This window comes from Mercenaria mercenaria, chromosome 2 (assembly GCF_021730395.1).
Source record: "Mercenaria mercenaria strain notata chromosome 2, MADL_Memer_1, whole genome shotgun sequence".
NCBI classification, from domain to species: Eukaryota; Metazoa; Mollusca; class Bivalvia; order Venerida; family Veneridae; genus Mercenaria; species Mercenaria mercenaria.
Genome location: NC_069362.1, coordinates 59,384,280 through 59,672,637, shown reverse-complemented (window position 1 = coordinate 59,672,637; position 288,358 = coordinate 59,384,280). Strand labels below are relative to the sequence as shown.

The following is a 288,358-nucleotide window of genomic DNA, read 5'->3' as shown; positions in this document are numbered from 1 at the left end:
GGGTACAATTTCAACAATTTTGGTTGAGGACCATAAGACAATGCTACAAACCAAATATCAAAGGTCTAAGTGTTGTGGTTTCAGACAAGAAGATTTTTAAACTTTTCTTCCTATATAAGTCTATGTAAAACTTCGGACCCCCGGGGTGGGGCCATATTTGACCCTAAGGGGATATTTTGAACAATCTTTGTAGAGGACCAGTAGATCATGCTACATACCAAATATCAAAGCACTAGGCCATGTGGCTTTGTACAAGAAGATTTTCAAAGTTTTCCCTATATAAGTCTATATAAACCATGTGACCCCCCAGGGCGGGGCCAAATTTGACCCTAGGGGGATAATTTGGACAATCTTGGTAGAGGACCACTATATGATGCTACATGCCAAATATCAAAGCCCTAGGCCATGTGGTTTAGTACAAGAAGATTTTCAAAGTTTTCCCTATATAAGTCTATATAAACCATGTTACCCCCGGGGCGGGGCCATATTTGACCCTAGGGGGATAATTTTGGTAGAGGACCACTAGATGATGCTACATGCCAAATATCAAAGCCCTAGGCCATGTGGTTTTGTACAAGAAGATTTTCAAAGTTTCCCTATATAAGTCTATATAAACCATGTGACCCCCGGGGCGGGGCCATATTTGACCCTAGGGGGATAATTTGAACAATTTTGGTAGAGGATCACTAGATGATGCTACACACCACATATCAAAGTCCTATGCCCTGTGGTTTTGGACAAGAAGATTTTTAAAAATTTTTCCTTTCGGTTGCCATGGCAACCAGAGTTCTGCATGGAATTCAATTCTTTGAACAATTTTGAAAGGGGGCCACCCAAGGATCATTCCTGGGAAGTTTGGTGTAATTCTGCCCAGTGCTTTTCAAGAAGATGATTTTTTTAGAAATTGTTGACGGACGACGGACATCAAGCGGTCACAATAGCTCACCTTGTCACTTCGTGACAGGTGAGCTAAAAATAAGTTTCAAATGTATATGCCTTTAACTAACAGCTATATGTACTTGCAAGCAAAACTTTTACCAGGATTTACTAAGTCCAAAAGGGAGCATAATTTAGCCAAAATTGATGTCTGAGTTATGGGACTTGATGCTATCACCTAGTTTCATTACCATGAAGACAACCAAGTTTCAATTCAATATCTGTATTAGTTTTGGAGATAGTAACTTGCATGTAAAACTTTAACCAGGATTTTCAAAGTCAAAACGGGGGCATAATTTGCCCAAAATACATTGACTTAGAAAAAGAAACAATAAGCTAAATGCCTTTAAATGATTGCCATATGTACTTGCATGCAAAACTTTAACCAAGGTGTGACACCGACACCAGGGTGAGTAGAATAGCTCGACTATTCTTTGAATAGTGGAGCTAAAAATTAGTGCTAGAGTTATGACCTTGTGTCATATGTTGTGGGTGATGACATGGAAAAACTATTTTAAATTTGAATCAATGTAGTAATAACAGATAGAGTGAAAGTGCACCAAAACTTTAACCTGAACTTTTAAGTAAAAAGGGGAGATAATTCATGAAATATTGATGCGAGAATTATGGCCCTTATGCCAGGTGTTGAGGAATAACTATTTTAAGGTTAAAGCAAATCCATCAGGTAATTACAGAGATAAGGAGAAAAAAGAGAAAGTGTAAAAAACCTTGAAGCAAGCAGGGGATGCCAATGCCAATGCCAGGGTGAGTAGGATAGCTCTCCATATACTTTGTATACATTTAGCCAACACAATTTAAAATCCCTTCATAGATGGCAGCATTATGGACTGGATGCAAAATTGACCCTATTAACCTTTGACCTCAGTATGACCTTGACCTTGGAGCTAGGGTTCTGAGTCTTGCGCATGACACATCATATTATGGTGAACATCTTTGCAAAGTTATTTCAAAATTTATGGATGGCAAAGTTATGGACTGGACATGAAATAGATCCTGTTAACATTTAACCTTTGTGACCTTCACCTTGGAGCTAGGGCTCTGGGTCTGACATGTCGTCTCATTATAGTCAAAATGTATGCCAAGTTATTTCAAAATCCCTTCATGGATGGCAGAGTTATGGACTGGTCACAAAACAGACCCTGTTAACCTTTGACCTCTAAGTGTGACCTTGACCTTGGAGTTATGTGTGACAGATGGACAGAAGGAAGGAAGGATGGATGCAGCCTATTTCTATGTACCCCTTTTTTTCTTCGAAAAAAAAAGGCTGGGGACAATAATTTCATGCTAGAACTTTAGACAGCATAGAACAGAGCTGAGCTACAGTGTATTATACACCTTTTATTCTTTGTACTAGAGGATGCATACAAATCAAATACAAATATCAACTTATTTTTTTATTAATCTGCACACAATTATAAAAGATATTGTAAAGGAAATACAAATGCAACAAAACATAATACAGTGGTGATATTTACAAGATTATTTACAATTATTTTCAGAAAATCTGATAAACATTAACAATTCATATACATGTATAATTTTTTTTTCAACAAGAAAATGTCAGTATCTTTGTTTTTTCATTCACATTCACTTGGTATATTCATTCATGCATATACATTTATTCAATACGTACTATCTTTTCTTTCATTTTATCATGTATGTTCTTTAATTTCATTCAATTGGTATATTCATTCATGCATATAAATTCATTCAATACATACTATCTTTTCTTTCATTTTATCATGTATTTCATTTATTCATTAATTTCATTCATCCATTTTCATTCATTCACATTTATTTGTTCATTCACTCCTTCATTCATGCATATATTAATTCATATTCATTCACTCCTTCATTCATGCATATATTAATTCATATTCATTCACTCCTTCATTCATGCATACTCATATATTAATTCATATTCATTTATTCCTTCACTAATGCATATTCATTCATTCCTTCATTCATGCATATTAATTAGCCCTTATCATGCTAAATTTCTATAATGGACTTGTTCATCTTCCAATTTGGACAGTACCGCTGACTGTTAAAAGGGGTGCTTACCAAAATACACCAACTGAATAGCAAACAGTGCAGATCATGATTAGACTGCATAAATCCATTCATGTGTCCAGCATGGTAAGGGTTAATTTTTTTTTCTTCTACAATATTTCAATTTATATCAATATATTTTTCATTCTTCCCTGTCCTTTCTCACATTTTACATTATTTGTGATTATTTTTCATTCTTCCCTGTCCGTTCTCTCATTTTACATTATTTGTGAGGTTAAGGGTGTGCAATTTTTGACACAAACACTGCTAACACTAGAGATCTCAAACACATGGATCTAAATAACCATTTATAGACCACATACATGTATAAAACAATTTTAAAAAAAATCATAAACCTATAGTAAAAATCTTTAATTCTCTTTACCTATCTAAATCCCTTATTTGTAAAGGTAAGATATCTCCAAAAGAAAACAGAAAAGCTAGTATTACTACTTTAGTAATTGCTTTGTAATAAACAATAATTTAAAATTAGTTTACTGAAGTAACTGAAGTGGTACACTATAACATTACTGGATCTTTGCACAAAACGACATCAACTCATTATGAAACAATTCTAATTGCTCATAGACAAAAGCTGTTCTAGGTTTTTCTAATTTTGGCTCAAAGCTGAAGCTATAAGGGCTCGATGCCCAATTAAACAAAATTGGGGGACTTATAATGAAGCCAAGACCAAGTTGTGAGATCTTCACTCAGTAAAGAAGTCATTTATGGTATATCTAAATTGGCTCAAGCAACAAGTGCCCAATTGAAAAAATTGGGGAGCACTTAAATGATGCTACAGATAAAAGCTGTCTTTTAAAGGCATTTTATTTTTGTCTCAATTCTATATTCAGTTCCAGTGACCAAAAGGTCAAGTGCCTATTGGAACAAATTGTTCAGACTTACAATGGTGCTGCAGACCAAGTTTTGTACATCCTTACATGGTTCTTAAGAAGAGGTTGTTTATGTTTTTTTTTTTAATTTGTCTCAAACCTAAAGAGGCCAGTTCCTTATTTAAAGCCACATACAGTTTGATGATATCTCAAGTGGTTCATCAGAAGAGTTGTTAAAAGGGTATTTTAATTTAAGCTCTGGGGAGCCCTTAACTAAGAGCCAAGTGCCATTCTTTGTACCTTTTGGAGAAGACCTTTATAATGATGCTGTGACCAAGTTGATGATATCCATTAAGTGTTCCCTTTAGAATTTCTCTTTTAAAGTGTTCTATTTTAAGCTTGGAGCCCCAAAAATGGTAAGCCATTTGAACAAATCTGATAGAGGCTTGAAAAAATCATTCGCCCAAAAATTTGGGTGTCTTTTGCCCTGTAGAAGTTCAATTTTGAAATGTAATTCATTTGTTTCAGATTCTTAACAAATCTAGTAAAACAAAGTCCCCCCCCTTAGGATTCTAACAGCAAAGGAACAAAAATTATTGGTCACTGTGCACGGGACATTACATACTCACCTAAATCAATAACGTGTTGTAGAACACAAAAGCCCCCCTTTATGCATCGTAACTGCACAAACTCAAAAACTTTTTGGACACTGTGCAGGATGTTGACGAAGACCCAATCAAAATTTTCGAGTCATTTCCAGTCAAAGTGCCCTTTCAAAATCAAATATGTTTTTAAAACCTAGCTTTACTTAAAATTGGCAAAAACAATTCTACTGATCGGGCCCAATTAAATGTACCTTTACCTTTGACCTACAGACTAAAAACAGTAGGGGTCATCGCGGGTCTGATCAATTAATTTCATACCCTTTAAACCCCAGTTTTTTTTAAAACCCGCCAAATTTTTTAACTGTTCCGGTTAATGTCCCTGATTTTGGATACTGATCTCAGAATCAATAGTGTCTATTAGGCCAAGTTATAGTCGAAAACGGTTTACTGTTTTGGGGTCCCGGGTCCTAACCTTTGACCTACTACCTCAAAATCAGGGCCTGGGGGTCTCAAAAAACCATCTATAAAGTTATGGATCCTAGGCCAAACAGCCCAAAGTTATTATCCCAAACTTTTTTAAATTTTCGGGGTCACTGTGACCTTACTTTGACCTACTGACAAAAATCAAAATGTTTTCCCCACATAAGTGACTTCCGTATAAAATGGATCTTAAACCTAAGCTTTCCCCCTGTTGTTTTTTTTTTTTTTCAAAAAAAAAAAAAAAAAAGGGTTTCAATGTTCGGGTCAATGGACCTTAATTTTTGAGTTCCCCTAAAAATCTAAGGGGTCTTTTGTGATCATAATCAACCTCCCATTAATTTTATTATTTTAAAACCCAAGCATTCTCAAGTTTGTCCAAATGAGCGACCCTTTCCAAAGCATCTCAAGTTATCATTTTGAAATATTTAATTTTCCGATCCGGCCCTTTGCCCCTTTGACAACTGGTTCAAAAATCAAAAGGGTATCTGGGCATGACCAACTTCTTATCAAATTTTGTGATCCTAGGCCCAAGGGGTCTCAAGTTATCATTTCAATGGTAACCCCGGGGTCACTTTACTTTGCCCAAAGGCCTACCCCTCAATTATAAGGGGGTAAAGAAGGTCATTATCAACCCCCTTTATTAAATTTAGGGTCCTGGGTCCAACGTTATTGTTACGTCCAAATGACGTTCCGGGTCACGTACCTTGACCGGGCTTATTAATTTCAAACCCACGGGTTTTTGCTTTCATGACAAAACCCTCCCTTTAACGTCAATTTTGGGCTAAAGCATTCTTCATTTGTCACCCAGAAGCTATTTACCTTTTTCCGGGTCACTTTGACTTTGCCCTTGGACCACTGATTTCAAAGCGGGTCATGCCCAAACTCCGCGACTTCATGCCCTTGGGGCCCAGCTTTCCGAGTTACCCCCCAAAACTGATTTTCTTCAGAAAACCAATGGTCAGACATCTGACACTGCCCCAGTTACTTTTTGACAAATTATCTGTGATAAAAACGACTAAATAAGAAAATTTGGGTTAGGAAGAAATATGTCTTCCCCATAACTTTACTCGCAAAAAACCCATTGCCGATAACATAAACAGTACCCCCCCATTTCAACTCGATACACAAAGGTGAGATAGAATGACTTTAATTTCACTCTTTAAAACCATAACCCCGATCTACGGTAATGATGCCTATGGAGGTGAAAGAGCGAAATAGCAAGAATTAAAGGGCCAAATCCACATGGAACAAAAATAAGGTAAAAAATTTCCCTTTTTCCTACGGGGTTAAAAATCACGGGGGTTGACAAAAAAACCCCGAGTGATTGGGAAAAAGGGAAAAAAATACCAACTGAACAGGTCGTGGATGGGGAAAGGCTGTTTCCGCAAACATTTGGGGGAACCCCCTGACAGTGGTCACGTGCGTTTTCATTTTCATTGATGTTTTATAAAGCAAAAAGCAAACAAAATGAGCCGGCCGGGAAAAAACCCAAACATAGGGGGTTTGCACAAGGGATCCGACCAGCCGGGCCATCCGTGCAGTCTGGACGGATCATGTTTTCCTTTTAAAGCCTTTGAAAGGGAAACTTTTGCGAACAGCAGGGGTCCTCCCAACGCGCGGATGCGCGCTGGTCTGGATCCATGCGGGTCGAAAACCCTTTATTTTGGGTTTTTCAGGGCGGGCTCAAATGTCTGTTAACCCTTTTTTGCGTTGATCACAAAAAACTCAGTTATCAGTAAAAGCTATTCTACCCAAGACAATGTTTTGATACGGGGAATTAAAATGTTTGTGAGGATTTTTGTATTTTAAAGTTAGCCATGCCTTGAACAGTGCGTAAGCTGCCCACATGCATGTCAACAAAGATCAGTTTCATGAAAAACCTTCAATGCCCAGGAGGGGGAAAATAGTTTAAATTTAAGTTTTTTAATCTAGACCTCTAAGTGTGACCTTGCCTTTCCTGGACCTTAAATTCAACTTGTTTGTCCCCTTTGTTGAAGTAAATATTTGTGTTATTTATAAAAGTATCTCAATGATCTAAAAGTTATGAAACGAAAAAAAATTATTTGACCCTGATACATTTAGACCTTGACCTTGAAAAGGTGACCTGGTGGTGAACTCTGCCCTAGATGGGGTTCCCAAAATTTTTTGCTAATTCAATGATAAAAAGATAATTATGACTCTTGGATGCTAATCAAAATTTTTTTAATCTTTGAACTCTGTGCGACATTGACCTTGGTTTTACGCCCCTGCCATAAGCTTTTCATGCTTGGAATAAACAACTGATGCAAATTTATGGATTTTACAAGTGGCTTAGAAAAATGTAATAATACTTAAAGTTAGCATTAACCCTTGACTTCGCTCAAAGTGATTTTGGCCCTAGAACCGGGGTTATGCAGCTGCACTTATGAAAATCTTAAAAGCAATTTAGACAATATAAGCAGACTTTAAGTTAAAAATTTTTGATCATCGATGGACCCTGACCCTAGTGCCAAAGTTGTGCAGCTTCACATCAACTTGATGAGTAAATAATTGATGTAAGTTTTATGAACATCCCTAAGGGGTTAAAAAAAGTTTTGGGTCAGATAAAAAATTACGATGAATGGACAGCCCAAACAGATGACAATTGATTTTAAATATCACCCCCCATACTTTGTTTTTGGGGGGTAAAACAATAAGAAGTTTGCATGCAATACAAAGTCCCCTACTAAAGGGACTGATGTGTAAGGAAGAAAACAAATGACCTAAAATATTTCCCAAAAACCCAAACAAAAAAAGAGCTTTTTTATTTTTCCCAAAATGTACCTTTGCTAGTGATCTGAATTTTTTGGGGGAAACATTTCAGCCAAGAAAACAAAAAGCCTTTTGAGGGTGCAATAGGGACCTATGAAAAAAAGAGCCTTTTTGACCTCTACATCTGATGTTCCCATGACCTTCAGATAGGAATCACATCCATTTTTATCTCAATGAGGAAAAATTGTGAAAATAATTTTAAATCTCTTGATTGGGGCACAGATTTAAAAGACAGGCAGTGAAAACAATTTTTTGACTTTTGCCCTTTACATGTGACCTTGCCCTTTGATCTAGGTTCTGCTGTTGCACATTACAGGGGGAAAATGTGCACCCCTAAATTTGGATGATAAGTTATAGACGGACGGGGAAAAAACCCTAAGGGCCCCTAATTTCCAATTTTGACTTTAACCTTGCCCTTGGGGTCGCGGGTTTTGAAAAGTAATATTGAAACCCCAACAGATGCCCGGGTTTCTGACTGGCAAGAATCATGGGGAACATTTGTCCCAAGTTATAGAAAAAATTCCCGTTGAGGGAGGGTTGAATTCACATGGACAGGAAAAAAAAACCTTGTTTATTGTTAACACAAAGATGACCTTTGACTTGGACTTGGTGCAAAGTTTTGCCAGAAATTTTTTATTATGTGAAAAATTTTGGGCCAAAAATATTTAACCCCTTGATGTAATCCAGGTACAGCCCAGTCAAAAAATGCAGCAAGACAGCCCGGAAAAAATGAAATCCTAAGCCCCAAACTTTTTTCCAAACCAGTAGGGGCAAATAAACAAAAAAAAACATCATAATAGAAAAATTGAAAAATTTTGAATTTTAAAAAAAAACAAAAAGGGTAGCCCAAATAATGGTAACAATAATGCGTTCAAAGTCCTCCCGACCCTGACTATTTGCCCTTTGAAATTGATGTTTTACACAATGTTTCATAATAAAAATTTTCCATTGAACCCCATTCAACAACTGACAGTTCATACAAAAACATCTAAAAATAAATAAAAGCAGCAGTTTTTTAATTTTGACATTTCATAAACAAAACAAGTTAAAATTTTGGGAAAAAAAAAAGGGTCGGGTAAGGATGCTTCTGCCCAAAGTTTATAAAAAATCAAAGAATCATTTTAAGGATTTTCTTTTTTTTCCCTTTATGGACTTGGAATCAAGTGCAACCAAAAGAGGCCAAGAACAACTAGTGAGAACACCCCAAAGGATTACAAAAACCAAGTTTGGGGGAAACCATTACATAGGGGTTAAAAAATTCTTTTTAAAAAGAGAGCCAGACTATCATTAAAGCAGCTCGAGGTTCAACGCAATATGGTGTAATCATTTTTTCCCAAAAAGACCTTTTTGTTTTTTTCATTTTAAAGTTTTTGAAATACTTATCATGTGAATTTACGGAAAAAATTACTTAAATTTAAAATACAAAAAATTTTCACTGCAAAAAAGTTAACTCAAGAAGCTAATTTTAGCCGCAATAGAAAGTAAATTGCTTATTATAATTTAGGCTAAATCCAATCAGTTGTCAACATTTGTCCGCAAAACGTAGAAGTACATATTACCTTGTTATAAATGTAAATCTATGGGGAGAAATAAAATTTTTTTCCCAACATTTTCATTTAAATTTAAAGGGGGGCAGTGGGGTAGAGGGGGGGGGTCATGCCTTTTTTTTAACGTTTTCAGTAACTAATGGGTTGCAGAGGTTTTAGGGTAGTGGGTATTTCCCCCCTTTTTCAACTATTTATTTGAAAGGGGGCAGTGGGGTTTTATAGGGGGGAGGTGGGGGGGGGGGTTCCTTTTTTTTTTTTAACTATTTATTAATGTATGGTGGCCTTTTTCAGTAAAGTAACGGTTGGCAGGGGTTTGGGGGAGGGTTTCATGCCATTTTTTGCCGCAAATTTCAGAATATAATGGGTTTGGCATGGTTTTGAGGGAGGGGGGGAGATTAGTGCCCTTTTTTTTAACAGTATTCGTAATGAAGGGGTTTCAGTGGTTTGAGGGTAAGGGTTTGTGCCTTTTTTTTTTTTATCGATATCAGTAATGTAATCGTGGGCCCTGGATAGAGGGGGTTGGGTTTTAAGGGCCCTTTTTTAAAAGATTTTAGTAAAAAAATGTTGGGATGGGTTATAGGGGAGAGGTTAGTCCATTTTTTATAGTATTTTTGATTTTCCGGGGGTTTTGGGGGCTTCCCCCACCTGCCCTTGTCAGGGTCGCTTGTTCTTATATAGAGGATGAATTACCCCTGTGGGCTGAAATTTGAACATGTAAAGCGTCTGAACATAAAATTTATCTGAAAAGGCGCTTTTTAAATCTGTATAATTACATGTAATTAATTATATTTTTAGTAATGTAATGGGTTTGGCATGGGTTTTAGGGGAAGGTTAGTGCCATTTTACAACATATTTAAAATTTTAGTAATGTAATGGGTTTGCAACGGGTTTTTGGGGGGAGGTCAGTGCCTTTTTCTAAAAATATTTAAGTAATGTAATGGTTGGGCCCGGGGTTTTAGGGGAGTGGGAAAGGGCCTTTTTCCAACAGTATTTCAGTTTAAATGGTTTGCACTGGGTTTGTATATTCAGTAAAGTAATGGGGGGCCGTTTGGGCAGGGGGGGGTCGCTGCTTTTTTTTAACGATTTCATTAAGTAAGGCATGGTTTTGGGAGGTGAGTGCCCTTTTTTTTAACAGTATTCAGTAATGTAGAGGTGCCATGGGATAAGGGGGGGACCGTGCCTTTTTTTTTCAACGTATTTAGTAATGTAATGGTTGGGCCTAGGTTGGGGGGGAGAGGCGGTGCTTTACAACATTTTTTCAGTAAGTAACGGGTTGGAGTGGGATAGAGGGAGAGGTCATGCCTTTTTTTCCCAAAAGTATTTCAGTAATATAATGGTTAGTAGGTTTGGGGGAAGGTCAGTGCCTTTTTCCAGTTTTCAGAATGTAAGGGTTTGGGATGGGTTTTTGGGAGGGTTTGTCCATTTTACAAAAGTATTTCGAATTAAGGGGGCAATGGGTTTGAGGAGAGGCAGTGCCTTTTTCACAGTATTTCAGTAAATTAAAGGTTGGGATGGGGGAGGGGGGGAGAATCTGCCCCTTTTTTAAACAGTAATTTTCGTAATAATGGTGGCCAAGGTAATTTAAGGTAGGGGTTAGAGCCTTTTTTTTTAAAAGTATTTTATTTTTGTAACGGATGGCCGTTTGGGGAGTGGGGGGGGGGAAAAGGGCGTGCCTTTTTCCAACAGGGTTTTTAGTAAAATAATGGTTTAAAAGTGGGTTTAAAAAGGGGGAGGTAGTGCCTTTTTTTAACAGTATTTCAGTAATATAATTTTGCCAAAGGTGAGTGAGGACAGGTCAGTGCCTTTTTTTCAGCAGTATTTTACGATGTAAGGTTTGCCCTGGTAAGAAGGTATGGGTTATTCCCCTTTTTCCCTTAATATTTTTTTAAAGTAATCATTGGGAGTGGTTTAAAAGTAGGGGTTTTAAAGTGCCTTTTTTTTTTAAAATATTTTTATTTAGGAATGATGGATTAGGTTTTTAAAAGGGGGGGGGGGGGGTTATGCCTTTTTTCAAAAATATTCAGTATGTAAAGGTTGGGCCCTGGTTTTTGAGGCAAAAAAGGCAGTGCCTTTTTCAAAAGTATTTTGTTATGTAAGTTGGGCCTGGGCCAGTGTGGGGAGGTCATGCATTTTATAACATATTTCAGTAATTAATGGTTGGCTGTGGGTAAAGGTGGGGAATCCTTATTTAACGTACTTCAGTTTTGAATGGGCGATGGGTGAGGTGGGGAAAAACGTGCCTTTTCAACATATTTTTTGAAAAGTAATGGTTGCCATGGTTTTGAGGGCAGAAGGCAAAATCCTTTTCAAAATTTCTACTGTAAGGTTGGGGCCCTGGTTTTGAGGGGGGAAGGGAGTGCCTTTTCAACAGTATTTCAGTTTTAATGGTTGGCCGGGGGATGAGGGCAGGTCATGCCTTTTTCAACATATAGGTAATATAAGGTTACAAGGTTTGGGAGGTAATGGATGGCTGTGGGGGGATTTTGGGGAAGGGCATGCCTTTTAAAGTTTTTCAACAGTATTTCAGAATGTTATGGGTGGCTGGATAAAGGGGAGAGGGCATGCCTTTTTTTTAACAGTATTTTAGTAAAGTTTGCTTTGGGTGTGGGGTAAGGGGAGGGCGTGCTTTTTTTTAACATATTTCATAATGTAATGGTTGCATGGATAGAGGAGAAGGTCAGTGCCTTTTTTTTCAACATATTTTTGCAAAGTTATGCTTGGCTGTGGGATATTTGGGAGAGGGCAGTGCCCTTTTTTTTCCCCAAAAGTATTTAGTATGTAATGTTGCAGGGGTTTTGAAGATAGAGGTCAGTCCCGTTTTTTTAAAAAGTATTTCCGTTGTAATGGTTGGGAGTGGATAGAGGGGGGAAAGGTCGTGCGTTTTCAACAGTATTTCAGTAAATTTAATGGTTGGCGTGAGATAAAGGAAGGGGAGTGCCCTTTTTTTTCAACAGTATTTCAGTTATTAATGTAATGGGTGGGCCCTGGGCGAGTGGGGGAGAGGCAGTGCCTTTATAACAATTCGTAATGTAATGGGTTTCTTGGGTTAGTGAGGGGGAGTCATGCCTTTTTTCAAAATATTTCAGTAAAGAATGGGGGCAGTGGGGGAGAGGAGAGGTCGGTCCCCTTTTTTTTCAACATATTTCAGTGATGTAAAGGGTTGGCGTTTTTGGGTAAGGGGAGAGGGCATGCCCGTTTTTTAAAAGTATTTCAGTAATAAAATGGTTTGGGAGTGGGGGTAGAGGGGGGAAAGGGCGGCCTTTTTTTTAAAGTATTTCATAAGTAAAGGCGGCTGGGTGAGGGGAGGTCATGCTTTTTTTCACATTTTAGAACGAAAGGTTGGTGGGTGAGTGGGGAGAGGTCGGGGGCCCTTTTTTAACATATTTTTATAAATTAATGGTTTGCAGGGGTTTGGGGGGGGTTTGCCCCTTTTTTTCAGTATTTTCTAATGTAATGGTTGGCCATGGGGGAGGGGGTAAAGTCGTGCCCTTTTTTCAACGTATTTAGTAAGTAATAGTTGCAGGGGTTTGAGGGGGGAGGTCATGCCTTTTTCAACGTATTTCTAATGAATAGTTGGGCCCTGGGGGCCCTTAGAGATTTAGTGCTTGTTTAAAAAGTATTTCGGGAATGTAATGGTTTGCTGTGGGGATAAAGGTAGGGGCAGTTCCTTATTTCAACGTATTTCAGTAATGTAATGTTTGGCCCTGGGTTTGGGGGGAGGGGGGCCTTTTTTTCAAAAGGATTTTAGAAATCTAATTGTTGGGGTGGGATAGAAGGGAGAACAGTGCCTTTTTTCTCAGTACGTAATGTAATGGTTGCCATGAGGAGTAAGGAAAGTCAGTGCCTTTTTTCAACATATTTCAGTAATGTAATTTTGGGAGTGGGGTTTTAGGGGGGGGGGTGCCTTTTTTCAAAAATATTCAGAAATCTAATGGTTGGGAGGGTAGAGGGGAAGGGCATGCCTTTATCAACAGTATTGTTTGGTTGGGCCCGGGGGGGGGGTGGGGGGGGGGGTCATGCCTTTTATAACAATATTTCAGTAAGTAAGGTGGGGAGTGGGTTATAGGGAAAATCAATGCCTTTTCAACTGTATTTTTTAAATTAAAGGTTGGCAGTGGGGATAAGGAGGGGGTTTGTGCCTTTTTTCAACAATTTCATAATGTAAGGTGGGGTGGGTTTGCGGGGTAGGGGTTGTGCCATTTTTTGCCGCATATTTTAGTAATATAAAGGTGCAGTGGTTTTGGGGGAGGGGAGAGATTAGTGCCTGACAGTATTTCAGTAAAGTAATGGTTGGGAGTGGTTTTAGGGGAAGGGGTTTGTGCCTTTTTTTTTTTATCAATATTTCATAATGTAATTTTGGGTGGGCTAAGGGGATTGGTTTTTAAGGGCCCTTTTCAACGTATTTCATAATGTAATTGTTGGGAGTGGGTTTGAGGGAGAGGTTTGTGCCATTTTTTTAATAATTTCGATTTTTCTGTTTTTGGGGGCTTCGTCTCACTCGTCCCCCTTGGGGCCGATCGCTCTGTTCTGCCTAGAAAAGGGGTGAATTATGCGCCCCGTGTGGCTGCATTTGAATTAGTAAAGTGCCTTTGAACATGAAAAATTTTCATGAAAAGGGCGCTTTAAAATATCGGGATAAATAATATAATATATATTTCAGTAAAGTAAGGTTGGCAGTGGTCTGAGGGGGAGGTTATGCCCTTTTAACAGTATTTTAGTAATGTAATTGGCAGTAGTTTTAGGGGAGAGGGTTTGGCCATTTTTACAACAGTATTAAATCAGTAAGTAAGGGTTGCAACGGGCTGAGGGGAGAGGTCGTGCCTTTTTCTCACAGTATTTTAAATAATGTAAAGGTTGGCCAGGTTTTAGGGGGGTATGTGCCTTTTTTCCAACAGTATTTCAGCTAAATTAAAATGGTTTTCACTGGTTTGTGCATATTTTCGACGTATTTCGTAAGGAACAGTTGGCAGCTAGATTTATTGGGGTTAATGGGGAGGAATTAGTGCTGTTTTTCATCAGTATTTCTAAAGTAAAGTTCCACCCAACACTACTTTTTTCAACATTTTATTTACTAAATAGTTATATTTATACCATGTTTTTAAAAAAGTCCATATGTTTTAAAATTTGAGATAATTTCCCTTTACGAAAACTGTTTGTTTGCCTGTAAGAAAACATTTTTTGAATAAAAAAACTTTAAAAACTGGAAACGGCTTTTTATTTTAAAATTTTATTTTAGGAATACCCTACCACACAGAATTACAAATGTGGTTGTTCTGTTGTGAAAGGGTTAAAAATCTGAAATTTAAAATTTTTTTTCAAAAAACTGAAACAAGCAAATTGGTCATAAATAAACTTTACAAAACAAAAATGTTTTCTGAAAAATAGCCATTTTTAAAAGTATTTTGCAAAATAAACATTTTCTTTACAAACTTTTGGGGATTTTTTAATTATTTATTCCCACAGTAAAAAAGTTTACATTACGCTTACAAAACAATGTTCTCTGTACACAAACATTCCTTTTCCCTATAAATAAAGGTAAACATTTATTCTCCCCCAATTTACTGGTACCCTTTCCTCCAGCAATCGTGGTACCCAGCTAGGTTTTCTTCATCATATAAAGTCATTGTTCAAAGTACACTACAAGGGGGTGACAAAGGGAAAAGAACCCAGGGCCTCACTCCAGGGAAACGCCTACCCTTCCCAAACCCTGCCCAACAAATGGGAGTGACAAGGAAAAGAAACCCCGGGCCTTCAATCCAGGGAAACGCCAAACCCCCTCAACCCAAAGCCTCGAACTAACTTTGACAAGCACACCGTACTTTATAAAGATACAGCAGCCCTGTGGTCATAAAAGAACAATCAAATTGAAAGCCGTCAAACCTTCACAAAAAGCCCTTTACAATATTAAAAAACACGACATTGACCCCAACAAAAATCATGTCTTCACCCCCATTGGGATTCCATGAAAAGCCTCCCAAACCCCTTGACTACCCATACAACTATGCTTTATAAACCCAAAAGGAACAAAACCTACTTGGATTATAATTTATAATCTATGAAAAAAAGCAAGTTATCATATCACCCAAAAGGTAGTTTGCATCAGAACAACAATGGTCACCACAAAAAATGTAAAACCCACTCTTTTCATATTTAAAAAGATTTTATATATTTTTGGGGAAAAAGAAAATTGCATATCCAAACAGAAAAAAAGCCCAGTTTAATCATTAAATAAAATGTTAAGAAAATAAGGCAGTTTGTTGTTGTTGTTGTTTTGTAAATTTTTAAAAAAAGAGTTACTACCACTTGGTTGAACCCCGAGCTGTTTTTAAGCAATTCCCATTTTTATTCTTCTGGGCCCCTACAAAAATAAAAAGTCCAATCTAAACAAGAGAAATGATTATCTCTGGCAACCCAAATATAAGACAAACAGAATTTTTTCCCAAAAATTTTTGGTCTCCCAAAACCCAGCATCACTAAAAGTGGCCAAATACATTCATTTTTAAAAAAACTGGAGCTGGCTATAGCTCACTCAAAACCTCACTGTCCTGTTACTATTTTTTGGCAGAAGCCCCACCCCTTTTTTATGAAATCTTTCCCAAAAGTTGGCAATAACAGATGGCCAACAGACAAAATGCTCCTCCAATACAGCAATGATGTTTTTTTCTTTCTTATTGTTTTATGTGATAAAACCCCAATACATCAACACAGACATTTTGTATTATCTTTGTTTTCATTTTCAAATCACAACAAAACCCAAAAACACAAAGGGAAACTTGTCAACCCTGTTTCACAAAGTTTTTCCGGGAAAAGGCTGTTTTTCCCCATCAAATGTTTGAACAGTATGGTTTGAAACTTTTTTTCCCCGTACACACTAATTTTTCCCGTAACCCTTGAAAACTCAGATATTTAAAAGGTTTCTTACCTTACGCTTTTAATGTGGGTTAGCCATTCAATTCACCGATTTAGCGCTACTTTACCCACACTTGGGAAACAGTACCGTAAATCCGGGGATTTTTCCCGTTAACTCCTGAAATCAAAGCCAATTCTACATTCAGCAAATCTGTATAAAGAGCTTTCCAACGAAGTTTCCCGAGTCATGAAACCAGAGTCACCAGTATTTTTGTTAAGTAATGTTGTAGTTATGACGGATGTTTTTTTTCCCTACTGAAAGTTCTCATATTTCAATTGATCAGAGATAAATTTATTTTAATGTAAGTGGAAAAGAGTCACTAATTTTGATCTTACTCCATTGGGAGAGGTAAGAGAGGCAAATCCCTTTTGTTTTGGTTGATCAAAAAGAACAAAAAGCCCAATAAAGAAATTATTTAAAGGTATTTCTAATTTGGGTTCAACCCAAAAGGGGCCCCAAATGCCCCAATTTGAATAACTTTGAAGAGGACTTATCTGATCATAGTCACATTGATAAGATCCATCAAGCGTTATGAAAGTCATTCATAACAAGTCTTTTAATGGGATTCTTTTTTTTTTTATTTTCCCAAAAAGTGGTTTAATGCCCTCATTTGAATATACTTGAAAAGGGCCTATAATAATGCCCGAAAAAAAATTTATTAAGTCCTTTTACAGTTCAAGAGAAGAAAATTTTTTAAACGTATTTTTAATTTTCACTCAAACAGACCCTAAAAGGGGCCCCCGTTCCCCCCAAACCCCCCCCCATTTGAAAATACCTTTTGAGAGGACCCCTTTTATAACTGTAATCACATTGATGAATATCTATCAAGCATTCATGACAAGAAATCTTTTGAAGACTTTTTATTTTTAATGTACTGCTCCCAATTTGGAGGATGGTCCCCCCTTGTATCAGTTTTGGAAGAACCCTTTAGTGAGGCCAAGTGCCCTGATTTTAACAAAACTGATGACCCCTTAGACAATGCCACAGAACAAATTTGATGAAGGTTCATGAAGAGTCATTAAAGCTTTCTACTCAAAACTGTGGCACCAGTATGTGTACAATCAGAATAACCCCCCCCTTAAAACAATGGGTAAGGACCCTTTTTACAAACAAAGTTTACAAAATTCTCTAGGGTTATAGAAGAATTTGTTTAAAAGTATTGCAAATTTTGGTTAAGCAACCCTAAAAAAGGGGCCAAATGCCCTCCCCCCCCCTCCCCCTTCTAATTTTAAAAATATTTTGGAGAGGACCTTAAAAAGATACTATATACACATTTGAGAAGTCCATCAAGCATTTTACAAGAAATTATTGAAGACATTTTTATTTTTAAAATTTGTGGTCTTTAAAAGGGAGGATGCACACATTTGCATCATTTGGGAGAAACCCGATAATGATGGAAACCAATATTTATGAACTATGAAATCTTTTAAGTCTTTATAACAAGTTGTCTTTTGGGGATTTCCATTTTTTTGTTTAGTTTCCCTGAAGGGGAGAAGTCCGCATTTGAAAACCTTTAAATAGGGCCTTATAACAAAGCCACACACCAAGTTTGACTAAGATCCTTCTTGTGGTTCATGAGATGAAGTTGTTTAAATGCATTTCTTACTTTGACTCAAACAGACCCTAAAAGGGGCTAACTGCACCCCTCTCCCCCACTCAAACCTCCCATTTGAACAAACTTTGGAGAGGATAGTATACTGATACTGTTTATCATATTTGATGAAGATCCATCAGCCGTTCATGATAAGAAATCTTTCTAAGGCATTTCTATTTCTAAATCTAGTAGCTCCTAAAAGGGAGTGACTACCCCCATTTGTATCAGTTTTGGGGAATACCATATATGCTACAGACCAACTTTGATGAAGAGTCTTCAAGCCATTTATAAGGAGTCTTTCAATGGTATCTCTTTTTTTAGTTTTTGTTGCCCATAAAAGGGGTTAAGTATCGTCATGTGAATAGACTTTGAAACAGGACCTAATAACAATGCCAGAAATCAAGTTTGATGTATATCCTTCTATTGGTTCAAGAGAAATTCTTTAAATGTATTTCTAATTTTGGCTCAAGCAGACCCTAAAATGGGCCAAGTTCCCCGCCCCACAGACCAAATTTGATGAAGGTCCATGAGGCAATTTGTTAAAGGCATTTCTAATTTTAGCTATAGCAGCATGTATGCCTAAGAGTAAGAATACCCCCATTTAAAACAAGGCAGTCTGAAAGACAGCTAAATCCCCCGCCACTGCTATGGATAGTGAAAGGGTAAACCTTTGATTTTAGCTGTGACCTTGACCTTGAACTGACATGGTGACTCATGAATTCTGCACATCGTCTTGATGAGGTGATCATATGACCCAAGTTTCATGAAAATCCTTCATGGAGTTTAGAAGATATAGAGCGGACACAAAATGGAAGGCTCAAAACCTTTGACCCTAAGTTGTGACTTTGACCTTGAGCCGGCATGGCTGACTCATGGGTTCTGCAAATCATCTTGATGAGGTGATCATTTGACCCAAGTTTTATAAAATTCCTTCAAGGGGTTTATGAGATATAGAGCGGACACAAAATGGCAGGCTCAAACCTTTGACCTTGAGTTGTGACCTTGACCTTGAACCAACAAGGCTGACTCATGGGTTCTGCACATCGTCTTGATGAGGTGATCATTTGACCCAAGTTTCATGAAAATCCTTCAAGGGGTTTAGGAGATATGGACCTGACACGATTTTGTTACGGTAGGAAGGACGGACGGACGGACGCAGACCATTCCTATAATCCCTCCGCCACGGTGGGGGATTAAAAACATGGGATAGGACCTTTTAACAATGCTACAAACAAAGTGGTTCATGAGAAGAACTTGTTTAAAGGTATTTCTAATTTTGGCTCAAGCAGACCCTAAAAGGGGCCAAATGGTGCTGCCCAACCCCCTTCCCAAAATCCATCTAGAAGTTCATGTAAAGTATTCAACGTAATTTTAATTTCAGCTCTAGCAACCACTATAAGGACAAAACACCCTTATCTGAAGAACTTTTATAGAGGACCTACTAATGATACTACTAAGTTTGATGAAGATCTATCAAGTGGTTTATGAGAAGTAAATTCAAATTTCTTTTTTTAAGCAGCCTCTGAAAGAGGCAGCACCTATTTGAACAACTTTGGACAGACAGTGTGGCCATTTTTGAAACCAAAAGCCAGCAGCTTTCCAAACAAAGCTTATATTTATACTTAGAAATTTAAATTACTGGTTAAAATATTAATTTTTACATTTAAATTAGGCACAGGCTATCCACTTCAGTGAAATATCTATAAATGAAGCATTATCTTTTTCATCTTCTGAAACCAGTATTTATCTATGGATAAGTCAGTCAGCTTAGCCGAATAAGGACCATGCAAATCTATGGATCATGGACTATTTCTAAATAACAAGTTTCATCCCAGAGAGAGATTTGTATTCTCCATGCTTATCTGATAGACAATCTTCTGTCTGTAATCATTTGCCCTCCAATTCTCATTCATGTAGGGCAGTTGGCAGTTACTTAAGGATAACATGTTAATTCTTGTAAAGAATCCAACAACTGTTATAACTGGCACTATTTAACAAAACAAAAAACCATAAAAATATACTTTTATCTCACCTTGCAATGAAAAATTCTGAAAGCAGTATAGAACTTATTTGACACAATCTTACAAATGTTCTTATCTATTAAACTTCTGAGTCCGTTGGATTTTAAGTTGACCTGACATGATAAGGTATATGTTGCCAAAAGCTAACATGACCTTTGATCTCCAGCTGTGAACCTGACCTTTGAGATAGGAACTTGTAGTTTATGCATGACACTCCATCTTACAGCTGGTTCAAATGGGTCAACCGTGTTGTTGTACTTATATAAAAGACTGACTCGGTTTATAGGCTGGTCAGGACTGTGATATGTATTGTATTTTGCCATCGGAATATTTCGATAAAATGCTTCTTCCCCTTCCGTTTGGATCCGTCCATGTTTACAAATACGTTCGTTTATTTTATAGACTGTACTAAGGTCAACAAGATTGCTCCATGCATGTCAAAGTTATGGTCTCGACAAAATCGGATGGATGCACGCACATGCACTAAATAGCAATTTGGATGACTATGTCTCCGCTTCTGTAAGCGGGCTCGACAATAACTATTTGCATGAGTAGTGTGGAGTGTAACTTTATAATAAAGAATATAGGCATCTATCTTATAAATTTGGATATAGAATCAACTGCCGGCCAAACATGTTCTACAGTGATTACAGGCCAATCAAATAGGGTTATTTTAATAGTAGCTTTATCTGGGATGCTGTATTCAGCTAGAGTGGAGTTTTGCTAGATCGGATCTCACGAGGCCTCGAGTGTGATCCAACTTTGCAAAATACACGAGAGCCCAATACAAAATCCAAGATTTAGATACTGTTATAATGACCCTTTTATTATATACCTCCATCTTTTTGTTTGTTGTTTTGTTATTGAATGACCCTTTTATTATATACCTCCATCTTTTTATTTGTTGATTCATTATTGAATGAAATCTTCAATTGTTTATCAATTTTAAAATGGCGCCTATAGCAATATTAAACTTTGGAGTTAAAGGCCGTATCCTCTCAAAGTATGCGGACAGATGAATTAAATCTAACAAACCCAATCTGGAAACATATTTATAAATTGCCTTTTAAGTGCACAAATGTCTCAAAATTGAAATAGTTTCAGTTTAAGATAAATCATAGAATTTTTGGTACAAATTATTTATTACAAAAAATGGGTGTGGTTAATAGCAATTTATGTTCTTTCTGTGCTCAAGAAGTAGAAACATCAGTACACTTATTTTGGGGTTGTGACATGACATGTTTTTGGTTGAATGTGCAGTTGTGGATAAATGTGGGGAAAATATGGTTGTGTTTACCAAAAGTGATGAATGTTAGGTTACCTAATTTTATCGACTGTTTTAGATAATGTAATCATAGCAAGCAAATTGAATATTTATCATTGCAAGTTGATCGCTTATGTTCCTGAATTAAAAGTCCTTAAAAAAATTAAATTACTGTTTCAAACTGAAATTCAACACAGTAAAATCATTTAGAATGGATAGATTTAACCAGATATACATTCTGCATACCCAATGGCAGAATGTCGAGCCTGCCAGCTGTCTAAAAAAGTAACATTTATAATACAATTTGCCGGTGTCAGAACTGATTTACACTAGAACCTGTATTTGCATATTGAATATTTTTGACCAATTATAACAAGAGGACCATGATGGTCCTGAATCGCTCACCTGTCCCCACATGACCCAGTTTTGAACTGAGTATGACGTCGTCTTTTCTATTATTTGACATAGTGACCTAGTTTTTGAGCTCATGTGACCAAGTTTTGAAACTGACCTAGATATCATCAAGATAAAAATTCTGACCAATTTTCATGAAGATCCATTGAAAAATATGGCCTCTAGATAGGTCACAAGGTTTTTCTATTATCTGACCTAATGACCTAGTTTTTGAAGACACGTGACCCAGTTTTGAATTTGAACTAGATATCATCAAGGTGAACATTCTAACCAATTTCCATGAAGATCTCATGTAAAATATGGCCTCTAGAGAGGTCACAAGGTTTTTCTATTTTTATACCTACTGACCTATTTTTGACCACATGTGACCCAGTTTCGAACTTTACCTAGATATCATCAAGGTTAACATTCAGACCAATTTTCATGAAGATCCATTGAAAAATATGGCCTCTAGGGAGTTCACAAGGTTTTTCTACTTTTAGACCTAATGACCTAGTTTTTGACCGCAGCTGACCTAGTTTCAAACCTGACCTAGATATCATCAAGATGAACATTCAGACCAACTTTCATACAGATCCCATGAAAAATATGGCCTATAGAGAGGTCAAAACATTTTTTTCTTATCATTTGACCTACTGACCTAGTTTTTGAAGCATGTGACCATGTTTCGAACTTGACCTAGATATCATCAAGATGAACATTCAGACCCATTTTCATAAAGATCCCAAGCAAAATGTGACCTCTAGAGTGGTCACAAGGTTTTCTTATTATTTGACCTACTGACCTAGTTTTTGAAGCCACATGACCCAGCTTCAAACTTGACCTTGATATCATCAAGGTGAACATTCTAATATTCATGAAGATCCATTTAAAAGTATGGCCTCTAGAGAGGTCACAAGTTTTTTCTATTTTTAGACCTACTGACCTAATTTTTTACCGCAGTTGACCCAGTTTCGAACTTGACCTAGATATCATCAAGATGATCATTCAGACCAACTTTCATACAGATCCCTTGAAAAAATGGCCTATAGAGAGGTCACAAGGTTTTTTTATTATTTGACCTACTGACCTAGTTTTTGAAGCATGTGACCCAGTTTCGAACTAAATCTAGATATCATCAAGGTGAACATTCTGACTTATTTTCATGAAGATCCATTGAAAAGTATGGCCTCTAGAGAGGACACAAGGTTTTTCTATTTTTAGACCTACTGACCTAGTTTTGGACCGCATGTGACCCAGTTTCAAACTTGACCTAGATATCATCAAGATGATCATTCAGACCAACTTTCATAAAGATCCCATGAAAAATGTGACCTCTAGAGTGGTCACAAGCAAAAGTTTACGGACGGACACTGCGTGATCACAAAAGCTCACCTTGTCACTTTGTGACATGTGAGCTAAAAAAAAATACCTAATATAAGTTCATTAATCATGTAATTAGTGTTTCATATAAATGGACATGCTCTTTTTCTGTTCTTCATAAAATTAAAAGCCTTGTGGAACTTTTCAAATTAAATAATATTTGGTCTGCCCGGGGATCAAACTCGCAACCTCTTGATTAGTTCTGACCTCTCCCTACTAAGCTAGTGTTATGCAGTTTCAATAAATTAGATCCAGTGTTATGGCTTAATCATGGGCCTTACTGCAAATTATCCTGGACCATATCCCTCAGAAAACCTTTGGGGCACCTTTGTTTATAAATTGACTACCACAGTTTTCATCATCAGGACATAAATTATGTCTTTTCCTTTTTCAGTTCTATTTTCGATAATTGTTTTCTCAAATAACAGGCAAATGTTTGAAAATTATGTTATCATATATTAATCAATAAGTAAACAGTTGTAATGAATATCAAAATTCTGAGGACTAACTTAAGTTTACAACTCTACTAAGCCTTTTTCTAAATAAAAGCTATATATACATATAGTTTTGTGACAATAGGTCTACCCACACTTAAGATTTTAAGTGGAAAACATTTTCTATTTAAATAACAAGTACCTTTACCAAAGTGATAAAATACTAACCTATGTCTAATTAAAGCAACCTACACACAAAAACATTTGTGACAATATGCATAACCAAACTAAAGATACTTGAAGTTGAAAGCATTTTTCTGTTTCATAACAGTTCCTTCACCCTAGGCGCCTTAACCACAAGGGGGTTAATCAATCTACTCCTTACCATGGAAAAAAAATGGCGGCCAAAACTGAAAATGTGAGTTTTTCTTACTTTTTTTTCTTTTTCAAGGATATCTAGACAATAACACATGTCTATCAACCTGCTCCGCTGTTTTCTCTATCTACCGGCACCTTTCACTTTGGAAACAGTACTGTAATTTGTCTGGAATGCTGGTCATGAGATTCAAAGCCATGGAAAATCCTCCAGTAAACAGGGATAAGGAATAGTGCGACTTGCAAAAATGGTCTTTTTACCTAATATACCGCAGGTTGTAAGCTATTTTTCTGATTTGAAGGAAATTATTTCCACATACTTATGTAATAGTGTTGGTTTTGAGCAGATCACAGTTAGTATTTTCAAAACAACACAATTTTTGTCTGATGGTGAGGAACAGTGTGCGAAAATTAGAGGATAAGGTGCAATGCAATTTTTTTCAAATGGATTTTACAGTTTTCACTCATCGTTTCTGAGATAACCAATTGACATTTCTCTACCACGTAATAATTAAAGAGGTCTGAATCGCGACCTTGGCTGTTAAACTACACTAATACTGTAGGTGAACCATAGTGTAAACCCTCGTATCGTTAAAAGTCGTTAATGACGAACAATCAAGTGTTCCTTACCATGGTCGTTTAAAAATAGTCTCCAGGCGCAAATTAAACATACTGTAATTTCAATGAATACATGTTTATACTTGTTACCTAATGTCAATTGGATTTATCAGATAAAATCAAAAAAATGTACTAAAGACAATTTAAAATGATACATACGTTACTGACGCCATGCGCAAGTTTTATACAACAAGAGGGGCATGATGACCCTGGATTGCTCACCAGAGTAATATGAGCTACATGTTTCAAATGTCAAACTGATGATTTTTAGAAATTTTTTGGAAGATTTTCCGATTTTGAATCAAGTAACCAAGCCAATTTTACCCCTGATGGTCATGATTTGAACAAAGTTTGTAGAAGTCTACTAGGCAATGTTACATATCAAATATCTAAGATCTAGGCCTTCTGGTTTATTTTTAGCAAATTTATGAAGATTTCCCTATGTACAATCAAGTAACCCCTGGGGCTGGGTAAATTTGACCTGCGGGGTCATGAATTGAACAACTTTTGTAGAGGTCCACTAGGCAATGCTACATGTCAAATATCTAAGCTCTAGGCCTTCTGGGGTTTTTTTTAGAAAATTTTGAAGATTTTCTTATGTACAATCAAGTAACCCCATGAGGCGGGGGTCAATTTGACCCTGGGGGTTATGACTTGAACAAATTTTGTAGAAGTCTACTAGGCAATGATCTAGGCCTTCTGGTTTATTTTGAAGATTTTCCTATGTAAAATCAAGTAACCCCTGGGGCGGGGTCAATTTTGACCCCAGGGGTCATGTTTGAACAAATTTTGCAGAGTTCCACTAGGCAATGCCACATGTCAAATATCTAAGCTCTAGGCCTTCTGGTTTATTTTTAGAAAATTTTGAAGATTTTTCTATGTACAATCAAGAAACCCCATGGGGCGGGGTCATGATTTGAACAAATTTTGTAGAGGTCCACTAGGCAATGCTACATATCAAATATCTATAAGCTCTAGGCCTTCTGGTTTATTTTTAGAAAATTTTTGAAGATTTTCCTATGTAAAATCAAGTGACCCCTGGGGCGGGGTCAATTTTGACCCCAGGGGTCATGATTTGAAATTTTTTTGTAGAGGTCCACTAGGCAATGCTACATGTCAAATATCTAAGATCTAGGCCTTCTGGTTTATTTCTAGAAAATTTTTGAAGATTTTCCTATGTAAAATCAAGTGACCCCAGGGGTGGGGTCAATTTTGACCCCGGGGGTCATGATTTGAAAAACTTTAGTAGAGGTCCATTAGGCAATGCTACATGTCAAATATCTAAGCTCTAGGGCTTCTGGTTTTTGAGAAGAAGATTTTTTAAGATTTTCCTATGTAAAATCAAGTGACCCCTGGGGCGGGGTCAATTTTGACCCCGGGGTCATGATTTGAACAAACTTGGTAGAGGTCCACTAGGCAATGCTTCACACCAAATATCTAAGCTCTAGGACTTCTGGTTTTTGAGAAGATTTTTTAAAGTTTTTCCTTTCGGTTGCCATGGCAATCAGAGTTCTGCATGGAATTCAATTCTTTGAACAATAGCTTCACCCAAGGAACATTCCTGTGAAGTTTAGATGAAATTGGCCTAGCGGTTTATGAGGAGATGTCATTTAAAGTAAAAGCTCTGGTGAGCTAAAAATTCACAACACTCGATCGCTTTTATAGTTAATGACGGATTTTTTAGTAAATGCAAAGAATACATATTCCCTAATTACTAATAACTGCATCATAATATGTACATGTATGTCTGTGTAGAACAGATATGACGCCGATGAAGGGATACTTATGTTATGGATCTATCCTACAATGAATATATGAGGTTGACATACAAAGAATAGCGTTTTTATGTCTTTAAAGGTTATTTCTAGTTTTGTTTCAACTACATGTTATAACATTTGATACAAGATATACTTAGTAGTGATATATTTTTCACTTAAACTTTATAATATGTAAAGATTCAACTTTCTATGATACAAACGTCATCTTTATTCTAAGACATTGAAAAAATCACGGCAATTCATGCTGAACTAAGAGTAGTTTTTTCATGCAAAAACAGTGCATGCATTTTCAATAAATCTATTATGAAGCAGGGGTCCTTCTTAATTTAAATGGCATAAGAAATGGCAAAATGATACGTGATCGATACAAGCGTTACCAGTCTCATTTAAAATAACAAACAAGAAAGTGTCACTCGGTTTTAATTGACAGTGTTATCAGTTTGTATCGTCTACTTCATAAGATGCAGATTTCACATAATGTAAAGTCGCACATTTGTCCTTGAAGACGTGTTTTCTTTTTCTGAAAATGTTCAACGGGCTCTGCTGGTAATGTTTGGTTTAGATAGGAAGCTAATTTGATGTATCTTATAGTAAAACCTATTTGTGATTATATGACAAATATATGTTTTGTTTCAATTAAATACATGTTGTTATACATATTGAGTACGCCATAAACACAGCGCAAACTATTGATAATATGTTACATATGGTAACATATGTATCCTTTCATACTTGATATCTTACTGACAGTCCATTTTATACAACATAAGGCTTCATTTTTTTTTACAAGTGAAATTTCTTTTGACAGTGTGCCTATATATGTATTGCAATATTAGTGTTCCATTTAGCAAAACAGTACTTGTAGATCACTCTCATAGCTTGTACATGTAAACTTAAGAATGCCATCAAATATGTTTGTACATAATACGATAATAACATTGCAATACATGTGTTTATTTACATCATTTAGCCTTTTAATGGTGTAGCAAGAACACATTTTCATGGAGATAAATGAACTTTTTGTTCCTCTTCCATCAAAATTCAGTAGCCCTCAGTTTGCTCAAGAATAATTCTATAAATATCTATAAATATCTCTTCTGAACATAGATTATATAATATACCCATTTAAAATGCAAGGGTTAAACATCTAATGCTCCCTTTTCTCCTGGACATACCCATTGCCCAAAGATCAAAACTTTTAAAATACTGTGAAGTACTTCCCATTTTGAAACTTATTTCCAAGTTTCCTTATTTGTAGACATAAATTATCCCTTGAGTATCACTTAATGCACATAGCCATGTAAGCATTGTTGAAAATGACAAGTAAGGCAATAGTAAAGATTAACAATGTATGTACTTCCCAACCCCCTTTTAATAGTTCCAAAAGTACCTGCAGGATTTAATTTTGAATTTTATATACAAGACATTTCAATCCATAGAACCAAACTTAAATCATTTAACACTATACTTCAGATTAGTGCTGTGAATTCGGGCATTTCTACTTGAATCTTTAACTTACTCTTATCTCAACATGACACCATTTATATGTGTTGCTAATTGTAAATGCCAATCAATCTACTGCATTTTACTAATCACTTTGTACTGCTAACAACTGATTCTAACTATTGTGTATCCAAAGTCACATGACTTGGTTTACTGATTATATCATATCTATTTACATTTGTGGGTGTTTATGAGCTTTGCCAGAAAAAGTGTATTTTATGTGATATTCTTTCCTGACATCCTCTGGCAAGTCATCCTCGTACTTCCATAATGTTTTACTTTTTCCATTCTCATTTCTGTATCTGACCTTATACACTAGGCGTCCTTTGTAGTTTGAAGCTTGTATGAGTTTGTCAAAGTCCCAAATCTCCTCCCTTGTATTTATATCTTCAGATTTAGCTTCATCTACTTTCTGTTTCACCTCATCTTGCTCAAAATCTACCTCTTCAACATAATCGTCAACACTACTTTCATTTTGACGCAAGGTTATGTATTTCTCATAGGCAATGGCCCTGTTCTCTGGCACACCAAATCAATTTAAAAAAGATTCTTTTAAAAGTTCAAAATTGTTCTTCTGTTCATCATTAAGGTTCAAATACCAATTTTCAGCAATTTTTGGCATAGCCAAACACATTTGCAGGCACTTATGCTCATCGTTCCATTGGTTTGTTTTGGCTATTAGTTCAAATTTCTCTATAAAGAACTTTGCATTTTCCCCTTCTTCAAACTTGGGAATGCTTAACCTTTAGCCTGCTGGCGGCAAGTGTTTTAGCCTTTGCGACCAGTGCAAACCAAGATCAACCTGCACATCCGTGCAGGCTAATCATGGTCTACACTGTTCGCTATTCAGTCGGTAAATTTTCAGTGAACACCCCTTCAGATAATAATGGTACTGTCCAAATTGAATGATGGATTAGTCCATTGTAGAAAATTAGCAGGGAGAAGGTTAAGATATCTATTTTGGTTCTAGGCATAATTGCTTTGTATTATGCTTTACTTAGATATGTTTTATTTCCATTTTAGTTTCTCTACTTTTATGCCACCTTTCGTTTAATCTGAACTACTTTTAGAATTAAATGCTTCAGTTTTAGTTAAGTTTAATTTCCACTGTCCTGAATCTTCACTTTGAATCCATTTCCACTACCTCGAATTCTCCACCATTATATAACCAGGATACTACTTTTATTAATGGATTTATTATTACTTATAATTATTCAAAGTCGAATATGACATTATACATTCCCTGTGAAAATGTACCATGTTTCTTTCGGAGTCTCATGAGTCTGGTTCTTAGTTTGTTGAATAGGCTTTGGTTGTTCGAGCGCAGATAAGATAGTGTTTGTAGTTTTTACTAAGAACGTATGCCACCTTATATTACTTTATTTTCGTTTCTATTAAAATCGATACCTTAAAACGAATCGCTGCCTTAGAACTGGTAGCTAATAGGTAAAAGAGCTACCTTTAATTACTGTTAAGGTAAGAATCTGCCAGTAAAAGGGCATAAAATTTTGTTCAAACAGTGATATATCTTGAAATATTTTTACAAGACTGTTAATATATTTGAAAAAGTCTTTACAGTAAAGACAGACTTACTAGAACTGTTAATTCTGAATGAAATTTTATATGTAGATTATTGTCGTTTTGTGTTGCTGCTTGGTTCATGAATGTGGTTGTACGCAAATTAAATTATCTTTTCTTCATTTTTTGGAAAAGTTCTGACATAGTGGCTTGTGGTTACATTTAATTTTTAATATTTGAATACGCACTTTTTCTTCGTGCATTTCATTATATACAATTTAATGTTGTGTGATTCATGGATTCAATGACAAAAGCACTTGTTATAAGGGCTGCCACCTTACAAATATACAAGAGAACGAGATTATCAACGCCACCTTTGAAAATACGAATAACTAATTTGACAGTCGTAAGAAATAATTAGTTTGAATAAATAAGTATTTGTGCTTTTGATTTACAATGGTCGGCTTCAATTTGATGGCAATCCTGAACACGAATTTTGGTGCCTGAAAATGAATTTATTCGTTATTTTTAATTTGGGATACATACGTTACCATCAGCATATTTCTGATCAGATGGTAACCAACATTGTAAAGTCATACTGTGCATAAGATTATGCTGATTATATGTCAACGGTTTTACTACAAAGGTATAACCACAATATTTGTTGTTAAAAAGTATTATTGTAAAGTTGCATGTTTTATGTTTTGACAAGTTTATAACTAGTGTTATAGTTGATTGACATAAATGTTTCCAAGAAAAGCTTGATCATTAAATGAACTTAAATTTGTGGTATAAGATACATGTTGGTAAATAACAATCATATTTGCCACACATAAATATGGCATGTCAAACGTTGCTAAATTATATATGTATGTTATTATTAATGTATGTTTGTTATTGTTATTCAATGTCTGGTCATCATTGTTGTATGATTTGTATAGCATCGCTGTGCTATTTATATCTCATGTGCTATTTATATCATGGGAAATCCCACATACAATAAGAATATCAAGCTTACAAAACAATAATGAATAAACAACAACAACAATAACGAACAACAACAACAATAACGTCTTTTACAACAAGAATATCGAACATACAATAAGAATAACAACATATAGAATAACAATGGTAACACTTAAAATATGAATGACACGACATTGAATAACAGTAACAAACATACAATAATAATAACATACATATATAATTTAGCAACGTTTGACATGCCATACATAAAGACTTACTTTAATGTATTTTTCTCATACCCATGTAATTCAGTGTAATGATACTTGCATTACTTTTGTACTGCAGCTTTAGATACAAGCAGGATGCATAAAATATTGAAATTGCTTCTCCAAATGTATATGTTAATGGCATCGTAAGGGTATATCTGTGATTTTATGAGCTAACTATGTTTGTGATTTGCCTTTTGTCAATGTTTTTAAATATGTTTTTTAACAGTTTAAAGTTCGTTCAATGATCTACTAGCAAACTTGCGAGGTAATATTCCTTAATAACTCTAAGCCAGTGTTAACTAATATAGTTAAAGCTTCAACCACGAATAATTTCTTGTCTGTATGTATCCATAAAATCTAGAATTAGTGCGCCTAAATGTCGCATAACGTATGTATCTTAACAAAAAATTACAAAGAACTGTATATTTCAACAATGCATAACGCTTAAACAAGTTAAGTGGTGTTGCTGATTTTTCACTATCTTTAGTAGAACACATTGTATTTTAAGTTGGTTTAACATTTAATGCTTTCTTAAGACAAAAAATAATATTTCAACATTTTTGTAAGGCAATTGCTTGTTATTAACGACTTTGGGCGCTATAGCAATAGAAATTTATAGATACTTAAATGTTGGCGAGGGATAGTATTGAATACTTGCTAAACCTTTGACTTTCAGTACATCAGGTGTCTGATAGACAGGCGGATACCTTTTAAATCTTACTACAGTGAGCAAGAGATAGTTATAAATGATCACCAAAATATTATTGTAACAGAATTTTACTTGATTGTCTTTGAAAAGAACGAAGAAAAACAGTCGCTTGAAGAAGTGAACTGCACTTTATCCTCTTATTTTCGTACACTGTTCCTTACCATCAGACAAAAAACTGTGTAATTTGAAATTATGACTTTTAATTGGCTCCAGACTAACCATGATGGAAATGTATATTGAAATTTTACTTCTAATCAGAAAAATAGCTCACAACTATTTGAATAATTCGGCAAAAAGACCGTTTTTGCTAATCGCACTATTCCTTATCTCGTGTTTACCGGAGGATTTTCCATCAATTCAAATCCCATGACCAGCATTCCAGACAAAGTACAGCACTGTTTCCAAAGTTAAATGTACCGATAGATAGAAAAAACAGTGGAGCAGGTTGATAACTATGTGTCATGGTCTAGAAATCCTTGAAAAAGATAAAAAGTAAGAAAAACTCACATTTTTACTTTTGGCCGCCATTTTGTTTCGGTGGTTTAAAGGAGTAGATCAAATACCCCCCTTGATACAAGCCAAGTTTCACAAATCATTTTTTTTTTTAATTTGTCTTTTTTTTAGTAACACTGAACTTGAGCCTGACCTGTGTTACCACAATCATAATCCTATCCTTTGTCTAAATAAGAGCTTCCTACTCCCATTTCTAACTAATGCTACTGTACAGAAACAACTTTTCTCTTTTCAATACCACAGACCAAGTGAATCCAAATATATTCTAAATATTGTGTCCTAAAAACCATCTACAAACAAAATTTGGTGAGAAATATATACCAAACTATAGTTATGAGCAGAAAGCCTGAACCTGGTGACCCCTAAACAGAATCTTAATATTTTCCTCAATAAGAGCTACCTGTATTCAAAATTTGGTGACAAAAGGTCCACCCATTAATGACGATGTGGGCAGTTAACCTAACCAGTGTTCCTGGATTCTGTACCAGTATAAACCTGTTTTCCTCAAGTATCTGCCAACTTCCCCACATGAATCAAATGTGGAGGATGAATGATTTCAGTCATAATGTCTTTCATAAAATTGTCACCAAGACTAATTATGCTATGCCTGGGGATCAAACTCACAACACCCTTGATTAGTTTTGACCTCTCCCTGGTACTAAGCTAGTGGTATATAGTTTCAATAAATTAGATCCAGTGTTACGGCTTAATCATGGGAGTGCAAATTATCCTGGACCATTGTCCCTCAAACATTTTTGTGTGCCTTTGTTTATAATTTGACCACATTATGTACCACAGTTTTCATCATCAGGATCTTATTTATGTCTCTTCCTTTTCAAATTCTATTTTCAGTAACTGTTTTCTCAAATAATTGCCAAATACTTGAAAATTATGAAACAAGAAGGTCATGATGACCCTGGATCGCTCACCAGAGTAATATGAGCTACATGTTTCAAATGTCAAACTGATGAGTTTTAGAAAACAAATTTAAGATTTTCCTATGTACAATCAAGTAACCCCTGGGGCGGGGCCAATTTTACCCCGAGGGTCATGATTTGAACAAAGTTTGTAGCAGTCTACTAGGCAATGTTACATATCAAATATCTAAGATCTAGGCCTTCTGGTTTATTTTTAGCAAATTTATGAAGATTTCCCTATGTACAATCAAGTAACCCCTGGGCTGGGTCAATTTGACCCTGGGGGGTAAGATTTGAACAACTTTTGTAGAGGTCCCCTAGACAATGCTTCATGTCAAATATCTAAGCTCTAGGACTTCTGTTTTTTTTTAAAGAAAATTTTGAAGATTTTTCTATGTACAATCAAGTAACACCATGGGGCGGGGTCAATTTGACCCTGGGGTCATGATTTGAACAAATTTTGTAGAAGTCTACTAGGAAATGCCACACGTCAAATATCTAAGATCTAACCCTTCTGGTTTATTTTTAGAAAATTTTTGAAGATTTTCCTATGTAAAATCAAGTGACCCCTGGGGCGGGGTCAATTTTGACCCCGGGGTTCATGATTTGAACAAATTCTGTAGAGGTCCACTAGGCAATGCTAAATGTGAAATATCTAAGCTCTAGGCCTTCTGGTTTATTTTTAGAAAATTTTTGAAGATTTTCCTATGTAAAATCAAGTGACACCTGGGGCGGGGTCATGATTTGAACAAATTTTGTAGAGGTCCATGCACTAGGCAATGCTACATGTCAAATATCTAAGCTCTAGGCCTTCTGGTTTATTTTTAGAAATTTTTTGAAGATTTTCCAATGTAAAATCAAGTGACCCCTGGGGCGGGGTCAATTTTGACCCCGGGGGTCATGATTTGAACAAATTTTGTAGAGGTCCACTAGGCAATGCTACATGTCAAATATCTAAGCTCTAGGCCTTCTGGTTTATTTTTAGAAATTTTTTGAAGATTTTCCTATGTAGAATCAAGTGACCCCTGGGGCAGGGTCAATTTTGACCCCGGGGTCATGATTTGAACAACTTTAGTCATCCATTAGGCAATGCTACATGTCAAATATCTAAGCTCTAGAGCTTCTGGTTTTTGAGAAGAAGATTTTTTAAGATTTTCCTATGTAAAATCAAGTGACCCCTGGGGCGGGGTCAATTTTGCCCCGGGGTCACGCTTTGAACAAATTTAGTAGAGGTCCACTAAGGCAATGCTTCACACCAAATATCTAAGCTCTAGGGCTTCTGGTTTTTTAGAAGAAGATTTTTAAAGTTTTTCCTTTCGGTTGCCATGGCAACCAGAGTTCTGAATGGAATTCAATTCTTTGAATAAATTTTGTAGAGCTTCACCCAAGGAACATTCCTGTGAAGTTTGGATGAAATTGGCCTTGCGGTTTATGAGAAGATGTCATTTAAAGTAAAAAGTTTACGGACGGACGCTGGACGGTGACCCATCCTAATAGCTCACCCTGAGCCTTTGGCTCTGGTGAGCTAAAAATTATTGTTTCCTTGTTTATGTTGACCTCTCTATATTGCTTTAACTGAATAAACCCAAGTGTAATACTGAAAGTAGTGATTTTTCAATCATGTAATCAGCATTTCATCTAAATGGACATGCACTTTTTTTGTTCTTAACATAAAATTAAAAGCCTTGTGGAACTTTTCAATTTAAATAATATATGGTCCTTCTAATTCATAAACTCTAACGACCACCGGCTTAAGGATGTGTTACATAAAAGCTCTGCTTACCAGTATCAATCTGTAGAAATACAGATTCTAAAATTGAGCTGAAGTTTTAAATTTCACTTGATATTTTTCTCAAAGAAACCACAACAGTACTTTATATGTACAATATTTTTGTATTTCAATCTAAGGCTACTTTTTCCTCTCCCTGACCTCTTTGATCTTCTAAATTTCTCCTTCCCCCCCCCCCCCCCCCCCCCACACACACACACACATGTTTCTTTTCAATATTATCTGTTGTCAATACAGATACATATTCTTTGTAATTCTAGAAAGTTGGACAGTTGTAATGAATATCAAAATTCTGAGGGCTAACTTAAGTTTACAACTCTACTAAGCCTTTGTCTAAATAAAAGCTATAGCTCTATATAGTTTTGTGACAACACATCTACCCAAACTTAAGATATCAAGTGGAAAACATTTTCTATTAAAATAACAAATACCTTTTCTGAAGGGATCAAAATACAATATTAACCTATGTCTAATTAAAGCAACCTACACACAAAAAGTCTGGTGACAATATGCATAGCAAAACTAAAGATATTTAAAGTTAAAATATTTTACTATTTCATAAACAGTACCTTCACCCTAGGCACCTTAACCTTATCTACTTACTATCCAAGTTTCACAACTATAACTCATTTTCAGCCAAAGTCATCTTTTAAAATTTTTTTAGTAACACTGAAGCTGACCTTAAACTCTGTTACTGTAGGGCTTCCTACTCTCCAAGATTCACCAACATCTTTGTTTGTTTTGTTTGTTTTAGGTTTAACGCCATTTTTCAACAGTACTTGTCATGTAAAAACGGTCAGTCAACCTAACCAGTGTTCCTGGATTCTGTACCAGTACAAACCTAATTGCCAACTTCCCCACATGAATCAGAGGTGGAGGACTAATGATTGCAGACACAATGTCATTTATCAAATAGTCACAGAGAACAAACGCCCCGCCCGAGGATCGAACTCAAGACCCCGCAATCCGTAGACCAACGCTCTACCCAATGAGCTAAGCAGATGGGCTTCACCAACATCTCATTTCTTACTAATGCTCCTGTACAGAAACAATTTTTCTGTTTTCAATACCACAGACTTTAACCTTGAAATGACTGAATCCAAATATATTCTAAACATTGTTCCCTAATAAGCTATCTACAAACCAAATTTGGCGAGAAATATGTACCAAAACTATAGTTATGAGCAGAAGTACTCTTTTTGCTTTTAGTAAAAAGAAGCTTGGCATTGAACTTGGTGACCCCTAAACACAATCCTAATCTTTTCCTCAATAAGAGTGTTACCTGTATTCAAAGTTTGGTGACAAAATGTCTACCCATTCTCCATTCTACTAGCCATGCTTTTTATTTGAAAATAGTAATGATGATGTGGGCAGTTAACCTAACCAGTGTTCCTGGATTCTGTATCAGTATAAACCTGTTTTCCACAAGTAACTGCCAACTTCCCCACATAGATCAAAGGTGGAGGATGAATGATTTCAGTCATAATGTATTTCATCAAATTGTCACCAAGAATATATGCTATCCCTGGGGCATATGGCCTGGGGATCAAACTCACAACCCCTTGATTAGTTTTGACCTCTCCCTATTAAGCTAGTGGTATGCAGTTTCAATAAACTGGCTTAATCATGGGACTGCAAATTATCCTGGACCATGTCCCTCAGCAAACTTTTGGGGTGCCTTCGTTTATAATTTGACTACCAGTTTTCATCATCAGGACCTTATTTATGTCTCTTCCTTTTCAAATTCTATTTTCAGTAACTGTTTTCTCAAATAATTGCCAAATATTTGAAAATTATGAAAAAAATATTGTTTCCTTGTTAATGTTGACCTCTCTTTATTGCTTTAACTGAATAAATCCAAGTGTAATACTGAAATTAGTGATTTTTCAATCATGTAATTAGCATTTCATCTAAATGGACATGCACTTTTTCTGTTCTTAACATAAAATTAAAAGCCTTGTGGACCTTTTCAATTTAAATAATATATGGTCCTTCTAATTCATAAACTCTTAACTACCACCGACTTAAGAATTTGTTACATAAAATCTCTGCTTGCCAGTATCAATCTGTAGAAATACAGATTCTAAAATAGAGTTAAAGTTTTAAATTTCACTTGATATTTTTCTCAAAGAAACCACAACGGTACCTTATAAAGGTAAAGGTCTTGTTTATTATAGTGTCACCCCTACTGAAAGGGCCAGCCAATTTGGCTTATGAGACACCTTTATTGTGCGTAGCAATTACCTCCCAACTCCTACCACTATGCCAGGTGCCAGGCGGATAGAAGTCGGTAACCATTCATTTAGCTAGCTCGCGGCTCACGAACCAGCCATTTCAGAACTAGTCCCATGACAAACACCCCCCGGACGAATGATCCCCATGGGGCTCGAACCTTCAACCTCCCAATCCTGAGGCGGACGCCTTAACAACTTGGCCATTGTGACCGGTTACCTTATATGTACAATATTTTTGTATTTCAATCTAAGACTATTTTTTCCTCTCCCTGACCACTTTGATCTTCTAATTTTTTCCTTTTTCCCAACATAATTTTTATGTTTCTTTTCAATGTTATCTATATTTTAATAGAAGGCAACTGGATCAACGGAAGTACAAGTAACTCAAACTTGTTTGTTATATATATTTCAGGCAGAATTATCTTTCAGTGGCCAATATGCATTGGCACAGCTGAATCAATGCTCATTCTCATTTAGTTCATAACTTAATCTATCTTGATGTGAGCCAGTATTTAGAATTCAGATTCAGTAACAAAATTCTCAATGTTCTTTTCTTGCTGAGTTCGACCACAGGTTCTAAATGACTTAAAAATGTTCTGATTAACATTGTACTGGCAAATATTCCTTCTTTTTGTAAACATATTGAAAAAATTTGCTATCAAAATGAGAATGTTTAACAGTATAACAGACTGCAATATAAGGACGGGGTCCAACTGCAATGATGGAAAAATTATTGACAACTAGAAAATGCTTTTGTAAAAAAGCGAATGTCTCTCCCAATGAAAAGTCCTATAGGCAAGAAGTCAATAGGGGTCAGGAGCGAAAGTCAAAGAGACACTGATGGTTGGCTGCAATAGGGATCATCTACTTGACATATCCAGTCATCCCGCTAAATTTCAACACTCGTGGCCTAGTGGTTCTCAAGTCACTGTTCAGGCTCCTGTGACCTTGACCTTTGATCAAGTGACCTCAAAATAAATAGGGGTCATCTACTCTGCATGTCCAATCATCCTATTAAGTTTCAACATTGTAGGTCAAGTGGTTCTCAAGTTATTTCCAAAAAATGATTTTACATGAACAGGCCACTGTGACCTTGACCTTTAATAGATTGACCCCAAAATCAATAGGGGTCATCTACTCTGCATGTTCAATCATCCTATGAAGTTTCAACATTCTGGGTCAAGTGGTTCTCAAGTTATTGATCGGAACTGGTTATCAATGTTCAGGCCCCTGTGACCTTGACCTTTAACGGAGTGACCCCAAAAACAATAACGGTCATTTACTCTGCATGAACAATCATCCTATGAAGTTTCAACATTCTGGGTCGAGAGGTTCTCAAGTTATTGATTGGAAATGGTTTTCCATGTACAAGCCCCTGTGGCCTTGACCTTTAACAGAGTGACCCTAAAATCGTTAGGTTCATCTACTCTGCATGACCAATCATCCTACGAAGTTTCATCATTCTGGGTCAAGTGGTTCTCAAGTTACTGACCGGAAATGGTTTTCAATGTTCGAGCCCCTGTGACCTTGACCTTTCACAGAGTGACCCCAAAATTGTTAGGGGTCATCTACTCTTTATGACCAATCATCCTATTAAGTTTCAACATTCTGGGTCGAGTGGTTCTCAAGTTACTGACCGAAAATGGTTTTCAATGTTCAGGCCCCTGTGACCTTGACCTTTAATGGTGTGACCCCAAAATCGATAGGGGTCATCTACTTTGCATGTACAATCATCCTATGAAGTTTCAACATTCTGGGTCAAGTGGTTCTCTAGTTATTGATCAGAAATGGTTTTCAATGTTCAGGCCCCTGTGACCTTGACCTTTGACAGAGTGATCCCATAATCAATAAGGGTCATCTACTCTTTATGACCAATCATCCTATCAAGTTTCAACATTCTAGGTCAGGTGGTTCTCTAGTTATTGATTGTAAATGGTTTTCAATGTTCAGGCCCCTGTGACCTTGACCTTTGACGGAGTGACCCCAAAATCAATAGGGGTCATCTACTCTTCATGACCAATCATCCTATGAAGTTTCAACATTCTGGGTCAAGTGGTTCTCTAGTTATTGATCGGAAATGGTTTTCAATGTTCAGGCCCCTGTGACCTTGACCTTTGACGGAGTGACCCCAAAATCAATAGGGATCATCTACTCTTCATGACCAATCATCCTATGAAGTTTCAACATTCTGGGTCAAGTGGTTCTCTAGTTATTGATCGGAAATGGTTTTCAATGTTCAGGCCCCTGTGACCTTGACCTTTGACGGAGTGACCCCAAAAACAATAGGGGTCGTCTACTCCAGCAGCCCTACAACCCTATGAAGTTTGAAGGTTCTAGGTCAAATGGTTCTCCAGTTATTGTTCGGAAATGAAGTGTAAGTACGGACGGACGGACAGGGCAAAAACAATATGTCTCCTCGGGGAGACATAATTCATTGTCTGTGCTTAGTTAATGAATTTATTTTTTTTTGTATTTTTTTCTTTTTCTGTATATTATAGTTAATAAGTTCTCACGGAGATAGTAATCATATATTAATCAAATTGTAAAATACAACATACATTGCAATGGCATGAAACCATGTCTACAATGCCTGACATATGACATTCTGTTGTCCATACAGATACATATTCTTTGTAATTCTAGAAAGTTGGACAGTTGTAATGAATATATAGTTTTGTGACAACACATCTACCCAAACTTAAGATATCAAGTGGAAAACATTTTCTACTAAAATAACAAATACCTTTACCGAAGGGATCAAAAATACAATATTAACCTATGTCTAATTAAAGCAACCTACACACAAGTTTGGTGACAATAAGCATAGCCAAACTAAAGATACTTAAAGTTAAAATATTTTACTATTTCATAAACAGTACCTTCACCCTAGGCACCTTAACCTTATCTACTTACAAGCCAAGTTTCACAACTATAACTCATTTTCAGCCAAAGTCATCTTTTAAAAAGATTTTAGTAACACTGAAGCTGACCTTGACCTATGTTACCATAATCATAATCCTATCCTTTGTTTTAATAAGAGCTTCCTACTCTCCAAGATTCACCAACATCTTTGTTTGTTTTGTTTGTTTTAGGTTTAACGCCATTTTTCAACAGTATTTGTCATGTAAAAACGGACAGTTAACCTAACCAGTGTTCCTGGATTCTGTACCAGTACAAACCTAACTGCCAACTTCCCCACATGAATCAGAGGTGGAGGACTAATGATTGCAGACACAATGTCATTTATCAAATAGTCACAGAGAACAAACACCCCGCCCGAGGATCGAACTCAAGACCCCGCGATCCGTAGAACAACGCTCTACCTACTGAGCTAAGCAGGTGGGTTTCACCAACATCTCATTTCTACTAATGCTCCTGTACAGAAACAATTTTTCTATTTTCAATACCACAGACTTTAACCTTGAAACGAGTGAATCCAAATATATTCTAAACATTGTTCCCTAACAAGCTATCTACAAACCAAATTTGGCGAGAAATATGTACCAAAACTATAGTTATGAGCAGAAACACACTTTGTGCTTTTAGTAAAAAGAAGCTTGACACTGAACATGGTGACCCCTAAACATAATCCTAATCTTTTCCTCAATAACAGCTACCTGTATTCAAAGTTTTGGTGACAAAATGTCTACCCATTTTACTAGCCATCCTTTTTTTTCTTTTTTGAAAATAGTAATGACGATGTGGGCAGTTAACCTAACCAGTGTTCCTGGATTCTGTACCAGTATAAACCTGTTTTCCACAAGTAACTGCCTACTTCCCCACATGAATCAGAGGTGGAGGACTAATGACTTCAGACACAGTCATAATGTCTTTCATCAAATTGTCTCCAAGATTATATGATATGCCTGAGGATTAAACTCACAACTTCTTGATTAGTTTTGGCATCTCCCTACTAAACTAAGCAAGCAGCATAAATGGTATGCAGTTTCAGTAAATTAGTTCCAGTGTTATGGCTTAATCATGCAACTTCACTTCAAATTATCCTGGACCGTGTCCCTCAGAAAACCTTTTGGGCAACTTTGTTTATAATTTGACAACCACAGTTTTCATCATCAGGACCCAATTTATGTCTCCTCTTTTTCAAATTCTATCTTCAATAATTGTTTTCTCAAATAATTGCCAAATGTTTGAAAGTCACGAAAAAATTATTGTTTCCTTGTTTATGTTGACAACTCTTTAAAACAAGATTTAGCTTACCAAAAGGTTCCTTCTAGCGCATATTAAATATTCTTTTTAAGGGATCTGCTTTTAGCATCCTGTTACAGATGTTTAATAAAACAATAATGAAAAATATGTTTTGTTAGTTTACGTGCATCCTTATCTAGATCTATTTAAAAACATTTAAAGTTATTTCGCACAAACATATATTTTAACTTATAATAATAATCAAACACCTTCTACTTAAATATTATATCAGCGGACAATAAATAATAAAGACCATCATTCTATCAAAATTTCGGGAATCTTCCCTAGTGGAGTGGCACAGATTGGAATTTGGCCGCATGTTAGCCTCTTTGTAAATTTAAAATTTCACATAGCAATACATGGACAGAAAAGTGCTGCCAAACGCCTTGCTTATATAATTGCATCGCATGATTGATACTTCCAGCTCCAGAACGAAATAAGGCCATCTGGGACCGTAGAAGTTAAGCTAGAAGAAAATGAAACCAAGCAGAATAATAGCAGACGATATTTTTGACGGGAGTCTATTTTTAGATGATGCTTTCTCCAATTCTTCATTATGACAAGTTAGATTTAGGAGTTATATGATTTTAACTATATTATTGTTTCTTGAAGGCCTGTTATTACGTAGTTGTATTTCACTAAACTTTAGTCTAAAGATTGGCTTAAAGATGTGTAAATACACCCTGGCAAAGAGGCTATTTGTAATGAATATGCATGAGTCCAAGATGGCGGTGCCCTACTGGAATTCGGATGCCTTTGATGATACCCTTGTATCCATTACCTGCTCAGTCAAGTGTGACATGTTCACCATAAGTGTTCCTTCCCTTGAGAAGGAACAATCAAGGTTTCCTCATGGTGTTGAACATTTATGCCAAGTTACATCAAAGTCTCCTTATGCATGACGAATATGCTCCAGACATTGTCATTCTTGTATCTGACATTGGGCCTCTTAAGTGTGACCTTGACCTTTGACCTAGGAACCTGGTTCTTGCCGCATGACACACCGTCTCTTAACAGTGAACATTCATACCAAGTTACATAACAAGAGGGCCATGAAGGCCCTGTATCACTCACCTGACCTATTGACCTAAAGAACATCAAGATAGTTTCATTAAGATAGGGATATAAATGTGGCCTCTAAAGTGCTTACTAACTTTTCCATTAATTTGACTCGGTGACCTAGTTTTTGACCCCACAAGACCCAGATTCAAACTTGGTCTAAAGATCATGAAGATTAACATTCTGACTAAATTTCATGAAATAAAGTCATAAATGTGGCCTCTAGAGTGTTAACAAGCTTTTTCTTTGATTTGACCAAGTGACCTAGTTTTTAACCCCACCTGTCCCAGATTTTAACTTGACCTATAGATCATCAATATTAACATTCTGACAAAGTTTCATTAAGATATGGGCATAAATGTGACCTCTTGAGTGTTAACTAGCTTTTCCTTTGATATGACCAGGTGACCTAGTTTTTTACCCTACATGACCCAGATTAAAACTGGATCTAACGATCATAAAGATTAACATTCTGACCAAGTTTCATGAAGACACAGTTATAAAAATGGCGTCTACAGTGTTAACAAGCTTTTCCTTTGATTTGACCTGGTGACCTAGTTTTTGACCCAAGATGACCCAATATCAAACTCGTCCAAGATTTTACTAGGAGTAACACTCTGATCAAGTTTCATAAAGATTGGGCCAAAACTGAGACCTCTGGAGTGTTAACAAGATTTTCCTTGGTTTGACCTACTGACGTAGTTTTTAAACCCAGATTACCCAATATCAAACTTGTCCAAGATTTTATTGAGGTAACATTCTGACCAAGTTTCATTAAGATTGGGCCAAAATTGTGACCTCTAGAGTGTTAACAAGCTTTTCCTTTGAATTGACCTGGTGACCTAATTTTTGACCCCAGATGACCCAATATCAAACTCGTCCAAGATTTTATTAAGGGTAACATTCTGACCATGTTTCATTAAGATTAGGCCAAAATTGTGACCTCTAGAGTGTTAACAAGCTTTTCTTCTGATTTGACCTGGTGACCTCGTCACTCGGTGGAATCTACATTTGGATGTCAACAGTGTTCAGTGAATCTTTGTAAAGATGGATGTTACCAGAATTTCATGCAATAAGTGATCAGTGTGCCTGCAAAATTTGTGTTGGATCTACTTCTCAGTGGATTTATTCATTTATTTATTTATCAACTTATTTATTTTTTTTTGTTTTAATTTTATTTTATTTATTTTTTTTATTTTGGGTTTTGGCAATATCTTAATAGCTTTTCCGCAAAGCATATAGAAAAAATTTATTGATTTAATTTTGTGGGAATTTGTTGATTTTTTTAAAAAAAAAAAAGACAGCGCGTTCAAAAACGCCGATGCCCCAAGGGAAAACCTTGTCGAAACAAAGCAATTTAAATCCCAACGGCAATGATTTTTGGAATAGAATGGTCCAGGTTCTCCAAATTTCAAGCATTCAGAAAGGGGTACTGATGCTAATGAAACAGTCCCATTTTTAACCTCGAGGACGACGGAAAAAGAGCTTCACAATGGAAAAATACCCCCACTGTGCCTTGACCTTTGACCTATGCCCTTTACCTTCACCTGGTGACCCCAAATGTAGGGTCTGTACTCAAAAAGTAACACAGTGAATAAAGTCCTGGGCAGTGGTTCGCGATAAATGCCTTCTACAAAAATTTAAACGTATGAACTAACAAAGGGACGGACAGTTGAAAACTAATATCCCCCCTTGGGGGAGCATAAAAAGAAGTTTAAAAACCCCAAACAAGTTAAATATAATGAGATATTTTTCATCATGTAGAAAAAACAAAACTGCTTAAATAAACGCTGTCCCCCCCGGGGCATCCTGTCGAACAAAGCACCAAGCCCAAAACTGGGTCAAGGAAAGGGTCAAACGGGAGGTCGGGGGATTTTGAAGATGGGGAAGGGTCACAGGTTACATCTGCATTAACAAGTCTTCTAGAAAGGGAAGATGCAAAAGAAACGCCCTTTTTGTTAATCAAGAGATGGCCGAACAAGCAACCAAAGTTAAAAACAAGGTCAAGGTAAAACGAGTCAATGATGTTTGAAGATGGGGAGGGGGCACAGGTTACATCTGCTTTAGTATCAAGTCATTCTGGGAAGGGGGGATTAAAGCGATGAAACGTCCCTTTGGGGAAAAACCCGTAGGGACGAAACGGACGACAAGGGACAGGACAATCACTTATGCCTCCCGCATCAGTAGATCCCGGGCATAAAACATTTCAACTATTTAAACCTAGAAGGGGTTTTTGCGCTATTTAATTACTTTTGGGGAAATGTTACCGAAAAGCTTACCGAAAACCCCAGCACCATGAAAGCGCGAAATTTTTTAGTTTTAAATGGAGTCACGCCAAATTTCTACTTTTATCCCACAAATACTGTATGCATCGCAGCTGGTGTAAATTTGGGAAAAAAAAAGGAGGGTTGTTCATATTGATAATTTCCTTAACTAAAAACATAATTTTTTTACCCTTTACATAAACCCCCATAAGTTTTATATATACGTATATTACATATAATTTCTTTCAGTAATAGTATATTTTTTTTTATTATTAATATAATTAGAATGTATTGCAAGTGTTTACATAATCAAATTTTAAATTTTTGCATAGATAATATCGGAAAATATATTCAATGGAAAAATAAAGCATAAAAACAAAGGCGCTTTTAATAAACACTTATCCCCCACAGGCATCCTTGTCAATACAAAGAAAAACCCAACCCAAAAACAAGGTCAAGGTAAAAACTGAGGTCGTATGTTGAAAGATGAGGAATGCGCATTAAAACAAGTCATTCAGAAAGGGGGTACTGATGCAAAGGTAAAGCCCCATTTGGTTAACCCGATGGGGGAGGGACATACGAACAAAGGAGGGATAGGACAATCACTATATCCTCCTGCACGTAATGCCGGGGGCAAAAAAAATAAAACAAGAGCTGTCACAATGTAAACAAATCCCCCCGCTGCCTTGACCTTGACCTATGCCCTTTGCCTTTTTCATCTATACTTTGCGTTTTTTTGTATTGGAATTTTTGTCTCGCTACTAACATCAAACACACCCTTTTAACCAATTAATTGTGGGACCGGATTTTCTTAAGAATCATCATCGTAATTACTGATATTTTTTTTTTCAGAATCGATCAACGCATCGTTTGGGGCCATTTCGCTTACTAATGCCTACGATAATTCAGAGTCTGAAGACAACACAGAATAATTTCTGTTAAATTAAATTTGACAGAACGGCTTTATTGATCTAAATTTGGTTTTTATTTTTAAAAGGCTTTAGCTAAGAATTCGACAACCTTTTTTTTTTGACAGAAGCGGCTTCAATCGAAGTCATTGGTCAGAAAGTTTGCTTTTTAAATATCGCTGATTAATGTTTTTGTTTTGTGGTTTATCATATATCTTTAGATCACAATTTGTCACTCCGGGACCTTTGTCCACTTTAATTTCATTTTGGGTCACAAAGTGGTGTTTTAATAATTTGGGGAAAACAAAAAAGCCGAGGGGCTCCAGGGGGGGAAAATATTTTCCGGAGGCACCCTTGTGCAAGGGGGTAAACAAACTTAAAAGTTTAAAAAAAGAGCAAATGATTCGGGAACATTTAGAGCTTCAATTTGTGTTTTTGAGAAAAATCATTGGGATCAAATTTAAACACAGCATTAGTCACTTGCAAGAACAAAGGGCGGGCAGAAGCTTTCTGCAAGGTTTGGGGGGGTCAGATAAACTGCCAACAAACTGGGGAAACGAAGGGAAGTCCGGGGGTCTGCAAGGGAAAAAAAAATTTGGATATAGACATTTTTTCGGGGAACTGTTTGTACAAATCCAAAATTGGGAACATCAGACAATAAATTTATGATGATTTTGATGACTTTTTACTCGGGAAAACCGGGTTGGTGCACCCTACGGGAGAAAAGGCAAAAACAAGGAGCTGTGTTAAAATAAACGCTTGATGCCCCCGGTGGCACCCTTTGTGAACAAAGCACCTTAGCCAAAAAAAGGGTCAAGTTAAAGGGTCAAGGTCAAACGAGATCATGAGTCTAAGATAGGAATGGTCAAGGTACTCTGCATTATATCAAGTCTTTTCTATAAGGGTTTTGAGCTAGACAAAACGTGCCAAATTTTGGGTTAACCTCGTACAAGGGACGAACAGAGACGGGACGGACGGGACAACACTATATGCCCCCTCATAATGCCGGGGCATAAAATTACCAAACCAGTTGCCGCACAAACAAGTGCTTAGTTAAAGACGTCAGAGACATAAAAAAACCCGGGAGGCACTGCGCCCCAAAGACAGATGGGTTCTTTTGAAACCACTAAAACCCTGTAAGGCACAGATGTTTAAGGCCTAATCCATTTCCACTAAACCAAACTGCCAAAATTTATGCAAGCAAAGAACCATTGGGGGGTAGGGCGTTTGTTTTTAGGACTTAAACCCTGAGCCCCAAAGAGCGGCGCCAGAAAAACAAACATTTCATTTTAATGACCCTGTCCGTTAGTTTTTTTTGACTTTATGCATGTAAACAATACCACATCCGTATTTACACTTATAACTTTATATCGGAGACAAATTCTTTTAACGCTCCCCCCATATTACTGCCCAACTGCGGGAGTGGGTATGTTGAGAAACGCTTATCTTTATTTAAAAATACCGGGAATTTTCCTAAACTCATTTTTTTCATAAATAATGTTCAAAACGGCCCCTAAATGGTTTTTTATTTGCACTAGACTCAATTTAAACGTTTAATATCCAAAGACTACCTAACCCATATGGGGTTGCAGTTGATATTTTTCCAAAAAACGGGGTCCAAGCTTATTATTGTTTCCGCATTTAAATTTTACTACCACGCATTCTACAGAAGATTTGCAGACAAAGCAGAAGCGATACTGGGGGGCCCCCCGTTAACTACACAAAGGGGTGGCCCATTTTGCTTCATTTAATGATCAACCGGGTATACCTTTCTCCCCCCAAACAATACTGAACTGAGAAAGGTCTGGTTTTTTTCGGGATATCGGGAAAACATTCCTCAAAAGGGAATTCGAAAAAGTCTCCGATTTTTATCACTGAGGGATGGAGACATCCCCGGACACAAACCTTTTGGTTATCAAACGGGGGAATCTTTTTGTTATAGGAAATCAGTTGATTCATTAGACCGACTGTAAAAATAACTTTAAAAATTTTTGACCATCTGTATCTTGGGTTTAAGATACAGTGCTTTAGAACTGCACTCAGCGGTAATGTTTATACCTCAATATTGGGAAAAGACTGTAGCAATAATATACTATTAATAAATATAAAAACAAATTCTGAGGGGAATTTTTTTAATTAATCTTTGAAAAAGCAGCCAAAAGACTTTTTTCAGGCCATAACCCTGAATTCTGACTTTTGCCTTGAAAAAATTAAGAAAGAAGATAGGACTTATATTTAAAACAAAAAATTATTTGAAAATAAACCTTTCCAGGATAAATACCACTAATAATTTACCAGGCAGAATATAAAAAAGAATTTTATTATGATGAAGGGAATGATTTTATTATTATTTTTTATAAAGGGTTTTTTAACATTTATTTCCTTTCACAAACAAAACACCCTTTAATTCCTTTAAACCTGAAACTTTTAAAATCATTAAAAAGACCTTTGCCAGTATTTTTCATATTAATTCCTTTAAAAAGACCTTGCCACTGTTTTTTAAAAAAATTTAAAAGCCCAAACATTGCCATTGAATTTTACAAAACTAAACACACAGGGTTAAAAAATTAAATAAATTTTCAGAAGTAACCCCCCTTTAAAAACAAAATCAATCCTCCACTGTTTACAATATCACTGATTTAATTTTCATCTGTAAATTTTTTTTAAAAAATTTAGTTTTGGGTATAAACCACGTTTTTTACAAAGTAATTCATTCAACATTCACTCACTTTTTTTTTACAAAAAAATTTCTTTCAACTTCCCATCTTTTTGCTCAAAATTTAATCATCTTTCTTCATGAAGGGTCTTTTATTTATAATGTTTAACGGGGGTTTTTTTTTTTTATTTTTTTTTTAAATCATTTTCCATTTTATTCTGTGATCCACTTTTAACCTAAAATGTCAAAAAACCCCTTAAAAATTGCCATTTTAATAAAAATCAATTGCTGAACATTTACCTGTTTTTTACCCTGTCACCCTATTTTTTGAAATTTAGTTAAAAAACTTCAAAAATCCAGGCACGTGCACTGTTTTAAGGCTCTTTGGAGACGGTTAAAGCAAAGGGGTGGCCAAAAAGCCCAAAAAAAATTGTGATACGAGTTTTCTGAAAACCCTTTTCCAGTATTTCTTTTTTATCGACCATATCACTAACATAAGATTATTAAATGCAAGAAATGGTATTTTACTTCTAACCAACCCATTAAACTCGTTATGACATTTAATTAACGCCCACTCCAAATCCTATAAAATGAATTAATGACAAAATAAACAACACAATAATAAAAAACAATGGGTTTAAACGTAAAACCAGAAAAATGACTTTATAGCTAAACTCCCTGTTTTTTATAACTTCTAGTAAACTTACAAGTTGAGGTTTTTTTTCCAACTTTGATGGGTTAACTTTCACATCATCTGTGCAAATAAAGACATGGGAGTTTTTGCATCCATAAACTGTCAAGTTGACAGTGGGTAAAATAAAAAAAAATATACTACACTCCCAAATTTCCCCCCAGTCAATAAAACCAAAAAAACCAAATTTCTGCGTCTTTTGCTTCGTCCCATCACAGTCAGGAAACACGCACACGCCAGCACACCCTTTTTGTTTATATACACCTATACAACTTACAAAAAAAATTTAAAGAAGATTTCCTATTTCCACTATATCTTTCCTATATCTAAATTTATCCAAAAATGAATGAAGTTCCCAAAAATTTCCCTAGATTGGTGATTGGGAGTTTTCATAAAACCTTTAGCCATTTTTGAACCTTTGTATTTTCTAACCATATCCCAACAACTAAATTATCAAGAAATTAAAGATGCAAAAAAATAAAGAAATGTTATTTCATTTTTAAAAATACCAATTAAAAATTTTTCATATTTGGCTTTCAGTTACCATCCCGTCCAAAAATTCAGATAAAATTCATGTTCTCCCCTGCCCCAAATTTTGGAAAAAAAAATTCTTTTGGGAAAACAAAAATTATTTTTTAAACAGTGTCTAAAATAATACCTATAAAAAAAAAAAATATACCCGGATGAGCCCTTCCCTTTGTGATTTTTTCCAACTTAGTGAAAAAACCGCTACAAATTTTGCACACATACAATGATATGCAAACCCTTTTCCCCTGTTATGGACAGGGCTGACTTAAACACAATCATCAATGCCTTTCACCAAACAGTGCAGTTCTAAAAACAATACTACCTTTCACCCTACTACTGAAATTTAGTCCCAAAAAAAACATGGCCAAAACCATCCTTTAAAAAGTGGTGATATGGTAGTTTTCTGAAACCAACCCATTTTTTTTTTTGTTTTCCTTTAACCCACCTATCTCTAACGTGGAATATTTACTAAATCAAAAGTAATAGCTTTATATCTTAAACCGTATCTGTTGCTCTTGGGGTTTTGCTTTAAAACCCCCTGGGTACAAGCATTGACAAAAAAATGATAAGGAGTATCTTTCCAGAATTGTAATTGTGGGAAAAAAACATTGGGAACAGCTTTCTTTAATCTGGGTATTTAAATATTCATACCCTTACAAAAATTCAATCGGGACATGGAGGGAAAAAGCTATGAGGATTCATCCTATTATATAAGCTAGTTTTATGAAATGATTGTTTGTAAAACATAAGACATGGTGTAGCAACAATGGGTGTTATCCCCTTTCAGTCCAGATTTCATGGCTGAAAACTAACACTGACACCTTATCATGGGAATCTCAAATTTTAACGACTTTTTAATGCACTTCTATTAACCAAATTTACTGAAGCATTCTGTCTTGTAATGAAAACTAAAAAGGGTTTTGGAGTTTGAAAAATTATTATAAAGCATAAATTTTTTCCTATATTAACACTTTTAAACACAACAACAAACACATCTGCCATCAAATAATAAATTTCCATACTCCATCTGAATCTATCTTATATCTTGGAATTTCCCTACTGCCAGCTGAATCTATTTTAAAGCTTTTGGGTTTTTTATTTAAAAATTTTAAACAAAATAATTTTGTACCATTTCATTTTCTGCCATGTGGCTGTAGTTTTAAGCTAAATAAAAATTTCTTTCCAAAAAATAAAACTTGCAATTCGAAGTTTGACAAACTTTATGACTGATTTCTTTTTTACCTCTTACTGACTGATAAAATTTAAATGTGTACCAAAAATGATACAAAATCATTAGTTTTTAGTTTCATCGGGCGGACCCCCCCCCCCCCCCCCCACAACAAAACAACAAATATCCAAACTGGGAAAAGGTGCAATGGAGAACGGGTAATATACCTCAACCCAAAAGGAATACCACAGCGTGACAGATTGACCCCCCAAAACAAAGATCGGTACTCAAAAAATACACCTGTGAAGTTTTAAAGGGCCGCATCAAGTTTCGGAAAAAGTGCCTTCATGCAAAAAGTTAACATTTTCCACTGTGACCTGACCTTTTCCCGGTGACCCCCCCAGTAGGGGTTGTGACTTAATAAGTACTACAATGTGAAATTTTAAGGCCTTGGGGCATGGACGGAAAGTGCCCTTCATGCAAAAAATTTAAAATTGGCCCCCGGACCTTTCCTTTGACCTGGTGACCCCAAATCAGTAGGGTTGTGTACCAGTAAGAAATCAGCAGTGAATTTTAAAGGGGCTGGGTGGTGGTTCACAGGTAAAGTGCCTTCATGCAAAAAGTTAACATTGGCCCTGTGACCTTGCCTTTTTTCTGGGCCCCCCAAAATCATAGGGACTGTATCAAAAAGTACTATCACATGTGAAGTTTTAAAGTCCTGGGGGCAGTGGTTCCCAAGTAAAATGCCTTCATGCAAAAAAATTTAAACCTTTTTTTTTTAGATATAACTCTTTGGGGTAGATTTGCACGGGATTTTCTTTTTTTGAGCAGAGAAATCAGTTTCGAGGAAAGCTTATAACCCAAAAAGGGTTTTTGTTTGGTGTGGCAAATTTTTTTCCTTTAAAGAATTTTGGCAAACAATTTTTGGTTGATAACCAAAAAAACGCACGCAAATAAGTCAAAGATCAAACTCACGATAATTTTCTCGCTAGCTTGAGGAACTTTGACTCTCAAAAAAACATTTTTTCTTGTGAATTGGGAAACGATTTGGGGCGTTAGGCAAAAAACCTTTGAAGGTAAATTTTAAATTTTAAAAAAAGACTGCACTAATGGTGACAAATGCCCCCGCAGCGCCTTGACCCTTTTACCTTGACCTATGACCCCAAAGTCAGTTGGGGTCGTGACTCTAATACTATCAGCATGTGAACTAAGGTCCTGGGTGAGGGTTTGCAATAAAATGCCTTTATGCAAAAAGTTAAGTTTTGACAAAAAACGAACTAACGAATGGACACATTAAAACCCAAAAGCCTCCATTTGGGGGGAAAAAAAAATGGGGATGAAGAAACAATTTTTTTTCAATAAGACCCGCAGAAGCATTGATAAAAAGGCTGCACAATGGTGATAAAAGCCCCCCGAAGTGCCTTGAAATTTGACCGGGGACCTTTACCTTTGACCTGGCGACCCCCAAATTTTAATGGGGTCGTGTACTTAAAATGTACTATTTCATGTGAAGTTTGAAGGGCCTGGGGGCAGTGTTTCAAGTAAAGTGCCTTCATGAAAAGTTTAAAATTGTGACAACTAACAAAAGGACATTTTAAAAAATAAATCACCCTTTAGGGGCATAAAAAAAAAACTTTGTTCCTGAACAACCCAAAACGCATAAAATCTATTGGGGAGCAGTAAAAAAGGAAAAACAAAATAGGAATAAATCTGAAGACGAGACCACATGGTTTAAAACGTATGTGTGTTTCAGAGATCCCTTTGGGTGACAAAAACGAGAATCAATTTCATGTTGCAGGGGACTAAAAACAAGAAACAACATCACAAGACAATATATTCAATAATCAAACCCAAAACGGGTACAGTCTTTCAAGGGCTTTCGGAACCATTGCCCTTTGGGGGGTTTCTTTTTCAGAAATAGCCTCCCGGGGATGGACAATTTGCTTTTGGGAAAAAAGTGTCCATTAAGCCTGCTTTCCTGTAAGTTTTCCTGGCACTTTCAACTTTTGCACAAAATGCCCCCTCAAAAAAATACAGCGTATGCTGGGGGGGCTAAAAACTTCACATTTGTGTAAAAATTTCTAGTGTTGTTTTATTTTTTTTAATTCCTGGTTTTGGTATAGCCCCTGTATGGTTCAGAGGGGATGGGCTTTTTACCACCCAAGTTTCTGTATCAATTAAATTTCATTGGTATTTTTTTTACCTCTGGTATGGTTCAGAGGTGAGTGGTGTTTCGCCCCCAAGATTAAGCGATCTTTAAACAAAATATAAATAATAAAAAAAATAAGAATGACAAAGTTTTGGGGTTTTAATTTGAATCGCAGTTTGAACAAAAATTGACCAGACATTGAAAACAAAACAAAACAATAATAATAAAATACATATAAATTTGCAACGTTTTTACAGCCAAATTTTTTTTTGCGGGGAAATATGAATTTTTATTTACCACAGTATACGTCAAATTATTGCTTTTTATTTTTAAGCCTCTGGGATGGTTCAGAGGGGAGGGTGTTTTCACCACTGAGGATACTGTTTATACACTGCTTTTTATTGAAAAGCCTCGGTATGGGTTTAATGTGAATGGGCTACCACAACGGGATTGCCGAATTATATTTTGGCATAAATATTTGGTTAGCCTCGGGAGGTTCAGATAAGGTGCTATCCAACTGGGGGCTGCCATAAAAATTAGACAAAGATTTGCAACCTCTAAAATGGTTTAAGGAAAATGGGCTACACCGCTCGGGGTTTTTTAAAATAAAATTTTTTTTTTTTTTTATGGGAAAGCCTTTTGGGATGGGTTTAGAGGGGAAAGGTGCAATTTCCAAAATAGTACTTTATCATATTATGAATTGATATTGATATAGCCTTGGTATGGTTCAGATATGAGGTGCATCGCCCTCTGGGCGCCGAAAATTTTATATGGATTTTATATACATTTTTATTATTATTTTAACATTTTTATCTACCTTGGGGCAAAAAAATTTTGAAAATAACTTTCCCTGAAATTTTTAACCCAAACCATGAAAGCGTTCTAACTAAGAAATTGAATGCTTACACTAACATATTTCATTCAAAAAATAAAGTTATCGCATTTTTTTTTTCAAAAAAATTTACTGCTGCCACTATATACAAGGGAAGTAATTCCAGATCTCCTTATAAGGAATCAGAAGAGTTGTCCTGTCCAATATTATATGAAAAAGATATGGATTTTTGGGACTGGAGTCCAATATGAAACAAGGAGCTGCGTTCAATAAACGCTTCATGCCCCCGGTGGCATCCTTGTCGATACAAAGCAACCTAAGTCCAAAATGAGGTCAAGGTCAAACTGAGGTCAGGTGATGTTTGAAGGTGAGGAATGGTCACAGGTTACATCTGTATTAGCATTAATTCATTCTTGTGAGCGGTATTGATGCTAGACAAAACGGTCCAATTTGGTTAACCAAGAGATGGCCCATACAAAGCAATCTAAGTCCAAAATGAGGTCAAGGTCAAGGTCAAACTGAGGTCAGGTGATGTTTGAAGATGAGGAATGGTCACAGATTACATCTGCATCAGTATCAATTCATTCTTGTAAGCGGTATTGATGCTAGACGAAACGGTCCAATTTGGTTAACCAAGAGATGGCCCATATAAAGCAATCTAAGTCCAAAATGAGGTCAAGGTCAAACTGAGGTCAGGTGATGTCTGAAGATGAGGAATGCTCACAGGTTACATCTGCATTAGTATCAATTCATTCTAGTAAGGGGTATTGATGCTAGACAAAGCGGTCCAATTTGGTTAACCTCGTACGGACGGACAGGACAATCACTATATGCCTCCCGCATCAGTAAATGCCAGGGGCATAATAAATAATGGAAAATGTGGATTGTAAATTTCGGATGTTACTATATATGCTTAAGAAAACGTGACACACTGTGACACAGTACAATACTGGTTTCTATAATGTATTGTCACATGATAGAAAGAAACGCTTCCAATTGGTTAAAATTATATAGGTGTGAAATAAATTATGTTAATGGTATTGGTACAGCATCTAATATGGGCCAGAGTAGAGTGGTGTTATCACCACTGGGGATAACTCTATACCACTGATATTTCGTTATTGGCATTGGTATAGTTTCTCAAGTGGGTCAGGGGAGAGTGCTGGTATCACCATTGGGGATTATTACATTACACTGTCTACGTTGTCCTGTAACTGTTTAGAGCTTTTGACCTATTATCAAACTTGATGATTCTGACGGAAAGTTGAAAACTAATATGCATCCCTTCAGGGGCATAAAAAATGAAATTCTTTGTTCACTGAACAACACAGATGCTATAAAATCTATTGTGAGCAGTAAAAAGGAAACTGTCAACAAACGTAATAAGATACTGAAGATTGCAGACCATCATGGTTGGAATACTGTATGTGAGTATTCAGATGATCCTTTGGCTGACAAACTACGAGAAGCAATTTCACGAGCTAGCAGGGCACATAAAAACAAGCTATACAACATCAGTCAAGACAATATATATCATATAATCAACCAAGACTGGTACAGTCATTTCAAGGGTCTTTTCGGAACCAGTTGCCCTTTGGGGGATTTCTTCTCAGAAATGAGCAAACTTCCCAGAATGGTTATGGACAATTTGCTTTAGGGAAAAAAGTGTCCATTACAGCCTGCTTTGCCTGTAAGTTGCCTGGGCACTTTGCAACTTTGCACAAGAGTGCCCTCACGTTCAAACATACAAGCGGTGATGACTGGGTGAGCTTAAAAAACTTCACATGTTTGTGTAATTTGCTAGTGTTGTTTTATTTTTTTTACATGTCATTGGTATTGGTATAGCCTCTGGTATGGTTCAGAGGTGAGTGGTGCTATCACCACCAAGGATTACTGTATTATATTATTGCATTGGTATTTTTATAGCCTCTGGTATGGTTCAGAGGTGAGTGGTGTTATCACCACCAAGGATTATGCAGCGATGCTATACATATTATACAATCACATAACATAGAATAAGAATGACACGTTTTGTAAATAGAATCGTCAGATATTGAACAACAATGATGACCAGACATTGAATAACAATAACAAACATACAATAATAATAACATACATATATAATTTAGCAACGTTTGACATGCCATATTTATGTGCGGCAAATATGATTGTTAATTACCAACATGTATACTGTATTAAATTATGGCATTGGTATTGGTATAGCCTTTGGTATGGTTCAGAGGTGAGTGGTATTATCACCACTGAGGATTACTGTATTATATTATTGCATTGGTATTGGTATAGCCTCTGGTATGGTTCAGATGTGAATGGTGCTACCACAACTGGGGATTGCCGAATTATATTATGGCATAAATATTGGTATAGCCTCTGGTATGGTTCAGATGTGAATGGTGTTATCACCACTGAGGATTACTGTATTATATTATTGCATTGGTACTGGTATAGCCTCTGGTATGGTTCAGATGTGAATGGTGCTTCAAAAAAATTTACTGCTGCCACTATATACAAGGGAAGTAATTCCAGATCTCCTTATAAGGAAACAGAAGAGTTGTCCCATCCAATATTATATGAAAAAGATATGGATTTTTGGGACTGGAGTCCAATATGAAACAAGGAGCTGCGTTCAATAAACGCTTGATGCCCCCGGTGCCATCGTTGTCGATACAAAGCAACCAAACAAAGTCCAAAATGAGGTCAAGGTCAAACTGAGGTCAGGTGATGTTTGAAGATGAGGAATGGTCACAGGTTACATCTGTATTAGTATTAATTCATTCTTGTTATTTACCAACATGTATACTGTATTAAATTATGGCATTGGTATTGGTATAGCCTCTGGTATGGTTCAGAGGTGAGTGATGTTATCACCACTGAGGATTACTGTATTATATTATTGCATTGGTATTGGTATAGCCTCTGGTATGGTTCAGATGTGAATGGTGCTACCACAACTGGGGATTGCCGAATTATATTATGGCATAAATATTGGTATAGCCTCTGGTATGGTTTTAGATGTGAATGGTGCTATCACAACTGGGGACTGCCATATATATTATGGCATAAGTATTAGCATAGCCTCTAGTTTTGGTTCAGAGGAAAGTGGTGCTATCACCGCTCGGGATTATTGTAATATATGTTATTTTTATTGGTAAAGCCTTTGGTATGGTTCAGAGGAGAATGGTGCTATTACCAACATAGTTACTTTATTATATTATGATATTGATATTGATATAGCCTCTGGTAAAAGTTCAGATATGAGTGGTGCTATCGCCACTCTGGATTGCCGTATTATATTATGCGATTGTATAATACATTTTTATTATTATATTATACATTTTGATCTACTCTTGGTGCAAAAAAAATTTCGAAAATAACTTTCCCTCAAATTTTGAACCGAAACCATGAAAGCGTTCTAACTAAGAAATTGAATGCTTACACTAACATATTTCAAATCAAAAAATAAGAAAGTTAAACGCATTTTTTTTTCCAAAAAAATTTACTGCTGCCACTATATACAAGGGAAGTAATTCCAGATCTCCTTATAAGGAATCAGAAGAGTTGTCCCATCCAATATTATGAAAAAGATATGGATTTTTGGACTGGAGTCCAATATGAAACAAGGAGCTGTGTTCAATAAACGCTTGATGCCCCGTGGCATCCTTGTCGATACAAAGCAACCAACAAGTCCAAAATGAGGTCAAGGTCAAACTGAGGTCAGGTGATGTTTGAAGATGAGGAATGGTCACAGGTTACATCTGTATTAGTATTAATTCATTCTTGTTATTTACCAACATGTATACTGTATTAAATTATGGCATTGGTATTGGTATAGCCTCTGGTATGGTTCAGAGGTGAGTGGTGTTATCACCACTGAGGATTACTGTATTATATTATTGCATTGGTATTGGTATAGCCTCTGGTATGGTTCAGATGTGAATGGTGCTACCACAACTGGGGATTGCCGAATTATATTATGGCATAAATATTGGTATAGCCTCTGGTATGGTTCAGATGTGAATGGTGCTATCACAACTGGGGACTGCCATATTATATTATGGCATAAGTATTAGCATAGCCTCTAGTATGGTTCAGAGGAAAGTGGTGCTATCACCGCTCGGGATTATTGTAATATATATTATGTTATTTTTATTGGTAAAGCCTTTGGTATGGTTCAGAGGAGAATGGTGCTATTACCAACATAGTTACTTTATTATATTATGATATTGATATTGATATAGCCTCTGGTATGGTTCAGATATGAGTGGTGCTATCGCCACTCTGGATTGCCGTATTATATTATGCGATTGTATAATACATTTTTATTATTATATTATACATTTTGATCTACTCTTGGTGCAAAAAAAAATTCGAAAATAACTTTCCCTCAAATTTTGAACCGAAACCATGAAAGCGTTCTAACTAAGAAATTGAATGCTTACACTAACATATTTCATTCAAAAAATAAGAAAGTTATCGCATTTTTTTTTTCAAAAAATTTACTGCTGCCACTATATACAAGGGAAGTTATTCCAGATCTCCTTATAAGGAATCAGAAGAGTTGTCCCATCCAATATTATATGAAAAAGATATGGATTTTTGGGACTGGAGTCCAATATGAAACAAGGAGCTGCGTTCAATAAACGCTTGATGCCCATGGTGGCATCCTTGTCGATACAAAGCAACCAAACAAAGTCCAAAATGAGGTCAAGGTCAAACTGAGGTCAGGTGATGTTTAAAGATGAGGAATGGTCACAGGTTACATCTGTATTAGTATTAATTCATTCTTGTTATTTACCAACATGTATACTGTATTAAATTATGGCATTGGTATTGGTATAGCCTCTGGTATGGTTCAGAGGTGAGTGGTGTTATCACCACTGAGGATTACTGTATTATATTATTGCACTGGTATTGGTATAGCCTCTGGTATGGTTCAGATGTGAATGGTGCTACCACAACTGGGGATTGCCGAATTATATTATGGCATAAATATTGGTATAGCCTCTGGTATGGTTCAGATGTGAATGGTGCTATCACAACTGGGGACTGCCATATTATATTATGGCATAAGTATTAGCATAGCCTCTAGTATGGTTCAGAGGAAAGTGGTGCTATCACCGCTCGGGATTATTGTAATATATATTATGTTATTTTTATTGGTAAAGCCTTTGGTATGGTTCAGAGGAGAATGGTGCTATTACCAACATAGTTACTTTATTATATTATGATATTGATATAGCCTCTGGTATGGTTCAGATATGAGTGGTGCTATCGCCACTCTGGAATGCCGTATTATATTATGCGATTGTATAATATATTTTTATTATTATATTATACATTTTGATCTACTCTTGGTGCAAAAAAATTTCGAAAATAACTTTCCCTGAAATTTTGAACCGAAACCATGAAAGCGTTCTAACTAAGAAACTGAATGCTTACACTAACATATTTCATTCAAAAAATAAGAAAGTTATCGCATTTCTTTTTTCAAAAAAATTTACTGCTGCCACTATTATACAAGGGAAGTAATTCCAGATCTCCCTTATAAGGAATCAGAAGAGTTGTCCCATCCAATATTATATGAAAAAGATATGGATTTTTTGGGACTGGAGTCCAATATGAAACAAGGAGCTGCGTTCAATAAACGCTTGATGCCCCCGTGGCATCCTTGTCGATACAAAGCAACCAAACAAAGTCCAAAATGAGGTCAAGGTCAAACTGAGGTCAGGTGATGTTTAAAGATGAGGAATGGTCACAGGTTACATCTGTATTAGTAATTAATTCATTCTTGTTATTTACCAACATGTATACTGTATAAAATTATGGCAAATTGTATTTGGTATAGCCTCTGGTATGGTTCAGAGGTGAGGGGGTGTTATCACCACTGAGGATTACTGTATTATATTATTGCACTGGTATTGGTATAGCCTCTGGTATGGTTCAGATGTGAATGGTGCTACCACAACTGGGGATTGCCGAATTATATTATGGCATAAATATTGGTATAGCCTCTGGTATGGTTCAGATGTGAATGGTGCTATCACAACTGGGGACTGCCATATTATATTATGGCATAAGTATTAGCATAGCCTCTAGTATGGTTCAAGAGAAAGTGGTGCTATCACCGCTCGGGATTATTGTAATATATATTATGTTAATTTTTATTGGTAAAGCCTTTGGTATGGTTCAGAGGAGAATGGTGCTATTACCAACATAGTTACTTTATTATATTATGATACTGATATAGCCTCTGGTATGGTTCAGATATGATGGTGCTATCGCCACTCTGGAATGCCGTATTATATTATGCGATTGTATAATAATTTTTATTTATATTATACATTTTGATCTACTCTTGGTGCAAAAAAATTTCGAAAATAACTTTCCTGAAATTTTGAACCGAAACCATGAAAGCGTTCTAACTAAGAAACTGAATGCTTTACACTAACATATTCATTCAAAAAATAAGAAAGTTATCGCATTTCTTTTTTCAAAAAAAATTTACTGCTGCCACTAATACAAGGGAAGTAATTCCAGATCTCCTTATAAGGAATCAGAAGAGTTGTCCCATCCAATAATTATATGAAAAAAGATATGGATATTTTTGGGACTGGAGTCCAATATGAAACAAGTAGCTGCGTTCAATAAACGCTTGATGCCCCCGGTGGCATCCTTGTCGAAACAAAGCAACCAAACAAAGTCCAAAATGAGGTCAAGGTCAAACTGAGGTCAGGTGACGTTTTAAAGATGAGGAATGGTCACAGGTTACATCTGTATTAGTATTAATTCATTCTTGTTATTTACCAACATGTATACTGTATAAAATTATGGCATTGGTATTGGTATAGCCTCTGGTATGGTTCAGAGGTGAGTGGTGTTATCACCACTGAGGATTACTGTATTATATTATTGCACTGGTATTGGTATAGCCTCTGGTATGGTTCAGATGTGAATGGTGCTACCACAACTGGGGATTGCCGAATTATATTATGGCATAAATATTGGTATAGCCTCTGGTATGGTTCAGATGTGAATGGTGCTATCACAACTGGGGACTGCCATATTATATTATGGCATAAGTATTAGCATAGCCTCTAGTATGGTTCAGAGGAAAGTGGTGCTATCACCGCTCGGGATTATTGTAATATATATTATGTTATTTTTATTGGTAAAGCCTTTGGTATGGTTCAGAGGAGAATGGTGCTATTACCAACATAGTTACTTTATTATATTATGATACTGATATAGCCTCTGGTATGGTTCAGATATGAGTGGTGCTATCGCCACTCTGGATTGCCGTATTATATTATGCGATTGTATAATACATTTTTATTATTATATTATACATTTTGATCTACTCTTGGTGCAAAAAAATTTCGAAAATAACTTTCCCTGAAATTTTGAACCGAAACCATGAAAGCGTTCTAACTAAGAAACTGAATGCTTACACTAACATATTTCATTCAAAAAATAAGAAAGTTATCGCATTTTTTTTTTCAAAAAAATTTACTGCTGCCACTATATACAAGGGAAGTAATTCCAGATCTCCTTATAAGGAATCAGAAGAGTTGTCCCATCCAATATTATATGAAAAAGATATGGATTTTTGGGACTGGAGTCCAATATGAAACAAGGAGCTGCGTTCAATAAACGCTTGATGCCCCTGGTGGCATCCTTGTCGATACAAAGCAACCAAACAAAGTCCAAAATGAGGTCAAGGTCAAACTGAGGTCAGGTGATGTTTGAAGATGAGGAATGGTCACAGGTTACATCTGTATTAGTATTAATTCATTCTTGTTATTTACCAACATGTATACTGTATTAAATTATGGCATTGGTATTGGTATAGCCTCTGGTATGGTTCAGAGGTGAGTGGTGTTATCACCATTGAGGATTACTGTATTATATTATTGCATTGGTATTGGTATAGCCTCTGGTATGGTTCAGAGGTGAGTGGTGTTATCACCACTGAGGATTACTGTATTATATTATTGCATTGGTATTGGTATAGCCTCTGGTATGGTTCAGATGTGAATGGTGCTACCACAACTGGGGATTGCCGAATTATATTATGGCATAAATATTGGTATAGCCTCTGGTATGGTTCAGATGTGAATGGTGCTATCACAACTGGGGACTGCCATATTATATTATGGCATAAGTATTAGCATAGCCTCTAGTATGGTTCAGAGGAAAGTGGTGCTATCACCGCTCGGGATTATTGTAAATATATATTAGTTATTCTTATTGGTAAAGCCTTTGGTATGGTTCAAGGAGAATGGTGCTATTACCAACATAGTACTTTATTATATTATGATATTGATATTGATATAGCCTCTGGTATTGGTTCAGATATGAGTGGTGCTAATCGCCACTCTGGATTGCCGTATTATATTATGCGATTGTATAATACATTTTATTATTATATTATACATTTTGATCTACTCTTTTGGGGCAAAAAAATTTTGAAAATAACTTTCCCTGAAATTTTGAACCAAAACCATGAAAGCGTTCTAACTAAGAAATTGAATGCTTACACTAACATATTTCATTCAAAAAATAAGAAGTTATCGCATTTTTTTTTTCAAAAAAATTTACTGCTGCCACTATATACAAGGGAAGTAATTCCAGATCTCCTTATAAGGAATCAGAAGAGTTGTCCCATCCAATATTATATGAAAAAGATATGGATTTTTGGGACTGGAGTCCAATATGAAACAAGGAGCTGCGTTCAATAAACGCTTGATGCCCCCGGTGGCATCCTTGTCGATACAAAGCAACCAAACAAAGTCCAAAATGAGGTCAAGGTCAAACTGAGGTCAGGTGATGTTTGAAGATGAGGAATGGTCACAGGTTACATCTGTATTAGTATTAATTCATTCTTGTTATTTACCAACATGTATACTGTATTAAATTATGGCATTGGTATTGGTATAGCCTCTGGTATGGTTCAGAGGTGAGTGGTGTTATCACCACTGAGGATTACTGTATTATATTATTGCATTGGTATTGGTATAGCCTCTGGTATGGTTCAGATGTGAATGGTGCTACCACAACTGGGGATTGCCGAATTATATTATGGCATAAATATTGGTATAGCCTCTGGTATGGTTCAGATGTGAATGGTGCTATCACAACTGGGGACTGCCATAATATATTATGGCATAAGTATTAGCATAGCCTCTAGTATGTTTCAGAGGAAAGTGGTGCTATCACCGCTCGGGATTATTGTAATATATATTATGTTATTTTTATTGGTAAAGACTTTGGTATGGTTCAGAGGAGAATGGTGCTATTACCAACATAGTTACTTTATTATATTATGATATTGATATTGATATAGCCTCTGGTATGGTTCAGATATGAGTGGTGCTATCGCCACTCTGGACTGCCGTTTTATAATATGCGATTGTATAATACATTTTTATTATTATATTATACATTTTGATCTACTCTTGGTGCAAAAATTTTCAAAAATAACTTTCCCTGAAATTTTGAACCGAAACCATGAAAGCGTTCTAACTAAGAAATTGAATGCTTACACTAACATATTTCATTCAAAAAATAAGAAAGTTATCGCATTTTTTTTTTCAAAAAAATTTACTGCTGCCACTATATACAAGGGAAGTAATTCCAGATCTCCTTATAAGGAATCAGAAGAGTTGTCCCATCCAATATTATATGAAAAAGATATGGATTTTTGGGACTGGAGTCCAATATGAAACAAGGAGCTGCGTTCAATAAACGCTTGATGCCCCCGGTGGCATCCTTGTCGATACAAAGCAACCAAACAAAGTCCAAAATGAGGTCAAGGTCAAACTGAGGTCAGGTGATGTTTGAAGATGAGGAATGGTCACAGGTTACATCTGTATTAGTATTAATTCATTCTTGTTATTTACCAACATGTATTCTGTATTAAATTATGGCATTGGTATTGGTATAGCCTCTGGTATGGTTCAGATGTGAATGGTGCTACCACAACTGGGGATTGCCGAATTATATTATGGCATAAATATTGGTATAGCCTCTGGTATGGTTCAGATGTGAATGGTGCTATCACAACTGGGGACTGCCATATTATATTATGGCATAAGTATTAGCATAGCCTCTAGTATGGTTCAGAGGAAAGTGGTGCTATCACCGCTCGGGATTATTGTAATATATATTATGTTATTTTTATTGGTAAAGCCTTTGGTATGGTTCAGAGGAGAATGGTGCTATTACCATTGGAGTCCAATATGAAACAAGGAGCTACGTTCAATAAACACTTGATGCCCCCGGTGGCATCCTTGTCGATACAAAGCAACCTAAGTCCAAAATGAGGTCAAGGTCAAACTGAGGTCAGGTGATGTTTGAAGATGAGGAATGGTCACAGGTTACATCTGTATTAGTATTAATTCATTCTTGTGAGCGGTATTGATGCTAGACGAAACGGTCCAATTTGGTTAACCAAGAGATGGCCCATACAAAGCAATCTAAGTCCAAAATGAGGTCAAGGTCAAACTGAGGTCAGGTGATGTTTGAAGATGAGGAATGGTCACAGATTACATCTGCATTAGTATCAATTCATTCTTGTAAGCGGTATTGATGCTAGACGAAACGGTCCAATTTGGTTAACCAAGAGATGGCCCATATAAAGCAATCCAAGTCCAAAATGAGGTCAAGGTCAAACTGAGGTCAGGTGATGTCTGAAGATGAGGAATGCTCACAGGTTACATCTGCATTAGTATCAAGTCATTCTAGTAAGGGGTATTGATGCTAGACGAAACGGTCCAATTTGGTTAACCTCGTACGAACGGACAGGACAATCACTATATGCCTCCCGCATCAGTAGATGCCAGGGGCATAATAAATAATGGAAAATGTGGATTGTAAATTTCGGATGTTACTATATATGCTTAAGAAAACGTGACACACTGTGACACAGTACAATACTGGTTTATATTATAATGCATTGTCACATGATAGAAAGAAACGCTTCCAATTGGTTAAAATTATATAGCTGTGAAATAAATTATGTTAATGGTATTGGTACAGCATCTAATATGGGCCAGAGTAGAGTGGTGTTATCACCACTGGGGATAACTCTATACCACTGATATTTCGTTATTGGCATTGGCATAGTTTCTCAAGTGGGTCAGGGGAGAGTGCTGGTATCACCATTGGGGATTATTACATTACACTGTCTACGTTGTCCTGTAACTGTTTAGAGCTTTTGACCTATTATCAAACTTGATGATTCTGTTTACTGAGCTCTGCTCAATAGGGATTGTCCTCTGAGTTTTGCTTACTGGGTATTGTTCACTGAGCTCTGCTCAATAGGGATTGTCCTCTGAGTTTTACTTCAAAGCTTCAAAAGGAAATGTAATTAAACTTGATAAAATCATAACCATGAACAATTCACTATGCTCTGTTCAATGGGCCCTGCTCTCCAGGTATTTTTCACTAAGCCCTACTTTCTGGGTATTATTCACTGAGTTCTGCTTACTGGATATTGTTCACTTGTGCTCTGCACACTAGTATGGTCCCCTGAACTCAAGGTGAGCTGTTAGTGTACCAGGTAGATGATCTGTAGCCTGATCTGTAGCCTGACATCCCCATTTGGTTTGTTTACACTTAAGAAGAATATAAGATTCTTTCACTGGTTGTTGGTGCAGATGGGAATTTCCGGCTTGGGGGGTAACTGTTTAGGCAGTAACGAGGCTCCAGCCGAGTTACTATGTAAACAGTTACCTGAGAGCCAGATATTCACATCTGAACCTACAACCAGTGACAGAATCTTTTTCTTGCATACCGATTTCAAGAAATAATAATGAAAATTAATAAAAAAAAAAAAACTGCTTTCTTTTTTTGGAACTATTTCTTATAGTAGTGCATTTATACAAAGCATTGGAAACCACTGTCCATAAACAAGAAAGAGGTCATGACGTTTCAGAGACAAATAACAATGTTTAGTTCTGGTTTTGTTTTATCAGTTGCAGCATAATGTTATGGTTTTTTGATAAAATAACCTGTTTTGATCTTTGAAATAAAATATAAATTACTACATAAATCTTCAACATATAATGTAGTTTGTATTATGTCATTTACAGCACAAGAGCCATCTTACATCCCGGGGTGTAAGATGGATTTTTCCAGCACCGGCAAAAATACCGGAAATCCCTGTCTGGTAATAAATTGCAAGAAATATTGTTTGCTCAATCTTAATGAATCTTTGTCAGAATGAATGTCTGAATAAAGTTTTTGGATAATTTTGAATTTTGTACATCTCTGACATGTCAAAAAAAAGTTGATAGGTCAAATCAGAGAAAAGCCTTGTAAATATTTTAAAGGTTGTATTTCCTACCTGATCTTATCTGACCATATCATAATGTTTGTCTTTAAGAGATTTACAGTCAACAATAAAACTGGGTTAAAAGGTTGTTAGTTAACTAGGTCAAACAAACTTTTTTATACTCTAGGAGTCCTATTTTCTACTTCATCTGAATAACACCTAATCAATCTTTTGTGAAATCTAGGGCATGATGGCAACTTGGACATCATGACATATTCAAGATCAGACAGTGCAAATCAGGTGGAGGTGGGGGTAGGGGCACTGTCCCATCATAGCCCTCTTGTCTTCAATAAGTTTTTGAATGACTGCCCTTTTTGGTACATAAGTTTTCTAATTTTTGTCCATTTGAAAACTTTGCAAGTACTGAATGGAAATTAAGAGTTGTCAACATAACTGGAGGAAGCACAGAGCTCATTAAATATAACTGTCTGATAATTTTGAATTATCTCCCTTATAACAATTTAGTTTTGACCTGACAGTAAATTTGCAGCAACTGGAGAAAATTTAAAGAAACTAATGTTACAGGTGGCACTAACAAATGCACTGAAACTGAACTTCTTGAACTGCCTACCTTACTGCATTTTTTCAAATAACGTTTGCAGTTACTTTTTTAAATATTAAAGACTTTACATATTAAGTCCACTGGAGATCAGTCATTACATATTAAATCCACTCAAGATAAGCCCTCATATATTTAGTCCAAGTAAGATCAGCCATAACATATCAAATCCACTCATTCATCCCTTAATATGTCCACAAAAGATCAGCCATAACATATAAGTCCACTCAAGATAAGCCCTCACATATTTAGTCTACACAAGATCAGCCATAACATATGAAGTCCACTCAAGATCAGGCCTTAAATATCAAATCTACTTAAGATCAGTCATTACATATTAAGGATACTCAAGATCAGCCCTCACATGTAAAACCTACTACAAATCATTCATTACATAGTAAGTCCACTCAAGATAAGCCCTCACATATTTAGTCCACACAAGATCAGCCATAACATAATTATGAAGTCCTCTCAAGATCAGGCCTTAAATATTAAATCTACTCAAGATCAGTCATTACATATTAAGGATACTCAAGATCAGCCCTCACATGTTTTTGTTTGTTTGTTTTGGGTTTAACGCCGTTTTTCAACAGTATTTCAGTCATGTAATGGCGGGCAGTTAACCTAACCAGTGTTCCTGGATTCTGTACCAGTACAAACCTGTTTTCCGAGCCCTCACATGTAAAACCTACTACAAATCATTCATTACATAGTAAGTCCACTCAAGATAAGCCATAACATAATTATGAAGTCCACTCAAGATCAGGCCTTAAATATTAAATCTACTCAAGATCAGTCATTACATATTACGGATACTCAAGATCAGCCCTCACATGTAAAACCTACTACAAATCATTCATTACATAATAAGTTCACTCAAGATAAGCCCTCACATATTTAGTCCACACAAGATCAGCCATAACATAATTATGAAGTCTGCTCAAGATCAGGCCTTAAATATTAAATCTACTCAAGATCAGCCCTCACATGTAAAACCTAGATCTACTACAAATCATTCATTGCATAGTAAGTCTACTCAAGATAAGCCCTCACATATTAAATCCACTCAACATCAGCCTTCATATATCAAAAACTTAAGTTGTTTTAAACGAAAATACCTGGCATACTGGAAAGGGTCACAGGTCTAAAATGGTTTTCAAGGGCAAATTCCACATTTTATTAATTATAGAAATATCTGTGTCATTTTCTACTGTTATAATTGTGCATTTTGTACATGTGTGTGATCATGTGTGAGATCATGTGTGAGTGTATGTGTGTGAGTGCCTGTGTGCATATATTTCAAATTATTTATTGCATTATATAACTTTTTGTCATAACTGTAATTATGTATTTCATTGCTATGTTAATTTGAAAGTCTACGCTGTTGTAAATATTGTATATATGATGAGGCTCACAGGGAAGATCGGGTTACCTGACTGTGTTGCCTCTTTAACCTTTAGCATGCTAGATAAATTGTCATCTGCTGGAAATGTTGTCTGCTAAAATTGTAAAGTTCATTCAATTTGCTCCAAAATTGGAAGAAATATTGTCAGAGTAGCAAACAGGTTGGAACCTGATCAGACGCCGATTTAATCTGATCTGGTTCCAAGCTGTTTGCAAAGGCTGTTAAATTCGCCTGCAAGGGTTAAATAAAGTCTTATTATTATTATTATTATTATTATATATCAAATCTTCTCAAGAGCAGTCCTTAAATATAAAGTCTACTCCAGATCAGCCCTCACATAGTGAGTCCACTCCAGATCAGCCCTCATATATTAAATCTGCTTAAAATCAGTCTTTTATATTAAGTCTATACTCAAGATCGGCCTTCACATGTCCAGTCAACTAAATGATCAAAGTTATGAACTAAATGAGAATGAGCATTGATTCAGCTGTGCCAATGCATATTGGCCACTGAAAGATAATTCTGCCTGAAATGTATATAACAAACAAGTTTGAGTTACTTCCCTTGATCCAGTTGCCCTCTATATAGATAACATTGAAAAGAAACATATGCAGAGCTCCAGATAAGCTGCGTATTTGCGTATTTACGCAATTAAAATTGCAGAAAACCCAATTGAATTCATACAGTGTGCGTACTGAAACGCAATTAAAATTCTTAATACCCAATTCGTAAAAAATAGCTTGCGTATCGCATTTTCCTTATAACTAGAACGGGTACGAGACTTTAACGCTAGATTTGACTGACTGGTTATACGTTACTGCAGAACAGGTTGCAATTTATCGGAAAAATAACAGGACCATTCAGTCGGCTGATCAGTGTTGGTTGCAGGAAAAAACATTGTTGCAGCACAAACAAACAAATTAGTGGGATATTTTGCTGTTCAACAATGACAGTTATCTGTTTGTGACGATGTAGTGTCACCAATACTGGATGACATCTTTTGGGAGAATGCATATTGCGGTGACCACATCGTTCGGGATATTGTGGATGAACTGATCTCAGACTGCATTAAAAGTGAAAAAGAAAACAACAGTATGAAACATTCATTACAATTTTAAATACATTTTTGTATTAAACATTGAAGGGCGCCATTAAAATACTTAGTCAGTCCTGTTTAATGATATATACCATGTATACTGTAAGCAAAAAAATACTCAATTGTTAGTGCGAGATTGGTAAAATACCCAATTGGTTTTAGCAAATACCCAATTACTTCTGAAAAGGCTGGGTAATGATATTATTTTTACCCAATTCAAATTTCCAATACCCAATTCAGACAAAAAGTGATGGGTAGATACCCAATTGCACCAAAAGCTTATCTGGAGCTCTGCATATGTGAGGGAAAAAAGGAGAAATTTAGAAGATCAAAGTGGTCAGGGAGAGAAAAAAGTAGCCTTAGATTGAAATACAAAAATACTGTACATATAAAGTACTATTGTGGTTTCTTTGAGAAAAATATCAAGTGAAATTTAAAACTTTAGCTCAATTTTAGAAATTAATCTGTATTCTACAATAGATACTAGCAAGCAGAGCTTTTATGTAACAAATCCTTAAGTCGGTGGTCGTTAGAGTTTATGAATTAGAAGGACCATAAAGACCAGCCTTCACATTTCAAGTCAACTGAAGATCAGCCCTCACATGTTAAATCCGTACAAAATCAGTCTTGTACATATTAAGTCACAGGTGACAATAACAAGCGAACTGAAAACTGAACTCATTCAACTGTCTACCTTACTGCTTTTTTCAAATAATGCTTGCAGTAACTTTTTCAACTACTGAAGCCATTACATATTAAGTCAACTCAATATCAGTCATTACATATATAGTCTACATAAGATCAGCCCTCACAAAGTCATGTAAGATCTACTAATAAGATCATTCCTTGTATTTTAAGCTGATTTAAAATCTGCCCTCACATACTGAATTTACTAAAAATCAGTCCTTATATGTTAAATCTACTCAAGATCAGCCCTCGTTTATTAAATCTACTTATTAATAAGATCATTCCTTACTTATTAAACCCGCTCAAGATCAGCCCTCGCATATTAAATTTACTCAAGATCAGTCCTGTCATATTAAGTCTACTAAAGATCAACCCTCACATTATTATTATTATGCAAAGTATTTGAAAATCCCTCATTGGATGGCTGAATCATAGACAGAATCAAGATAAGCCCTTGCATATTAAGTCCACTCAATATTTGCCCTCTCAATCTACTTAAGATCAATCCTTACTTATTATGTCTAATCAAGATCAGTCTTAACATATTAAGTCGGCTCAAGATAAGCCCTCACATATTAAGTCCCTCGCATATTAAATCTACTCGAGATAGCCCTCACATAAAATTATTAAGTCTATGCAAGATCAGCCATAACATATCAAGTCCACTCAAGATCAGCCTTCACATATTATATTAAGTCCACCCAAGATAAGCCCTAACATGTTAAGTCCACTCAAGATTAGTGCTCATATATTAAATCTACTAAGGATCAGCCCTCACATATTAAGTCTATGCAAGATCAGCCATAACATATCAAGTCCACTCAAGATCAGCCTTCACATATTATATTAAGTCCACCCAAAATAAGCCCTAACATGTTAAGTTCACTCAAGATTAGTCCTCATATATTAAATCTACTAAGGATCAGCCCTCACATATTAAGTCTATGCAAGATCAATGATAACATATCAAGTCTACTCAAGTATTAAATCTACTCAAGATCAGCCCTCACATATTAAGTCTATGCAAAGATCAGCCCTAACATATTAAGTCTACTCAAGATCAGCCCTCAAATATTAAATCTACTCAAGATCAGCCCTCACATATCAAGTCCACTGAAAATCAGTCCTCACATATTAATTTCACTCAAGATCTGCCATAACATATTAAGTCTACTGAAGATCTGCCTTAACATATAAAGTCCACTCGAGGTCAGCCCTCACATGTTAAACTTACTTAATCAGTCCTTACATACTAAATCTACTCAATATCAGCCCTGAAATTTGAAGTCCACTCAAGTTCGGCCATATCATATCAAGTCCACACAAGATCAGCCCTCAAATATTAATTCTGCTCACAATTAGTCGTTTATACATATTAAATTTACTCAAGAACAGTCCTCACATATTAAATTTACTCAAGAACAGTCCTCATATATTAAGTCTACTTAAGATCAGCCCTCACATATTAAGTCTACTCAAGATCAGCCCTCACTTATTAACTCTGTACAAGATCAGCCCTCACTTATTAACTCTGTACAAGATCAGCCCTCACATATTAAGTCTACTCAAGATCATCCCTAACATATTAAGTCCACATGAGATCGGCCCTAAAATGTTAAATCTACTCAATATAAGTCATTACATATTAATTCTACTCGAGATCAGCGCTAACATATTAAGTCTACTCAAGATAAGCCCTTATATATTATATCTGCTCAAGATAGTCCTTTCATATTAAGTCTACTCGAGATCAGCTCCCATATATTATATCTGCTCAAGATCATTCCTTACATATAGTAAGTTCACTCAAGATTAGCCCTCATATATTATATCTGCTTAGATTTATTTATTTATTTGGGTTTTACGGTGCACCAACACATTTGTTTTTAGCAAATTTATGAAGTTTTCCCTTTGTTGTACAATCAAGTAATCCCTGGGGCGCCTCAATTTGACTGGGGGGGGGGGGGGGGTGTCAAGATTTGAACAAATTTTGTAGAGGTCCACTAGGCAATGATACATGTCAAATATCTAAGCTGTAGGCCTTCTGGTTTATTTTTAGAAAATTTTGAAGATTTTTCTATGTACAATCAAGTTACACCATGGGGCGGGGTCAATCTGACCCCGGGGGTCATGATTTGAATAAATTTTGTAGAGGTCCACTAGGCAATGCTACAAGTCAAATATCTAAGCTTAAGGCATTCTGGTTTATTTTTAAAAAATTTTGAAGATTTTCCCATCTAGATCAGTCCTCACATATTAAGTCTACTCAAGATCAGCCCTCACTTATTAAGTCTACTCAAGATCAGCCCTCACATATTAAGTCTACTCAAGATAAGCCCTCACATATTCAGTCCACGAGATCGGCCCTAAAATGTTAAATCTACTCAATATAAGTCATTACATATTAAGTCTACCCGAGATCAGCGCTAACATATTAAGTCTACTCAAGATAAGCCTTTATATATTATATCTGCTCAAGATAGTCCTTTCATACTCAGTCTACTCAAGATCAGCTCTCATATATCATATCTACTTAAGATCATTCCTTACATATAGTGAGTTCACTCAAGATTAGCCCTCATATATTATATCTGCTTAGATTTATTTATTTATTTGGGTTTTACGGTGCACCAACACAGTATAGGTTATACGGTGCCAAACAGGACTACAAATTTTGGTTCCACATCTCATTTACATTGAAATAACAAGATGGTCATGATGACCTTGGATCGCTCACCTGAGAAATATGAGCTACATGCTTCAAATGTCAAACTGATGATTTTTAGAAATTTTTTGGAAGATTTTCTGATGTACAATCAAGTAACCCCTGGGGCAGGGCCAATTTTACCCCAGGGGTCATGATTTCAACAAAGTTTGTAGAAGTCTACTAGGCAATGTTATATATCAAATATCTAAGATCTAGGCCTTCTGGTTTATTTTTAGCAAATTTATAAGTTTTCCCTATGTACAATCAAGTAACCCCTGGGGCGGGGCCAATTTGAATGTAGGGGGGTCAAGATTTGAACAAATTTTGTAGAGGTCCACTAGGCAATGCTACATGTCAAATATCTAAGCTCTAGGCCTTCTGGTTTATTTTTTGAAAATTTTGAAGATTTTTCTACGTACAATTAAATAACCCCATGGGGCAGGGTCAATCTGACTGCAGCGGGTCATGATTCGAACAAATTTTGTAGAGCTCTAGGCCTTCTGGTTTATTTTTAGAAAATTTTGAAGTTTTTTCTTTGTAACAATCAAGTAACCCGTGGCGGGCCAATTTTACCCCGGGGGTCAAGATTTGAACAAAGTTGTAGAAGCTACTAGGAATTGTCTTATTCAAATATCTAAGATCTAGCCTTCTAGATTAGCCAATTTAAGTCACTATTCACCCTCATATTACTACACAAGATCAGCCCTCACATTAAGTCTACTCAAATAAGCCCTCACATATTCAGTCCGAGATCGGCCTAAATGTTAAATCTACTCATATAAGTCATTACTATTAAGTCTACCTGAGATCAGCGCTAATCATATTTAAGTCTACTCAAGATAAGCCTTATTATATATCTGCCTCAAGATAGTCCTTTCATATCGTCTACTCAAGATCAGCTCTATTATAATCTACTTAAGATCATTCCTTACATATAGTGAGTTCACTCAAGATTAGCCTCATATATTATATCTGCTTAATTTATTTATTTATTGGGTTTTACGTGCACCAACACAGTTAGGTTATACGGTGCAACAGGACTACAATTTTGGTTCCACATCTATTTACAAAATAACAAGAGGTCATGATGACCTTGGATCGCTCACTGAGAAAATATGAGCTACAGCTTCAAATGTCAAATGATGATTTTTAGAAATTTTTGGAAGATTTTCTGATGTACAATCAAGGGAACCCCTGGGGCAGGGCAATTTTACCCAGGGGTCATGATTTAACAAAGTTTGTAGAGTCACTAGGCAATGTTATATATCAAATATCTAAGATCTAGGCCTTCTGGTTTATTTTTAGCAAATTTATGAAGCTTTCCCTATGTACAATCAAGTAACCCCTGGGGCGGGGTCAATTTGAATGTAGGGGTCAGATTTGAACAAATTTTGTAGAGGTCCACTAGGCAATGCTACATGTCAAATATCTAAGCTCTAGGCCTTCTGGTTTATTTTTTGAAAATTTTGAAGATTTTTCTACGTACAATTAAATAACCCCATGGGGCAGGGTCAATCTGACCGCGGGGGGTCATGATTCGAACAAATTTTGTAGAGCTCTAGGCCTTCTGGTTTATTTTTAGAAAATTTTGAAGTTTTTTCTTTGTAACAATCAAGTAACCCCGTGGGCGGGGCCAATTTTACCCCGGGGGTCAAGATTTGAACAAAGTTTGTAGAAGACTACTAGGCAATGTTACATTATCAAATATCTAAGATCTAGGCCTTCTGGTTTATTTTTAGCAAATTTATGAAGATTTCCCTATGTACAATCAAGTAACCCCTGGGGCTGAGTCATCTAAGCTCTAGGCCTTCTGGTTTATTTTTAGAAATTTTTTGAAGATTTTTCTATGTACAATCAAGTAACCCCATGGGGTGGGTCAATTTGACCCCGGGGGTCATGATTTGAACAAATTTTGTAGAGGTCTACTAGGCAATGCTACATGTCAAATATCTAAGCTCTAGGCCTTCTGGTTTATTTCTAGAAAATATTTGAAGATTTTCCTATGTAAAATCAAGTGACCCCTGGGGCAGGGTCAATTTTGACCCCGGGGGTCATGTTTTCAACAAATTTTGTAGAGGTCCACTAGGCAATGCTACATGTCAAATATCTAAGCTCTAGGCCTTCTCGTTTATTTTTAGAAAATTTTGAAGATTTTCCTATGTAAAATCAAGTGACCCCTGGGGCAGGGTCAATTTTGAACCCGGGGGTCATGATTTGAATACAGTTTGTGGAGGTCCACTAAGCAATGCTACATGTCAAATATCTAAGCTCTAGGCATTCTGGTTTATTTTTAGAAATTTTTTGAAGATTTTCCCATCTAAAATCAAGTGACCCCTGGGGCAGGGTCAATTTTGACCCCTGGGATCATGACTTGAACAAATTTTGTAGAGGTCTACTAGGCAATGCTACATGTCAAATATCTAAGCTCTAGGCCTTCTGGTTTATTTTTTAAAAAATTTTGAAGATTTTCCTATAGAAATCTATGTAAAATCAAGTGACCCTGGGGTCATGATTTGAAGAACTTTAGTAGAGGTCTACTAGGCAATGTTACATGTCAAATATCTAAGCTCTAGCGCTACTGGTTTCTGAGAAGATTTTTTAAGTTTTTTTTCTATGTAAAATCAAGAGACCCCTGGGGCGGGGTCAGTTTTGACCCCGGGGGTCATGATTTGAACAAACATGGTAGAGGTCCACTAGGCAATGCTTCACACTAAATATCTAAGCTCTAGGGCTGCTGGTTTTTGAAAAGAAGATTTTTAAAAAATTTCCTTTCGGTTGCCATGGCAACCAGAGTTCTGCATGGAATACAATTCTTTGAATAAATTTTGTAGAGCTTCACCCAAGGAACATTCCTGTGAAGTTTGGATGAAATTGGCCTTGCGGTTTATGAGGAGATATCATTTAAAGTAATAGTTTACGGACAACATACGCCGGACAGTGAGTGATCCTAATAGCTCACCCTGAGCCTTTGGCTCTGGTGAGCTAAAAACATGAGGTATGGAATCAAAATATGCATACCTGCTGGAATCACAGAGTTACTGCAAAACCAAGTGTTAAGACCCTATCAGTCGCCTCTTACGATCATGCAAGGGTAAGGCAGTGGTTCCAATTCTTTTCATACATAGATGTCCCAGAACCACATGGGGCATATCTGCTTAGATAAGTCCTTACATATTTACTCTACTCATGATCAACTCTTATACATTAAATATACTCAAGTCTTTACTCATAATCAGTCCTTAAAGTTAACTATGCTCAAAATCTGTATATGAATCTTATATTATCAAAATAAAAGTATTTCTAGCATTTCTAAGTTCCATGTTTTTTCCTGATTGTACGTCTTTTTCCTGAAGAAATAGTGATGTTTGTATGTCTTTTTCCTGAAGAAATAGTGATGTTTTTATGTCTTTTTCCTGAAGAAATAGTGCTGTTTGTATGTCTTTTTCCTGATTTGTTTGTTTGTTTGTATTGGGTTTAATGGTATTTTTCAACAGTATTTCAGTCATGTTACGGCGGGCATTTAACCTAAGCAGTGTTCCTGGATTCCATCCAGTACAAACCTGTTCTCCGCAAGTAACTGCCGACTTCCCCACATGAATTATCAGAGGTGGAGGACGAATGATATCAGACATAATGTCATTTATCAAATTGCCACCGAGAACATACGCCCCGCACTGTGATAAACTTCGCGACCCTGTGATCTGTAGACCGACGCTTTTTTTTTCCTGAAGGAAAAGTGTTGTTTGTGTGTCTTTTTTTGTTGTAAATTAAACACCAACACTAAATAAAGTGTGTTCACCTTATGCCATTTTCTGATTTTCAGGTATGCAAAGATTGCAGTTAAGAAAATGACTGTTTATACCATTTGCATCAATACTGACTTTTTCTGGAGAAACAACAGACAAATTTTACTTCTCTACAAGACTGATCCAGTTAGGACAAATGACTTCTGAGATACACTGTATGGTGGACAATACACCATGTGGAGGGATTGATCCCAACCTCTTGTCCTCTATGTTCTCTGTGCATTTTAAAGTGTTTTACTATTGTCTCAAACTTAATTGTAGTATATAGTATGAAACATTTCTTTACTTCAGTTTTTTAAAACTGTTTTAAGGCAATTTATAAACCAGCCAATATATAGTCACTAAATGTATGAAATTTTGGCTTTATGGCTCTGCAAAATCTACAAATAATACATTATAATTTAAATTACATCTGATTCTTATCAATATTTCACATCGTAGGATGGAACCTCCTTCATAAAAAAGTGCTAAAGATACTAAGTGACACTAGACTAACCTTCTCAATACATGTAAACCTAAATAAATGCAGTACATAAGTACTGTTTTGATGAAATACTTTTTATGTTTTTACTAATTCAATAATTATGATGCCATTTCTGTCATTAGAGTTCTACCATTATTGGAAAAACTAAAGTTTTTTTTAACTCAGACAGGTATCGAAGTTTCATACACTGCATTTCAGTCCATTTATGGAAATAGTTATTTTTCTGTTTGTTTTTGGTTTAGTGCCATTTTACATTTCAACAGTACATTTGTATATCATTTACATAACTGCAAACATTTAACCTAACTAGTATTCTGGATTCTGTACAAGTGATAATCTGTTCTCCACAAGTAACTACCAACTTCCCCACAAGAATCAAAGGTGGAGGACAAAATTACTTCAGGCACAATGTTTTTCATCGATGAGAACTTATGCCTAGCCCACAGGTAATATTCTTTACCAGCTGATCCATAGATCTGAGCTTTTCCTATTGGCCTAAGGAACTCAAAGTTAAAGACAGTGGTTGCAGAGCCGACTTTCATTATGGGCCAGTAGGCGAGTTACTTTCCCCAAGCTATAGTGGTCTACTTTTTCTGCTGCAAATAAAGTTCTAACTTTGAGAATGCACACATCCCCTCTACTTTGAAATTTCACCTTCTACTAAAATAATTACTTCATACAGGTGATGGTTTTCACTAAATTACATATTCATAAAAGTTTGGTCTCAGATGTCAAAATTTAATTGGGATTTTAGAACTATTTGTAATAACTACGTAAAAGTCAATTGTAAACTGGACAGACACTTCAGACTATTAAAGATCTCTAATTAGTTGCACAGTAGGCTTTCAGTACAGGCCAGTAGGCGGCTATTTCCCCATCGCTATAGTGGTCTGAAACCTCACCTACTTTTCCTGTTGCAAATAAAGTTCTATATGTGAGGATGCACACATCCTCTCTACTTCGCCATTTACACCTTCTACTTCAATAATATGCTGAAATCCCCATACAGGTGATTGTTTACATTATATATCCGGAACATTTTGAATGGAGATGTGAAATTAAATTGGGACTTTGGAATAATTTGTACTAACTATGTAAAAGTCAATTGCAAAGTGAACAGACTCTTCAGACTAATAAAGATCTCTTAAGTAGTTGCACAGCAGGCTTTCATTATGGGCCAGTGGTTGGGTATTTCCCCTTGCTATAGTGGTCTGAAACCTCATCTACTATCCCTGTTGCAAATGAAAGTTCTAAATGTGAGTATGGGCCAGTGGTTGGGTATTTCCCCTTGCTATAGTGGTCTGAAACCTCATTTACTATCCCTGTTGCAAATGAAAGTTCTATATGTGAGAATCAATGCAAACATCCCCTCTATTTTGAACTTCAGTAATCAATGAAACCACCATACAGATCATTGTTTACATTACATATTCAGAAAATTTTGAATGGAGATGTCAAAATTAAATTGGGACTTTGGAATAATTTGTACTAACTAGGTAAAAGTCAATTGTAAAGTGAACAGACTCTTCAGACTAATAAAGATCTCTTAAGTAGTTGCACAGTAGGCTTTCATTATGGGCCAGTGGTTGGGTATTTCCCCTTTACTATAGTGGTTTGAAACCTCATCTACTATCCCTGTTGCAAATGAAAGTTCTAAATGTGAGAATGCAAACATCCCCTCTTTATATTTAGCACTTCAGTAATCGATGAAACTACCATACAGGTCATTGTTTACATTACATATTCAGAAAATTTTGATTGAAGATGTCAAAATTAAATTGGGATTTTGGAATGTTTTGCAATCAACTGTAAAGTCAGCAGACACTACTTCAGATTGATAAAGCTCTCTTTATAATATAAAAAAGTTTCAAGAACTTCATACTTGAGGACTTAAAATAAAACATCTTCTTAGCTGTATTTGCAAGACATTCTCACCTCTCATTCCATCATTTTTGTCAAAAAATATCTGCATGATAGTGCCAGTACTCTATCAAAAATACTAACAAAGTAAGCCATTAGCAGTGTTCCCATTTTTAAAATTTGCTTGATAAACATTAACATGATGTCTACATACATTTTCTTGAGAAAAAAGCTTAATCTTTCAAGACTTATGAAACAAGTTGCATTTAAAAACTGTCAAATGTTCATTCATTTCTTTTCACCATTAGGTTATTATCTTATCACATTTTTGTTTTTAACTAGATGTAGATACCTTGTTTGTCAGACAACGGCTCTGTGTTGCTTGATTCTAACTTTTGGCATGTTCCCGCGAAGTTCTGATGTAACCGGTCATCTTGTTTAGTATCTTGGAATGTAAATTTGGTGATGTAGATTCTGAGCTGTGCCCTGTTTGTAGGAAGTTCCACTTGTTTGGTGGTAGCATTTTCTTGAAATGTACTGTACACAATACATAATCACTGTACATCAGCACTGTCCTGAAGCAAAAAAAAACATAGTGATCAGTGAGCTTATAATGTTATTTAATAAAAATTTAACTTTTCTCATAACAAATCATAGAAGGAATTACTATGCCCCTATCATAACGTGATGTTTACAAACATGACTATAAATACATTTAAAGATGTTTTTCACAATTATTTCTAGCGGACAGAATTTTTTGTAACTTTGCATATTTATAGATTGATGTAAGAAAAGTTAAAATAAAAAATAAAAATAATAGGTACCCGTGCTTCTTTTTTCAATATTCAAAGTTTATTAAGAACACCAAATCGGTATTTTTGTCTGAAGAAACAGTACATACATGTCATAATAAAACTACTGCAAACAATTATTTATTCGAAGTTTCACTCTGATGTTACTGTTTATGCATCCGAATTAATAACACCACTTTAACTATGCATAAAATGTCAACATATAGATATATTAACTCAGAAAAATTACTCTTGACAGATGTCGAATGTATCTGAAACTGAGAAAAACACGAAGTATTTCTTAATGATATGAAAAATCTAGCGGACAGAATTTTTCCAAATTTTATATTATGTAAGCTAGAACTAAGACAAAAAAATCTAAACCAAAAAAATAATATCAACCCGTGCTTGTTTTCAAGAAAAATTAAAAAATATTCACTCCACCCACAAAAGTATTTTTTCATTACCCCACCCACCTAAAAATTATGAACATTTTTTTTCTTACAAAACAAATTGCACAATGTTATTATCAGTTCCTTAACCAATATGCTTACTCACATGCAGAATAATGCTCCTTTAAGGTTGCATGCCTCTAGGTCAAATACTTTTTGAGATACGTGCTACGCAAGCTTTCACATCCCATTTACGTCTATATTTGACCACGTCAAGGGACATAAATCTGTTTTTATTAAGTGAAACTTTAAATAAAAGCACTGGTGCACAACGCCGCATGCTGAATTTAATTCTTGTGTGGTTTCATGACTCTTGGCGCATATAATTTTGAGGTACATGAGAAACAAATGTCTAGATCCTTTATGTACAGTTTGACTATCAAGGGCCATAACTCTGGTCTTACTACGTGAAATGCGGGATGGGGCACAAAAAGTATAACAACATTTTTAGGAAGTTACATTTGAACTTGAAGGAGATCTATATCTACGTTAAGATTTTCTGGAATTTTATTTGACTTGAAGCCGGCTGCATCATTACGAATTGGACGAAATAGTTTACTTTCAAATTGTCTGTCCACAATGTATTCGATTCGAGTACTTCCTACAACCACTCCTCCAATAAACACCATCACTTTTAAAGGTAAAATATGGATGCACGACCTACTTTGTCAGTACATACCATATATTGTGCGCGAGTGGGCTGCATATCCGACAATTATGCACTTTCTGCGGCGAATTCTGAACTTTACAGTAGATATCGCTTGCTGCGCGATTGAGCTGCGCACAAAATATTGTGATGAACTCCTTTAAATGAAGCACTGGGAATTCAACATTTTTGTAATTTGTCATAATTTATGTATTTCTAGTTTTCATACTAGTTACAAATTGCCTACTGCACAGGTTAATATGATTTTTTTGCCATGTGGGTTCAAAACTCAGTGATGACAGTTAATTTTCTTTTCATTTTTGCATCAGAAGTATACATACCTCCATTTTCTCTGACACAATGACAGAGAAATATCTGAAGCCCAAATGGCAGAAAGAAAGGTTTGATATCACATAAAAGATGATATTAGTAAAATGCACATACTAAAGCAAATAATGAACATATTATGAATACATAATGTTATATGCAAATAAGTCAAAAAAGAAATACAGGAACAGTGTTCCCAGAAACCCCCAACTTGGGGTTTTTCACCCCCAGAATGGTGTCCCCCACCCCCCATTTTAAGAGACAGCTGTTACATATCTCTTAGTGAGGGGGTACAAAAGTGCAAGAAAAACTCAGTTTTCACCCCCAGCTTTAAATGCCAGTGGGAACACTGAGGAACATAGACAAAAATGAATAACAAGAAGGCCATAAATACCCTGTATCACTCACCTGTTATCATTGCACTTCAGGACAAGGTAAAAAAATCATAATCAAGATCAATCAAAAGATTTATGAGAAAATAGCTGAAATTTGGCTGCCAAAACACTTGACAGAGTTATGTAAGCATGCCTACAGGTAGAGACTGTTATAATTAATAAGTGTTCCAAGTTTGAAGTAAATATCTTTGATGGTATAAAAGATATTACCATTTCATAAAATCTTCAACCATTGCTTATGCCAGGGTGAGTATTATAGCTCTCCATATTCGTCAAATAGTCGAGCTAAAAATGGTGCACTAGTTATAGACCTTGTATGGTATGATGAAGATGATGATGTGGAATAACTATTTTTAAGTTTGAATCAAATCCATTTAGTAATAACCGAGATAGAGTGAAAAAGCACTGAAACAGTTTCAGTTTTATTTTTAATCCGAGGCATATAATATGCATGTGAGGTCAAATAATAGAATAGTCATATAATCAGTATAATTGTACAAAATGCAGTACAAAACTAAACATGGCTGATTACAATAAACATGTCTGACTAAGAGAAATGAATTGGACCACCCACATTAGAGGAAGGGTGACAACTCAAAACTACAAATATAATGACAGAGTACTGTGTCATATGATGATGTGTAAAAAATATTTTAAGTTTGAATCAAATCCTTTCTGTAATTACAGAATTATATAGAGAAAATGCATTAAAATAAACCTAAAATTTTAAATGAAAAGGGGGCATAATTCATGAAAAAATGATGCGAGAGTTATAGACCACATGTCATATTATGTTGATAATGATGTTCAAATCCATTTCGTAATAATTATAACTGAGATAGAATGAAAGTGCACCAAAACTTTAACCTGAAATTCTAGGAAGGGGAATAATTCATAAAATATTGGTGCAACAGTTACGCCCCTTGTGCCATATGATGTGGGTGAAGACGAGCAATAACTATCTTATTGTGGCATAATTGCAAGATCATGCCAGGGGTTTCAGCGTGCTGGACTATTTTGATGCTGGATAGTGAAACTGGGCACATCTGAGGAAACTGGAGCTGTCACTGGAGCTGTCACTGGAGTGTTTATCAACTCCATTGGTGAATGAAGATATTGCACAATTGCCTGAGTCTGTGTCAAAAATATTAAGTAATAAGAGGTACAGATAAAGTGTATCAAAACACTATATAAGTATAGCCTAAGCAAAAAGGGGGCATAATGATTTTTGATTCAAATCCATTCAGTAAAAACAGTGCATCCAAACTTTAACCTGAAATTCTAAGCAAAAAGGGGGAATAATTCATGAAAAATTTGTGCCAGTGTTATGTATCTTGTGTCATATGATGTGGGATGTTGAACAATTATTTTAAGTCTGAATCAAATCCATTCAGTAATAACAGAGATAGGGTGAAAGTGCATCAAAACTTTAACCTTAACAAGAGCTGTCGAAGGACAGCAACGCTCGACTATTCAACAGCCTTGTCGATTGAATTAATACGAAAGTCTAAAAAGGGGCATCATTTTGTAACAAGAGCTTTGGAGGACAGCAACGCTCGACTATTCAACAGCCTTGTCAATTGAATGAATACAAAAGTTGAAAAAGGGGCATAATTTTGTAAAATGCAAAGTAGAGGTATTGAACCTCTGTACTGCATGTCATATCATGACAGTGAACAAGTGTGTGAAGTTTCAATCCTTTCCAATTTGTGGATACTGAGATACCAGCTTACATACAAAAACTTAACAAAAAACTGCTAAGTCAAAGGGGCATAATTTTGTAAAAATGCCAAGTAGAGTTATGGGACCTTCACAGTGCATGTTAGATCATGACAGTGAACAAGTGTGTGAAGTTTCAATCCATTCCAATTAGTGGATACTGAGATATCAGATTACATACATACAAAATTTAACCAAAAACTGCTAAGTCGAAAAAGGGCATAATTTTGAAAAAAAAGAGAGTAGAGTTATGGGACTTGCTTAGTGCATGTCAGATCATGATAGTGAACAAGTATGTGAAGTTTCAATCCATTCCCATTAGTAAATACTGAGATACCAGCTTACATACAAAACCTTAACCAAAAATTTCTAAGTCGAAAAAGGGGCATAATTTTGTAAAAAAGCAAATTAGAGTTATGGAACCTGTGCAATGTAGATCAGTTCATCACAGTGAATAAGTGTGTGAAGTTTCAATCCATTCCCACAAGTGGTTACTGAGTTACCAGCTTACATACAAAACCATAACCAAAAATTTCTAAGTCGAAAAAGGGGCATAATTTTGTAAAAAAACAAAATAGAGTTATGGAACCTGTGCCATGTAGATCAGTTCATCACAGTGAATAAGTGTGTGAAGTTTCAATCCATTCCCACAAGTGGTTACTGAGATACCAGCTTACATACAAAACCTTAACCAAAATCGGGACGCGGACGCGGACGCAGACGCCGACGCATGGGCGAGTGCAATAGCTCACTATTCTATGAATAGTCGAGCTAAAAATGGGAAAAAGGGTTATGGAACCTTCACAGTGCTTATCAGCTCATAAAGTGAACAAGTGCGTGAAGTTTCAATCCTTTCCCATAGGTGGATACTAAATACCAACTTACATACAAAAACTTAACCCAAAACTGCTGAGTCGAAAAAGGGGCATAATTTTGAAAAAAATGCAAAGTAGAGTTATGTGACCTACACAGTGCATGTCAGATCATGACAGTGAACAAGTGTGTGAAGTTTCAATCCATTCCCATTAGTGGGTACTGTGATACCAGCTTACATACAAAACCTTAACCAAGAATTTCTAAGTCGAAAAAGGGGCATAATTTTGTAAAAAAGCAAAATAGAGTTATGGAACCTGTGCAATGTAGGTCAGTTTATCACAGTGAATAAGTGTGTGAAGTTTCAATCCATTCCCACAAGTGGTTACTGACATACCAGCTTACATACAAAACCTTAACCAACAATTTCCAAGTCGAAAAGGGGCATAATTTTGTAAAAAAGCAAATTAGAGTTATGAAACCTGTGCAATGTAGGTCAATTTATCACAGTGAATAAGTGTGTGAAGTTTCAATCCATTCCCACAAGTGGTTACTGAGATACCAGCTTTAATACATACAAAACCTTAACCAAGAATTTCTAAGTCGAAAAAGGGGCATAATTTTGTAAAAAAGCAAAATAGAGTTATGGAACCTTTGCAGTGTAGGTCAGTCTATCACAGTAAATAAGTGTGTGAAGTTTCAATCCATTCCCACAAGTGGTTACTGAGATATCAGCTTACATACAAAACCTTAACCAAATCGGGACGCAGACGCCGACGCGGACGCATGCGTGAGTCCAATAGCTCTACTATTCTTTGAATAGTCGAGCTAAAAACTAAGTAGAAAGGAGAGATAAATCATGAAATATTGGTGCCAGAGTTATGGCCCTTATGCCAGATGATGTGGAATAACTATTTCAAGTTTGAATTAAATCCATCAAGTAATTACAGAGATAAGTTGAAAAAAGCAAAAGTGTAAAAAAAAACTTTAACCAAGATGGGGACGCCTGAAAGACGCTGATGCCGGGTCGAGTAGGATAGCTCTCCTTATACTTCGTATAGTCGAGCTAAAAACAATCACGGACATCAGATGGAAAGATAGACTGGTAGACAACAGACATCCAAAAATACTAAAACTCACCATGAGTATGGCATGCTCAGATGAACTTAAAAAGTAATGCCGGACATCGGACACAGTGCCATCACAACAGCTCATCCTGAACCTTTGGTTCAGTCGAGCTAAAAGAGAGAATAATCAATAATTACAGAAATGGATCTTGTCAATACTTTCACATACTTTAAATGGAAATGATCATTATGGAAATTTGTATCTTGTCTTTTTTTCAGCATATTTACACAGCTTATATGTTACACATGGATGAAAAAAATGTGTACCTGATGTGGCATCATCACTACTATGGTCACTACACAACAATCTACCAGGCAACCATCTTCTCTGCCTCTGCCACAATAATACACAAAACTGTCAAGGCAACGATCTCCACTGCTTCAGCTACATTAAAACATAGGATTGTCTACAAGGCAACCATCTCCACTGCTTCAGTTACATTTAAACATAGGACTGTCTAAAAGGCGGCCATCTCCACTGCTTCGGCTACATTAAAACATAGGACTGTCTAAAAGGCGGCCATCTCCACTGCTTCGGCTACATTAAAACATAGGACTGTCTAAAAGGCGGCCATCTCCACTGCTTCGGCTACATTAAAACATAGGACTGTCTAAAAGGCGGCCATCCCCACTGCTTCTGCTACATTAAAACATAGGACTGTCTAAAAGGCGGCCATCTCCACTGCTTCTGCTACATTAAAACATAGGACTGTCTTAAAGGCGGCCATCTCCACTGCTTCGGTTACATTAAAACACAGGACTGTCTAAAAGGCGGCCATCTCCACTGCTTCGGCTACATTAAAACACAGGACTGTCTAAAAGGCGGCCATCTCCACTGCTTCGGCTACATTAAAACACAGGACTGTCTAAAAGGCGGCCATCTCCACTGCTTCGGCTACATTAAAACACAGGACTGTCTAAAAGGCGGCCATCTGCACTGCTTCCGCTACATTAAAACACAGGACTGTCTAAAAGGCGGCCATCTCCACTGCTTCGGCTACATTAAAACAGCGGACTGTCTAAAAGGCGGCCATCTCCACTGCTTCGGCTACATTAAAACATAGGACTGTCTAAAAGGCGGCCATCTCCACTGCTTCGGCTACATTAAAACATAGGACTGTCTACAAGGCGGCCAGCTTCACTGCTATGATACCTGAAAAGAGACAAAGTGAAAATGTTTTCCATGTTTGAAATATTAATGAGTTAAAATTCTATAGTATTCTACTGTATAGTATAATCTGTTTATGACTGAATGCTATGAAAGCTGGTCACCATGCTAAATGCTAAAATACTGACTGTCAAATGGTTACTTGTTAAAAGATGAATGTTCAGTTGTTAATTGCAAGATGTGAGTCAATTATCTCAATAAATGCCAAATGCTTATTGCTAAGAGCTTATTCCAATTATGAGTTGAACATAACAAAGGGGAGAATGCATCTTTTAAATAGTCATTTGCCATTGTTTCCTCATTTTGACTTTAACACTTTTTTTCTAAATATTTTAAACAGTTTAGGTGCATGCACCAAAGGCTGGCTGAACACCATCAGGTATTGGTTTAAGTCAGACAGAGTACAACATTATATCTTTTGAAATAATTAAAGGTTTAAGATCATTTCCTCATAAAGTTGAAGACTTTCACAACTGGCATTTATTTGGGATTTAGCATTTTGTATGTTAATTAAGCATTATGTATTTGACATCAGCATTAAATAACAGGCATTAAACATGATTTGTCTTTTAACATTAATGATACATTTTTGTAATTAGCATGTATTGAAAGCAAACCTGCCATGATACTAGCCAAATTCTAAATGACAATTATTTTATGCTAAATGCAAGTTATCATAGCAAATACTTATTAGATATGCTCAACAACTTTTCTAACTCCACACCTGTTTTTTTGTTTTTTATTTATCTCAGCTAAATTTTGACAGATTTGAATGAAATTTTTACAAAACATTTAATGATAATTTTAATATAACAAGCAAATTCAATGAATTGGTATCCCCCGCGGTGAGGAATGGCAAAAAAATATACCTGGCAAAAAGTTAAGGATGTTACTTAGAAGCAAATAATTTCATTAATCAATATCATTTTAACAGAAAATGAAAGTGTTTTTTTTGGGGGGGGGGGGGGGGGGGGGGGAGGTGGGCCAGTGGGGGTGACCGGGTGAGGGTACAAAACTTCACATGTTGATATGGTGATTATAAATACTGATGTAAAATTAAAAATGAAAAAAAAAATTGTAATGGGGGGTGGGGGATGGGCTGCTGGGGCATGATCAGGGTGGTGGGCATGACTGAGTGGAGAGTGAGGTGAGGTGAAGGAACAGTACAACTTTGCATGTTGATAAAATGTTCATGGAAGATTTGAAAAAAAAAAATAATTAAAAGGAATTTTGGGTGGGTGGGGGGTGTGGAGGGTGTGTGACCAAGGCAACAACTTCATATGTTTATAATAAATGTTCTTGGAAAAGAATGAAAGAACTTTAATAAAATTCTACCAATTGGTTGGTTTGTTATGTACAAATCTGTGGATTTTTAACAATTAAAGGGCAATAACTCTAAGGGAAACTGAATCAAAAAAAAAAAAAAATTGACCGGCATCATCGTGGTATGCTGGTTCATGTTTATTTCAAGTTTTATGAAATTCTATCCCATAGTTACTGAGAAATTGCTGCAGATGGACATTTTTGGGCATTTTTCATTAAATCAAGGGCAATAACTCTAAAGGAAATTGACCAATCCAAAAAAAAACTTGACGGGCATCATCACAGTATGTTGGTTTATCTTTATTTCAAATTTCATGAAATTCTACCTGCCTGTTACTGGGAAATGACTGCGGACGGACATTTTTGGGCATTTTTCAGTAAATAAAGGGCAATAACTCTAAGGAAAATTGACCAATCGAAAAAAAACTTGACGGGCATCATCGCAGTATGTTAGTTCATGTTTATTCCAAGTTTCATGAAATTCTACCTGCTAGTTACTGAGAAATGGCTGCGGACGGACAGACGTTCTAACGAAACAGTTTTTATGTGACACCCCCATTGTTCTCTCTATTGTTCTAACAGTCACATAAAAAGAAAAAGGTCACATAAACAGAACGGAATGAATGACATCAAAGAGAAAGTACCGTTATGCAGTCACTTAACCATCATTTCGCGGGCACGGACGGACACAAACATGCACGGACGGACAACGCCATTTCAATACCCCCCTCCCGATTTCATCGGCGGGGGATAATAAAGCATAACAAGTTTGAAGTAAACTCATTTAACCATAAAGGTAAGAATTTTTATAAGGTAAATTAGTAAATTCTAAATCACAGCAATACACACTGAACCTATGAATTTGATGAAATTCAATTTATTACATACTGAATGTTCAACTCTGTTCAAGTAATACTAATTGTCAAAGTCTTTAACTGTATGGCTTGTTTGCGATCCATACATATATCTCTTAAACTAATAAATGTAACTTAAAAATTTAATCATTTATTAAAGGAAATACTCAACTGTTCTACCTGTCTGATCTGAAGCAATTACAGGTTCAGTTCTACTATCTTGAGACCATAGGACTGGAACTTGTTAATCTAAGATGTTTAGAAAAAAATGTTTTTAACAGAGAAAAGGTTTTTTATGAAAGTAAATATGACTATTGAACGGTATACTGTGAAATTATTTTATTTCGTGGGCATGAATTTTCCTGATTTTGACCAAAACTGCTATTTCCTGGGGACATGAATTTGTGGATTGAGACAACAACCAAATCAACGAAATTGGTCCCCTGCTAAAAATTAATGATTTCACAATATTGGATCAAAGTTTTGCATTTGAAAACCTGAACAATTACTAAATATACTTTATGTTAACAGCCAAATATGACTTGTTTTCCCCAAGCCAAAAATAGACATATATTTTCTCCTAAAATTTTCATATTTTCCCCTTAGATTAAAAGAAAATATTCCGTAATATTCTTTATAGCTTTACCAAAGTCAGAGCTTATGTATTTTCAACCCCAATTACCACCCCCACCCCCCCATGCTGCTTCAAATTTACAACTTGTGCAACTGTTATGGACTGATAATTTTGTCACACTATGTTAATTTCTCATCAGGTGCCAAATTCAAACGACATTGGAATCAGTTCTTGAAAATCAAATATCTGGATTTACCCTTTTGGGCTTTATCAGGCTATATTTTCCCTTCAGAAAGCCAGTTGGTAAAGAAAAATTGAAAAATCAAAAAAAAGTCAGTTAGGGTAACACAGAATAAATTAGTACAACTGCTAAAAACGGAAGTTTTTTAACAATGGGCTACATGTAATTAGGCCTACTGCATAACATTTTTTTTTAATTATGTAGACCTAGCTTTGCATACAAATTTATAGCTAAAAAAATTCAGCTCAGAGATGTTTATATGCTGTTACGGATGGACGCGACCATCGGAAAATAAAAACAGCGTCAGTTAAGTTATGGCAGTCAGAACTAACAAATTTATTAATATATTTAGTAAAGTAAAATCTAAATCTACATATGATGAGAATTTTCTTCCTTTGAATTATATACCTAAATATATAATATTTTAGAGACAGACTGAAAAATCAAATTTCAACTTCTTGCGGTCGTTTCGCGCGCATTTTTTTTATTTGGTTGCATTTTGGAATTGGGTGCGTTTTGACGTGCAGTTGACCAACTGCTTCCATACCTTTGCTGAGAAAAACAAAACAAAATTTTAGATGCCTGTTTACTTACCTAACGTTTCCAGTCAGCACCGATTTTTCCTATTTTTATATTTCTTCTCTTTTCCCCCCAACAATCATGGCGTCGACAGGTAAACTGGGTGAACACATCTCGGAAGTACGTAATGTCACATGGTCAAGCACGAACTTCATGCGTGAACGAATTCACAGGTGTACAGATCATGGGTGACTGCCTCGGACATTAATGATACAATGGTATTTGCGAGACAGCTAATTAGGTAACCATGGTCACATTACTAGCTCTATATGGCTGATCACACTTGAAATAGTGAATAGAATACTATATATATGAGCCGCGCCATGAGAAAACCAACATAGTGGGTTTGCGACCAGAATGGATCCAGACCAGCCTGCGGATCTGCGCAGTCTGGTCAGGATCCATGCTGTTCGCTATCGGCTTCTCTAATTGCTTTAGGCTTTGAGAGCGAACAGCATGGATCCTGCCTAGACTGCGCGGATGCGCAGGCTGGTCTGGATCCATGCTGGTCGCAAACCCACTATGTTGGTTTTCTCATGACGCGGCTCATATTCAGCCATCAGATAAAATTGTGCTATTTTAGCGGCTTAAAATTTTCTAATAAAATGTTTCTTGTATTTATATAAAAAATAACCATGCAGCCAGGGAGCCAGGCTAGAAAATATCTAAAAAATACTAATTCTACGGTAATTCTATTCCAGTGAAATACTAATTAATGTAGATTTATAGTGTTTAATTAATGCAACATTTTATGTTTTTATGCAAAAGAGAATCAGTATCGAATTGGTATTTCATTCCGCTGTGCACAACTGTTGTTTTTTTTTTTCGTTTTTTTTTTTTGAAATTCAAGTTGTTTGAGTGTCTGCCCTACCGTGAGGCCATCATAACTGGCGTGACCCCAGCTGCAACTGTTGGTACCAGATGAAAAGCACAAAATTAGACAGATAGATAGATAGATAGATCAAGCGTAAAACATGGTAATAAAACAGAACTATGATAGTATATAACAATATAGTAGCAAGCAGACTAATTACAATTATACATATATTCTAAATCATGAAATGCACACCGATACCAGAGATAACACAACAAGAGAAACAAAGGCTTATTTCCATTGTGGTCCCTGTTATTGGCGGCATGACACAGAATTTATTTATTTATTTTGTTGGGTTTAACGTCGCACCGACACAATTATAGGTCATATGGTGACTTTCCTGCTTTGATGGTGGAGGAAGACCCCAGGAGCCCCTCCGTGCATTATTTCATCACGAGCGGGTAGAACCACCGACCTTCCATAAGCCAGCTTGATGGCTTCCTCACATGAGGAATTCAACGCCCCGAGTGAGGGCGGAAGGCATTACACAGAAAGTCATGTATACATTTGTTTTAACTATAAAATTGCACATTAAATCTTGAAAACAAGTTTAAGTTTTCCACTTCCAATGCTATCACCATCGAGGGTTGATTAGATCCTGGTGCCAGATAAACCTGATAGCATATATTATGATATTGGCCTGAAAGACACTAATATTGTTTATACGGACTTCTCTTCTTTCCGATCTCTTCTCTATTCTATTCTTCATTTCTAGCTGTGTTTCACCGAGAAACCTTCTCAAAATCATTGCAATACTGAACCATTGCTAATCAGTTGAAACAAAATCTTTTAATCCTTTATAATTGAATGATATATGTAATGAATCTATAGAATGGACTACAAACACCACCAGGGCACAATAGGGTAGCTTACTGTCGTGCAACTCAGCATAGGGTTCAGTGACAACCTTAACACTTGTATGAAGCTTTGATTCGCCCCTTTAATGGTTAAAGAGTCGTACCCAAACAGACGGTGTTCCATCTCAGGAAGCCGAGCCAAGAAGAACAGTGCTTAAGGAATAACATCATCAAACCAAGTCGTATCCCATACAGCAAAATGTTAAAATATATATTGAAAGTGGTAAAATGATAGTCCCTCGGCCTTCAAATTAAAATAGTACATGCTTTGTATTGACATACCAAATTTGTATCTATCATTGTAAGGTTGAGTATTTGTGCTTTTGTTTGTGTTCTAGTTCAAACATTTGATAATGTCGAAAAGAGTTAAATAATAGACCTCCTAAATCATGGAATAGCTTTCTTAGATGGGATGAAAACAAAACTGAACTATTTAGTTTTCTTGCGGATAATACTAGACCTATCACTAATGGCAAAGAATACCCCCAGGCAGCAGCGTATTATCAGAGGAACAGGGGTATTGAAAATATGATCCATTTGTATATTGTAAAGGGGAAAAATATACTAAGATGCACAAAAAATGTTGTGCAAAACTGTATAAGATCTCAAAATTTCATTGCTGTACCTTAAAAAGAAGGTAGGTCAAAATCAAGGTCACGTAAAGTCAGTTTTGAGATATGTGTTCAGAACTGTACAAGTGGTCCAAATTTTATGGCAATATCTTAAAAAAGACGAAAGTAAATCAGTAGGTCAAGGTCATGGTCAAAGGACCATGTAACCTTCCATTTAAAGCTTGTTTTGGCAGTTTCTGTGATATGAAGGCTCCATAACCACAGACCCCCTCTCTAAATTCGGGTTTGTTTAGTTCTGCCCATTGTTTTCTCGTTTAGCGCACAGCCATAATTTTATCTCGAGACCATACGCCGCTTTTCATGGAATTGCAGTCTGTGAATCATTGAAGGTTCCATGTACATCTGCGGATGTATCTAAATAACACTCTTTGTCTCTTATTTATATGTGTAAATGTTGAGATCTGCTCAACCCTGGACTAGAGGCATGGACCGTAGATTGCACTTCCACTACCGTCCATGAACAGACTCAATCAAACCGAGCCTGCAACATTTTCGTTTATGACGTGTTGGGCAACCTGTGGTTTTCCGCGTTTGTATTTGATCATATCAAGGGTGATCAACAAAAAGTATTTAACAGCATATGAAATATCTCAGAAAAATATCGAAGTTTTTTCCAGTGTACAGAGTAGCTCTATTCATATTTGAAACAAATATAGGGCCGTGACGTGAATCATTCAAATGGAAAGTGCTTTGCACATGCATAACTAAAGTACTGATGATAATAATTCTTCCTTCTTCTAACTTCTGCACTTCTTACTGCCAACGTTTTGATTTCTTACTTCCCTCTTCTATCTTCCGCACTTCTGACTTCTAACTTCTGCACTTCTGACTTCTAACTTCCTGACTTTCGACTTCTGATTTCCAACTTCCACACTTCTTACTTCCTGCTTCCCCTCTTTGGAAGTCGGTAGTAAGAAGTGCGGAAGTAAGAAGTGTGGAAGTTGGAAGTCAGGAAGTTGGAAGTCAGAAGTGTGAAAGTTAGAAGAAGGAATCAAGAAGTCGGAAGTATGAAGTGTTGATGTTGGAAATCAGAAGTCGAATGTCAGGGAGTTGGGAAGTTAGAAGTAGGAAGTCAAGAAGTTGGAAGTGAGAAAAGCAAAGGTTAGAAGTCAGAAGTTGGAAGTACGGAAATCAATTGTCCCTCCAGGGCTTCCATATGAAACCTCACTCACTCAGTATAATTGGTCCCAAAAAATTGTCAAGAAATCTCAGTTTCACAGTATGACGGTATGCGAACACGTTGACATGAAATCACACTGTTACAGTATAACTGGTGTAACTTAAAGGTGCAAAATAAAGACAAATGAATAGACATAAATCTTTAAAAAAAGACTACACAATTTGAAATATAGTACTAAACATTACGATAGCCGTGCAATATTCCATGTACAGAGAAACAAATAATTGTTTCTGTATTTTCTTAGACTGACATGGGGGTCATTTTGTCCTACTTTCGTGTTTATCGCTTTTCCGTAATCGGTCGGAAATTCTTCGGGATCACGTGATTTTAAAATTGTTTAAACGAAAAATATGAGATGTACAAAATTTAAAATTGACAGTGACATATATTAGGCCAAGACAATGTGTTTAATGTCTAAAATCTTATTAAATTAATGTAGCCATGTGTACATAAATAAGTGTATTTAGGTAAATTTCAATCATACTTTGTTTCTGCAGTGTAAGACAGATACTCATTTATATTCTTAAAATTATACTGAAAAGAGATTAACTGAAAAAGTTTACAGACGAAGTTGTAAAAACACTTTTATTCGGGAAGGGCCTGAATTGTCCTTATGAAAACTTGTAGTATAGCTGTATATTACCTGTACTATAATAATGATTTTCATGAAGTTTTTGTGAGTTACAAAATTGTTGAATTCCATGTGCTAAGTTTGTAAAAATCACGTTATCGTTTGGGCATATGATATATTTTGCATCTATTTATAAATTATAGCCTCGTTTCGGAGGATTCTTCCGAAAAAGTCCGAAGATGCTCGACGGGTTCGTAAGCAGCCGGAAAGCATACTTTCGGTTTGACATAGGCAACATTTTTTGTTTATTTGTTAGTTATTCTTGAACATAATCATGACTATTTGGTCAGAACCGATGCAGTGGGCCATTTTTCATATAATACTCGTTCGGGTTTAAGTAATGGACCTTTAAGGACGAATTAAAACAATTTCTAAATTGCAGACCTTTATTTAATAAATATAGCAGTATGCACAGTGTTTGATATAGTTGATTGTTTCTACAGAGTAAGATAGCAGCTGTCACATTAATTCAATGAAATATTTAAACACTGAACACATTGTCTTGGCCTAACATATTATGTCACTGTCAATTTGTAACGAGATACATTTATTTCTCAATCTTTTCACGCAAATCATGTATAATTACCATCATGTAAATACGGTCCTCGTGAAAAAGTCAACATTTCCAGGATATTATAAAATGGCAGCGTTTTTGTTCTAAATAAGGCAAAAGCAATTCAATTGTTTGATATCTCTGCCATGACTAAACTATAAAAACAAGTCTGATAGATCTCAAATGAATTGTATAAAATTTATGTAAAGGAGAAAAGCTTCAAATGTCCATTATGTGAAACAAAGGACAAACTGAGGCGCAACGCTTCGAGATTGTCCATTCATTCACATAGTGGATAGTTTGAGGCTTTTCTCTGATTTAAAACATGCTCGTCACGAAAAAGTCAAGATTGTTGTGATATTATATATTTTCTCTAATATTGGCCTCTTTAAGGCAAAGACAATTCCTTGATTTGTGTCTCTGAATTAGACTAAAAACAAATGAAACAGAGTTAAAATCAAATTACATATAAAGATTTGTTTTGCAATTAGAAGTTTTTTTTAATCATTAAATTTTGTGATATTCGGTGCTTTTTTGTTTATTTTAAAAAAAAAATAGATCACATTTTGTTATATTTGAATGTTTTGAAGAACCTTTACAAAAACTAAACTTTAACTTATGATATGTGCTTCCGTAATTTTCCATGCTTTGTTCGTGCTGAGCTTGCAGTTTTAAATAGATCAAGTAATTTAATACAATGATGGGTCCAAGTGAAGACATTCTAAAATGAGCGTATATACTTTTTAAATATAATTCAGCATTTTTAATCAAACAATGAAATAGACATGTCGAGAAAATGCTATTTAACATTAAGATCGTTTCTTATTCTCTATAAGTATTAAGTTATGAAAATGAAATGTAATTTGAATTTATTTCTGCCTTCGAAATCCTGTTTTAATAAGTTGGGGAGGAAAGTATTACTGCTTGATTTAAAAATTATACAACAGCATGTATGCATTTTTCTTCTCTTCTTTCAGAACCAAGTAAAACTATGTCATAATTACGAGATATCATTATTATAAGAAAATTCACCATATCACATTACGTCGAGATTTATACACGTAATGACGGTTTCATTGACGGTTTCATAACTTGTTTTTACGAGAAACAGTTTGTAATTACAATAAATTATATCGTTATTACAAAAAAAAATCTTTCTTACCGCGTAATTACGAAATATTGTATAATTATTACAAAAAATAAAGAAGAGAAAAGGCACTGATCCAAGAACTACGCCTTGGGGAACACCAGATACTACTGGGGCTGGGTCAGACCCTGCACTATCGGGAATTACCACCTGAGACCTGTTGTTTAACCAAGATTCAGTCCATTTAAGGGTGGTTCCCATATACCATAAACATTTAACTTGTGCACAAAGCTCTTATTGAGGAGTCTGGTGAAGATATGTATGTATTTTTTCCCAACTGATATTCTTCTGTAAATAGTAGAACTAGTGTTGTCACTCGGGTTCAGCGTTCGCGTCACAGCAGTTTTGCATAGTAGGTTTGTCAGAAATTAGAAAACCAAATTTTAAATAATTCTTTTGCATTATATAAGATTACCTCACATTGTCAACTACACAACTCTAGTACTTGTTGTATTAAAAGTATGTTCTATTTAACTTAGAAAAACTGTAAAATGTTTTTGATGTACATGTATGTAGGTTTCTCAGATAGTGTTTTGCCTTCACACAAATCTTGAACACCATGAGATGACATCACAAGGCGAGTTACAAACATGTACTAATAAAATCTGTAAAAGGATCCTTTGGAAACATAGAATGCAACCAACAAAAGTGATAGCACACTCGGTTTGACTGAGTCTGTTCTCAAGAGATAACGGGATGTGAACCGCTCCCCCCCCCCCCCCCCAACACACACACCCGAGCCCAATTCTATTACATAGGTATTGAGCGCACTACAGCTCATGGTTTGTGTCAAAATGAAATGCCTCTTTTCAGCATAGAAAGTCCTTTTTGTAAAAAGGAATACTAACGTTGATTCAGCAATTCTTTTTTGGGTTTTTCGAAACTATCTTTTTCTTCAAGAACCAAATAGAAATAATACCTTACTGTTAAGGTCTTAGTAGGTAAAGGTGAAAAGTTTTCTAAAATTGAAGTGTTAAGATAGCTATCATTTTTCTGGATATAGCCGAAATGTCATTTTTTAACGAAAAAAAAAAAATAACCGTTAAGTCCTGGCATATAATTTTAAGTGTTGCCTTACATTTTTCTTGAAAATTTTACAAACGTTTAACATGAACATTTTGCTTTTATATTAACTATATGGTGGCGGATGTTTTTTTACCAATCCTATAAAATGCATAAAATACAAACTGTTTTAAAAATTTGAATTATATTCTATAAATGTGACCTATTTTTATTTTATTTAGGGGAACACACAGGTGCATGAAGGGTAATTTATGAAGTCGATATATTTCTTTTTGTAATAAAAACTGAAAAGGAAGTATTTATGCTTTTAACAGAAATGTGATACTTAAGGAAAATTTATTTAAATTCCCCTGTCGTAAAAGGGAATTTGAAACGTATTCGTACATACGTTGAATAAGAATAAATTACTCCCATACCTTGTAAACAAAGCGAAACCCTCATTTAATAACATTATAGCATTGAAGATGTCAAACCTATATGTTGAGCATTATTGAATTCTTTCTCTACGACAGAAAGCAATGGAGAAAGGGATATTTGTTAACTTCATTTTGTTGAGTAACAAGTTTGTTTAAAGTTATTGCGCACTGAATGTGCACGTCATTATACGTGTTTATTTTAAAAAATATTTTGCTTTATTACGCATTATCTTTTATATAGTATGTAATGTGTGTGTGTGTGTGGTTTTTTTTCATTCATGTGACTGTAAAACTAATAATATATAAATCAATCATTGTATTACATCTATCAAGTTTTAACTTTCTACTTTATTGGAGTTTTGAATCAGGTTACTACATGTTCTATTATTTTGAATTTAATGCAAAAACTGTGGTCTCCGTGGCCAAGTGATTAAGGTCGCTGAGTAGGAATCACTTGCCCCTCACCCACGTGGGTTCCAAAGTTGAATTCATCATGTGAGGAAGCTGTCCAACTGGCTTACGGAAGGTCGGTGGTCCTACCCCACCCTCTTCATAGCCATGTTTTATCATACTTGGCGTACAAAGGAATATTAATGAATGTCTTCATGCATTAACACAATAGAACTTGTATAGATAACGTTGAATGGCGATCGATAGTGGCGTTATATAGACGATTAACACGTAATGCAGGCAAACAATTAACGAAGTATTTCATTAAAAATGAGACACAGGATACCTCGATACAATCGTGTCTACAACAAACATGGAATATTATAAATAAATCTGATAACAATATGCAGACATAGAAGTCAGAAGTCTTCAAACTCACAGTTTTGTATAATTTGATTATATACGGCACTTTGGTTTAAAAATAACGAGAAAACTAAGATACTTAGCCTTAGTGTTAAAATTTTGTCCGCTAGGTCAGGAATGTGTTACAGCGGACAACTCAAATGTTAAATGGTTCCGCGTGGCTCATGAAACGCTCGGCCCCTTTTAGGAGCCACCAGAGCTAAAAATTGAAAAAAAAAAAAAAAAACCTTTCAAGGACTTATCCTCATAAAGTACTTGGTTTGTAGAATGCTTGTCTTGTTCTCTTATAGATTTGTGCAAATGGTTCTGCTTTGCCCCCTTTTAGGGGCCATCAGAGCTAAGAATAGAAAAAAAACACTTTGAAACAACTTCTCATGAACCAGTTGATGGATCTTCACAAAAACGTGGTCTGTAGCATCACTCAAGCTTTTCCAAAATGATTTAGCAGAGCTAAACTCGACAAATATTTAAAGGGACTCACCACACATTTTAATGTTGAAAATATTTTTCTCTCAAACATCCATAAAAAGTAAGTATTGTGATAGTAACATGTGGTACAAACTTATTGCTACATGATTTTTGCATGATATCCTTATAAATAAGCAAACTACTGTGTAGAATGTGGTAAACGATTACAAAACTTTTGAAATAATGCAGAAAATCAATATTCTGCTTGCATTTATTTCAATATCTTACTCTTATTTTCACCGACATTATCATTGTTTTCAGTGTCACATGCATTCTATGCTAAACTTGGTGGAAATGAACATGTTGAAAATTTTCACCCAAACTCTGTGGGTGAGTAGCTTTAAACGACTTCTCAAGAACCAATCGATGGATCCTCATTTACTTGGTCTGTACTTTCTTGTATAGTCCTCACTCAGTTCTGCTGAAATGATTCCACCAGGACACTAGAGTTAAAATTAGAAAAAAAAGCTTTAAACGATCTCATCTTTAATAAATCTTCACCAAACTTGGTCTATAGCATCCTTGTTTAGTCCTCACTCAAGTTTGAAACAATGGTTTTGCTTGGCTTATTTTGGGTGGCGCTAGGGCTAGAAATAGACAAAAAAAAACTATAAACAACTGCTTGATCATTACAAAACTTGACCTGTAGCATACAGACCAAGTTTGGCGTAATTTTGACTATTACCGTCAGACGTTGACGCAGGACGATGGACGACGGACGATAGACGCCGGACCACTCACCTATACTACAATGTAACAGCTCACCGTTCACACAGTTCATGTGAGCTAAAAAGGGCTTTAGCTTTGAAACAAACACCCGCCGTCAAGAATAAGATTATGTTAAATGCTGTAATCATTATAGTTTTTAAAATAAGCCAGAGGTGCTCATCTAACCAATTATAATTTAAGTATCTAATACACATCTGCAGTTGACTGATTTCATAAATAGTAACTGCAATAACAAGGAAGCAATGTTAGGTTAACAGTTTAGTTATTGTAAGTTTTAAGTTTACCACACACGGACTATAACAGCATGATTATCCCTTTATCATATATCGTATAATTAAACGTTTGCAATAGATCACGGTAAATATCTGTAAAGGTGGTTAATCAGATTTTGGTCAACTCATGGATTTGTTCGAAACTCAACCAACTGATCATTCACACTTACGTGTGTTCACCAAGCTCTTTAATACACGTCAGATTTTCACTGGAAGTATTTCTAAAATTTGATTTTTCTATCCTGGTTGTCCAACCAAGATTTTGGTATTTTAGCTTCAAAGTGAGTATAAATTTAATAAATACATTTTACAAGATTGGTATTAACAAGTACATACTATGCCAAACTTCATTAGAAATGCAGGTTTAGCAAAGTTATTATTATCTCCCTTTGTCTACCTTAGTTGCGAGACCAAGATAAATTGAAAATAGATTAATTCCGAAGCTATACGCTGTTTTAAAACTTGCATTTTGTGTCAGGTAATTAAAATACCCCAATATTCATTAAATGCAAATGTTAGAATAGAGATTATATTGAAATAAAAAAAAAAATAGTCCACTTTTTAAAACTTATATCGAAGGGAGGCAATTACAAAATTTCGTAAAAAGTAATAAAATATACATTTCTTTTAGGGATCTAACTCTGTAATGGGTCCATTGTTCCTTAAATAAATATCTAGCAGAATATACATATATATGAAAACTGAAAAATGTCATAAAATGTTGCTCAAATGCGATTGTCCACCTTTAACAACAGGATATGCATATCAAGTACCAAAATATTTATATGCCTTTTCATCCATAGCAACACCATCAAAAATAAATACTTTAGAATTATTTAAACTGAATTTCATTTTAATGTCTTCAGACACTTAATGCAAGAAGTTTTAATATTTGCTTGTGATTTAATAATTGTTTGATGGAGATTTCGTACAAGTGTTTTGGTATCGCACATAAATACATTACTAATGCAATTGCGTTAATTTAAGATTCATAGCTGCGACCGGAACATATCTAAGGTACTGTATAAATGTTAATTACACGAACATTGTCAGGGCAATTTAAATATAAAATATATGTGTTCAAATCATAATTTTGGTATAAGCATACATTTTAATTCATATACATGTGTTGTTTGTCTGCTGTTTTCTTTTATATTTCGTGATGTAATAATGCGCGGGATCTTCCTCCACCATCACAACTGGAAAGTCGCTTTATGACCTATAACTGAGTCGATGTGACGTTAAACCAAACATAAAACATTCTTTTAACAATAATTAAATCCTGTACGAAATTTCACCGCTGTAAAAGACTTTTATTTCTTTCAAAATTACAGTCACGATCATTTCAAATTTACACCTGTAGATTTCATATAACAACATTAATTTCACGGCTGTAGATTTCAATTTACAGCTGTAAAACGACTGTAAAACAGTTCGAATTATGCAAATGGGATACAGCTGTAAAAATGAAAAAAGTTGTCTCAAAGTTACAGCTGTAGAAATATTATAGGTGTTGAAAAAAGGGCATCATTTTGAGGGACGAAAGCAGTGGTTTTAGGAAGAATCGTAGTTCTCTAGAAAGGGTAGCAATTATTATAAAAATGGAAAATAAATGATCTCGTAGGGAAAGAACAATATGTATAATACGTTTACAGTATAGCAATTGCAAAATTCAAGTGTAGGATGCAAAGCAGAAACTATCTATCTGATCTTGTTTATAAAGCTTTCTTTGTGAAAAAGCACTCTTTTAAACTTATCGGATACATATATTGTATATAGTTAAAGTATGCACTTATACATGTCCCTATATTTGATAATTAAACATTTACACTTACTCCATACTGCTTTAAATTTCAATATTTCAGAAGAGAACTTCAGTTATATCCCGCCAAAATGCATTAAAGATGGCTGACAGTACTTATGTTTCCCTCCAAAAAAAAGTTACTGCCGTAATATTAAGACATAAACATTTTACAGATGTAACTTTCAACAGTGATATTTTACAGCTGTAGTTTTGAGACTGCATGTTTTACACTTGTATATTTCAAGTGTATTTCTGATCATATCACATTTACAGGTCTTTTACAGCTGTAATTTCAAAATACAGGCCTTTCACAGACGTTTACAGATGTAAAACAGGTCCTATTTTCGTACATATGTTACAGAGATAAAAAAAAATCAAAATGGGTTTTTGGCATTTTTGTCTCAGAAAACAGTATTTTTGTAATAAATATAAGTGTATATGGCTCGTGGACTATAAGATATGTACGTTACTTACCACTGTGGTAAGGAGATGATTAACATAAATACATGTACTTTATCAGCTGTATGCTGGATAATCACCTTTTATCCTATATCTAGGTATCATTACCGTGATCTGTTCAAATGAATAAAATCTATTATATAAGATCATTTGGAAGTATAGAACAATCCAGGCAATAAAATACTAGCAGGCTCGATTTGATCGATTCTGATTATGAGAGGTAATGAAATACACAACACACTATACAATTAGGGAAAGGGGCAGTCTCCATAAGGCTGTTTTCCTGGTACAAACAGATTTTGATATAGTTTTGCTAACAGTTAACCTTATGAATGGTCCTTGCATCCCGGAAATAGTTTGCCAATCGGAGCTTTAGTTTTGAGAGAATTATGTCTTAAGTGTGGGTGGGGTAATTCGATACTTGTCCTGCCTTACGTAACAAATAGGTGGATTTCAATGTTTTTATATCAGCTGAACTAAAAGTAATGGGGTATAATGTGTACACTATAAACACATACTGACATCATGTAGGACATTTGATTCTGCAGCATACCTTTACAAAAATATGCCACTTCATATGCACTTTGTAGAATCTTATACATTTTGCATCTACCATCTTTGCGGAAAACCACAACATTTCTTGACACAAGAAGAGAGACAAATCCCATTTATTGAGAATACTTGTTAATGACTAGACATTGCAGAATTATGGGGATTTTTCTGTGCTTTGCCTATGAAGTGACTTATTTGCCCTTGACTGCAGAAAAAAGACATGAGAAAAATGCAGAAAATACCAAATTTTCTTATTTCAGAATTTCAATCCATTCATGTGTAAAAATAATTCTGGCTGAACGAATCATACCGTATCTAACTAAATATCATTTTTAGCTCCACTATACGAAGTATAAGGAGAGCTATCCTACTCGACCTGGTGTCAGCGTCGGCGTCTTTCCGCGTCCTCACCTTGGTTAAAGTTATTTTTAAACTCTCTCTTTTTTCTACTTATCTCTGTAATTACTTGATGGATTTGATTCAAACTTAAAATAGTTATTCCTCATCATCACCCGCATCATCTGACCTAATGGCCATAACTCTGGTACAAATTTTTCATTATTTATCCCCCCCTCCTTTTCATTTAGATTTTCACGTTAAAGTTTTGATGCACTTCCACTCTATCTCTGTAATTACTGAATCGATTCGATTCAAACTTTAAACAGTTGTTCAACATCATCACCCTCATCATATGAAGCAAGATGCATAACTCTGGCACAATTTTTTTTTCATGAATTATTCCCCATTTTTACTTAGAATGTCAGGTTAAAGTTTTGATGAACTTTCACTCTAACTCTATTATTACTCAATTGATTTGATTCAAACTTAAAGTAGTTGTTCAACATCATCATCCACATCATATGACACAAGGTGCATAACTCTGGCACAATTTTTTCATAAATTGTTCCCCCTTTTTACTTAGAATTCCAGGTTAAAGTTTTGATGCACTTTCACTCTATCTCTGTTATTACTGCATGGATCTGATTTAAACTTAAAATAATTGTTCCACATCATTACCCACATCATATGACACAAGGTGCGTAACTCTGGCACAATATTTTTATGAATTAAGCCCCCTGTTACTTAGAATTTAAGGTTAATTTTGATGCATTTTCACTATAGCTGAGTTATTATGAAATGCATATTTAATTCAAACTTTAAGTAGTTGTTCCACATCGTCACCCACATCATATGACAAAAGGTGCACAACTTTTGCACCAATATTTAATGAATTATGCAAGCTTTTTTTTATATTTTGCATAACACATGCTATGTTAATCATTACCGTATATGTTCTGGTAGATTATATATTGTAGTTATGCACTGTTAATACTTTAATTCAAAGAATTGAATATAAAACCTAGCAGGTTATTGTTCTGCATATATAATAACAAGTTTATATTTGTATACATTTTGTTTTCAATATGATGTGGCAAAGTCAAGAGGCAAAATCTGCAGAGGCTGTAAAGTCAGATATGGGCGTTTGTCCCGACTAAGAAGATTGAATGAACAAGATATTTGTGTTTTACCTTCAATTTCAAAATCAAAAGTTAGTGAGAGTAATTTCCTTTGTGATAAATGTTACGGGATTCAAGCTTCCTCCTTGCCTAACTCCATCTTAAGGGAACGGCAATCAAATAATAATGTCAGCACTTCAGAACTAGATCCACCATCATCCCCTTCTTCTGTGAAGTGCCTTGTGTGTCAAAAAGACAGACATAGATATAAATCTGCCAATATGACAAAGCTTTCGCCAAAACAGAGAACTAACATATTTATAAAAACAGGCATTATTATTACTTATTATTTAAGTTTTAAATGCCACCAGCAAAATTAAAGCCATCCCAATACACATGACAAACTCATGATAGCTTTGACAGATGCTGCATCTGAGGTATGGGGCACCGAAAGTGCATAAATCCTCACGTGATGGTTATGCAGAATAACTTAAAGACGATGAAATATCAGAAAGTTGAAACAGAACACATAACACAAGGAGTAAATATACACCAGGCTCTTATATTTAATTGCAAAGTATGTATCTTTTCCCCATTGCTTTCACCAGTACAGCAACGCTAAGAGAGTGTAAAGGCTGTATGACAATATCAAATTAATAGCAACTGAGAATTAAAAGAATTAAAATATGATTTTAAGAGTCAAGTACAGTACATTTCATTAAGCAGTGGTTACTTTTACACATAAAAATAATTGAAATTGTGAAATAAGAAAGTTTGGCATTTTCTGCATTTTTTTCATGTCTTTTTCTGCAGTCAAGGGCAAATAAGTCACTTCACAGGCAAAGCACAGAAAAATCCCCATAATTCTGCAATGTCTAGTCATTAACAAGTATTCTCAATAAATGGGATTTGTCTCTCTTCTTGTATCAAGAAATGTTGTGGTTTTCCGCAAAGATGGTAGATGCAAAATGTATAAGATTCTACAAAGTGCGTATGAAGTGGCATATTTTTGTAAAGGTATGCTGCAGAATCAAATGTCCTACATGATGTCAGTATGTGTTTATAATGTACACATTATACCCCTTTACGTTTAGTTCAGCTGATATAAAAACATTGAAATTCACCTATTTGTTATGTAAGGCAGGACAAGTATGGAATTACCCCACCCACTCTTAAGACATAATTCTCTCAAAACTAAAGCTCCGATTGGCTAACTACTTATGGGATGTAAGGCCCATTCATAAGGCTAACTGTTAGCAAAAATATATCAAAATCTGTTTGTACCAGGAAAACAGCCTTATGGAGACTGCCCCTTTACAAAACTAAAGACTGACAGAATTCCGCCAGTAAAGCTGGTGCTAGGGGGCGTGAGGGATGTACGGCTCTCATGAACAGACTTAATCAAACTGAGTATGCTTTTATTTTGCTGTTGGTTTTTGCTTCCAAAATATCTTCTTAAAAATTTTATTACGAAAATAAAACCTTTTTAGGTAAATATTTCCTGAAAATTAATTTTTTAGGTCATGAACTTACAGCTCAAATGCTATTATGTCTTGAAGCTAAAATTACAACTGAAATTAATACGCGTGTAAAGGGAATTAATTGTACCATAAGGAAATAGTTGTTTGTACTCCTATTTCATAACCATCGTCAACCAAAGGATAGTTAAATGCAGTTTAATAGCACAAGTGCCCTACATGGTAAATAGGATTATTTATAAGGTAATATCATACGTGGTTATACTAGAATGTAAAATGATAAAATGCAAAATATACTATACAAAGACTGAACATATCAAAATACTTTGAAAAGTTTTAAGTTCATTCATTCTAGATTTCCTTTTTCGTAATTCACAATTTTCTTCAAATCAAAAACAACAAGGCGAGGATTTACTAATCCTCGTAACTATGCATCATTGTTTAAGCGGAATTTCAATTTCCCGATGCGAGAATTAAGAAAGACATACGAATATTAAAACATCGATTATCGACTAAAAAACTCGCGAGGATTGTAAAATCTCCATGCATATATGTTTTCGGACAATGTAAGGCGATAATTAAAGTGGCACGAACAGGGTTCCGTACCTTACGTTTAATTTTATATACACTCAGAAGTAAAGTAAGGCTCCTTTTTCTAACTAACGAATAAATAACGAACGAACGATCCACCAGACCAGAAAATGACTAAGCTATAAATAAGCAACTAAACGTTGGGCAATTTTCGAGTTTGTTTTATTTGGCGATTTAGTAATCAGCTGCCATATTTTTGGTGTTAAGAATTCGTGTTTTAATGAAACTAATGCTGTTTAAAACTAGTACTGAATTTATCAGTCTTTGTTCGCGAATTCTAGAAGGAACACATCATCCCTTTTCTATGCATTTTGCTCCGTTTTACTTTAGCACATGTTGTAGACGATACCATGTACACAACGATATTTCGACTTTCTGATCTGGCGTCAGCGAAGCAAGATTCAAAAGTTTTTATAACATTTTTAGTTAGCTTGACATCTGCACAATGACATTTCGACATTCTGGTCTGGCGCCAGCGACTTATCCGTTCAAAAGCTTTTATAGCATTTATATATAGTTAGCCGGTGATATCTGCACAATGACATTTCGACATTCTGGTCTGGCGCCAGTGACTAACCTATTCAAAAGCTTTTTCATAGCATTTATAGTTAGCCGCCGGTGACATCTGCACAATGAGATTCTGGTCTAACGCCAGCGACTAACCCGTTCAATTTTTTTTATAGCTTTCATAGTTAGCCGATGACATCTGCACAATGACATTTCAACATTCTGGTCTGACGCCAGCGACTAACCTATTCAAAAATATTTTATAGCATTCATAGTAAGCCAATGACATCTGCACAATGACATTTCGACATTCTGTTCTTGTGCCAGCGACAAAACCATTCAAAAGTTGTTTTATAGCATTTATAGTTAGCCGATGGCATTTGCACAATGACTTTTTGACCATTCAAATATTTTATAGCATTTATATTTAGCTGCCGGTGACATCTGTACAATGACATTTCGACATTCTGGTCTGTCGCCAGTGCTTAACCTATTCAAAAGTATAATCTTTCTCTTTTCAGAAATGATGATAACAGAAAGACAACGACTCAGTTCCATGGTGATTGTAATGCTGTTATATATAATGTATGTATTTGGGCAAGACAAAAACTGCGTTATTGAAGAGTCTTTAATTGTGTGCGAGACCAGACTGCCACAGGTTGTACCAGATAATGTCACCAAAGTTATAATAAATGATTTCGTTCACGGGAAGATCGACAATGAAACATTTCGCCATAGCAGCTGGGGGTCTGTAAGTTTCCTGGATATAACAGTAAACCTCTACAAGAACTTTCTTCTGTATGATTTTAACTTCTTTCTCCTGGGGAATTTAAAGGCACTAGGAATACATTCACCTGGCTTAACACTAGGTGTAGATAAACAGATTTTATACGGGCTACCAAAGCTGGAGCTTCTGAATCTATCATCATGCTATCAACTTCAGACACACGATCTAATCAACCTTTTGAATAAGAACATAGGTTTAGATACATTAATTCTCGACCAGACCTCCATGTTTGATAATCGCCGATTACTTATGGACAATGCGTTCTTTGTATTGATATGTGAAACCAAAATAAGAAAGTTAAGCTTAAGTGGATGCAATTTATTAATTCAAGGACCCTTAAATTTCAGTAATATATCGTTTACTTGGAATAATGTAAACGTTTCAAATACCACTATAACTCGGAAAAATCTTGATCTTTCAGATCTTATACAACTTACGAAGCTTTTTGCAAATGTAAAAACATTAGATATGTCGTATATTAGTGATAGATTTTGGAATGTAAATTATACCAATGGGATAGGGTTCTTAGGGTGCAGCGATCTGTTTTATAACCTGGAATATCTTACCCTTAATCACATATCTTCGAGAAATATAATTATTAGCAATTCCTTTGTCGACCTTTCAAAATGTAAAATGCGTCTAAAAAGTTTCCATATGAAGTCGAATAATATTCACATTTTAAATAGAACAACAATATGGCAAAACAACACTCGTTTATTTGAACTCGATCTATCTTTTAATAACATGGAGTATTTGTCACCAAGTACTTTTGGAACAGTTTTCACTTTGAAAACCCTTCTTTTGGCTCATAATCATCTCTACCGCATGGCGCCCTATAAAGAATTCAAAGAACTCTTTGTTACATTCGAAATTTTACAATATCTAGATTTATCATATAACAACCTGGACTGGCTGCCATATGAAATGTTTGTTAGTAACAATGATCTCACAATTCTACATCTATCACATAACAAATTGTCTTCAGTAAATTTCAAAATTGAGCATCTAGTAAAGTTGCAATTTCTAAATTTAGACAGTAATAGGATACTCTATATTGACAGCGTTGCACTTGCCAAACTGATCAGGTTGTCAATGAAACTTTCAAAATCTGCAAGAATAAGTTTCTATGACAACCCTTTGCTATGTTGCTGCAAATCAGAAGAATTCATTACATGGCTCGTATCATCAGTTAACTCGAAATTATTAAAACAATATGAATGTTCACTTGATGGTAATCATGTTTCCATCAACATACATGCTCTCAGTAGAATACAATTTTTGTGTATTCGTTCCAAAATAATCATAGGGTCAGTTATATCAGGTATTGGAATTGTCAGTATTGCATCTCTGGTAACTTCCGGTCTTGTGTATAGAAAGCGACAGAGAAGGCGGAAACGAATGCAATATAATTTCATCGAGGAATTCAAAGATGGAAATCTGCATGAAAAGTTTCTGTGTTTTTTGTCATTCTCGAGCGAGGACGAAGGGAACAGTATAAATGAAATTCGCAGAAATCTTGGAGGAAGATTAAAGGAATTAATTATGACAGAGAAAGAAGTTATGTGTATAGGTGACAGTAATTTTAACCCTGGGTTTCCGATCGTCGATGAAATACTACGGTGCATATCAGAGAGTTGCGTCGTCGCCTTCATTGTTTCAAACAGTTTCTGTGAAAGCCATTGGTGCCAAATGGAACTTCGAGAAGCGTATGAGCTTAACAAACCAATTATATTTATTTGCAAAGATGATATAGACTTGACGAAAATGGCACCGTTGATGTTGACTATATTCAGAAATTTTGCCAGAGCGAAAATTGTTGTTAAGGCTGATGGGCAAATTGACATTATACCAAGTTATGAACACATTTCGGAATCCATTATGCAGATGGCCGTGGCTCGGTACGAAAACCAGCTTCACATACACAGTTAGCACTTTTGGTAGTGTGACGTTAAATTCAACAAAAACACAAAAACGTGAATGACAGAAAACATTCTTTTTAATATACATAGTAAACTTCAGATAACTTTACTTCCATGTGTTGTATATATGTTTTGTTATATATTGTCTATTTGAAACTCTTAAAAACTTGCGTGCGTTATAGTATTTCTGTTAGATATTTGTTTCATTTTGACGGCAAATTTCATTTTTAAAACATTAACTCGGGACATTTTGATTTAAATGCAATTAGGTTAAATTGAGCGCGTTAGTTATACCTCATAAATGCGTCACACACAGTGTCACTAGGGTACTTTTATAATAAATTCAACTCAATATACTGTTACAACACTAAATAAAGTGAAACATAATTATTGTGCCGATGAGGTATAGTAATTGATATTTTATTGTTCTTTGGTCCATCAACTTTAGATACTTCCGTCCTGTTAGAAATTTTGCCGATAGCTGTGTATGACAACTGTCAGTCCTTTGGTCAAATTCTGACAATTTGATATAGTACTTCAGATAAAATGCATTCAGTTCAGAACTTTACTGATTATTTTCGTAGTACTAGCATTACAAACTATTTTAACGTTTATTTCAACGAGCGTTTGAATATGCAGGGAGACAATTGATACTTCTCCCAGAAAGATGTTGAAGCAGAGTTGTGTTTGTAAAACAATTGGTAAAACGAATACAGTGAAAATACATTCTAAGGTAAAACTTTTTTTTTTTCAAAAAAAGAATGCAGCCTAACAAAAAGTATAAGTCTCAGTTTGATTTAGTTCGTTCTTGAGGTGTAATTTTAATAAACTGTGCTACACGTAACCGCACGCTCCCGCTTGACTCAAGAAGGGCTCTATACAATATAACATCGTTGAATATCATAAAATACCCGAAAGATTAACGACAACAAGTCAAAGGTCTTTTTACGGCCGCCATACGGTACTTAAGCACACGCTCGTAAAACAATGTTTGCACTTGTTGAACTTTAAAACCATTTATTTACAAGCTAAAACTAGGCTTTTGACCTTTTGGAGTAAAATAGTAAATTGTGCTGATGTTAATAGCAGCAAATTTAGTCACTGATTGTACAATGCTGCTTATTCTTTGCACAATGATGCTATCTCTGGCTGGCTTGAAGTTCCCACGGATTTCCTTTGTTGAGAATACTTTAAATGGTCTACGACTAAGTATGTACTTTGATTTTCAACTTGTCATTAGTGTAAATGATTTTAAAAATACAGTTAAAACAGAACATCTGACCAATTTATTCAAAATTGGTATACTATTGTTTCATATTCACCAAAATGTCAAATATATTAAGTCTACAAAACGATTTTGTGTTTGAAAATTATATTGATATACTACCTAAGAATCTTTCATTGTATTTCCTTAAATTTAGAATAATGAATCACAAATGTCCTATTGAAGTATGTCGTAGTCAAACTATTGAGTTTTAACCTAGCAATCAAGAAAAACGTTTTAGTCAGCACTGGTGTTACAGCAATCTGGTGCAATGCTCAACGTTTACAGTGTCTAGTTAAATGTTGGATATGTCTCCAAATACTCTTCAGAATACTCCTACTAGTAATCAAAGCGCTCAAGGCACTGATAATGGCGGACATATTATGGCTAATCATTTCTAAGGACTGTCGTTGAGGTAGGAGAATCAGTTAGGATACCCTTCCACAAAGGTAAGGGGTAAAGTGGCCAGAACATTGTTTGTTAAATATATGAGTGGATTCAATTCATAAAAGCAGGAAATGTTACTGAAGGTGCTTCCACCAAATAACCTGGGTTTTGCACTCTTCGCGTCTTTTGACGAGAGAACAATTGATGCTGATCTTATAAAACATCATATCAATGGCTTATAATGTATGGATTAGCTACGAAATAAAGCTACTAGTATTTGACATTTGACCTCAAAACATGAGTACGTAGTGACCTTATCTCATGCGCTCTACACGTCATATTGATGAAGTAAATAATTGACGCTAGTTTAATGGAAATGCTTCAAGAAGTTTAGATTCTGACTGGTAATTAAGCTTTTTGTCCATTGGCCTCCAAATGTGACCTTAAGCTTGGACCTAGTAGCACGGGATGTTCAAACTGAACATCGTCTTCCTATCCTAGAAGATATGTTATAGAAATGAAATGAAGCCAATTACTATTTCAACCAGAAAGTGTGACATTGACCTTGAGCTTATTAATCTTGGTCGTGCGTGTATCTTGTAGTATTATGGTGGTGATCATTAATGTGTAATTAGTTGAAAATCCAGCGAAAATGTATAGAGATACAAAATATATGTATCTCTATTGACTGACGTGTGTGACTCTAATATAGCCCCCATATACTTCCTACCTGGTGGTATAAGAGTAGACTGAGATAATAAAACAATGTTTCATTCATTATAAAGCAAGTGCTGCTTGTTAAACATACAATGCTTCTACGGTGGCCTTATAAGAGACTGCAATAGATAATATCAAAAGCCAGACCTGGAACACCTGATACGTATTAGAGCTTCCTGGCCAGACATAATGTTAAAACATACTCATATTTACTATTACCGGTATTATCATTGATTAAAATCTTACCATTATTATCTAAAATCTTTGTACTAAAGCAGTGGCATTAATTTTTCAAACAGTTTTAATTAGAGTGAACAAGAGATGAAACAATTGTTCCCTGACTGTCCTAAACATAATGCCAGTGGTACTGATACAGCTACACTGTTTGTAGTTTCATTAACGTTTAATAACTATTATTATTTCTGTTGTTAGAATGTGTGGTGCTTTTTTGCTAAATGTATTTTAAAAAGGAATGGTAAATACAACTGCAAAAAAAAGAGCTGTCTGAGGACAGCAATTTCTACAATATCGTCGGAAATCCTCAAAATTTTATGACCGTCCGCGGTTATTTTTTTCACTACAAAGTAATTCTAATTGTAAAATCGCTGATCAATTACGGGTAATCATAGCCTGGGAAGCCGTTGCTAATATTTGTTCTTTGTCAGAAGAAATCATACCTGATACATATGCATTAAATATCACTTAATTTGCGCTAATTAGCGTTAATTGGCATTCATCGAGTTTCTGATATTATCAACGCCTGGGGAAATCTGAAGGAGTTTCCATGTTACTACTGATTATCGATTTTCTATAATTAGCCTAATTAACATGTGATCAGATTTGCGCTTGTTTGAAACGGAAACGAGGCAATGATGACGGAAATACGGCAATTTCCGTAGATCACTAGGTCTGTATTTATATAACTTCTTGATAGCTATGACGCAAATTTAAGTTTATACTGATATTATATTTAAAAGTTGTTACAACTTGCTGGAAAATCTATGGGAGGTACAAACTGGTATTTGTCTATCGCCCGGAAATGTTTGGAAACCTTCGGAAGTACAAGATTCCAATCTGTCTTTTCCGTGAGAATTCCGTTTCTATTTTTAGCCATGGTATATTGCTTTCAGAAGATGTCGTTCTTTATCAAACATCCGCACATTTCGGGTGTAATAAAGGTGGCGCTGCGGTCCGAAAACAGGTTTCCCCAGACTGTCAATTTGCAGGTATTAAAAAGGTTAGAAATTGTCAGACTGGATTCCTAGGCTATGGTAATCATCCAATTATTCAGATGCTGAAATACACAGCTTCTCACTTATAACTAATTACTTATCAAGTAGTGTTTATTATCCAATTAACTTACCACTATTGGTCATACAACATTATATCTTGTTGTCAGAGAGCAATAAAGTCGTGTTTAACAATATTAAAATTATAATCAGATATGCCATTTCAATGCTATGCTCTATTTTTCATACAGGCAAGCATACTGTTTCGTTCAGTTATGTTTTTTTTTCTTTTAAAGTGCAGGTTATTGCGTCCTTAATGCAGACAGTGTTCAAATAGACACAGTCACCTTGTATCGTTGAAGTCTGTGCTTCAAATAAAAAACAGGTTAAATGCATAATGTAAACCTTTCGAAATGTGCATAAAGTCCTGGATGTTATCAGTTATGTTCATAATTTTTTTTTTCAAAACTTGTCTAAGCAGTCTTACAGAATTTATAAAGGTTCTCTACGTAGTTTGTTATACAGTGTAAGGAACAAAACTGGAACGAAAGAAATGAAACGCATTGCAGTCATTGGTGCTGGTGCTAGTGGTCTAACGGCTATGAAATGCTGCCTTGACGAGGAACTTGAACCCGTGTGTTTTGAGAGGACAAACTATATTAGCGGATTATGGCATTATACAGAAGAGGTGGAGGAGGGTCAGGCATGTGTTATGAAATCCACGGTGATCAACACATCGAAGGAGATGATGTGCTACAGTGATTTTCCTACACCGGTATTTACATATGTATGCTGACAGATTTGGATTACGGAAATACATACGTTTCAATACGGAGGTAAGTAACACGGAATAATTCATAGTACTGCGCTTAGAACGGGGTTCCTTGAGCATTAAATGACATGACATTCTTCTTTAGTCATTAAAGTTAGGAAAATAAAAAAAGAACTTATTTTTAGTGCACTATCACAAAAGCAAACTGATAAATAAGTCAAAATACAAGTAAGTTTTGCATTGTCCTATATAGGCCTACTACCCTCAGGAGAAAACATCCGAACTAAACGAAAATTGATGAGTTAAAATAAGGAACCTTATGGCAGTCAACTATTCCTTAAAGTTAATTATATTCAAAGGCAGTTCTGCAAAAAAAAAAATAAAATAATAATAATAATAATAAAAATATATATAGAAAAAAAAACCACTTAAAAAGAAGAAATTTAATTGAAAGAAGGAAGAGTTTTCTTAAGCAGTAACTAAGTAAAATACTTTACGTATGGGGTTGTAGTATGTTATTTGTTTTACTTTCTTCTTTTGCCTTAGTTGTAAAACACTGCAGTAAAATAATAGCAGAAAAAGGTTACTTGAGTGAGTTATTGTCCCCCAGTCTGTATAATCACTCAGGCTGTATTTTTCTGTTATTTTTCTTAGCAGTGTGAATTCATGAAGATTCAACTAAAAATAAACAAGGTTGATATACTACTTAATACAAATGAATATGGGAATTAAAAGAAAAGAACATACCTAAAGAAATCATGTAAGTGTCCATTGAATATTTTATTTTGTCAGAGCATGTGTTTGTCTGAATTTTATATTGTATTGCCATTCTCTGAGATTATCAAATAAAATATTGATATTACTCGTAAATTATATTGAACCAAAGATTATGGGATTAGATGTTTTTTTAGAATCAGTTTCCTAAAGATAAACCAATGGAAGATGTCCATTGAATATTTTATTTTGTCAGAGCATGTGTTTGTCTGAATTTTATATTGCCATTCTCTGTGCTATCAAATAGATATATATTCCTCGCATATTTCTGCGGTAAATATATGCATTGAATACGCCGTTGAAAGATTATGTTCGTTTGTTTGCTTGTCTTTTTTTGTTAAGGAGGCAGGTTACCTTAATATTTGTATGTGCGCATGCCCAACTGGAAGCTAATGTGAGCATTTACGAGAACGTTTACGACAAATTAAACGTGTTTGTAAATTCATTTTTCTGAACATCAAAAAAAAAAAACCCACTGAGTGACCTGTGTCTGATTTGATGCTTAATGGTTTAATAATGCGGAAATAATAAATAAATTACCAAAACATTGTTGCCTTAAAATGACGTCATCGTTTGTTTGTTTTGGGTTTAACGCCGTTTTTCAACAGTATTTCAGTCATGTAACGGCGGGCAGTTAACCTTACCAGTGTTCCTGGATTCTGTACCAGTACAAACCTGTTCTCTGCAAGTAACTGCCAACTTCCCCACATGAATCAGAGGTGGAGGATTTCAGACACAATGTGGTTTATCAAATAGTCACAGAAAACATACGCCCAGCCCGAGGATCGAACTCGCGACCCCGCGATCCGTAGACCGATGCTCTACCTACTGAGCTAAGCGGGCGGGCTATGACGTGATCGATGTCATGATGTTACATGTCAGTTACCGCGCAAAATTGATAGCTTTTATTTTGAAAGTACGTAATTATGAGCATTTTTTTATTTGATCTATTCTAAACAGCCATTATTTGCCAAAATATTTTTATGAGTCTTTCGCTCTGTATAGTGATCAATATTTTGCGGCTTTTGTGTAATTATACTGAAAGGTTATGAGGGATTTAAGAAAATGGATGTTGGTAACTGATGTTGCTGAGAATATAGCTGGGTTCATTATCAACAGAATGGCACTCAAGCCGTCGAAAAATCCGTTTTCATACGTTTTCATACATAGCTGTTTAAAATAAGAGAAAATGCGTTACCATGGAAACACGAGCCCGGCGACATATACATTTTAAGTTTGTTTTAGAAAAAGAACGTGCATACAAATAAATTTGTCAACTACCCAGACTTCTACAGATAACAGTGAAATCAAAATACACTGAAGAGTGTAAATGTCCGTTTTTTTCCTTCTTCTTTCGATATAAAATACCTTTGGAGGGTCATGCACTTCAAACTTGGATAAAACTTGTTCTCAAAGGACAGAGATAAACAAACTTGAGATTATAGCAGCCAACACATTAACGTACACGAAATACAATAAATTGTTACGGTTTAACTACATTTGTAATTTGAATTTACCCTGCTAACAAGGTAACTTACCACCTTAAGCATCGTTTTTCAACAGAATTCAGTTACGTAACGGCGGACAGTTAAGCTAACCAGTGCTCCTGGATTCTGCACCAGTACAAATGTATTCTCCGCAAGTAACTGCCAATTTTTCCTCATGAATCAGAGTACGAGGACGAAAGATTTCAGACACAATCCCTTTTATCATATCGTCATGGAGAAAATACGCTTCGCCCCGGACTCGATCGCACGATCCTGCAATCCGAAGATCTGCGCTCTATCTATTGAACTAAGTTGGCGGGTCCCGTTTTAAGATCAAGGATTATTCTACAGAAAGGTTATCATTACACTAAAATTGTCTATACGAAGTGATAAGGGGACAAGTAGATAACCGAGAATATTTCATTTATATCTTTGTCATTAACTATCAGTGGCATGTCATGCAACTCGTCCGTGACTACGCTTGTTACACTTCGTATCTTGTTAAGCTATGTTATGGAAACTCATTAAGACCAGAACTTTACCTTATCTATCGAAATGAATAAAAAACATAATAATCAGGATTAGCATAGACTATTGGAAAGGTTCAGATCTCTGAGCTGTACAATCACAACTAATCTAAAAGCCTTAAAAGGTTGCATTTTAACACAAGACAAAACCAGTTTCTTTGTTGTACAAACATGTATATTAATTGTTTGAATGAATTTATACTCTTTTTTTTCTGTGAAATACTTTGACTTATCAGTGAAAAGTACTATACTGTGTGTACTATAGCTTTGCCGATTTGCAAGTATATTGTATATTTATACCAAATTTTCGGCGTAAAAAGTGAATAAAACTGTAGTCGCACTTTGTTCTTTACACTATAATTCCCAGTTCTGTTAACGTTACTTAATGATAATTCTAACGCGATCCGATTTCTTTCGTAATAAACAAAGGAGACTGAAATTATGTTTTATGCATCAAAATCACAGTTTGTACCTCACAAATTTTAGTATCTTATTAATATATCTCAAAGAATGATATGTTTCATTCACACCTGAACTGCAAACAATAATTTCATTCAACGACAAATCACTTTTTGGGATATTAACAACTTTGTATGTTCACAACACGTCTGACGACATTGTCGTTTCCCCGCCTGAGTTTCCCGCGCTGAGATTAAAATGTTGTAAATTGCCTATTTCGATGTAAATAAGTATATACAAAAAGAAAACATGCAAGGAATATATCTCACCGTTGAGTGAGATGAAGTTTACATCCACTCCCTCTGGTTCAGCCAATGTACGTGCCGTTTAGATCCGTTAATACAAGTTACGGCTAGTGTAGCATTAAATTATGACCTCGTTGAAGATAGACCACATGGGTCCTTTTTCAACGTTGAGAACTGGCATCGTCAACATTTCAACATTAAATTTTGATCAAAAGGTCCTTTTTCAACGTTGAGAATTGATTCTGCCAATTCAACATTAAATTTTGATCAATGTGGTCTATTTTCAACGGGGTCAATATTTAATGTTACACCGGCTCCAGTTAGCGTCGTAAGTTTCATGTCAATGTCGATTGCTGTGATATTTGTTATGCCTATTAAATGATTGCAGGTGTTGTCTGTGAAACAAGCAGGAACTTTCAACACTGACGGCAAATGGGAAATTAAAATAAAGAACTCTGAGGGGAAAGAAGAACAACAAATATTTGATGGTGTTCTTATCTGTACCGGACATCATGCCGAAAAGAATATTCCAAACTTCCCTGGATTGGAAAAGTTCAAGGGCAAGGTTAAGCATACCCAAGATTACAAGGATTACCATGGTTACGAGGACAAAAATGTTTTAATCATCGGTATTGGAAATTCTGGTGCTGATGTAGCAGTAGACTTAAGTCGCATAACATCGCAGGTATTTTCAACTTTTTCATAAATTCTATTCAAACATATTACTATTCTGTTTACTATGATGGCATATTTCTGCATACGATAACCAGATAAGTTTTCGCAAAAATGGACCAAACTTTCATGAAAAACGGTAAGGTTTTCGTAAAATGTTTTCGCAAAAATAACATTTTATTTTCACAAATACTTTACCGTTGTTAATGAAAGTCTGGTCCATTTCATCGAAACTTATTTGGTTTTCCTATGCAGAAGTGGGCACTTACACATTTTTTTCCACTTAATATTTGCAGTTCTTTTCGTTAAAAGCTTTTATGTTTTCGCGAAAAGCTTGTATGACATTGTTTTCGCAATAACTTTTCTGTTTTTCGTGAAAACTCGATACATTTTCGAGAAACTTATCTGGTTATCGTATTCAGAAATATGCCACCAGAGTTTGCAGTTAAGTTTCTTAAGACCATAAAGGTCGTACAAAATTATACCAAGAAAAGATAATGACCCAATAGGAGTAGTCGCTTTTAGAGAACAATGCCAGCCCGAAACAAAACCATACAGTAGTTTATGTTTGCAAAGTTAAATGAACTATATTCACACAAATATACATAGACAGTTTAAGCAAAACAGTGAAAAAGAACGACAAAACGCACAAATAGAATCATATAGTAATGTATTCAATGTCTTTGCTGAAGGCAGAGCAAGAAGAAAAACACGAAGAAACAAGGGATGGGACATGTTTTAAATCGAGTCAGTCTCAGTTGTAAATGCTGTTCTCTCAATGTGTCATTGTGTTAGGGTGTGAACTAGATAAGCTATTTGAATCACTCATCGTCCATCCGTCCGTCCGTGTCTGTCTGTCGTCTGCTTCATTGCTGGTCTGATCTAAAAATAGTTCATAGAAATGTTTACTGAGCACCCACTACTAAGGTATGCAAATCATTCAGATTTGTCAAAACAGAGTACCTGTCAGGTGTTTTGGTCATTTTCTCCAATATGTAGAAAGTTGAAATATTTAATAATATTTTTGTCAGAAACTGTTGGCCCGACTTTTAAATCTTTCACACATATACCTCTTGTGTGACTTCCTTCCAATATTGTTCAAATTCTTTTTATCATTTAAAATGCAGGGCTACTAGATGGCGTGTTTTCTAAATTTAGATAGAGGAAACTTTTAAAATCTTGCCAAAAACTGACTGCCTTCATACAGAAAAACATCTTGAAACTAAATCTTTATCTAAACCACCAGTTACAGACATGTTTCTTAGGTAACCCCTTGCTGCAATAATAAAAGTCAGCTGAATTTGTCGGGAAAAAAAAAAAGAAAAAAAGAAAAAAAACATGGATACGGGGGCAGGTCTCATTTACTATTATTACATACTTGGCTCTATGGAAAACTTTAAAAAATAACCTCCTCTGAATCTGCTGGCCAGGTTTTCCAAATAATTTCGTAAAAATGTTCCTTTATATGATATTGTTGTAATCGTTGTTTTTTTTTTTAAATCCATTTTTCAGGTATATTTGAGCACCCGTTCGGGATCATGGATACATTATCGTATAGCTGACAATGGGATTCCTTGGGACATGGTCCTCGCATCGCGATTCGACGAAGAACTAATGAAAATATTTCCTGGACTATTTGCATACTCGGCAACGAAAAAAGCCAACCAAAGATTCGATCATGAAAAATACTGCCTTCGGCCGAAACATGGAATATCTTCTGCTCATCCTACAGTAAATGATGAACTTCCGAACAGAATAATTGCCGGAGGTGTTATCGTAAAAGCCAATGTAGCGCAGTTCACGGAAACAGGAGCTGTATTTGAAGATGGTACTAAAGTCGAGAATTTGGACGCTGTAGTACTCGCTACAGGTTACATATTCGGCTTCCCGTTTCTCGATAAGAATGTTTTAGAAGTAAAAGAGAACAAGGTAAACATGTACAAATACATGTTCCCACCAGATCTGCGAAAAAATACACTGGCAATTATTGGATGTTTACAACCTTGTGGATCGTTAATGCCTATTTGTGAAATGCAGTGTCGTCTTGCTACACGGGTATTTAAGGTCGGTAAAATCTTAAACAACTTTATGTTTTGTTTGTCACTTTCCACTTGTTACACTTGCCTTTTGTTGAGGTCAACTTTTGCTTTAGTGGTGTATAATAAATTTATGTTAGAACGCCATCCAGGCAGTAGACATATGTTTGTTGAAACTTTGTAAACATTAAGATCAAACTGAATTTCACAAGGAAGCTTCAAATGTTACGTTTGCACTCTTGACTGCACCCATGAACTTAATTCATCTTGTACACACCTGATGAAAAATAGATCTTGCACCGATGCAAACTATTATCTTCTATATCCCCAGGGGTTAAAGGCTTTACCAAATAGCAACGAGATGTGGAGAGACATCAAAGCCAAACAACGAGCCATGGCTTCAAGATATATAGAATCAATGCGTCATACCACTGAAGTAGATTGGCTTCCATTTATGGATGAGTTAGCAGAGTTAGTTGGCTGTAAACCAAACTTTTGTAAGTATTTAATTATATATGACTAAGTTGTGTGACAAAACACGAAGCAAGACTAAGAACGTCATTCTGATGTTCAGTTTTAGCAGTGGTTAAACTGTAAAAACGTATCTTAAGTCTCAGTCACACTACACCGTATAGCGTTAACGGACGTCCAACGTATAACAAAATTTTCAGTCCGTTCGTGTCCGTTCGCATGCGTTTCTTTTCCGTTTCTCATGCGGCGTCTGTGCTCCTTTTCCGACGATGTTCGTTCCATCAGGTTGAAGGTTTTGAGCGTGTTAAAAATTTGGAACGTACATTACCGTACAAAATTGTCCGTTAGATGTACGTTAGCAATGCGCTGATATGCGTTTTGTTCATTACTCGTGCGTTCCCTATTCTGTACTTGTTCGGTTCGCATCAGTTCTTGTCCGGCTCGCATCCGTTCTTGTCAGGTGGTCCTGATTCACGGCCGGACTACTATCGGACATGCAACGGATGTAACGTATGTTAAACGGACGATAACTGACAAGAACGTTGTGTCAGTTTTTCATGCGTTGCGCTTACGTTTTACGCGGTATATTATTTGAACGTTGTTCGTCCTATATATGTATGTTAATCTTGCGGTACATTTCGTCAACGGATAACTTTCTGCCGCAATTATTCGTTTGGCGTCCACTATACGGTGCAGTGTGACTAACACATTAATAGGAAACTACAGTTTCGTTCGGTCGGTAAGTAATCTAACCGCACACAGTGCACTAGATAATCAAAATCCAAACAACTGATGTACCTGATATCAGTTCAAGCATAACCCTTCAACCTGAAAGCTGTATTATAACTAGGTTAAGATTCAAAATTTTTGATAATGTCGGGATATTCACACCAATACATAATAAATGAATGACATATTTCGAATGAAACCTGAAACCTAGAACACAAGAATGTTGTATGACAAGAAACGGCGTATGTTTTTCAAAATCTATTGCCGTTGGTTTGAACACGATCACGTAATTCCGTATAAAAAGATTCTACTTTCCGCAAATCATATCCTCATTATATGAAGATTGAAAAAAATATTCGCTCATACCATTTTTTTCTACAACCGTCACAAAGCATGTATTTTACCGTGTTTTTTTAATCTTATGCAAATTAATTTGCGTTCAATCAAAAATATGATTTCCTTTGAAATATAGGGAAACTCTGTACAGACCCAAAACTGGCGATTGAAGTTTACTTTGGACCTTGTACACCCTACCAGTATCGCTTAATGGGACCGGGACACTGGAAAGGTGCTAGACAGGCCATCATGACACAGTGGGAACGCAACTATAAACCACTGCAGACCAGACCCTGTGAAAAGGGCACAAACAGTGGGTTTGAGACAATATACGTGTGGATAGTGCTTGCCTTAGCTGTACTGATCTACTTTATCTTGTAGCAAACTACACAATTCATTCGCTAATTGATTTTAGAAATATTTGAAAATGGTTTTCCTAGTATTTTTGGTTTCTCAAACCAAAATTTTGAGGTTTTTAAGAGGACTTGAAGAAAAAGAAAAATTAAAGAAAAGAAAAAATCTAACGTCTTAAAATGACCAAAACATAAAGAAAATATAAAAATTCCCGTAAAAGTATATGTGTATTTTTCATGTAAGCCAAAATCTGATTTTGTGGGCTATTGTGATCACTTGATGTCCGTCGTGCGTCTGTCAACATTTATTTTTGGTCTGCACAATAGTGGTTTCATTTATGATTTGATTTAAACTATACTGGCATACAACTTGTATCACCATAAGATCTCGGTTCCTTTCTTGAACCAGCCATATCCCACAATGGGTTCTAGAGTTACGCCCCCTGAAAGGGCACAAACTGGCTATTTTGGTTTTGTCTGCACGATAGTGGTTTCATTCATTATTTGATTTTAACCAAACTTGCATACAAAACTTGTATCACCATAAGATCTCGGTTCCTTTCTTGAACCAGCCATAATCCCTATGGCTTCCAGAGTTTGGGCTCCTGAAAGGACCGGAAATTGGCTAATTTTTTTCTTCCCTGCACAATAGCAGTTTCAATATGATTTGATTTAAATATGATTTGAACCAGCCATAATCCCTATGGCTTCCAGAGTTTGGGCTCCTGAAAGGACCGGAAATTGGCTAATTTTTTTCTTCCCTGCGCAATAGCAGTTTCAATATGATTTGATTTAAACTAAACATGCACACAAGTTGTATCACCATAAAATTTCGGTTCCTTTCTTGAACCAGCCATATTCAATCTACCATGGGTTCCAGCGTTAATGACTCCTGAAAGGATCAAAGTTTGGCTAGTTTGGTGATCTCTATATTCAAAGAAAACATAATCTTTTACAGAATGGAAACTTTTGAACATCAGACAAAATGCATTTCAATACTTGTAAATTAGCAATATTCAGTCTGAAGTATTTAAAGAGGGAATAAGAGACCACTTTGAAATACAGACCACATGACTGTAACAGGCATTAAAAAATGAAGAAAATACAGTCAAAAATTAAACCACTGGTCCAGTTTGACATTTGGACCATGTTCACAGATTTCAATACTTATGCTTTATTTTAGATTCTGACCTACTTTCTTGTTATTGATGACATGTGGGCAATATTACTCAGGAGAGCGATCCAGGGTCGTCATGACCCTCTTGTATGCTATTTATTCTGGATATATAAAAACTAGTGGAACATTGCCATTTGTCTAAATACTTGTGATCTGAGACATCGTAACAGAAGGGAAAAAATGAAACATTACATGAATCAAACTTCACAAGACATTTTTTAAAATACTAGGAGATTCCCTCTTGTAGTTACGAGTTTTCAAATAATGAAAACGCGTCTTAAGTATCTATAAGCATAAAACTTGAAAATTATATTTTCATAAAAACCTGTTTCAAAATTTTCCTCACCTGGATGAAACCGAAACAAATTGTTGATATTTCAATACTGTTCTATTAACCTACCGATCATGAATGATGAAGTCATATCTCAAGAGGAAATGAACACTAACGCGGGCAGTTCCGTTTTTTTGTTATAGAGATTAAGAAAGAAACAATCCAGCTGCCAGACTGTAAAGCCACTGGCACAGACAACATACCTGCTAATTGACACACAACATAAATGTCGCAACAGAAGCAAATTAGACATTCAGCCGGTGTGGAAGCAAACATTATTTGTTTCGACAGGAGCTGAACGATACCTCAGTTACCCAGTTAAACAAGGTCAATAATGGTACAACAACAGAGGGAATTTCTCCTCGTCATTTTCAAGCAAGGCACATTCTAGTGTCCTACTCAGTTGCTTTGGTACTTGTAACTACACACAACAAGACCTCTTGCCAGAGAGCCAGCAATCGACATGTTATTCCCTGTTTGATAGTTAAAAGAGAAATGTCAGTTAGAACACTGTGAACTGTTCACAACTTTACCTAAGAATTCAATACAGAAAGAAAACTCTTGAAGACAATGCCGTGATATGTCTGCAGAAGCTTTTTGATAGTTCCTTTCTAGCAGACGATCTTGAAGACGAAGAATCATCTGAACATAGAAGCGATGTTTGTATACTAAAAACACCAAACTCTAGGAACCCAGCCTTTTTCAGCATGATGTTTATAGCCGTGCTGGTACGTCGTTACGTTCGCAGTCCAAATATATTTGACTTTCATTCAAAAGAAATACAGAACATTAGGGTATCTAAGAATCAAATATACGTTACCTAGGTTTTAAAGGTCACCTATTCAATTTTATATTTCGTATATTATTATTCCAGGATAATGCATAAATTATACTTATTGGCATGGCAAAGCACATACTCAGTCAGTTTTTATAGCATTACAAAGATTAAATGAAACATACATTATGAAGCATATGTTGCCAAGATTATACATAACATTAAGTGTCATTAAAGCTAGGATAGATTTGGGTTTCGATGGACTGTGGTGGTTTAAAGACAGAGGTTTTTGTGTTTTCAATGCGTTGTTCTGATATTTGTGGAAAGTATGATTGTATTCATTACTGAAATTATTGATTTATATGCATTATGTTGTCATCAAATTGTTAAATAAACCAGGCACATTTTAAACTTATAGAACATCATACATTTACAGTACAACATGGGTAGTGAAACAAATGTCACTGTTGGTAAACATATTTGTTTAAATAGTTCTGTTTCTTTGACCATAGTGATTTTCAAATATCAGTTATACTATTGGGCGAAATTACTGAACTACACTGTTACATATGGATTACCTCGGTATGGAACTGTGTTTAAAACATTAAGTCTAGTAACTATACCTTTATCAAAATTCGGTAACGTTTGTTTCATAACTACACAATAGGACATATTATAACATGAATGTATACAATATGACAGAAATATACTCTAAAGTTTGATATGGGAGGTTGATAGAAGTCACTGTTTGGTATCAGTATCAGAATAAATTCGTCATACTTGCATAGATGCATGTACATACTTACAGAATCTGTATCATTTGTTTGGAACACGCCAGTAATGCATTGTTGTCTTTATGACATATTTGTAAAAAACTCGTTTTAGTTAAGTGTTTTATTCCGTAGTTATATCATTAAGCTACATGTACATCATAAAATGGAATAAAATAGACGTTACTTTAAATATTAATTGCATCAATACCAATTAGTATTACTTAAAACAAATACGATACACGTCTTCTTCATTCAAGGACTTGAAGCGCTGTAGTGCCTGTTCATAATGTCAAGCAAATGCATGACTATAGGTGTATTCCTAATAGTTTGGCACAAAAGTTTCTTCTTGAAAGATTTTTAAGTGATTTGGCATTATGGTATATCTGAAAATTTCTATTTCAAATAGAACAGATAAAACATTCAAGCACCACCAAAAGGTACATGAAAATAATATGTATCATAAATTGCTTTGATAGGTTTAGAACTGTATATGGTCATTTCCGTTTGTGTAATCAGATAGGGCTTTGTCCTGAATAGCCGAACTTCAATCCCTTGAAAACTATTTGATTTGTTTTGTTATACTGAATATTTTAACAGTAGTAGGTCATCAATATTTGTACGAGTAACCGATTATATGTGGTCATTTTGTGAGCGGTAAAATCCTCTGTATCATGTTTAAATCAATATCAGATGTTTTCTGTCATAGCTTTGACTTTTGAAGAGCTATCGTTTTTCATATGTACATGTTTGATCGAATTTAAGACAGTTATTTGGAAATTTGAAAATCGAAGACCATCTTAATTTGAACAGTCTTCTAACTAAGTAACCTATTTTGTTGATAGTTTAACAAACTTAGGTTTTAGATGATTTAATGACTACGTGCATAATGACTAGTAAAAAGACCTAAGCTATCATAGAAGATATTTAAAGTCATCAAAATATGAAAACTTTGGTGACATTAGCTCATAATAATTTCGGATTAATTTGAAATAGCTGTCATCTTGAATGACTTATGTTCCTGGAGTTGCTCCCCTTTTTATGTTCCAAATAGGGAACTTCCTTGAAAATTTTGCGGTCGTATCAGCTTTTGCAATACTTTCATCATTTCTACTCCACTAGCAAAGAATATGTCTGTCAATATGCAAATCGCCAAGAAATGAGACACGAACCATATATTTGACCAACTGACATTAAGATGCGAAAGTCTGATTTTTTAAAGTTAATTATTCGTACATTTTGTTTTCTTTATTGTAAACATGCGGGGTATGTTCCTTTATAAAGGATTACAAGTTCTTAAGGTTTCCCGCGTTAGTATATTTACTAATGTGGTGGGTGGGGTACATCATCCCCTGCTTTTTACATTTTGTGCGGTATATAATACATAGCTTAGCATTATTTGATAACCAAAGTAAATTATTGCTTTTTTTCAGGCATCAAAAGATAATATTTATTACAAGAAATGTCACGTAAATTTCTTTTTCACCATTTAAATCAGCGTTACCCCTATGCAATGCTTCATTGTATTCATTAGACACCAGCGTTTTTAAAATCGTCATTTAATTTACTGATATGTTGCTCAGAAGGACATCCACCCTTAAAAGTTTTCTAAATACTAGATACTATATACTATAACATCATGTCATAGTTCAATCTTTAATTTCTGGGTTACGTCTTTCCTTGGTCCTGGCCCACGAACCAATATCTAGGATAGTGATATCTGTTTTCGTGGAATAAACAATCGGCCCTGAGTGCACATATCTCACGGATTCGTTTTGTTTTATCATCAATACAGTTATCACAGTTATCTCAGTTTATCATTTACATGAATAGAGGTACTTGAAATATTATCTTTCATTGAAGATACCGCCAATACCGGTTGGGTTATATCAAATGCCTATGAAGAAAAGTAACTGACTATGTAAAACTTGCTCGGATATATAGATGTCCAACGATTTGTTCAGAATGTCCAAGACGTTTAAACTGCATCGGCTGTTTATTCTTCTAATCATATGTGGTACGTGTTTTTATTAAAATCTTGTTTCATCCAACGTTGTTTAGAATCGCTGGAATTCAAACGGTTTTATGCAGGATTTCAGTAAATATACCAGCGTTTGCATGCCATGATTGTATTATGATGTGTAATTGCAGCTCAGAGCTCAGTGTTTACTGTTCTATCAATAAAAGCTGGTTTTCTACACATTTTGTCTGCATGCAATGTTTTATTGTATATAAGTGTACGTACTAAACGATTAAACAAGGTGTGCCAATATTAAATTCGACTTAGTCGGCTGGTATGGGTATACTATATATGCTCTGAATCTTTTTGAAATATATATGCAAATATGTCTCTTAAAATCTTAAAGTTCAAATTAGTTCTTTTGGAGATCCGTGTAATTTTAAAAAATTGTGTTGTTCTTAAACATTTTTGATACATTGTGTATTGAATAAAGACAACAGGTAAGAGCGTTGGTCTACGGATCGCGGGGTCGCGAGTTCGATCCTCGGGCGGGGCGTATGTTCTCCGTGACTATTTGATAAACGACATTGTGCCTCTGATTCATGTGGGAAAGTTGGCACTTACTTGCGGAGAACAGGTTTGTACTGGTACAGAATCCAGGAACACTGGTTAGGTTAACTGCCCGCCGTTACATGACTGAAATACTGTCGAAAAACGGCGTTAAAACCCAAAACAAACAAACAAAACGTTTATTGTTGAAACGGTTTCATCATTTCGTGCCGAACTTGAATGATATACAAGTGCTATGTTTGGTGAAGCCATTTTGCGAAACTCGAAAACTTGAGGCTTCGCATATTAAATGGTGTATACCAATAAAGCATTGCAAAATGTAAACGAGGTATTATCTTACCTTATCTTTAACAGATATTAAAAATACATAAACGTCCGCAACCTTATCATATTTAATGTCCCATTTATTAATAACAACATTTTGTCTTTTTTAAATATATATTTCAACTATTTATATGCCTACATTACAAATGTCTTTGCATAGAATTGTTTTTCTCAGAACACGACTGTTTCCACTGGATTTGTACGCTTATCTTTCTTACTACTACATCACTCTTACCGCAAATTAAGCACTTTTTAAAAAAAAATTAAATTAATGAAGGTCTCCGTGTTCATTTGGCTGAAGTTTCTCTCTCACGTCCTTGTGTCTTTACTCTTTTTCATTTCTTGTGCGTGATAACATCCCCATTAAGATTCATGGCGCTTAACGTTGAACCCGTAGAATTCAGCGCAGATGATCTTTCTTTTGTCACAACAAATTCGACCTTCATACATCTTTAGTAAACACTCCTAGTATCTGCAAAGATTAGACTATTTTGAAAATGTTGTGGATTTCGAGAGCTCTCACTCACTCACTCACTTGACACGGGTTGTCATAACTTATGTAATTCATAGTTGCATTATTACAGTTGCAAAAAACCACTGTCAGATGCACCGCCTTGATAGAGCGTCCGCTTAGAGTGCGGGAGGTCGTGGGATTGATCCCCGGCCGCGTCATACCAAAGACGTGAAAAATCGTACCAGTAACTCCCTTGCTTGGCGCTCAGCATTAAAAGGAAAACTGGCCTCTTCTCTCATACCCTCGTGGCGATGGATTCCATCAGAAATGAGGTATCGAGAGTGATAAATATAAATTGTGGAACTTCCTTCACAATCGACCTAAAATAAATTATATATAAACTAAACCACAGTCCGCAAAAATATAAATTATCATCTCTTATTATTATTCATCTCTACCATTTGAAATTATTCATACGTATTGCCTAACTTTATTACATATTTTTTCCTCGTGTAAATGGAAGGAAACTGGTTTCTGAGCGACTACAGGACAGCATGCAAGTTAATTCCCCATCAGTGATGTGAAACCAAATAAAGTAAGATCTGACTAAAGTACTTGATCTTCTAAACAAAGGTCGGAGCATGACCTTTTCACATTCATCTTTCTGTATATTTGGATTTCCGATATTGCTATTTTCCACAATTACTTCCGCAACACTTTTTAGCTCACCTGTCATGAAGTGACAAGGTGAGCGATTGCGACCGCTTGATGTCCGTCGTGCGTCGTCCGTTGTGCGTCGTGCGTCGTACGTCGTGCCCTGGGGGTCACATGGTTTATATAGACTTTTATAGGGAAAACTTTGAAAAATTTCTTGTACAAAACCACATGGCCTAGGGCTTTGATATTTGGTATGTAGCATCATCTAATGGTCCTCTACCAAGATTGTTCAAATCATCCCCCAAGGGTCAAATATGGCCCCGCCCCGGGGGTCACATGGTTTATATAGACTTATATAGGAAAACTTTGAAAATCTTTTTGTACAAAACCACTGGGCAGAATTACACAAAACTTCACAGGAATTATCCTTGTGTGTCCCCCTTTCAAAATTATTCAAAGAATTGAATTCCATGCAGAACTCTGGTTGCCATGGCAACCGAAAGGAAAAACTTTAAAAATCTTCTTGTCCAAAACCACAGGGCCTAGGGCTTTGATATTTGGTATGTAGCATCATCTAGTGGTCCTCTACTGAGATTGTTCAAATTATCTCCCTAGGGTTAAATATGGCCCCGCCCCTGGGGTCCAAAGTTTTACATAGACTTATATAGGAAAAAAGTTTAAAAATCTTCTTGTCATAAACCACAACACTTAGACCTTTGATATTTGGTTTGTAGCATTGTCTTATGGTCCTCAACCAAAATTGTTCAAATTGTACCCCTTTGGTGAAAAGAGGCCGTGCCCTGGGGGTCCCAAGATTTATATAGACATATAGGAAAAAGCGGAAAAAGCTTTAAAAATCTTCTTGTCTGAAACCATACGACCTAGGCTTTTGATATTTGGTATGATGCATTGTCTAGTAGTCCTCTACCAAAATTATTCAAATTATGCCATTGGGGTTAAAAGAGGCCCCTGGGGTCACTTAGTTATTATGTGAGTTACATAGAAAAAATACTTAAAAAATCATTTGATCCTATTTCCAAGACTGTTTAATTATAATTACCCGATGACCCCAAGTAATATGATGTCACTTGACTGTGACCTTGACCTACTGACCTACTTTCTTGTTTTTTAAGATACAGCCTTGAAATTTTGATGACATACACAGTTTTTCACACAAAAAAAACCATGTAACTCATATTACTCAGGTGAGCGATCCAGGGTTATCATGACCCTCTTGTTATATATGAAAATATCATTCATACAAAATGCTAATCTACAACATAGTGCTTTAAGATACCCTTTATGAGTACATACATGTATGTTGCTACTTCAGGTGACATGGGCTTGTATTCCAATATATATAGATGCTGGTTGAACATGTAACGATATTAATTGAAGTTTACAAAATTTACCTCCATGAAAGGCTATAATAGTAGATGCTCCAATAAATGGAGCAAAGATATAGAACTTTTATAAATACTCTTGATCTCAACGATAATTATATGTCGTTGACTTAAAAATGGCCAGGTCAAGAATGAATGAATATTTCTTGGAGCAATAAATGTACTTTTAAGTTACGGACTAGCAAAACTGTTTAAAAATTTATTTGCTACTGAATTTTTTTTGTAAAAGCGAACGATCCATGATTGCACAGCTCAGAAGCGGAATACTCCCTCTTCGCCTTGACTCTGTAGAGACACTCAGAGTTAGACCTGTCGTTTCCGTGTGAACATCGGTATAAGGAAACAAATTACATTTTCTGGACAAGTGTCTTAAATATTAAGTTTTAATATTTAAATCGCCTGACATATGTTTAATACAACTCTATACAGAATTGATATCAACCTTAATAATCACACCAGAAAAACTTTAATACTTAGCCAAGACATATTCCCTACTTCTTAATTACTTAACAAATAACTGAATTAATTTTGCATCTGATTTGATAGTTTAATAGTGGGTTTCGGTATTGGACAGGTGTTTAACACACGTGTATGTTCACCAAATACTAATTAATTGTAAGAAATGTTTTATTTTGAGATCTGTTGCAATAAATAATTCTTGAACTCATTAACATTTATTGGTCCACTTTTTTGTCGAAAGGGATCCCCACGTACACCAGATTATTTTAGAATGCGTTCTGAGACTTCGGAATCCATTCTCCCGGAGTTATCAAATTGACTTTTCAAGTTATGGGATAGTCCAGTTCCTGATTAGATGCATGACAATATGCGCCGCCTTGATGGAACACATTTCTGGAAACGTACTATGCACATACCCTGAAATCCCGAAAATAAGCCGCGGCTTATTTTAAATTTTCGTAACGATTTGGCGGCTTATTATCGAGACCGGCTTATTTTTGAGTCCGGTGAACTTTTGAGTACATATATCCGGTAGCGGTTTAAAAACCGGCGTTTTTTCGAATACCAAAATACTGCAGATATTGATGTCACATTTTTTGCTGTTGAGTAAAAACATTGGCGTCGGTAAATATTTTTACTTCTGACATACCTGTTTTGTTACAATTTCTTAATGAAAATAATCCGATGCTAACATATAATTACCCATTAAAAGTTTTTCCTGGCCTAACAAACAAATACACCTATGATTTAATCTCCCAACGATTGCTATCTTATATGGTGTCCTAAAAAGGTCATTGATACTATGTCTAATACAAAAATGTAGACGGCTTTTTTTTGAGTGCGGCTAATTTATGAGTCCTTTTTGCCTGTAGTGAAATTGTGGCTAATTTTCCAGAGCGGCTTATTTTCAAACCTGGCTTATTTTCGGGATTTTAGGATATTTGTCCAAATATTGTCCAAACAGGATGTAAAACCTTTTCACTATACAATGTAAAATTAAAAAATTGTTGACAATTCGAATCTCAGTTTTGCCTTTTAACGGAACTCCAACCTTAAACGATTTATGAAGCAAAGGTTTCACGCTTAACATTGTTTTCAATATTTCAATATTGTTGTCACTTTTCCGTATATTGCACACCCGCCTATGCTCATATGCTCTACCTTGTTTAGACATAGCCTCATTGGGTATAAAAAGATTTTTTTTTTTCTAAATCAGATAGCACAATTTCTTTGATAACCTCCGGGAAATTGTTCAGTGTTGAGCTGATGAACCTTGCATCGTCCGTTACTTTGCTTCCTAAGAGAAGGAGAAAAGCACAATAAAACGTTTTGAGAGATGTGTGTGTTCGGGTTTAATGTATTTTGCAATAATTTTTTCAGTCATACAAATGAGCTGCTTCGCTGCAATATCACGCCGTGGACACATTATACTGACACCGGGCTGACCAGTCCTAGCACTATCCTCTTAACGCTTCAAGCGCCAAGCGAGGAAGCGACTAGTATTGTTTTTCTACATCTTTAGTATGACGCGGCCAGGAATCAAACCCACGGCCTCCCACACTCAAAGGGGGCGCTCTACTACAAGGCTACCTTATTTGGCTGACATATGTTTTTACGTATATTCGAGCTCATTTTTTTCATACTCCTACATGTAATACCAAGCTGTTTGTTATCCAGTGCTTCATTTATTTCGACGATTAAAACCTAGAATTTAATTTCCAAATCAAAGTACATTTACATAATTTTATAAGATACTGTAATGGAGAAACAGTGCAATGCACAAATTTTGATATTCCTGTGCACTCTTCTCAGAGATTTAGACTTCAAAGTTATAAGATGAACACCTCTCGTAGGTTTATTGGAAACTATATAATTATTTATGTAAGTTTAGTGTTATGTACCTATTTATTAAATTAATCAACTTACATTTATACTTACTGTTACTCTTTATTAAGTGACATAATTATGGTGCAGGTTTATTATAAATAATTGTATGTTAGGAGCTGTTTTCTCCATTACAATATCTTTTATCAATATCTTAGGGAGGTGTTTTTATTCTAGGTTAAGTCGTTTTGAAATGACCGATATTTGACCTCATTTTTCAATCCTTTATTCTTATATGAGAAACATAAAAAAATTATATAGCAGGCTGGATAAACTAACTCGTTTTGCTTGTGGCTGATGCAGTCATGATACAAACCAATTGTGTTTTGGTAAAGGAATTAGATCATATAAAAGTAGGGAGAACTTGTCATGACTGCCGAGAAATACGAGTATTTTCTATATTGCCAACGTTGATCAGAAAATTACATTTTCGCGAAGAATGGGAAACCAGAAACGTTTGATAAAATTTAAGTATTTTAACAGTTTTTTTTGCACTTTAAACATGTCAGATTATAGCTTAAACGACACTTACCTCCAAATTCTGGCATAAACGATCTTTCTTTAAAAAAAACCGAAGTTTGGTTATATTATGAACATCAGAATTTGAGTTTTTGTTTCTTAACTATCTTAAGAATGCCAGATCAAGAAAAGAAAAATGGATGCCTGCGTCGGGAACGCAATTGCAATAAAAACTTTTACCGCCATTGAGGATTACGTATTTAACATGTTAAATTACGTATTTAACATGTTAAATATAGATATTTATAATTAAGGTGAAGCGTTACACACGCTTTTCAATTTTTATTCAATTTGTAAACATTAGTAAAAACATCTATTTCTCATCTGTTTCCATAACATAGTCTGTCAGTAGTAAAGTTCCAAAGCTTTCTTAAGAAATATAATAGCGTTAATTTCCTTATACCTATTTTTCTATTTTTTGTCGCATGATCTGGAGGCCAATGCCTTTAGTCTGTTTCGGAATTTACTGCTGAGAAGCAATACGATTTTACGTTCACATCTTTCATAGTTTCAGGTAAGTTCAATTTGATTTATTTCTTCATGACGTCATGCATCTAAATCGGCATTTCTACTTAATATGATCTATCTCAATAATCATTGTACTTTGTTTTGACCGGACTGCAACAATCACAAACAAAAAGAATTATGTCATGCTTCCGGCTTAAAGGCGGCTTTGTCATGTTTTATATTTCAGATATAAAAAATAAGGATCCATAATTCGTGTCAAAATGTCGTGATTTACCACTTACTCATGTAATGAAATTTTTACAGCAGAAACATATTAAGGTATTAGGTCACTAATAGTAATGTTTACAAAATGGCCTTTGCTTGGTATATTCTGAAAGGTAACCGTGTTTTGCACTATTTTGCAAATTTTAAACAACTTTTACCGTGCCGTTTTTTATAAATTTTGAATAACTTATGGTATCTTCTCAAGCTCAAGTAGAGACAAATTTCAAAGTGATAGCCACTATCCAAAACGTTTGCAGAGAACTCATTTTACCATTAATTTCAATAAAAGAAACATCAAACTATTGGTAAACAATTATAAAACACAAAATAAAAATGTCAATATCAGTTTTTCTATGGTGTCTCAAGTAAACGGATTTAAAGGGACAGAATTCATACTTCAACATTGAAAAAATAAGGTCGAATGCTGTGTTTCTGTTTTGAATTTTGCTTTCTCCATTTAAAAATAACCTTAGGGCAGACGTAAAACCTACCTAAATTTCTTTCACAATATATAATCTAAGAGTGAAAGCAAAATAGAGAACTTTCACCGCGTGTAACTCAATATTTTTAAAGATGTGTAACTCTACCCCTTCTGTTTAAGTAGTAAATTCACTTTGAACACCAAGAAATCGCTTATAAGATTCATCTTTTTCCATTTTTGTACAAGAAATCAATAATAAGTCTTGAAAGAAGTAAAAACTTACTACAAAAAAAGGAAAATAATGAAAAAAAATTTGGTCCCAGTAGGGCTTGAACCTACGCCCCACTAAGAATTGCAGTAAAAGTAGGTTTATGGTAGGAATTGAATACTCTTCAAAAAGGAGGTTCTCTATTAGTGATCTAATACCTTAAATTTGCAAAAATAATGTATGCCTTTCAGAGCGATCATAATTTAGCTGACCTAAGAGTTTACGAAAAGTTATGACACATTAACCTATGTACATGTTCTAATGTACTTAAATTCTGAAAAGGACATGTCCATTTCTTATCATAGCATACAATATCCCTAGGCTTGCATATGAAATTAACGGGACAATAGCCGTAAACATAAATTCAAATACATTTTAAATTCTTTGTTTTAACAGGGAAAGGAATTTACACATACTACGTGTGTGGAGATTCTGGTTACCACACTCAAAATAATGGCGAGATCGTAAGCCATAGTGAATTTTACAACGGACAAAATTACAGCGATGATTGGTCTTGTATCTTCAAAATGGAAGCACCAATGGATATGAAAATAACTCTTGTTGCAAACACCTTCGACTTGGAGGCAGAAACCTCGTAAGAATGTTTATAAAAATAATGAAAATTTAGTTAAGACAGCACAGAAGTGCTTGTCGGCTTATAAAATATTTGACTGCATGGAATATCGAACAAAAAGGATTTGTTTCTTAACTTGCACATTTTTTTCAAGACGCCCTGTTTAGATGTTGTATATTTCGCATTGAAATTAAATTAAATTACAAGGCTTGTTCGGATACCTTTTCTAACAGGTATTAAGGAACCACGCTAACATTTACAGAAACGCAAGACTATAAAGTGAACTGGTATATATTGTGAGTTATAGAGAAAATATCTATTTCGCTCGACTTACGTGTTATGGCCCTTAGATTTACCGCCGATTTGGAAAGGTATGCCGAGCTAGGATGTCCTTACGTGCGTCTTCATGTAATTTCAGAGTTATATTACAATCGTCGTCAGATAACAACAATCATCTAAGGAAAAAATTGAAAACAATTCAAACTATACTGAACAATAATACATGCAAAACCAAAGGATTCTGCAGAGACCAATAACATCATCACCATTATTAAAATCGGCATGAATTTTGAAACAGTTCTAAATACGATCATTGTGTTTGGTAGCCTTTCCTTATGAATGACACTGGAAATCTTAAACATGCTTAAAAATAACACATTTGCAAACATTTTCTTTAACGTCTTGAAAAAGCTTTTGATACTGTGGATCATGGGATCCTATGTGATAAACTTAAACACATGGGAGTTCAATCTATTGAATGGTTTCAGTCGTATCTTACTGATAGGTCTCAGTTGGTCAACACCAATAAGGTTCAATCAGCTCCAGCAAAGGTTACTTGTGGTGTGCCTCAGGGGAGTATACTTGGCCCCCTGTTGTTTTTATGCTATGTCAACGATATGTCTTCTTGTGTTTAATCTGACTGCAAGCTCATCTTGTATGCAGATGACAGTATCATATTGTTTTCACATAAAGATCCAAGTGTTATATCGGATAAATTTGGTAAGGTCATGGAAAATTGTTCGACGTGGCTTGTTGACAATCAGCTATCTTTGCACTTGGGCAAAACAGAATGTATGTTATTTGGATCAGTTAAAAAACTTAAAAAGGTCAATTCGTTCAAGGTAGTCTGCAAAGGTCGTGTTATTCCTTCTCAAAAAAGTGTCAAATATCTGGGTGTGGTACTTGACCAGTCTCTCTCTGGTGATCAAATAGTTAGTTCAATCTTGAACAAGGTCAATGGTCGAGTGAAGTTCTTATGTCGTCATTGTAACAATTTCAGCATTCAAACTAAGAAAACACTGGCTAATGCTCTGATTCAATGTCATTTCGACTATTCATGTTCATCTTGGTATTCCGGACTTTCAAAGGCATTACAACATAGGTTGCAGGTTACTCAAAATAAGGTCGTTCGGTTTATTATCAATTTGCCACCAAGCTCATCGGTGACTTGTGATACTCTTGAGATGGTCAATATGTTAAGAGTTGAGGATAGGGTCCGACAACTCCGTCTAAATCATGTTTTCAATATATTCCATGGCAAATCCCCAGAATATCTCAATCATAACTTTCAGATGGTGTCATCTTTACATACCAAAACAAGATTCAGCCAAATAAATTTTATTATTCCAAAAAATCATACAGTACATTCTTTTTAATGCTATACATGACTGGAATAATCTGCCTGATTCTATAAAAAAGATAAAATCCAAAAACTGTTTCAAACAAGAAATAAAGAAACATCTGCATAAATGTGCGAAGCAGAGACAAAATGGTATTTTATAGTGTACATTTTTAGAGATATTTATATGTATAGGTCTATAGATACAGTTTCAGTTTTAGTTTGTAGATTCATCATTTATTTAGAATTTTTACTGATTGCTTTTTTCCCATTCATCGTACGAGAATATAAAAGACGATTTACTTACTTATTATATAATAACAATTCATTTTTAGCTTTTGTCTATTTTTACAGGATATATAATTTTAGGGACCCCATTGGAAATAAGTGATTAAGTTTACTTTAATGGGCCATCCCAGGCTATAAGATCAAATTTGCATATGATTAGTTATTAATATCATATTCTTAGAATAATTGTCTTTTATATTGAATACGTATATGTTTATGTGATGTATGATATTTTTAATATGATATTATATTCTTATGATCTTATAACCTGAATAAAATTGAATTGAAAAAAACATGTCTTCATTTTGTTGAGAGAATGATTTAAAACAAATAATCTTATTTACTTTCTAGCCAAGATGTCAGTGCGCATGCGCAATATATTATCCTGTCTTTTGCAGAATAAAATGTAATGTTTTAAACAATTGTTTCACAGGCTTTATTTCATAAAGTAATACTTTAATAGTTGGGATATATTATCTGAAAATTTTATTTCCTTCTTTTAAATGGTCGTTGATAAAAGAGGCATTTAGCAATTTTGTTAAGTATACTAGTATTCTTCAATTCGTCCAACTCGACAGACTGTTTTATTATTTGCTGAAAAATGCAGAAAATAAATACTGCTTAAATGCCCTATGACATCTTTTGTAGAAAATGTACATTTGTCCATGCCTAGTAAATGCAGTTGAGATATTCTGCATAGACTCCATTGTACAATGTTACTCAGCCTATGGCCTGATCACCATACTTTGTATCCTAAAATCGAAACATTATCAGTCGCTAGCGTTCTCTTGCTTAAACTAAGAAAATTATTTGAATCTGTATTATATGTTATAATATTTTATATGTGTTAATATATGTTTCTAATTTGTCTTTATTTAGATGCGGGCACGATTCCTTGGAAGTGTATGATGGGAATAGCGTACAGTCTCCAAGTCTTGGAAAATACTGCAATGGAAGTCCTCTATGTACAATATCATCTACTCATAGATTCCTTACAATTCGTTTTAAATCAGATTCCCAGGTTACTGGTCATGGATTTGATTTACATTACTACTTCATGGACACAGTGTCGCGTAAGATATATTCATACTATTTGTACATTATGCAGATTTGGGAGGAGTAGTTGGCATTAATTTAATTCTCCTGTATGTCAAGTTAAAAAGACATTTAATATATTAAATGTCACTAAACGTAGATACTATTTCCGTGGATTAGTCTTAATTCTTCTTAAGCCGGTGCTAGGGGGCATGAGGAATTTTGCAAATTTCATTACCTGTCATGAACAGACATAGTCAAACCGAGTCTGCTATTATGTTGCTTAGTTTCTTTCTATACTTCAAATGATATTTTCTCAATTTTATTAAAACCTTTCTCTCATGCAAGATGTATTGGCTTCTATCCACAGCCCCTAACTATATAACTCTCAAATCTCAAGTATAACAATAAAACCTCGTCTCCGAAAGATTTATCCCCCTCGGCAAGCCTCGGGTGGATAAACCTTTCTCCAACTCGGTGGATAAACTTAAGTTAAGAAAGACAGTAACCTAATATTCTATTTATCCTGCAGTCAATAAAATCTGTGTATAACATATATTTACTTTCAAAATGATTTTCTCTACAAAAATAATCCAGAATTTCACTCACTTGTGAATTCCTACGCCCTTCAACCTTGTCTGTTTGATCCAGTTACACACGATTCCTTACAATAAAACATTATTTCATGCCTCATACTTTGCCTTCTGAAGTTCTGTATATTATAAATCATCGGTGCTAACAGGGCATTCGCGTACAAAACAAGCAGAATGGTTTTGACTCGGATAAAATACAGCCGAAAACCACGCTTGAGATGAATTCAAATGCCCGCAGTCTTAAATTTACTCCATTTCCGTACAAGACAATGTGAGATAATGAAATTCCTTCCACCATGAATAGTTCAGATCCAATAATTACAATAAACGACTGTTCAAATCTGGTTATTTGTGTAAATTTCTAACTAAAAATGAGTGAACGCCAGATAAACAAAGTCAAGGTCGATTCACACAGACTTTAAAAACCGTCACCGTACCATTCCGTATGGAGGTTGACAAGGACAGAGTGAACCAATTTTCATATTTTTTTTCCCGTGGCTGTCCTCATAAAATGATGAAATGTTTGAGCTTCGAACTCTTGGCCCAGTTTACATTGCCTATAGCACATATACTTGAAAAAGTAGTCCGTCAGTTGCATTGACGGTATAAACCTGCATTGACTGAATAAACCTCAAGTTTACACGGCAGGCAGATATCGGCCTGATAAATGCATAGTGGTAGGATAAATACTAATAATCTCCAGGATTCATTACACATAACATAACCACCAAAAATGAAAAGTGTAAAGTCACTTTCATAAAGGCCTTGGTCCGGCTACAAATAGAAAAGTCTTTTACCATCTTGAGCATCAGCAAGGTAAATGCGATTCAGTGGCACACACTACTATAATAAAGCCCGACTAATATTCTCTTTTGTGTGAAACAGGCATACAGGAATATCTGTACTTGTAATATCTAGAACAACGGAATAATTTTTATTTTTAAAATCTACTCCAGCGTCGTAGCAATTAGTATGGTGATCGGCTAGATGTTTGTGTTTACCCTACCTTTTAGTCTCTTCACACATATCATCTAAACATTGAATGTAGGCTTTCATTCAAGTTTCATTGTAACTGACAAAATTAATCGTTGAATGCAATTTTAAACCGAATTCCGCTTTTAAAAGCCGATGTTAGGGTGCGTAAAATGGGCAGCATTTTATTCATATACTGCGTTTAATGCTTTCAATGTGTATTCTTTTGATTGTCATCAGTTTCCAATGAATCTAACCAAAACGACTTGCATATATCGCCAGAATACACGTGTATTATGCTATATCATAATACATTATATTATTAATATTTCGAAAGTTTACATCGTACGACCTTTCGAACTAATTCGAAATTATATTATGGGACTTTAGAGCAACAAGCCGCAAATGAATATACCCTAGAAGCAGCCTTTGTTTTCATAATCTTGGTAAACTATACTCGGTGTAGAATGCCATATATGCAATAGTTTAAAGCGAAAATGAAGGGTATATAATCTGCGAAACAGGACAGTTTAAAACAGTAACTTTTTAAAATTAATTCCAACATAGGGCTTGTGACTTTAAAGAAAAGTGATTTTAATCGTTTAAATACATAAACATGTGCAAAAAGGAAGAAAGAAATTATTTTCCACACATATGCGTAGGTTCTGTGGATAATGCAGGGCCTACTGCTCATTTTAAATTATCACAGTTTGAAATTCATGTTGCCCTCTTTTTCCACACAAATAATTTCAATTCTGATATGTCTGGAACATTAATGAAAATATTTCTTTTGTTTCTAACCTGACAGCGAATGGAATCATGTGCGTAAACTCTAGTAGCATCACAAAAAATAATGGTGAGATCATTAGTCACTATGGATTTCATAACGGACAAACTTACAGTAATTATATGAACTGTACCTCCAGAATTGAAGCACCATCGGACATGAAAATAACTCTCTTTGCTAGAACTTTCGATTTGGAAGCAGAGCCATCGTAAGTATTTTTCTGTACCATCTTCAAAATTCTAAATTATACAAAAATATACACTTTTCTAACCCCTTTTGTTACGGAAGCATAGGTGTGCAATGTGAATATTTTTATTTATCTCTTGGCCTCAAGATGATCCTATCGTTCACATGACATTATCTCGTAGCCACGACGTAATATGTGGCGGCTCGTGACAAACAGTAGCAGATCAGAATCAACAACTTACTTGAAAGCCGTGTCTATATAAATCCTAATTTAGCTCGCTAACATCTTTCGACGTAAGTCATTGAAAATGTTGTTTTATAGCTTACTCGATTTGAGATTTCATTGTCCGTTCTTATATTCGTTTATCGGTATCTCGCTTGTTAACAGGGTAGAAATTCTATTAAACAGTTTCTTAAAGAATAGATAGAAAGGCAAGTAGCCCGATATAATTATGAGAATTTATCTAACATTAAGTGTGGATTCAAGTTACATGTACATCAATTGCAGTAAAATATAATTGTTCAACCGAAATAAATTTAAATTATGCAATGTACCGACGTTTTATTTAAATAATTTTATTTGTAGTAAAGTGATAGCAAGTTTTATGACATCATATGTGAAAATAACTTGCTGGTTTAACGTATTGTAAATTAAGTTCTCTATCGTTTCTTGTCAACGCCTTGTAAATGATGTTTTGTCGTAACTCAGCACAGCCTAATGTTTATCAATGTGATTATCCTTAACACAGTTATTTGTACACTACTAAAATGAATCTTAAAATCTGTAAGGGGGCCTCCGTGGCCGAGTAGTTAAGGTCGCTGACTTCAAATCACTTGCCCCTCATCGATGTGGGTTCGAGCCTCACTCGGGGTGTCGAATTCTTCATGTGAGGAAGCCATCCAGCTGGCTTACGGAAGGTCGGTGGTTTCACCCAGGTGCCCGCTCGTGATGAAATAATGCACGGAGGGGCACCTGGGATCTCCCTCCACCATCAAAAGCTGGAAAGTCGCCATGTGAGCTATAATTGTGTCGGTGCGACGTTAACCCCTCCCCCACCCCCCACCCCACCCCCCAAAAATAAAAAAAAATAAAAAAAAAATAAAATCTATAAATAATGTGAGGGCATCATCGAGACACCATTAGTGGTTATTTCACATAGCAAACCACGAATAACTGCGGGTTTGCGAAAAAAAATGCATTATTGTTCTGGAGTCTGCAGTTACGAATTGTTACTCTAACTAAAACCATTTTGTTAATTCTGTTTAGTTTCATAGACAAAAGAATTTTAACAAAACAACAAAAGTACTAATGAAATGTTTGATATTGTAGTAGCCGATAGGGAGGTTGTCTCATACTAGTGACTACAACAAGGTTGTGGGTGGATCGAAACTTACATGCGGTGTACCTTCCTTCTTGCCGATGTTTTTGTTACAAATGTTCCCTGTATATTTCCTTATTTAATATTTTTCAGTTGTAATACATTTTGTTTTTGTTCAGTATGTCGTAAAGATATGCCAAGGAAAATTGTGAACACCAATATGCATTACTTCTATATGGGTGCAGTATATATGCCGCTGCTCTTTTATATACACCATAATACCTTAACTTAATTAAGAATATACGAAACGGAAGCAACAATTTCAAAATCCAGGAAAATAATAATAAAAGAAATAAATATTAGAACAGCGGATAAAATGCAAGAAGTAAGTTTTCCCGCGACATTTAATAACATTAGATGTCAGTTACATTATTAATTACTCTTTAAAGTCATTTTAACATTTCACTTTCTGTTATAAAAGGTAAGTAATTTGACTGTAATACGTGTATGTTCCAAGTTATCGAGTTGCATCTATATAACACATAAATTTATTTCATAATGATTATTTCTGTAATGAGTTCCAGTTAAGTAACACCCTGTCAGCGCGGAATGTTATGCTGGGGTTGCGAGTTCGATTCCCAGGCGAGGCGTATATGACAGTTTGACGACCCAGATCTTTGTAACTCAACTGCGGGTTCGTGAAAAAGAATCAGCGTTTATTACCATAGAATGACGTCAATAAATGGTTGAAGACAACATGAAGTGCGTTCTGTTACACTTGACTAAGAAAATTATTTTAATATACTTTTAAATAATTTTTATATCTATTATGTCTTCATTTTAGATGTGGGTTCGATTCCTTGGAAGTATATGACGGGAGTAGTGTTAAGTCTCCAAGTCTTGGAAAATATTGCAATGGAAGTCCTCTATGTACCATCTCATCTACTCAGCAATTCCTTACAATTCAGTTTATAACTGACCATAGTGTCCTTGGTAGAGGCTTTGACTTACATTACTACTTTACTAGCATCGTCTTACGTAAGACATATTATGATATTATTATACCACCACCAAACATGTTTTGGGGGTGGGGGTGGGGGTGGGGGTTATATAGGAGTCAGTTTTGTCGCGTCCCGTCCCGTCCCGTCGCGGAATCTATTATCTCAGTTATTACTAAATGGATTTGATTCAAACTTGAAATAAATGTTCCACCTCATCACCCACATCATGTGGCACAAGATGCATAACTCTGACACCAAGTTTTCATGAATTATGTCCACTTTTCTTAGAATTTAAGGTTAATTTTGTTGTATTTTCACTATATCTCAGTTATTACTAAATGGATTTGATTCAAACTTAAAATGGATATTCCACCTTATCACCTACATCATGTGACATAAGGTGCTTAACTCTGACATCATTTTTTTATGAATTATGTCCCCTTTTACTTTAAATTTAAGGTTGATTTTGATGTATTTTCACTGTATCTCAGTTACTTCTAAATGGATTTGATTCAAACTTAAAATAGATATTCCACCTCATCACCCACATCATGTGACACAAGGTGCATAACTCTGACACCAATTTTTTATCTATTATGAATTTAAGGTTTATTTTGATGCATTTTCACTATATATCATTCTGATCGGCTTAGAGCCAAAGGGAAGTAACCTTTTTTTTTAAACTTTTGTACTGAGTTTCTTCCCCTTAAATTTTTGGAATTAGTCTATTTTTAGAAATTCTATGTTTAGATTTTCAATATTTTAGGTATTTTTCTAACGTTTTTATTATTAGTCCTATGTAAAAAGTAAATACATTTTTCTGTGGTAGCATGTTTTGGTAAGACATTTTTTTATATTCACTTTTAGTGTATCTCTAATATTAGAGATTTTTTTATATTTACCTCATCCCTCATCCAGGGCACATAATTATACTAGTATTACTTATATGTAGAAGCCCAAGATGAAGTACTCCAAAGACGAGTAAAAGTTTTTTTAAGTATTAAGTTTTTTTGGACATTTTTTATATTATTCTAATTATTTTTAAGATTTCTTATGGTTGCCATTCTTCTGTGACAAGACCGTATGGTGGGGGCATGAGTCACTCCTGTGACAGTTCTAGTCTCAGACTGTTATTTGTAACTTTATGAAAAAAGAAAACAACGGCAAAAAGCAATTTAAGATAAATATCATTTAATACTTAAACGGAGGTTTCAAGGTAGGATTTCAAGTTGTTTAGCAAGCAAAGGTATGCTTGGTTATTGTAAAAAGACTTTTTTTATAGTCCTTTAGAGAATGATACCACAGCAAAGTTACGCAGCACGGTTTCCTCTCTATCAAAATATTTTCATCGGTTCCACATTAATATATCTTATTCAAAGATTCTTTAGTTTACACTGTATTTCGGACTTATGCTTTTTATCAAAACGACAAATTTCGAGTAATTCTCTACATCATTGCATTCTTTCAATACAACAGCAATTGAAATACTAAGCCTGAACTGACGTAACGTTGTTAAAGCTAATATTTTGAAAAAAGAAAACACGCACATGGACCATCACAATTTATTTCACATATTATAGGTCGTAGGTTTATTTATAACTGTGGGAAGTTTCATTAAAATCTACAATGTAGAAAAAATTCTATTCGCGAAAATGTTATCAAAATTGCGATTTTCCCATAGACTCTTATGAAACATTTGTTTGTTTTTTTCAAATCAGTCTAACAAACAAATAGAACACATGGCCCTACCTTTTTTATTTGTCGAATTTTCTAAGTGATTTCTAAAGTTTTGAAAATAAAGGTTTTATCAAATTTTACATTGTAAATTTTTTTATTCTAACGTGCAGAACTACCTAAACAACATTACGTCAGTTCCGGCTTTGTATTTTAAATGTTCTTGTACTGAAAATCGCCATGATTTTAAGAATAACTTGAAATTTGTCATTTTGATCACAGGCGCTTGAAGCTCTATCAATAAATATATGCATTACCATATCCCACCCACCTAATATACTAATATAAATGCAAGGGATAAACAGAGGCCCAAAACAGAGAATTATTGAACACTTTAAATATTTTGACTACCTAGACCAATTCTTGTGTATTTTAGTTATAATTGTACTTGCTGGAAAAGGTATTCCACCATATTTAAGTAATACTTTTCAAAATCTTTTCATGGCAATAGTGATTAAGAGATCTCAAATCTAAAAAGGAATTGAAAATTATTCATAGTGCAATGTCTGTGACCGTAGCTGCGATACATATCTCAGTATGTACAACTGTTTATCGTCTCCAATTAGATACAAACTACAAATTGGAATTATTTTCCCTTTGGGTTATTTTGACTTATGTTTTACATATAAATTTGTCTGTTATTTTATTTCGAACATGTCGTATATTCGACATTACAGCTTACATGTTTACGTTGCAGTCGAATAAATGACAGGGAAAAAGCAAAAGGAAGAGAATACTTATATACAAGGCATTTATAAAACAGTAAATGTTTGAATGATATCTTAATGATATAAAATAACGAAAGCTTTATTCTTTACAGATTGCAATTCATTACCGGACCCTATTAATGGCGGACTGGCATACGGTAACAGCACTGATATCAACTCAACTGCTACAATCTATTGTAATGAAGGATTCCGCTTGAACGGAAGTGATTATACCCGGTGTGAAAATGGATATTGGATCCCTGATCCAGACATAATGTGTACTTTAATTGGTAAAACAATTAATCTGAATTCATTCATTCCTTTATATAAATAAAATGAAAACGTACCAAAAGCTACACACACTTATTCTAACAATACTATGTAAATGATGCTTTCTTGTTTAAATTCCTTATGAATGAATTTCCTGTTACAACATATGATCATGGTAAAAAGTTTAACTAGTCATCCGCAAATATCACATTTAAATTTTCAGAATGCACTTACCCCGTGGCTCCTGAAAATGGCTATGTAATCAAGTCCGGAATTAGTGTCAATTCTACGGCACAGTTTATGTGTTACGATGGTTACGACATGAAAGGAGTTCAATTTAGCATATGTTTGTCGGATGGGAACTGGAGCTCACAGTCACCATTATGTTTGCCGAAAGGTTGTATACTATATTCTGTATACACGAGGTCTTATACTGTTGCAGGCACTTTTATATAAAATCATTTTTCAGTACATAGTGTATAATAAGAATACTAGGAGATAAAATGAAAAAAACTAAATGTGAAATATTTCTAAAGAGGTACATCTACTTTACCTTGTGATTTTCAGAGTGTCCAAGAATTACAGATCCGGATCATGGGAGCCTCAAGCTTTCAAACAACTTTTGGTATCAGTCGGTTGGCAGATTTACGTGTAACTCTGGGTATACCTTGGTTGGTTCAAATGTCACCAAATGTTTATCATCTGTCAACTGGACATACCCAGTACCGAAATGTAGTCCTGTTGGTATGGTGTATTTTTTCATTGAAAAATTATTTGCAGTGAACAACATGCAAAAGCGCTGAATTATCAATATTTGCTCATTAAGTGTTTGCAGGAAGCGAGATAAGCATAAAACTTGTAGATTTTATAAACCAATTATGCTGAATGAATAATACTTAATATTCATTAACTAAATAAAATTTCAGTAGGAACCAATTTGTAAGTAGAATTGAAGATTTAACATAACTTTAGTAGATGAGTTACTTTAATCGTGCATATTTATTTTAAATAAACAGTAACATGGCCGTCCGTTATTACCAAGTTGAATATACATGTTTAAATCGAAAACGATTTTTGTTACACCGTGTAAGTTTTGACTCGGACTAAATGTACCGGAAATGCATGTCAGTCACCGTGTATAAGCCATTATATAAAACAACATTAGATATTGAAATGTATATAATTTCTTCAAGCCATATGTGTTTTTGTGTACTCTCATTCTTTCAGACTGTGGAAATTGGACATATCTCAATAACACTTGGGAAAATTACAGTTACATAACATATATGACAAACACAACATATAGAGCAACTGCAATAAGCTTCTGCAAAGCTGGTTATCACATAGATGGAAACAAGAAAAGTCTTGCAGCCACTTGTTTGGCTAACGGGACATGGAGTATAGCATCGCCGCCACTATGTGTACAAGTTGGTAAGACTGCTCTATTGTAGTAATTTATGAATGGCGGTAAACAAGTTATAAATAACCTCAATATGTTGTTTCTAACAATAACAGAAATCGTATTAATAATATTAAGATTCTTAAGTAACAAGTGTAAACATATACATAGATTTATATCATTTATTACACATCTTTAAAATTTGCTGAATTCCTTTAAAGGTAACTACATTATATACAAACTTATTTAGAGGCATGTGCTTGTAATTGCATAACGAAATTTCAAAAGTCACTCAGGCTTTTCTACTTAAAATACCAGACCAGAGACACGATTTTTGCGGTCTTCTATGAAACGTTTTAGATATTTATTAAAACAATTCTAACAATTCTTGTTGATAACATTATTAATTCAAAGGTTGTCCAGTTTTCAATATCTCAAAAGGAGACATCAAAGTTGAATACAGCCACGGGTCAACACGGCCTGTGAACTCTACAGCAACATTTTCCTGCAAGAATGCTTCATACAGTATCAATGGGTTTGAAAAAGTAACTTGTCTCTCTACAGGGGAATGGACAGGTTTAAGTCCATCTTGCACAAAAGGTAACAAAAGATTCACTTCAAATAATTTTACGAGAAGCACCCACTTTTGGCAGCAGGCAATTAAGCAATATTTTATGTCAAACACATTATACCGCATAATGTAAGTATTGTACTATTTTACCAGCGAAAGCTCTTAGGAAACTGAATTAAATGGCTTAGCGACACTAACTGGAATATCTGTCATCGTCATAAGGCATAATGAAATATTCTTATCATATTCTTTTGTGCAAATCTAGAGGTTTTTACTTATAAACCTGTCTATGTTAATTATTTGCATACTACTCATAAACTGTAGAGGGTCACATTTTATTCCTTTCTACACAAACGTCGTAAGTTTTAAATCCGCTTTGATGTCAATTTTTCCATGTAGCTTCTTGCAGATGTCAAAACGTGTTTCGGAACTACATTTGTTTTTCGTTTTACAATTTGTAATGTGGTTATTTCTTCTTCAGTACAAAATCATATTTCACCCTGCCCAACAACAATTGATTTACATGGCACACAATGGGAGGAAACACAGCCTGGTAGAATTAAAACCAAGCATTGCCCAGTTACCGAAAGTAAAGTATCAAACAAATTATAGAAAATCGTTCGTTATATAAATAATACTATTATTACAAGTGAATTTTATTATACATGATTTTAAAAGTATAAGCTTCATTTTTGATTGTTAAATGGTTTGATTCCAAACGATATGGACACAATTCAAATGTATTTCATATCATACACAGACTATGTAGGAGAAATATTCCGAAAGTGTAAAGGAGAAGGAAAATGGATGTTACCTATTTACAACTGTGTGAGGCAGGACATCGCCATTGTTGACCAACAGGTAAGTGTTGACTTTAAATTAGTGAAATTGATTTGCTTTATGCAAATGAAAGATTTGCAGATTTAAACAGATTTATTGTTCAAAGGTGTTGTCCTGGTTTTACGTGCACTGTGTGTGATGTGTAATTTGCTTATATCGTTTGTATTCCCTATGTATTGTCCCTCCATACAAACAATTGTCATTTGGTCATGATGGATATATCATGGTATTCCTTTTTTAGTTTGATTTAGTTTAAACTTACTTATTTTAGTTCTATTGTGATGAAAGCTTCAGGCTTATTTGAACCACTCTCCTGTCCACTTCCTGGAAGAATTTTCTTGATATTTTAAGCATGCCCGTTTGGCTAAAGCAACGAAAAAGAACAAGTCCAATGTTTTGGATGATAAAATAGATAATAAATGTTTTTAGCCAGAAATGAAATATAGCGGCCTTAGACCTAGTGTACATGTTACCCCTGTCCATCCTAGTAAGCTGTGTCTAGACTTTTCTTAGAAATACGTTGCAACGCAATAGATTAGACATAAACTTTATTCAACAGGCTTTAAAAGATATTGATGAAGATGAATTATCTATTGAATGACCCTCGGAGAACTTGACCAACTTCAACAAGAATATGATAAGCCTAGTCAGCGTTTTAAACCATCCTGAAACACTTAAATAGTGTAAAGTTCAAAATCAAAACTCATTACCTAAAAGATATTACTTAAGATGTTATGATGTTGTCAATTTAAATTTAGTAATTTCTTTATGATAGCTCAAGGATAATTGTTTTGATCAATCACCGTCCGTCGTCCTTCTTTCGCCAAAATATTTATTTCTTCAAAAGACATTTCCACTGAAACCATCCGGTGGAAATTAATGAAGCTTAGCATGGATGTTTCTTTGATGGACTTCCAGCAAAAAATATTAGATGATTCTGCTTGATTACAAATAGGAGTTGCCGAATCAAAGAAAATCTTCAAATTTAACATTTGCTTTACTGCTGATTTGATTGGTGACCCTGTACCACGATTTTTCATATTATGCCAAGACTTCAAAAAATACTGTAACAGGATTTTTCCGTATATATATATATATATAATAGAAAATATTAAAAGTTACTCCTGGACAAGTATATAATAAATAAAAAAGAAAAACATCCAATGGGTTTCCTCTATCTGTATTTCTGTCTACCTACCGGTTTCATGTCATAATCATCAGGGCAGACATATAAAAAATGTTTTTATATGTCTGCCCTGATGATTATGACATGAAACCGGTAGGTAGACAGAAATACAGATAGAGGAAACCCATTGGATGTTTTTCTTTTTTATTTATATATATATATATATATAAATGCTGACTACAGTTTTGTAATACTTTCAATTAAATGTTTTTTTCCTTTGACCCCTTTTCAACAGTATTCAAACTACTTAAATTTGTCTCTAAACATGACCAACTGAGATAAAATTTCGCACAAAAAAAAATTCAATATGGGTGTTGTAAAATATAATCTGGGACGACTATATTTGATAAGTATAGGATATCAAAATTTTCAAAAATATTCCAAAGAACTGTATAGTCGCCAGAGTTAAGTAGAAAGATCAAAGATCTTCTTACACCATTACACATAAATATTAGTAGTGGTGTTACAGCCAATGTGATTGTAAACATGGATAGATGAGGTGCTAATATACCGCCTGAATCTGCAGGCCAGTTTTCAATGCACTGTAGCAAAATGTTTCTTGGATGACTCTACTTCTTCCAAAATTGTTACTTATTTGAATTTAAACAATGAAACTCAGGTAATCGATCATGCTTTTCCTTAGATGAAGTGTTAATCTTTTGTTAATTATCAACATTTACTTACAAGACTAAGCTACAAAAGTCCTGTTGTCGATATAGAATGGATTTCTGTCTTTGACAATCAGATTGAAGCAATTAAAGAAAATCCTTCAGAAGAAGTTGTAACAAACGCACTGGATAAACTAAACAGTATAACACAACCTTCTGAACAGAATACTATATTTGGCGGTGAGATTGACAAAGTTACATCAATCCTGGAAAGTATTGCAGACATAAGCGGCAAAATTGAAGTGACTGATGACCAGGCTGAGGTTTGTTTAATTAAACCTTTCATGACATTAGAAACACAGAGACATAACTATTCTTTTGATAAAGTTTCGGTGTAATTTATCAAAAATAACTGTTGATATTTGGTCCAGACCGATTTAGTAATTTTATGAAAATATAATTTATGTATATGAATCTGCAATATAATGAAAGGTGAAACCGCTTCCTTCTGATTCTATTAATTTCAGGCATTCTTAGACACAACTAGTAATCTTTTAGATACAAGTAATACAGAGACTTGGAAAGCAATGTCACAGGAACCAGAAGGTGGTGATACACGAAAGGTAATTAGTTATCTAACAGAGATCGTGTAAATAAGATAGATTCAGCTATCAGTTCATCTTTTTAACATTACTTTTTAAATCGAATACTTGCGAGTACCGTTATATTATTTTGAAATGAAAAATAGATTTTAAACAGACGCAGTGACATTTCCATTAGGTTGAAGTGAGAATTACTGCGTAAAATTTTGGAAAACTTAATTTTCCTCTAAACGATTTTGAGTTTATTTTTGCATACAATTTTCTGACAGACAGAAAGAGGGGCTTCAAAGGTATTAGATGTGGTCAGTCGGTACTCGGATTCTGTGACCGCCTCATTAAGCAAGTCCAACGCAACAAGCAAAACTGTGAACGCAAGTAATTTAGGTAATTTGTTTTTGCATTCTTAAAATACGTTTCTCACATCTAGAAAACAGGTCTCGTTTACATAAACTTTCTCGCATAACCGGAACACTAAATCTGGAAACATTTCCATAATACAGAAACGGAAAACTTTTGTAGTTATTACAATGAACTTTTATGGCTAATATTTAAACCAATTGAAATTACTGTAAATTTAATACTATATTAGATGAAAATACTACTAAATAGTAATTATTATTGTGCATCTAAATTATTAATGTGAATGTGTCTACTTAAGGTAGAACGCGACACTTTGCGAACTTTCGAGTAGCGTCTTGAAATTTTGCATGTGTAAAATTGACCATATTTCAAACAAGATGCAGTTTATTTTATACCAATAGAGCCAACCAGTTTTTGTACACGAGACGTCAAAGTTGACCACCAAAACCCGTTTTTGAAACTGACGTTGCCGCGTATCCTTGTCAACTGTTACGGGTACTGCAACGGCACCAGCCAACAATTTTTTTATAATTATACATCATTCGACGAGAATTAATTTTTCCTTTATGGTGATGTAAAAATCATTGTTTTACACCGACAAATATTTGAGAAAATGGAAAGAAAATCGCCGTTTTTGACTAAAAATTGACGTTCAGTTTCGCAGCATTTTTCGGCTTTAAATCAGCATATTACAAAATCCCTGAATTAAATTTTTGATTTTTTTCAATAAACGGTGTTTAAAATGTATACCGAATCCAACAGACAAATAAAACTGGGGGGTCACCGACTTAGTTTTTTTGGTACATGTGATTTTATTTCCCCCACCTCCATGCGTAAAATGACGTCGCCGCGTATCCTTGTCAACACTGTTACGGGTACTGTGACGACACCACCAAACACATTTTTCTTAAACTATACATTATTCGACGAGAATTAGTATTTCCTTTATGGTGATGTAAAAATCATTGTTTTACACCGACAAATATTTGAAAAATGGAAAGAAAATCGCCGTTTTTGACTAAAAATTGACGTTCAGTTTCGCAGCATAATTCGGCTTTAAATCAGCATATTACAAAATCCCTGAATTAAATTTTTGAATTTTTTCAATAAACAGTGTTTAAAATGTATGTCGAATCCAAATGACAAATAAAACTGGGGGGGGGGGGGGGGGGTCACCGACTTAGTTTTTTCGGTCATGTGATTTTATTTCTCCCACCCCCATGCGTAAATTTTGTACCATAATTCGACGTCTGCAGATACGTTTGAGACATCATGATTTGGCCATTGTGTTTAGCTTATCAGCTGCACCATTTAGTGTTTTACTGGTTCTTAAAGAACTTTATACAAAACAAAAACAAACATTTTGTTCCATTGCAAGACGTTTATATATAAACAATGATGAAAACGTATTAAAAAGTGAAATCTTAGTACATTTCAATATATTATATAACGTGTCACTGGTGCAAAAAAAATCCGAAGCGTTTGGTATCTTTAAATGCGTCAAGTGGACACAATTTGCTATAAGTAAGGAGGAATGCGTCTAAATTCAAAAGTTATTGGGTTCCGTTTCGACATTTTGTTTAATTTAAAATCCAGCATATTCCTCATATAATGCGTATTTTACATTTTTTGATATTTCTGTAACTTTTTTCTCCGCAAACCTTAGACGTCCATTTTTGATGAACCGTGATTTCTCGTCCGTCGGACTGTTTTCGTAAATCGTTCTGTTCAGTCAACAAATATCTGCATTTAAAATGGTATATAATTTGTGGTGATCACTTAACCTTTGACCCGATATTTACGTTAAAGTTACGTCAGAGCGACAAATATGACGTTGAGTTTTGAATAAAAAATATGCTTTAATCTTGTCTAATGTAAAACCCAAACAATATAATTTGACTAAAAAGTAATATGACGATGAAAACTTTATTTAATTGCAATGAGTATTTGTTTCTGTAAATCTTCATTTTAAGATAAACTCTACTTTTAGATCAAAATAGCCTTTAAAACCCGGTTACCGTGGGCGAAATTATTACGCTGAATTATATTACTCTACCCCTACCCCAGATACAAATACGTAATTAAACGGGTTCTCGTATGTCTTGTGATCAATTTTAAGTTTTTAACCTATTTTAAGAAGAATTTAGTCAACAGAGTCCTTTACAACTTTGCAAGGATTTCTTGAATTTCCTCTAAAGTTCATGATTATACATAATTGATACACACGACATTGCAAACATTTACAAAAATAATAAGAAAAAAAACCTAATATCGTTGGAATAAACATCACAAATTTATTTAACTTTATTATAAATTTTACGTTTTGAAAATATTTCGATTGTTTTGAGAGTAGTTAGACACCCCGATTTCAAATAAAGTGCAGCCACGGGGAAACAGAATTTATATTCATTGTACGGAGGCTGTTGCTCTGAAAAGGTTAATTTATTAACAACGCTAGATAGAAACACCATCCTTTACAAAGAGGTTTTAGCTCTCCAGAGATGTGTTTAAAGAAAGGTTATCCTTGTATTCATAGACACATAATAGAAACATATTCCATATATAATATTTTTCCTAATATTAGAGACCTATCAGACATAACAAGTACGAGTACATACTCTGCTAAAAATGATAAATATTCCATAAAATAAAAAAGAAAGAAAACTGTTTGTTTTAGGTTTAGCGCTGTTTTCTGTTACGACAGGCGGTTAACCTAACCAGTGTTCCTCAACAAGTAACTTTCAACTTCGCCACATAAAATCGGAGGTGGAGGACGAATGATTTCGGACAAATACCTTCTACCAAATTGTCACGCCCTACCTAGGGATCGGAAAAGCGATTAATAGAACTGAGCTAAGCGGATGGGGTAAAAGAAAGAAACACAGAAAACAGTGGTTGTGATGGAAACTCGCTGTAACTCATCAGCGGTTAAACATGTATAATTAATTCTATGTTGTAATTATCTATATGAGCGACTCAAGAATCGTAACATTGTACATAGGACCGACGGCTCAAACCTGCTAGTCCTGGTCTCGTATTTACGAGATACTAGGATTTGTACCAGTATATGTATATGTGTAAGATTTTATATTTTATTTATTTTTATTTTAATAAGCGTTTGAGATTTCAGCATTCAGAATGTAACAATTTTCAAACAATTTAGCAGTTAACTCATCAGAATTTTATAAAGCTACGCTTATGCGTTAACGTAACTTTAGGATAGTATTCAAAGCGATACCTCTTATTGAGCCGTGCCATGGGAAAACCAACATAGTGCATTTACGACCAGCATATATGACACTGGGATGTGCGGGCGGGCGTGCGTGTGTGCTTATGGAGGAAAAGGGATAATATCAAGAAAAACTTTACTCTCGTGGAGGGCAAACTTAAAACTATATGAAACTGCTGTATAATACTGATCTATGATATTTTACAATAATTATCCTTTAACTTTTTTTTCAAATGTGAAATCTCCGAACTATCTACACAATTGCATATGTATGAATTCTTCATTTTAGCAGTGTATTACAACGGAAAACTTGTTAACTTGGTACTTTGAATAAGAAAAAGATTTTAAAGAAATCATTATTATATAGAAAATATATTAAAAGCGATTTTCAAAGTGACTGAATTATGATGTCTCGAACGTATCTGCAGACGTCGAATTATGGTACAAAATATACGCACGGGGGTGGGGGAAATAAAATCACATGCACCGAAAAATCTAAGTCGGTGACCCCCAGTTTTATTTGTCATTTGGACTTGGTATACATTTCAAACACTGTTTATTGAAAAAATTCAAATATTTAATTCAGGTATTTTGTAATATGCTGATTTAAAGCCGAAAAATGCTGCGAAACTGAACGTCAATTTTTAGTCAAAAACGGCGATTTTCTTTCCATTTTTCAAATATTTGTCGGTGTAAAACAATGATTTTTACATCACCATAAAGGAAATACTAATTCTCGTCGAATAATGTATAGTTTAAGAGACTTTGTTTGCTGGTGTCGTCACAGTACCCGTAACAGAGTTGACAAGGATACGCGGCGACGTCATTTTACGCATGGGGGTGGGGGAAATAAAATCACAAGTACCAAAGAAACTAAGTCGGTGACCCCCCAGTTTTATTTGTCTGTTGGATTCGGTATACATTTTAAACACCGTTTATTGAAAAAAATCAAAAATTTAATTCAGGGATTTTGTAATATGCTGATTTAAAGCCGAAAAATGCTGCGAAACTGAACGTCAAATTTTAGTCAAAAACGGCGATTTTCTTTCCATTTTCTCAAATATTTGTCGGGGTAAAACAATGATTTTTACATCACCATAAAGGAAAAATTAATTCTCGTCGAATGATGTATAATTATAGAAAATTTGTTGGCTGGTGCCGTTGCAGTACCCGTAACAGTTGCCAAGGATACGTGGCAACGTCAGTTTCAAAAACGGGTTTTGGTGGTCAACTTTGACGTCTCGTGTACAAAAACTGGTTGGCTCTATTGGTATAAAATAAACTGCATCTTGTTTGAAATATGGTCAATTTTACACATGCAAAATTTCAAGACGCTACTCGAAAGTTCGCAAAGTGTCGCGTTCTACTTTAATCCATATTTACGATTGTTTACTTTTCTGGACAAGAGTGATGTCGGCGCATGAATACATGTCTTATTTGTTTATATACTTATCAGTTTTGCACGTGAGCAAGATAAACAATGAAACAGATGGGGTCACTTTCCCTGAAATGGGCAAGTCTCATGAATTCAACCTGTCAAGTTCTTTTCATTTACCAAAGGAATCGCTCCAAGGTATATAAGATATGTTTGTCGTTTTACATTGTCATCGCATAATCCAGTGATAAATTTCTGGACATATTAATGCATTTCATTAAAATTTGTCGGTGGTAAGTAGTACTACCACATTTGAAGTCATATCGCGACTTTTTAGTTTATTTATGGTAGATGAAGACCCCAGTTGCACCATAGAGCATTACTTTAGTCACAAGTACCCGGGTAGAGCAACAACACTTTCAGCAGATGTCTTCCTCATATGAAGTAAGACTTTAACAGAAATGATGGGTTAGCGATCTAAGTCAGCTCTCGGCCACAAAACCTCTACAGATTATATTTGAATACATCTTAGTGTATACAAACATGTCGCGCATGGTATTTGTATACTAAACATATTTACATATTCCATCTGAGATCATTCCATTACTGTTGACATGGAGTTTCGATTTATAATAGCCGTTTATTTAGTTTCACAAACATAAAATTTTGCTAGATGTACCAAATAATTATAGAAAAATTGTTGTCACGGGGATCACCAAAATTCAATTAAAAGAAATGATTGACAAGAAATTATATGGCTTAAAACCTTTAATAATGGATATGATTTATACCCTTTCATCTGCATTTATTGTAGGACTGAAACATGTGTCCAGCATACTGTACAAAAATCTATCCGAAATATTACATTCAAGAACAGTTTCTAACGGGTAGCGTATATTATTTCATGTTTTACGTCTTTTGTCTTTCAACTACCACGTAAATTACAATATCATCGCATCTTCTTTTATTACGTCTAAAAAAGAGGAAGGAAACACTTGCTATATATCTGTTATTTGGAAACATTTTACAAAATGTTTTTATTCTAGCATTAGTATAATGAAGAAAGTTAAGTTAGATTGAAAACGAAATGCTCACTTCATTTATATTTTAATTTTGTTCTACTGCATTTTGTTGTTCAGTTCCGAAGATGACAACACAGAAATAAACTCCGCCGTAGTCGCAGTGAAATTAGAGAACTGGAAGGAGAACGCAGGATTCCACATTTCTTTGACATTAGGACATTTTGAGGTATTCTGGGCAAAGGAATGATAGAGCGCCTCTGTGCGAAAAAAATAAAGAAATATAAATATATACTAATCGATTATCCCTACCTCGATACTTTTTATTCAAGAAATAGTAAATATGTCCATGTATGGTATCAGTAAATTAAATATTGAACAGGGATTCGGCTACGTACGCACTCGTGATTTAATATTCGCATATAAACGACTGCTCATAATTTATCAACTCATAAAATTATTGGAACATATTTATCATTTCGATTCTTACCGCGCGAATTCTTCGCATTTTACAGCACTACATTTTAGCTCGATACGTCCTTCGGCTGGCATATGCTGTTTTAAAAATCTCCCCACGAATGGAAAGCGTTGAATAAAACATAATTTACCGATATTCAGTAGATTTTAATTGAAGCAACGATTAGATACTGCTGTGAAAATGTTATTTTGCATAATGTCTAAGGTCGGATATAGAAATCAAAATGAATACTTCATTAAAAGTTAATCTATGCAGTTTCTAAAATAGTACACGTCACCAGCATGATGACACTGAAACATACACACCAGAACGTAGCGGCATATAAACACGTAAACACTTGAGTCTGAAAGATTAGAACAAAATTTATAATTTATTTACTGTCAAAATAGAATCTATTTGAAGTTTGTGGTGGCTACAACACAGATATTGCAAACTATGCACACATATAAACTATACTGTGTTGGTGCGGCGTAAAACCAAAATAAATAAATAAATAAATAAATAAATAAATTTAGCAGTCATAAATTGTTTGTTTCGGAAAAGTTAATTTTCTTTTTATTACTACTACTTTGTAACGAATAAACCGAGTATCTCGGCGGCATGTACCGGAAGCATAGTAGAATCTCACAATGTTACAATCGTATGGTGAATTGGAACAGCTATATATTTTGTCGTAGATTCATGTACAGGCGATTTCGCTATATGTTTTTATAGCAAATGCTGCGGATGCTGTGTTAGAAAAAACAATTTTAGCACTTGTATGTAAATGATAAGCGAGCAGTATTCAAGATCAGACAGCATGGACATGTAGATTTATCTGGATCCATACTTCTTGCAAAGGCTAACTTTGGTTTTCGCACAGCATCGCCCATATAGTAATTTGTAATTACTTTGTAAGAACATATCAATAACGATAACACGACTGAATAGTCGAACATGTTACATTGATGTATCTTTTACACCTAATAAATAAACAACTAGTGTGTAATGAACTGAAAATATTTACGAACTTTTCAATTATTTTGAATTTTAGCCAGATTTCATAAGTAAACTTCCATGAAATGAAATATTCTGGTGTGGTTTTGACATATTATTATGTTTAATTTTCAGGACAAATTCAGCAGTCGCCAGTGCAGTTTCTGGAACTTGTTAGTATAATAGAGTTCTACAAAGCAGATTGTATTCATTTTGTAATTGATTGTTTACTAAAAGAATAAGTCAGAAAAGTGTAACGTTTAGAATTTTGTTTACAGCTGCTTATGTTTAATTAGTACTAGATTTAATGTTATTGTAAAATGTGTGCTAATTGATTAAATTTCAGGACAGCTTGGAACAGTGAAGGTTGTGTCTTAAACACCAGTGCCTCATCTTCATCTACCTCTGTGTGCGAATGCAACCATTTGACCAATTTTGCAATTCTTATGAGTCCGTTGACACAGGTAATTTTGCCCTTGACGTTGTTCTAACATATCGTTTTGCAGTAAAGTCTAAGTCCCATTCTTGCTTTGTTCTTATTTCTGTTGTCATTGAAACCAAGACACACAATGTAATATTCATTCGATTTAATTAAAGCATAGTAACGACCACAGTTTGATGTAAATTTATTTAGTGATGGCAGTAACTATAACACTAATGTAAAAAGTAGCAACATGAGTGTAACTTGGTGTTTGTCACTATGTTGCAAGTAGTACCATATAGGGGATTAAACAATTTCTTGCAAAACTTTCACTCGTCAAGAGGTAGGAAACAACCTTGTCTGGGATACTATTTTCCAATGTGAATTAGTAGATTATCAGGTATATACTGAGGAATATAAATGAGTTTTAAAGGAGATATATTACCCATCTTTAAACCGCGTATTCATTTTAAGATACAAAATATGTAATGTGCTTTAGGCTGAAAAAGAAAGAAAATTATTGACATAAATGCACTTTTTAACGAGGAGGGTGTTATTAGTGACATTTCAAACCTAAGGTGCAACGTTCTCATTTATGTAGAATACTTTTAACGGGTATTTCATTGCAACCTGACTGATATTAAATAGGGTATGTTATAATACGATTTACATCCATTACATAGGTTCTAAGGCTACTTCTGTCATTTGTGATTGACTGAATATGTGACATTTACTTTAAGGAGTATCTTACTGTTATGGCAACATGAACTTATGCGTAATTATTATTATGTTCAAGTCATATTACTATTTGTAACATTCTTTTCTGTTCTGTTTTGTTGTTTTAGTTGTTATGCATTCTTATAATGGAATCATCATTTAACATCATGGGCAATTTTCAATGTCAATATTGGGCAGAGGTACGTACAACAACAAACAACATGTTTGCTGTTAGAAAACTTATTACAAATGCATCTACTTTGTTACAAAACAATAAGGTTTATATTGGCTGACTATACACAACTGCAATAACAAAACAAAAAAACAAAAAGATATCATTTAGATAGTTTCGTTTCATATATGATTCTGTCCAGATTGCTAATTTGTGTTTTATAACGACAAAATGAAAATCACGTAATGTACTATGTAAGAAAGTGTTTATCCTTTGAAAAGGAAGCTATTGGTATATACAGCTTTTAAATACCTTTTTAATGCTTCTTTCAATCTCAAAACTAATATTTAGATTCCCTCAAATTCAAATTTACTCCACTAAATGCATATACTAGTATTCGAAGATGGCGTTAGTATCAAGATTGAATTATTCTAATTGTAGCGAATAAAAATTGACCTTTCCCACAAGAGTAGTATACATGTCAGTCAGTTGTTGCTATGGTACCTGTTGTTTCTTCATGTATATCAATATATCAGCTAATCCTCTAAACATCTGCGTACTAACAGTTTCTCAGCATACTTCGTTTTCATCAAAAACCCTTGTCTAACAGTCGGTATAAACATAGGAGGCAGTAAACAGATTTCTGGGCTCCTCGGCCTAGAGTCGCCTACCCAACATTCAAAACTTTACACAAAAGTCTGTAACCACACACCTGAAATAATGATATTGCAACATTAACATCACTGTATGTCTATTGTTACAAACCATCTGCAATACATCTCTAATATCTAGTTTTCTGTTTACAAGACCTGAATTTTGTGCTCTCCCGGTCGCGGAAACTGATGACGAAAAAAGCTAAATTTGCTAATTTTCAAATCGCTGTAGAAAATTCCTTCCAAATGATAGCTACACTGTTACATACTCCGGTAACACTGTAAAATCTGAAAATAAGCTAAAATATATGTGCCATTCGTACCGTTTTTTCACTATTCCAGTTTTCCTGAGGCCCCTGCTAAAATAACAACCCCGCTTTAAGCTAGCTCAGAGGAAGCATGTATACGCTCCTGCAAGTCATTACGTCATACTAACAAGATCAAGGCTACTCTACTGATTTTCTTTAAATAAGTGAAACTCAATTCTAGCCGCTGAAACTTCTAACAATTATTATTATTCTAAACTTCAAATATCCACTTCATTCCGTAAATTGACTCTTATTAATAAATTTGACCCTGGCCAAATCGACACCAACAGCTGAAAACTGTTTACTGCCTCCGTAAGGAAACAAACACACTATTGCTTCAACACACTTACAGGTAATTGTTGGAGTGTGATGAATAGTCACCGATAATACACTGGCATACAAAATTGTCTGTAAATATTAAAAGTAGTACCGGGTCTTCAAAACTTACCTATTCACACTCTTTAATGTACCCTTCAATGCTGAAACTCACAAGGTAACGGTGAAACTTTGACATACAATATTTATATATATTCATCATAATAAAATATTTTCAGACAAATGTTGAGAGCAAAGCTATTGATATAATATCAACAGTTGGATGCAGTATCTCCATGTTGGCGCTGGTCATTACAGTTCTGGTTCATGTTGCTTTATGGGAGTAAGTTGTTCGTTTCTCTTTAGGTGTTTTCCAGACAAAGTTAGATAAATCTGAAAATATAATAGATTGCTACCCGTTAGCTCTCTGAGACATACAGTCCGTGTCTGATAACTTCGGAGTGACTATGAGGACGAGTCCAAATCAGAAGGGTAATCAATAATTATCATTATCTAAGTACACACTTTTATATTATACTACTAACTGGAACGCTTACTTTGAAGTAGATTAGTACTGGCCGTAGACTGGCCGTAGAGCGTTAGCCTTACATGTGCCATTCTTTTTATTTTCATTGTCGCGTTGGTTCGAATCCTACCGTGATTTACACTTTTTTTAAATCTTTGTTTTTTATTTATTTCTAATTACATGTTTTATCAAAGACAATTGAAAATATTCAAAATGCAGCAATACAGCACTACGGTATACAATAACGAACTGAAATATGGATGAAATAACCTTCAGAATATTTTGTAGCATGCATTTAGCATCATTCTTTTACTGAACAATGTTTCTCTTTGCAACAACAGACATGGACGCCTCGAACATGTTAGAGGAATTTAACCTGCACGAAATTTCCGAGTGTTTTCGTAACTATACATTCATAATACAATGTGTTTACACAAAGCTGATGGCTGGTCACCTTTAAACAGAAATTAATTTAATAATATTTCTTTCTAAATATATTAATATATTCCAGGAAAAATGAATGATTATAGGGTTACCCTGAAAGAGAAACTGGAAAAAAAGAAAGAAAAACACTTACCTGGATTCGAACCTACGGCCCGCAAAATTCGACATTTCAAACATCAATGCTTACCACTGAGCTACCGGGACTGACAGACGTGCTACAATAAAATATACCCAATATTATTATTGTTTATGTAAGGTGCTTTACCTATTTTGTAGAGATAGTACCTAAGTTTTTCAAATCATAGGTATGAAGTTAAAAAGCTTTGAAATGAAGACAAATATACATATATTTCTCAAAAATAGATATATTAACAATATTTTAATCAGAAGAATAGAGTTATGAGCATTTAATATTTTCATGTAAAAGAAAATTTTGTGATTAAGGAAATGTAACTCTTCTTGGACCTGGAGAGCAGAAACATCAAATGGACATAATATAGCGAATATTTCCTACTTGGGTGCATTTGATTTAACATTCAACTGTGATCTGGATTTCTAAATAATGATCCATGATACTCTGTGCTAAAAATATAGAACAACTGGAACAGTCCTTTAACAGCAAAAAGATGCTGTAGCAGAATAAAAATTGTTAAGTTCTAACTGGGGCTCGAACCCAGGACCTCTCACATCTAAGGCAGACACTCTACCACTTCCCTATAACAGCAGTAGCTATAGCTAGGCAGTTTATGTGCACCGATTACATTACGTGAACTGGAACAGTTTTGTGACAATAACACATAACCGGCCTACTCCGGATTATAGTTGTATTCGCTTTGTTACCTAACGGCAATTTTCGTGTAAAGAAAACATATAATCTAATTCTGCAAACGTTTTAATCGGTCAAAACTGCCCAAATTTCTCTGACAGGTCTTTTAGAGTATGAACTTACTAACTGGTAGTACCAGTGAAATATAACTTACACTGAATCTTATATACTTGCCTTTTTAGCAGCTGGTGAACGGCAAAGACAGTGGGCTTTGTTCAAATATAAGCAATTACTTTACCAGTTTCGACAGGATATCAATTGATAGGAAAGTACAGTTACAAACTAAATACCTTTCTGCAACACATGGAGTCTTTAGCGTTCACTGTCAAACAGTATTATGACTAAGATCGACGATCATTCATTCAGTCAAATGATTTATAGACAGAGTTTGTTCTTTACATTTTTAATCGTAACCGGTGCTCTTGTAAAAACCACTGTTTTTTAAAATCGAAGAATGTGAAGAGCTATGGTACGGTCTCTATATTTTGTTAGTTTTATAAGTCCAGAAAACATAAACAAACGTGACGTCACTCCGAAGTTATCAGACACGGACTGTAGTATCTAAGATAAATAAAACACCGCACAAATAATCAAACGATGTCGCAAAGTAATTGTATGCATAAGGTAACATACTTCAAACTGTCATAAATAATAAATTATAAAGTTTTTAAGGTATCAATGCGACTAAAATCCACGTGATTAGTCCCCTACTGGTTGAAAACCAGTTTCGGGACTATAGAAATGCGTTTTCAGTCATTCCGTCCGTCCGCAATTTCGTTTCCGGTCCATAACTCTGTAATCCATGAAGGGATTTTAATATTACTTGGCACAAATATTCCCCATGATGAGACGACGTGTCATGCGCAAAACCCGAACTTTAGCTCAAAGGTCATGTCACAATTGGAGGTCAAAGGTTAATAAGTTTATTTTCCTGTCAGATCCAGAACTCTGTCATCCATAAATGGATTACAATATTTCTTGGTATAAATGTTCCCCATGATGAGACGATGTGTCATGCGCAATACCCGGAACCCTAGCTTAAAGGTCAAGGTCGCACTTTGAGATCAAAGGTCAATAGGACTTTTTTCCTGTCCAGTCTATAACTTTGTCATGCAAAACAGGATTTAAATATCAGTTGGCACAAATATTTTCCTGGATGTGACAACATGTCTTGCGCAAAATCCGGGCCCAAAGTCTAACGTCAAGGTCACTCTTAGAGACCAAAGGTCAGACACAATAATTACTTTATCTTGAGCATTTCTTCTTCGTGCGTGGAGGGATTTTGATGTAACTTGGCCCAAATGTTCACCATCATACGACGGATTGCCATGCACAAGAACCAGGTCCCTAGGTCTAAGGTCAAGGTCATATTTAGAGGTAAAATGTCAAATTCAAGAATGACTTTGTCGGAGCATTTCTTTTTCATGCATGGAGGGATTTTGATATAACTTGGACCAAATGTTCACCACCATGAGGTATCCTTGTTTTTAGAATTACGTCCCTTTATTGGCACTATAAACAGATTATATTGTAACTTTATCATTACTGGTCGTAGAGAAAAATCGAGACCATTTTTCTGTGGAATAAGAGGTATGTTACATCCAATTCTTAGGTGTATTTTGACATATCTCTACCTTGTAAAGAGTTTCTTGTAGACTTATATTATATAGATTTTTTGTATTCATTTTATTTTTTTTAGGATTAATTTCCCTTTGTTGTTACTATAAATAACTTATATGATAACTTTTTTTATAATCGGCCAAAAAAATCAATATAAAAACAACTGTGGGTTTTTATATATGCACATTTTAATCCAAGTGTGTTGTTATTACATTGTGTATATTGTACAATATTTTAAAAATCATTGACAGATATCAGTTCATTATGCTATGTTGCAGTAGAGAAAATTAGGTGCCTTCCAGTATGGGACTTTGTATTGCATGGCGATACTTCATTCACTTGTTCTATGTATTAATAGAAAACGGTAACGAAAACAATATCGGAAAAGTCGATAATGCCTTTATTGGTAATTCAGGATTTACTTCATGGTAAATCATAGTCAATACGATTCAAAAGTATAAGTATCGCACAGTATTATGGCGTTTTTATTTTTAGCAACATGCAAATAAACAATCAGTACTTGCCAATCTCTTTTAAAACGAAATATATTGGAAGTAAGATCAAATGTTGGCTTGATGGCGTAGTAGGCTGAGTGGATAGACATGTAATAATTAGTGATAGTTTTAATTGTTCGAACCTTGCATCCGTCATTTTTTATTTTATTTTGTATTTAATTTCAATACTTTGTGGTAGTTCTTTTGTCTCTAGTTTCTAATTTATTCATGAAAGCCTCAAAAACATCAGATCGTATTAAAGACGAAGCGTATTTAAACATGATTACGTGATAGCAGTGACAAAATATATAAGTAAGTAAACAGTTAGTATAAGATTAACACATTTGTGTTGTTTTCATTGAATCGTACTGAAAAAGAAGAAATTAAGTACAGTTTTGAAAATACTTTTACGGGCCGGAATCGAACTCCCGACGAAAACGTATAATACGGATACCAATACCGCTCGGTCAACGGGGAATTACTATCTGCAGTGTAAACGTTGTGTATTGACTTAGATTTATGCTATTGTCTTGTATGTTTACATTTCAATCCGCCTTATTACTGTGCGATATAGTGCATTTTATTTGACCTGGCGGGGCGTGGTTTCGCAACGGTCCACTACATTTTTGTGCAGGGTATGTATTACATGTAATCAATGTAGCGTTGAATTTTAGTCGTTAGTTACCGAAAGTTACGGAATTAAACAGTTATATTGCTCAATATTTTGCTCGTTTTTTAGAGATTTCCGTTATTTGCATAAGTCAGAGTTTAACTCCGCCCCGCCAAGTCGAATAAAAAGGACTATACCTATACTTTCCATATATTTTCACCATAACACGACAATATTTAACACACACGCATAAAGAAAAACAACTATTTTTTCACGGATAATGGTTTCACTACCCGATTCCCCTTTTCTCATTAATAACATGAACATGTTATTGTTACAAATACCGTGTGCGAGTAGCATAGTGTATTAGCATAATATTTTTCAACCATGCAATGTCAATATTTATAAAGTTGATAGAGTATAATTCCACCACGTTTTTTGAACCGTGACTAATTTATGCAGGACAGTTGATTCGCCAAGAAAGGGTAGGAACGTATATGTAATACATACTAAAGCGGTATAAGTTACCGTTGAATGAAAGCAAATGCATGACCCAAAAGATATGGCGTTGGCTTACGAAACTTGCTTTTTGAGGTTCGAGACTTGGTAAGTTCACATTTTTTTTTATAATCGTTTGTTTCAATACACATTGCACGAGAAAATTGTGTAGTTCATTGATTCGATTTGTAAATGATGTGTTAGCTAGTCAAAAAATGCCTATTAGTTTTAGTTACAGTGAAATGGCTTCATTACATTACAAATATAGTGATTTCAGTTGAATAGAAATACCGGGAGTTAGGTATTTCTATAGACGATCTTCCAGCACCTGTGATTGTCGAGCAACACCAAATCATAGAAACAAAGAGTTGTTTAACACGAAAATTGAACAGCATGTAAAACATGCATATTACTTTACGAAACAAGTGTCAATATACTGATATAAACATTGAATTCCAGAAAATGACTGCCTAAAGGGGCCCCACTTCCGGACAGTCAAACGCCTTTAAAATCTCACCATTTTCAAAGAACTGTTACACATGTTCGTTTGGATGCATTTGCAATAGCGTGCAAGTGGTGAATTTTCACATAACAAGATGGAACACAGTTTTCAGCAATTGTTTGTTGGTGAGATTTTAAAGGCGTTTGACTGTCCAGATGTGGGGCCCCTTTAGGCAGTCCTTTTTCTGAATTCAATGTATATATCAGTATACTGACACTTGTTTCGTAAAGTAATATACATGTTTTACATGCTGTTCAATTTTCATGTCAAACAACGCTGTCTTTCTATGATTTGGTGTTGTTTCATTTTTATTTCTCAAGGCCTAATTCTCAACCTTAACTCGGATTCCAATACATCATCTGACTCGAAGACTAACACAGCTGAAGGGTCGTCAACATACACAGCAAGTGAAGTTGAAATTATGTGACATGGATTAAATTGAAATAAAACTAGCAACAAATATTAAAAATATAGAAGAATGAAAAAAAAAGTCAAACATTATTATTAAAATACATAAATTGTTTTTTGTAAAAGAGTCTTCAAAAATCCTTTACTAAAATAAAATTTAAATGATGTATACGATAATAAATAAGGCCTTATTCGGGCTTGAACTCACACCTCTGGATTTGCAATTTTAACGCTCTACCAGTTGCGCCAGCGATATAATCAAATTCACGGTAAACAAAACATACATATCAACTTACTCTATAAAGATTTTTCAGCCAGGTATGGACCGAATACAGATATAACCCAATTGAATAAGTGTATCATTCCGTCACGGCTCAAAACACGCGGTCGAACTATATAAGCTATCGTATTCAAACTTGTATTAAAGATGATCTGTTTTGTTTCAGTTATGTAAGAAGTGAAAAAGTAGTATTGCTAATCAATTTATCCATTGCCCTCGTCATATCGTATGCGGTATTCCTTGGTGGAGTAGACAGAACCGATAATAAGGTAAATGTCGAAAGATCACCAAATGTTATACTAAGTTCATGTGATTATTATTTCTGTCACTTATAATTTGTTTTTGGCAATTTAGTTGCATCCAATTTCAAAACGTTTTTCACATCCATCAAAATGTTAAATATTTCTTTTCTTCCAGATCGAATGTAGAGATTTTTTTTCTTTTTTTTTTGTTTAAAGCTTTTGTGCTATTGGTAATGTTACACTTTTTACTCAAAGGAAACTTGCACAGCTATAGCGGCGATACTGCAGTACATATATCTAGTCGTTTTCTTTCTGATGTTGGCAGAGGGTATCGAAATATCAGTTAAATTCTTGTATGTATTCACAACAGAGTCGAGATTAAAATGGATGTTACCGTGTGCCTGGCGTAAGTTGACTTAATTATTGCTCTAAATCATTGTACCCCCGACAACAAAGTTGTATGGGGGGGGGGTATATGGTTTCAGGTTGGCTTTTGTCGTCCGTCCGTCTCGTCGTCTGTCTGTGTAAAACCAATTTTGTGCGCACCATTTTCCCTCACCCCTTGAACATTTAAATAAAACTTCCACGGGATCAGTAAAACAGTAGTTGTGCATGGGTATTTTTGGGTTCTTCAGAAAAAAAATGCAGGTTACAGGACTTTGTTTTTTGTTACTTTTATATACATAGAACAATCTTGTGCACACCCCTTTCCCTCTTTCCCTTGCCCAATTTAATGAAACTTCACACAGGTGATCAGAAACGTGTTGTGCATGGGGATGTTAGGTTTTTCAACGACAAAATTGCGGTTATGGGGATTTGTTTCTTGTTAAATACTTGTACTTTTACAGTCTGCATATGCATTTGTGCGGAAATTTTCCGCCCCTGCAACAATTTTTGGAATTTACTAAATTGATCAGTCCCAAGTAGTTGGCTGGGCTGTTGTTTTTTTAGATAAATATTCTGCTATTATGGGATTTGTTTTTTGTACTATACTGTATAATACGTTATATACATCGTTCCACATAATTATGCATGTGTGTGGTCAATTGCAGTACTGGTCGGCTGCGGGGGGCATTATCCCTTTGTGATAGCTCTAGTTTTTTTGTTTATATATTAGCAAAAATAGAGGTATTCATGACGAACAATATATATCAAGGTTAAAATCACAGACCCCCCTCCCTCCCCTCCGAAAACGTTTTGAAATAGAAGTCCTACCCTTTTAAAGTTCCTTAAAAAAAACTGTGATCAAAACTTGTCTATCAAGAGCAATATTATAACCAGCAAACTTTCCCCTTTTCCCCACAAGATTTAAGAAGCAATCTGTCCCCTTTCAATTTCGAACATCAAATTACAAAAAAAAAAATAATAATAATTAATTTAAAACTATTTACCTGTTGGTAAAGTCAAAACTGAATCGACGCAACAATATGGTTTTTATGAATTTACAATATCTTAAAAAAAAACCAAAGAACTTATTTTGATGGTGGGGAAAATTTTAATTAAAAAGGGCATGCTTTTTGGGGGTTTTATCAAAAATGTTGAAAGTTCAGTACCCTTACATTTATTTTGTTTTCTTAAATCTGAAAAGCAAACCATTCTTTAGTACAAGCTACGTTAAAAAAGGGAAAATTAGGAGAAATCTATTTTTTTTTCTTTTTGCGGTATAAACAATTTCCCATAAGAAAATTTTGCAAATATCCATCATAAAATCACCCTAGCATGATTTTGTAAGCGAAAAAAAGTGGTTTTCCCCATTAAACGCAAAAGTCTTTTTTTTAAAATTTTAAAACTAAACGGCAAATTTTAATCAAATTCGGGAAGTTTTGTTTTTACCCCCTCGATGGGGCCCCCAAAAAAGTTCATTTTATAAAATCATTAAATTTGGGGTTTCATTTCTCTGGGGGTACTTCAGGCAAATATAAATTTGTAGACTTCAGAATCAAAGTTGAAAAAACTGAATTTTTTTTTTTTTTTGGATTTCAGTGGAGTTTTAAAAAACCTGTTCTACTAATTGTCCCCACCACTCTCTTCCCACAAAAAAATGTGGTAGTTATTTGTTTTTCAAATTTTTAGAACAGCAAAAAAACCTATCCGAAGTAAAAAGGGGGTATTTGAAAAAAATTTTTAAAAAATTTTAAAAATTTTTGATTGTTTTCTTCATACCCTTAAACCCTGAGAATTAAACGTATTGATTTCAAATCAGTAAACGTAAAGTCAATTAGTGCGTTGCGCTGAATTCGTGCCATGCAACCAAAAATTTTTTTAAAACCAAATGTGTTTTTCGAGTGAGAAATTTTTTAATTTTTTAAATTCAATAAAATTTCAAAAAGAATATTTTTAGTTAACGTGACGTGAATTTCATGCAAAACAGATATGGGATTTATGATTATGGTTGTTTGATTTTTTTAAAATTTCCCTGTGGGGTTCTTGGTGTAAGCGGTTTAAAGAAAATGTAAAAAAAAATTTTTTTATTAAAAAAACCCCCCGTATCAGTAGATGTTTTCTGTTTGTATGTTACTTTTAATTCTTTTTTTTTTTTTAATTTCAGGATACGGCCTTGGGATTTTTGGTTATCTCTCGGAGAACGAAAGAGGATACGGGAACGAACAATTTGTCGATTTTTTATTCCAATAATGCCCGAAACCCAAAAAATTTTAAATTCCTTTCAATCTTTATTTTATCTCCCACAAGAAACAAATTAATTGTAAAATTTCATTTTTTCTTTTTTCTTGTTTCTTAAAGAATCCACTTTTTGTGATGTCACTGGGGACCTAGGGATGTGCAAAAAATGTTAAATTTTTTTCCTTCAAAACTAAATGTTTCATTTGTTGGTCTCAGTGCAAGGGGGCGATTGGGCATTTGTGGTCCCTGCTTGATTATAATTTTGGTAAGGTTTGATTTTCTTTTTAAATTTTAGATGGTTGGTGCGGGAGTTTCGAAAATTTCACCTTTTCTCGTAAAGATTAGGTAAAAAAAACCTGGCTACTTTTCTTGATTTACCAAAATTTATTAAAAGATCATTGAGTTTATTCAAGTACTGTACTTAGGTTATTAAAGGACGGTTTTTTGGGGAGACCCGGGAGCCTTTTTGTCCCTTTCGACCTAAAAGGGGGGAAAACCCCCATATGCAAATGTTTTTTCGGTGGGACTGAAAACCCTTTAAAAAAAAAAAAAGAGGTTCAGTTGTCTGCAGGAATTTAAAAAAAAAAAACTATTTTTTTTTGCAAAAAAGTAGAGGGGGGGTTAAGTTTTGCTACTGTTAAAAAATTCTGTACCATTTTAAAAGAAAAACCCACGACCGAATTATCCAAATGATTCGTTTTTTTTTGTGTCAACAAATTTTCCCCAAAAAGAAAGCTTTGTTAAAGTATTTTTTTCCCAGTTTTCTTTGCTTTAAAATTACAGGTTTAGTGTCGGGGCCGTTTATTTGCAATGTTAAAACACAAGATTAAAGATATTAAAGTAATTTGCGGTAAAATGTTTGAGTAACTGCGCAAAAAAAAACCCCACTTTTCGCTTTGGACTTACAGTTGAATGACTTTTCGGCAGCCAATGTTTTGCAATTGTTCGCCAAAAAGCAAGGTAAAATAGCCCCCATGGATTTAAATGTATAAGTCTTTTTCGTTGCTTTTTAAACAAAAGGATTATCGCGAGACCAGAGTAATAAATACCGCATTATGTGAACAGACGGCTTTTTCGGGTACGTAATATTCAGACGGTTCTTGTGTCGTTTTTTTAAAAGTTTATGACTCCCCAAAACAATTCATGAATACAAAACTTGGTCTTTTAAAGTCAAAAATTTTGGTTTTAAATTGGTTGATATTAAAGGGGCAGGTTTGAACATTTTTTTGGGTTTAACTTTGGTTGTTTGTCCATTTTAGGGCAGCATTTGGATTAGTCTCAGCTGCAAAAATAAAAAATAGAGCAAAAAAAGTGATTTTTTCTGGATTTTTTCTTTTTCAGTTCTTTTTTTTAAAAAAATTTGATTTATATTTTGTCGTTTACATACAGTAGCTTAAAAGGGGCTTAAAAATGCAAAAAAGCATGTGTATTATGAAAAAGGGGATTTGATCGGTGTGTTAATGAAAAAATAATGAAGAAATCTAATGATCTCCCAAACACTGTTTTGTTATGGCCGTTTTGGCCAACTAATCAATCAAAAGGCCTTGAAAAAATTTGAATTTTGGACTTTTTATCAAATATTGGTCGTGCCGGGGGATGTGTTCCAAATCTTATATATTTATATATTTTGGGGCCTTAAATTTCCAACCCCTGGATGTTTTTTTTAGAACATGTTGGGTATCGGTGGATGTGTTATCATTTTTTTTGTTTTTTTTCCTAAGTTTTGGTTTTTATTTTCCCGATCAAATTTTTGAAAATTTTTCAAAAGTTTAAATAAATGTAAAAAAACTGTTGAAATGTTATATATTTAGATTTAACTACATTTACTTTATTTATATAAAAAATAATAAATTTCAAAATAGAATTTTTTTTTAAAACTTTTTAGCCCCGTGCGAATATCTGTCACATGACAAATAAATCTTTTATTATCATACGCCCGGGAAAATACATTCCCAGACATTTACCAAACAGGGAAAGTTTCGAAAAAAAAAACTTTTAAAAAAACCGTATCTTTCGTTAAATGTTTCTATGTACTCACCCAAATCTCTTTGTGATACGTAAAATTCTTTTATGAAAACGAATGGTTAATTAATCTTATTTACGCCCGGGTTTGAATTTTTGGCATTTTGTTTCCACTTATGGGCTTACGGGGGGTTTTTGGTATATTTATGTAAAAAAAAGGAATGGGGGGGGTTCGTTGTGTTTGCTGTAGCAATAGTCTCAAGTAAGTAGTCCGATTACATTCAAAATTGCATTTTCTCACTGGCACAGAAAAAAAAATACATATCGTGTAAAGGAGTCGTAATTTGTTTTAACAGAAAAATCTTTAATGTATTTAATTAACCCGCTAATTTGTTAAATCATCGAAAAACGATTTGCATTGTAATTTATAAAGTTTTAATGCGTTGTCATCGTAAATTTTAAAATACTTTCAAAATTACTAAAAGATTCTTATTTTTTTTTTTATTATCGGAATAATATTTGGCTTTTCTTTTGAACTTTAGGGTTTGGTGATCTTCATATTCCACTGCGCATTGAACAAGCAGGTAGTACACTCTCAGTCTTCGAACGTCCAGCATAAAAAAATCCAAGAAAATTCGTTTGCATATTTTTAAAAATATGAACATGCTGAGGGTTTTAAAGGGCATTTCTAATCTTTCCCGTTAAAATAGATTTTTTTTAATGATTAGAGGTTGAAAGCACTGACTCAGTTGAGAAAAAAAGGTTTTTCTTTTGTTTGAAGTTTGGTCAGATTTGAACGTAAAAGATGGAGTTTTTTTGTAAACTCCCTTTTAAAATGCTAGAAAAGACGAAAAAAACCCAAGGGCCCAAAGTCGGTAATGAAAAAGGTTCCCCGCAGTATACCTTTTCTGGGGTCTTGAGGAATACATATTTAAAAAATCATTAAATTAGCGCTTTATTTAAAAAACAGGTTACTCCAATCCCTGTTAGGCTTTTTCAACTTTGAATAGAAAAGTAATAAAAAAAATTTCTTTGTATTTCTTAGATTTATCGCCAAAAACTACGTGTCAACCCTTCTTAAGAAATATAGGAATAATTTTTGATATCTAAAGAAATTTTTTTTGGTGTTTTTCGTACGATCTGGGGCCCAGTGACTTTTTTTTATCAGTGAGACAACTTTTTCTCCCTTTGGCGATCGTTAATATTATGATAAGCCTGCACATCCGTTCAGTTGTCATGTAACATTTAAGTTTACCTTTACTAAAAGAGGGACAAGTTCGTTCGAAATTTTGCAGGGAAAGGGGGTTTTTTTTTTTTTTTTAAAATTGATTTTTACATTGCCAAACCCCAAGTAAGTGAATTTTGTAGGGTGGTTTAAAAACTTTTAAAACCCCCAAAACGTAGATTTCAGTGACGCTTCCTACCGAATATTTTATGGGTGTTTAAAAGTTTGCTTTAAATGGGTTTTTAAATAAAGTTTTGGGGGAAAAAGCCTATTTTTTTAGAAACGAAAAGTCAATTTTTTCCAGAAAGGTGGTGTAAGTTTTTCGTTAGCCCAAAGTTCCCAAAACAAAACTGAAATATTTTGGCCTTTTTGTACAAAATTATTAGGTTAAATTTAACCCATGGCGAAAAATTGAAATAAAAAATACTATGACACAAAGTCATTGATTTTATTAAAATGACAAAAAAGCTCCATTGCTTAGAAAATGTTAATGTACTCTTTCTAGATAATGGGGGCAAAAAAAAGGAGGAAAAAAGAAGACACGTTTCCCAGGATGTCGACAACACAGGAACGTTGATTTTAAAATGAAAATTATTTATTATCAAACAGTCTGTATTTTTCATTTTTCCATTGAACTTCTTGAAATTTTTGGAAATATTCAATCTAAAAAAGCATTTTTGTTGTTGTTTAGTGTGGAATTTTTTTATTTTAATTAAATAATGTAATCCTCAGTGAACATTTCTTTAAAACGAATTATTTATTGCATTTTTTGAAAGTCTCGACTCTCAACTCTGCCGTGTATTTGGTGTCTGAGACAATAGTTTCTTAGAGAGGGAGGTAGTTAAATGGTTTCACAGAAAGGATGAACTTGGTTTTTTTTTGTTTTAGAAACTGGTGTGGTAAGAACTGACAATTTACCGTTTTGGGAAATCCTTGCTATATAGCATTAAATTTGTTAAATCGTCGTTGTTTCTTAAAGTGCTCTTATGTCCTTAATGAATGTTTGTTTGGCGGTTATGGCTTTGCAGAAAGATATATGAACTGGGGCGCTAAAAGGGAAAGACCATTTTTTCCCCTTTTTTAAATATAATTGATGACAAAAAATTGTTTATTCCAGATTTGGAACATAAGAGGAAAAAAAAAAAAAACGTGAAAAAAGAAAAGGAAATAATCGACTACATTGCCCTTCCAAAACTCATAGATTGTTTTACTTTTGAAAAGAAGTGATGTATGTTGTGGGCTTTAAATGAAAAAAATTACCCCATAGGCTTTTAAAATTTGGGTTTTGCCTTTTATTTTTTATCTTCGAAGGCATTACAGTTTATAAATGTTATCCTTTCTTTCAAATTTGTTTAATCTAAAAAGAAAAATTAAAATTTAAGAGATTTTTAAAATTTTTGGGTAAAAACTTTTATAAAATAAACGATTTATTTATTGTTTAAACAAAAAAGAGGACAAACGCATATTTATGTGGGCGATTTCCTTTTCTTTAAAATTTTGAAAACGGTAGAAGGTGACGTTTTTTCCCTTTATGTGTCATTGAAAATGTTTTGAATTAAAAACGGTATTTTGAAAGTGCTTTTAGTAACGGGTATCTTTGTTTTTATTTTTTTGTATTTCATTATATTAATCAATGTAATATAACACAAAACGTTGAAAATGTAAATGGAAAGGATTTTTTTATCCCAACGTAAATATATAAACAGCCCTTTCATTGCATCCGTTTTAAAAATGTTTATTACTTAATGAAATAAAGCGGCCTAGGCCCAAAATGTTTAAAAGATGCGAAAAAAATGCGGGGGGAAAAAATACTATTCAAAGCAAGGGCATCTATTTTTAAAAGCCCCCCCCAAATGAAACATGTTCCCCCTTTTTAATTTTGGACAACAATATTTTAAAAATAAAAAATTCAACATGAAACCCAAAAATCGTTTAGCCATTTATCGGCTTTAATATAGATACCTATTTTTTTTCGTTTTTTAAATATACAAGCCTCCCTTGAGAGAAAAAAACTCTCTGGTGGAAAAAAAGAATAAAACGGTTAGTTAAATTGAGCGATTAAGGAAATTTAGTGTATTATTGTTTTTTAAATTAGTTACTTGTTTGAAAATTTATGATAGTGAATTTTCGGTGTTTCGTTAAAAGGGAAAAACGTATTATTTAAGGAAAATTGAGGTAAACGTTGATGAAGTTTGTTATGTTATTCGTTGCATTTTTTTAAAATTGCATCGGGATAGAAAACAAAACGCATCTGCTTTGTTGCATATCAAAAACGTTGAATTATTTTGACAATTTGTATGCTTTTTCAAAACATTGTTTTAAAAGTAAAATTTTCATTTTTCTTTCCCGTATGAAGTATGTGTTGGGAAAAATTTTGATTTCTTTAAAAGCATCTTGCATTCGATTGTATGCGCGGTTTTACAAAAATTGTTTTTATTAAAAAGTGCACTGAACCCGCCTCCTTTATTTATTAATTACATGAATATGTTGTTATAGGCGGTATTGCATTTATTTTTTGTTAGATTTTTTTAATTTTGTACATATGCGTGCCATTTGTCTTATAGTATTTTCAAAAAGAAAGCTGTTTGATAAAATCATCAACGTTATGGACTGAGTAAAATCCCCGACAGTACAATGAAATAATAATACAAAAAAAAAAAAAAAAATTCGTAAAGATTGTGTACCTCAGAATTCATTCGCATTGATTTTAAAGTTTTTGCATTGTTATCGTTTCTAGTTCCCATGGTTATTGATTTTGTTTCAGAAACAGATGCAGTTTAAGGTGTCAAATGAATCTTTGTGTAACAAAACAACTTTTGGAAAAAATTTTGGGGAAACATATAATAGACCCAAAAAAAAGAAAAGAAAGGGTTTTAAAAAAATTACAATGACATGTTTGTTTATGGCCCAAAATTGAGTTTTTTATCTTTAACAATTAAATGTCTCAATTACCAAACATTACAAAGCCATGGTTATTGATTTAGCAATTTGGTGGGTTCAAGAATCTGTTTTAATTGTGGCCCGTTAGTGTGAATGGTTTTTTGCGGTGTTGCATTCAGACTGCAAATGGACTTTGATTCTTTTGATAATGCCCCACAGATGACATTCTGCAAACGAAATTTTGGAATTTATTATGCAACGTCAACTTTTTTCTCTAGAGTGACTTGGTTTTCAAACTGTACTTTTTCCCGTTGCCCCTTCCTCTAGGATTCAAGTTATTTTCTAAAAAAATAAAAAATTTAAATTAAGGTTTCTAGGGTATTTCCCTCAAAAAACAAAAAATATTTGATAAAAGAACAAAAACTACCGACCATTACTTTTTTTGCCATCTGTCCCGTTCGATGGATACTTCAAATATTCTCAAAAAGTTGTCCCCCTTTAAAGATGAATGTCATTAATTTGTAAAGAAATAAAAAAGCAATTGCTGAAAACTACGTTCCACTTAGTTGTTTGAAATTTCAGCACTGGGACATTATTGCGAATGCATCATAACAAAGATATGTAACAGTTTGCTGAAAATGGTGAGTTTTTAAAGGCTTTGAACTGTACCAAAGTTTGGCCCATTTATGCAGTCTTTTTTCCCGAACAGTGTATTTCAGTACGTGAAAAAAAGTTTTGTAGGGGTAAAAAAAGTTTTAGTCTGTTCAAATTTCAAAGAAAACCCCTTTTTTCTATGAGTTGGTGTTTTTGAATTCTTTTGTTTTAAATTGTAATGTTTAGCGTTAAAATCCGTTTTTAACTGGCTTTAAAAGCCTCCTTAGGTCATTAAAAACATTTTGTTTCATAACTAGGATGAACGCGTAATAGCTGGTTTCTTTTTTTCTTTTTAAAAATGAGAAAACAAAATGGCTGCGCACCATAGGGCCCCTTTTTGATGTTTTTAACTTTTTCTTGAAAAGTATTGTCAGGCGGAAAGAAAATGAAAAGTGTGTGGGGGTATGTTTGATGCAAGAAAATATTTCAATCAAAAAAGCCCACTGTAAACAGCTAAAAATTTTGGAAGGTGTGTATAACCCGTTTAATGCCAATTTGTACTTTACAGCTGAAAACCCATTCCGAAAATCGCTTTCTCAAAAAATCGGCATCTCGAAAATTCCTGTTAAGTTTTTTGTCCGAAAACGCCCCGGGACAAGTATCTTTTAAGTCTTTTTTTTTGGTTTCTGGATTGTTTTCGGGGGCCATTCGTTTGGTGTGGCCGTTTGGCGGAGCGCCACTGAGTTTTTTTTTGGGGGTTTGCGCGGCAAAAACAAAAAAAACGAAAAGGTACAAAAATTTTACAGCCCATACCAAAAAAACCAGCTTCGGTTTCTAGTTGTGCAAAAGTTGCTAAGAGCAAATTTATCCCTCAAAAACTCTATAAGTCCTATCTAATTTTTAATTAAAATTAGACGTAATAGAGAACCCTTTTTGAGAGTATTTTATTCCTACCTAAAACTACATTTACTGCAATTTTCAGGGGGGCGTAGGTTAAAGCCCCCCCTGGGACCAAATTTTTTTTCTCCATTTCCTTTTTTTTAGTAAGTTTTTACTTCTTTAAGACTTATTATTGATTTATTGTACAAAAGCGGAACCTTTCATTTGATAAGGGGTTTTTGCCTTTCAAGGAAATTTTTTTGAATCAGAAGTGGGGAGAGTTAGACTCTTTTTAAAAAACGATTTCAGCGGTTTTAAAAATTCTTTTTTGCCTTACTCTTTAGATATATTGTGGAAAAAATGTAGGTAGGTTTTTCTTCTGCCCATAGTTTTTTGAAAGAAATGAGTAAAAAGAAACGCCCCCAGGATTCCCCTTAATTTTTCAGTTGGAGTCGAATTCTGTCTCATTTAAACCGTTTATTGGTTACCCCAGAAAAGTGAATTGAAAAATTTTATTTTTTTATTTTATATTGTTTACCCTAATTTGATGTTTCTTTTATCAAAATTAATGGTTAATTTTAAAAACTTGCAAGTTTTGGATAGTGGCCTCCCTTTTAAATTTTTCTCTACTTGGCTTGAGGAAAATTTTAAAATTATACAAAATTCAGTTTTTTAAAAAATTTTCAAACAGTGCGAAACCGGGCAACTTTAGAAAAAAGAAGCAAAAGCCATTTTTTAAAAATTACTATTGGGGTTTTACCCTTTAAAATTTTTTTGAAGTCATTTGTGTTTTATAAATAAAATTGGCTTTTGATATGATTTTTAGTATCAAGAATTGATTAAAAAGAAAAAGAACAAGAAAAACTATTCTGAGTTGGTAAATCGGTATGTTATGAAAGTAATATTACATGAGTTGTTCCCCTTTCTGTAAACGTGCATAATAGGAACGTTTTATTTCAGCATAAAACACCATTTTGTTATCGTTACCGAAACAACTCTTCAACAAAATATGATTAAGATATAAAATGTTTAAGATATTATTGTTAATAAAATTAACAACACAGACTGCGCAATTATATGCCACTACCCTTTAACAAAAAAACTTGATGGCTAAAATTTTTATTTTTAAAGTTAAAAATTAAGTGTTTATGCAGCATAAAAGACAATAAAATGATTCGTCATATTACAACGACGTCATAATGTTTTGTTCAACACGCTCAAGAATTCTGACAGAAAGATGTATTTTTCTAGCTTTCTGAATAAGATGATTTGTAAGTTTCTGTATAATCCAATCCTCAATTTATTAACAATTTGTTGTTCGAATATATGTATATTTTCAGTATTGCGTCAGTCTTTAACCAAATTTTGTCTTGGCTAAATTATTGTGCAATTTCTCCGATTTCTTGGACAGACGAATGCATGCATGGAATAACGTCATCCGTTTGCTTAAATGCCGGAGCAAAAAATTTAAAACTTAAAAAACAGGACTGAAAAAGGGTTTAAAATTTTTTTTGCGTACTTCAGTAAACCCACTCTGTACTTTTCATAGGTATAAATTTTAAAGTTATAAAATTTTAATTTTAAAATAATTATTAATTATTTATCCTAATTAGTCATTTATTTTGCGGAATTTTCCCCTAGTTGAGACAGGTAATATGTTGGTGAGCCCCCGAAGTTTTACTCTGCGAAATTTTTTGCACGACTTGGGAGAACGAAATACGCTTCAGTTTTAGCATGAACTCTAAAAAATATAAGAAGAGAAACATTTTTTTGATTTATTTAAACAAAAGGATTTCCTTTTGCTTTGATTGACAAAAAATCTTTGTGTTTAATTCTTCCCGAAACCCTAAATACTTTTAAGAAATTTTATAATGAAAAATCATTTTTTTATCATGAAGTAAGGGATTTTTATTAATGTATTTATACTGTAAATTTATTTTTGTTGTGTGTATTTAAAATGCATACCCTTTAACGTGTCTTCTTGGTATATTCAGTTGTTGATCAGTTAAAAATGTTTTTTCTACAGTTAACAAGAACCCTTTAGCTGTTGCTGAACATTAACTCTTGATTTGTTACCCGTAAAAGATTATTGCAAGCCATTAATTTACACGGCGTTATTACTTTCTTGGGCTTTTGGCCCGCTAGGCGGGGGGTTTTTTAATGTGTGTTAAAAATTATAGATACTGTTAGTAGCATTGTCCAATAATAAAAAATTAATTTCTTTTACATTATACCTTGCCCCCCCCCCCCCAGATAGGTAAATTTTTACATTAGTTTAACGATCAATTTGTTTTACATTTTCATTACTGGATAATCGTTTTATCGAAAAAACTTTTCCGACTATCGAGGGTTAAGCAATAAGGGCGTATTACATATAAAAATCATTGTGATACGCCCTTTATTGCGTTTGAACCTCGATTGGTATTCGGGTGCCAGGAGGACAATTAAGAAAATAAAGATTCATATCAAAAATAAAGTGTATTTACGAGTATGTTTTAACAATTACAATGAAATTAACACGCGTGTGTCAACAAGTGTCTAGAGCATGTCTTTCAATTTTCTGTCCTAATCAAATAAAGTTTATTACTGTACAATAAATATCAGAGTTCTGTCAAAACTTCAGATTACGCTTTTATCTTTGGTTTGCAGTTTTCATTGTGTCGTTTTATTTTCGAAATAATAAGGCAATCAAAAGGGAAATATTTAGTTGGTTAATCTTCCCCGGTTAGGTTCAATTTTTAAACAAATTTTTGTTCCTGTCAAGAATGTTATAACATTAGTTTTGTATCTAACTCAGTGTCAACGAGCATTAAAAATTATCGCCAAATTAACGTTTGTGGGTGAGTTAGCGAGCGTTTGACAAGATTTTTAAAACAGATTTTGAAAGTTTAAGAAAAAATTTTGGGTTTTTATGCAGACTGAATTTTTAAATTGCGAATTGTGTATTATTGACTATAAAAAAGGGGCAATGCACTTTTTTTGGATTTTTTCTGTACTAAATTTTATATGGTAAGACTATTTAGTTGTTTTTTTTCATCTTTTTTGTAATAAAATAACTCAGTATATTATTATAGTAAAAACAAGACTATAGGGCGTATCTGACATGTATTGCAAAATGTAATTACAGTACATGTTAATGTGATCATTGTAGGAAAAATAGCATCAAACGATTTGGTCCCGGGTTTAATGAACATGGGATTAAGATCAGATCTTGTCTTTGTGTACATTTGCCCCTTCTCAATAGATTGAAAGGGGTTTGAATAACGCTTCCCAAAGTTATTTTTTTCTTACATGTTTTGTAAACTTTATGTATGGGAAAACAAAAAATACGAAGTATACGCTATTTATTCAAATCTATCCATCAAAAGTATACATTACTTACATTATATTGTTACAGTAAGAGGGAAATCAAATTACGTTAAAAGTTAAAAAAAAACAAAAAACATGATTATGCCAAAATGGCATTTTACGGGTCGTTGCGGTATATTAACATTGATTTTAAGAAAAGAGTAATCCTTTTAAGGGCATTTACCAGCTAAAAACAAAAATTTAATGATTCCAGGGTTTTAAAATTTAATGAAATGAAAAACTGAGTATTACCTGTTATTTAGGTGGTAGAAACCTATGCCGGGTTTATGTCTAACAATATATAATGAAAAAGTTTTTAAAAGGGGACCCATCAATATGTAGCTAGACTGAACCAAACAAAATGATAGAGGGTTAGATCTGTTCATGAGAGATATGGCAAAAAATCCCAAGGGCCCAACAAAACTTACAATCGGTAAACATCTGATAAATTAGAGACGTTTGAAACTGGTTTTCATTTTCAAAAAATTTCGTAAACTGATTTCAAAGTTAGAAAAGTTGTACAAATCATTTCATCCCTTGGGCCAGCCCGTTACGTAGTTGTTCAGTTGTTTTTTAATTTTTTCCATAGTTTTCGTAAGAACGGAAAAGTTTTTCTTGATAGTGATCGACAATATATTCATCGCTTAAAAGGGAAGGTATGCTTAACCATGAATCGGTTTCAAGTGATCAGCTATTCATAAAGCTAAAACATCGGATCATTAAAAATGAGATGACCGTTTGAAAAGGCATTCATTTTAGTGAGTTTATGACGCAATGTAACACCGGTGAATTTTTTATTTCAATGCCCAAATTTCCAGTTGTAAAGCAGTTGTTCTTTTGCTTGGTTGGAAAAGGTGGATATACTATTTTACAGAATCAAGAAAAGCAGTTTAAATGAATATCTAAATATAAATATTTCCACCATTCTGTTTATATTGCCGTGGCAACAGAAAAGCTGTCATCTAGATCAAATATTGAAATGTTCCCTCATTGTTAAGCTTACTTTAATTTTCTCACTGCCTGAAATGATTTAACTAAGACTGTATTAATATCAGAACAACATTGCTATTCTTCCCTTTAAGCTATGTTTATTGTTCAGAATATGGTAGGTCATAACCGTTGTCAGTTTCCAAGATTTCCGGTATTGTCTTAGGTGGGAGGGGATGCAAAATTTTCGAATTCAAATTGACGTGTGGGTACCAGTGTTGAAATATCCATAGAAATCTCGTTTTGCTTATTTTTCTTTGAAAAAATACTATGGACATTGCGATATATAGATACATAAAGGCGCCTCTCCGGGCCCATCACCCGTCGCTTTTTACGCCCGATGTAGTGAAAACGGCCAAGCACCTAAATTTTTAGACCCCAAAAAAGCCCAACCCGGGCTCACTTTGAATATGCCATTCATCCCTTTTACTTTTAAATCCCAAATTTTGTAGATATATTTAGACGAACATAGATGCATACCCCCGGGGGTGTGGAATGTTTCCCAAACCCCCACTTTTTTCCCCAAAAATTTTTCACTTGAAAAAAAATGGTGGATGACACCGCGCGTTGGCCGACTTTTTGTTCTGATTTTATGTTTTAGCCCCAACCCGGGAAATACGGGTAGGAATTTTAAAACACCCGTATGCAGAATCATTAACCGTTTCACATTCCCCCGATTATTAAAGAATTAATAAGATAAATAACCCGTAAAATGATAGCCTTTATATCTACCCCGTCCTGTTTATACAGAAAATGAAGGGGGGCCAAAAGCCGCTCCCCCGCCACCTTACATGCAAGATACTTAGACGGGCTTATGTTGCTTTACTTTTTATTGTTTAATTGAGTAGGGGACCAAATGTGATCCCTTTAAATTTGAAAATAAGATTTTAGAAGGTGAATTCCAAAAACACTGTATTTTATTTTTCCGTTTCGATGTTTCAAATATAGATTTTGAAAGCTTGCTGTAAAAAGGACATGTACTTGTAACTCCACAAAAAAAACAGTTTTGCATCATGAACTGATACTGGGGCAAGGGTGGGTTTCTCTTTAACTGGCATGGGGGCACTTTTGTATGTGAACGGGGACATTTCAGAAAAAAATGTCTTGAATGGTTATTTGAAAAGGAAATTTATGTGATTATTCTCTATGAGTCCAAGGGGTAAATTTTGTGTAAATAAAAAAATGGGGATCAAATTTCCAAGCTATTTTTAAGCGACCCAGAGTAGATCGCATTTGGGGACGAAAGTCGCAAATGGGAATCGGTGTCCCTCCTGAATCAAAACCCCCCCCCTCCCCCATAAAATAAATAAATAAAAATACGTAAATATACGCCCAAAAGACACTGTTCTCACTACCACTATTAATGTCAAGCCTCATGCTTAGCATGATACATCCGCTTTATGTCAGATATTGTAGATAATACGGAACTGTTCTCACTAGGCTGGTTTTTTTGTCATTTATTTTTATCGCAAAATGTGATATCTGTCTAACTCGTTTGCATCATATAAATGACCGAAATACCATACGATAAAACAATTCGTTCGAGTGTTGATGCAGAAGAAATGTCAGTCTTTATGGGGGCTTAGAAAAAGATACAAGTTGAACGACATTCGTATGGTCACTTGTTAAATATTATTTTCCAGCATTGTTTCTAAAAGAAAATTAACTGTTAAGATTTCCCTCTTACGCATATTAGCCGTACGCTGAAATAATGTTTGTGACACAACAACACCAGCAAAAGAATCAAAGGGTGCTGATAGACATTGCTAAGATCATCGAGTACACTTGTATAAAAATTATTTTAAACATGTTTGTAAAGTAATTAAACTGGTTTTGATTTCCCTCCCAGTATTAGCCGTACGCTGAAAAAATGTTTTTGACACAAAACAAAGCAAAAAAATCAAAGGGGGCTGATAGACATGCTAAGTTCGAGTAAAAATCGCTTTTAAAGGGCCCAAACGAAGATTTTTGAGTCAAAAAATAAGTGACGTGTGGCGTTCCACCCTCAAGAAGTTTGCAATTAATTTACGTTTAAATTTTTAAAAATACTGAAAAGGATTAAGGATTTTCATGAGTTTCTGTTGTTTTTTTATATAAAACACGTTTAAGTGAACACTGAAAATTTCTTCTTTTTCAAAACCCCCCTTTTAAACCGGTTTAAGTTTCGGTTTTTTTTATTCTTATTTTAGTTTTCTTGCCCCGTTATCAAGGTTTGTGGATTTTTCAATTCAATCCTTTTACCTATTCATTGTATGCTTTGCTCCATCTTGAGTTGTTCCTGGAAAGTATGTTAATATGGGGGTAAAACATTAAAATTCAGCTAATTTTAACCTCTTAGGTATTTTTCGACAGTCTGAAATAAAAATTTACAAACAAACTGAAATTAACACATTTTAAGTAGCTGTGACATCCTTTTCAGTTTGAATAGTCCTGTCCCGTGACCTCCCCGTATTACTATGGTACGGGTAGCCATTTCCGTACAGCCGTCTATCAGATTTTTCAAATAAGCTGTACACAGGGCTTGGCTGGGTTACGGTTTGAATTGAATGAAATATAATCAAATACTGCATTAACGACATGAGACATTTCAGAAATAGATTAACATGTTTCGATTTAAATTAAATGAAACGCTTTTACCTTGCTAAAAGGTGCTAGTTTCGTATGCTGCTTATATCAGCGGTAACATTCTCTTTGCAAAGGAAAAAATACTCTGCAGAAGCGGAAATGTATTGGCGCTGGCTTAAATGTACAATATTTAGTCAATTGATCATATTAGGGTTTTTAAACAAGATCTATCACTGAAAATAATATTATGCAAAGTTTAGATCAGTCAGATGTACAACGTTTAGTAAATTGACCGATTTAGGTTGTTTTAATCAAGAACAGAACTATCACTGAAAATGATACTAGGCGAATCTTAGATCAATCCATAAAACACGAAGTTTCATGAAAATCATAATAAGCAAACAACTTTATTTACCTATAAAACTTAGGTAGAATGTAAGTTACGTTCTCAAAAGATGTATAACAACCCCTGATTGTTCTTATTGAGGCGTATCGGTACTTAATATGGAGCTTAAACCAATCAACCAAGCAAGTACCAAATAATTAAAATTGCATATTTGACACTTCTGGTAATGTTCAGTTATGTTTATTATTTCATTGACACAATGTATGTTTTAAAGTAAGTAGAATAAGTGTAATTGCTCTACACACCGAAAAAACCAACACTTTTCATGAAAGCCTGAAAACACAACACTATTTCATTGACACTTTTATGCAATATCATCGAATCAAAAGTGTCTCGTAAAAGTAATTTCACAATTTAAAAATAACTTTTCATCCAATTAACGTTTTCATTTGCTGTCGAGGGCTCGTGGACTTCCGAGGTAAAAGCGAGCTTAATACGGCTGCGCCGAAAAAGTTACATGTTTAAACTAGTTGTTGTACGTAATGCAAATTATAAATCTTGACTACTTCATGCATTGCAATGTATAGTTTGTATCAAAACACTCATTTTATCACATGTAAAAGACACATGATAAAATAATGAGTTATCTACTTTACCTACTTTATCATGTTTATCATGCAACATCAAAAATTGTTTGTGAACGCTTTATCTCTAACACTAGTTTCGACTGTAATTCGACTGATAAAAATGAGAATATTTTATGAGATGAAAACATCGACATACCGAATCTACACGAAAATAGATAAAATTTAAAACAAATAATCACATCTGACAGAAAATGATTAGCATACAACCTAATCATCAAAAAGTGGCATACATTTACTTATCACTTCTTCCTGCAGACCAGTTTTAGGTACCAAACAATACGCTTTTTCCATCCTTCTGTCCGCCCAGTTTTTGTATTCATTCCATAAGTTTATCATCTATAATGGAATCTTAATGTTGCTCTACATATTAAAACATTCAACGTAACGAGACACATTGTCATGTGCAAGATCTAGATCCCTGGCTTAAAGGTTAAGGTCACATTTTGAGGTCAAATGTCAACATGGATTTTCCTTTTGACTCTGTATCAAGGGGGTCTCCGTGGCCGAGTGATTAAGGTCGCTCATTTAGAACCACTTGCCCCTCACCGATGTGGGTTCGTCGCCCCACTCTGGGCATTGAATTATTCTCGTAAGGAAGCGATACAGCTGGCTTACGGAAGGACGGTGGGTCTACCCGGGTGCCCGCCTGTGATTAGATAATGCATGGAGGGGCACCTTGGGTATTCCTCCATCATCAGGGTTGGAAAGTCACCATTTGATAAATAAATGTGTCGGTCTGACATTTCCAAAAAACGCACAAAAACAAAAAAAAAAAGAAAGAAAAAAACAACAACAAATATTGTTCATTACAAGATAATGTGTTATTTGCAACTGCCAGATCTCTAGCTCAATTTGAGGTCAAAGGTCAACATACATTTAGCAGGGTCTGTTTCCTGTCCGTTCTATAACTCTGTTATTCATAAAGGACTTCAGTATTACTGGGCGCAAAGGTTTCCCATGGCATAAACAACACTCAAATCCTAGCTTAAAAGCCAATTATCACACTTATAGGTGAAATCTTTTATAATAAGGTTTTGTTTCTTGTTCGGTCAAAACTTTGTCATGTACTGATTGATAAAATTTGCCACAAACATTCACAATAACAAGACAATGTGTCAAGTTCAACAGGGAAGTCAGTCTAAGTTTTTCCTAAAAATGACGAAATCATACAGCACGCGGAGTGGCTATGTGATACAAAATATTGAGACAACGTGGTGCACGATGGAGGCCAGAAATGCACGATTGTAATCGATAAATTCATTTTCCCGTTTATGACCGTTGTTCTTACAGTATACCTATGCCAGTGATCAGGTAATACGATTCTTGTATGGCGACACTTCTTTATTTTTTCTTCATTAGTATTCAAAATATTTTAGTTTTAAACGATATAGGACAGACAATTCATACCCATCAGTAATTATTACAACACATTGCAATGATTAATGATAAACGGAAATCAGGAAGACGGCTGATCATAGTCCATTGGTTTTACTTTAAATTCTTATGGAAGGATATTTTCTCATTCATTGAACTGTAAATTCAACTTAGAAGTATGATAAGAAATATTCCTGATTAAAGTTTCTCATTCATTGATCTGTGAATTCAAATTAGACGCATGGTAAGAAATATTCTTGATTCGCCATGAAAATCAAACTGAATACAGGAGAGATTCCCTCTCAAACATTTCTTAGAATAGTCTTCATCATTCCATTGAGAAGGTAACTACAGTCTATAGAATGTTTCCATTTTTGTATTTTAGGGCCACGATATTAAAAATAATGAAAAGTAAAATTGAAAACCGAAGAATACCTGACTGCTTATTACCGCAATATATAAAAAGTCTCCCCGTACTTAGTTTAATCTTATTGTATTTTGTCTGGCACATCGGGATCAAGGAGTCTATTCAAAATCTATGTAACAGAATACCGATTAAGTCGGGGCTAGGGGATTGTGAGTGGTGTTGACCTTTCCATTACCTAATGGACAGACTCAATCAAAATGATCTTGCTGGGTCGCATTCTATGCTTCAAAAGCATCTTCTTATAAATTTTATTATCATGAATGTATGAAGACCTTAATAAGCATTTATCCATGAATGTTTTCATGGAGCCTACGTGGCCGAGTGGTTAAGGTCACTGACTTTAAATCACTTGCCCCTCATCGATGTGGATCCGAGCCTCACTCGGGGCCTTTAATTCATCATGTGAGAAAGCCATCCAGCTGGCTTACGGAAGGTCGGTGGTTCTACTCAGGTGCCTGCTCGTGGTGAAATAATGAACGGAGGGGCACCTGGGGTCTTCCTCCACCATTAAAGCTGGAAAGTCGCCATATGACCTATCATTTGTCGATGCGACGTTAAATCCAAATAAATAAATAAATAAATGTTTTATTTCATTTCAGGGAACCGTACGGGTGCGGAAACTACTGTTGCAACTCAAACTGTGACAGGTAAAGCAATAAGTAAAATGATAAACTTGATTTTCATTCTAATAAGTAACATAGAAATATGCTTATATAATATTTCATTTCTTCTGTAGAAATTTCGTCAATGTTTTACTGAAACTCAACAATATTATACTGAAACTCAGAAGTAATAGTATTTCAACTGCATTTAATCAAGATGCCATCTCGACTACACATGATGTATAACAATACTAATTCAAAATCAATTCTTTAAAAATAAAATTTTCATCTTCCGTCATCCAGTGCGTGTGTTTAAAATTGTATATTTTAGTAGTATATTTGAAAATTAAATTAGTAAATGTTTTGCACAACTCTTTGAATTTGGCCTTTCTGTTTTTTTAAACGTTTTAGTTTATAAAAGCATTGATTTTCCTGGTGGCCATCTTGTATTTAAAATAGCCTCCGTCATTTCATGCTTATGACCTTGAACTTAGATAAAATGTTATATTTTTTTCCGGGCTATCGGGATCAAGAAGTCCATTCAAAATCTATGAAACAGAATTTCGATTAAGCCGGAGCTTGGGGATATGAGGGGTGTTTGCACTTTCCATTACCTCTCGTGAACAGACTCAGTCAAAATGATCTTGCTGGGTTGCATTTTATGCTTCCAAAGAATCTTCATCATAAATGTATTAAGATCAGAATAAGCATTTACACTGTGGGGAATCACATGATCAAAATAATCTCTAAACCAAAATTGTATTTTGAAGAACATGGATAAATTTCCTGTCATGATAAGATACGAAATTTAAACATAGCCTATCATATGACGAATGAAAATTGTTGAATTATCATGGAGTTGACAATAATGATAGATATCCTGTAATTACAAACACTAAAGAAAATAAGAAGTATCAGTTTCTTGAAGTGTTCCAGATAACCAGAAGGTGGTTGTTATTGAAATATATGAATACATGTATGCTGGTGTATGATAGGCTGTATTTTAGATTTACAGCAAAAGATTCTTCAATATTATCCGACATTATTCATAAATTTATTTTGGTTTAGAGATTATTTTGATCATGTGATTCCCCGCAGTGATTTATACATGAATAATTTTATTTCATTTCAGGGAACAGTCCTATTACGGGTGTGAAAAGCACTGATGCAACTCAAACTCTGACAGGTAAAGTATTAACTAAATCTAATACGTAAAATAGGAAAATGCATATAGACATATTTCAGTTCATCTGTAGAAATTTCGTCAATATTTTACTGAAACTCAACAATATTATACTGAAACCCAGCAGTAATGTATACCCGCAGTATGCCTACTGCATTTTAATCAAGATACCATCTCTATTTTTAAGAAACTACACATGATGTATAACAATTATAACTCAAATTATCAATTCTTTAATAACGAAATTTGCATCATTCCGTCATCAGACGCATGCATTTAAAATTGTACATTTAAGTAGTATATTTGAAAAGTAAGTTAGTAAATGTTTTGCAGAACTCTTTGAATATGGCCTTTTTATTTTGTATAACGTTTGATTTTCCCTGGTGGCCATCTTGGATTTAAAATAGCCGCCATTCCAAGCTTATGACACAAGTTGCGAAGAGTCATCTCATTGAACTGATTTTGATTTAAGACTGAAATTATTGATATAGTGTTAATTGTTTAGTTGATAAAACGCGTATTTTAAGTATCAGTACAAGAAATGTAATTCATATAGAAACATTCGCTAGTGAGCAAATGTTGAACAGAAAGTCACGTTTTCAGCTTGAAGAATACTATCAAATCAAATTAAGTTAACATATTTTAAGGTTTTTGCAAACGGCCAGTGTCACAGTAAGTTGATGTTGATGGTTGAAATTAAAAGCGCCTCTGTTTGTCGATAACATTACATATAAATGCAGAATCTAAAGTAACTGGACTTCTACAAAATGACTTGCATGAACTATAAATTTGGGCTGATACATGTAAGAAGTGCTTGACATTCACTGTAAAAAAATATAAGTAATTGGCCACATTTTAAAACAAGTTACTGAAAACACTTACATCTAGGATTAAATATTTCAGAAAATAGCTCTTGCATCAAAAGAGGTGCGCAAGTACCCAGTACAATTCAGCTTGGTCCACAATTGATAAAACACATGGCGCAGTGCTCCTGTAACATCAACACACCGTTGAACTTGTGCCCATATTTTAGGAGTTTATTATGTAAAGCATAATTTCTTTCGTATTTGTGGAAAATTTATAAATATCTTTTTCTTTTTACAAAATTAAGAGGAAGAATTCAAATAAGTATCTAATATAAATTAAATTGGCCACTTTGAATTTCAAAATGGCCGACCGTACCAAAGACTTAAATTTATCATTAAGTTTTGTATTCGCTGCTTTAGTTTTTTGTGTTTTTGTGTTTTTTTTGTTTTTTTTTCAAAAATGTATTTTAATTTTATGAAGTATAGAGGAATGACCATTCAGAACATACCACAATACAAAGATATATCCTTATATAAATTGTTAAAAGTGTACACTTGTTTTAAAGGTACCGACCTCCAGATACTGCGATACCAAAAAGAAAAGAAAACTTTTAGATATCAGGAAATTATTGGTATATTTCTTAAGAAGGCTTTGAGACATTACATGTTGTAGAAACACACGAGAATTAGTTGTTTTAACTAATTTTTCTATTCAAAAATAAAAAAAAGCAATTGTAACAGGGTAACGGAGGTAAACTGACTTAATTATGAATGTTTATATTTAACAGTAGATAGGCACATATTACTCCGTGGTGTATTGGTTAAGAACGCGGGGAAGTTTTTGTCGATTCGGCCCGAGAGGTACCGGGTTCGAGCCCTGGATTAACTGCAATTTTTTCTTACTCTTTGACATTCGAACAAGTTGTCTGATTGGTTCAAACAAAAATAGATTTGCGAAAATAAAAATAGCAATCTTGGAAATCCAAAATATACAGAAGACGAATGTGAATGGGTCGTTCTCAGATCTTCGTTTAGAAGATCAAGTACTTTAGTCAGATTGGTGGTATTCCATATTCATCAGTAAGTGTTTCTTTGTATGTGAGTGGATATTTTTCAGAATGTTCTTTGACACCGTTGCTGAAACATGGTACGCTAAACATTTCCAGTGGTCATAGAAATGTCAATGAGTCCGCCAAAGTAGTTTGTGATCCCGGATACGAAATAATTGGCCCACAAACAGCAGTATGCACAGAAGACGGAACATGGGATACAGCACTGACAACATGCATCCCTAGAAGTACTTTCAATTTGTTCTTCCTGAAGTTTCATGTTTTTCATTAAGAAAATACAGTCGTTATTTCACTTTCGTATGTTTTAAAAAAGGTGAAGTTAAAATAGATTCTAGAAGACTTAAAAAAAAACACAAAAATCAAAACAAACAGTTAAATTGATGCTAGTTAGTACTTTAACATTAGGATGTTTATCTTGAAAGAAAAAGCTTCTCGGGCCTGTTCAGTTAAATCAATACAAGTGATATTAATATGTGTCGGCCTAAGAAACAAAAAAGGTAGAGTTTTAGGATGTATTCTTGCACGTCGGACTGGCGTTTCCGGATATTTTACCCATGCTGGCAAAACCCATCTGGCACCCCCATGCCAGATGACTCTCGTGCTGTTAATGACAACTAGTGCACTGATAATATATTGTTTAGGTAAAATTCCGAAAAAACAGGTACCTTGATAGTTTCTCGCCGTTTCTTATAGGATATTTCTCTATTCAAAATACGTTAGATTACTGTAAGAACATAACGTTTCGCTACAAACGATAAAACTAAAGTGGAACTTTGTTATTGTGCGTAACGCAAAACATCATGACGTCACTTCTGTTTACGGACGTTAATTTCCCGCGCTCTACTATAAGAAAGAGTGCTACAAAAATAGTTCTACCTGTTAGTTGTAGAATACGGTATGCAAGAATAAAATATCAGTCATGTGTTTACGAATCGGATAGAAATATCCGTCCCTCGGCCACATGTGCATGGGCGGAAATTCGGCAAGTCTCATTACATCCCAATGCGCAGGTGCCCTCGGGATATTTCTATCCGATTCGTAAACACATGACAGATATTATTACTCATACATACAAAATTGTTAAAAAATCATTCACCACATGATCAGTTTTGACGCTATTGATATTTTTGTTTCAAACAGATGTTGAGTGTTCTACATATAATCGATAACGAAGTCAAACATAAAGCCGAAGGTTAAGGCTGTAAAAGTGTTAAGCTTTGTGATACCGTATTTCGTACGAGGTTACATTAGCTTCCCATAAAAATCCTAAACATTATGGCAGGCTCCAGGGCCGGACCGAGGGAGCTCGTGCCCCCCACCCTCTCTTGTTTTGCTTAGAAGTCAGCTATACTCATTAAAGATGAATTGTACTATTTTTTCATAAGAATATTTTTTTCTCAAACTTTTGACTCAGAAACGCACCACAGAGCACCAATTCATACTTATATTTTAAAATTTTCCAGGGGGAAAGCCGAGAGTCTCTTACCCCGATAAAGTGAGGGGAGTAAAGCTAACAGTTAATGCACCAGAAGCCACCATTTCAAACTTGTATTTTAAAAAAACTGTCAAGAGAGGCTCCTGAACCCCCTAACATAGGCAAAGAAATCAATCTAATACCTACCCGCTCTCGGCACTCGCTGTACACCTTCGTTCTAGACCGGTGCCCTCATCTCAGTCTAAGAATTCTGGATCCGGGCCTGAACATATTAAGAAAGGAATTTATATGCTTTTTGAGTTCTCATTGAATTTTTATCAGCGTAATAGAATGATCATCAGATTGTCTTTTGAATCGTAAACATTATATTTATGTTATCATAACAACTTCCTTCGAAATGTGCCGAACATCCGACATGTCAAATAAGAAACATTGTAATCGGTGTATTTTATTGTAAGCATGTTGCTCAGGTAAGCAACATGCTGAAAATAGGTGGAATCATTTCATTGTCTGCTGAAAGTATCAAACATTCGTCAGTTTTACATCAGCCCCGTTTTTAGATGAAATCATGTAGCTGAAGCAATGTGTAAAACGAAAAATTTTACATTTGCTTAAAAAAGGTTTGAATTTGTTTATTGTCTGTCGAAAGCATCAAACAATAGTTAATTTTACATTATACCCATTTTCCGCAAAGGTGTACAGTCAATATTGTGGATGCGACCACGTGTCCTCAACGACCATTTGTCCTTAAAGACCACTTTGAATTCCCCCCGAACAATTTTACTATTAAAATATTTGTGCTAAACGACTTTTGTCTAACGCGACCAGCGACCGCTGATTTTTCGGCAAAATTGACTGACCTTTTTTGGTTAAGCGACCGCTAAAATTTAACTATGTCCATATTAAATCATCTTTACATCAAACACCGCCGCCGATTTATTATGAGAACGTGTTGACACTTAATTCTCGATTGCAAAAGGTGAGAAATGTAAGTAACATCTGATGGGATCCCGCAATCACTGCATAATTATTAGCGAGAGACCAATATGACCAATCAAATTCGTCGTTGTTTTTAAGATCCGCCCATTTTTTCCAATAATAAATTGACCTTGATAAATAAGGAAAACCGCATATCGTGTTATACATGTATTGTAAGCTATCCTATGTGTAATTGACTGATCTTGAATATGTCTAAACGGAAAGTGTTAACTTTGGATGATAGAGCTCGTGTGTTGGAATTAAGTAAGAACAAAAGTGCTCGTAAACTGGCTGAAGAAATGGGCGTAGGAAAAACCCAGATCCAAAACATTCTGAAACGGAAAGGAGAAGTGTTGGAGGATATTGAAAACAAGGTTTCAGGTGATCATAAACGTGTGAGGAGAGTAACTGTTCACGAAGATGTAAACAATTTGGTATATGAGTGGTTTAAGGACGTGACTGCTAGGAGAATGCCCGTGTCTGGGCCTATCTTGTGCACTCAAGCTCTTTAAGTTCGCGAGTGATCTTGGCATATAGACAAAAAACATAAAAATGCCTATACTTGACTTTATATCTTAAGCAGGTTACAGTTTTGTTTTATTTGTTTTAAACATTCACACTTATCGATACATATAACCCTTTATAAATACCATTAGAAATAAATGTGCAGATAGACCAGGTATTGAACCCGGGGTCTAAAAACAACAACCAAAAACTCTACAGACTGGGCTAATGAGCCGCATATACAAACTGTATACTCTTCTGCTATATAAAATTTCTGTTTTACGCAAGTATTTGGTCAATTATTGGTAATGATTCTTGCTTTCAGACTGTGGTGTTTGGACCTATACCAATTCAAGTTGGGCAGAACTCAGTTTTGTAACATATTCTTCAAACACCACTTTCCGGTCGACAGCGATTAGCTTCTGCAGAGAAGGTTATCAGATCAACTCAACTATGAAAAGTCTTGCAGCCACGTGCTCATCAAATGGTACATGGAGTGTACCATCGCCACCATTATGTGTTGCAGTTGGTAAATAACAAACGTTTGTTTTTCTATAAAAATGCGATATTTACACGCAGAGAACTGTTTTAAATACAATCAAGAACACGTTATAGCTGCATCTTGATATTATTCGTGTTAATTATTACGAATGTTTGGGAGAACTGATATTTCTAACAAAATCTTCGCAATGTTTTCGATGGATTTGATGATGCTCATGTAATTTTTATTTTTACACATATACTAGTATTCTCAACAGACTTAAAAAGCTAAACATATTTATAAATAAACTGTTTTTTTTTTTCAAGAGGTATTAGAACGATTTTGTTCACAAAATGGGTTGAGAAGTTATTATTATATGAAGGTAATACAATCTAAATCATTTATTTCATGAAGGAAAATTTATTCTTCATGCCACCATTGTAAATTTTAATTGGACTCAAATAACTTTTCATCTCAATGAGGCAATAACTGTGAAAACAGCTTTTGATAAATGTTATAATTTTTCGTAAACGATCTGATTATGCAATATGTCTTCTAAAATTGTCAATTTGCATATTTCAGAGTGTCCCCTCATTATCGAAACTTCAGAAAACATTACTATTAAATACAGCAATGGTAAGAGAAATGCCGTAAACTCAACAGCAACATTCGAATGTCAAGATCCTGATAGCACTATTAATGGTTATGAGACTGTTACTTGTTTGTCCAGTGGAAAATGGACTGGGCAAAGTCCTACTTGTGTCAAAAGTACGTGATGCTGATTATATTGTATCAATGTTTCTTTTAAGACGTAATGAACATTAGGTGTCTATTATTAAACGATTTAGGACTGGTTCGCAGTTTTGAGTGTTAGGCCATTTCTGTGTTATGAAAACGGTTGTTAGGTCACTGAACGAGTTAAAGCTGATTCACATAAGCACGTATCTGATACTACGACGTGAAGAATGCAAACTAGAGTAATTGATGGTTGTGACCCCATAATTGCACCGAATCTTTAGATAAACAGATTCACAGGAAAAAGGAGAGAGAGAAGGTAACATATTTAAATTGTAAATACTGGTAAAACACTATATATATGTATCCCCTAGAATTTTAAGAACGATTACTTATCATAGGCTTATGTACATCAACTATGTCATGATGTCTTAAGGCATAACATTTGTCATCTTGTTTCAATCCTGTTTAATCTTGAAGAATTAATGAAATGTGATAACTAGCACATATTCATTTTCGTAAGGACTTTCTAAACCCTTCGGAACTTGTATACTATAAAGTTTAGAAAATTAATACCATTTCTAACATGCATCAAGGTATGTTAATAAAATAACGATGATGCTTCATATTTCTAACAGTTGAGAAACACACCTTGCCCTGTCCAGATGAAAAGGATTATCGTGGAACGCACTGGGACCGAACAAAACCTGGAAAAATAGGGACAATGGGCTGTCCAGAAAGTAATGTATTGATGATTTTGTAATGTTAAGATTTATTTGTTTATGTTTCACACAAACCTTTGTCACCTAAATTATATCTGACTAAAGTTTTTTTAAATATCATGTAAGGGATATGTAGCTGGTCAATGCATTTTTCTGTGTAACATATGCTATTAATCACCAGAGAGGTGCTAGGTAGAGGCTATCTTCTTTGACCAACTTGATGCAGTTTAGAATCACGAGTTCAAGGTTATTTACATGAACTCTTGATGATTCAGTTATAATTGAATATCATCGATGATTATGTAATAGCTGTTTTTGTGGTATATTTAGTGTGAAAGGCTGTCTCCAGTAGACCTTAAAGATAATATATCCTTAGCCTAAAGATCTTTATCGTTTTGCAGAAATATTTCAAAATATTTCTACTGTTTGGAAATTTTGTTAAGAGATATCTGAAATATAAAATGGTCAAACTGGAAAAGCAAGAAGTGAAAAATGTATTTTTGTTTCTTTAACCTGTTGTGATTTTGAACCGTTAGAATAAATGTTTACTAATTTCATTTTAGATTATGCTGGAGAAATATCACGGCAATGTAATGAAGAAGGAAAGTGGCAGTTACCTGATTATAATTGTGTTAGAAAGGATATAGATAACATTGATAAGCAAGTACGTTATTATAACCGTTAATCACCGAAACCTCAGTTAAAAACGTATACAACGTTTGTATGTACTTTACTTGTTTGTCAGTTGTAGATCATTTTATAGCCAAAAAGGCCTGCTGTATTCAGAAATATTACCAAATATAACCAGTTTTCTACTTTGTAGACTCCTTTGCTGCCTGGACATTATGCTTCCAATGAAGTCCTTCAAAATTGAATGTTTCATATCGACATATTCTAATAAGCAATATTTTAAAAATATATCGAAGCTAAAGTAATAGAATACACGAATGGAAACAAGAAAATGAAAACATAATGAAGATTGACGATAAACTGTTCCGTTTATCGGTATAGTATTAGAAATATATGAGTTATGTTCCTTCCTTTCTTGTCTGTATACAGCTTTAATGTCTTCTTTGATTACAAGATGCATTTTGTGCAGGATGCTCTTTTCTAATTTCATTTTGTATACAATACACAGATTATTACTATTGCCGGATATTTAATTCAAGTTGTTACACAACTTCAGTAATGAACACAAGACCCATATAATGTCCTATATATACACAATAGGCAATAAAAACATAATTGATATGAAAATAGGAATAATTAACCTTAACAGATTGAAGCCATAAAAGAAAATCCATCAGGAGAGGTTGTTACAGAAGCGCTAGATAAACTAAACGACGTAACAAAACCAACAGAGGTAAAAGGCGGTATATATAGTGGCGAGATTGAGAAAGTGACGTCAATCTTAGACAACATTGCAGCCATATCTTTAAGTACTGAAGTGACAAACTCTCAAGCGGAGGTTCATTGAAACATATATACTTATTGAAACCCAGATGCATAACTTATTAACTCATTAGGCTAAACATTTGAAATCAAAGACCCCGACATTATCACTACGTTATTAGAATCTAATTATTATTTAATTATTATCTTATTAAAGCATAGAACGTAATCAAGTAAACAAGCAAAATTTCCACTCTTTCAGCTTAACACTTACTCTGCTAAATTTCTAAAATGAACTTATCCATCTGTCAATTTGGACAGTACCATTCACTGTTAAAAGGGTTGCTTACCAAAAAGATACTGTCTGAATGGCGAACAGTGCAGATCATGATCAGACTGCACAGCTGTGCAGGCTGATCATGATCTACACTACTCGCAAAGGTAGAATAAGTTTTTGACAGTTTCGATCAAATATTTTTATCATTAACATATATCTCATACTGTACGATTGTAAGAGTTCAGTCTCACTAAAGTACTTGATCTCCTAAGCGTAGAGTAATAGGATATGTACTTTAGTACATTGGTAAGAGATGGTTTGGTTTATTTACATGTCTTCACTTTTATTCAAAATTCAGCTTGCTTTAATTACCTGCAATTTAGTTCAGTTCATTTTATTTCGATATGGATTCTCAGAATTATTTAAAGTAATATTTATTCATTGAAATAAATAAAGTAATAAATGAAAATAAAAGGAATGAATAAGGATTTAGCAGCCTTGCAAACGTGTAAACATTTCAGGCGTTCCTGAGTACAACAAGTAACCTGTTGGACACGAGTAATACAGAATCCTGGAAAACATTATCTCAGGAAGCAGAGAGTGGAGCCAAAGAAACAGTATAACACATTACATACAACATACGTATTGCATTTAACATTACAATTTCAAAAATCAGTATAGCACATTACAAACAACATACATATTCCTTTTAACTCTACTATTGCAAAAATCAGTATAACACATTACATACAACATACATATTGTTTTTAACATTACTATTGCAAAAATCAGTACTAGAACAGATAACATACAACATACATATTGTTTTTAACATTATTATTTCAAAAATCAATATAACGCATTACATTATACTTACATAGGGCTAATTCGTTTCACTTTTGTGGCGTACGCCGTTTCGCCACTGGCATCCGGCTAGGCGTTCGTTTTGCTTACAGGTGTACACCGATGTGCGCCATATGAATTCGGGTAAAACATTTAAAAAAATGGGGTTAATGTCAGTTAAGGTAGAAACATACCACAAGAAATATTTTGCTAACTTATTTGGAACTGACCATAGTAGAAAATCATAAAAAATCAGATTTTTTTTTCATTTGCAGCTCACGTGGCCGGAGTACGCCGAAGCGTTCGTTTATAAAAAAAACCGGCGATAACATTTTTCTTGCCACTCAAGTGACCGGCGTATCCCGGATTGAGTGAAACGAATTTGCCAATATTGTTTTTAATATAACTATTTTAGGAAACAGTATAGTGCGTTACTTCTGACATATATATTACTATATATCAGTGGCAGAGAAGAACTACGTAACAATAAGATATTTTGCCGTATGCTTTTTTGGTGTTGTTTAGATTAGTTTACATTTGCTAAGTACTCCGGAAGTATATGAGGTGAAAAACGACTTCTGACATAATTAACTCTGTCAGATCGTTTTGAAAAGATAGCCTCTCCCTGTGGTCGTGGTGATCGATTGATAAGTTTCCCATTATTTACTTGACACGGTGTATCAAGCTAGATTTCTCAGATTTTCTTCTTTTTTATACGAAGAAAAGTAAGTTCAAATTTTTTGCAAACTTAGTAATATAATGCTTTCATATAAAACAATATGCTGATCACGAAAGTATGTATAAGTATATACCATAATTATTGTAATATATAGCCATGCCCTGTATTGCATTTTAACATATATATATAATGTTTTTATAAAGCATAAAACAGACGGAGCAGCAAAGATTCTTGACGTGGTCAGTCGGTATTCGGACGCCGTTGCAGCATCACTCAAAAACTCATCCAACCAAACAACAACAGTCGCTGTCAAAAACTTAAGTACATCCTTCATTTTCTTATTATTAAATAGGTTTGTTCAATGAATGATTTTGTTTGACTGTCTGTTGCTTTTTATCTGAATAATTCCAATTATTAACTTATTATCATATAAGTGTGTTCAATTGCTTTTTAAGAGAATAATTCAAATTCTATTTACAACACAGTGAACACTGATTTTCATTTGCGTTGAAAGGAAACTTGACGTTATCTTTCAATTTTGTCATTAATGGTAATTATCACATTAGTTCGTAGGCGTGATCAATACTTTAATGATCTAGACAAATCTTACAGTTTGACTTCTGTGTAATGTTAATCATTGCTGCAAACCGGGTATTTTACGCAAACAAACGCGTCAGGTACCTAAATGTCTAACCACAAATCAAAAGGCCAACAGATTAAAACAGTTAACAGAGTACAATTAAAGCCGAGTACATTTAAACGTTAATTTTTACCGTGGTAGTCGATTCTATGTAAAGTTTGATAATCAGAATTTCTGGAATTTATGCATGATATATCGTTTGAAAAATAACTTTAAAATAAATATAAATGCCTCGTACTTATTAAGTTTGCATATATGCATGCTTTACCTGATTTTGAAAAGTTTTTACATTCATAAAACCCAGCAAACAGAAACCATTCCTATAACAAAAACAAATATAATTAATTTCTCGGTCGAAAATCTTCAGAAAGAACTGAACAAAATTTAATAATCTTTTTTTTCGCTGCAAATCCGTACACACAGGGTGATCAACTTTAATCAGAGTTGTTTTATATTATATAATTCAATTTTCAGTTTTGCACGTGACAAAGATCGATGACAAATCAAATGGAGTTACGTTCCCGTCAAAATCAGAGTCTAAAATTTACAACATGACAAGTTCTTTCCATTTACCGAAACAGTCACTTAAAGGTAAACATTGGTGTTAATTATATGAAATCTTAACAAGCTAATCAAAACTTTTTTTTGTTATAAATGGCATCCGCACATCATAATGAATTGCCTGTGACTAGAGTTATTTATGAGATAAATCAAGCCACATTTTTATAAGTATATAGCCTGTCCGCTTAACTTAAAGGTTAAAGGTCAGTAATTCAAATCCTTCTTTGTTTCATATAAAAAACGACAACTTCAGGTCGTCTTTACGTATCTTTAGAGAACATCACTTTTTCCTATACCTATTTTTCATGAAAGTTCTATCACCAATTAACGAAAAAAAATGAAAAGAAAATATGGGGTTATGTAGTTCCTAGTGAAATGCCAGTCAGTTGTGGTCTGCTACCCTAAAATGGCGCATATTTACTCTCATCCGCGCAATAAACAACTACTTCCGGTTTCGATCTGCAAAACTTGCCATGTGGGGTGTATGAACACGAAAACCGTCTCATTTCATGCAGAATGTATTCTAGTAGTGAAAAACGGTGATTAAAGCACTCGTTCTACACGAATTTGCGCAAAAAATGGGAAAATTAGGATCTATTTATTATGGACTTCTTTCGACTACACCACGGAAGCACATTTTCGACCGAATTACTGACCTTATTCCTATAAATATAACATCATATAACATAACATCATATAACATCACTTTTTCCTATACCTATTTTTCATGAAAGTTCTATCACAAATTACCGAAAAAATGAAAAGAAAATATGGGGTTATTTAGTTCCTAGTGAAATGCCAGTCAGTTGTGGTCTGCTGCCCTAAAAATGGCGCATATTTACTCTCATCCGCGCAATAAACACCTACTTCCGGTTTCGATCTGCAAAACTTGCCATGTGGGAGGGGTGGGGGGTGGGGGGGGGTGTATGAACACGAAAACCGTCTCATTTCATACAGAATGTATTCTAGCAGACTAAGTGAAAAACGGTGATTAAAGCACTCGTTCTACACGAATTTGCGCAAAAAATGGGGAAAATGGGATCTATTTATTATGGACTTCTTCTACACCACGGAAGCACATTTTCGACCGGATTACTGACCTTATTCCTTAAAAGGGATAGCGCATATCCAGAGGTTGCGGGGTCTAGGGCGAGGCTTATATGTTCCGTGTCGATTTGATAGAAGTCATGACGTCCTCTACCTCTAGTTCATGTAGAGAATCCAAGAACACTATGCTTATTAACACTGTTGAAAAACGGCGCTAAACCCAAAATTAAAAAAAAATATATAAACTACCAGTTTGTATTTTAACCGTTTTCTACATTCACTGTAAATGTTTTTTTTATATTCCGAATCGACTAGACACACTTTTAAGACAACAACTACACATGATAATATTTTGCGTTGCAGGAGTGAAACATGTTTCCAGCGTACTCTACAATAATCTGACAGGAATATTGCCTTCTAGGACAATTTCTGATGGGTGACGTATATAGTGTCTTCTATCAATTCGTTGAATACATCTTTCCTGTTGCATAATGTCTCGTTATCGTTGGTAATTACATTCCCGTATCCGAAGCCTTATCAAATCTTTTTTTTACGTATTGTTGCAAAAGTATTAATGTCATTTGTATTGTGCTTTCTATTATTTCATATATGATGCGTAGACAAGAAGAGAAGGACTATAAACTAAAAATAAATTCTGCAGTGGTTTCTGTAAAAATACAAAACTGGGAACAGAACAAAGACCCTTTTCATATCAACCTGAAATTAGGTCATTTTCAGGTGAGTGTCTTCTTGCATAAATTCAACAAGAATTGTCAGTTAATATTTCTTAAGTACCGATTTTTAATACAATGTATAATGTTTTTCATTAGCTGATTGCATTTGCCTTTGTTTGGGTCATGGACATTCGTGTTGACCGAGGCCATTACGCTGAAGTAAATACGTCTGTCAGTATCAAAATATTAACTTTAAAATAATAACCGTTGCCGGCTGTCATTATTAATTTGTGGTGTAAACGAGAAATGTTGATCACATTTTTCTTTTTTTCACGGTTCTTGAATATAAGTATGGACATAGTTTTAGTTATGTTGACTTTCAAAGGAGAAAAAATCATCAGTTTAACACTATTGTTAAACGTACCTTCTCTGTGGTGAAACACATTGCTGGCGGCGTAGCCAATGTCAAGCTGCTATTGGACATTAGAGCACAACTAAGTGAACGCGACGTTTTGCAAGACAGAGCAACCCTTGAACTGGTAACTGAACGCCTGTTTATTGAATCTGCAGACCAGGACAGTATGAATTCATCGACAGCCCTTCTTAAATTCGTTTATTCCGATAAAAGTGTTTTTAAAACGACGCAAACGTGCACTTCGGTCTTCCGTTAATTTTAACATCTTATGATAGTCACAAGTTACTCTAGGGTAAAGCGCATTAAGTGATTTTCATCTGTACTCGTATTAATAATAATATCATTATTAAAGTATTGACGAAACTTTTAAAAATCAATATATCATCATTTTTTTACCAAGAACGGGTCCTGATTTCACCCAAATTGGCTGAACAAGTCAGAAACTGTACCACTTCCGACACAGGTGATAAATAATCATATTAAAGGAATCTGATATTATCCAATAGAATCCTGAACTGGGGTGAAGCAAAATATTGGCGACATTTTTATCGTATAACTTTGACAGTGAATGTTGTATAACGACAAGGTTTTTTTTTTGTTGTTACTAATTGATAGGGTAGTAAGTAAAATATATCTGTAAGAATAAAGTCCTTGGAAAATCAAAAGATGAAGGGAACTATTTTTTTGTTCTGTTCGCTAGTATTAACTATTTCATGTATAACATACTGTATCTATCCAGTTGAAAATTTATATCATATTTTTTCTTATTCAGGGAAAATTCAATAATCCTCTATGTAGTTTCTGGAATGAAGATAAGTAAGTTTTTTTTTCTTCAATATTATAACACATATGTCACCTATGTTACATTTTGGATATTTACTTGTACTCTATCGACATACATAAAATAGCAAAAAAAATTGTAAAAACCACGATAATGACAATTTTACTGGTATTAGTGATGAGTTAATAAAGGCCATGAGGCCGGAACGTAGATAAAATAGAGAGAAAAAAAAAAGATTATCTATTGGACAGAATTGTTGCACATACTGTTTATTTATACCAAATATATTTCATGCCCTTACACAGTGTGCAAGTCTAGAAACTAATGTACCTAATTTCAGGACAGCTTGGGATAGAAAAGGGTGTAATTTAACGTCTTCGTCCTCGTCGGAAACAGTATGTGAATGCAACCATTTGACAAATTTTGCGATCTTAATGAGCCCTTGGGAAGAAGTACGTAAAATATTCAGTTGTGTATTCATTAGTTTCGTTATCAAACAGGCTCAAAAAATAAGAAAGGTCTAGGTAGTCATAGGCCTTGCCCCCATCAAGTAAATTATGATTTTTTTTAACAATTAATTTAGGTTAGTCGTTCGTTCATTACACCGTTCTGAAGAAAAAAAAATATATCGCAAATATATCTTGTTTAGTCTAAAAACGGTTTTGTTATTTTATAAATTTCAGACTATTTGTACACCAAAAAGCATTATCTAAATTTGGGTTTATTGAAAGATTGTAACTCAACTTACAGGATACCTTGTTTTAGCATAAAAGCAATATTTCAGAGTAAATGTTGAGTGAAACTTTGAGGTAAAATTGTACTCAAAATTGTTCACTGGTCAAGATTTTACAAAAGGAAAATGGCTGTATCAAATATATACTATTTAAGATACACTGAACAAAATAGTTACGCTGCAATTTGCTTCGTTCCCAATGTTCAAAAATTACAAAATCATATATCAAATTTTCAAAAATAGCGAATCGTACAAAGTTATGACTTTATTCATTTCACAACTACATCTCATTTTTCAAAAGTTACAAAAGTACACATAAAAGTTTTGTTTGTTTAGGTAAACAGGTGAATACCATTTATGATAAGCTGAGAAGAATTTGATTTAAATACTGAGAAGGATTAATTATCATACACTAATCAAAATATCCTTTACAATAGTGTACGGCAACAACGTTATGTTGACATTTTAGTTTGTGACTTTTAAAAAATTGGTGCATCAAATTATATGATGTCATTGTTATGTTGTGATGAAACTTTGTAACGATCCTAGCGACATAATGTTTTACACGTACTATTATTATACGAATGTACTTTCAGACATTTGTAAATAATTGACAAAACAACAAATGACATTTTAGCTGTTTTGTTAAGTATAGATTTAGAATTTTTGAACGTCCCTACATCTATTAGTGGAGACTTTACCCTGACGTTGAACTATCTGGAGCTTTTAATGAAAATAAACATATTGAACATTTACAGTAAAAGTAAGTTCAGGTAAGAGCATATTCTGTCTCTTTCATTTATTGTTCCTTTCAGGTACATCGGGGAGCATGTTTAGTTGTCCCTTTACCTTCTATTACACCTAATTTTAAACAAATGAATACCACAAACTCAATATAGAAGAATAATATTTTTGTAGACTTTTAGGTATTTTAAGATTGTTTATGAATAATGCCGCAACGTTAACGCCAGTGCCATATTTCTTTTTTTTACAGGAAAATGTTGACACGAAGGCTATTGATATCATATCAATTGTTGTTGGATGCAGTATCTCATTGGCTGCTTTACTCATTACCATCATAGCCTCTATTGCACACTGGAGGTAAGTTTGGAATAAGTATTCTTAAGACGGTTCGGACTTAAGATTTTTACGCGTTCATCCATGGCCATTACATAAAACAAGAACAAATATCAAATAAAAAAAGCCACGTAACAATAACACGCGCCCCCTCTCCCTATTATAGTGTTTGTATGAACATGTGCATGATAAATAATGCATAAAATATATAAACAAACTAAACGCAAACAGAGAACGAAGACAAGACAAACAAATTAATGAACACAGTTGAGCACCACTTTTGGATGATCAATGGTTTAAGTATTACTTGGCAGAAATGGTCTCCGTTATGTAACAACATCATGCGTAACACACAGACTCTTCATTTAAAGGTTAAGGTCATTATTGTCAAATATCAACAGTGAAGAAAGCTAACAGTGTCTGCCTTATGTCCGCTCCATAACTGTGCCATCCATCAAGAATATTTTTATATAACTTTGGACAAATGTTTACAATAATAAGCCGATATTACATCTGCAACTCACAGACAATTATATCAAAGGTCAAGGTCAATCCCGGAGGTCAAACGTAAACACAGTCTGTTAAATACATTTGCTATCAAATCAAAGAGTTAAAGTAGTACTAGGAACATTATGTTCCCCATAAGGTGTTGTCGTCGAGCCAACACTAAGATCCCTCCCTAGCTGAAAGGAAAAGGTCACACCGGAGGTCAGAATTTAACAGGGTAAGACCCATCCCATAAGCATTAATGACAAGGTCATACCAGGAAAGTGGTAATATATATAGCGCTTTTGGCGTTATTTGACCTTATTTAACCTTTTGACCACTTCTAAAAAACCCAAAGTCAAACAATTAAAAAACAAAAAATAAACAAGTTTTCATAGTACTATATGAAAACCTATAGTAATATATGATTAAACACTTCCACCAAATATTTGTCAAAATCCTACCACGAAAACAGGGTCAGTTTAACCTCACTTAACCTCTTGTTTTTATTTTGTAAGTGCACAAAGTTTAAAACCCGGAAGAAACATTTACAGGTGTCACATTTTATTGGATTTATTTTCATTCATAAAACCGATATGTTTACATTTGTAGTACAATTTCGTTTAAACTTCCCCGTGATCGATTTACGTTTTACAGCTGATTTAATATAAGTGTTTTATTAAATATCCACTCACACAATTAAAAAACACAGGTTTGTAACCTTACATTTTTTTCGTACTTTCAGAAAAGCTGGTTATAAATAGCTGACATATTTTCTGAAAATGGCTATGTAGGAAACCACAAATTCAACCAATCAAAAGCCTGCCATTTTTCTGCCAAGTGGCAGCAATGTGACAATGTCTGCCAACTTGGCAAACTTTTGGCAGAAATTTGACAATAGTGTTATAATAAAATTTTGAACACATTATATTTTATATACTGTTTTATTAGTATATTTTTTTACAACAAAATTACTGTATTTCTACTCTTCTTTTTTTACTCAAGACTTTGTGGAGGGGTGCTTCTCAAATCTGAAAAATAATGAAAGGCTAATTTAAATGAAATAAATAAATCTTAAGAAGTATGACATTAGTATCAAATAAAAAACACAAATAAAAATTATACATTCAAAGCAACTTACTATATGGATTTTTCTTTTTCTTTTAAGAGATTCTTATTCTTCCGCTTCAAGTTTTCTTTTTCTTTCTTGAGATAACATTTTTCTTTCGATTTCCCCATATTGTTGCGACCAATTTCGTCTGCTTTTTTCAAGTTTTAAAAACTTTTTAAGTTCCTTTAAAAATTCCAATCCCCGTTCACTGTTATTTATTGCTTCTTTGATATTTAATGTTTGAATATTTTCTTGCATTTTTTCTAAAATTGCCCGGTCTATAAATATTCCACATGGGATTGACGACTTTAAACACTCAATCGAAATTTCAATTTCATCATTAACTTTGTCTAATCTTCTTCTTATCTCAAATTTTGAAGGCATTTTATAGTATTAATGCGTACGATCTAAAATCCGATTTTGAAATGTTTTCTGTTGGTAGAAGAGTACAAGATTAATACTAAAAGAGACTCAATAATTTATTGACTTGATATTGTGCAATGTTTGTGTACGTTTTCACATAGCAACTACCGCAATATTTACTACTCTATTCATAAAAACAAAGAAAAATATCAAACAGGGCGTGCCACGCACCAAAAGCGCAGCCTCCTCAAAACGAACCCCCAGCACGCAAACGCGTGCACCACACACACACTCAAAGCTTACACATCAGGACAAAACGAACAACACACACACACACACACACACACACACACACACACACTCAAAGCCAACACATAAGGACAAGACGAACAATAAGCATACACACACGCGCGCACACAAAGTCAACACACAAGGACAAAACGAACAAACAAAGGAACACAGTGGGGCACCGCCTTGGAACGGTCAGTGGCAAAAACACCACTGGGGAGCTTAAACTGGTTTATGGTGCGCACCCAACCTCACTCTTACCCCCACCATGTTCCAAAGACATGGGACAGTGTAAATAAAAGTAATCCCCTCCAGGTGAATCTCTAACACACGTAATGGAAACAAAAAGGCATGGCATGTAATACACAAAGATGCTCGTGTATAAATATATAAAAAGCAAACCTTAAGAACCAAAAACGTATGTACTCAATGCCTTTTCAGAAGACAGAGCAACAAGAGAAAGCCCGACGAAACAGGCCAGAAGACAAATATCAAAAACAGTTCAGTCCTAGTAGGATTTAAAAACTGCTCATCATAGAGTTGACATTGGAAACTAATATGTTTATCTTGTTATACCTTGCACGTCACCGAATCAATAATAGATTAAAGCTATGGAGTTTAATAGAAAAGGCGACATAACTAGTATACTATTATGTGTTGTGCAGAATAACGGGGTATTATCCCTTAGATGTAAAAACATTTATAATTGTTTGTTCATTTACTTTTTGATTGTTAACTTTTAGTATTCTATACAATAAATCATAAATATTTATACCATCTTGTAACATTTTAATGAAAAATAAACAATAATAACCACAAAGTGTACTTGTTTTGTCTTGATATTGTATGTCGTTATACTTGACTCCGGGTATATATTCAATTACCTCCTTCGGTGGAGGAAGTCCAAATGGATCAAAGTACAAAGTATTTATGTCACAAACCCAATGTGTTCCAGAACCAACAGAGTCGTCCAAATTTATAATTCCACATTCATTATTCAACTTTGATTTTGGTAAATCATTTTTACTAAATACACCCCTAAAGTTTTTAATACTGAGTTGTTTAACCCATTGTTCAATTTCAAAGTTAGAAATTGGTTTGTTTATAAATTTTATTTTTTTTTTACTATAGGAATTCGTCTGTAAGGTCTCCTTTGAGAATCAATCTGTAGTCCTTTCCCACTTAACAAAGATGTAATCAAAGGTATCCCTAGACTAGCAGCCAGCATACCCAGGAACCCACCATTTTGTTTCTGTTTTTGTGTTAATTTAATCACTCCAGATCCTACTAGTTGCTTTCTTTGATTAGGTGTAAGATATGGTGATATTATATTTCTCTTATCATTAGCTATCGAAACCATACCATTCCCAAGTAACTTACTAACACCGGTACTGGCCAGCCCAGAGAGGGCTCCGATGCCTAGAGGGGCTAATATTTTTTTAGCTATTTTTGCTGCCATTGGAAAAATTGTTTTTCCTAACAAACCACTCAAAGCTCCTAAAATCCACCATTTTGACCTTGATTGGACATCTGTTTTTTTGAAATTGTAATTTCTAATCCCTTATTATTTCTAATAGACTTTTCAATTTGATTAATTTGTGTTTTTGTTAAAAGTAAAGAGAAGTTTCCACGTAATTGTTCATGTTTTAATCTAAAAGTATATGGAATTTTATTATTATAAGCCTGTGCTAAATGTTTCTTTTGCCCATCTGTTAGGTTAACCTTCTATTCAATATAATTTGATGACATTATATACTTTATATTTATTTTAATTTTATTTTATTTTAATTTTATTTTATTTAAACAATAATAAGTTCATTTCCAATAGTATTTATTTCAACTGTTTCTTCATACAATTGCGTAAACACGAATATTAGCTGCCGGTGGAATATTTAACCTAACTGTTAATGTAATATGCTTAGGATCATTTGTTATTACTTCCTTTTTATATTCCAAATTAAAATGAACAAATCCAAACAATTTTAGAAAATTAAATCTATTTAAGAGACTTCCAGTAGTTTTGTTATTTTGTTTATAATAATAATTAATTACATCATCATATATTCTTGATATACTTGTGTATTCTGTTTCTGGATAAAAAACACCATTACCAGCTTCAAGACGACAAGAGCTCAAAGTGCAATTATCATTTGCTGCATTAATTTTAAATGTATCTAATAAATGTGGATTATGTTCTTGTGAATTACTTTTATTAGGTCGTTGTAAATAAACAAATACATGTTGTGATTTTGTTACACCAGCCGTTATTCTAAAGGTTATATTATTTTGTTGTATATCAGTTGATTGTGTCACCATTTCCCGAAGGTATGACCATCTTGCTTTTGTAAATCTTTCAGCAATTAGATTAAGTCCAAATTCATTGAAAATTAAACGCGGAACCCATAGAATTAATTTTGTTACAATTACTCTACCAGCATCAGCAGCATTAGCTCTAAAAGTTAATTCATCATCATCTGTCAGCTGTAGTGTTATTTGAATTCGACTTGGAGGTATAATATTAGTTTCTAAACCCTGAAAAAATGAATAATTATTTAATGGAATTTTAGCATTTACCTCTTTACCACCCTGGATTAATTCCTTTCTAAATTTGAAACCTTTATTATCATCAGCAGCAGCAGTAGCAGTAGTATCTAAATAGATAAATTCATTTGTTCCAGTTGATTTTACATAATCATTAGATAGTTCAACTAAATTTTTTACATTTATTACTTTGTATAAATTATTACAATCATATACAATTTTTCCATTTTGTTTAACCACTAACTGATCAATAATTGAAGCTGCATTATTAATTAAAGCAATTTGATCTCCGTCAGCATAATTATTACCATTAGCAAGTTTATTAACTTTAAAACTTACTTCAAAATAACCATTAAACCAATCAAAATATGAACTTCTATCATTAATTGTAAAGTGATATCCGTTTTTGTTGCTTAACATTATTTCCCAAGACAGATATTAAGGCTGTATCTAATTGAATAGGAGTTAGTTCGTATCTTTCACAATATTGTTTTGTTCTAAACATGTATATTATATATTATTTTATTTTTTATAAATTAATCTGTTAATACGTTTACGCGTCCCCGATCCTGACAATAATCTATTTAATCTTATATCAATATCCTCCTCCTCATTATTTTTACTGTTATTCTTTTCTTGTAATTCCTTAGCAATTAAATTATTAGCAGCTAAATTTCCAACTTCCATTCCAACCTTTTTTGTTCCACTTTCAAGTGCTGCTTTTCCTGCTTTTCCAGAGCCTTTTTTCCAGCTGTGCTAATTGAAGATGCAACTCCACTTGAAAACAATTTCGTTAAAGTGTCAAAGATACCTGTACCGTGTATATTTTCTTCTCCCGTGTGAGTATCAACATAAATAAATATTCCTTTATTTTTATCATAAACTTTCTTGTACATTATATAAAACTAAATTTTAATTAATTTCTTTTAATATTAATGTAAAACTTGTTTCAACCCCGTTAAAATTAATTATTCTACCAAATATGTCTGTAATATATATTCTTATTGAATTTATAATATTTTTATTAATTCCAGAATATCCAACTCTTCGTGGTTCTTTTGTAAATGGATAAGCTCTTGTTAAATCTGCAGTACTTAAAGCATAGATAATATCACTAAAATTACCATCAACAAGTGAATTATCAATAAGATCACAATGAATATAAATTGTATCCACAGAGTTAGTTATATTTGGTGTTGTAGTTCCCCATTCAGTATTTCTCAATGCTTTTTTCTCAAATCCAAGCAATGTATGAAAATTTGACATTCTTAAATCCAACATAAAATTATCATGAATTGAAATCAAAATCTTAAAACTACTTAAATCAAATTCCAAACTTATTGGAGCAATGCTTGATTCACCATTAAAATCATCATTACTTATTAATGTTTCCCTTATGTAATTATTAATATCAGTGTAACTGTAAGAACCATTTGTAAATATAATATCTTTCCAATCCTTACCATTATTATAACGAATTCTTTTATTATCATATTCATCACTAATATTATGCCAAGAATAAGTCATAGTGTTAATACTATCCAAACCAACAGCATAAGTTTTATTTTTATCTAAAATTAAAGAACGACCAAATCTGATTGTAAAATCACTCGGAGTATTTTTATTATCATCTTTAACTGTTTCAGAACTTAATACTATTTTTTGTTCCATTTATATATTCAAGAAAAATATTTTTTATATAACATTTCATGTTGTTCTGGTAACAATTCATTCATTTTTAATAATTCATCAATTATACTAATACCTTCATTTTTTAGTTTTTCATTATTATTTCCAGCATCAATCGAACCACAAATTAACTCCAAGTCATTAACCAATTCTTCTGGATTACATGGACAAACGTCATAACCCTGTCCCCTAATTATTTTTTTTAAACTTCATAGATCTTTTATTGATAGGTAATCCTGATTTTTCTGTTAATTCTTTAAATATTTTTCTAGAATGAATTGAATGTTTTTTATTATTGTTATATCTTTTATTAATCAAATCAATTAAATCATCATCTACTTTAGTGTTAATTACTTCTTTTCCAGTTATTCTATCCTTAGCGATTAATTTGTTTTGACCATAAAGTTTATTAAGATCAATAATTAAATTTCCATATTGACCATTTGGTGACACTTTATATGGATTATGATATCTTATTCCTTTTCCCATATATTTTCCTTGTTTTAGAATATCATTGATTACTTCTCTATATTTTTTATAATTATCCGACTCAGCCATAATTGCTTTCTGTTGCTCTAGCTCGAGATTTGTGGGGTTTTTCATTCTAGTTATTGCACCAGATTTACTACCCAATTTTTTTATTTTCTTTGATACCTTTTCTATGATATCCTCTACTTCTTCCCTAGTCATTTTTTCATCAGGATTTTCAGATTCAGTGTGAAAAAATTCAAACACTTCTTGCGGCGTCCAATATTGTTTTGCATCTAAAAGATCTAAATCAATTTCTTTATTTAATACCTCGGATCAAATTCTTTTGGTCTTGCTCCCAATTCTTCTTCTTCTGATTCTTTGGATGTATCGTCAGTTGTTTCAGTTATTCCCATCTTTTCTCTTCCATAATCTTCTAATTTCCCAAATTTATTTCTTCAATCTATTGGCGTATAGTCTTTTTCCCAATCTATTGATGTATAGTCTGGTTCTTTCCGACCTTCTGAATGAAAATAAGGAGTCGATTTTAAAGCTTGTTGTTTTTTAGATTCATCCTGCATTTCTTTAGTTAATTCAGTAATACTTTGTGTTAGATCTTCTGATATACTTTTTGGAAGTAACGCTAATTGCTCTTTAATTCCAGGTAATGCTTTTAACTGACTTGATAATTTTTCTTTTTGACTTTCTATTCCTTCAGTAATTGGTTTATAAATTTCAGTGTAGATATCCCTATTTGTAGCTTTTTTAATTTTTTCTCTCATTATTTCTTCTTTTAAATTTCTCATCTTTTGTCCAATTAAACTTTTTTTTATTCTTATTTCATTAAGTTTTGATTGCATTTATATAATAATGTTAGATAATGTAAGATAATGTTTAATAATGTAAGATAATGTAATATTATTATATAATATACAAATGGAAATTCCAAATTATAATACAAAAAGTAATGCCAAGCACAATAACTTTAAACAATATTATCCTTTTATGCCGGATTCATGTTTTAGAATGTTAATATGTGGATCTTCCGGATCTGGCAAAACAAATACATTAATGCATATGATACGAAAACCTCTTATATATTATGATAAATTATACCTATATGCTAAAAACCTAGAACAATCTAAATATCAGGATTTAATTAAACTCTTAAATGGAATTGCAGAAAAAAATAAAATAAATCCAAATGAAATACTTGAATATTCGGCTGATCCCAACCAAATTGAACCCTGTGAGAATCTTGAATCAGAAAAACAAAAAGTAGTAATATTTGATGATTTTGTATGTGAAGACAAAAAGGTTCAGAATGAAATAACAAAGTACTTTATTCAAGGACGTCACAAAAACTGTTGTGTTATTTATTTAAGTCAGTCTTACTATAAAGCACCAAAAGATATTCGGATTAACTGTTCACATTATATTTTATTTGAAAGTCCAAGTAAACGAGAAAATGATATGATTTGTAATGAACAAAATATTAACCCTAACTCTTTTGCTAATGCAACAAAACAAAAATATGATTTCTTATATATTGACAAACCAAGGAAGTTTTTAAGAAAAAACTTTACTGGTAATATATAGATGGGAGTTTTTAATGATGTAAAACAAATAAGTGAACCCGACAGTATAAGTAAAGTTAAATTTGATATTGATTTAAGTGATTATACTACTAAAAAACAATTCAAAAAACTTAAAAAGGAAATCGTATCTTCACAGAAATAAGGAACTTGATAACACAATGAACAGAGCATTAGATATGGGAGGTAATAACCTTATTAACCTAGGAAATCCAGATAAACCCAACGATGCAGTTGTAACAAAAGATTTTAAAAAGAATTCATTATTAATAGTTCAATTACAAGATAAAATTGAAAAAGAAATGAAAGCTATGGTTGATTCTATTAGAGAACTTGAAGAGAAATCTGATATGACAGACGAAACCATAAAAGAAGTATTTCGGGTAAACACGGGTTTTTAAGAAAAAGATTGAAATTAATTTAAGCAAAGGAATGACGTTTACAATTAATCTTGGATTGATTATAGGACAACAATATTTTATTGAACCAGGAAGTTATGTTAGATTCTATCTAGTCAATTAATTAAATATTGTGTTTTTTATATAATGGGAATATTCAATAATATAAACGAAAAAGTAAGTAAAATAGAAAGACAAATAATAAGAAAACCTCCATTGTTCTTAACATGTTATACCGAAGATACCGATAGTGGATTATTTCAATGGAAAGTTGTAAATGCTAGTCCTGGTTTAGTTCAAAATGGTAATAATGTAACAATTAATTTTAATTGTATTTTAATTATTCTTGTCGATGCAATTAAATTAGATAAAGGAGAAGTTAAATTAAAACAAAAAAATAAAGAAAATGTAATTCTTCAAAGTTACAATGCAAAAACAAACAGAAAAAACGAATCAATTCTATTAATTATGCTAATAAATTTAAAATGAATGATGTAATTTATATTGATTCTTTAAACGTTAAAAATATTCAATTAACAATTTATGGTTCTATAATTTAAGAATAAGCTAATGTATCAATACCATTATCAAGAATGTATATTTTATCGTCATAACATGATATAGATGTTTTATTTATAACATAACTGGAAAGATTGTGTTTATCAGAACGAATAACTTTAAAGGTGTGATTACTTCGTGTTGAATTAAACAAAGTATCTTTATAATTTTTATGAACTATTGTTTTCTTTACAACATGTTTTTTAATTCCTTTACATTTTTTAACATTAACTTCGTTTTCTAATAAATATGAATACATTTTACTTCTTAATCCAACAAATTCAACGATTGGAATACTGGCAGCTTCATCTTTAAATTTTCCAATTACTTTTTTATTATTGTCGAAATAAAATTTTGAATTACTATCGTAATCAGTATTATCACTATTATCAAATAAATCTTTGTCCTTAAAAATCTCATATGCATTGTATTTATTCAATATAGAGGTGTCAGTGAATAAAAGCTTTGCTAAATCCTCGTACTTTTCCTTAATGTAGTTATAATGAAAATCATACATTAAATATTTTGATAAATCTAGAATGCTCATTCCAACATAACAAGGTCTGTTTAATAACAAGCTTTCTTTTATTCTATGAATACCAAATAAATTCTTGTTAAACATCGTTGAACTAACAAATGAAGGTTTTGCTATATACTTCAATAAAATATTTTCATCATGTGGCAGCTTAATATTGATTCTTTTACGTAAATTCTCCATCGTCTTACCGAATACAGAGTTGTTCATTAACTTAAAAAAGTCCTTTTCAAGTGAATTTTTTGCTTTAGATCTTTTTTGAGTATTAAAAACAATATACTTTTTTAACCAAGGACTTTCGTCAAAAGTTAATATTTTGTGTATTTTTGTTACTTTTAACCCTAATTGTGTATATAGTTCAAGATTTTTATAATGAACTACACAATTTTGTTTTTTCATTAAAGTTGGAACTAATTTTTTTACATTACTTTTTCCTATTTCAAATTCTGTTTTAATAGTTTTACTATAATTGGAAAGCCATTGATCTGGTATTTTAATTTTTTCAGGAGCCAAAGAATAATCATTATGTACAGTATGTAATTCTTTTGGATATTCAAGATCACATTCAACTATAAAGTTAGTTTTACCTTTTGCAATTAATTTCTTGAATTGTTTTTCGGATATAAATTTTAAAGTTTCCAGAGGGCAAAGGTCGACACATGGCCCAACCATAAAGATTATTGGCGTCAAGGTACATAATGTATTTAGATTCTAATTTAGGATCATAATCTTTCATATATTTATTGTTTGCTTTACTGTATCTGTTTGAAATATAACTTATTCTTCCTCTCAGTCCCTTTTCAATAAAAAGATACATATCAATATCAGTTATTAAATCTAACTGAATTCCAGTCATTTTTAACATTGCATCCCAAGCTAAACCAGGACTACTAAAATAATGACAAGGGTCTAATTTGTAGTACTCTAAACACAACCATCTAAAATTTTAGAATACATCAGCTAAAAGTAATACGTCAGTTTTTAAATATAGATCGTGATATTCTCCCATTGTTTTAATTTTAAATTTATTCCAAACATTTTTAGCATGCTCATATTCTTCATTAGATATGTGTGTTTCATTTAAACTTGAATAAAACTCTTCTTTAGGAGGTAATTCTGTTTCTTAGAATTTTTTAAATGAATCTATGTAATCATATGGATAAATACCTTTTGTTTTTAATAAATTAATGTTTTCACAATTAAATTCTTGAGATAAATATTTAAATTCTGGAATATTTTTTACTAAGTTATCCAATGATTGAGACATAAATTGGAATGAATCAATAAAGACCAAGTCGGAAATCATAAATGCCATATATCTTTCCATATTATTAGGAATAACATTAATTTCTTTTTTGAATTTTCCTATTTGTTGCATAATAAAATGACCGTCATAACCTCTTAAATTATGAAAAATAACTGGAATTTTGTGTGTTAGTCTAAAATTAATATTACATTCTGAGTGAGCACTTCCTCTGAATTTTCCTGTTATATGACAGTGATCACGTACTTTGATTGAATCTTCTATATATTCTTTTTCACAGATATGACAAAACTTTTGTTTTTTAAATTCAATTTCGTCTTTTTCAGACATTCTTAAATATTTGTTAAAGTTAACTTTAAACATTTCCTTACAATATTCCTCTTCCTCAAGCATTTTTTCAATAAACTTATAAACTGCATTGGGTCCTCTGTAAACCTGTGTTGGTTTAGTATATTTATCGTCATAACAACAAACAACTTAATAACCGTAACCACAATCTATATGTTTTTGGTACGGTTCTGTAAATGAAGATTCTGGATTCGGAAGAGTTGTTGAAACTTTTAAATTAATTGATTCGAAATCAGCATAAATTACAAAAGGTACTGATAATTGTTTGTGATAATCTTTAAAATAAACTTTACTTCCCTCTTTTGGCATTTTACGCCTTGGGTACCATTAATGGCTAAACAATTTGGAATGTGTTCATCCAATATTTTTTCTTATGAAAAATTTTGTAAGCATGATTTACAAAAATGTTTTTTATGTTGATATTTTTTTTTTTTTAAACATTAATCTATTAAAGTCTTTTATCCAAACATAATGGTTTTTTTCGTTATTACTAATTAGCAACATGTCACACCTTTCGGAATATTGATATTTTGATATGTACAATGGATAAATTCCCGTAGGTTCTTCATAACCAAATATATTAAATGAAATATCATTTAAAACTTCTATTTGATTTAATGTAACAGGAAATTTAATTCCAGTATAATCAAGATCGTTTATATGTTTTTTATATTTTGAAATTTTTTGAGGATCTTTTTCAACAGAAAATTTGTAGGCTAAATGACACCATCTAAAACATTCATTATCGTCATTTTTTTATATTTATCAATCCTTTCATTGGATGTTGTAATGGTTTTGGTAATTCTAAATAACTTGAAGCAGCCAGTGGTGTATATTTATATCTATTTATATAATGAGCATCAACTGACTCTATTCTCCAACCACTTCCTTCTGAAATCCAATTACCAATTTTATTTATTATTTCATCAAAAGCTTGACGTAAGGTGTTTTTTTATTTCATTTGTATTAATAATTTCTAAAGCCTATGATTGAAAATAAGCTGATTTATATATTGTATCTGTTGCACTCATTTTTACAAAAGTTATTTTTAAAACAACGTTTATTTTTATACCTTTTAAAGCTTTAAGTTCAACTTTAAGTATTTCATAAGAGTCATTTATAGTTAAATATAATTGATTTTTTGGATCATCTCTATATTCAATTTTAATTTCAAATTTCTTATAATATTGCTTTGTAGATCTTTCAATTTCCATCTATATATTATATTTAGAAAAAAAATCGTTAAGCAAAAAAGGGTTAAAAAAATAATAAAATAAATAAAGTTTAAGAAGAAATAAAATATTTAAATTTATATCTTTTTCCGTTAGTTTTTGATATTCCACTTTTTACTCTGTTTTTCCCTTCACAGCACATTTTTATTAACGCTGAATTAATATCAAGGTCTTTAAATGCTGCGTAAGTGCTTTTATATATTTTTTCTTCATTAGTGTCACAATCGGTTGCAATAACTCTTTTAGAGTTGTTTCGATGATTATTTGGTCTGGGACAATCACATAACCTTTCGACATTTTCTTCTTCAGTTAATAGACAACCACAGTCCCATTCAAATAAATTCTTTTCTAATAGATAAGGATCTATAACATTTTGTAATTTATCAATGACATGGTTTTTATATTCATCGCTAACTATTTGATTAAGTTTTGATTTAATAACGTTTCTTCTTTTGAGTACTTTTTTATATGAATTATTGTCTGGATTCATTATTTCTCCTAAAGTGCTAGATAATTTTGACATAATCATTCTATCTACTTTTCTATTAACCATCTATATATAATATACTTATAGAAAAAAATCTCTAAAACGCACGTAAAAAAATTATATTGATTTGAGAAATTTGTTTATATTATCTATATCTTTTGAATAAGATTTTAAAGTTACTTTTTCTAAATTGTTATCAACTGTTAAAATTTTACTACCTTCTTGAGACATTCTATTTAACCATTCTTCGTGTAATTTGTGTAGTTTTTCTAAATAATCTAAACCAACTCTGTTTTCTTCAGTTCTGTTTCTTTTTTGAAGTCTTTGAAAACATATTTTAGGATCGGTTTTAACATAAATAAAAGCATCAATTGGGGTTTTTCCATGTATTTTAATAACATGATCAATTAAGAAAAGATTGTATACTGCCCACTCGGGGTCATTTATAACATCGTTGTCGTGATATTGTTTTGTAAAAACATTGCTGTTAGTTAAATAACATCGTTCAAGAAAAGAAACACCATCAAAGTTTTTAGCAGAATTTAACATTTTTATGTGACTGTTTAAAGTTGCTAACTGAAAAGGAAATGAATATTTTAGAGGTTCTTGAGCAGCAAGTTCAAAAAGATTATATGAATTTCCGCTTGGGTTCATAACATTTTGCCATTCATGAATTGGTTCTGGAATTATATTAAAATTAGAATTATATTCTTTAATAATATCTAAAAACGTACTTTTTTCTGATGCAATATTACCTTCAACTGATATAATTTTTCTCATTTATATAAATTACTTATAGAAAAAATCTTTAATATAACTCTTCTTCTTTTTTACTTTTATATCCGTTAAGTTTAAATTCCTTCATATATGTTTCAAAGGGCATTAAATATTTTTTTTCTTTCTGCATTTCTAACAGTATTGTAAAAATATCTTGAATAACTTTTTTCTCTTCTTCTTTATTTACTTTTCCAGGATCATTAGGGTTATGAACAGCTAAAGCTGCAATCCGTGCTTTTGTTATTAGTTGTTTTATTTTGTGATGATGTGTTTTTAAAATAAATTTCTTGTCGTCAAGTTTTAGTCTATTAGTAAATATGGTAATTACTGGTGGAACAACACCAACAACTGCTATAAATATAGGAATAGCTGGAACAAGTGCTAATGCAGCTGAACAACCAAAGATACTTGTTGTAATATATAACCCAGTACTTACTCTTCCACAAAACTTATAACTTTTTCTGTAAGCAGCAGCTAGTTTAGTTAAGTGAATAATTAATTGATCTATTGTTTCTATTCCATTATTAGAAATAAGATTTTTATTACTCATTTATATAATATATTTTCAATTTAAATTTCTTCCAATTCATTAAATGGTACCCAACTATTAAATTTTTCATTGTAACCTTTCCATTTTACTAAAGCTTGTTTTTTCTTATAGTCTCGTCTAATAACTTTTTCTATTCTAAAAACTTCTTGTGTAGTAGGTAAAAGTTCTTGTTCATAAAATGATCCTTGAATTATTTCATCATTTCAATCTTTTATAGTATATGTTCTGGGATTTGTATTATTAATTTTATAAATTATAAATATTTCCTCTGTCCAGTTTGGTGTATATCCTTTTTCAAAATGCCTTTTAAGTTTGCTTAAGCGAACTCGATCACCAATTTGAAATTTTGGTTTACTCTTTGGTATCTTTAAATTACCATATAAGTTAAAGTAAACAGTACCTTTATTTAAGTTTTTACTGGCTTCGGTTGGTGTCATTTTTATACTAGAATGTTTTGTTTTGTTATATTTATCAACCATATCCTGCAAATTATCTAAATAAATATAAGTATTATTTACTGTAAAATATTTCCACATTATTCTTTTTAAAGTTCTATTGAATCTTTCAATTACTACAACCTTACCTTCGTTAAATGTATGGTACATGTTAATCTTATTTTTATTCAAAAATGATTCAAACTTTTTATTATAAAATTCTTTTCCTTCATCTACCCATAAATTTGTTGGTGTTCTGTCTTCAGAAATTATTTTTTCAAATGCTTCAGTAACAGATTCTCCAGTTTTATTCTTTAATGGAATAACCCAAGCATATTTACTGAATATATCAATAACGGTTAACAAGTACTTTACTCCTTTATTATATTTTGAAAAGGCTTGCATATCAACTAAATCAGCAGACCAAGTATCATCAGTATCATTAACAATCACCCGTCGTTTCCTAAATTTTCTTTTAATTGGTTTGTGTAATTCTTCTGCTAATTCATCACTCCAGCGGTAGCTCAGAGTTACCGGCTTTGCAGTTATTTCGGGGGTCTTTTTAGTAAGCTCTTAGCTTCCGAGGACTTACGTCCAAGTAAATACTCTACCCCCTTTTCCCGTTTTTTGACTTTCGTTTTTGTCCGAGACCAAGTTTATATTTCGTTTTAATTGCAGGTTTTACAACTAAATGTTTTGCAATCTTTTCTCCAAATGTTTTTGATTTAGTGTTATTTAAGTTGGAAAGCATTTGTTTGTCGCATATACCCTTTTTTACACCGCTGTCATAGCCAAAGTCGTGGGTCTTACATACTGCGTCCAGTTCGTTGACAGGAGGTCCATTATCTAAAGGATTTCCTGGTCCGCAATAGTTATATCCTGGAAGTGTTAACCCTTTTTTAGGTAATAAAGGTAACACTGCTTTATGGATATCCAAATTGCCTGCTTTGACAGTACTTTTAACAAACTTTGATTTCATTCTTCCACAAGATGAACAGGTGGCCATTATCATTCTTTTCCCGTTTTTTGCTGTAACATAATGGGTGTTTATATTATCAGTAAATCTTCTTTCTTTCAAACAATATATTTTATTCTGTAAACTCATCTATATCATATGTATTTAAAACTTTTAATTGGGTTTAAAACCTGTGGTTTGTTTAATTGTCCGGTATTTGTCTGGACTGGCCAAGGGTTATAGGTTAAATAAGGTCAGATTGGTCCTTCAACCTTACGTTCATCAAAGATAGAAACTCAGTTTCTCTTAAAGATTTTCAGGGTACAAATACATTGAGTTAGTATTTTAAAACTGGTTGGTTTTGGAATTTTTAAATTTGAATTGGCTGGCTTTGGGTTTTTTAGAAGTGGTCAAAAGGTAAAATAAGGTCAAATAACGCCAAAAGCGCTATATATATTACTACTCAGGAAGTCAATTATTTTAGATCATTTATCTTGTTTAGTCTGTAATTTTGGAACTCTGGTGAACGATACAGAGCAGTTTCCCCACCGGCGGCAGACCAGAAAGAAAATGCCTCTGTACATGTTATACCCTACCCCTAGGTATTCTATAAGAATACTAGGGATAGGGTATAACATGTACAGAGGCTTATAGAATACCTAGGGGTAGGGTATAACATGTGCGGAGGCATTTTCTTTCTGGTCTGACGCCAGTGGGTTTCCCTATATATTTAGAGGTAGCCGTTTTCAGCGGCGTGTTCCGTATTTTTCAGATATGTTAAAAGCGACCGTGTTGTGATTCTAATACATCTATCTATTTCTCTCGTCATATCGTATGCTATCTTCCTCGGTGGTGTAGACAGGACGGAAAATAAGGTACTGTACATTTGTAAAGAAATGTTCCTACTTTTAATATGTTACAATTAATTCTACGTTTTGACTCCTCTGAGCACTTCCAGTAATCACATTCTGAAAGTTAGTAAATCTTCATCTTCTTCACCAAAAACTGAGCATACTCCTACAATTCAGCAATAGCTCAAGTGTATTTAAATGCCTAACACCGCAAACATCGCAGATATATCTTCTATTCAGTATTGTTTTCTTTATTACTAAGATTGCAATGTAACTAGGTAGAAATGTTTCTTGAATAACACTCGACTAAACTAAGATGTTTGAACTGTGAAACTCGGGAGAATGATCTTTGACCATTACGGCCATCATGCTATATTTGGTGTATATATACATTACGATAGCCCACCAGCATATTCATTTTATACAAATATTCAATGCAAACTTCAGTATTGTACAAATCCGTTCCTTTATTTTTAAAATTATTTTGAAGGATGCGTGTACAGCGGTGGCAGTGTTACTGCAATATATTTTTCTAGTAGTGTTCTTCCTAATGTTGGCGGAAGGAATCGAGATATTAGTGACCGTCCTGTATGTTTTTACGACAGCTTCTAGATTAAAGTGGCTGTTACCGGCTGCATGGTGTAAGTCTTTTCTCAAATTTCGAATCCATAACCACCTCACCGGTGTTTGTTCAAAACCTCAATTCATTTGTAGAATTCTTTCATATGACGAAGCTTTTCCGTTCGATATTCTACACACGTGATCGGTCATGCCTGATCTAATTTCCTGTTTTCGTAATCAAATGATAGAATGTTGTCATATCACGGATGTAACTTTAAACCAAACAAAGCATTGTATTTCCATTTTGATAATCTCTTAAGAGGTTATTTTCTTTCAAAAGAAATCACGTGCATGTGTAAGTACTAAGTAGTTAAATTGAATTGAATGAAAGATTAAATTATGAATCTCACTTCCAGTGATCCCGGCTGTTATTGTTGGTATATCTCTAGGAGCTACACAGTTACAAGGATATGGAAATGAACAATTGTAATATTTTGTCTTTCTTATTTCGTTTTATAGAGCATATATGTTACATTTTCCTTTTTTGAACGATTGCAAACATATGCAATTCCGTGTCTTGGGGTGATGATGTAACTGTTAAAAAATAATACAAATATAATATAGGACTTGTGTTAGTATGTTGAAGCTGAACTCATCTTTTTGCACGAATTCTAACATAATATGATAACCGATATTCTGAAACAAACAATTACAATTTTGAAACAGCATATGAGCCGCACCATGTGAACAGCAACATAGTGCATTTGCGACCAGCATGGATCCAGATCAGGCTGCGCATCCGCACAGTCTGGTAAGGATCCATGCTTTTCGCTTACGGTTTCTCTAATTGAAATAGGCTTTGAAATAGAACAGAATGGATCCTGGTCAGACTGTGCGGATGCGCAGGCTGGTCTGGATCCAGGCATGTCTGGATCCATGCTAATCGCAAATGCACTATGTTGGTTTTCTCATGGTGCCGCTCATATTTCACTGATACAACCGTGTGTTACTGTTATTCTGTACTAAGAGTATATCTAAAGAGCAGTTGATATTATATATACATTATGCATGTCTTTGCCTTATTCTTGCAGTTGTTGGTTATCAGTTGAGGGAGGTCTGATCTGGGCATTTGTTGCGCCAGCTCTAACAATTATTATGGTTTGTATATTATATAAACATGAAAATATGTCGAGTGAAATGCCCAATTAAAAGCAGACGGTTTAGTAGAACGTAACAAAATGCCGAAGCAACGTGTCCTTGCATTCTTTCGTTGTTTTCTAGTTATTCGAGATTGTTTCTCCAGCTAAACAATATATACATATTTTACGAAGTACAAGCATTTGAAAAACACAGAATATAAATAATCCGTTTATGAACGAATATTACAGACAACTGATATGTTTAATTACGTAATCATATGACGTAATATGAATTTTCCGAAATGCTCTTTAACGACTTTCAAATTTGATGTTCTTTATTTTAAGAAAAAATTGAAGAAAAAAAAATGTTAACAGTTAAAATTTGTTTTTGTTTAAGGTAAACTTTGTGCTTCTTATCCTCATTTTACGAGCTGCATTTGGAGCTTCTACTCTGGCACAAAAATCGAAAACGGAGAGTAAGAGCATTTTGTGTATTTTCTTTTTTTTTCAGTGTCCTTACCGTAATAACGTAATGGCAATATGAGCCGCGCCATGAGAAAACCAACATAGTGGCTTTGCGACCAGCATGGATCCAGACCAGCCTGCGCAGTCTGGTCAGGATCCATGCTGTTCTCTTTCACAGCCTATAGTAATTAGAGAAACTGTTAGCAAACAACATGGTTCCTGACCAGACTGTGCGGATGCGCAGGCTGGTCAGTATCCATGCTGGTCGCAAAGTTACTATGCTGGTTTTCTCATGGTGCGGCTCATATCTATAATTTCAAACGTGCAAATAAAATTCAACTCGTACCGAGTTCCAACTTTCTTTTTCTTCATGCAAAATATAATTATTTACTCCTTTGATACTTATTTGTTTCGCATTTCAGAGCTGGTGTGAAGTGTTTATGTGTACTGTTACCGCTCATGGGTTGCACGTGGGTAATTGGAATATTTTATGTAATATATTTTCCGTCGGTTAAGCGAAGCGAATTAGGCGGGAAATATTTTCCTTGAATAGGTATAGATCTTTTGTTGTATCAGGCCAATCAAAATCTTGTTTTGATGGTTGTTTTGTTGGTAGTCTTAGTAACGCTGGTAAGGCAAGTTATCGTGCCGATTGTTGTGATTTGTATGGTCATTCAGCTTTGGGCACCTATGCTTACAAACAGATTATTTTTCGTTAGTCATGGATGAAATTTCACCACGTAATTCGCCAAGACGTCCTAGTGCAAATAAAACGGACATTAAGGTACTTCCGCCATCTTGAATTTAGAGTGACCTTCATTTGAAGTGTGAAAATATAGTGAACAAAATCTTTCAAATGCAGCTGTTCCAGAATACAAAAACAGCTCAGTTTGCAAGACCTGAACTAAAAGTAGCTGTATAAAAAGTAAAACCGAAATTTGGAAATAAACAAAGAAGATATTTTACCTGTATTTTTCCAAATTTTTGGTTAGATTTATAAATCCTTTCAAAATACTTTATTAAAAATTCATGAATGGCAAAAGTTAGTTCAAAGTTTCAATTAGTGCATAGGAGAATTGTCTTACTGAATAGAACTAAAGTTATTACAAAATCTGTTTTCAAACTTGACCACCTCATGTATTAAAACGAAAATAAATCTGTACATATTGCTATTTCAGCATACATAAAAGTAGTGCAATGTGCGGACAATGATTTTTGTACGTATGGTGTACCAAACCGCCTAAAATTGTAAGACAAGTCTCAGACTTAATGTGAACAAGATTTGGCAACGATCCAAAATTCTTTTCAAAGATTGTGCAAGTATAAGAAAGGTTTAATTTATTATAGTGGAATTTATGTACTTACGCGCTGCTTATCTCACGGAAAATTTGGTGGAAATGGAATTTTCGGCACTTCCTGCGGTAACTACCGAAATTACTTAACGTAACTTTCTCACTCATACGTGATCGTATATTTATAAATTATAAAAACAATCGAAATATTTGCTTTATCACGATATATGCAAATATTTTTAGACAATCTTGAAACATTAGGTCACAGTATTTCCGCATACTGGTCCGGGACAAGTTCGATGTGTATAGTGATTCCTTATTAGATGTTTCATGCGTCGTAAACTAACCAATTTTGATCTATCGACTTTTTAAACAATATGAGAATAATGCAGCATGTTTTTGAAAACACAGTGAGAATAAATCGCAGAAAAAAATGTACAGCCAAATATGTTAGGAGGTAATACAATTTGTATACAGTTGTAGATAACTACGAAACATTTTACAAAATGCAATCAGTTGAACTTCTCACGCGAAAACCTGATGATTAAAATCAGCAATATCTCAAAAGTAACTTTTCTGCATCTTGGTTCTTCGTTAAACAATGATATTTTTTCACATTTTCATAGATTTAAACTGATAATAAATGTGCATTGAAATTCCGGCATAGAAATGGACATTGACTTTACATTACTGCGGTGTTGACAGCAGAAACAGCGGTCCAATACTAAGACTGTCTACGAAACCAAAGATAACGAGTTCTTTATCTGAAAATTACGAACATTGGGATCAGTGTTCAGAATACACCTGAAAATGATAGACTTGCATAATCTCATAAACACTTCTTAATGTATGTTCTCTGAAATGAACAAATAACATGACTCAACTGAACCATACTTTTAAAGTAATTCAGTTTATTCACCACGGCCGTTCAAAATGCACGGGATTCTCGGATGATCATGCCTTAATTTCAGTGGTTGAGTTAAACAAGTTAGATTGCTTCGTTTTTTCCCGAGCATCTAACAATTATTATTATTGTAATTATAGAACAAATCTATGCAGTAAATGCAAATTAGGACGGTTTTGTAGAACGTAAAAATGAAAGCAAGTTATTGCATCTTTCTTTTTCTATTTTCGGATTGTTCTCAGTAACATTTGACATATTTTACGAATGACAAGCATTTTGAAACATCTAGTAAATACGTTTAGCTGAACGAATATTACAGAAACGATATGAAATTATTTATATTGGCGAATATGTTTATTTTAAATCTCAACACATTTAAATTATGTTCTTTATTTTAGAAAATGATTGAAATTCAACTTTAATTTTTTGTTAAAAACTTTGTCGACTCTTATCGTATATTTTCAGCGCATTGACTTACTATTGACAAATGAAAACGTGCATTTGTTTTTCTTCAGTCCAACGGTAAGTGTTGGCAAAAGGCGAGAAAAACACATATGCTTACACATGATCGCGTGTCATTCTGTTAAATGTGAAGATCTGTAACAGCATTAATGATGAGAACATGTAGAAAAACTGGTACTAAATGTGGATCTCAGCATGATATAAAGGAGACATACTATTTTCAGTTAAGAAATCTCAGTGAAAAAGAACAATCTATGATTTAATTCCTTGAATAACTTCGCGAAATATCATTAGAAACTTGCACTATTTGTTTCGCATTTCAGATGTTTAAGAATTTTTGATAACGTTAAACGCTCGGTGTGCACTGGTAATTGAATAATTTTTATACATTTCGCTCGTAACGAACCGAAATTAGCCAAAAATTTTCACTGAATGTAATTTTGTTTATCACAACACTGTTGAATGGTTGTGTTGCTTTATCTCATAAGTTAACAAGTTATCGTGCCAATTTGTATTTTATTATTAGTTGGGCCCTATGCATTCAAACAGATTTTTCGTAGGTCTGATATTTCACACGTATTCTAATTCAAACGTCTGTGCAAAAAAACCTTAATCAGACATTAAATTTAGTTTTGGAACAATTGAAAAGTCAGAAAGAAGAGCTTTCGTCTTGAGAGACGACGTTAAAGGGACTTCATTATCTGTGTCATCAGAAGTGAAAAAGATTAAAGACAAAGAGTTGTCGTGGAAAAAGGAGGGCAACAAGATTCAATATAACTTTAACACGGACATTGAAGATTCAGTCGTGCAAGCCAAGTGGGCTATCACAAACAACAAATCTGACTACCGTCTGGAGGTGTTAGAGGAAACCGCTGGTAAATTGCACAAACGTAAAAAACTTATCCGAATTGCCGATACGTCAGAAGGGGGCTGGGAAACAGTTCGACAATACCAGGCGAATCCTGTAGCCAGCGACAGTGACGATGAATCTAAGATTTCCAAGGCGGAAAACCGTGCTCTCCGCAAACGCAAGCGATTTCAATCGAAAAAAATCGGCGAACGACGCACCTGGGAAACGCACATTATTTCCCGGGCCTACTTCTAATGTTGGGAGTATTGGGAGCGTTCCATTTCCTCAATGGGGTATGCAGCCATCAACGTCAGGTACCTTTCCAGGAGTCAACGGTTCTCTCGGGACGTCTAATTTTCGTCCCTACACAAGGAAGACGTTTGGAAGTTGCTTCGCCTGCGGAGACTTCACGCACTACAGAAAAGATTGTCCCTACATGTCAGGTTCCTTCAACAAGCAGAGTCAATCAGCCATCGATGTCACCCAGGACAGAAAATGAATCATCAGTTTTGACAGATGAGTATTCTATTTTTAGATGTAATTGTTATGATTTACACGGTGACAGTTTTACGCATGAATATTTTGAGTATGAACAGGGTCAAAAAGCAATAATTGTTAAAGATAGGTTAAAACAGTGTTATGATTTTTGGCATAAGATTGGTGCTAATGATTTTATACTGGATACAATCAAAAGTGGGTATAAAATTCCATTTTATTCTATGCCACCTGCTTGCATTTTAAAAAATAACAGGTCGGCTTTACAAGAACGTAGTTTTGTACAAGAAGCAATAAATGATTTATTATTGAGGGGTTCAATTGAAAAGTGTGAGAAAATTCCTGCTGTTGTTAACCCGTTAACCGTTTCAGTACAGTCTTCTGGGAAGAAGCGTTTGATACTTGATTTAAGACATGTCAGTAAGCATTTATGGAAACAGTCGGTAAAATATGAGGACATTAGAATCGTACTCAATTATGTTCGACCCAATTGCTATATGTTCAAGTTTGACATTCATTCTGCGTATCATTTCATATCTATTTTTCCCCTTCATACTGATTATTTGGGGTTTTCATGGACTGATGACATGGGAAACACTATTTTTTACAAATTCTTGGTGCTCCCTTTTGGAATTAGCACAGCTTCGTACATATTCACCAAATTAACAAGACCATTAATTGCTAAATGGAGGGGTGAAGGAAAGATGATAGTCATGTTTTTAGATGACGGTTTTGGTTGTGAGGGAGATTTTTTGAGTTGTTCAGATGTTGCTGTCTCGATAAAAAATGATCTTCTTAAATCCGGGTTTGTTCCAAAAGCAGAAAAATCTTTATGTGTTCCTGTGCAAATCATAGAGTTTCTTGGTAATACTCTTGATAGCACCATAAATAGTATTTATATACCAGATAGAAGAATACAGAAAGCATTAAATACTCTTTCAGAGATAGAATATTCGCTAAAGAAACACAGACGGGTTCATGTGAGAAAATTGGCTAGTTTTGTTGGACAAATTATCTCCATGTCGGTTGTTATAGGTCACATTTCTCAAATAATGACTAGGTATTTGAGTATAGATATAGCCGCCGTACAATCGTGGGCATCTTATATACAATTAAGTTGTGGTAGTATGACTCAACTCAAATTTTGGAAAGAAAATTTACAAGTATTGAACATTAGTAAGATTAATGTTGAAGATTTTTTCACTAAAATAGTATTTAGTGATGCCTCCGGAACGGGATTTGCCGGTTATGAGGTAAAATCTGTAAATGGTGTCGCTCAAGGTCAGTGGACAAATGATGAACAGGTTCGATCCTCTACTTGGAGAGAACTTACAGCAGTTTTCAGAGTTATGCAGTCCAGTGTACATGTTTTACGAGGACACAAGGTTAAGTGGTTTTCTGATAACCAGGCTGTTTAGCAGTCTTACATTGTGTTAAAAAGTGTTGGATGCATGTTATAGTGCTAACATTGCATTACTATTCATCGTTAGTTAAAAACATAGTTAGAAGCTGCTAAATGAAGATTTCTAAGAAAATGAAAGAACCATATCTGTTAATGTTGCATAGAATGTTCATATCTTTATCAAAAACAATATCGAAAGCAAATATTGGTGTATTTAGCATAGATGGTTCTTAGAATGTCAGAATACGTAAATTAACTTGATTTATTCTCCAAGTATTATTGGAATGAAGAAAGGGTGTTATGAGTGGAATTGTCATTTTGACAGGTACTTGTGGTGTAGTTAATATTTGGCGTTGCTTGTTCGACCATTTACATTTTGGGATTCAAAAAATGTCAAAAAATATACAGGTTAATGATTGTAACCCATTTCGTTCTTTGGAAAGTTTTTGGCGTTTATTTTGCATGTTCGATTATTCAATTGATTCTAGACTGGTCGAGTGGCCTACTGAAGGCAGAATTAACAGCATGCATTAAGGCAGATTTTCAAGAAAACTGAAGGTGTTAATGTAAGCCCAAAGAGGTTAAAATTAAAGACTGTATATATCTGAAACTGTTTAAGATGGTAAAACTATGCATCTATTTGCAGGCCTTATTATTGACTTATATTCCCGTTTTAGGCATCATCCCTGCAATAGTGTTATAATATTAAAAATATTGAAAAATTGTGTTTTTGTTTTTGGTACAATGTCTTTGAGTTAAGGAAATTTAATATGGTTTAATATTATTCGACCTTAAAACATAGGTAGTTTTACTTTGCAAAAATGTAATCTTAGCCTTTTGTTGTCTTTCAGATAATGAGCGATCAAAATCATAAAATGTGACTTAGTCAAGAGATTTTGTGCAAATTATTTTTTATAATTGTTTTAACGAACGTATGTTTACTTTTAATATATTGTTTTTTACGGTTTCTTATCGGGACAAATAAAGTACTTTACACATTTTCGGTCATTATAGTAACCGATCCCAAATATGAATTGATTCGTGGAATACCAACAAATTGTAACAATCGATTGTAAATTATCGTTGAGGAAAGGTCTGTAGTAATTAAGAGTAAGAGGTAAAGATGGAGAATTTTTCGCAACCAATTAATTGTTGTAATTCGCTTTTATTGTGTCTATCGGTTCTCTCAAAATTTCGTTTTCAAGTGCTTGTATCAAATATCAATTTTGAATGAATGTTTTAAATATGCATGAATTTTATATGTTTTTACATTAGCTATAGCATTGCATTCGTTTAGAAAAATGTTTTACAATCTAAATTTAAAGTTCTAATACAATACAAAAACTACTGTATGTTGACTTAAATTGAAATTTTATTTGCAAACAATTCGAAACAGAAATCATTTGCACTGTGTTGAGTAGCATAACACAGCTTAATTTTAAGATTTGAATCTCTTCAATTAGACGTCGATATAGTACAAGTTAATATAGAAATCTATTGTCCAAACGGAACAGATTTTCTACACGATGGATAATTGACATATTTTACGTGTATTATGAGTCTGGTTATAAAATTTTATTCGATATTTCATTTCAATATTTCATATTCACGGTAGCAGAAAACAATTTACATTACTACCCAAAAGATATGTTTCCCAACATAGACGTTAGGTGATTTCAATTCCATTCCTATTACACACCATTTGATAGACCCTTTTTGAGCTGAGGCGGTTTAATAATTTGAATGATGTATCGATATTCTAAAATTCGGAACATGTATAGCATCGTAAAGTCCAGGAGGCGCCTCAGCCCGCAATATAACGGCATTAAGTAACTTGACTTTTAGAGAATGAAAGGTTGTATGCAACCAAAATGGTTGTATATTTAATACATTTAGTTTATCAGAAAAATATTTTACTCAGATATTGGTTATACTAAACATTTGCATTATTTCACTTGCACTGTTTATTGTTTAAAAACATTAATAGTTTTTCATTCTTATGATTCATGCTGGTAAGCCTCAAGGATGCCTGAAATGTCTTTTCAGTATAACATATATAAGCATTTGATTTTGATCTTGTTGTACACAGCGTTGTAGTTTAAGAATATAAAAATATGCTGCGATCAAGTTTCCAGTTAGTCAATAGCCTAGTATAAGTTTATACTTGCTAAAAGATTATGGAATCTGTGGCCCTAACATATCATTACGTTTAAGATGTACAAGAAATGCGACGACAGAAGAATCATATGCTCTTATCTTGAAGTCCAGCCGATTTTGGTTGTATTTTCTAAAATGTTTTTATATGAATTTGCATTTATGAAGGATCATTTGTAATTTGTAAACTCTGCATTTCTTAATTTTTGTATTACGGGACTATACATCTAGTGCAAAAATTGTTAAAAATGTCCACTTTTTTTATTTGAACAACATTCATTTACGGCATTATTATAACCAACAAAACAATAAATTATGAAAATCTTACTCACATATTTGTAAATGCCTAATTTGTGAATCAAATATCGGGCCTTAAGGAATAGAGTCAGTGGTTGAATTAAGAGTAAGAGGGAACTCGATAGTCGGCAGGAATTGGATTTTGCTAACGAATCTGAGAAATGAAAAATACTGATAATGTCGCTTTTATTTGTCATACTCGGGTGACTACGTCAAAGGATGTTCTCGTTGTCAGAGTGCCAATTGTTATCAATATGCTGATCATTTTTTCGAATGAATGTTTTTAATACTAGCATCGTAATATTTGTTCTATCAAATGTTTTTTTATTATTATTATAGCATTGCATTTGTTTTAGAATAAATGTTTTACATCTAGATTTAAAATCAGTAATAGCTTAATACCATCAAAATACATGTATGTTGACTTCACACATTGAAATTTTATTTGCTAAAACTTCGGAAACACGTAACATTTTGACTGTAGTTAGAAAGTAGGCATAAACACATCTTTAAATTTTAGGAGATCTTTGATTCTTTGCTATCCAGCGGGGATAGGCAACGTTATAGGGGTAGGAAATCACCTTGGCTTTCCAAACGGGAAAAGATATGCTACACGTGCGCATATTGACATCATAATTTAACGTTGTATTATGACGTCATGGTATATAAACAATCTTTAATTCATAATTTCTTTTAATATATTTCATTATCAACGGTAGGCAAGAAAAAACAATTTAACATTACTACCAGAGTAAGGCATATGTTTTCCCAACCCATAGGAGCGGTCTAGCGTTCGGATTTCAATTCCATGTTGGAAAATCCTAATTCACAGGCAGCCATAATTATAGGATCCTTAGTTGGAGCTGGAGGTCAAAGGTTATAATTAATTTGAAGATAGATATCAATATTCTTTTACAAGATTCCCAAAGCTAAGAACACTGTATACAATTCAGTAAAAAAGTCCAGGCACTGAGGGTCAGGCCTCGTTCAAATATGAACGACTGGTTATTTTTTAACTTTATCTTTTGAGAAATTTAAAAGTTTTATCAACACTAAAAATGTTTGTATTACTTCTAATTACAATCTTAGAAGATTTAAGCAGATAAAAAATAAATTTACTACAGATGTATTGTCTATACTACTACTATTTCTTATTTCAGGGCTTGGTCATTTTTCTGTTTCATTGTGCTTTAAACAAACAGGTAAGCATCTTACGCTTCTATTCATCCTTATGATTTATGATTGGTTAAAGTTACCTCAAGGATTGCCTGAAATGCTGCTTGTTTTCAGTATAACGTCATATACCTCTAATGAATTTGAATAACTTTGCATTTAATCAGCGCTTTAGTTTACTTTAATGAATCTGATGTCAAACAAAATTGCTCCGATCCGCAAGTTTCCAGGTAGTCAGTTAGTCATAACACTGGTTTAGGTAACAATTGGGTCTCTAAAAGCAACTTATGGAGAATCTATAGATGGCTACCTAACACAATATTAATTACGTCTTTAAGATACGTTTAGCAATAGAAAGGCGACGACAGAAGTATGCTAGCTCTATGCTATCGACAGTATCCAGCACTAAAAGATTTTCGATGGTAAGTGTATTCTATTCTATATATATAGTCTTTTATATTGTTGATATGTTGCATTTGATTGACATAGTGATCATTATTTGTATAATTTGTAAAACTCTGGCCATTTCTTACATTTTTGTCGAGCCCGTTTGCGGAAGCGGAGACATATGTAGTCTAGTGCAAAAAGTATTGGTTAAAATGTCGGCCATCTTGGATTTTTGTATTTTGTATAGCTTAAACATTTCATGTTATGGTGCTATATAAACACACAAAACAAATGAATATTAGTGAAAATCTTACCTCAATACTTTGTTAAATGTCCCTTTAATTTGATGACATTCAAAATTCGCCTTGGAATGCTGTCATAGAGATTCTGAATGAACAGTACTGGAATGGCTGACCAAATGGCAAAAATATTGTTGTACAAATCGTCATTAGAATGAATCAAATATTGTCTGTCACATAATTTTCGTTTGATATATAGCCACACATTTTCAATAATGTTGAGATCGGGTGACTGTGCTGGCCAAGACATAGTTTTTATATTGTTTCTTGCTATATATTGTTGGGTAACCCTTGAACGGTGGACCAGGGCATTGTCATCTTGAAATAAATAGGAACCATTTGGGAAATGTCTTGCAATTACTGGCCATATATTGTCTTCAAGAATGTTAATGTATTTTTCAGAATTGATATTGCCATTTACTTTTGTCAGAGTTCCAACACCAGACCAGCAAATGCAACCCCACACCATAACAGAGAACTTTCTGTTTGCCCTTGATGGAATCAAGTCTGGTCTATAGCCTTCACCCTTCTTTCTCCAAATGTACACCCTGTTATTATTACCTATTACAACTTTACTCTCATCAGAAAATATAACTTTATCCCACTGTCCATTTACAGTCCATCTTCTCTTCTGTAAACACCAAGAAAGTCTTTTCTTTCGGTTCTCCGCCTTGATCACAACCTTTTTCCTGTTAATTCTCCTTTTGAAACCATGCTTGCTCAAATGATACTGCACAGTACGTTTAGATACTTTTCTTTCCCTGTCTTCATTAAATTTAGATGTCACATCACTCAAATTGTCCCTTCTGTTCTTTTTCACAATCCGCTCTAACAGCCTGTAAGCTCTGTCTGTCACAATTTTAGGCCTGCCACTTCTGGATTTGTTTTCTACAGAACCTGTTGCTTTAAACTTTTTCAAAACATTAAACACAGTGCTGTATGGTATATCCAATGTATTACAAATCTTACTTGGTTTAAATCCCTTTTCATATAGATCTACAATAACACTTTTCTTATCAGGTGTAAGTTCCTGTCCTTTTCTACCCATGTTTGGCAACAAACAATAAATTTTATGCAATGTCATTGATGATGTCATATTCTAGAAAATGCTTTAACCTATTTATATCAGTGAGGACAAGTCAATATTTGTTTGTAAACAAATAGATTACATGTAGTAAACCCATCTAATTGATTTTCAAATCCAAGATGGCTGCCATTTTAACCAATACTTTTTGCACTAGACTGTAGTTGTCCAAATGGCTGTTCGGTGTATGTGCGTATGTGCGTCCGTCTGGATTTGTTTGTCCGGACTATAACTTTGACATGAATGAAGCATTGTTAATGTGTACTATTTGTGTAACATTAGAATAATTACAATATCTTATTCACTAGCCCAGGGCATCAACATCATCATCCGTTTCTGATCGGATGGACATGAGTCAAAGTATTTCCAGGGATGATGGTATGTTCATAACTTATTCAGTCACCCTTATGTAAATAAACGTTTAACAAGAGAAACCGTTACACTTTTTTTAAAAAAAAGAAAAACGAAACAAAACGTTTTGTCTGTAAAACATATGAATAGGGATTTGCTCTGTTAAAACGTTTTCACCTCACCCCATGTCCAGGGAGGTAGTGGATATATAAATCTACCTCACCCCATTTCCAGGGAGGTAGTGGATATATAGATCTACCTCACCCCATGTCCAGGGAGGTAGTGGATATATAGATCTACCTCACCCCATATCCAGAAAGGTAGTCGATAAATAGATCTACCTCACCCCATTTCCAGGGAGGTAGTGGATATATAGATCTACCTCACCCCATGTCCAGAGAGGTAGTGGATATATAGATCTACCTCACACCATGTCCAGAGAGGTAGTGGATATATAGATCTACCTCACCCCATATATAGATCTACCTCACCCCATGTCCAGAGAGGTAGTGGATATATAGATCTACCTCACCCCATGTCCAGGGAGGTAGTGGATATATAGATCTACCTCACCCCATGTCCAGGGAGGTAGTGGATGCATATAGATCTACTTAGGGAATTTAGATATGGACACAATCAAAATGGCAAATTAAAATGTATTCATGTATGAATTATAATGCTTAATCATTATCTTAACTATTGAAATGAGCCATGAGAAAACCAACATCGTGGCTTTGCGAACAGCATGGATCCAGACCAGCCTTCGCATCCGCTCATTTATTCGTTTTGAAGAGAATTAGTCAATACCTTACCGCGTTTGGTAATACTTATTTATCAGATTTACAATAACAGTCTTGTCCACACTTCCAGTTGATACAAATATATCACAATTTCACTATTTCAGCGTCATTTGAAAACAAGAATAGATTTGAGAGAAGCAACTCTGAACGTAACACTTATGAAATGGTATGTTGTTCCTTCTCTATCTTTTTATTGAGCATCATAGTTTACTACATTTGGTTTTCATAAATCACATTGAAAGCTGAGCGTTGATAGATGAACATGAAAATAATCGTGTGACAACTTCAGAATTTAGTATTTTTTTTTTCGAAGTAAATCAGAGAAGTTTTAAGGTATTCCAGCATTTTAATATGTCGGCAATTCAAAATAAAGATTTAGAAAGTTATAAGTCTAACTGTATCATTTAAGATTACTGAAAATCCATCCAGATCATTCTTCACTGCAGTAGTTTCTGAGTCTTTGTACAAATACATTGGTCATTTTTGCACTTCTAGACAAGATCTGCAAACTGAATACTTATTCAATACATAAGCATTCCTAAGACAACGGTTTGTAAATGAAACTGTATTTTCTTTTTCAATTCTGCGGACGTTGTTCTTCGATAATACTTTTTCAATCTAAATTTATTTCAGGTATCAAGTAGATGCCAAGATTCGTCTCTATTGCAGAAGCGCTTATGATACAAATAATGCACAGGCAGAAAATCGGACTGAATTTGTTTCTGCTGCCAGGATTATCTTGTGAATGTATTCGTCTGGAACATTACTACAGAGCTGATTTACTGACTTGTATTTTATTGAAGTATTGTGAAAGAAATACTGAAACAAAAGCAGTAAAAGGCTGATGGCTGAGGGTTTCCTCAGTAGAGTGTAAATTTTTGACTGTTTAAAGTTAGATGATAGAAGCCGAATACTGTGATATAACCTAAATTCTTGTACCAACAGTTTAATTGCTAAGCAGAATTATAAAATGCTTGTGAATTACTTGCAATACAATAAGTCTATCAATGAAGTCGACTTTGATTTCAATTTTTAATTCTAATTTTATTCATGTCTTTTGATTACAAATATTAATAATAAAGAAGGCATAAAACCTAAAACATTTATGCAGAGTCCAACTGACATAAAACAGACTAGGTCTTTATAATTCTTCGTCATGCGTATAGCTCTAATATACTGCTATAGAATCCTGTAGTGTATTTTCCCACAACTTAGAGTGAATGTTGTGACATTTTGAAAGAAGATTCATGACAGCGTATATTTACAACGTTCTCTTCGCACATAACCACCTAAATCACTCCCCAAATTAGTCCTTCATTATCTACCTGAAAGTTCTGGAACAATTCATCCCAGATAACATAAAGTCAAACCCTTATATACCAGATTCATAATACTGAAAGCTAATCCTAGCATTAGCACTATCAGCTAGGTAGCCAAAGTTCTATGCATTTACTGAGCTCTAACTCTTGGAATACAAAATGGCCGTAGCTGACCCTAGAATTTTTCAAGAATTAGCAGAGATGCTCTGCATTGAAATGCTCTACGGGAATTGAAATGAAATTATGAAATTACACCACTATTCACAAATAATGAAAAGAGTGCAACAACCATCACACTCGATGGTCCCTAGGACCGGCTTAAGATGTACACTATTATTCAGACATACTGAATAACTCCATGATCTAATAGGACCAGAGAATATATAACCAATTTCAGAATATTATTCATCTTAGGTTAGGGATAAAGCAACAGAAGAATCGCACAAACACAATTTAGGTCACAAAGCTATTTTTCCAGCTTTAATGGAGGAGATAGTGCTCCAGTGGTATAGTGATATATTAATCTTACTATTATCTTAAAGAACTGCAATTATTCTACTTGGCTTTATTTGTTACAAGAAATTTGATTGATCAAAAGAGATCATGCCACCAGTGTTCAAACTTCGGTAAAGGCTGATGCCACTCGTAAACATAAACTTAACAACTTTTCTAACGCTACCAGTAGCTTTTTCGCTATAATTTTAAAACTACCGAAGATAATTCCGTAAAATTTTCAGTACAGTTAAAGGAATATCAAGCATTGTTTGATGAAAAACTTACAACAAACATTTCCGTAGTTCGAAGATTTTGTATTTTATAGCCCCGATAATTTACAAAGTCGCAAAATTTATCCAATAAATACAGTTAGTATTGACATGAGAGTCAACGTTCCCAATCTTGAAAAATTCCATTTGATTTCTTAGTCGATTTGATAAATATGTAAATTGTTATCATCATCTTTAGACAATGTAAATATAAAATTTTCAACCACATGACGCGTGATATTCTGACGCATGAAATGATACAACACGCCGCCTGACGTGTATTACACAATTAAGGACGCTCGCTACAGTTTCGTAATTTTTTTCTCAATAATAGATTTTGATGAAATGTTTTGTATTAAAAGATCATGTTATGATGTATTGAAAAATGAAATAAAAATACTAGGTCACCAGCTTTGTTTCAATTTAATTTGCCCCTAGATATGGTGCTATTTTTAACATTTTTCAAAATTTCTATAATCCTAAAATATATTTCAGTAAAGTACAATAATCAGCACAAATTTGATAATTAAGCAACTTTATAACGGAAAACAATTTATCTATTTGAAACATGCTCAGAGAAATCAAAAGAAAATGATTTTGTAAAGAAAGGAATACTTTTTCAGCAGACCCAAGGTATATTTTTGCATATTTTTGTCAATTTTAAGTTGGTACTTCTGCTATTTTATCGAGTTTCACCTAATAGAATTCAATCAAACTCTGCACATACCTTTGGTAATGTCTACCTAACCTAAAAGAAAATTGATAGGTCACCATATTAGATGTCGCTTAAATCAAATTACAACGAGGTGGGGTGTGGCGGGCATTTATACAACGCAGGTTGGTACGAAATACGCTTTCAGTGTTTGAGCAAATGACTTAGAGATATATCAAATTATCAAACGGCAGATTTCTAAATAAGCGGATTTTAAGATGTTTCTGAAGCATTTTGATGTCTAGAACGATGAAAGTTTCCGCCTTTCTCCGAACAAAACCTATAGTTTACGAATACGGATGTACGGTATGGGTACGGTACGGGATTAGAAACAGCTGTGACTCAATGCAGAGTTGGAGCGCTGGTATAAATTACAGACTCCAGTATATGTCGGATTGAAGCAATTTGAACTAAATGTACTTTAAATGTATATATTTTGTAACCATGGTGATACTTACCCTAACATTTAGTCAGTATATTATACATATTTTACATAAAATGCATGCGAACATACAATAATTTGCGAATTTTTGCCGTACGCGACATTAGATAATCACTTCCGGGCATGCGCAGAAAACCGCTCCAACTCTAGTGAGCTACATCGTTAAATGGACTGATTATACCAAACCGGAAGTGACTACATAGTGTGAAGTAGTCCAAGAAATAGTTCCATGCTGTTGATAAAATATAACAGAAACAAGAGAAATATGATGTGACAGTTACATTTTTGGTTTAGTTTGATTGCAGATTATATTGAGAAAAGATCTAAGCAACTGTCACAGTGCATTTCCATGTTTTAGTATATTTTTTTGATTAAAGTGTCTACCTACGCGTACTTGTTCGATTAGCATTTTCATGGAAGCATTTTCAGACGGTGTTGTTTTTCTGAACAAATTATTTTTCTTATATTCAACATAACATGTCAATATTTTTTTATTTCTGGTAAGTAGACATGTTATACTAAAAGGCTATATATGGTTTCCATACCTTTGAAATGCTCTAAAGTACAGAAAATGGTGTCTGAAAATTTAATTCCCTATATGAAATAAAGAAGGAATCGAATTGGTAGAGTGTAACCTAGAAAAGAAACACAACCAAATTGGCACGGTGTTGTGGTAAATATCGACCCGTCCGGAAAAAATGTAGCGAGTGCCTTTAACTAAATTTAGTACGTGTACTAACATTAACAACTTTAAAGCTTGTTTAAAGCTCGACTTTGCATAACTAAATATTAAAAAATATCCAGTGTTTCAATCACGTACTATTAGGATTAATTTAACTTTAATACTTGGTGTGGCCACCATTGCTTCATCAGAACGCTCTGCATCTGCTGCGCATGGACAAGACGTAATTTCGACAAATGACCTGAGAAACACGGTTCCACCCCTCCAAGACAAACTGTTTCAGTTACCTCTGATTATGTGGACAACCTTACCAACTACATCTAAGATATGCTCAATCTGATTTAGGTCTGGTGAGAGAATGGCATTGGCAGAACATTTACCCTGTTTGCAGCTAGAACAGCCGCTGTGCGACGTGCGTTGTGGCAAGGTGCCCCATCCTGCATCAATCGCATGCCCCTATTATTCCGTAGATGGGGAATACAAACGGGAAGCAAAATCTCATTTATGTACCTGTCAGCATTTGAATTACCGCGAATTCTGAGAGCAACAGTTTTTGTGTTCATTGATATCCACGGAAACCCACCAAATGGTTTCTTTCTTTTTGATTACACAGATATCTCTAAATCGTTCATTTCTCATTCGGTAAATTCGTACACGACCATTCTTGCAACCTGAAAGAGTACAAAATATACAAATTTCCGAAAACGGCCTAAGTTAGATTTTAGATTAGAAAAATTCCCACCAAAAACGAAATAATCATTACAGGCAAAACATAAGTAAATGAACACTTACAGCATTGTAACTCGCACCACCTCAAATTAGAACAATCGTCCTTGCTCTTTCCTGGATTGATATTTTCGCCATTTTATAGGATCAAGGAACTTTCTTAATAATTGCTTCAAATCTCCACGAATTTAACCGTTTATATTTTTAATCTTAGAAAATCCATGTATTATTTACCAGTCAGCACAAGTTTCACGTGCACCGCGCCTCATCTAAAAACGATTTCTTAGAAAAATAAAGCAATGCTTACATGTTGAGCAATTAAACAGTTATTTATCGGTTTTGGAAGCATGCATATAAGCTCACATTAAAATATGATAATGACAGCGAATATTCGTGAAAATGAATCTGCATGATGTCCTTAAAAACGATCATTCATGTTTCGCGAAATTTTTAACACCGCGAATAAGGCAGGTAAACAGGAAATCTCTAAATATAGCTTGCGCGCTAAATATAGCTTACGGGAAAATTACCCAATTTACAGTTTCTTTTAGATTGAAATATGAATATTTCCTAACGTCGTGCGTATTGATAATTTCTAGTTGTCATATCTTAAAAGACCAACATGCAGTTTGTTTTTTCTTTGAAGAACAACGTTGAAAAAATTACAACGAAATAACATACCTGCTTTTTAGACCGCGTGGCATTTGAAAACAAGAGCTGTCACTAATGGTGACAAATGCCCCCGCAGCGCGTTGACCTTTGACCTGGTGACCTTGACCTTTGACCTGGTGACCCCAAAGTCTATAGGAGTCGTGTAGTCAATAAGTACAATCAGCATGTGAAGTTTGAAGATCCTGGGTGCAGTGGTTCGCGAGTAAAGTGCCTTCATGCAAAAAGTTAATATTGGCCCCTGTGACCTTGACCTTTGACCTGGTAACCCCAAAGACAGTAGGGGTCATGTACTCAATAAGTACTATCAGCATGTGAAGTTTGAAGGTCCTGGGTATAGTGGTTCGCCAGTAAAGTGCCTTCATGCAAAAAGTTAACATTGGCCCCTGTGACCTTAACCTTTGACCTGGTGATCCCAAAGAGAGTAGGAATTGTGTACTCAATAAGTACTATTAGCATATGAAGTTTGAAGGTCCTGGGTGCAGTGGTTCGCGAGTAAAGTGCCTTCATGCAAAAAGTTAACATTGGCCCCTGAGACCTTGACCTTTGATTTGGTTACCCCAAAGTCAGTAGGGGTCGTGCACTCAATAAGTACTATCAGCATGTGAAGTTTGAAGGTCCTGAGTGCAGTGGTCCGCGAGTAAAATGCCTTCATGCAAAAAGATAACATTGGCCCCTGTGACCTTGACCTTTGCCCTGGTGACCCCAAAGTCAGTAGGGATCGTGTACTCAAAAAGTACTATCAGCAAGTGAAGTTTGAAGGTCCTTGGTGCAGTGGTCCGCAAGTAAAGTGCCTTCATGCAAAAAGTTAACATTGGTCCCTGTGACCTTGACCTTTGACCTGGTGACCCCAAAGTCAGTAGGATCGTGTACTCAATAAGTACTATCAGCATGTGAAGTTTGAACGTCCTGGGTGCAGTGGTCCGCGAGTAAAGTGCCTTCATGCAAAAAGTTAACGTTGTGACGAACGAACGAACTTACGAACGGACGGACAGTTGAAAACTAATATGCCTCCCTTCGGGGGCATAAAAATATAAGATTTTTTTACACAGAAATATGCAGAACTATCTTTTTAAAATCAATAGCGTAACGACTCACGATGTAGAACATACTTTTTCATAAAGAACATAAATATCTTGATTAATCTTTTTTTCTGTCTGAAATATTAATGTTTCGGTGTGTTTGTTATTGTTTGTCTAACCGTTGTTAAAATATTTTATTCTATACCTATTTTATCTATCCAATCGCGAACGTTCATTTGCAACACGTGACCATACAATATATTACGGTATTTGGATGCACGTGCGTACAAAAATCCTGTATTTACTGTATTTGGACGCACGCGCGTACAAAAATTCCTGTATTTTCTGTATTTGGACGGTTCAACAGTCCCATGTTAAACATACGGTAAAGCCCGAAACGCGTGAAAATGTTCCGAATGTAATTTTAAATCGGATGAAGTTGGCGCTCTGTGTACAGAGTTTGATTATGCGTATTTAATTTGAGTTGTTTTTTGTTTACAACACACAAAAACGATTCAAGGGATAACAATGCTATCTGATTTAGATATTAAAACGTTCGTTAATAATCAAAAACTTAAAAATACAGTAAAAAGGATCATCAGATGTTGGAATATTTGAAAAGTCGCTAAAAGAAGCCGTTCCGGACGAAACCTAGAAATTGGTATCAGCCCTGACTATCTGAATAGCTACCTCAGCATTATTTGTTTAACGGTTAAGAAACATAATGGAGAAGATTATAAATGGCAGCGGGCGGTCAGCATCCAAAACATGTCTGCTCTATAATTCAGTTTTCGTCGGCTCTTCACCAAACTTGCTGAGAATGTTTGTGGGCATTACATCTCGGCCAATTTCGATAACCGGCCAAATTGTACCAGGCACTCTTTGATTATAGTCCTAGAATTACTCGAAAAACGGGGAATTTAGCCTTGTCCGCTCTTTTAAGTCGAACAGTTTTCATCCAAACTTCACCAAACTTGCTGACAATGTTTGTGGCCATAATATCTCAGCCAAGTATTATTACCACCCAAATCGCCAAATGGCTGTTGTAGGGAGGTTGCACCATATATTTTTTTAATGATGATCGCAGAAGAAACAACATTCAATGTATTACGTATACACATGTATTACGTATGAAGTGAAATAAATATAGAATAAAAGAGTTATTTAAGGTCTAAAATTGTTCTGTATAATATATATTTGCACTCGTACCAAGCTGGGGAAAACTAGAAAAGGCAGGAATACAATATTCAGTGAAACTTTTTTAATTTAAACTATTATTATAGTAAGATAAAATAGATATAGAATAAAAAGGTTATTTAACATTGTACTGTACAATACGAGATATATTTGGACTCGTACGTATACCCAGCTGAGAAAACCATATTGAACTCGCCTAGCGGCTCGTCCAATATGGTTTTCTCAGCTGGGTACTCGCCCAAATATATCACCGTATTGTACAGAACAATGTTAAATAACCTAATAATATTTACCCGCTCACTGTCCCTTCGCTTTCTTCTCTACCTAATTTACAACTTTCACACAAGTCTGAGAGTTGGATAATGAACGGCCTTTTTAGCTCTCCTGAACGCAGTGTTCAGGGTGAGCAATTAGTATAGGTGGATTGTCCGTCGTCCGTTGTCAACATTTTTACTTAAACATCTCCTCTGAAACTACTGGTCAGACATCAAATTTGGTCTGAAGAATTCTGGCAAGGACCCATCTAAAGTTTGTTCTAATGGGAGCACTTTGCCTCCTTTGGGACCGCTAAAGCTAAAGCTAAAAATAGAAAAAAACACTTTTAAACGACTTCTCCGGGATGAATCTCTATCAAACTTGGTATGTAGCGTTATTGTAAGGTCCTCTCTCAAGTATATTCAAATTATTGTACTTGCCCCCTGTTAAGGGCCATTACAGTTAGAAATAGAAAGTTCTTCTCATCAACCGCTTGAAGATTTTGCATCAAACTTGGTCTGCAGTATCATTGTAAGGTTCTCTCTCACATTTGTTCAAATATAGGAACTTGGCCCCTTTAGGGACCGCAAAAGCTAAAAATAGAAAAATCTTAAAACAACATCTTCTCAAGAACCACTGATGGATCTTCATCAGACTTGGTTTGTAATATCAGTATAGAGTCCTCTCTCAATTTTATTCAACTTGGTGCACTTGGCCCTTTTCAGGGGCAGCTAGAAATAGAAATACTTTCTCCTAATTAACCCCTTGATGGATATCCATCAAACTTGGTAATACTATGTAGAATCATTGTAAGGTCCTCACTCAAATTTGTTCAAATGAGAGCACCTGTTTTATGTTTCTGTATGCCCAACACAGATATTAACATTCATGATTTAATGTTGTCAGGATACGAGTTATATGACCCAGATGTGTGCCTACGCCTTTAGTATCTTGAACAATGAAATTTGTCCAATCGCTAAGGTGACTATGTCTAAGACTAGCTGACAAACGATGTAGAGTGTCCCTTGTTAAAATGTAGAGCTGGTGAGACAAAATATCTCATATATAAAGTTTTTCTCTGACTACCTCGCCTAAATGATTCGTGTACCAATGAATCGTAAATAATTTGAATTATGAGTTAGATAATTGCAGGGATCAGGCAAATCACACACAAAAAATGTTTTAAACTAAAGCCTTCAACTAATGATAATCAGCTCAAACTCCTATAGGCTGGAGATACTATACTTGACTGGTCCTTTTGTTGGAGTTCCTGTCAAACGATGTCTTTGAATCAACAACATACGAGTCGTATCGCACAGATTTCAGCCTATGTCCTCTTAATTGTAGCTGCAACTCAATATGTTTGCACTGACTCCTGGGCGCTCAGCGCCTATAGGCATACAGACACTGACGCGAAAAAAAATGGTAGTCGCATAATGGCGGATACAAATAGTTCTCAGTTTTTTTGCTAAAATTATTTTTCTTGCATCAAACATGACCCCCACTTTTATTTTGATTTTTATTTAGCATTGACAATACTCTTCAAGAAAATGTAGGTTACAGACATTTAAAATGGGTCCTGATGTGTGCTGCGGCCATTGGAAATAGGTCAATTTTATATAGAATAAAGAACAACAACTATTTAGTGTGTTATAACCTATAAGATGACATTGGTAAAAATTGAAATCTGGCCAGATGATGGTGGAAATGGGCTACTTTGATTAGAATTTGATAGAAAATGACAAAATCATTGCAGTTTTGTTGAGAATGAGGATAAAACCAAAAATATCACATTTTCACTGTTTTGGGTGCATTTTCTTCAAAAACTACCTATTTATAGCCTACTGATTGCTAATTTCTGGCCATCAGAGGTAAAAGTGAACATATTTAACAGTTTAAATGTGTAGTTTTTATGCAGATCAGAGTAGAAAATGTCAAAACAGGGCAAAACAAGGCTGCATTTAGGGTAACTGCTTCAAAATTATGTCGGGACAGCTATTTTTGACAAAATCTGACGGTTTGTCCTACGGTACTGAAAATGCCATAAAACCTTAGAAACTGATGATATCAAGCTAAAACCTTGTATTTTTTTCATGCATTTAGGTTTCTTGTACATTTCAAGTAAAATTGGCACAGTGTCAGAGAGAAAGGTTTTTCTTTTAGGCATACAGACACTAAATAATGCATATCGCATAATGGCGGATACAAATAGTTCTCATTATTTTTTTGCTCTGTAGAGCTATTTTCCTTATTTTCTTTACAATTTTTTTGCTAAAATCACATGACAGATCTATGCTTGACATGTAGGTAGCATTTTCATAATGAAATAACAACATGACAAAATGTTTCATGGAAACTTAGATCATACACCACCAGTGTAATTTGGGGTCTCATTTTTAGCTGATTTTGCAGTTTGTGTGTTTGACTGAAATTATTTTTCTTGCATCAGACATGACCCCCACTTTTCTTTTGATTTTGATTTAGCATTGACAATACTCTTCAAAAAAATGTAGGTTACAGACATTTAAAATGGGTCCTGATGTGTGCTGCTGCCATTGGAAATAGGTCAATTTTATATAGAATAAAGAACAACAACTATTTAGTGTGTTATAACCTATATGCTATAACATAAAACATTAAACTACCATATAGGTATGAACCCGATGCCTTGCCTGTATTTCGCCAACAACGTTGAACTTCGTCTGTAATCCGGAACTCTCTTACTGTCTCAGTAGATTAACAAACCATATGTCTCTGTCTCAGCTTTCCGATGATCAGCCTATATTTGCTATCGTCTATAGTATTCGACTATCCCGTAAAAGTTTATCTTCTATGCGCTGGTCCTAGTTACAGAATTGCAACTCTTCTTTAGTCTATGATCGTCAAACGTCTTCTTTTTAATAATTTATCCGCCGCGACAGCGTTGCTTCAATAGCTTTCTTGTCAAGATACTGGAATAAAATATTAGTTGAATCCTCGCTGTGTCTACATCAATCGCTGGATACAGAATGACTGTCATCCATCTACCGATTTATACTTTAGCAGAATTGAGCTTAGATTGGTGCTATTTATAGAACTTGTTTTTAGTTTAAAACATATTTTAATGCCAATATATACATATATAAACAGATAACTACGTCAATTGTACATCTAATATTAGGAAAAAGGGTCGACCAACAAGTTCTCGCAACGTTAGTAACTGGACTGAGCAGAATATTTTGCAGTTGTCTTCATATGACAATTCGGAATTACCAACTAAAAGAAGTTTGGTATTTAAAGGATGAAATTGCCTTAGATCGTTGAAAAGTTTGATCCTTTGATTTGTATATTTCGTACAAGTGAAAAGAAAATGTTTAACGTCTTCAATATCTTCTCCACAAGAACAGATTGAGTCCTGAGACAGATGGTTGCAAAATAAATGAAAATTCAAATTACTGCACGCGTTTCTAAGCCTTGCATGAATTATAGAAAATTTTCTTTCTCCTACAAGATACCATTTTGGAGTTTCTGTAGTTGGAAAAACGGTTGTTTTTAACAATCTTTTAAAACTTGATAAGGTGTTTGTTGCTCTTATTTCAGGACTCAAATTGTTCCATATATCAAAAGCAGAAGGCACAAAGGAATTAGAAAATATTTTTCTTCGACTGAGGATTTTATAATTTTCAGCGTTTCTTAAGTTGTAATGTGTAGCATTGTTGACAATGTTTGGAAAAATATTAGTCAAATACTCGGGCGCATCACCGTTACGAATTCTAAATGTGATTAAAAGTTTTTGATATAATCGTCTGTCAGATAGTGAGAGCCAGTTAATTTCCTGATATAAATTTTGAATTGAGACAGACCGGGTAAGTCCAGTTACAATACGGGCTGCTTCATGTTGAATTTTTTCTAGTGTTTCTTTTTCGTACTGAGTACAGCCGTCCCACACTACAGAAGCATATTCTAAAACAGGTCTTAAGAAAGATATATATATTTGATAAAGAGTCTGTCTATTAAGAGTGTACTTTAATTTTCTCATCATGCCTAACAATTTTGAAGCTGATGTAGTTATTTGGTCAATGTGGTCATGCCATTTTCCATTTGAACTTAGTGTTAAACCAAAGTGTTTATGTCGTTCAACAGGTACGTTATCAAATGTCAAATATGGTTTGTTGATATTTTGTTGTAAAGTAAAAAACATTGCTTCTGTTTTATTCGGATTAAAATCTACAAGCCAATTTTTAGACCAAGCATTTATCATGGCAAGATCATGGTTAACAATTCCTTCAAGATCAGTCAAAGAAGATGTAGTACATGCTAAAGAAATGTCATCCGCAATACATAACAAATTCTCAATGATGTCATTAACATATACTAGAAAGAAAAGGGGCACAAGGACTGAGCCTTGGGGCACCCCGGCATTGACGCTGAGAGGTTCAGATAAAGAAGAGCCAACAAACCTTTCTTGTTTCTGTTTTCAAAATAACTCTTTGTCCATTTTAACAAATTTCCTTTGATACCATTTAGTTGTAGTTTATAAAGAAGACCTTTGTGTCAAACTCTATCAAAGGCTTTAGAGATGTCACAAAATAAAATACAAGTATAAGTTTTGGTATCTAGAGATTGAACAATTTGATGGTACCTATCTAATAATTCATAAACTGTAGAATGTCCTTTCAAAAAGCCGGACTGTTTAGAGTAAATAAGTTGATTAGCTACCAAATGGTTATACATATGTTTGTGTAGAATTCTTTCCATAAGTTTTCCTAAACAACTTAAAAGTGAAATAGGACGATAATTAGAAGTCAGTTTATTATCTCCTTTCTTAAAAAGTGGCATTACAATTGCTGATTTCCAAATTTCAGGAAAAACACATTCTGACAAAGACCTATTGAATAATGTACAAAGAGGTTTGGAAATTGTTTTGCAAATATTTTTTAATACTTTATGACTAATTAGGTCTTCACCGACCGCTTTATTAATATCTAAGATTTTAATTATGTCCTGAATTTCTGATTCTTGTATTTCTATAGTAGATAAACTAGCATCTGTAAAATCGGGCATATGCTATGGCACTTCATCAATGTCGTCAAGGTGTGATATCGATGCAAAGTATTCATTTAGACAATTAGCTTTTTCAGAGTCAGAGAAGTGGTACGTTCCTGTGCCGTCAGAATTACAAGTTTTCAAAGGGGGATAACTTCTGAAAATTTTTTAGTTTTAAGAAAACTACGAAGAAGCTTCAATATTGTTTTTGATTGTTTGTATTGTATTGTTTTTGAATAGTACAAATTCGTTTATAGTATTTTACAACGGGTAACTGCTTTAACAAATAGTTGGTTCCCTTTAACTGTTGTATATATCATAATGTGTGATGCTGGGATCCAGCTATCACCAAAATTAACCCAAATTAGCCATAAATGACTCAAATTCTATTATTTACAACAAGTTAACTATAATTATAGCAGTGATAAAATGAAAAAGGAGTCAATCACTGTCTGTGCATATTTGGTTAAAAATATACTAAATATGCAAATTATTGTAACAAATATGTCATATGTTTATTCAAGATCAAATAATCATTGTCAGGGGAGGAACATAGGGCCATAGTAGCCCTCTTGTTTATTATGTTGTCTCAGGTACAGGAATAAAAGAGGGAAAAACATAATATAAAATTCTGATCACTCAGGTAAAGGATAAAAAGGAGGAAAACCATAATATAAAATTTATGATCAGTATTCCTAACTGAAATAACTGATAACGATGAACAGGAAAATAAAAAAGGTTATGCGAGATCTAAATTCTTAAAGCTTTTTACTACAGTTTCATGTATTTTTCAACCAAATAAAATATATATTCCGGTTGAAAACAAAATCTTTAAATAATGTCAATAACACGAAGTAAAAAGAACAACGAAGGAAAAAATCCACTTTAGATGCTACATTTTCATAATATATTTGATTTTGCAGTATTGAAAGCAGTAACAACTTCACCACTTGCACAGTAAAAGAGATAAAGCCATCAAAGGTAAAAGGATTAAAGTGGAATACATAATATCGCATACACCAGTTCATATTCTTAAAAAAGTGTTTTGTATCTCCGCTTACTAATACCACTATTTTGTCTATCAAACATAATGCATTTATCTTCCGGCAGTGCATGAAATATTAAATGTGTTAGTGTTATCAATAACACTAACTTAAAGTACAATAAATCAATCAATCAATCAATCAAATTTGGTTGCTACCTTATACATATTTTAGCTTCTTGATAATGTTGCAGATTTTAAACCAGTACCAGCATCTCAACTTACACTTAAGATGAGACAAATATTGCGAATATCATTGTTTATCACTGTTAAAAATACAATAGAAGTATTCTTTTGTTAGTCCTAAGAAAATATTACACATCATAATGAATAACCGTCAAACATACTAACAGAATTTAGAAAGAAAACAGTTAGCGGTGGTTTTAACTTTTATGTGGTATTATGCAAATAAATCCGCTTTCTGTTAAACTGTCGAAAATTTATTATTGTGTTTAGAATAAATACTTTCATTTACTATCTATGTAGATATTTGTCATTTTTGTACAGAAAACAGACATAGAAAGAAACAAAACTAAGTGACAATATTTGCGCTTACTGCGCATGCATTTGTTACTAAATATACATGTAGTAACAAATTTGCACTAAATGTAATCATATATTAGAAGCATGAAGCCGATATGAGTGTTCATGTGAGCTGGTGTGCCTGATATAGATATCGGGCACACTTTCGGCGATATCAGGCACACTTCCGGCTGCGCAAAACATCCAGATTTCATACCTCCACTGATGTCAAGTATATACAAACCAACATTTATATTTAAGAAATAATATATCTCATCCAGTGATTTGTCGTTGAATAAATCATTGTTTGGAGTTCAGATGCGAAGGAATTATATCACGAGGGCGCAGCCCGAGTGATATAAAAATACGCATCTGAACGGCAAACAATGATTTATTCAAGAGCAAATCACTAAATGAGATATATTATTTCGATTCTAACACGTTACCAAGGATCTTTAAGTACATCCTTGACGACATTCATTAAATATTTGCCCGTTTTCGATCGGTTTCTTTTCCAGCGCGCCGCTATGCCGTTTGACGCCATGACGTAATAATTGTGACGTCAGAACAGTGATTTGTTGTATAATAATTCACTGTTTTCTGCCTTCTTTGTTTAATAGGAAAATGAATCGGATCGTATTAGAATACAAAATAAAGCATGATAAATGAACATAATTTCGCTAGTTTCTTCTGCGATCGTTAAAGGTTGAATAAGCTGACAGAAGAAACTACAACCTTGAATGCATGAATTTATAACAAATAATGCATGAACATTCAATGACGCTATGCAACATTAAATTATTTAAATCTCGTCTCGTCTCTGAACATATGCAATATAAAGGTTATACAATAGGGATGGTGTACCAGCCCTGTATAATAACCTTTATGTAACATATCACTCTTAATCTCTTATCACGCTCAAATAACTTTGGTATCATTTGAAAGTGTATTGTCTACTGAAAAAGAAAATATAATTTACGTGACAAAATAGGTTATAGATTTTTTCTACTTTATAGTCTTCAGTGAAACTTTAACAAAAATCCAATTATTACAGTGTAATATTTAACATTTCACGGTTAAAAAAAAAAACAAAAAAAAAAACCATGACTGTAATGATTTTTGCATACATTTATGGTCATCTCATTTACTAATTCTTGTTCAGCAGACAAATTCTTTTTTCAAATGATACCCCCCCCCCCCCCCCCCCCCAAAAAAAAAAAACAACAAGAAAAACATGGGATCACCAGGCATCGAAATTTTACCTATTTGTGGATCGGATACCTTAATCCATGGACCTATGCAAAATATTTTAAAGCGGTGGTTACAGGCTGATCAACACCAAATCAAATGTAAGCCTTCGTATGTCGATCACAAGTAGTCCTAATATAAGAAGTGCTAATCCTTTTTTCTTTCCTCATTCCCTTTCTCAATAGCATCGTGTTTTTTTTACACTACTACGTTTCAGTATGTATGTGTAGCATTCTATCGCAATCGGCATGGTCCTATCGCATGCTAGGCAAAAATGGCTGGTCTCGAAAAGAGACATTGAAAGACGCGAAAAGGAGGAAATTCAGCGGGTTGTATTTAACAAACTGTAGTTTTTTTTTTTAAATAAAAAGTTAACACATTTTTTCTTTGTCTGTAGTACCGATATAGTTCTTTATGGGAATATAAGTCTCTGAAAATCTGATATGCTAGAAAATGTCTAAAACCCATTGTAACGTAAGTGGGTTTTATATGAAATAAAGAACAGCTGGATTTAGTTGTGTTCAGCCTTATATAATTGACATTTTTAGATTAATGTCCACATTATATAAGACGTTTATAGGAAGAGTTTATATAATTATTAAATATATAGCACTTTAAGAAAGTTAATTCTGTTTCACGTTAAGTAACAATCCTACTTTATGTGTCATGGGTTTTAAAATCTAAGGCCGGTTCGTGACTAATAACGGGCGTGTGTTTTAAAGTTTTATTTAGTCACTTGATAGAAATTGCACTAAGTCTTTAAGGGGGCGGCCTCTTATATTCAGATCACACACAGAGTCTTAAGCCACAACTGCGTAAATAAAACTTATCGTATCTGTATCTATTCTCGGAAAGATAACTCGAACGTTGACATTAAAATGCATAGCGCTATCTTATCTAATTAAGGAGGTAGAATACCTTTATATTTGTATGTGCGCATGTCCAACCGGAAGCTAACGTAACGATTTGCGGCAACGTTTACGACAAACTATATTCTCCTGAAAAATACATTCACTTGTCTCTGGTCTGATGTTTAAAGGTTTAACAATGCTGAAGTTATGAATAGATTACCGCAGAAACGATACAAAACATTGTTGCCTTAAAATGACCTTATTGGTGTAATGACGTTACTTGTCATTTACCACGCACAAGTAATAGCTTTTATCTTGAAAGTACGTGATTTTGAGCATTTTTTTTTTATTTGAAGAATTTTAAAGAGCCATTATTTGCCGTAATATATTTACGAGTCTTAAACAATAATCAACATGTTGCGGCTTTTGTGTAATTACATGTATATAGTAATGTTATGCGGAATGTAAGAAATTGGATGATGGTAACTAATACTTTTGGGATTAAAGTTGGGTGAAAGGTTAGTTATTGCGGTCATTTTCAGTTAATAATTTAGCAGTTTGATTTGTAATACCGATTTTTCCGTTTCCATTTATAATTTGGTACTTATAAACGAAATCTAAGCTCTAAATTTATTTAAATTTCAGTAGAAAATAGTCACTTCTTAAATCAAATTGGAAAATGGAAACGAATCACGTAATCTATATATCTAATTGTAAAATTCAAAGGCGTTGAAACTGGTCTATTTAAGGAACATAGATTCAGCTTTTAATCTGTATTTCAACACTATCCATGCGAATAATAATTCCAAGGACAATGATTTTTCCATAACATGACAGACGAGGGGTATTACTGTAACTATTTTAAGCTTTGAAATTTGTTTAAAATGAAAGCAAATACTTACTTTAGAAATAAAAGGTTTTGAAAATAAATTAAACGAGAAAGATAATTTTACTTGATATTTTTCTAAGAAATTACGATAAGACCACACCAAATTAATTTCTTGGTCATCGGATATTTTCCAAAAAAAATTTAGGAGCGGGCGAGCGAAATAAAAATAAAAATATTTATTTTTGGATTTCACCTTTTTTTGGAGCGGGCGAGGAGCGATTTGAAGAAAACAAAAATAAAAACCTTGTCACAAAAGTCAACAAGCACTGCAAAAACATATCAGAATGGCTTGAAAATACGTAAAGGAACCAAAGATCTTTGAATGTTGAAGGTTAAATTACAAACTGTTCCCAAAATACATTACAAACATTTAGACATTACAAACTGGAGGGACACAAGAAAATCTAGCAATTTGACCATATTTCTAGAGTATAGAACTAATGTGTTTGCTAAGTGTGTATCTTAAGCAAGCCAGTACCCTGCCCACATATAGGGTTTTGCCTTAGATTCTATGTCACTACATAAGAATAAAGCTGTTACTCTCATGTAGTGTATAACAGAAATCATGGAAAATTCTTCAATCACCTCACCAGTACATTATGTACTCATGACCTATATATCATAGTGTCTGCCAACTCTCAATGCAATTTCACCAGATGCTAGGAAATCCATCATCCACTGATGGCCAAATTCACTTGTAAATTCAATGACAAATTTTGCACTTTCTGTTGTTCTTTGATTTCACATTTAACTTTGGCAGATAAGGAAAGACTTATTTTTGATGATGCAAGTCTTAACAAAAAATGCATTATCATTTTCAGTTTCTTTTTGATAAATATATCTGATGGTACCCATTAAACAAATCTTAAAAAAGGATCTATAAAAAGTTATATAATATTCTTGTATTTCAACTCTACTTGAAAAATAAAAAAGTAAGCCATTAATAAATGACACTGTTATAAATAATGAGATATTGATGTTCATCTTGAGAAAAAAATGTTTTGCGGAAACTCTTTCTAATGATCTTAGAAGGATTTATTTACACAAATTGACTGCCATTTCGGCTGTCAGTTTTGCAAACTGGGACAACACAGAGCCTCAGGCATGTTCTTCTGGTGTGTTAATGGACAATTATGATTAAAAGTATTAAATTTTATGAATTACTGTCGCTTCACAGTGGCAATAAGGCCCTTAAACAGTGAAAAATTCCCGCTCTGAAATTTTGAAATCGATCTGCAAAAACTGAAGCGAGCGGAAGCTGATTTTCAAAAAAAAAATAATTTGTTTTTGATTTTGGAAAAAAATGGAGCGGGGAATCCGTTGACCAAGTAATCAATTTGGCATGGCCTAAAAAGCAACATATAAGATATTTTAAACATCTCTGTTGCCATGATTACTTTAAACGTTTTTTTAAGAAAAATAGGGTACTATGTAAAGTTTTTAGTATTTTGCTAATAATATTATCCTAATATTTCATGTTGGTCTTTAACAGAATGGCACTGTTTTGAAGTTGAGAGAAAATGCGTTACAATGGAAACAGGAGCCCCGCGACATACACATTTTTAAACTTATACTAGAAAGCTAACGCGCATATTAGTAAAATAATCAACTATGCAGTTTTCTACAGATAACAGTGAACCCGTATTACACTGAGAAGTGTTCAATATCCGCATTTTCCTTCTTTCAATATAATATATTTTTGAAGGGTCATGTACTGAAATTGTACTTGTAAGAACAGATATAAACTCAAGTTCGTTTATAGCAGCTAAAACATTAAATTACACAAAATGCAATAACTCGCTACGGTTCAACTTAATTGAAATTACCCTGGTAACAAGGTATACTACCTCCTTAAGTACTGGTGCGGTACCAAAATTACATATCTTTTGACATGTGACCTTACACTTGATAAAAATGCTCAAGTTTAACTCGAAACCGGAAAAATATGCATATTTCCTACTGTTGTCAAGTACCTAAAACAGACCACCCTTCTGAAAACTTCAGTTTTGCCTGCATTTACATTCAGTGTAAAGTTGACACTTTAATAATGTAAACTTAAGAGCTTTGATGAAAATTATGGAACAACTGGTGATATTTATTTCTCTCGGTTTACTATATGGTAATTTTTTTAACTACATGTACGTCAAGTTTTCATAGTCATATAATGTTTAATTTGTTGATGTATTTCGTTTTCAAGAGGAAATAAGATTTGAAATATGTAAATAATGTACAATCAATTAAATTTAATTATTTGTTTTCAAAATACAGGTTTAGTATTTTAAGATTCAACCAATATATTTTAAAAGAAAAAAGAGAATCTAGAAGGTTATTTATTTGATAAATAAAAATAAATTACGGGCCTATGAACTTAATGTCACATGTATAATGAACATATTTTATATAAGGAGGGCTTATGTTAAGTTTCAGGAACAGACACAGCGCCAGTGAAACTTGTTGCTTCAAAACCTATCGTTGTGGAGAACGAGCAACTCACTCTGACATGTACTTACCAAGGAAATGATACTATCCATTTCTTTAAATGGAATATTAATGGAAAGGATGTGATTGTATTAACATCGTGTGAAACATTTGGCCTTTCTGAAGCTCTTGAAAATTTTGAATATTATAACACTTCTTTTTCATGTTCTGGCTTAAATACGAATTTATTCAGGATTGAAAAGGTTTCGAGATCTTTAAATGGAACAATAGTGTCATGCCTAGCAAACTATGAGAAAAAAAGCAACAATGTGACTATTGTTGTTCAAGGTTAGTACAGTATTCAATCGTTCTTAAGACGGTGTATTACGCTTTGAATTTTATTTGCTAAAAATTTCCAAAGATTTATTTTACCTTTTGATATATATGAATGTGTATAATTGTATACGTTTGTAATTCTCTATACACATAAAATCAATCATACAACATATAGCTACAAAACTAAATAGGCAACTAAATGGATTTATGTATTTAATCGTTATCATTTTTTGACCAAAGGGGGACTGTACCCTTAGGTTTTAATGTTTTAAATGCATTAATCATTGTTTTAGGGAATATTTTCACAGATTTTGGTACAGTGATTCGTTTTAATTTTGAATGGTCATTATTAAACGGTATTAATTAAGTATATTGAATATTAGAATTACATCTGTAATTAATGTACAACTCGCTAAGTTGTTATTAATACAGGAAACGCCCTCCAAAATGTGTGTATTCATTCTGTATCAATATATGTATGTTCGAGAAACGTTTTCCTTGATGTTTTGCCTAGTTAGGCCTGTCCTGTGTTATCTACAAATGGCTGACTTTAAACGTATGTATATTGTATATAACATGAGACCAGACGTAAAAAATGGCGGTGAGAAATAACCGTTTATTTTATTTTTTCACAAATTTGATCGTTTCCATTTGATCCATTTTCGATACCTAAGGTAAGACGTTAGACTCTAAGATGCATGGGAAACTGATTTAGGCACTTATTTATTTTACACAACAAATACCAAGCCGAAATCCTTAGTTCTACAGACACCATAAAAAACCAACTGAATAGAAATTCCTTTAAAATACATCTACCTCTATATTCAGAAAACTCTCTTACCAAAATTGGAAAGATTTGTAAAATATTAATATTTAGAGGCCAATTTCACTTCTAAACGTTGATTACAAAATCGCAACAAAGGCTACAGCTAATAGGATCAAGAAAGTTTAACCAAAATAATTAATAATAACCAAACTGGATTCATAAAAAGGCGTTACATTAGAAAAATGACAGAATATTGCTTGATGTTATTGAATAAGTAAACAAAATAGGTGATGAAGGTATTATCTTCTTTACAGACTTTCAAAAAAGTATTTGATAGTATAGACCACTCGTACATGTTTAAATGTTTAAAACATTTTAATTTTGCATAATTAATTTTGAAATGGGTCAAATTGTTCTATAATGATGTAAAAAGCTCCATTTCAAATGATGGACATATGTCTGGGTATTTTTTTAATGTACAAAAAAGAATTCGTCAAGGTTGTCCCTTATTTTCTTATCATATGCATTGAAATTCTTTCCGCAGCTGTTATGAAAAATGAGAACATTAAAGGAATAAAGATTTCAAATGTGGAGGTAAAACAAACTTTGTATGCGGATGATGCCAATTTCTTTCTAGATGGTGGCAGGAAATCATTTAAAGCACTTATCGAAACATAAGAGGAATTTGGTAAACTTTCCGGTCTAGAACTAAGTGTATCTAAATATACAACTCCAAGAATAGGATCATTAAAACATAGAAATATAATTTTCTGCGAAAGGAAAACCTTCAAATGGTCTTCGGAACATACATCGACTCTAAGTCAAACTTTTGCAAATGATCAACAACAAATTCAGAGCCAAAAATAACAGAATTTGAGCATACACTTTTTACATGGAGTAAATGGAACCTTTCATTAATCTGAAAGATAACAGCACTGAAAACGTTTGCATTTCCAAAATTAATGTATCCATTGACGGTTCTGCCAAACCCGTCTCTGAATATTATCAAGAAAATAAAAAAAAACTGTATGTTTGATTTCTTGTGGGAGTCCAAACCAGATAAAATAGCAAGAAATTTTCAAATCCACTTGTGATCAAAAACATGTTCCTGATCTCAAGTAGATACTTCCCATAAAGAAATATCAAAAGCACGGTGCAAGGTTAATTATAATTTAAAAGAAGAAATAAATTGTATTTCATCACAAATATTATGGTACAATAGTTATATGTTAGATAACAATGGAAACACATTATTATATAAAAAATTATATAGAAAATCTTTACAAACTATATAATGTGTACAATACGAAGCTTAGAGCGTTCCAATATAAATATCTGATGAAAATAGTACCCAACAATGCTTTTCTATTTAAGTGCCAACTATCCCCCATCAAATCCATGCGATCTTTGTTCCATGTCTTCAGAAACACACACCCACATGTTCTGGGAATGTCAGCTGATCCAAATATTCTGGAGCGATATAGGAAGTTATCTTAGTATGAAATATCTATTAGACACCCCACTAGGTTTCAAACTGTATCTCGTAGTGGGGGGGGGGGGGGGGGGGGGGGGGGGGGGGATTGAAATACTAGGAAAAATAAGAAAAGAGTCATTAAGTATATTCTTCTTATTTTTGCAAAATATTTCATTTTTAGAAGTAAATATAGTAAAACACCTCCAACTTTTAATTCATTTAAGCTTTATCTTGATCGAATATGTTATTGCTTGTTTGAAGGACATACCATTCAAAATGTACTGAATTTCATGGTGATGTAGACCAACAGAGAATATTTGATTGAGTAGAGCAGTCTTTTAATTCCTTTCCCCTCTTAAAACCTTCTTCTTTACTAAACCCATACATGAAAATAATTCTTGTTTTTTCTTCAAATATGTATCGCTCTTTTCCTTTTTTCTTTAAGGACACTCCATAATTTCATCATTCATCAAGCATTTTCCTTCCTTATTGTTTGTAAAACCATTTCAGGGATTGATATTATGTAAAAAAAAAAATTGACTTTGTTAAAAAATATGGACAATAATGTATGTTGAAATATATGGACAAAAATGTATGTTCAAATATGTTATATCGAAATTTTAGGAGTATTGTATCCATATATTAATAAACATGCTGTACATGTATAAATGTCAATGTACTGAAATGAAATAAGTATTGGAAAAACAAGAAAACGGGTCACAAAACGAAACTAGCCACTGTCACACTAAAATTGCTCTCACGAATGCAAAAAGAAAAAATCCTAAAAGGTTATCTTACATTGCCCACAATACAGGATATATTTTGTTTCGAGCCTCCTTCAATGTTTTTATTCAACTGCGTTATCCTCCAATGTAATATCGCCGTATTCTACTAAATAATATTAAGTGCACTACTATTTTATACGTTTTCAGTGTTGCAAATCTGTATAAATTCCGGATATTGAGTTAAATTGTTGAATTAACAAACTAAAAGTGTTTTTTTAAACTTTTTTTGGTCTTTACTTTAGGATTTAATGAAACAACAAATGCCGACTACATCTCATCATATACCACACCTAGATACATTGCATCATCAGATATAGATTCTACATCTGCAGATAAAGACACAGTCAGGACTATAATTAAAGCGACCACATCTGAATATTCTAAAGATAAATTAACACAATCTTCATTGACGCAAATTTCTACGACAACCGGATATGAGGGCGCAATAAGAACAAACGCAAACGGAGACAACGGCCAAACGGCAAGTACTAAAGGTGACACATCAGATTCCGGAAATACCACAACATCAACCACACGTAGTACTATATTAAATGACGAAACGACCAGTTCAAATGGCTACACATCTGCAACATTCAAAGTCATAACATCAACCGCATATACAACCAGATCGAGAAATGAAACGACAGGAACTAACGATTACATACCTGCATCTAAGTTTACCACTCTACCAACCACTTATCATTCTCGATTCAGAGGAGTAACGACAAGTACCAATGATAATCCAGATGCATCTGAAAGTACCGCATCAACAACTACATACACATCCAAATCGAATTATGCTTCGACAGGTACAAACGATTACGTGTCTGTATCTGGGTTTACCACCTTACCAACCACTTATCATTCTCAATTCAGTGGCGAAACGACAAAAGCCAATGATTATACTTATGGACCTGAAAGTACCGTAACACCAACTACATACACATCTAGATCGAATTATGAATCGACAGGTACAAACGATTACGTATCTAAATCCGAGTTTATCACTACACAAGCCACTTATTATCCTCGATTCAGTGGCGAAACGACAAGTACCAACAATTATACTTCTGCACCTGAAAGAACCGTAACACTAACTACACATACATCCAGATCGAATTATGCTTCGACAGGTACAAACGATTACGTATCTGAATCTGAGTTTACCACTAAACCAACCACTTATGATTCTCAATTCAGTGGCGAAACGACAAAAACCAATGATTATACTTATGGACCTGAAAGTGAAAGTACCGTAACACCAACTATATACACATCGAGATCGAATTATGAAGCGCCAGGTACTAACGGTTACAAACCTTCATCTGAGCATACTACTTTACCAACGACTTACCCTGGAGAAATGAGAAGTACCAATGATTATACATATGCACCTGAAAATACCGCAACACCAGCTACACATACATCCAGAACGAATTATGAAACGACAAGTACAAACGATAACATATTTACATCATGGTATACCACTACACCAAACACTAAGCTTTCTACATTCAGTAGCGAAATGACAAATACATATGATTACACATATGCACCTGAAAATACCGCAACACAAACTACACATACATCCAGATCGAATTATAAAACGACAGGTACAAACGATAACATATTTACATCAGGGTATACCACTACACCAATCACTAAGCTTTCTACATTCAGTAGCGAAATGACAAATACATATGATTACACATATGCACCTGAAAGTACCACCACACCAACTACATACACAACTAGATCGAATTATAAAATGACAGGTACTAACAATAACGTATCTGCGTCTGAGTTTACCACTACACCAACCACTAATACTTCCAGATCTAATAGTGAAACGACAAGTACCAATAATTACTCATATCGACTTTCCAGCAAATCACCGTTATTTTCAACCGGATCAAACTATGAAACTAAAAGAACAAAAGATTACATATCGGGCTCTTATACTTCCGCAACAATCACATTCGGTTCCATATCAAATGATATAACGACAAATTTCAATGCTGTATCAAATGATGAAAGGACCAGTTCTAAAGATAACACACATGTACCTAAAAGAACTGTAACATCAACCACATATGCTACCAGATCAAATGAAGAAATTGAAAGGACTAAAGATTATATATCTATATCAGACAATACCACCACATCAACCACATCTGCTATCGGATCAAATAATATTACCTCAAGTTCTAGCGAAATTGTGATTGCATCTGAAAGTACTTCAACATCAGCAGTAAATATTACCACATCAAATGCTGAATTGGCAACTATAAACCCATTAATCACAAATATAACAAAATCAATTAATGAAATGACAAGTATAAATTATTACACATATACGTCTATGAACACCACCACAACAAGGACCTATGCTACCGGATCAAATAACGAAGCTTCAAGTACTGTAGATTACAAATATGCATCTGAAATTTCCTCCACACAAACAGCAGATGCTACCAAACCAGATGATGAAACGACAAATTCCAACGCATTAATCACATATACAATACAATCAAATGATGAAACGTCAAGAACTAAAGATTACACATACGCATCTGGAAGTAATGATTATAAATATTCACCAGAAACTAACGTCACACAAACTACATATGATCCCACACTGGAAAATGAAACATTTAGTATTAAAGATAATAAATATGCAGCTGAAACTTCCGCCAAATCAACAGCATATGCTTCGAGTTCAAATGATCAAACTTCAACTTTCTACGCATTAGATACAACAAAATCACAAGATGAACCATCAACAACTGAAAGATCCATTGCACAAACAACATAAAAAAAAAAAATTACCTTGTTATTTTCAGAGTGTCCAAGAATTATAGATCCGGATAATGGGAGCCTCAAGCTTTCAAACAACTTTTTGTATCAGTCGGTTGGCAGATTTACGTGTAATACTGGGTATACCTTGGTTGGTTCAAATGTTACCAAATGTTTATCATCCGCCAACTGGACATACCCAGTACCGAAATGTAGTCCTGTTGGTATGGTGTATCTTTTTTTTCATTGAAATTTTTTTTTCCTGTGAACAACATGAACTGAATTACCAATATTTGCTCATCAAGTGTTTGCAGGAATCGAGATAAGCATAAAACTTGTAAATTTTATAAACCAATTATGCTGAATGAATAAAACTTAATATTCATTAACTAAATAATAATTTCAGTAATGTAAGTAGAATTGAAGATTTAACATAACTTTAGTAGATGAGTTACTTTAATCGTGCATATTTATTTTAAATACGTAGTAACATGGCCGTCCGTTATTACCAAGTTTAATATACATGTTTAAATCGAAATCGATTTTTGTTACACCGTATAAGTTTTGACTCGTACTAAACGTACCGGAAGTGCATGTCAGGCACCGTGTATAAGCCATTATATAAAATAACATCAGATATTGAAATGTATATAATTTCTTCCATATGTCTTTTTGTGTACTCTCATTCTTTCAGACTGTGGAAATTGGAAATATCTCAATAAGACTTGGGAAAATTACAGTTACATAACATATATGACAAACACAACATATAGAGCAACTGCAATAAGCTTCTGCAAAGCTGGTTATCACATAGATGGAAACAAGAAAAGTCTTGCAGCCACTTGTTTGGCTAACGGGACATGGAGTATAGCATCGCCGCCGCTATGTGTACAAGTTGGTAAGTCTGCTCTATTGTAGTAATTTATGAATGGCGGTAAACAAGTTAAAAATAACCTCAACATGTTGTTTCTACCAATAACAGATATCGTTTTAATAATATTAAGATTCTTAAGTAACAAGTGAAAACATACACATAGATTTATATCATTTATTAAACATCTTTTGCTGAATTCCTTTAAAGGTAATTACATTATATGCAAACTTATTTAGAGGCATGTGCTTGTAATTGCATAACGAAATTTCAAAAGTCACTCAGGCTTTTCTACTTAAAATACTAGACCAGAGACACGATTTTTGCGGTCATCTATGAAACGTTTTAGATATTTATTAAAACAATTCTAACTTGTTGTTAACATTATTAAGTCAAAGGTTGTCCAGTTTTCAATATCTCAAAAGGAGACATCAAAGTTGAATACAGCAACGGGTCAACACGGCCTATGAACTCTACAGCAACATTTTCCTGCAAGAATGCTTCATACAGTATCAATGGGTTTGAAAAAGTAACTTGTCTCACTACAGGGGAATGGACAGGTTTAAGTCCATCTTGCACAAAAGGTAAAAAAAGATTCACTTCACTACGAGAAGCACCCATTTTTGCAGCAGGCAATTAAGCAATATTTAATGTTAACACATTATACCGCATAATGTAAGTACTGTACTATTTCACCAGCGAAAGCTCTTAGAAAACTGAATTAAATAGCTTAGCGACACTAACTTGAATATCTGTCACCATCATAAAACATAATGAAATATTCTTATCATATTCTTTTGTGCAAATCTAGATGTTTTTACTTATAAACATGTCTATGATAATTATTTGCAAACTACTCATAAACTGTAGAGGGTCACATTTTATTTCTCTGTACACAAACATCTTAAGTTTTAAATCAGCTTTGATGTCATTTTTTCCATGTAGCTTCTTGCAGATGTCAACACGTGTTCCGGAACTACATTTGTTTTTCGTTTTACAATTTGTAATGTGGTTATTTCTTTTTCAGTACAAAATCATATTTCACCCTGCCCAACAACCATTGATTTACATGGCACACAATGGGAGGAAACACATCTTGGTAGAATTAAAACCAAGCATTGTCCAGTTACCGAAAGTAAAGTATCAAACAAATTATAGAAAATCGTTCGTTATATAAATAATACTATTATTACAAGTGAATTTTATCATACATGATTTTAAAAGTATAATCTTCATTTTTGATTGTTAAATGGTTTGATTCCAAACGATATGGACACAATTCAAATGTATTTCATATCATACACAGACTATGTAGGAGAAATATTCCGAAAGTGTACAGGAGAAGGAAAATGGATGTTGCCTATTTACAACTGTGTGAGGCAGGACATCGCCATTGTTGACCAACAGGTAAGTGTTGACTTTAAATAAGTGAAATTGATTTGCTTTATGCAATTGAAAGATTTGCAGCTTTAAACAGATTTATGTTCAAAGGTGTTGTCCTGGTTTTACGTGCACTGTGTGTGATGTGTAATTTGCTTTTATGTCTGCTGACTTAACTATATATACCTGTTTGGAGTTTTTCTTAGTTTAATTTCAAAATAAAACAAACACTCAACTGAATTTGAATACATGTCATTTAATAATAAATGACGGATTGTGTTTAAGTAAACACATAATAGTGGCAGTAAGAACAGAACGTACAGTTATCAATCAAAATATTATGCAATTAAATGCAACATACTAATCTATGTAAATAACATATATATACATATATATACACAACATCTATTATGTATGTGACACACTAATGAAATTAAATGTTGGCTAACAATAATCCGCCACATGTCATTTAATAATAAATGACGGATTGTGTTTAAGTAAATGATGCAAGTAAATTTTGGCTAACAATAATCTGCCAAACAAAATTACTATCTATTATGCAAATGAGAGATCACTGAAGTAGCAAAATAACAGTAATTACTTCATGGTGGGTAACAAAAGTCTTTAAATAGTTGGTTAACAATAATCTACCAGAATGAAAGTAAATGCTAACAATTATCTCCCAAGCAAAAACAGTATGTATTATGCAAATGAGAGATTCTGAAGTAGCTCAATAAAGTTCTTTCATCATTATAGGGTAGGGAGGGAGGGTTTAGCAAATTTTTTCTAAACAATCAATATGGCGGCGAGTATAATTTATGCAGAACACTAACTCTCGATCCGAGCCGTGCCCTACCGGACAGACACCAACGGGATCTGTTAGCCGTGTATAACTAACTGCATAGGTGGGTCACCGCCATAAACTTATTTATTTAACAATAAATGTGAATTTATGTCTGCTGACTTAACTATATATACCTGTTTGGAGTTGTTCTTAGTTTAATTTCAAAATAAAACAAACACTCAACTGAATTTGAATACATGTCATTTAATAATAAATGACGGATTGTGTTTAAGTAAACACATAATAGTGGCAGTAAGAACAGAACGTACAGTTATCAATCAAAATATTATGCAATTAAATGCAACATACTAATCTATGTAAATAACATATATATACATATATATACACAACATCTATTATGTATGTGACACACTAATGAAATTAAATGTTGGCTAACAATTATTCGCCAAAAATTGCAAATACAATTTGCAATTACCGCCAACTGATAATAAACGAACAGTTTGTAACAGGTTATTGTCCTTATGACACGTTTGTTACCAGAACGACTAGAACAAATGATAATAAAACAGTGAACTCTAAAAATATGGCAATAAAGATAATTCTACTGAAATTGCAAACTCCAGGAAAAGACTAGTTAAATGAAAAATGTAGGAACTAACTACAAAAAAAAAACATCCATCAGAGGCCCTTGTCCCCACGACGGATCGATAAAACAGCAGAAATAAACAATTTTTTATATGAACACCCATACTGATATATATATATATATATATATATATATATAGACGTATAGACGTATAATGTTCTATTAATATATACAGCTTATGTGTCAGAGGCTCTTGTCCCCATGACACTATGTTCTTGATATGTCAGAGGCTCTTGTCCCCATGACACTATGTTCTTGATATGTCAGAGGCTCTTGTCCCCATGACATGTTGTTTTTGATAGGTCAGAGGCTCTTGTCCCTATGAAATACCGGTATTATAAGTTTAGCACCAACAGTAATTCACTCTAACAATGTCACAACAGAGCAGTAGACAAGCATTGTAAATATTCAAAGCGGGTCTGATTAATGTGTAGGGCATAGCTATGGCGACATTAAAAGTTGTGGGATGGAAATAACTAGAACGCATTAGCTTAATAGTTCAGAGTAATGATGCGAATGTATTTTTTGAAAGCTGACGAGGACCAGCGTCCCATTTGTTGAATTTGTACCTCAGATAAACCTTTGTCAGCAGCCAGGAAGGCTGCGCCAATACGGAAGCTGTGACCTTTATATTTGTTGGTATCATAGCCCAGAAAGGTTAAGGCAAGACGAAGCTGCTGTGAGAAATATGACCGAGATATGGGTGTACTATCTGGAAACGCGAACAGGGCCCCTAGCTTTGTTTGCCGCAACTGTAAGTATGTCCAGAGTGCCTGAACTGGACACATAACATGATCACCTGATGCAGATATGTACAGGGTTTTTTGCAATCCACGACTGTGTTTATAATTTCGGATAGTTAGATCAAAACCAATCAGTTCGGTTGATGATTTGTTTTGGTAAAATCTGACATCGGACAGCATTAAAATTGGGGCAGACTGACTTGACGTGACCTCTCCAATACGTAAAAAACAATGAAATGTTACTAGAAACATTGCTTTCAAGAGGGACTGTGTAAAGTAACTGGCAGTGATGTGCGGCAAACATTGAATAAGGGAACGTAGGATTGCCAAAGTTATTGGTAATCTTGTATCCTGACGTTTCCGAATATTGCGATAACCGGAAAGAGACTTTTGAACAAGGAAGTGACCAGTTACATCTGGCATTTGTTGAAATTTATGAAAATAACCTAATGCAGAGATATATGTTGTGACCGTCGCTGGAGCGAGAGCTTTGGTAAAACACGACACAATAAAGAGCAAAATGTCGGATAACAATGCTGGAAATGGGGAACGACTAGGGTTCATATGTTTAATAAACTCTTCGTACTGAGCTATGCCCCTGCTATAAGTCTGTTGAGTAGATGTTGCTAACGCACTATTTAGAAGTCTTCTAGGAAATCTTACTCAGATCGTCAGGCTGGATGGTGGTACATCTACTTGAACTGGGTCTTGGTATGGACAGTCTCTCAGGAACTGTTCGATCTGAAGACGAGAAAGAGAATCGGCAAGGTGATTTGTTACGCCAGGTATATGACATGCTTTGAACAGAATGTTGTTCTTTAACGTCACAAGCACAAGACGACGGACCAGTTTCATCAACAGTTTATCCTTAGACGACTGTTTGTTTATAATAGCTACCACTGCACTGTTGTCCGAGTGGAACATAAGGCACTTATTTTCAAGACTGTCTGGAAATAATTCTACTGCGATAACAATCGGTAGCAATTCTTTCAAAGTGATGTGAAAGTTATGGTAAGATTCAGGTCAGGGCATGGAGAACCACTTGTTGTGGAGGTAACCTCCGAAACCCAAATTGCTGGCGTCTGTGAATAAATGGAGTGAAGGCGATGAATGCCACTTGGAATCAAGAAAAAATGATTTGCCATTGAATGCATCCATGAAAACACTCCATGCTAGCAAATCTGCTCGAGCCTCCATGGTAAGTCGTCTCATATGGTGAGATTTGGAAAGCCCAATGGTCAGGTCAATGAGACGTCGAAGAAAAGCACGACCTGGACGAACAACACGACATGCGAAATTAAGGAGTCCAATAAGTGACTGGAGTTCCTTCAGTGTAACTTTTTTGCGGTGTTTCATAACACGAAGGTTTTCCCTAATTGTTTGAAGTTTGTCGGATGGCAAACGAGCTTCCATAGCCACAGAGTCTAGTTCAATGCCGACAAAAGTCATTGTGGAACATGGATAAAAGGTTTTATCTGGATTTATTGGTAGACCAATAGCTTTTGACCAGTCCAGAAATATATTCAGGCCCCTCAAAGATTGCTCATAACTTTTCTCAACAAAGAAAAAATCATCTAAAATGTGGGCGCATTGGCGCAAGCTTAAATTGTGTACAGCGATCCAATGAATGGCCGAGCTAATACGTTCAAAAAGTGCGCAAGAATAAGATAAACCCATTCGTAAAGTTTTATCGGAGTAAAAATTACCATTAAATGAAAAACCGAGGAGGTCATAATCAGCTGGATGAATTGGGACAATCTTATAGGCGTTTTCTATATCGACCTTCATCATGAAGCACGAGTGGCCACACTGTTGAACAAGTGCTATAGCATTATCTATAGTTTGGTAGCTAACTGAGCAAAGGTCTGGGGAAATCCCATCATTAATGGAAGCATCTTTTGGGTGTGAAAGATGGTGTATAACCCTAAACTTCCCTGGATCTTTTTTGGGAACAAGACCGAGTGGTGAAACTTGTAAGGTGGGAAGATGTGGAGAGGAAAAGGGGCCAGCCACCTGGCCCTTTTTTACAGAATCATCAATTTTTTCTTGGAGAATTTTTGGGTTGTCGTTGACAGACTTAAGGTTTGTAGACATTCGAAAACATCGGGGGCCCTCATATGGGATGGAAAAACCCTTTGTAAACCCGTTGAGTAGAAATGTTTTTTCTGCGAAGTCATAACCTCTTAGCCAATATGCGAGTTTATCAACTTTTATGGGAGTACAGATAGTGGAAATGGAGCCATGTTTCTCTGAGTGGTCATTAATGTTAGTTTTTTGCTGGGGCTGTCCGAATCGTGCTGGTATTCTGGTTTGAGGCCCCAGATCTTTTGATAAGTGGGCAGGCCTTTTTGTGGTGCTGACCAGAGCATCGCTGGCAGACATGCCTGTAGCTGCAGTTCTTTCGTGTGCAGTTTCCGTTATTGTTGTTGAAAGTGAAACAGGGGCCGCCATTTTTATTATTTGATCGGTTGGGCCGAAAGGAATGGGAGGAGATCCTGCCACTCAACCCCATACAAATGGCTTCTGTGTATGTGCTAGCATGTAATTCTGCAAAACTGAGGGATGGGTCATTTTGCCGCAGTCTTCTGAAGGTTTTGTTATAAAACAGAGCCGCACGTTCTCCTGCTCGCTGTCCGAGACAGCGGATGTGTTCGATGTATTGCATTAAATGTGGCTGACTGGTGGTTATTATTGATATGTATTTGTGGAACGCCGTGTATCATTGAGACAAGGTGTTAATGTCCTTGTGTCTTTGCACTTTCTGCACAGCCACTGTTCCCGCTGTACTCTCCACCGGACGAAAAGAATCTGGACCATCCATTTCATCTGACAATAATACCGCTAGATCAATATACTCATTTGCCCAAATTTTTCCTTTGATCTTGGGATCAATTCCTAGAAGAAATGATGGAACTGAAGTACCTGAACTATTTCCTGGTGAAACAAGTGACTGTTCCTGTGTCGGTGTCATATTCTCTACAATGGGTGGCCCTATCACCTGGGATGAGACATGTACTGGCTCTTCATCTATTATCGCATCCTTGGAGGTTGAGGTTGGAAGGTCGACAACTTTCATTGCCACTAAACTATCAACCACTGCCTTGGTGATTGTTGGAATACATTCTGTAACAACATCATGAATCATTTGACGATTGAATTCTGAGGGTGCTGGTGCAGTTATATTATCTTCAATTCTGAGTGCATTTGAACTGGTGCTGTCTGATGATTTTTTCTTCTTGTTAGCAGGTTCCTTAACAGAGTTTGTGGCCGTTTTGTCTTGAAATCTAATCGGTGTTTTTCTTTTTCTAGGTGGCATACTGGCAGCTGAAATAAATACAGTTTAAAAACTATGTCGGGTAGGAAATTTAGTACAGAATAAAAGAAACAAATGACCATATTTTAAAGTAGGAAAACATTTGTCTATGGTTTCCTGTTCATAATTATGTGACTATGTAATCTGTCTGAAAAGTAATAACTTACTGTAGCCAGGATGAAATAAGCTAATAATATAATTCAAAATTAACAGGTGTTACGCCTGGGCAATAATACTAAGTATGCACAGAACATTACTTTAGATGAGTAGAATACAGTATAACCTTTGTGAAAGAAGGCAAGATCCTCAACATTTTAATAAATTAAGTTCACCCGATAGTAATATATCCTAAAGTTTCATCGCAATACTAACATATTGCTTTCACTTCCCGATACTAACGTATCACCTCTAGATACTAACGTATCGCAGATAATGTATAATGTATCAGATACTAATTTCTTGTTTTGTTGATACTAACGAATTACTTCCAGATACTATATTATTACTAACATATCCCTTCCGCAGATAAATTATAGCATAATCAGATACTAATTTCTTGTATTTTGATACTAACGTATCACCTCCAGATACTAACGTATCGCAGATAATGTTTAGCATAATCAGATACTTATTTCTTGTTTTTTGATACTAACGTATCACTTCAGGATATTAGCATATCACATATTAAGTACTGCATAACCAGATACTAACATGGCACAGTTAAATTTATGGCACCCACAGTTAAATTACTAGTTGTCCTGCTATAATTTTATCTCAAATCATTCCTACAATAGTGTACAAGATACTAACATAACAATCCATTTTCAGTTGAGTATAGCTAAATATTTAGTTATATTAACCTACCCCAGAGCACTGTCTAACCAGACAGACAACAAATATCTTTTTAAATACTTAATTTCTTCAAATTATATGTACTGAAAATTTTTTGAACCAAATTGCCAATTCATAGTTCTTTTCTTAATTCTTTTAAAAGGCAATGTCACATTTAAACAGAAATGTCAGAGTTGAATTTCCATATTAAGTTGCCCAACAAAGTACAATAAAGTGACTGACATCAATAATTATTGCAGTCATGTATTTAAATGTCTGAATTGCATATGTAATTTAAAACATCTATAAATAATAAGTTTAAATGAAAACAAATATGTATGTTAGAGCAACAGTTCAAGTACATGGCCGAACAAATAGTACAAATTTAATTTAAAGAAAGTAATGCCGACATAACTATCAAATTCTTGTGAAAAACACTATTGCGTCTTGTGAAAAACACTATTGCGCTATTATATAAACCAGATATTTAATGCCCTTATCCCTGAAAGCTGAAAACCATTGTCTAAGCTGAATTCAGGTTTGACATCCTCGTTTCATACAGCACATATAATAGTTTAAGTTTTGTTTATCACACTTCACAACTTTATCTATTTGCCTTAATAATGGCACCGCGTTAACTTCTGTAATAACGAAGCATTCCGTCATCGTTGAAATGCACACCATCACAATATATAGGCTTGTTTGGGTTTTTATACCCGAAATCTTCCAGTACTTCAAGTCCATTTGCGAACATAGCTCCTTTAACATTTTGTTAACTTGCACTATGCGATCAAAATATTCATTAAAGTGGACGTAACGCGACCTGGGTCTGTCAATCAGTTGAACAATAAAGACACTTTCGATATTGTATCGGTTTTTCCACATTGACACAACACTAAGAATTCTATGAGCAAGAACATCACTCTGATTTGTATATGTATCTATATCATTTCCACCAACATGGAATATTAACTTCTTTGGACGAAATCTTGCTATCTTCCGTTCCCATCGTGTGACGTGAGAGTCCCGAAACACTCTTCCTCCAGATATACCAAACAATTAAACTGGCGGGGAGTTCTGCAGGGAGAACTCATTCGTTGTACCATTTATGCGGAATAAATAAGTCTGCAGGCGATTTATATGAGACGTCCCCATGATTAAGGTGCACATATTTATGGCACATATGTAGATATAACTGTGTTATTGTTAGTTGTGGCACGAATGAAGCGTACGCAGATGAGAAGCTTTTCCACGAGCTGAAAATGTTGTATCTGGGCGAAAGTTCTAATCTCAGTTTATTTTCTTTGCCCTTGTTCCACGGCAAAAATTGCAAAGTGCAAGAAATCCCAAATCTTTTCACGTTTATAAGCCCAGAGATACATCTAGCAATACGTCCATATGAATTACGACGATAATGCACGTAGTAAAAAGTTTATAAACAACACAAACCGTAGAAACAGCGATGTAATCGTCGAAAATCTTAATTTTTAGCAATTTTTTTCTAAACAATCAATATGGCGGCGAGTATAATTTATACAGAACACTAACTCTCGATCCGAGCCGTGCCCTACCGGACAGACACCAACGGGATCTGTTAGCCGTGTATAACTAACTGCATAGGTGGGTCACCGCCATAAACTTATTTATTTAACAATAAATGTGAATATATCGTTTGTATTCCCTATGTATTGTCCCTCCATACAAACAATTGTCATTTGGTCATGATGGATATATCATGGTATTCCTTTTTTAGTTTGATTTAGTTTAAACTTACTTATTTTAGTTCTATTGTGGTGAAAGCTTCAGGCTTATTTGAACCACTCTCCTGTCCACTTCCTGGAAGAATTTTCTTGATATTTTAAGCATGCCCGTTTGGCTAAAGCAACGAAAAAGAACAAGTCCAATGTTTTGAATGATAAAATAAATGTTTTTAGCCAGAAATGAAATATAGCGTCCTTGGACCTCATGTACATGTTACCCCTGTCCGTACTAGTAAGCTGTTTCTAGACTTTTCTTAGAAATACGCTGCAACGAAATACATTAGACATAAACTTTATTCAACAGGCTTTGAAAGATAATGATGAAGATGAATTATCTATTGAATGACCCTCGGAGAACTTTATCAGCTTCAACAAGAATATGATAAGCCTAGTCAGCGTTTTAAACCATCCTGAAACACTTTATAGTGTAAAGTTCAAAATCAAATACCTAAAAGATATTACTTAAGATGTTATGATGTTGTCAATTTAAATTTAGTAATTTCTTTATGATAGCTCAAGGATAATTGTTTTGATCAATCACCGTTCGTCGACCTTCTTTCGTCAAAATATTTATTTCTTCAAAAGACATTTCCACTGAAACCATCCGGTGGAAATTAATGAAGCTTAGCATGGATGTTTCTTTGATGGACTTCCAGCAAAAAAATATTAGATGGTTCTGCTTGATTACAAATAGGAGTTGCCGAATCAAAGAAAATCTTCAAATTTAACATTTGCTTTACTGCTGATTTGATTGATGACCCTGTACCACGATTTTTCATATTATGCCAAGACTTCAAAAAATACTGTAACAGGATTTTTCCATAACAGAAACTTTCAAATAAATGTTGTTTTTTTTCCTTTGACCCCTTTTCAACAGTATTCAAACTACTTAAATTTGTCTCTAAACATGACCAACTGAGATAAAATTTCGCACAAAAAAAAATTCAGTATGGGTGTTGTAAAATATAATCTGGGACGAAGTATAGGAGATCAATCCTTGTATCATTATCACTGGCCTAAAGAACAGTGCTATTCAACGACTAGGCAATACGAAAACCGTACTAATTTCTGACTCTCGTCGTGGGCTATTGTTCGCTCTGTCCTCTGAGATCGTCTTGTCTGTACTAGTAAGGATGAATACGCCTGTGTGGCGCATTGAATATGTAAGCTTTGACGGATTGTCTGAAAGCGCTAAAAATCGTATAATAAAATAATATAATCAAAATTCAAAATCAAGAAGATAATGTAGTCGCCGGAGTTAAGTAGAAATCAGATCTCTTACCATTAACAAAAATATATGTGTACAGCCCAAAGTGATTGTAAACATGGATAGATGAGGTGCTAATATACCGCCTGAATCTGCAGGCCGGTTTTCAATGCACTGTAGCAAAATGTTTCTTGGATGACTCTACCTCTTCCAAAATTGTTACTTATTTGAATTTGAACAATGAAACTCAGGTAATCGATCATGCTTTTCCTTAGATTAAGTGTTAATCTTTTGTTAATTATCAACATTTACTTACAAGACTAAGCTACAAAAGTCCTGTGGTCGATATAGAATGGATTTCTGTCTTTGACAATCAGATTGAAGCAATTAAAGAAAATCCTTCAGAAGAAGTTGTAACAAACGCATTGGACAAACTAAACAGCATAACACAACCTTCAGAACAGAATACTATATTTGGCGGTGAGATTGACAAAGTTACATCAATCCTGGAAAGTATTGCACACATAAGCGGCAAAATTGAAGTGACTGATGACCAGGCTGAGGTTGGTTTAATTAAACCTTTCATGACATTAGAAACACAGAGACATAACTATTCTTTTGATAAAGTTTCGGTGTAATTTATCAAAAATAACTGTTGATATTTGGTCCAAACCGATTTTGTAATTTTATGAAAAAATAATTTATGTATATGAATCTGCAATATAATGAAAGGTGAAACCGCTTCCTTCTGATTCTATTAATTTCAGGCATTCTTAGACACAACCAGTAATCTTTTAGATACAAGTAATACAGAGACTTGGAAAGCAATGTCTCAGGAACCAGAAGGTGGTGATACACGAAAGGTAAATAGTTATCTAACAGAGATCGTATAAATAAGATAGATTCAGCTATCAGTTCATCTTTTTAATATTACTTTTTAAATCGAATACTTGCGAGTACCGTTATATTATCTTGAAATGAAAAATAGATTTTAAACAGACGCAGTTACATTTCCATTAGGTTGAAATGAGAATTACTGCGTAATTTAATTTTCCTCTAAACGATTTTGAGTTAATTTTTGCATACAATTTTCTGACAGACAGAAAGAGGGGCTTCAAAGGTATTAGATGTGTTCATTCGGTACTCGGATTCTGTGACCGCCTCATTAAGCAAGTCCAACGCAACAAGCAAAACTGTGGCCGCAAGTAATTTAGGTAATTTGTTTTTGCATTCTTAAAATACTTTTCTCACATCTAGAAACCATGTCTCGTTTACATAAACTTTCTCGCATAACCGGAAAACTAAATCTGGAAACATTTCCATAATACAGAAACGGAAATATTTTGTAGTTATTACAATGAACTTTTATGGCTAATATTTAAACCAATTGAAATTACTGTAAATTTAATACTATATTAGATAAAAATACTACTAAAGTATTCATTATTAGCACTGAAGTTATTATTGATAGCATATTCTTTAATGTATTTACGATTTTAACTTTTCGAAAGAGTGATAATCTAGGCATGATCACATGCTATGTTGTTTAATATATATCAAATGCACGTGAGCAAGATAAACAGAACAGATGGTCATTCCTGCAATGAGCAAGTCTCAAGGATTAACTGCAAGTATCTTGTCATTACAAAGTAATCGCTCCCAATGTAATAAGATGTTTGTCAGTTCACATTGTCATCGCATAATCCAGTGATAAATTTCTGGACATATTAATGATTTCATTAAAATTTGTGCGTGAAGTAGTACTACCACTGAAGTCATTCGCACTTTTAGTTTATTTATTAATGAAGACCCAGTTGCACCATAGAGCATTACTTTGTCACAGTACCGATAGAGCAACAAACTTAGCAATGTCTTCCTCATATAGTAGACTTAACAGAAATGATGGTTAGCGATCTATGTCAGTTCTTCGCCCAAAACCTACAGGGTTAATTGAAACATCTGTGTATACAACATTCGCGCATGGTATTGTAACTAACAATTAATATCACTAGACATCCATTGTTGACATGAGTTTCGAATTTGATAATACGTTATTAGTTCAAAACATAAAATTTTGTAATGTACCAAATATTAAGAAAAATTTCACGGGATCACAAATTCATTAAAAGAAATGATGACAAAAAATAAGGCTTAAACCTTTAAAATGATTGATTTATACCCTTTCATCTGCATTATATGTAGGACTGAAACATTGTCAGTACTGTACAAAAATCTATCCAGAATTACATTCAAAAACAGTTATCTGAACGGTACGTATTATCATGTTTTACGTTTTTGCTTTCAACTCACTGAATTACATATCATCGCATCTTTATTAGTCTAAAAGAGGAAAACACTTGTATTACTTTATTGGAACATTTTACAAATGTTTTTTTCTAGCTAGTAAATGAGAAAGTTAAGTTAGATGAAAAAGAAATGCTCATCTCATTTATTTTAATTTTATCTTATCAGTTTTGTCAGTTCGAAGATGACAACACAGAAAAAACTCGCCGTAGTCGCAGTGAAATTAGGAGACTGAAGGAGAACGCAGGATTCCCCTTTTCTTTGACCCAAGGACATTGGAGTATTCGGGCCAAGGAATGATAGAGCGCCTTGTGCGAAAATAGATTTAATTTCTAATCGATTATCCTAGTCGATACTTTTTTTCAGAATATAATATGTCATATGTATCAGTAATTAAATTTGGTCAGGATCGGATACGTACGCACTCGTGATTTAATATTCGCCTATAAACGACTGCTCATAATTTAAGTTGATCTATGCACTTTCTAAAAATAGTACACATGATGACACTGAAACATACACGCCAAACGTTGCGTATAAACAAGTAACTCGAGTCGTAAGATTAGAACAACATTTAAATTCTTCGTCAATAGAATCTATTTGACATCTGTGGTCTACAGCACGTATTGCAAACTATGCACCGCCAGATCAAATCACTGATGTTGAAACTTAACGGTATTGCCTAGACTTGCTGAAACATTTTCTTATGGTAAAAATATAAACAAATAAATTCAGCAGTCATAAATTGTATGTTTCAGAAAAGTTAATGTACATTTTTTACTACTACTTATTAACGAATAGGCCGAGTATCTAGGCGGCATATAACGAAAGCATAGTAGAATCTCACAATGTTACAATCGTAGGGTGAATTGGACCAGCTATATTTTGTCGTAGATTCATGTACAGGCGATTTCGCTATATGTTTTTATAGCAAATGCTGCGGATGCTGTGTTAGAAAAAGCAATTTTAGCACTTGTATGCAAATGATAAGCGAGCAGTATTAAAGATCAGACAGCACGGACACGTAGATTTATCTGGTTCCATACTAGTTGCAAAGGCTAACTTTGGTTTTCGCACAACATCGCCCATATAGTAATTTGTAATTACTTTGTAAGAACATATCAATAACGATAACACGACTGAATAGTCAAACAAGTTACATTGATGTATCTTTTACACCTAAGAAATAAACAACTAGTGTGTAATGAACTGAAAATATTTACGAACTTTTCAATTATTTTGAATTTTAGCCAGATTTCATTAGTAAACTTCCATGAAATGAAATATTCTTGTGTGGTTTTGACATATTATTATGTTTAATTTTCAGGACAAATTCAGCAGTCGCCAGTGCAGTTTCTGGAACGAAAACTTGTTAGTATAATAGAGTTCTACAAAGCAGATTGTATTCATTTTGTAATTGATTGTTTACTAAAAGAATAAGTCAGAAAAGTGTAATGTTTAGAATTTTGTTTACAACTGCTTGTTTAATTAGTACTAAATTTAATGTTATTGTAAAAAGTGTGCTAATTGATTAAATTTTAGGACAGCTTGGGACAGTGAAGGTTGTATATTAAACACCAGTGCCTCATCTTCATCTACCTCTGTTTGCGAATGCAACCATTTGACCAATTTTGCAATTCTTATGAGTCCGTTGACACAGGTAATTTTGCCCTTGACATTGCTCTAACATTAAAGTCTAACTCCCATTCTTGCTTTGTTCTTATTTCTGTTGTCAATAAAACCAAGACACACAATGTAAAAATCATTCGATTTAATAAAAGCATAGTAACAACCACAGTTTGATGTAAATTTACTTAGTGATGGCAGTAACTATAACACTAATGTAAAAAGTAGCAACAATGAGTGTAATTTGGTGTTTGTCACTATGTTGAAAGTAGTACCATATAGGGGATTAAACAATTTCTTGCAAAACTATACAAATGCATCTACATAGTTACAAATAACAAATAACAAAACAATAGAACAATAAATATCATTCAGATAGTTTTGTTTCGTATATAATACTGACCAGATTGCTAATTTGATGTTTAGAACGTCAAGAGAAAATCACGTTATGTACACTATAAGAATGTGTTTATCCTTTGAAAAGGAAACAGTTGGTTTATACAGCTTTTAAATACCCTTTTAATGCTTCTTTTAACCCCAAAACTGATATTTAAATTCCTCCATATTCAAGCTTACTCAACTAATTGCATATATCCGAAGATGGAATTAGCATAAAGATTGAATTATTCATATTGTAGCGAATAAAAATTGACCTTTCCCACAAGGGTAGTATACATGTCAGTCACTTGTTGCTTTGGTGTCTGTCGTTTCTTTATTTATATTAATATGTCAGCTAATCCTTTAAACATCTGCGTCCTAACAGTTTCTCAGCATACTTCATTTTCATTAAAACCCTTGTCTGACAGTCGGTATAAACATATGGAAACAAACGCACTATTGCTTCAACACACAGATAATTGTTGGAGTGTGATGAATAGTCACCGATAATACACTGGCATACAAAATTGTCTGTAAATATTAAAAGTAGTACCGGGTCTTCAAGACTTACCTATTCACACTCTTTAATGTATCATTCCATGCTGAAACTCACAAGGTAACGGTGAAACTTTGACCTACAATATTTATATATATTCATCATAATAAAATGTTTTCAGACAAATGTTGACAGCAAAGCTATTGATATAATATCAACAGTTGGATGCAGTATCTCCATGTTGGCGCTGGTCATTACAATACTGGTTCATGTTGCTTTATGGAAGTAAGCTGTTCGTTTCTCTTTTTAAGTGTTTTCCAGACAAAGCTAGATAAATCTGAAAAAATAATAGATTGCTACCCGTTAACACTCTGAGACAAAGCATCTAAGATAAATAAAAACACACATCGCACAAATAATCAAACGATGCCGCAAAGTAATTGTATGCATAAAGCAACGTACTTCAAACTGTCATAAATAATATATTATAAAGTTTATAAGGAATCAATGCGACTAAAGTCCACATTATTCTATCAGTAATAGCATGGATAGGAGATGGATATGGTTTAAGCCAACATACTTCAAATAAGTTATGATAAAGGTGAACAACTGTATAGTGTATTAGCATAAATATTTTCCAACCATGAAAATTTATTAATGTTAATATTTATAAAGTTTATAGTGTATAAGCTTGTATTAAAGTTGATCTGTTTTGTTTCAGTTATGTAAAAAGTGATAAAGTAGTATTACTTATCAATTTATCTATTGCCCTCGTCATATCGTATGCGGTATTCCTTGGTGGAGTAGACAGAACCGATAATGAGGTAAATGTCGAAATATCACCTAATATTTTACTAAATTCATGTGATTATTATTTCTGTCACTTATAATTTGTTTTTGGCAATTAAGTTTTATCAAATTTCAAAACGTTTTTCACATTCATCAAAATGTTTAATATTTGTTTCCTTTCCGATCGAATGTAGAACTGTGTTTTTGTTTTTGTTTTTGTTTTTTTGTTTTTTGTTTTAAGCTTTTGTGCTATTGGTAATGTTACACTTTTTACTCAAAGGAAACATGCACAGCTATAGCGGCGATACTGCAGTACATATATCTAGTCGTTTTCTTTCTGATGTTGGCAGAGGGTATCGAAATTTCAGTTAAATTCTTGTATGTATTCACAACAGAGTCGAGATTAAAATGGATGTTACCGTGTGCCTGGCGTAAGTTGACCTAATTATTGCTCTAAATCATTGTACCCCCGACAACAAAGTTGTAAGGGGGGGGGGGGGGTTATACTGGTTTCAGGTTGTCCGTCCGTCCGTCCGTCTGTCTGTCTGTCTGTCCGTAGACACAATCTTGTGCGCACCATCTCTCCTCATCCCCTTGACACAATTTAATGAAACTTCACACAAGTGATCAGTAACAACAGTAGTTGTGCATGGGGCATGTTAGGTTCTTTCAGAAAAAAAAAATGCAGAGTTACGGGACTTTGTTTTTTGTTACTAGACTATATACATAGACACAATCTTGTGCACACCATCTCTCCTCATGCCCTTGACACAATTTAATGAAACTTCACACAGGTGATCAGTAACAACAGTAGTTGTGCATGGGGCATGTTAGGTTCTTTCAGAAAAAAAATTGCAGAGTTACGGGACTTTGTTTTTTGTAACTATGCTATATACATAGACACAATCTTGTGCGCACCATCTCTCCTCATCCCCTTGACACAATTTAATGAAACTTCACACAAGTGATTAGTAACAACAGTAGTTGTGCATGGGGCATGTTAGGTTCTTTCAACGACAAAAATTGCAGAGTTATGGGACTTTGTTTCTTGTTAACATACTATGTACAATACAGTCTGCATATGCAATCTTGTGCGCGCCTAATCTTCCGAACCCTTGCACACAATTTAATGAAACTTCACTCAAGTGATCAGTACCAACGCTAGTTGTGCATGGTGCATGTTACGTTCTTTTAGATAAATATTCTGCATAGTTATGGGACTTTGTTTTTTGTTACTATACTGTATACATACAGTCTATATAAATACAGTCCACATAATTATGCAATCTTGTGTGCGTCAAATTGCAATGTACTGTGTCAGTGCATGCGGGGGGTACATTCATCACCTTTAGTGATAGCTCTAGTTTTTCTTGTTTAATATATTAGCTAAAATAGACGCGTATTCACTGACAGAACAATATAACTCAAGATTCAAATTCACAGACACCCCCCACCTCCCACCCCGAAAACGTTTTGAAATAGACGTCCTATCCTGTTAAGTTCGAAACTTAAAAAAAAAAACTGTGATCGAAACTTATGTCAATATCAAAGAGCAATATTATAACCAGCTAACCTTCGCCTTTCCACAAGATTGAAGGAGCAATCTGATGCCTTTCAATTTCGAACATCAAAATTACAAAAGAATAATAATAATTAACTAAAACTATTCTACCTGTTGGTAAAGATCAGAACTGAATCGACGCAACAATATGGTTTTTACTGAATTTAGCAATATCTTAAATAAAAACCAAGAACTGTATTTTGATCGGTAGGCAAATTTAATTGAAAATGAGCATGCTTTTTTGGCTGTTTTATTTAAATGTTGAAATGATCAGTATCCTTACATTTATTTTGATTTTCTGAAACTCCTGAAAAGCAAACCATTCTTTAGTACCAAGCTACAGTTAATAAACATGAGAATATAAGGATGAAATGCTATTTTTTATCGTTTATGCGGGTATAAACCAATTTCCACATAAGAAATTCTTGCAAATCATCCCATCATCAAATCATCACTAGCATGATTTTGCAAGACGTTACAATGTGGTTTTGCCCATATAAACGCAAAAAGTACTGTTTAATTCTTAACTCAACGGCAAATTATATCAAATTCAAGGAAGATTTTGTTTTTACCGCTCGATCAAAATGCCCACCAAATGTCTCACATATTATATGAAATCATTAAATTTCGTGGGCATTCACTTTCTCCTGGCGTTACTTCAGGCAAATATGAATTCGTAGACTTCAGAATCAAGAGTTGAAATAAATTGAATTTTTATTTTCTTTTGGATATCAGTGTGCAGTTTTACAAAACCATGATTCTACAATAAGTTGTCCCCACCACTCTCTCTCCCCACAAATAAACATGATCGTGTAGTATATTTGAATTTCAAATGTATACTGAACAGCAAAAGAACCTATCCAGAAGTATAACTGGGGTATTTGAATAGAATGATAAACAAACTTAAATTTATAAATTTGACTTGTTTTCTTCATACCACATTACACCTGAAGAACTTAACGTATTGAATTTACAAAATCAGTCAACCGTAAAGTCTATATAGTCGCGTTCGCGCTGAATTCGTGCCATGCAACCAACAATATGTTTTAACTTAATGCTGTTTTTCGAGTGAGTCAATTATTAATGTTTCAAATATCAATAATTTCACAAAGAATATCGTTAGTTACACGTTCACGTGAATTTCATGCAAAACAGCTACTATGGGACTACTAACTTCATGGTTGATTGATATTTTTAATTTACCATGTGAAGTTCATTAGGTGTAATGCGGTTTGAAGAAAACATGTCAAATTTAAAAATTTAAGTTTTTATTAAATAAAACCCCAGTCATACAGCTAGATAGCTTCATTTACTGTTTAGTATAGTTACTGTTACATCTCTTTATTTTGTTTTATTATTTCAGTGATACCGGCCTTGATTGTTGGCATATCTCTCGGAGCAACACGACTAAGAGGATACGGGAACGAACAATTGTACGATTTTTATTCACAATAAATGTAACGATTACATCCAAACAACATTTTAACTTCCTTTCAATCTTTATTTTATCTACCACAAGAAACCAACTTAATTGCTGAAATATCATTCTATTTCTTTTTCTTGTTTCTTAAAGAATCCACTATTTGTGATAGTCACTGTGACCTATGGATGTGCAAAAAAATGTTGAATATTTTACCTTCAAAACTCAAATACGTTTCAGTTGTTGGCTCTCAGTGCAAGGCGGGCTGATATGGGCATTTGTGGTCCCTGCTATGATTATAATTGTGGTAAGTGTTTGATTTTCTTTTTCAATTTTAGATGGTTGGTGTGGGCGTTTCGCAAATTTCAACCTTTTCTCGTGAAGATTAGGTCAAACCAAACCTGCTACTCTTCTTGCATTTACCTTTAAAATTCATTAAAACGATCATTGAGTTTATTCAATGTACTAGTACTTGGAGTTCCACGTAAGACGGTATTACGAAAAGGAGGCCCCAGGAGCCGTTTTGTCCTCCCTTCAGCCACCATAAAAAGCTGGAAAACCACCATATGCAAATGATTGTTTCGGTGGGACTGTAACCCATAAAAAAAATAATAAAGCAGGTTTCAGTTGTCTGCAGGCATATTAAAAGACAAACTATTTCTATTTGCAAATAAGTAGACCGGGGTTAAGTATTCTGCACTTCTGTTATATAGTTCATGATACCATTTTTTAAAAAGTTCAAACACGAACACGAATGAAACAAATTATTACAGCTTTTTTTCTGTCACACAAACGTCTCTTACCAAAGTAAGCTTTGTTCAAGTATTTATTTCCAGTATTTCTTATAATGCAATGAAATTACAAGGTTATTGCTCGTCCGAGGCTTGTTTATTATGCAAATGTTCAACACAAGACTTAAAGATATGTAAAGTACATATACTGGTACATGTATACTGTCGAGCAATTGCGCAAAAAGGAACCACTTTTCGCTTAGGACTTACATGTTGCAATAGACAGTTCTCGGCTTGCCAGTATTTTTGCAATTGCTCGCAAGCAAGGTAAAAAAGCATCAATTGGATTTGAATATATCAGTCTTTTTCATTGCTTTTAAACAAAAGCGAGACGGACCAGAGTAATAAATACCGCATCATGTGCAGAGTCGGCTTTTTCGGGTACGCAATATTCAGACCGTTCATCAATAGTCAATGTTAAAAAGTCTTATCAACTACCAAAACAATTAATGACATACAAAACTATTGTCATTTAACATCGGAAAATGGGCTTTAAATTGTTTGATATTAAAGGCAAGCTTGAACATATTTGTTCTTCAGGTAAACTTTGTGTTGCTTGTCATTTTACGGGCAGCATTTGGATCTACATCTCAGCTGCAAAAATCAAAAATAGAGCAAACAAAGTGAGTTTTTCTGCGACTTTTTCTATTTCAGTTCTTTTTGTTTCAAAATATTTGATTTATAATTTATAGTACGTGCACATACAGTAGCTACAGTAGGAAGCCCTGCAGAGTGTATCTATGACAAAGGCGGATTTGATACAGGTGTGCTACATGAACAAACACATGACAGAAATCTATGATCTGCCACACTGTTTTGTTATGGCCGTTTCTTGCCAAACTAATCAATCGAAGGCCTAGCAATATTTGAATTTTGAGACTTTCTGTCAAATACTGGTCGATGCCTGGATGTGTTCCAAATTTTATATGATATACTATATATTAACGGGGACCTTAATTCAAAGCCTGGATGTTATTTTTAGAACATGTCTGGGTATCGGTGGATGTGCTATCATTTTGTTGTTTTTTTTCCTAATGTTTTAGGTGTTACTTTCCGATCAAATTTATTAAAAGTTTCAAAAGTTTAAATAAATGTACAAAGCTGTTTAAATGTTGTATACTTAGCGTTATATATTAGCAAAATCATCGACGAAGAGACCTGCGGTATCCTACCTAACTTACAAACAAAACATCCAAGGGACCACTGCCACGGCCATTAACTACATTTACTTTAAGTATTATTATAAACGAATAAATTTTCTAATGTAATTCTGAGTTCAAAACTATTAAAGAGCCCTGACGTTGTCTCTGTCACACCATAAAATGGAACCTTATTATTGTTCGTACGACCGAAAATAAATATAAGCAGTTCATCCTGCATGGATATTAAAACGAAACATTTATTTAATAAAACCGGTAGTCTTTTGCTTTGTTCATATACTTCATGAACCTTTTTGATAACTGTCAAACACAAAACGAAGGGAACAATTATTACACTTTATTTGTCACACAACGTTGACAAGTGTTTGTGTCAATTTTTTCCATCTTAATGCATGATTAAAAGGTTGTTAGGTTGGTTATTTTCAATGTAATCAAGACTTAGATGATTCAGTAATGGTGTTTGCTGTAGCAATGCGCACAAGTAATTTGTTAGATTACTTGCATAGTACAGTTGCCGAATTTCTATTTTCATCACTGCACAAGAAAACAACATACATATGGTTAGAAAATCGTCTAATTGCTATTTAAAGTAAAAGACTGTACATGTAATTAATTTAACCGCATAATTTGCCCTTTATCTATCGCAAAACAGACGTTCCATGTAATTTTAAAGTTTTAACTTCACGAAAAATTATAATACATAACTTTATAACTTTACGTAAAGGCTTTAATTGTTTATATTAATAGGCAATTGAATAATTTTGTTTTTCAGTTTAACTTTGGTTGATGATCTTATATTCACGCGCATTGGAACATCTCAGCTAACTACCATAAGCACAAAGGAAGTTCGCGCCCATTCATTCATAATCAAAAATATTCGAATTATAATTTATATAAATATAGCACAGTGGCCTGAGGGTATATAAAGGCAGATTTATCGAGTGCTACGAACAAAAATGACTGAATCTAATGCAAGCTTTTTTATGTTCTTGAATAAGTCAATCGAATGCTGAATATTATTTAATCTTTATCAACGTAAATCCGATGCCTGAGTGTTAATATGTAGAGGTTCTGATAAACGGGCGAGCCGTTAATCAAAGCGGATGTTACTATTTTGAAATGTTGGGTGGATGTGCAATCTGTTTCTTTACCTAAATTTAGACTTTGTCAAACAATTTGTGTCTTCAAAGTAAGTTAAATAAAATTACAATCTGTTTTAAATTTGAGCCATACTAGATGTTGAATATTAGCAAAATGACGGACTGATTTGCGTGTTTCAAAGATATTTACAAACAAATTAAACAGACGTTACCATTTCTTTCACAGTTATTATATAATAAATGTTTAATTAAATATTTTTAACACTTATAAACTCGAATATCGTACACTGCATGTCTTTTAAATATACACCGAAAATAAATTGCGCATTAAAATAAATTAGCCTTTATACTGATTTTTGCTTATATGTTTCAATATCACCAACCTTCGTTAATTATACTGCAAACCTTTTACTGAAATTGGTGGATAACTGATAATACGACCAGTTGAAGTTGCATTTTGCTCATTAGCTAAGGTATGTGGTTTTTATAACAGGAAAGCCGTTGATCAGAAGTCTTTACTTATGCAAATATGTGGTAAGAAATCTGACTCCCTATATACAGCAGAATTCTATTGCTGATGGCAAAACAAACAATTTCGTGTTTCAGAGAAAGTGAGTCGCGAATTACTATTTAATTTATATCTTAATTGTAAAATAACGAATGTCTAAATGTCGCAAAACGGATGTTGTCATTTTGTTTTCAATGGTTGTATGTACAAAGAATTAAAATCTTTCAACATTATGAAAGCTCTTATATTAATATTTTATTGAATATATTTCTACATCTTTATACATTAGTATGTATCTCATATCCTGTTGAAAGGTACTACCACAATAAATGAAGTCCATATAAAATAATCCATATTTCAATGATATTTTATTAATATGACCTTGCCTGATATAAACCTCATTTTTAGAAAAATTGTGATATAAGAACGGTTTATCTGAATTTTTGGAAACAATGAAGTTAACGTCCACCTTAAAACAGTTTTGCCAAAAAGGTTGAAAGCACCGACCTCCAGATTGAGAAAAAGGATTTTTCTTTAGAATTGAAGTTTGGTCAGATTATGAACAATAGAAGATGAGAGTTTGTTTGTAAAATACCTTTAAAATGCTAATTAAGACGAAACAAAACCAAGGCCAAGTCGGTAATCGAACCAAGGTTGCCAGGGCAGTATACACTTTTCTGCGGTCTTGAGGAATACATACTTAACAATCGTTAAATACAACGCTTTATAATTATAACAGGTTACCTCCGATACACTGTTACAAACGCTTTTCAACTTTGAATAGAAAAAAAAAGTAAATAAAAATAATTCTTATGTGTTTCTATAGCATATTATCTGCCAATAACTACGTGTCAAGGCCTTCTTAAAAAATATAGGAATAATTTTCTGATATCTAAAGAAATCTTTTTGGTGTTGTCGTACGATCAGAATTCTCATCATGCTGGACACGACTGATTCTGCCTTTGCGATCAGTTTATATTATGATAAGCCTGCACATCCGTGCAGTCTGATCATGATAACAGTTAATGATACTATCCAAACTGAAAGAGGGACAAGTTCGTTATAGAAATTTTGCAGGGTAAGGGTTAAAATTGATTTTTACATTGCCAAACGCCAACATAAGTGAAGTTCGTATGGTGGTTTCAAACGTGAAACCCCAAAACAGTAGATTGCAGTGACGCTTCCATACCGAAATATCTACATGGTGTTTGAAAGTTTGCTTTAAATAGCGTTTTATAAAAGATTTGAGAAACGCCTACTTTTTAGAGGCAGAAAAGTCAATTCTTTCCAGAAAGAGTGGATGTAAGATTTATTCAGTTAAGCTCCAAAGCTTCACAATAGAACTGAGCTAGATAGGCCATTTTTGTACAAACTTTACTCTAGGTTTCATTTAACCCATGGCGAAAATATGAAATACTCTTACACAAAAGTACATTGATTTTATAGAATGTCAATAAAGCTAAGCATCATGATTAGTAACATGTTAATCGTGCTCTTTCTAGATACATCTGGCAATAAAAAGAAGGCAAAAGAAGTACATCGATTCCAGGATGTCGACAGCATCAGAGAACGTTCGATTTTCAAATGTAAATATTTCATTATCACAACAGTCTGTAGGTTATATTTTTTCAACTGATACATCTCTGCTAAAATTGGAAATTATTACAACGTAGTAAAAATGCACTTTTTGTATGTCTGCTTTAGTGTGGAAGTTATTTTATTATAATCAAATACATGTATATGCTTCAGTGAACATTTCGTTAAAACAAATTAGTTATTGCATTTTATTGCAGTCTCGACTCTCAACATCCTCGACGTCGTATTTGGTGTCAGCAGACAATAGCTTCTCTAGAGATGACGGTATGTTAAATGGTATTCACAGAAAGGATGAACTTGATTTTTATTTGATTTAGAAACTGGTGTGGTAAGAGCGTGACAATTTACCGCTTTTGAATCACCTGTATATTTAGCTATTAAATTTGCTTAATCGTCGTCTGATTCTTAAAGTGCTCTATGTCCTTAATGAAATGTTTGTCTTGGCGAGCTCTATGGCTTTGCAGCAAGACATATAAATTGTGACGCTATAAATGAAGATATCTATGTTCCCTGTTGAAATATATTGGTGACGATAAAATTGCTTTATCTCCAGAGTTAGAACACTACAGAGGTAAAGTAAAAACGTGAAATAAAGTAAAGTGAAATAAATACTGACCTATCATTGTCCTTAACTAACATCATAGGATTGTTATACTTTTGTAAAGAAGTGATGTATGCTTGTAGGGCTTTAAATCAAGAGTAACTCCAAAGACATTAAATTGTTTTGGAGTTTTGCCATTAATTCTTATCTTCCGATAGAGCATTACAAGTTTATAAAATTTTATCCTTTCTTTCAAATTTGATATATCTCAAAAGTTAAAATGATGAAATTAAGAGATTATATATCTCTTGCGTAGTAAAAATCTTTTCATAGAAATAAACAGATTTATTTCATTGTTTACAATCAGAAAAGAGGAAACAAACGCATATTTGAGCCGTGCCATGGGAAAACCAACATAGAGCGTTTGCGACAAGCATGGATCCAGACCAGCCTGCGCAACCGCGCAGTCTGGTCAAGATCCATGCTGTTCGCTAACGGTTTCTCTGATTGCAATAGGCTTTAAAAGCGAACAGCATGGGTCCCGACCAGACTGCGCGGATGCGCAGGCTGGTCTGGATCCATGCTGGTCGCAAAGCCACTATGTTGGTTTTCTCACGGCGCGGCTCATTTCATGTAGGGATCGAATTCCTTTTCTCTGAAAATGTTGAAAACGATAGATAGGTGACGTTATTTCCTTTATAGTGTCATTGAAAATGTTTTGGATCTATTACAATACTCGTAAACATGCTGGAGTTTTGACATGTAGACATCTTTGTAACGGGTATCTTTAGTTTTTGTCATTTTATTTCGTATTTCATTATATTAATCATATAGAGTGATATATAATACAAACGTATGAAAATAGCGAAATGGTAGGACTCTTTATACCAACAGTAAGTATATGAACAGCCCTTTCAATTGCATCCGACTATTTGAAAATGTTTATTACTTAATGAAATCAAGACGGACACTAGGACAAAATGATTGAAAGATGGAAACAAAAATAGACAGATAAAGCAGAAAAACATACTCATTTAAAAGCAACTGGTATCTACTTTTTAAAAGTCAAAACTAATGAAACATGTCTCCCTTATTAATTTGGAAAACAATATTTTAAAAATGAAACAATTCAACAACGTTAACAATGAAACCAAAAATCGTTTAGCTCATTTATCGATGCTCTAATATAGATACCTATTTATTTTTCAGCATCATTTAAATATACAAGCCATGCCGTTGAGAGAAAAAACTCTCTGGATGGTCCAAAAAAGAATGAAACGGTTAGTTAAATTGATGGGTAAATTAGTGTATATTGTATTTTTAATTGAGTTACATTGTTTGTTATACGACTATACCCCCAGCAGAGCTATTGTGTCTTCTTACGGTTGTAAGCGGACACTTTATAAATAGAACTATCTTGTATGAACGCACTCTATCAGTTAACTACCTGCACGTGAAGTCATAAACTATGCCTGGTGTTAAGAATATCCATTTTCAACGTGATTTATTTTTGGCTATTTTCTGTTAACGGTATCAATATTTTAGGATTGCAATGTAAATAAAGCTTTTTAAATAACAAAACGGCAAGGATAGCTATATACCACAGTCAGCATAGAACATCTGCAATACCTGAGGCAATTTTCAAAACAATCAAATAAAAAATTAAATAGGCCACGTCATGTAAAAACGACGGTGTTCTGTTAGGGCCATCGCCTGCCCCCTATGAACGCAAAGGTACGATTGTACGATGACGAAGCGCGGCAGTACGACGGCGAAGTGTGACAGTATGATGGTAAAGTCCATCGAACTGTCGCGCTTCGCCATCGCATCTTCGTTCTTCACCATCGTACAGTTGCCTTCCTGTCAGTCATGCGCAGAACAATTCACTTAGTTGACATGACGTTAGATGGAGGGACGTGCTTTATTTACTAATAATTTTGTGTAACGTAAACCTAAGAATGAGCCAGTATTACTGAACAGAACAAACAGAATTCAACAGAACTTTATTGAAGGAACACAGATTACAAAAAAAAAAATTCAATAAACATTTAGAGTCGGTGGTAAAAAATAGGGTCGTTTAGATTAGCGAAAACAAACAACTGTTT

General features: G+C 34.1%; 4 protein-coding genes, 1 long non-coding RNA gene and 1 pseudogene across 7 annotated transcripts; all 6 read left to right on the top strand.

The window, feature by feature from the left end:
- Window positions 1-99,275: 99,275 nt before the first annotated feature.
- On the top strand, window positions 99,276-108,435 carry LOC123564075 (toll-like receptor 3). The gene is made up of 2 exons (XM_045357353.2): window positions 99,276-99,490; window positions 105,843-108,435. The coding sequence occupies exon 2, from the start codon at window positions 105,845-105,847 to the stop codon at window positions 108,035-108,037; it is 2,193 nt and encodes a 730-aa protein (XP_045213288.2). The 5' UTR covers window positions 99,276-99,490; window positions 105,843-105,844; the 3' UTR covers window positions 108,038-108,435.
- Window positions 108,436-112,056: 3,621 nt separating this feature from the next.
- On the top strand, window positions 112,057-120,597 carry LOC123562227 (flavin-containing monooxygenase 5-like; annotated as a pseudogene).
- A 4,814-nt stretch (window positions 120,598-125,411) lies between these two features.
- On the top strand, window positions 125,412-282,066 carry LOC123564046 (CUB and sushi domain-containing protein 1-like). Its single transcript, XM_053526065.1, has 26 exons — window positions 125,412-125,555; window positions 133,586-133,784; window positions 136,549-136,742; window positions 139,078-139,264; window positions 141,406-141,599; window positions 144,117-144,293; window positions 144,497-144,670; window positions 144,841-145,017; window positions 145,501-145,704; window positions 146,087-146,272; window positions 146,725-146,832; window positions 147,004-147,104; window positions 149,015-149,200; window positions 149,405-149,500; window positions 149,749-149,863; window positions 154,525-154,641; window positions 155,258-155,330; window positions 155,583-155,691; window positions 275,615-275,658; window positions 275,830-275,947; window positions 276,969-277,072; window positions 277,509-277,611; window positions 277,857-278,007; window positions 280,501-280,570; window positions 280,798-280,864; window positions 281,889-282,066. The coding sequence occupies exons 1-26, from the start codon at window positions 125,483-125,485 to the stop codon at window positions 281,973-281,975; spliced, it is 3,414 nt and encodes a 1,137-aa protein (XP_053382040.1). The 5' UTR covers window positions 125,412-125,482; the 3' UTR covers window positions 281,976-282,066.
- LOC128555151 (uncharacterized) lies at window positions 157,262-159,850 on the top strand. Its single transcript, XR_008369833.1, has 2 exons — window positions 157,262-157,379; window positions 159,741-159,850. It is a non-coding gene; the product is annotated as an uncharacterized LOC128555151 (long non-coding RNA).
- LOC128555149 (adhesion G protein-coupled receptor B3-like) lies at window positions 193,650-222,679 on the top strand. The gene is made up of 17 exons (XM_053536696.1): window positions 193,650-193,920; window positions 194,240-194,341; window positions 194,887-194,987; window positions 195,603-195,791; window positions 196,514-196,609; window positions 197,718-197,835; window positions 198,629-198,745; window positions 200,126-200,198; window positions 200,383-200,500; window positions 201,624-201,667; window positions 201,973-202,084; window positions 203,360-203,466; window positions 220,294-220,396; window positions 220,863-221,013; window positions 221,350-221,419; window positions 222,025-222,091; window positions 222,470-222,679. The coding sequence occupies exons 2-17, from the start codon at window positions 194,326-194,328 to the stop codon at window positions 222,614-222,616; spliced, it is 1,629 nt and encodes a 542-aa protein (XP_053392671.1). The 5' UTR covers window positions 193,650-193,920; window positions 194,240-194,325; the 3' UTR covers window positions 222,617-222,679.
- Window positions 230,539-236,867, top strand: LOC128555150 (uncharacterized). Of its 3 annotated transcripts, none has more exons than XR_008369832.1 (5): window positions 230,539-231,269; window positions 231,554-231,595; window positions 231,905-231,988; window positions 234,592-234,653; window positions 235,121-236,867. XR_008369832.1 is itself a non-coding variant. In XM_053536697.1 (5 exons), exons 1-5 carry the CDS (start codon window positions 231,518-231,520, stop codon window positions 235,166-235,168), a joined length of 342 nt encoding a protein of 113 aa, XP_053392672.1. In that variant the 5' UTR covers window positions 230,539-231,517; the 3' UTR covers window positions 235,169-236,867. The 3 variants fall into 3 exon arrangements, 2 of the variants coding, with proteins under 2 accessions (XP_053392672.1, XP_053392673.1); XM_053536697.1 differs by adding an exon at window positions 233,645-233,714 and having other exon boundaries at window positions 230,539-231,595; XM_053536698.1 differs by having other exon boundaries at window positions 230,539-231,595.
- Window positions 282,067-288,358: the final 6,292 nt, after the last annotated feature.

What these genes read in the sequence shown, in the direction of transcription:
- LOC123564046 (XM_053526065.1), top strand. Translation starts at nt 125,483, where the DNA reads ATGTCCAACGATTTGTTCAGAATGTCCAAGACGTTTAAACTGCATCGG. An exon ending in TATTCTTCTAATCATATGTG is followed by an intron (nt 125,556 to 133,585) that starts GTACGTGTTTTT and finishes TTGTTTTAACAG; the next exon opens with GGAAAGGAATTTACACATAC. An exon ending in ACCATTATGTTTGCCGAAAG is followed by an intron (nt 144,671 to 144,840) that starts GTTGTATACTAT and finishes TGTGATTTTCAG; the next exon opens with AGTGTCCAAGAATTACAGAT.
- LOC123564075 (XM_045357353.2), top strand. Translation starts at nt 105,845, where the DNA reads ATGATGATAACAGAAAGACAACGACTCAGTTCCATGGTGATTGTAATG.
- LOC128555149 (XM_053536696.1), top strand. An exon ending in AGTCGCTGTCAAAAACTTAA is followed by an intron (nt 197,836 to 198,628) that starts GTACATCCTTCA and finishes TTCAATTTTCAG; the next exon opens with TTTTGCACGTGACAAAGATC. An exon ending in GGATATGGAAATGAACAATT is followed by an intron (nt 221,420 to 222,024) that starts GTAATATTTTGT and finishes TTATTCTTGCAG; the next exon opens with TTGTTGGTTATCAGTTGAGG.
- LOC128555150 (XM_053536697.1), top strand. Translation starts at nt 231,518, where the DNA reads ATGTATTGTCTATACTACTACTATTTCTTATTTCAGGGCTTGGTCATT. An exon ending in ATTGTGCTTTAAACAAACAG is followed by an intron (nt 231,596 to 231,904) that starts GTAAGCATCTTA and finishes TACGTCTTTAAG; the next exon opens with ATACGTTTAGCAATAGAAAG. An exon ending in AACGTAACACTTATGAAATG is followed by an intron (nt 234,654 to 235,120) that starts GTATGTTGTTCC and finishes AATTTATTTCAG; the next exon opens with GTATCAAGTAGATGCCAAGA.